We start from the raw sequence: 288,358 nt of genomic DNA, 5'->3' as shown, positions 1-288,358 counted from the left end.
AATAAATAATATCCACACATTACAGTCAAAACTATTAAGCATAATTGTGAAACATGAATCACTTGTGGGTCCTGACCAGCACGGACAGGGATTTGTTTCTGAGAATTCTGCCAGCCAACTCATTATATATTCTACCCCACTGATCCTCAAACATTTTTGGTTTGCAACCTTCAAAATGGCCCCAAATCCTAAAATGATCTTTTTTTCCACCATGCTGGGACAGAGGGGTGAGCTGGTTGGCTAAGTGAGGGAGCTTGTGGACCGGAGATGCTTCTTCATCCCCTTTGCTTCAAAAGGTTGTGAATTCAGCTCCACAGCTCTTTGAAACACCCCTTCTCCTGCCAGGAAGATGAGTACTGTTTGGGGAGAGAGTCTGAGGAAATGTTCTGAGTTTGTGTGGTGGACAGGAGTCCTTAAGGACCTAATTTATGCTTTGTTTCCCACGGTCCCTGGGAAGCAAGAATAGTCATAGTAAGGTGTATTTCAGTCAGACACTCTGCCCCCTGCACTGGGGAGGGGAGGCTAAGAGTAGGCACATGGAAAGTGTCAGTGCACTTGCACAGGGCCCCCAACCACCGGGGAGGGTGGGGGAACACAAGGCCCCCCACAAAAAAAACCAATCCAGGGCCAGGAAAGGTACATCACAGGGGGAGGGCCCCATCTGCATGCTGTGGCAAGAGCCAAGGGGCTGGAGCGGGGCCAACATCATGCTACAGGAGCCACAGCAGGGTGAGTGTAGGGCGGGCTCACAGTCCAATCCCTCCCTGGGCCTCCTATCCCTGGGGTCCAGGACCTAACCTCCCCTAATGACAGCTTTATGCTAGTCAAGAAGGCCCACTGTGCAGGAGGTATTCTCAGGCATAGATGATGGAACTAGGGGTGCTGGCTTGAAGTGGTTTCCATTTTATAGAGGGTTTACAGTTTGGTTCAATGGCTCTCAGCACCTCCCCTATACAAATTGTTCCAGCACCCTTGTTCTCAGGGAGCTGTTTCTGCCATCTTTAAGGGCCTTTTACAGCCCAACTGAAGATGTGTCTTCGCTAGTGAAAGGGTCATATCTTCATTGCAAAAAAGATAAATAGGTGAGCTCAGCTATAGGTTGGGGTATAGTATTAGGGTGACCAGATGTCCCGATTTTATAGGGACAGCCCTGATTTTTGGGTCTTTTTCTTATATAGGCTCCTATTACCCCCTACCCTCTGTCCTGATTTTTCACATTTGCTGTCTGGTCACCCTATATAGTATTGACCTTGTCTAGCTACTTCAGGGTAAAAACTACAGTACCTTGTCTCCACTAGGATTTTACAGCAGGATAGCTAATGTGTGCTAGTTATCCTGCAGTAAAAACACACCTTTAACGGAAGTGAAGACAATGCCAAGGTGTTTTTAATCTGTGTTAACTAACCCATGTTACAGTCCTAGTGAAGACAATGTAGTTGTAGTTTTAACCTCTGTTAATCATTTGAGGTAAACCCTAGATTGTTCTGTTGGGTTTATCTTGACCAGCTAATATGGGTTAAAAGTATAACTGCCTTGTCTTTACAAGATTTGCAACATGGATTAGTTTATCAGGGATTAAAAATATACCCTTTTTCCTAGGCCTGCGAATTGGGCCCATTGTGTTTGGGGAGTCTAACAAATTAAATTGGGATCTCCTACTGGCTTCTCTGGAATTAACTATTCTTTTTTCCTTTCTTCTCCCCCTTTCTTATTTCTCGTTACTTTTTATCAGTGGTTTATTGGGAAGGGGTTGGGGGGGATCCCAAACATTGACTCCAAACATTCCAGCCAGGGAACATTTTCCTTTTTTCTCCTCCCCCTATTTTTCAGTAGTTTCTATTATCAGTTGGTAGATGGATTAAGACACTGGGCTGTTTACTGAAGCCAGTAAACCCTTTGTGTGGCTCCCCCTGAATATCACAAATAAATCATTGCTCTCCTGCTTCATGCTTTTAATCAGCTTCCCCCAAGTGAAGGGGAAGGAAAAGGTTAAAACACAAATCCGAAGTGCTGGCTCGGAGTGGCTGGGAGGGGAATGAGGAGACAACCCCTCCTTCTAGGAAGAAGGGACAGAAGTCGGACGATAGGCTTGGATGGGTCCTGCTTATAGGGGGTCATGATGGGGCTGAGCGGGCTCCGCCAGGCGCACATACGGAAGCTAAGCTGGTATGCCGGGTGTCGAGGGCTCAGCTCATAAGGGGGAAGCCAGGGCCTATGCTGAGGCTCGTCTCCTTGTGCCGGATGGGGGGCAGGGACCTAGAGCGGGGCTCAGCTTGCGGGGGCTGGGTGCTTCGGGCAGACCTGGGGCGGCTCCAGATGAAACAGCGGCTGGGCCATGTGATCCTGCCCGCCCCCTCTCCAGGAAGCGCCGCGGAGAAGAGGAAGCTGGAGCCGCCGCGTTGGAGGGAGGGAGCGCGGGTGGTGTTTGTCCCGTACCCCTCAGTCCGGAGTCTGGGCGCTGCAGCTCGAACGGAGCAGGTAGGTGGGTGCCTGCCTTCGGGCTGCGGAGGAGGGAGAGAGACGGGGGAGCGGCCCGGGCGAGGGACTCCCCCCAGCTACATTTTCCCCTGCTGGGAGGGTCACGGCTTGTTATTTAAACCTTCCCCTGACCTGTCGGGCCCTTCAGGACGAGACACAAAAAACAATCATTCCCGAAATCAAACCAAGGGCCACCCCGGATCCCACCCATCCTGGGCCAACCCTCGGGTCCCAAAGCTGCTGGGATAAAGTGACTGTTCCTATTTGCAGATAACCCCGACTCCCCGTGACTGTGGTGAGTAGAATCCGATGACACCGTGCTGAACGCCTTTTCTCGGCTAGGTTATGGTCAAGAATGTGTTAACTAATTTCACACTCATAGTTAGTCATGTTCTAACACAATAAAAAATGAATGAATGACGACAAGGCCTGGCGGGGAAGGGAGCTTCAGGCAAGATCTCTGCACCAGAGCCTGATTCAGAGGCAATCACAGATGGAGAAGAAAGAGGAAGCTCAAGTATCCGGGGGGTAGCTGTGTTAGTCTGAATCCATAAAAAGAACAAGGAGTCCAGTGGCACTTTAAAGACTAACAGATTTATTTGGGCATAAGCTTTCATGGGTAAAAAACCCACTTCTTCAGATGCTTGTTTCGAAGGGACAAATGGTTGTTGCTCAAATTCTGCAGACCTACCTTATGTAGGACTTTGCCTGCTCTCAACAAACTAGAATGGGATTAGGCAATGGAGAAGGCAACTGGCTCCCTATTCGTGCCTTAAAAAAGGAAACAATGCTTTCCAGCAGGCTCCACTGGAAGGAAAATTATTTTTTAATTAATTTTGATTATTAGATATCTTAAAGTCATCCTGACATCTTGGACTGTCATGTAATTAGAAAAGTGTTTTGTAGGTGCATCTTGAAAGGGTTTAAACAGAGAATCAAAACTGTTTTATATGCTAGAATCACTTACCCTATCCTACTGAAGTTACAATTTATTACAAACTCTGCCGTAAACTGTCAAGTAGCTTGCTGTGTTCTGCTAAATAGCTGCTGCCCTAGTGGTGGCTGTACTTCAGCAGTGGACAAAGTGATTCTTTTATCTATAGTTCAATACAATCAGTCACACTTGCACTTTAGTTTGTTTGGCTTCATGCTCATCATTATTAAAATCTTCCAAGTGTGATTGCCACAATCACAAAATATGTAGTATCAACCTTTAGTAAGGGCTTAAAGTACTTCTATCAGCTAATGGAGTTACTTCTCTAGCTCAAGTGGTAGAATACTGGGCTTTGTTAATTCAAATGGTGATGACTACCAATATGGAGGACATTATGCAATTGTTATTAAATATATGTGGGACCGGTTTGGGTAGGTTTACTGCCTATAGGGAAAAAACAATCCAAGTTGCTTGTGGGGACTTGTGTCTGACAACTGCATACAGAGGATTCATTTAAGATACACAAATAACATCTGGGAGTTTTTAACTAATACTTTATTTTGACAGATACTAGACTATGTCTGTGGTTTTGGTACTGCTGTGTCAGCTGCCAATAATGTTTGCATTTCCTCATTGCACAAGAAGATTAAAGGATTCAAAGCATACAGGGAAAGAAGGTAACATTCTTCTAAAATGAAGCTATACTTTCTGGAGTGAAACTGCATCTTACGGTGTTCTATTGTGGAAACAATCTTTTGTTTAAAAACTAAAATTGTGTAACACAGTTGTGTGATCGTTAACTTACATTAGAAGCAACAGGATTTAGATTGGTTTAAAAATCATATTCCTGCTTCTCCCACAATTTTAGAATACATCTCTACCCCGATATAACGCGACCCGATATAACATGAATTCGGATATAACACGGTAAAGCAGTGCTCCGGAGGGGGAGGGGCGGGGCTGCACACTCCGGTGGATCAAAGCAAGTTCGATATAACGCAGCTTCACCTATAACGCGGTAAGATTTTTTGGCTCCCGAGGACAGTGTTCTATCGAGGTAGAGGTGTAGTTTGATGTTTTTGCTAAAATGATCATCAGTCAAACAGATTGTCAGCGGGGTTTCAGAAAAAACACGAGTGAGATAAACAGGACAATACAGGCTCCTCTTAGGCCTCTGGACGCCTGTCAGTGACAGTTACCGTTGTTGTCAGATTACCGTTGTCTCTATTAAGACTGTACTGCATTGGTTCATATTTGGAAGGGTTTTTTTTTTTTCCCCATTCTTGGCATTCAGAAAAGATCAAAGTTTTCATTTCAAAAAATAGTTGATCGGAAACTGTTTGAATCACCATATTGTCTTCTGACATAACAGAAAGTTTGTTTGATTAAGGGAAACACTTTTCCACTCACTGTGTAATTAGACTGTGGAACTCATTGCCACAGGATGACATTGAAACCAAGAATTTAGCCAGACTCAGAGGGGTTGGACATTTTTATAGGGACAGCAAGGAAGATCTAGAGTTGTTATAGTTGATACTAGCACATTTTGGGAGGGATCTAAACCCCATGCTTCAAGGATTAAGATAATCTCTAACTCTAAAGAGTTGGATGAGACCTTCATGGGAACTGATTATCCCACATCTGCCTAGTGAGAGGATGCAAGACAGTGATGGATCAGTGGTCTGTCCAGTTTGGCAATTATGTTCCTAGCAGCCAGTATTGAATACAACACATGGAAGTACTAAACTGCTCTCTCATTTGGTTCATTTCTTCAAAGTATTTGCGTATAGTCCATTATGATATGAAGAATCCAGTATTTACAAATAACAAGAGTGCATGTGGGTGTACAGACTAAGGTCTGTCCCAGCACTCCTGATCAGTGCACCCTATCCTGCCAGGCAGGACTATATTTAAAGGCATGTCATGGTAGGGATCTACTACAGACCACCTAACCAGGAAGAAGAGGTGGATGAGGCTTTTTTTAAACAGCAAACAAAGTCATCCAAAGCACAGGACTTGGTGGTGATGGGGGACTTCAACTACCCAGTCATCTGTTGGGAAAATAACACAGCAGGGCACCGATTATCCAATAAGTTCTTGGAATGTATTGGAGACAATTTTTTATTTCAGAAGGTGGAGAAAGCTACTGAGGAGAGGCTGTTCTAGATTTGATTTTGACAAATAGGGAGGAACTGGCTGAGAATTTGAAAGTGGAAGGCAGCTTGGGTGAAAGTGATCATGAAATGATAGAATTCATGATTCTAAGGAACGGTAGGAGGGAGAACAGCACAGTTCTGGGTCCGGTTCTATACTATATCTTCATCAATGGCATACAGAATACATTTATAAAGTTTGAGGACGATACCAAGCTGGAAGGGTTTGCAAATGCTTTGGAGGATAGGATTATAATTCAAAATGATCTGGAGAAATGGTCTGAAGTAAATAGGATGAAATTCAATAAGGACAAATGCAAAGTACTCCATTTAGGAAGGAACAATCAGTTGCACACATACAAAATGGGAAATGACTGCCTAGGAAGGAGAAAGGGATCTGGGAGTCATAGTGGACCACAAGCTAAATATGAGTCAACAGTGTAACGCTGTTGCAAAAAAAGCATACATCATTCTGGAATGCATTAGCAGGAGGGTTGTAAGCAAGACACAAGAAGTAATTCTTCCTCTATACTCTACTCTGATTAGGCCTTGACTGGAGTATTGTGTCCAGTTCTGGGCACCACATTTCAGGAAGGATGTGAACAAATTGGAGAGCGTCCAGAGAAGAGTAACAAAAATGAGTAAAGGTCTAGAAAATATGACCTATGAGGGAAGATTGAAAAAATGGGACATAACAGTTTTCAAGTACATAAAAGGAGGAGGGAGAGTAATTCTTTTTAATCTCTGAGGATAGGACAAGAAGCATTGATTTTAAATTGCAGCATAGAAGGTTTAGGTTGGACCTTAAGAAAAACTTCCTGTCAGGATGGTTAAGCACTGGAATAAATTGCCTAGGGAGGTTGTGGAATCTCCATCATTGGAGATTTTTAAGAGCAGGTTAGACTTGTCCTGCCACGAGTACAGGGGACTGGACTAGATGACCTCTCGAGGGCCCTTCCAGTTCTATGATTCTATGTAGATTCTGATTCTGCAAGTCCTCTGCATGCATAACTGCCACAATTTTAAATTAAAATTACAAGTTGTTAATTTAATGTTCTGTTTCAGATGTGAGACACAGAAAAGTCAGGAAATTCCCACAAAACAACCATAACTTTGTTCATTACACATATGTTTAAGGCATTTAAGTTAATGCAAATATGTGCAAGTTTCTTAGGTTGCTAACTAGTGTTAACAAGATGGAACCTGATTTGACACTATTTTCCCCATTCTCCTGGATTTGCATGTAGCCATCAAGTTGTTGAAAAATCTACAAGTTGAAGGATCAGGTTTTGATTTCAGTTAAAACACTTCTATTCTGAGACACAATTTCTTTTTCAGTTATATCTGATAAGTGAATGAAACACTGCTGAACAAAATAGGCAAAGCTTTTCTTTTCAGTTTGATTAGTATTAATCAGTTTCAGAGTACTTATATTGATACAGGTTGCACAAAGGTGAACTCCTAGGGAAAACTCTATTTCAGCACTGCCCAAATGTACTTTGGGGATCTCCCTCCCCCCCTTGCCCCCCATATTCTTCTTAAGGCTAGTCCCTTTCTCCATGCTGTAAAAATGTGATAATCTTAAATGCTGTAACTCCTTCTAACTTGATAAAATAATGACAAGAAAATTCATTTTAAGATAAGTGATTCCCCAAATTGTTCAGGCATAGCATAAAGGCAGCAGCAATTAATATGAATGATACTGTAAGTCTTTTGGAATTGTTACTGAGCAAAATACTTTGAGATACCATTACAATGCCCAACAGTAACGATTAAGGGAAAAATTCCTGAGTGATGGGATAATCTATACCAGTGGTGGGCAACCTGCAGCCTGTCAGAGTAATCTGCTGGTGGGCTGCCAGACAATTTGTTTACATTTGCACGGCCACCCGCAGCTCCCAGTGGCCGCGGTTCGCCGTTCCCGGCCAATGGGAGCTGTGGGAAGTGGTGGCCGGCATGCCCCTGTGGCCCGCACAACTTCCCACAGCTCCCATTGGCCGGGAACGGCGAACCGCGACCTCTGGGAGCTGCGGGCGGCCGTGCAAATGAAAACAAACTGACAATCCTGCCAGCGGATTACCCTAATGGACCGCGTGTGGCCCGTGGGCCACAGGTTGCCCACCACTGATCTATGCAAATGAATTGTCTAACAAGTACGTATCTACTTTGTGACTGAATAACTTTATCCTGAATCTTGTCTCTCTCTCTTTGTGAGCAAGTGGACTTAGTTTGTAAGAATGCTCTTCCTGCTTTCATTAACACCCTTGCACACTGGAGAGTTCTTTTTAATTAACCCTCTAGTCATTTCACTTAGCAAAACCGTCTACTTACTTATACTAGAAGTTAATTTAAAATATTTCAGTTGCACAGAAAAGCAGGCCAGAAGATTTCTGTTGTTCAAAGATGAGTTCTCTATTACAAGTTATAGCAAAGACAGGCTAAAACTTGAGCCCAGAAGAAACCTGATGAGAAAATGCATTCCAGTATCTTTAAGTCTGCTATAACTTCACTAACTCTTCTGGAATTAGAACTAGGGGAGTGAGTTTATTTTCTGAGGCTCCTAACCAGCTTCTAAAAATGGCAAAAATAAAGAAAAGATGAGTTGTTAAAAACTCTGCTGACATCATCTTTGATTAGGCAAGAACCCCATCATGAACCTAATGACCATAGAGCAGCATTTATTTAAAAGGTATAAAAATAATGTATTGCCCTTTTTGTTTAAAACTTCAATCTACCCTTAAATGCCGTTCCTAAATAGTGTGATATTAAGAAGAAATTAATGGAATTTGTCCACTGTGCTGATGGAAACTCAATTTCTAAAACAAAGATTAGAATTCAGATACCAGAATGTGTGAAAAGGAATGTATGCCTAGGATTCTTACTGGAACATATCAAAGGAGGTAACCCTTAGGCTTTTTCAAGATGTGCATACTGGATCTTGCTCAGTCTGGGTCTGCTTAGAAGTCCATCTTAAAGTAATTGAATATTACAAGGAACCTTAGGATTCCCAGGCACTCCCACACTCCAGAAGGGTCAATACCACAGCTGTGGTCACTTGCATTTCAGACAGCTGGCATGAGGACCAAATTCTAAAAAGTTGCTATGAGAAAATCTGAAACTATTTACAAGGGACAGAAAATATTTAAATTTGAATGTGGAACAGGCAGAAAGAGAACTGTTGTGTTGGCAGCAAAGAAAAGGCCTTGAAATCTCCTTTTATATCCGGTAAAACGGGAAAGAAACAGAGATGTTTTTCTTTGGGGATTTTAAAGAGCTCCAGAGTTTTTTGTAAGAATACCAGAACTATCACCCTAATTTAACTGTTTTAAAATAATTTATTTTTTGTTAGTGTTTACATCGGAAAAAGAAGCCAATTTGTTCATTGGACGACATCTTCTGTATAACAGATTTGATTTTGAAGTATTTACCCCTGGTAATCTAGAAAGAGAATGCTATGAGGAGCAGTGCAATTATGAAGAGGCAAGAGAAATTTTTGAAGACCCTGATAAAACGGTAATGGCTTTAATTTAGTTTAAAATACTGGGTGGCCATCAGTAGATGGTTATTATAAACTACTGTTGCCCTTCAGAAGAGATCATTTAAAATAGGAGTTCTGCCATTATTATTTATATTACAGTAGAACCAGAAGCCCCAATCAGATGGGGCCCATTGTGTTAGGAATGCAGTGAACACACACGAATTCACGGTACGTGCCCCAAAAAGCTTGCAGGCAAAGGCTATGATTCTGCGAATACTTACAAACATAAGTGGGACTTCAGTAGGACTACACACAAAAGTAAAGCTAGGCACATACATGAGTGTCTTCAGAACTGGGAACTTTTTTGGGGGAAAAAGTGACCTGGGAAGGGGATAAAATCACACAAATAATTTTGTGTATTTTATACTTTTAAAAAATGTATATATAAAGTGCCAACTATTTCTGTCTCCCCTCACTCATTAATTGGCTGGTTTTATATACAAGTTACAGCAAAGGGGAATCTTGAGAAGAGGGCAGTGGTGACCTTGTGGATCAGTTAAGTGTGAGTGTTCCATGGATAAGGAGCAACTTTGAAGATGCTACTGTATAGTGAAAAAAAACTTTGGCAGGAGCAGGAAAAGGGGTGCAAGCCTTTCACCCCTTCCCCCCCCCTCCCCCACTCCACAGGAAGGAGCAAGACGCAGATGAGAGCAGTACTTGCAATCCTCCAAACAACTAGTGCTGCCTGTAGTGCAAATCTCTCCAGGGCCCCTGCCATCCTCTGCACTCAGTTGCAGACGGAGCAAGCAGTGCACCCTCTCCCAGGAGGATGGAGCTGCCACTGGAGTTTGCATTCCCTAGGAGTCTCCCAGGAGGAATTTTACATGACTACATCATATTTTCCCTGGAGGCTTCTGCTGCACAGTGGCTTCTTCCTCCTGCCCTGCCCCCAACCCCACACCTTTTCCAATGTGGGTTGTGGCTTAGTTTCAGTCTTAACTATAGGATTAAATTTTATACAGTGCATTACTGTCTTTAGTCATAAAATATTCTCTTATATGCATCGTATTATTAACCTATGGAACTCACTGTTCAAGGATATTATTGAGGCAAGTAACTTTGTAAGATCAGACACTTGCATTAGTAGCATTGGAATTTACACTAACTAGGATAAATTATAAGCACCACCAATCTCCATTGTCAGTCTAAGCTAATTACTAAGTGGTATCAAGAAGAAATTTCTCTACATGATACAGTATTGCAATTTAGAGGTGTTCTTGGTTTGTCTCTTTCCTTTTCTTTTAAACAGCTGGCATTTCTTTCTATTGGTTTAAGTGGACCATTGGTTTGTTCTAGTATGGCAGTTTTTTAGGATGTTATACCTGAATATACAAGTGGAATTTCAGCCCTGGGGTAAGCAGGTGCAACATTTGACTTCAGTGGAGTTGTGCCCATTTATGCCATGTCTGAATTCTGTCCACAATCTCTTATTTAAGTTATACATCACATATAGGCTTGAACTATTTAAAAAAACATTTTTATTTTCATAGATGACTTTTTGGAAAGAGTATTCCATTAAGGGACCCAGCACAAAATTCGGTAAGTCAAGATCAGAGCTTATCTCATTTCTCTCCATTACATTGCAAATATTGCTCCCCTCACACACACTCTAGAACCCCCCTCCCCAATATGTTGCAATTTATGTTGTCATCTGGTCATAACTAAGTATTCAGCTGGCACAGTTATAACCCTTGATTACTGTCTTTTTATATTTTTGTACATTTTCTTTTTATATACTGAAATGTATATTAGATATTATATAATATATTTATGAAGTTCGGGGAGTTGGAAGACTTTGGCCCTTTACTATTGCATATTGAAATATGCATTCTGCTATCCATTTCCTTGTATGTATTAGACAATATAGAAACTTTGCAACTATAATTCTGCTGCTTCCTACTTCTGTTTTTATTTTGTACTGCAATAGTTTATAGAGGCCCCAGTTAGGATCAGGACCTCACTGTGGTAGGTGCTATACAGATAGAGTGAAAGTCAGGATCTGCTCTGAAGGACTTAATCTGATGAAAGATGCAGTAAGTGTGTGAAATAACAATTGGTGGGGATGGATTGGTGGAGAATCTCAAAAACATGCATATATAAATGATCTAGGAGAGGAATATTTGTTAACTTTTGCTTTTGGTTGGGGTGGGCATTAATGTCTTGGGGTGGGCATTAAAGTGCTGGATTGATGTGACGGCTTGTCATGTGAGAAGACTAATAGAAAGGAACTACTACTGTTAATCTTACTATAACATCTCTCTCAAATCTTCAAAAAGAGAGAAGGCCACCACTGACGAAGCATTGTTAATAATGCTATAGTGTTAGTCAACTGGAAATAATTACTGATTTCTGTTCAGGTGGTGAAGCTACACAAAAAATTGATGTTACAGGACTTCTGACTGGCCTAGTTGCTACTGGAGTTCTGTTGGTTTTAACTGGATTACTTATTTATTATTTCTGGAAAAACAGATGCAAAGCAAGACAACCACCCGGGTAAGGAATTGAGAATAATATTTCACTTTACTTTCATAGGAAAAACTTTAGTAATATAGGTGGAATTTTCAAAATCATTCTGCTCTCAGTGAAGTGAATGGAAATTTTACTATTGACTTCAGTGGAGACCGAGTTAGGTCACTACTAAATGCTGTTGAAAATATCATTCTTAGAGTTAAGGTTCTACAAGATTGTAACTATAAATCACAAGAAAATATATAAAACAAATGACTTTTGTATGGGTCACAGATCCTGTTAAACAATACTTTGCTGGGCCCCAAAATCTTTACCAAGAAAAATGGTTTCAGCATGAGGGAGCCCTGAGCCAGATCTGGTTTTTGAAACCTGCAATGGAGGAGTGTGAACTGGTTTTAAGAATAGTTTTAGATATTAGAATTTGTAACTGCTGGAGAAATTGAATTGTGCTAGAGGAAGTATGAGTGGACTTGACTTTTTCCAAAGAATTAGCTTGCTGAGGATCTATAGATTCCTCAAGACAGCCTTTCTGTGAGCTTCACAATGGAAACTACTATTGTAATACAGTGGAATCTCCTTAATTGGCACAGTTAGTAACTAGTATGTTTATCTGAGATTCATGAGAATATTTTGTGCTGTGATAAATATAATATGCTGTAAAGCAGGAGATACATAGCAATAAATATATGCTTGCAAGCATAACTTCACACCAGTAAACAATGTGAAAGGCTTACAGATGGCACTAAGTATGCCATTTGTCCATCACTGAATTGAAATACTTGTGTTAGGCAACTGTATTAAAAAAGTTAAGTGGACTCTGTGAATAGCTAAAGGAGGGGAAAAAGGTAAATCAGATTTTAGTTTACACAATCTCATTGTGGACTAAATGATATGTAATAGAGCTTTCAGACTTCAAAAACTTGTTTGGCCAGCTTGTTAGTATAAATCTCCTCTCCAATTTTCTTTCTGTTTTTAAAATCTATGGCAGTTTTGGTTACTTTCCTTTCAACTGCATCATTTTTTTTAAAATACACACAATTATTTACAAAGAAGTAAACTAAATGCATTTTTAATTGAAAATACACCTTTAAACCTAAAATTATCAAGTATAGTGCTATTGGATATCTGCTCCTCCAGGCTTGTTGTAGGTACAAGACTTCACCATGAACTAAATGCGTATCCATTTGCAGTATAAGCATGTGTTCTTGATTCTATACAGGATGAAGAAAGGATGAAACCATAAAGTCTGATTTTTTTCCCCAGGGTTATGTACACCATCAAAGTATAATCTGTGATACTACCCACACTAAGACTCCCCTTATGACTAAAAGCTTTACCACTATCATTTGAAGCACCCATAAACTCCACAGAACATTGAGTATTTAAGAAACAAATATGCTATTTTATTAATATTCTATTATTACTTACGATATTTATTTTACATATGATTATGGAATATGATTTAAAAACTAGACTGTGTACTAGTACTTGAAACACTAAAGTTGAGATCAACTATATAAGTAATCAGCACTTAATGATCTTAAGGAAGAGCACTTGTCAGTTCGTGTAAACAGCACTTTTTTTTTTTTTTTTTACATGCACACTGTGGCATACACGGAAATATCCCAGTGATCTTCAGTGCAGAAAACTGCACTGAATTTTGATTATATATTAAATAAAAGGAAGAGTGTACATAAAAATAACAGTAAATTGAGTTACACTATTTACAACAGTAAATATCATTGCAACTTAAATATCTATTGAGATAGGAAAAAGCTGATTTGTAACTACTTGTGTTGGAATCCTTTAAGGGCCTCTTCTCTACCTGTTAAAAGCAAATCCTGTCTGACTTCCATAAGCATAGAAGCCCCTCTTCTAGTGAAGGAGGCACAATTCTGCAACTCAAAGGAGGGGTGGACCTTTGCATAGTTCTGCTGGGATAGGGAGCTGAAATAATCTGGAGGATCCACTGCTACATGGATTCTCTAGCCCTCCTCCTCTCTCTACTCCTCTCAACCTCACAAGTATGAATGGGCAACAGAGTTACAGAAGCTACTCCAGCCATTGCCGTGAAGTAACTGTCATAGTCGGTCCTAGAGGAGGATTCTGCCCCATCCTTGTCTCTGTGAATTTATGCAGCACTTAACTGTGTTCCTCAGCCTAGGTTCTGGGAATACCCATTTGGCCCATGCTGTTTAAGATTATTAAAAATGTACTTGCTTTGGCAAAAGGCTATGTAATCCTCTCCTTCATATATAAAAATGAAAATGTCATTCATAATACTTTTAACTCTGTTTAGGTACTCAGACAGTGTAAGAAGTAGAAGACATTCATCTGTCATCTTCAGAAGACATGAAGAGGTTTCTTTAAATCCACTCCCTCTAAGAACAGATGATGAGTCAGGACTGCCAACTTATGAAGAAGCTGTGACATTAGGTGGAAAATACGACGTACCACCACCACCATATCCAGGGCCTGCAAAAGGGTTTAAGATGTTTAAAAAGTCTATGTCACTTCCTGCCCCACAATCCCAAACTTGACTCTGGAGGAGTGAGGAATTAATCTTCATTGGAAGATGTACATTTGAAAAGGGACAGTACCTTGCAAGACATTTTTCACAAATGTGAAAGACTTACAGCTCTTCTGCACAGCTAGGAGCAAGTGAATTATTTCATAATGGAAATGAAGTTATTGTTTTGAAAAAGTTTGATGTATTTTTCCAGCATGAAACTTGTTTATACAAGTTTTTGGTGCTAGAACTGAACCGTGCATAAAGGTACTAATCTTTGAGTTCCCATGCATTTTGAGCCACGTATCAAACTACTGATATTCCCTTACTAGTTTTATTTACTGTTTATTCAGAAGGAAAAAGATTTTTAATATTAAAATTGGACTTAACACTAACCATTTTTTAAATTAAAACTTTAAACCACTGTGAATACATTAAGCATTGAATAACTAACAAAATAGATACCTCATTTGGATGATAGGTGGGTTTTCTACTGGTTCTAGAAGTAGTAATGGGCTGTATTGATGAAAGCTAGTTAATCTGTCAAGCTTGTATAGCGTTATGGTTTCTGAATTAATTTGTCTAATTTTAAACATTAACTGGACAGTATGAGACAATAATGGCAGAAAGCCATGCTTAGGAGGACAGAGGATATTCTCTATGAAAATCATGGTTGGGGGTTATCTAAAATAATGACTACATGTATTCTCCTCAACTTCATCACCTATTTACTGCTCTCTGTTGCAGAACAGTAGTTATTGCTGGGCAAGTCAGATAGGTGTCTTTCCCTAGATCCCATTAACAAGCGACCCATAGCAATGGCTAGTTGGTAACTAGTAGGATTATTTCTCTCCGTCCACATCCCCACCTTAATATACACCGTGTAAATTTTCAAAGCATTGTCTTGCAACTTCTCCTTGAACACAATTTATATTGATTATCTTAGTCTTGGAGGCTTAAAGTCAAGACTTCTGGCTGATAAAATATGAGTCCAAAAGTTGATCCTCTGCATGCTTATGCAGGTCACTTACATTGCCCTGCTGGAATGTCTGAGATTTTAGAAATCTCTCATCTGTAGAATGTCTAGTAATCAGAAGACAATGGATAAGATTTTCAAAAGGGACTAATGACTTGGTTACCTTCATTTCTGGAGCTCCAATGGGAGACACCTTTAAAATTGGAACCCTTTAAGGTATCACCAGTTGGACATTCAGAAGCTGAGTCACTTTTGAAAATCTTGGCCAATGGTTCAATAGCAGCAAATTAAATGTAAACTTGTATTTAAAATGGTTCATTCAGTCACTGTTTACATTTAAAGTTGAATGTTTACTTGTAACGATTTTTTTGACAGAGAAGTTCAGTGAGAAACTATGTAATGACTCCATATCACTGTCTTAAATCTAAAAATCTCTCATCTAAAGAGAAATTGCTGGAATACTTGGAAGATATAGGGTGCACTGAGAATACTACATAAGGCCAATCTTGCCTATAAGTAACTCAGATTGACTTAAGTGCATGGATAATTATTTTCTTGTTACTGACTGACAGGATTGAGAGTCAAATTAGTTTCTCTTCTGTCTCTGTCAGACTTGCTTATAGCCGATGGCAAGTCACTTAACCCCTGTGCCTTACCCATTTTACAGATTGAAAAGTATACCTACCTACCTCAGGGTACTGAGATGTTTAATTAATTGCCATTCATACTTTGAGTGCTCTGAGATTCTTGGTTGAAGAGTGCCATTTTTAACTGCTGAAGCCTTAAAGATTGTGTCCAATCTACTTCAAAGACTGCATCTCAACTGATCAGCTGATATATGAAGTGCTGAGCCAACAGTCTCATGGCTTAATCACAAGGAGAGTAGAAACCAATCATTAGTGAGAGGTGCTTGACCATTGCATTATCTTGTCATCTGTATACCCCAGATCCCAAATTCTACTCCTTCATAATTGGATGGGAGAGATTTGAAGGGGAAAGGTCTAGAGAGGTTTGGGGGTTTTGGACATTGATCTGAATGGTTGTATCTTGTACATGTGCCAAAACATTGCATCATATTTTTTAAAAATATAAATAAAACACTATATGAAATAAGACCAGAATATTCACTTGAATGTAGAATCTGACTCTTAATTCATAAAAGGAGGAAGTAATTACCAGTGGGTGATTGCTGACAACGAAGAAAAATAGTTGACATAAGCAAATTACAATTTTGAAATATTGTGGGTATTGGTCTACCTACTTTCGTCAACTAATGGATGTCCATCAGTTTCTGCCAGAGTCAGTACACCTGGCTTCAGTATAGGTGCCTTCTGTAAATCCATGCTTTTTCAATTATTATACTAAAACTGGATGGAGCATAAACTCGGATTTGGAAAAGAAAAGTTAATACAAGGAAGATGACTCTTGGTATGATAAATTCATCCTGAATTCGCAGAGCACGAATTGGTGCAACAGAGATTATAGTTTTGTAAAGTACCACCCTACAGTCTAAAAGGTGAACCACTCTTTTGTCAAACTTCATATGATGGGATTATTAATGAAGTCACTTCAACAATGGGAAGTGATGAGAAGATGTAATTGCTTCTCTAAATCACCTGTTCAACTATTACTGTAAAACAGGCTTAACCCCCCCCCAACAATCTAGTTAAAAGCAGGGCTGTCAAGCGATTAAAAAAAATTAATCGCAATTAATCATGCAATTAAATAATTGCGATTATTTGCACAATTAATCGCACCATTAAACAATAATGGAATACCATTTATTTAAATATTTTTGGATGTTTACTACATTTTCAAATACTGATTTAAACTACAACACAATACAAAGCGTACAGTCTTCACTTTATATTTATTTTTGATTAAATATTTGCACTGTAAAAAAATAGTATTTTTCAGGTCATCTAATACAAGTACTGTAGTGAAATCTCTATCATGAACTTACAAATGTAGAATTATGTCCAAAAAAACCTGCGTTCAAAAATAAAACAATGTAAAACTTTAGTGCCTACAAGTCCCCTGAGTCCTACTTCAGCCAATCGCTCAGACAAACAAGTTTGGTTACAATTTGCAGGAGATAATGCTGCCCGCTTCTTGTTTACAATGTCACCTGAAAGTGAGAACAGGCATTCACATGGCACTGTTGTAGCCAACATTGCAAGATATTTACATGCCAGATGCCCTAAAGATTCATATGACCCTTCATGCTTCAACCACCATTACAGAGGACATGCGTCCATGCTGATCACAGATTCTGTTCGATAACCATCCAAAGCAGAGCAGACCGACGCATGTTCATTTTCATCATCTGAGTCAGATGCCACCAGCAGAAGTTTGATATTCTTTTTCTGGTGGTTTGGGTTCTATAGTTTCCGCATCTGAGTTTTGCTTTAAGACTTTTGAAAGCAAGCTCCACACCTCGTCCCTCTCAGATTTTGGATGGCACCTTAGATTCTTAAACCTTGGGTTGAGTGCTGTAGCTATTTTTACAAATCTCACATGGTACCTTCTTTGCATTTTGTCAAATCTGCTGTGAAAGTGTTCTTAAAATGAACATGTGCTGGGTCATCATCCGAGACCGCTATAACATCAAATATGTCAGAATGTGGGTAAACAGAACAGGAGACTTACAATTCTCCCCCAAGGAGTTCAGTCACAAATTTAATTATTGGATTATTTTTTTTAAACGAGCATGAAGGGGCATACGAATATTTAGCATAGCTGGCATGTAAATACTTTGCAACGCCAGCTACAAAAGTGCCATGCGAATGCCTGTTCTCACTTTCAGGTGACATTGTAATTAAGAAGTGGGCATTATCTCCCGTAAATGTAAGCAAACTTGTTTCTCTTAGCAATTGGCTGAACAAGTAGGACTGAGTGGACTTGTAGGCTCTAAAGTTTTACATTGTTTTGTTTTTGAGTACAGTTATGTAACAAAAAAATCTACATTTGTAAATTACACTTTCACAATAAAGAGATTGCACTACAGTACTTGTATGAGGTGAATTGAAAATTATTTTTTTGTTTGTCATTTTTACAGTGCAAATATTTGTAATAAAAAGTGAGCACTGTGCACTTTGTATTCTGTGTTGTAATAGAAATCAATATATTTGAAAATGTAGAAAAACATCCAAAAATGTTTAATAATTTTCAATTGGTATTCTATTGTTTAACAGTGAGATTAATCGTGATTAATTTGAGTTAATCACGTGAGTTAACTGCAATTAATCGACAACCCTAGTTAAAAGTTTAAGATGTGCACTGCCTGGTTAAACACAATTTGTCTAAACTTTGTAAAGCCAAACTATTTTTTAAAATTGATTAAAAATTTTTACAGATTACTTCTTTAAAATAAAATACTTAGGGTAATATAACCTTGTTTAAAATACTTTACAGGTTATTTTGGACTAAGTAGCAACTCGTGTAATTTTACAGTTTGTTTAAAGGATCAACCCTTATTTGGACTACGAAATATGAAGACACTAGTTACTAATGCTAATTTTTGAATTAGTCACTAGATATTTCAATTGATAGCTGTTGATCTTTCATTTATAATTAGTCAGTTTACAAAACACTCAACTATTCTCATTCTTTAAATGTTTGCATAGTTGTAGACAAATAATCAAACTATTGCAAAATTAAACTTTTTAAAGTAAGAAGTGGGTGGGAAAAATTCCTCTAAAAAGGAAGAATTTTTCAAAGTTGATTCTCTCATGCCCCAAGCTTTCCTTACCTTCAGTCCTCTCCCCCTCTGATCTTCTGTTTAGGGATATTCATTTAAACATAGATACTGTGGGAAACATTTTTAAATATAACTGATACACTAAGGGGGTGGGGGAAAGGGCTCATGTATTCAGAACTATCATCACATTTGTAATTTTACCTGCTCTGCTCTTTAGAAGTATAATAATTATTATTAGAGTGTGAGAGACTAAATTTTTATTGGAGAGCATTTTTGAAATGGGGTTTGGAGGACTGGGGAAATAAAATGCATTGTTGATATTCAATATTATAAGTGCATCTGATTTTTGTCTTTTGGAACAGGCATGTGTGGGGTGGAGGGGGTGATATTTTAAAAGTGAACAGAGTGAGGGTTTGTTAAGAGCTATAAACTCAAGTCCTCATTTCTTACATTAAATTGTATTTGTTGATACTGTGCTTTTACTTCTGTTTTCACAGAATAGATCTAAGATGACAATGATACATCACTTCTGTACCCATTGCCTTTAATTTCTCTTTAATGTTTCCTTTCAATTGTAAGGCTTTAAACCAACCTAACTTCAAAATCCTTCACCGATCCCTGGAGAGTGATTTATAAAATTGTATTGCTACGCTGTATGAAATATTGGTTGGAGCAAGTTCTCTCAGTTCAGGGCAAGTACACCTGTATTCCCTTTCTGTGGTCCCTCAAGGGCACCTGCTCTAGGCTCCTCAGCCATCACTTCTCTTGTGAGAGAGACATGTCTTTACCCTTCTCACTGGTGTTTTCCCAAGCTGCATAGTTCCCTGCTTACACTCTAATATTCGCAGCAAACCAGACTGCCTAAACAGGCCACCGTCTGAGTGTTGCTTTCTCTTTGAAAGCTAGGAACAGCTGTAATTGACAGCAGTCACAAGTTACCACACAGCTCTTGAGATAAGCACGCACACTTAAGGTGAAATTACAGAGAAAACATATTAAGAATAAAAACCTACACATATGCAAATAAGCTTATCAGAGGTCACCCATTAATCATATGGGTGCCTTAGTAGGTCAAGTTCTTCCAACCCTTCTCTAAGGATTGAGGTCCCCTCCCTTGGATAGAAAGGTTATGTATGTTTGCTGGATCAGAAAGAAAGCCTTAAATCAGTTTAATCTCAGACTCAGGGCGGGCTCCAGCATTTCTGCCGCCCCAAGCAAAAAAAAAAAAAAAAGCTGCGATTGGCGGCGGCAGTTCAGGGGCAGGTCCTTCGCTCCTAGAGGGAGTGAGAGCCCTCCCACAATCATACATAAACCATTCATTTTAAACAATGGATCCCAAAGATACTGCATGATGTTACAATCTCTGTCACACTTCCCCCATAAAGAAATTACATACAATCCCGGTACACAATAATACATAAACTTAATACTACAACGTATTTTAAGGACATTGCAGGATATTGCCATATCTGTCACACAAATGGCTGGATATCAGCATTTCTAGGTTCTTTTTCCAATTCTGCCAACTGAATATGTTGGACAAATCCCTTGACTGCTCTTTAGTTGGATAAAGTGAGGATATCTACCTTTTCATAATGCATTTTGAGATCTAATGAAAGATACTATAAATGTTAAATTATTCACTTTTTTATGGGCATAATGAAGGAGCAAAACCTTAAGAACAGTGTGAAAAGTGAGTCAGAGAAATACCCCCTGACTCATGAGGGGCTTGAGGGGTTAGATCCTGCTCCCATTTAAGTCAATGGCAAATTTCTCATTGACTTCAAGGAGAGTAGTATTGAATGCAAAATGAAATGACTTATCAAAATTTACTGGATACTTTAAATATGCCTACAACCATGCTGCTGTCAAAATTGCTTAGGGAAGATTGCATGTTTTAATAACTAACTATGCATGTAAAGTTAATGAGAGTTTATTTTAATGGGATAGCTCTTTCCTGAAACAAAAAGCCCAGCCCTAGCTAGTGCAGCATAGAAGAATTTTACCTTTGATTAGATTAGTACCACCAGTCTTGGTGGGAAAAGAGGGAACACTTGTAAGCAAGTAATGAAACCACTATATTATTGTGATCAGTAGTTCTTTCAAAACCATGATTATCAACGTTTTTCATATTGTGACCCCATATTACAACAGAAAAGTTTTGGGGCCCCTCCATCTAGCCATAAAAAAGGGATGGGTGAGTTGTGAACCTGATGTTGAGAACCTATGCTTTAAAACATTCTGCCTCATTTGAAGTTATTTCTGTATTCATGTCTGTAACAGATTTATCAGCTATAAAATTTTCATAACAAGAAAATCCATTTATTAACCTTTCTTCAGAACCTGCAACATTCCCCAAATGTACTGGCTGTTCTATCTGTAATTTTAACTGTAACTCCTGACTGCTTTGTAATATGTATAATAAATCTGTTTCCAAAACAGTGTTACTCTAGTATGTTTTTATTGCCTAATCTTACTAGAGCATTTCACTCTGCCCTCAAACCCTCTGCCATAATAGGAAACTGTACAGCATATTTGACACTGAGTGCTTGCTTTTTTCCCCCCTCATGTAATGCTGAAGATGTGCCAGTCTCCATATTAACATGAAAAGTAATCTCTCAAAGTAAATGCTTCCAAACCCAACCACAACAGAAAGGAGAAATACTTATTCACCCTGCAACAGAAACTTTAAGCACAACTGAAAATAAATACACATAAAAGTTTTAAGGGCCAAAAATTGCTGTTAATTATAAAGAGTGTTCTGGTGTGTTAACTACCTAATCTCTTCATTCAAGGGATTATTCTGTGACTGCCTAACACAACAGCTCTCGCTTGGGGCTGAAAAATCTGCAGAAAGGTAGGTCACAGGTCGCAAGTTCCATTTCCTTAGTCAAGAAGTTTATATAGCCCTGGTCTACACTGGCGGGGATGATCAATCTAAGTTACGCAACTTCACCTACTTGAATAACGTAGCTGAAGTCGACGTACTTAGATCAACTTACCGTATTGTCTTCACCGCTGTGAGTCGACTGCTGCCGCTCCCGTCGACTCTGCCTGCGCTTCTCGCAGCGCTGGAGGACAGGAGTCGATGGGAGAGCACTTGGGGGTCGATTTATTGCGTCTAGACTAGTCAATCCTTGCTGCCTCCAGTAGGGGTCAGTTATTGCACCAACGAAGGGAACACAGGGAACAGCAAGACAGAGACTGCTAGCCAACACCAAGAGCTATCAGAGATGGGAGCCAGAAGCAGCAGAGAAAAATCTACAGATGAGAACTAGGTAGCCCATTTGAGAAAAATGAACAAAGCAGTTGAGGTAACATGTAGAGGAAAAAGAAAAGGATGTCCAGGAGCAAAAGGGAGTAGAAGCTAAGACAGGACACTGCTATCATTTGGGAAGTAGGGGGTATAGCCAGGCTGAGAAACAGAGCAGACCAGGAGGAAATTTAACAAAGATGACGAGAAAAATGTTTTTCCTTCCTGACACAAGCATACCATGAGAAAAGTTTCAATACATGAAAATATATTTTCTTTATATTAATTTCTATGTAGGTATTTGCTGTATTTGTGACTTCCCTGATATAGTTATAAATGGGATGGAAAAGTGGGAGGGAACAAGGTCCATGCTATGAAAAGCTCAGCACCACTGTCACTCAGTCCTCCTCTTAGCAATGTATTTTTCACCACTCTAAGGGGGACTAAATTAAAAAAATATATACTATTTTCTATGCCTATTCCAGGTAACGTGTTTAATTCAGCTTTGCTTCAGCTATTCATAGCCCTGCTTTCTAACCTGAGGGTTATCATTCAAACCATGCAAAATCCACTTTGCATGTAATTTGTCAATTCTTTGCATTTTGGTCCCCATGCAACCTTTAATATTCAGTGTTTCAAGTTCAAACAAATCAGAAAACTCAAAGTGAAACCCTGCAGAATCTGACATATTTTGCTTGGTTTTGGGTTACAACTATAAGAAACCTTAGTGTTCTGCATGGTTTTGAACAAAACCATAAATTCCTTCCTAGAATAAACCCACTCCCTGCTCGTCTTCTGAAGGACTGTGAACATGTGGGCATCAATTTGGCTTTATAACTAGAAAAGTTTAATCTGCTTTATCCCAAAGGTTTTGCCCAGCTGTTGTTTTTAAAGTCCTAGATCTGTTGGAGACATTACACAGTAATATACTGACCTGTCCTCTGCACATGATGATGAACAAAGGAATTAAAACAATAATATAATCTGTTTATGATACTCAAATTTGCTACTGGCATAAACAGGTTCAAATTAATTTCAAATAAATGAAGATATCAATATATGATAAAGATTCTACAAACAAATTCTGACCTCAGAGCTATAAAACCAAGTGCAGAATTTGTGGAAAATGAGATACCATTAATGTAACTAATAGCAAAATTCGGCTTGCAGAAAGAACCCAGTTTAATTTTGAAATCTCAGGCATTGTGTTCAGGGCCAGTGTGGAAAAAAATATTAATAGTAAAGGGAGTGGATATGATTTCGAATCGCGGAGACATTAAACATGGAACCCTACAGCCCTATTTGCAGTCTATTTGACACAGAAAGTAACATAAGTAACAAAGCCTTCACTATTGTCTACGTTTAACAACAAAATCCTATCCTAGCTTGGACACAATTTAGAACATCCATCGGCATGGAGTAAAAGCCTAAAAGGAAAAGTTAGCCAGAACTCAAATTAACGTCTTCCATGCAATTCATAACTTTTGTGCTAGTTCATTACAAATCCAATTTATTTTAGTTCAAACTGTAAATACAGTTTTATAGCCTTCACTATCTTCAATAGAATTGGCCTGAACAATTTGACAAAAACTGAAAAGTCAACATGAAACTAACTTCCATCCTGGGAATGGCAGTTCTTATAATGTACATTATAATCAACAGTGGACCCAATCCTGTTCCCATTGAAGTGAGCTGGAGTTTGACTATTAATCTCAGATAAAGTAGGCCCAAGAAATTTAGATCAAAACATAGCATAGGCATTCTGAAACATTTTTAGTGTGTGGACACTTTTATAGAGAGGATGTCTTTATGTACCACCTACCCACTCCCTCTTTTCCCTACAGTTCTGCACATGCTCTCTGTTACTTTGCTCCCTTTTCTTCCTCTCTCCTTCCTTGCTGCTTGGTCAGAATCACCTATTACACATGCTTCCCTCTTGCTAAATTTCATTATTTCCTAAACATGCAGCCCAGCCACCGGGTCTCCTCCCACTGCACCATTGGACGCATCTTTTCCGATAGTGGACCCAGTGCTACTGATGACTTTGGTCCCTGAAAGCAGCTTGACCTAGAAAAGGCAGCTAAAGTAGCTCTTTTTCCCTTATTTTTAGCTACTTTTATAGGCTTCCAGGCTCTTCTTTATGGGGCACCTTGATTACTGTAGAAGCAGCTGAAATAAGGAGGAGGAGCCAGCACCATGTGACCAGCCAGCTGTTTGCAGTCCACAACTTGGAAATCTCTAGAAAACAAATCCTAATTTTAGAGATGAGATAAAGGCTTGGTCTACACTAGTCGGTTATTTTGGAATTAGCCGACTTAATTCAAAAAAAAAAAGATTCCGTCCACACGACCAAACCGTTTTTTTCAATTTAAAGGGCTCTTTAATCCGATTTCTGTACTCTACCTCGGCAAGTGGAGTAGCGCTTAAATCGAGATTGCAATCCTGGGTTAAAGGTATTGTGGACACAATTCAACGTTATTGGCCTCCAGGAGCTATCCCAGAATGCTCCCTTGTGACCGCTCTGCACAACACTCTCAAGTCCGATGCACTAGCCAGGTGGGCAGGAAAAGCCCCAGGAACTTTTAAATTTCATTTCCTGTTTGGTTACCATCAGCACAGTCCGCCATCACAGGCAACCATGCAGAGTCCACCATCACAAGAGATCACGCAGTCCCGGATTTGCAGACGAGCTCCAGCATGGTCTGAATGGGAGGTACTGGATCTCATCGCATGTTGGGGAGACGAATCTGTTATGGCAGAACTACGTTCCAAAAAAAGGAATGCAAATACGTACGCTAAAGTCTCCAGGGACACAGAGCAGTGTCGTACAAAAATCAAGGAGCTCAGGCAAGTGTACCAAAAAACCAGGGAGGCGAACGGGCGCTCTGGGTCACAGCCCCATACATTCCGCTTCTACCGTGAGCTGCATGCAATTATGGGATGTGACACCACCACTACCCCACCACTGTCCGTGGACACCTGCAAGGGGGGAGTTGCATGGAGCGAGAAGGATGAATTATTGGAGGACAAAGAGGAGCAGGAGGTCAGTGTACAGGCAGCAAGTGGGGAATCCGTTTTCCCCCCTAGCCAGGAACTATTCTTAATGCTGGAGCCAATAGCCTCCTCCCACTCCCAAGGCGGGCTCCTGGACCATGATCCTGGAGAAGGTACTTCTGGTCGTGAGAGCCTGATTGGAGCCACGTGGTGGAGGGTGGGGAGGAAACCCAGCCGCACTGTGCTGTTCGCGTTTAGTTTAAAGGGCTCATTCCTGCTCAGAGCCTCATCGGAGCCACGCTGTGGGTGCGGGGTATGTGTGTTGTGTGAAGCGATCATCGCAGAGAGCCCGCAGGCCCTCCTTTTATATGGCAAACCCACCAGGCATTGCTTGCTATGGGAAAGGGGGCCCAGCAGTTTCAAAGCATTGAAATTAATGTGGAAGAAGCAGAAACCCGCATGCCCCTAAGCTGCCTGCAAGCTGAATTCTGTTGCCCGTATGTGATGGCTTACTCACACCAAAGTGGCAGGCACTTCAGTATAAAAGGGAAAATTCTAACTTGTACAGAAAGAACATGTGCTGTGTACTATGAATTGCCTGTTTCACTGAGAAAGAGTGTTCCCTTTGTTCTCTGAAATGTATCTTTTAAAATACTACCCTCCCTTTTTCTCCTCCCGCAGGTGCAAATGTTTCAATGTGGTCCTTATCTACTCCGTCCCAGAGGCTAGTCCAGATTAGAAGGCAGAAAAAACAAACTCGGGACGACATGTTCGCCGAGCTCATACAGTCCTCCCACATTGATAGGGCCCAGCTGAATGCGTGGAGGCAAACAATTGCGGAGTCCCGTAAAGCATTACAGGAACACGAAGAGAGGAGGGACATGTGCAATGAGAACAGGCAGGATGCTATGGTCAAGCTCAGGGGTCTCAAGCACACGGTCCGCGGGGCTCTTGTGTGTGGCCCGCCAAGCTCCTCGTGCCCCCCCCCCCGCCTACCTGAGGGATTGCCCCCTGTGGCGTTGCGAGCCCCGCGCTGCTTTCTGAAGCAGCTGGCAGCACGCCCCTTTGGGCCGGGGGGAGGGGGAACGAGGCAGAGGGCTCTTGCATTGCCTCCTTTCAGGCACTGCCCCCCGCAGCTCCCATTGGCCGGAAACAGGGAACCGCGGCCAATGGGAGCTTCGTGGGAGGTACCTAGAGGAGCGGCAAGAGCAGCACACGCATGGCACCCTGAGCCCCTCCCCCAGGGGCTGCAGGGACACGGTTCCATCTGCTTCCTGGAGCAGAGCGGCGTGAGGCCGGGGGCCAGGGAGCCTGCCCTGACCCCCGGTGTGCGCCGCTGCCACCCCAGAACCACTCTAGGTAAGCAGCGCCGGGCTGGAGCTTGCACCCTGAACCCCTCCTGCACCCCAAATCCCTGCCCTGAGCCCCCTGCCACATCCCACACCCCTCCTGCACCCCAACCCCTTGCCCTGAGCCCCCTGCCACATCCCACACCCCAACTCCCTGCACTGAGCCCCTGCCGCATCCCGTACCCCTCCTGCACTCCCTGCCCTGAGGCACCTGCTGCACCCTGCCCCCCTGCCACACCCCTCAGCCTCTTGTACCCCACACACCAACTCCCTGCCTTGAGCCCCCTGCTGCACCCTGCACACCTCCTGCACCTCAACTCCCTGCCCTGAGCCCCTGCTGCACCCTGCACCCTTTCTGCACCCCCTGGGGGCAGCGTTAGGGTGGGGACTTCGGGGAAGGGGTTGGAATGGGGGAGGGAAGGGAGGGAAGAGGTGGGGCAGGGGTGGGGCCTAATGGAAGGGGTGGAGTGGGGGCGGGGCCAGAGGCAGCGAGTGGGGGGTGTCAGTGATGTCGCCCTCGGGTCAATGCACTAGTCCTCATGTGGCCCTCGTGGTCATTTGAGTTTGAGAGCCCTGGTCAAGCTCATGGGGGAGCAAACTGACATGCTCCGCTGTATGGTGGATCTAATGCGGGAAAGGCAGCAAGACCACAGACTGCCGCTGCAGCCCCTGTATAACCGCCCTCCCTCCTCCCCAAGTTTCATAGCCTCCTCACCCAGACGCCCAAGAATATGAGGGGGGAGGCTACGGGGATCCACACACTCAACCCCAGAGGATCGCCCAAGCAGCAGAAAGTTGGCATATGCCAACTTTTGATTTGGTTTCTGGACTTGTCCTTCCCCCCTCCTCCCCCCCCAACCCAATACCCCTCCTCCCCCGGTCTACCTTCTGATTTCTCTCAATGTGTTGTGCAACAAATAATAAAGAACGATTTTTAAACAATTGTGACTTTATTTCCTCTCATATATATATATATAGGGTGGGTAGCTTCAAGAGAAACAAACAAACTGTCACACCGTACCCTGGCCAGTCATGAAACTGGCTTTCAAAGTTTCTCCGGTGCGCAGCACGCCCTGCTGCGCTCTTTTAATCGTCTGTTGTCTGGTTGTGTGAAATTGGCTGCCAGGCGAGTTGCCTCAACCTCCCACCCCACCATAAACATCTCCCTCTTACTCTCACAGATATTGTGGCGCACACAACAAGCTGCAATTACAATTGGAATACTGACAGGTTTCAGAGTAGCAGCCGTGTTAGTCTGTATCCGCAAAAAGAACAGGAGTACTTGTGGCACCTTAGAGACTAACAAATTTATTAGAGCATAAGCTTTCGTGGACTACAGCCCACTTCTTCGGATGCATATAGAGTGGAATAAATATTGAGGAGATATATATACACACATACAGAGAGCATGAACAGGTGCGAGTTGTCTTACCAACTCTGAGAGGCCAATTAAGTAAGAGAAAAAAACTTTTGAAGTGATAATCAAGATAGCCCAGTACAGACAGTTTGATAAGAAGTGTGAGAATACTTACAAGGGGAGATAGATTCAATGTTTGTAATGGCTCAGCCATTCCCAGTCCTTATTCAATCCCAAGTTGATTGTGTCTAGTTTGCATATCAATTCCAGCTGAGCAGTCTCTCGTTGGAGTCTGTTTTTGAAGTTTTTCTGTTGTAAGATAGCCACCCGCAGGTCTGTCATTGAATGACCAGACAGGTTAAAGTGTTCTCCCACTGGTTTTTGAGTATTATGATTCCTGATGTCAGATTTGTGTCCATTAATTCTTTTGCGGAGAGACTGTCCAGTTTGGCCAATGTACATGGCAGAGGGGCATTGCTGGCACATGATGGCATATATCACATTGGTAGATGTGCAGGTGAACGAGCACCTGATGGTATGGCTGATGTGATTAGGTCCTATGATGATGTCACTTGAATAGATATGTGGACAGAGTTGGCATCGGGCTTTGTTACAAGGATAGGTTCCTGGGTCAGTGGTTTTGTCCAGCAACCACACATCATTGAACAAAACTTTTAAATGGAAATTTATTATTACGTATCTAGTATTTGGATATTATACAAAGTATAACAGCCGATCAGTTTAAAAAAAAGATTTTCCTTGTTAAACAATGAGCTAACTGCTTTTGGAGAAATTACATATTTCAGCAACTGTGCATAATCTTTTGCTGTGAGGGCTACCATTGCTAAACTGGGAGGATTCACAAGGATCTACCTAATTTGTTTAATCAGTTAAATGTGTGTAAGTGCACATTTTACAAAATACACAGAAAGACAAAATCTGCTCCTTGGAAGAAAGACTCCAGATGTCAGGTTCTTATTAATGGATTGCTAAGCAAAGGTAGACGCCTCTGTGCAGTCCAGATAAGGCGCTTAAATCCAAGAGGAGCAGGGTTTAGCTCATACCCCTCTCATCCACATTTCCCATTGGCTATTTTAGGAGGCACCACACCTAGAGAGCAGGCTTTTGAGGATCACATTCTTAGGCACCCCTCTCTCCCTATTCATTGTCCCAGGAGCTGAGACTTTTTGGATTGCAGTTTTGTTCCTGTGATTTTTCTAGGCACCCAAAAATTAGGTGCTGTGATGCTCAGCATTACAATACCTAAGTGTCACATTGTTGACTTGAACTGGGACCATTGGATCATTGTTGCAGCCAGGGTCCTGTGGTGGCACTGAGTCTTGTATAGAGGGGGTCAAATGAGGTGTCTAAGACAAGGTTATGGTTTGCTGGTTATGATTATGCTGTCTGTATGTGTGTGTCAGTTTTGTGGTTGAGGTTATGAACGTTGGCTCAGTACTGTTTGTATTTCAAACTTGTGCTGTGCTTCTGGGAGACATCCCAGACGGGTTGGTGTTAGTGCTGCCTGGCCTGCTTGATGGCCCATTGGGGACCATCAGCTATGCAATTGACCCATTTGGAGAGGGCAGGTGCACCTTGTAGCTCAGCAGGGTGTGCGGGAACTTGCCCATGTGACTCCAGACTCCGTTTTTCTGTGGTTTTTCACAGTGAGAGCAGGGAGGTGTTCTTGCACCTGGAGGGGATGATGAGGGGCTGATGCCTCATCTCCATCTGGTCTTCAATCCTGCTTCTTACCTCTGGAGGGACTTTGCTACAAATGGAAGCTCTACACAAAGGACTGAATGACCCATCCCAGCTCGGGAGATACTCCAGAGACTTAATTTGAACCTGCAGTTTATTCTATCACTGCTACAAGCCTGAACCAAGAACTTTGCCATTACTGTATGTAATTGATTCTATTTAACCAATTCTAGCTCTCATCTCTATCTTTTTCCTTGTATGAATAAACCTTTAGATTTTAGATTCTAAAGGATTGGCAACAGCATGATTTGTGGGTAAGATCTGATTTGTATATTGACCTGGGTCTGGGGCTTGGTCCTTTGGGATCAAGAGAACCTTTTTTCTTTTACTGGGGTATTGGTTTTCATAACCATTTGTCCCCATAACAAGTGACACTGGTGATGATATTGGGAAACTGGAGTGTCTAAGGGAATTGCTTATGTGACTTGTGGTTAGCCAGTGGGGTGAGACCAAAGTCCTCTTTGTCTGGCTGGTTTGGTTTGCCTTAGAGGTGGGAAAACCCCAGTCTTGGGCTGTAACTGCCCTGTTTTAAGCAATTTGTCCTGAATTGGCACTCTCAGTTGGGTCCCGCCAGAACCAGCATTGTTACACTAAGTCCCTTCATTAATCTCACTCTAAGCCTCTACTCTGAGAGGAACTCTGAGAGGATATCATACTCTGGCATTTATACACTTAAAGGAAGCCTGCACAAATAGCAGTCCTCAGATAAGTGGATATCTGCCAATCACTGGGCATTAGTAAAGCTGAAATAAGTTTCTTTCACTAAACTTGGATCAGAACATTATAAGACAATCAGTCCTAGCTCAGCTTTGACCTCAGTTTTTTGGAGGTTCAACTGAACATAGGTCTGTAAATAATTTGAATATTTTTATCATCTTGAAAGTCTCTGAATTATTCCAAGGGGAGCACAAAACCTAACTGACTTCAAGACTGAGTTTGATAAGTTTATGGAGGGGATGGTATGATGAGACTGCCTATAATGGCGTGTAGCCAATCTGCAACTGTCAGCAGCAAATATCTCCAATGGCTGAAGATGGGACACTAGATGCGGGAGGGCTCTAAGTTACTACAGAATATTCTTTCCCAGGTGTCTGGCGGGTCTTGCCCACATCCTCAGGGTCTAACTGATCACCATATTTAGGGTTGGGAAGGAATTTCCCCTGGCTCAGATTGGCAGAAACTCTGGGGGGTTTTCACCTTCCTCTGAAGCATAGGTCACTTGGAAATTAAACTAGAGTAAATAGTGGATTTTCTGTAACTTGAAGTCATGTTTTGAGGACATCAGTGACTCAGCCAGAGGTTAGGAATCTATTACAGGAGTGGGTGGGTAAGGTTCTGTGGCCTGCAATGTGTAGTGGGTCAGACTAGATAATTATGATGGTCCCTTCTGACCTTAAAGTCTATGAGTCTTGAAACTTCTTGATCCATTCAGCATAAGGCCAAGAGTCTACAGTTCTGGAGTTTTTGTTCACAAGTGGAAAAGGTTATTCCAGTGGAGCTAACCATTAAAATTCTTGCATTTGTTAGTAAAGCTCTTCTGATCCCCTAGCAGCTAAAAAGTTATGTATTACTAATACCAGAATATAATATTTTCCTCAGTTGTTGAAAGTCAAGCTGAGGTTTCATGCTTGGATATAGTGATAAATATTGCAGTTAGCCACACGTGCTGCGGGAAGGATAGCTCAGTGGTTTGAGCACTGGCCTGCTAAACCCAGGGTTGTGAGTTCAATCCTTGAGGGGGGCATTTAGGGAATGGGGTAAAAATCTGTCTAGGGATTGGTCCTGCTTTGAGCAAGGGGGTTGGATTAGATGACCTCCTGAGGTCCCTTCCAACCCTGATATTCTATGATTCCACCAACTGCAGCTGAAGACTCTGGATCAGTTTGCCCTATCCAGCACATGCATCTATCTCTTCTCTCCTAATCCCACAATCCACTCTTGTCAATACTCACGTAATAAATTTACTGAAGAGGGAGGACCATGGATTGTGCTCCACAGACCCACTATGTTGTTTCCATATGTAACTTCTATGATTTTCAACCCTATTGAATAAATACAATATCTGGATAATTTTGTGAAAATGGTAAGTAATGATACAGTTCAGCAATAAAAGGGTTAATAATTGGTGTTCTTATCTGGAAAAGAATTCTGGACATTCACTGTATTCAAGGTATGAAGTATAGTTCTATAAGAATCAGAATATTGTTTTCAGTATATCCCCAACATTTTTCCAAGTGTTTGGTTTTGTTTCTCTACCATTATTCAGAGCTACAGTTTCAAGCTCCCTCTCTGTAGGCTCAGAAAGACAGCATTGCAGAGTTTCATATTTGCAAGGGCTAGAAACTTTGGGCTGGATAGTCACCTCCACTTTCAAAAGCAGAGGGGACCCATTTCCAGGGTATCTTCCTTATGGGGCCATGGAAGGGAAGGGAGCTTTCTTGCATGTGTGGAATGGATGAAGCATCTGTGGCACAATCTCCTCAAACCTGATGGGGCATTACTGAGAAAGACAATGTTGAGCCAATAATACAACCTCAGGTAGCGTGGACCCTAGACAGTGACCCACTGTCATCAGTGTCTAGGGGCAGCATTCCTGGGCAGCCCCAGTAGAGTGCAGAAGGACAAAAGGCCTCCATATTGATGTAGTTGCCTCCAATAGTGCTCTCACGATCTGCAGGTTTAGAGAACTGAACCCAACTAATTCCAGGGGAAAGTAAATTCTGTCTTCCCCTGCCCAATAGGACAATTCTTAGGAAAATCAGAGTCAGAACTCCATTTCCTCTCCCCACACAGGGTTTTTCCCCTGGAAAAGACATTCTGAACAGTATTTTTTTTTTAAATAAGAAATTAAATTCTATAGAAACTAAATAGCAACCAATGAGCTACAAAAAAGATCTCAGCAGGCCAAGCTATGGGTTAAGCCTGCTAAACCACAAGTACTATATTACAGTATTTAAATTTCAGCTGTTAAATCTCTTAACTCCATCTAGTTTTCTAATGTATAAAAGAAAGATTTTGTAACTTATCTCCATAGATTCAAAAATTGCTTTGGCACATATCTCAGAAAAGTATCTTTTGTAACATTAAATACTTGGAGTTGCTTTCAGAGACAATAGCACCTGCAGCTCCTACTGTCTTCAGTTTGGGTTGCAAGTGCTCAACAGCTCTGAAAATCAGGTCCCTGTTATATAAAGCCAACTAAAGCTCAGCTCATGTAAGGAAGATAATTGCTGTATTTGAAACTTGAAAGTTTTACTTGTTAACACAACAAGAAGCAAAATAATCTAAATACTTTACACTAGTGTTTAGGGTTTTAACTTTATATACACTAGCTTAAATCCCAACACATACTCCTTGTCTTTATATGTACATTTCACTATATACATTTAAATAAACTTAAGTACTGAACATAAAAGAGAGATTAGGACAATCAAAGAATCATTAGAGAGATCACTAAAAGGCCTTTCAGTGAAACCCTGAGAGATAAAAATATCAAGATCAGGCACTATAAAGAGCTGATTCTTTTTAAGTGGGATCCTTTCTGAGCCCATTTGTGTTCAAAGACTGAAAAAATGATATCCTTCAAATTAAACAATAATCAAGCACAAAAATGTAAAACACTAAGACAAACACACTTCAATATGGATTTCCCAGATATAGAACAGCAGCAAGCAACCCAAGTCAGTGTGCTAAAAAGCTGCAAAGGTCTCAGGGTTTGTCATTAGAGCAAGTGGATTTATACTGTGTGCATAAACTGCAAACCATTAGATAAATTGACTTTATTCTGCACTTGTGGACTTCAGCGATGCAAATTACATCCTGTTCATTCATCAATCTCAGCTGCAATTACTTCAAAGAAATGAAACAAATCAGCAGATGTCACTCAGCTTCCCTTATAAATGATATCTGACCTATCTCAGCAATATTTTGGGAAATATTGTGTTTGTAGCAACCTGATATTTAATTAATGTGGTACACTAGTATGTGTGGTGGACTGTTTTTCTTAACTGTAAAGTCATGTGGTCTTATTTACCATGACTTTACATGGAGAGTCACATGCCATAATATTAATATGTACATTTTCTCTTTAATACCTGTTTCTAATCAATATAGTATAAACAAAATATACAGTGGGATAGGATACTATAGTTTCTATTGTTCATTTATTTGCGATGACCTCCATAATTCACTGGTAGCTGTCATTTATTAGTATGTTGCTGATCTATACTTATGGCAATAAAATTTGTATGGGAGTCCTGCATTAGCATAGTTTCTTGACAGCAAACACTGAAGGTTGGCAAGGCATTGTGTGTGGTATGGGTGTCTGCAATTCCTTCACCTCGCCCCCCCCCCCCACTCCCACTTTTGAAGGAAACAATGTATTGTAATTGTAATATTGTAATGGAGATTACTTGAGATCCTGCAGGGAAATCAAGACAATATGTAAATCCTTTCCTGCTGGAAATGCTGCTTTCAATAGCCTCTACTGTATATTTACTTGGGCATTAGCATAAAACTGACAGTTAGTTTTTGTCATCACATTTAATTCATATGTAAATAGCAACCTATATCTTCTCCAGTGGGTGACCCATCTCACCCACCCTCTTCCGGGTGGCTCCAGCAGTACAGGTGCTGTCATATGGAAGGACAAGGAAAACTCACTGTCTTTGGTCCCCTCTCTTTTCCTCTCTACCCTTGCCCCTGTGTGACTTTATGAACTCTCATGGTTTCTTACGACCTCTGTACTGATCACTCTCACATCTACCTCTCCCATTACGTCCAGGACCTCATTTCTTCCTGTCTCCTCATGGGTGACTCGCTGCTTCCTTAAACTAAACATGGCAAAAACTGAACCCCTAGCCTATGATCCTAACTCTCTAGCCTTCTCCCTTTCTTCATTAATACTGACCACTCTACTGTTTTTGTTTTGTTTTGGAATTGGTCCTTCACAGACTTGGTTAATCTTTCACTCCTCCCTTCCTTTATCTGCTCATATACAGACTCTTGCCCAATCTTGTTGCTTCTGCCTTTAAAACATTTATAAAATCTGCACCTTTATGTTTTCTCTCCACTATCAAAACTGGTTCAAGCCATAGTTCTATCCTGCCTGGACTATTATAAGCAAATTCTTGACTCTCCCTTAACCTCTGCCCAATAATAAGATTATTTAATCTATTTCTGCTGTTTTGACTATTCATCTCCCTCAAATTCATTTCCTCTAAAGTTTAAATCCTTATCTTCATTTTTAAGTCTCTACTCCTCATTTCATGGCCTGCACTCTTCTCACCTTGTTTTTCATACTCTCCTCCTTCTCTTGCCTTTTACATGCTATTCCCTACATGTGAAACACCACTCTTATCAGTTCACCGTCTATCCTCAAACTGCACCCACCATCAAATCTCTCCTGAGAACCCCTCTTCTTTTGCCTTACTATACACGGTTGAATCCCGCATCTCTTCTTTCACTAACACCTTTCTCTGTCTATATTCCTGTTCTAGGTTTGTAGGCCCCAATCGTGCAATGACATCCATGGGTGGATCTCTGCGTCTGAATGGACCTCCCAGTGAGGCTCTCCACTAGCTCAGATATCCTAGATTTTACAATCTTTGTAGCAGGAACCTTGTTTTTATTTAATCTCCATAAAACTCCATGCAAAGTAATGGCATTTTATGTTTATTAAGAGATAACAACATGATGTGGTGACAAAAAATACTTGTGGGTGAGGGAACAGGATAGGGGGAAAAATATATTAATTTTATCTTGAGAGGAAAGGGATCAGATATTTTAATAGAATAAATATTATGATAAAAGAACAGAGGAGAAAAATGTGAGAATCAAGAATAACTTATCTAATTGTACTTAAGTTAAATGTATTTTGATTATTATTGTAATAGGTTTAGAAGTTGTCAACACCTTTAAAGCCAATGTAGTACAAAATATGTCAAGGTGTTTGATTTTGTTTCAATGGCTCCTCTCCTTCTCTGAATATTTTATATCTATGCTGTCTACTGGTATGTGAGGAACTGGTGCTTTTTATTATTCCTGCTGTTGAAGGAACAATACAAACAACTTCCAGGAAACAGAACTGTCTGCAACAGAGCTGTTCTCAAACTGGGATAGCAGGGACTGAGGGAAATTTTACAAAGCCTGAGTGAGATTGTAAATTATCAGCAGCAATACACTCACAACAAAGCCTTTCCTCAACAATGGGAGAAAACTGTGTATAACTGCTTTTAAATTAATTCCCAAAAGATAATCTCCCTACCGAGGGATGAGAATTAGGAAAAGTCTGTGGTGGTGGTAATAGCTGTGTGGGGGAAAAGGAAGTTCAGAGTCCTATCATTGCAACAAATCTTTGCTGCTTGGCACCTGCTTTTGAATGTAAACTTCTTCACCTGGTTTGAAGAATATAAGGTACAAATCACCACATTCCCCCGGAGGGAAAATTTGTCAAGGTGTGTGGGGGGGAAGCATCACGTATGGAGCTGTAGGCTTCACGGGGACATGCAAGTAGGGAGTTGGGGGAATCATCCCTCCTTCTCCAGGACAGCGATCACTACCCGCATATGGGGGAGAATAACAACTACCTCACCCGCGAATTTGACAAGCTGTAGGCAAACGATCCGCTGGAACTGGAGAAGGCGCCTCTCTCCCCGCCGCTGCCGCCGCCCCCCAGTGCGAACGGCAAAGGAGAACATTCCTCCTCCTATATAACATGAGTGGCCACAGCAAGCTGGCTGGAGGGCACGGGGTGGGCGTGGCAAAGCGCGGGCACTTTACCTGCCACAGCTCCGGACCGAGAAGGAAAATTATGTTTCAGCCCTTAATGAAGCTCAATCTTCCCCCAACTGGGCCCCGCCATCGAGGGACACTCACCTCCGCACACTATTCTGCCTGAGACTCGGGAATCCCCGGGATTAAGCACTCCTCTCCCTCTCCCACACAAAGGGACTTCGGATTATAGCTCCCCAAACACCCGATTAAATACCTCCCTCGCATTCATAGTCTGGATTAAAGCCCCTCTCTGGGGCTGGTTACCACCCCCCCAATCCGGATTACATCTCACCATATTTTCGACTCACCCCTATAGGTAGGCTACGGCCCCCTTTCAACCGGGATTAAAGCCACCCCGTTTCTCCGAGGCTAGATTACAGACACGCCCTGCCCCGACCCATCCTGCGCTGTCTGCCCCGCCAGGCAATCCCCACCCCCCGGCCTCCCTTGCCCCCTGGCCGCGGGAGCCGAAGCCCATCAGTCCCAGTGAGCTGTGGAGGGGGAGGTGCATCCTGGGAAGGAGCAGCCCGACATGGGTCTCCGCCTGGGCGACTCGCAGCCCCTGCCACCGCCTCCTCCGTGCGCTGCTCCCCTGAGCCGCCCGCCGGCCGCCGCCCGGAGCTGAGCCGGGTGGGGGGGAGGAGGCACTCGGCGGCCTGGCCCGGAGCGGCGGGGGGACGCGGCGCTGCCCGCCCCGCATGAGGGAAGGGGGGGCCGTTCCCACCCGCTCTGCTCGGTGCCCGTTGCCGCCGCCCCGCACACAGCGCCCGAGCGCAGCCCCCGCGCCCCGCTCGCTGCCCCGATGATGGACAGGAACTACCCGCCGACTCCCAGCTTCGCCGACCCGCTGGCTCCAGCCGCCGCCGCGCAGCCAGCCGCCACCGCCGCCTGGGCCTACGAGCGAGGCGCGGGCAGCCTCAAGCCCAGGTAAGGAGGGTCCGCCGGGGGGCTGCGCCAGGAAAGGCCGGGGACTGAGACGGGGCCTTCCCCGCATGGGGGCGTGGGGGTCACCGGCGCCCTCTCTGGGGGGCTCCTCCGCGCGGTGCGAGCCAAGCGGGGCGGAGAAGAACTTCTCGCGGGTGGGGAGGGCCTGAGGGGCGTCCCCCGGGGCTGGGCCCTCCAGGGAGCCGGGGCTGCAGGAGGGAGCCGCGGGGCACGGAGCCGGGCTCTGGGGCGCAGCTGGGGCCCGGCGGTAAGGAGCAAGGCCGCGGGGCAGTAACTGGGCCACGGCGCGCTGCTGGCGGGGGCGAGCTGGCGAGAGCTGGAATCCGGGCTGGCGTCCCAGCGGCCCGGCACACGCACGTTCGCAATGGCCAGGGCAGCTTTTCTTTCTCTCCCCCAGCAGCAGTGGGCCCCCGGGGGTGGATGCAGGCTGGCAGGAGGCGCCTTTCCTCTAATCTGCGGTCCCAGGGCTGGAGTTTGTACCAGGTTCTGAACAGTCAATGAGGGAGGCTAATCTGAGCAGGGAAAGTTGCTGGTTTCCCCCTTCTCCAAAGGGTTCAAGAGTTCATGTTTTCCTCCAGCGATTCCTAGGGAAGCCCAATATAGCGAACGTGTATCTCGATCTGTACAAAAGAGTAACATTCTCCCAGTGCATTAAACTGCGAAACGGCAACATTAAAAGCGGCCCAGTGAAAGGCGTGGTCCAATTTGTTAACGGCATGGACTACTAATAAGAGATGCGGTGTCAAGAACAATACTGTGTCTTGTAGGTGCAGCCCCTGAATTGCGAGGCTACAAATGCTGGGACATTGAGAGCTTCTAGTGACCTCATCCTAAACCACCATGGGGAAGCTCCCGTGTTTATGATTTCACCCCAAACCTCTTCGCTATACTCGCAGCTTTGTTTCACCCTTTATTTTGGATTATAGCATCTTATTATTACTCTCCTGTTGTTCAGGGTTGCCTTTTCCTTATAAATCTCTATTTTCAGAAGTGCAGTGCTCCCTCTGTGCAGAAACTTGTCCAAGTGGATTCAGCCCCTTTTTAAAAAAGCTGGGAGAAAAAAATTAAAAGTAAAAATATTATTTACAAAAGATTTTATTGGGTCAGGTTTGCTTATATATTGTATAACTCAGGTTAATTTTGTTAACTTAAAAAAATACAAATCCTAAAATTTTCCAAGTGATCAGTCTCTGTTTTGGCTTCTTTTTATTATTATTTAATAATTATATTATCTGTCTATCTTAGGTATATGTGCAGCTCCAAATTACTGTAGTATATAAGGCAAAATACAGTGTTAGTGTAAGCATAACATGAAAATGGAATCTCTTGTTGCTATGCTAATATTTGGTCACTTAAACTTGAAATCTCCTTTTTCCTCTCCTCTTCCCCCTGCTGTAATGGGATGGGTTTTCCTGTATTGAGGAGTTTAGGGTTCCCCTCACCTTTGTTAAGTGGTTTAAAATATAGCTTGCTCTGTCTACATCCCTTCTCCCTGCAAGAGTCTCATATTTAATGCATTCCATGTTTATATTAGCAACTGTTCAATTATTCAGATTACATACAGTGACAATGAATATTGGAACCCACCAAAATGGAGGTTTAGCACTTTGCTGTTGGCATATGCAGTAGGTTTGAAAACAACAAATAATCTATAAGGATTTTTAATCTACACATTTTTTCTCATATAAAGACTGACACCATATTGTAACAACTCAGCGTAGCTGTAGGTCACAGTCTAGACTCATTGGTTTGCAAATACAATTTTGTATTATAGATTATACAAACTCTAGATAAATAATACATATGTTAAATTAAGCATAAATATAAAAATATATATTTAACCAAGTTAAATTATTGTGAAAGGTATAAACAAATGAGGTATTTGTCAGTTGTTAATTATTATTTTTGTTTTAAGTGTTGTCCATCGTGTAATGATATTTTAGAGGCCTGAAACTAAAGCCTTTTTCTTTACTGAATATTTTAAACACTTACCGTTAAGAGAAAAACACAAACAAATGATTAAATAAACTTTGTAAGCACATTACAAATAGGTCATATTGGCCAAACTTATTTACAGCACTTAAAACTAAAGTCTAACACTTATTCATGTTGCAAGTTCAACATAGGTAGAGACAGTGTAAGAATCCCCACAGTGCCTTGCTGGTGTGTGTCCACCATTTTTGAAGGCCTGCTTCTAGGGGTGAGCAAGAAGGTCAAAGATTGAAGTAGCAAGGAGACTGAACTGCTCTCTCACCCCATAGCCCTCAATTATCCACAGATCCCGATGTGTGATGGGCTTGCTAGAAATTCAAAATGAACTAAAAAGGAATCTTGATATTACATTGGATTTATCTAGCCAAAGCTTTCAATACCAATTCTCTTATGAATCAACATTTAATGTCAATTTTCAGTGGCAAACACTGAAATAAAGCTATTTAAAGGACAGGTTTAAAGTAAGCCTAAGGCTACGTCTACATTGCACACCGCTTTTGGCAGCGTGTATGGTATGTGTAGTGAAAAGCACTGGCAGTGGGAGGCAGCAGTGAAAGGTTTCAGCAACTCACTGCTGCCAGAGACTTTCATTGCCATGAGGAAAGGCTCTGGTGGAAGAAGGTAGAGGGGAAAGGCTGATCCCCACTGCTGGAGCCTTTCCCTGCAACAGAGTGGCCAGAACCTCCCCCGCTGCCAGTCTTTACCTGCAGCGGGGAAGGGATCCAGCAGCCGGGAGCCTTTGCTCACTGCTGAAGTCTTTTTCTGTGAAGTGGAAAAACTCCAGCAGCTGGGAAGTAGTGGGATACTACACAGTTAAAAACAGCAGTGTAGACAGGAAGGCATGGCTTGGGCAAGCAAAGAGCTGTGTAGGATATGTATTCGGGTACATACCCACAGCCTTCAGGAGTGTTTGTACTCCACTTACTAAGCTGTTCTACACTGCTACTTAAACCCATGCGAGGGCGGCTAACAAATACCTACTCTACACGCTACTGAAAGAAAAATGCAGTGTAGATGTAAAAGGGGAGTCATATACCTCGTTGTGCCCCACCAAGTCCTGAATTGCAGGGAGAACTTCTAAATGTGAGACGGTAATTCAGGTTATGTCTATATCAGGGGTAGACAACCTATGGCACATATGCCAAAGGTGGCATGTGAGCTGATTTTCAGTGGCACTCACATTGCCCAAGTCCTGGCCACCGTTCCAGGGGCTCTGCATTTTAATTTAATTTTAAATGAAGCTTCTTAAACATTTTTAAAACCTTATTTACTTTACATACAACAATAGTTTAGTTATATATTATAGACTTATAGAAAGAGACCTTCTAAAAACATTAAAATGTATTACTGGCATGCAGAACCTTAAATTAGAGTGAATAAATGAAGGTTCGGTACACCATTTCTGAAAGGTTGCCAACCCCTGGTCTATACTGTGCACATTCCGGCCACACAGCTGTGCTGCTATAGCAGTGCTGTTGTAAGGTATGCAGTGTAGCTGCTCTTTCTGAGCTCTCTCCTGCCGACAAAATAAAACCACCCCCAACGAGAGCATCTCCCACTGACAAAGCGCTGTCTACACCGGTGCTTTTTGTGGGTAAAACTTTTGTTGGTCAGGGGGATGTTTTTTTTCACAGCCGTGACCGACAAAAATTTTACTGTCAAAAGTGCAATGTAGACATAGCCTCAGTCTCCATGCTAGTTCAGTCCTTGACCTCTCTTTAGAGTACCTACAAAGATGCCAGTTTTAATAGTTTTTATTTCTGGTGTGGGCCTTTGTCCATAAGAATATGAACACTTCACATAGGCCACTGAACAGGTTCCTGAAACAAATGCTTCTAGAGGAGACAGGCTACATATCCTTTTACCAGTGCAAAAAGACATTCAATTTCTAAATGTTTTTGAGTCTTTTTTTCTTCTTCCTTCCTGCTTCTTTGAAAAATTAATCCCTTTCTGTATTACAGGCCAGAGCAGCAGCCCTTTCGTTTTCTATGTTTGTTTTTTCTGCCTTTTTTGCCTATCCCTTGTTTGTATTGGAGCATTCTGGTGAAACTGGCAGGATGGGCTATTAGGAAGGAGGGTGGATTTAGAAAGATCACTGCTCTCATTAGGTAAAGACACCTACAACTATTGAATTTTAAATGATGTCAAAGTTTGTACAAAGAATGTACAATTTCTCATCTACGTTCCTTACTTTAGACTCTTCTCCTCTTCACATCTCCACATCTTCCATGGAATCTTCTGACTCCAGGTTTATTTGCTGTTTCAGTAGTCAGTGAGTGGAAAAGAATATCATTTCTTGTGTAACTTGTTACAGATACAATGCTGAGAAATTCAAAATAGCTGTGGGGTTTCTTTAGCTATCCAGAAAGGTTTCAAAGATATGGGACAGGCCATGAAAATCAGGTGTGTCCTCTGAACTTCAGGATCATGTGGCACCCTTGGCCCCTTCTCAGGCATTTGAGATTGTGTTGCCTAAAGTTTAATACTAGTTGTGGTTGAGAGTGTTCTTCCATTATAAACCATGTCCAGGTCTTCATGAACTTTCTAGTGGGGGGGGGGGGGGGGGGCGGGGAGAGATTAACTTTTATGGCTGAATTTATGTTTGCGTGTGTGAATGTAGTGTTGACTTGACAATTCTGGAGATTGAGGGCTTCTGTTTATCTAGAGAACAGATACAGCATAGCTCACAGCAATGCAAGCTTCTCTATGCAGATTCACTAGTGTGGCTCATTCCTGATCTGAAAAGACCACTGCTAGGAATTGGAAGATAATTTGTTTTCTATATCCATCCAGTTATTGGACTCTCTGTAGAGACTGCCATGGGTACCATTTAGAAGTGGGGCTCTTTAGGTTTGTGATCACTTGTCTACTGGCAACAGGAATAAAGACACTACCAAATTGACTTCTCATCAGGAGCAGTAGAACCATGAGGTTTTGGGGGGCAAGCACCCCTGTAAAGGAAATATTGTGGAGGCTGATCTATATTTCTGCTTCTGTGCTTGTTGTTCATTGTAAGCTGTGCGCAAGGGGCAGGGGTAGTGAGAGCAGGACTCAGAAGTGCTGGAATGGCCACCTCAGTGCTTTAGATTGGTCTGAGGAGCAGGTAGGAACCACTCCCCATCCTATCCCTGACGTCTTGACATTGCCCCACTGCCCCTGACTCTCCCTGCTCAATGCACCCCTCTTCCTCCCAGTCAAAATGAGCTTCTGAGGCTTCCTGCTTCTCATAGGCTTTCAGATGGCCATTATTTGTCAACCACTTTTAGTCCTTACTGAAACTAGTAACCTGGAAGTTACCAATCATCTGAGCCAGCCAGTGCCCCCCAGAATGCTAGGGTTTTCCTCTGATCTTTTTTTCATAAAACTCCCACTGTGATTTTTTTTAAGAGATTCAAAATTTTATACAAGTTAAGGCAATTTTTTAAATTTTATTTTTGTACTCTTACAATGTTAATTGTTTTTGTTTTAGACATCAGGTTTAAGACCTATTAAATCCTAAATGAAGACTAGTGCTTCTGGCATATTTAAGGAATTTGTTTTAAATAGTAAAGTTATTTCTTTCTTAAAATGGGGTGCCATCATTTTTCTGTAGCTTTTGAGCAGTGCACAGCTTCCTGATAGAGCTATAGTGAAACAAACACAACTGATTTTATTTAAATGATTATATACCCAACTAAATGCTACATAGTCTTATATGAATGCCCTGGGATGTTTTTTCTTTTAAGGACCAGGAATTGCAAAAATCAAATGAACTCATCCTGTTAATGCCACATTAAGTTTTAGGTCTAAGGAAAATTAAAAAAAAAAAAAAAAATTGAGGGCGAGATCCTTCAACTGGATATGTGGGAGCAGACCCTTAAGAACATAACATAAGAACGGCCGTACCGGGTCAGACTAAAGGTCCATCTAGCCCAGTATCCTGTCTACTGACGGTGGCCAATGCCAGGTGCCCCAAAGGGAGTGGACCTAACAGGTAATGATCAAGTGATCTCTCTCCTGCCATCCATCTCCACCCTCTGACAAACAGAGGCTAGGGACACCATTCCTTACCCACCCAGGCTAATAGCCATTAATGGACTTAATCTCCATGAATTTATCCAGTTCTCTTTTAAACGCTGTTATAGTCCTAGCCTTCGCAATCTCCTCGTAAGGAGTTCCACAAGTTGACTGTGCGCTGCGTGAAGAAGAACTTCCTTGTATTTGTTTTAAACCTGCTGCCTATTAATTTCATTTGGTGACCCCTAGTTCTTGTGCCATCCTGGGGCTTCCCATTGACTTCCACACCAGTCATTACTCAGCCCTGTTGCATGTACATATGTAGGCAATACATTTACTATAGGGAACAAGAATTGCCTTGTGGTCAGAAGTGAGGAATTTAAGTACTGGTTCTGCTTCTGGCTTTGCTCCTGATGTGTAGTAGGGTGTTGGCTGTCACTAAGGGCCAGGTTTTCAAAAAAGCTCAGCATGTTACGTTCTGAGCTCTTTTGAAAATGTAGCCACGAGTATCACAATGGAAGCTGCTGCATTAAATGTGACCCTTATTTAGGTGCCTATATAGGATCCAAGCCCTTGAAAATCTGATCCCGATTGTGGGTGCTGACCTCTTCTGAAAATCTAGCTTTTTGTGACTGTCTTGGTTTCCCCATGTAATGCTTCACAGGGTATTATGAGGGTTAAGTAACTGTTTGTAAAATGCTTTGAGATTCTGCTTTATGATTAAAGGAATTATTAAATGCAAAGTGTTGTTTATGCTCAAAGTGACTTAGTTACAGTTGATCCAGGAAACATAAATGTGAACATCCCGACTCTTCTGTGGTTAACATCTCTACTTCCAAGTTGCATTAACACAGTATTTCCATATAATTCGAATATAAAGTGTACATTAAGGAATAAAATGCAAAACTTTCCTATGGATTGGTATTTTGACATTAGTGTTCAGTTGCATCTGCTCAAGACAAGTTATGGCACCATGATACTATTTTTTTTTTTTTTTTTTTGGAAGTATCTCATGCTGTCATGCTCTCTGGAGTGGCTCATGACTGAGTGCCTACCTCGGGGCAGACTGTCAGAAAACAAGGGCAGATATCCCACACTGGTAGTATGTTCTATAATTAGATTTCATCAAGCCAGTGACAAATGTGAACTTCTGAATCACTATACCAGTCTTGTCATGGAGTCACAGACAGTCGTCCCCTTAGACTCTCCAGTCTATCTTGCCACCCAGGCAAACTGAACTTTGTGATAAAAAGGTCACTTAAAAATCACACTACATCAGGTTTCACTGAGTCCCAAGAGACTAATCATTTACCAGATCAATTAGTACTTCAGATCTTTCACCAAAGACAACACTAACAGCCAGTTGTATAGTAAACTAACTATAGGTTTATTAGCTAAGGGAAAAAAATGAGTGTTATTAAAAGGCTATGACAGGTAAAATACATGTACAAGTGAATCACAGTTTGTAACGCCAAATGGTGGCAGATATGTAATAAACTGCCTGTTTCTCAAAAGTCTTTTCATGGTACCCAGATGGTCTCTGTGAAATCTCGACTTTGCATCTGGCACATGTCTCTGTAAGAGTCCAGATGCATCAGATAGAGAGAATCTTTTCTTGAATCCATATTTATAGTATTTCACTCAGTAAGCAAGCTTACAGTGTCTCTACCCACCTGGGCTTGTCCTTTGATGATGGTGTGTGAGGAATGTATTTTGACCTCCGACCATTATACATAATGGCCATTTGCTTTGAAATTAGCATTTTCTGTTAAAAGTCTTTAGATCCTTCATAAGCATTTCACAAGATTTCTTTGATGGGTTATTTAGTTACAGGGTAATGCTTGCTGTTACATTATGACAGGAACAGATAAGTGAAAACAATACAAGTATCATTCCACTAGTTTTCATGAAGTTTAAACATCTGAACGCACTTTGATCTATACTAACACACAAGCGAATTGGCCTGGGGTTGTGACCTGAGCTGGCACCTGGTTTGCCAGCATCACAATCTCAATTGCTGAAATTCATTTTATTTTTAATAAAATGCTAATGGGATTAATCCAATTCATGAGCTAATGGTATGCTTTTAAAATATAATTTTAAATAAAATTTTACTGATATATTTCACTAATATAATTTTATGCAAGCATATGCACGCCAGCCATAGTAAAATAGGTCTCAACCATTATGCTATATTTCATAGAGCACAATTCCAAATATTGCAAAGTATACTTTTAACAATGAACATATTAGTAATAAATTTGGGGAAACTGGTCTTTTTACCCTCCCTTGTGCAGCACTTGGAGATATATGAGTAAAAAGTTCTGTATAAGGGCTAAGTATTTATTAATGACATCATAGTTGTTATCCTTGGGGGGGGGGGGGAAGAAGAGCTAATTGATGGAGAAAGGGCAGAAGATAATAAAATGACATGGTAATAAAATAGGGCTGTCAATTAATCGCAGGTAACTCATGCACTTAACTACAAACAATTAATCACAATTAAAAAAATTAATTGCGATTAATTGCACTTATAAAAATAGAATACCAACTGAAATTTATTAAATATTTTTGGATGTTTTTCTACATTTTCAATATTGATTTCAGTTACAACACAATACAAAGTGCACAGTGCTCACTTTATATTATTTTTGATTACAGATATATACACTGTAAAAATGATAAAAGAAATAGTATTTTTCAATTCACCTCATACAAGTACTGAAGTACAATCTCTTTATCATGAAAGTGTAACTTACAAATGCAGATTTTTTTTTCTTTTGGTTACATAACTGCACTGAAAACCAAAACAGTGTAAAACTTTAGAGCCTACGAGTCCACTCAGTCCAACGTCTTATTCTGCCAATTGCTAAGACAGACAGGTTTGCTTACATTGACGGGAGATACTGTTGCCTGCTTCTTATTTACAATGTCACCTAAAAGTGAGAACAGGTGTTCGCATGGCACTTTTGTAACCAGTGTTCAAGGTATTTACGTGCCAGATATGTAAACATTTGTATGCCCCTTACATGCTTCGGCCACCATTCCAGAGGACATGCTTCAATGCTGATGATGCTCGTTAAAAAAGTTTGTCAATTAAATTTGTGACTGTACTTCTTGAGGGGAGAATTGTATGTTTCCTGCTCTGTTTTACCCACATTCTGCATATATTTCATGTTATAGCAGTCTCAGATGATGACCCAGCACTTGTTTGTTTTAAGAACACGTTAGCAGATTTGACAAAACGCAAAGAAAGTGCTGATGTGAGATTTCTAAAGATAGCTACAGCACTCGACCCAAGGTTTAAGAATCTGAAGTACCGTCAAAAATCTGAGAGGGCTGAGGTGTGGCGCAAGCTTTCAGAAGTCTTAAAAGAGCAACACTCCTATGTGGAAACTGCAGAACCCAAACCACCAAAAAAGAAACTGAACCTTCTGCTGGTGGCATTTGACTCAGATGATGAAAATAAACATGCATCGGTCCTCGCTGATTTGGATAGTTGTCAAGCAGAACTCCTCATCAGCATGGAAGCATGAAGGGACATATGAATCTTTAGTGCATCTGGCATGTAAATATCTTGCAACGCCAGATACAACAGTGCCATCTGGATGCCTGTTCTCACTTTGCAGGAGATAATGCTGCCTGCTTCTTGTTTACAATGTCACCTGAAATTGTAACCAACCTTGTTTGTTTGAGTGATTGGCTCACCAAGAAGTAGGACTGAGCGGACTTGTAGGGTCTAAAATTTTACATTGTTTTATTTTTGAATGCAGTTTTTTTTTAACATAATTCTACATTTATAAGTTCAACTTTCTTGACAAAGAGATTGTATTACGGTACTTGTATGAGGTGAATTGAAAAATACAAATTTTTTGTTTTTTACAGTGCAAATATTTGTAATAAAAAATAAATATAAAGTGATCACTGTACACTTTGTATTCTGTGTTGTAACTGAAATTAATATTTAAAAAAATATAGTAAATATCCAAATATATTTTAAAATAAATGGTATTGTTGTTTAACAGCGCGATTAATCGAGATTATTTTTTTTAAACTCTTGACAGCCCTATAATAAAATAAAAAAGTTGACCCCTCATGAGGAAAGAGCCCCAGAAAATCAAAACAATACAAGAAAGTGGGAATTCTTTATGTGGAGTAAACCACACTAATATAATTTATCCATGGTTTTCCCCAAGATTTTAGGGAAGGGCAGCAGGCCAGTCATCAAGAGAACTGTGTGAGCCCCAAACATGAAATTTGAAAATGAAATTGCTTAAATTGTTCTTTTGTGTTATTTTAATCTAAATTGAAGTTTATAAGAGCATGTATTTGGAGGAGGGATGTGTGATTTTATTACAACACATCTATATCAGAATCCAGACCCTCGTGTTAGGTGCTGCACAAACCTAGAAATGGTCCCTGCCACAAGAAACATACACTCTAATAAAATAGTAAACTATGTACTTATTAACCATCTTCCTCTGGTGGTGTACCTAATACCAATGACAATCAACTGATTTGTTTTTTCCTATATTACGAACAGTACAAATAGTGACATCTGTGCCACTGCAGAATCGAGTGCTAGTGTTCTTGATGGTTATTAATTGTTTAGAAGTATTGCTAAATACCCTTACTTTAAGAATAATTTGGGGGAAACAGGTCAGAGCCGGTCTTTTTCCTTCTGAGAGAGTGTGTTGTCCTTGTGAATGCAGACAGTTCAGTCTGGATCTGCCTGATTTTATTTGGAAAGTAATACAGAATTTCCTTACAATTGAAGACACTTGAATCAGCCACTGAGTAAATGCAATGTAGATGAACCAAACTATTTTCCACTCAAAACAGATCCACTGATTGAAACTTTGCAGATATTATCATGGAGGCAAAACCCCTCTATTTTGACTTCTGTACAGCCACACCATTGGACTTAAAAAATCTTTGCAGTTGGTCAGTCAGATTCAAATTGCAGCTTCTGCTACTGGTGCTCAAGCTTTCTTTCCTCCTGCCTGAGTTTGCATAGTTCATTCATAAACCAGAGTGATTTGGAAAGACAGACTTTGGGAGGAAGGTGCCTTGGGGATATTCTATGGATATTTGAGGCCAAAAAATCATCATAAACTCTTACCAAACAATGGAATGTTCTGTCACAAGGACAATATTCTTCCTCAAACTTCCCTAGAAATGCTCTGGTACCATCAACCTTAGAGGGCCTGGTCAGATGGGGGAAACTTCCAAATATTAAACCTCCAATCCTATCCCAAACATAAGATCCCGAGCATGGCCAGCTGTATGACCTGAACCAACATATTGGGCTCTGGTTTCATAAATTTTCTTGGGAGATTTCTCAAGCTTAAGTGCTTCAGGAAGTGATGTCTGTGATTCATTATATGACATTTTTCTCCTTTGAGAACTAATGCCCCAATGTGGATCAGATTGAATATGCAACTTTCTAAACTAAATTAGCAGTAAACAGGAATTGCCATGATCTCATCAATTTCACAGCCACCCAATGGGGTTTTGAACAGCAGCAATTAACTGGCTGGAGTCTTATTTCACTGTGTGGCAATACTAGAATACTAGTTTTTGGGGGAGGGGGAAGGAAGAGAGCAGTCATTCTCCCCCAACAGTAATTGTCAATGGGGCTCTCAAGGTTCCAGATGGCCGCAGAGTAAGATATGTGATACTCTGGTCAGTGTCACAACTAATATTCAGAATGGCTATTGGTAGCTGTGAAACTAGTCAGATCTTGCCATCACCTGCCACCTAGGAAAGCTGTGAATGGCAGCAGAGGTACCAATATGATCTGAGGGGGAAGTTGCAAAAATGGGAAGAGGTGAAAGGAAGTTACTTTGAAGCTTTCTGTTCTTTTTCAGCAGCGAGGATGGGAAGGGAAAGAGACTGGAAGTTCTCCCTTTGCAGTGGTTGGTGATGGTGTGGAAGAGGGAGATACACTGTAACTTAACTATTTTTTAAATAAACTGTGACCTTTAAAGGAGAACTACAAAATAAAAGCAAACTAGATTTGTGCCCTTGTTTGTTCATTAATGATGTATAAAAAGAGCCTGACAACCACCACCTTCCCAACATCCCAGCCAAATAAAATAATGCTTATTTGTTAACTTGAAAATATCAGGAGTGTAAAGTCTTCTTTTGCCTGTTTTTGTTTGTTTACCTTGAAGATTGTAACTTTGGGAGATTTTTCAGCCCTAAGTGAAGGGGACTGGGTGTTTGTTAAATAGGATTTAATGAAATCAGAATTTTAATTTTGGATAAAAATGACTACTTCTCTTTCAATTAATATATTTTCAGTGTTTCTCTGATGTTATAATCCCACCACTTTTCCAGTTGCTTCCTGGGTAGATAGTCCTGAATTATAGAGCTGATTGAAAAACAGCTACAAAAATTGTGGAAAATGTGTCCCATTTTTTCTATTGAAATTTGGAAAATTTTGACCGTCTTTACTGAATTTTGAATGTGTGTGTTTAACAACAACAAAAAATAATTCAGACTGTTTTTATACACCAAAAAGAAGCCAATAAGGTCAAAAGTTCAAACTCACCTTTCGCAGTCACTAATATTGAAGTTTAAAATTAGTCATATAGATCTAAATTATTTTTAAATATATAGTTTAAAATGTATTTGAACTAATTTCACAAAAATGGCATTGTAATTGTCTTTGCTATTAAGAACTCTGTAGGTGGTTTTTTATCTTAAGCAGACAAGCCAGCACTTGCATTCAAGTATTAAAATACTTAGTAGCTGTAAGAATACCTTGGCCTTCAGTTACCATGCACTTTTTTTTTAAAGTCAAAGAATTCAGCCATAAGAAAAATAAAATAAAAGGAAGACTGTTTCCTTTTAGCTTTGAAAGTGTTGTTTTGCTTTTTAAAATACAAAATATTTTCACTATAAAACAAAACAAACCCACACAAATTATAGAATTTGGCTCTGTATTCAGCCAATCCATGCATACATAGATAAGCTCTAGCACTAAACCTCTTTTTATTGGAGGTTCACATCTGAGTGATTGAGAGCTAGGAAATGGTGAAGATTTCACAAAAATGTCTTAAGTAGTGTTCCATTCAACTCACAGGCATCTCAAACATACTCTCCATAGTCGTGCAGGATAATTGAAAGTGGGGACTATTGGAGGTTATAACATTGCCTGGGCTAATAAATTCTAAAGTTGAAAGCAGAGGTGTATGAGCCTAGGAGACAATGATTATAAGTTATGCTTTAATAGATCATTGAATGCATATCTAGCCAAATATTTTAATTAATTATAACAGCAAGAAGACCAAAAAATGCCAACATGGTTCAAATAGTAAAGGAGATGGTGAGATACACAAAGACATCCTTTAAAAATCAGAAGTCAGATCCTACTGAGGAAAATAGAAAGGATCATAAACTCTGGCAAGTCAAGTGCAAATGTATAATTAGGCCTAAAAAGGCTATAAAGATCAACTAGTAAGAGTCACAAAAACCAATAACAATTAAAAAAAATAAAATAAAATTTAGAAGCAGAAAGCCTGCCAAACAATCAGTGGGGACACTAAACAATCAAACTGCTAAAGGAGCATTCAGACAAGGCCACTGTGGAGAAGCTAAATTAGTGATACTCAGAACTCAGTGGCTCAGGAGCCAAATTAGCAGTCAAGGTTACCCAAAAGAACCACAGTAGTGTGAATTCATTATTTAATTTACTGTATCTATCTATCTCTATATAGAAATATATATATAAATTTTGCAGTCATTTTACTGTGAGAATAATATATATAATTCTCACAACAAAATGACTGCAAAATTTTATCTATATTTCTATATAGAGATAGATATAGTAAATTAAATAATTAATTCACACTACTGTGGTCATTTTGCTCACATCAGAATGACGCCCCAAGTATTCTACATTTGGTTAATAAGATAGCCAAAGCATCCTGATGGGTTAATAATTAAATCACACAGTGTTTTAATATCATGTGCTGCAAAGAGCCACAGGAGACACATTAAACAGCAACTTATGGCTCCCAAGCCTCAATCTGAGTATCACTGAGCTAAATGAATTCTTTGCAATGGTTGTCACTGCAGAGAATATGGAGGAGATCCCTACACTCAAATCATTCTTTTTAGGTGACAAATCGAAACAACTGTTCTGGATTGCAGAATCAATAGAGGAGGTTTTGGCACATTGATAAATTAAACAGTAATAAGTCATCAGGACCAGATGGTGTTCACCCAAGTTTTCTGAAGGAACTCAAATATGAAATTGCGGAACTACCATTGGTGGTATGTAATCCATTGCTTAAATCAGCCTCTATACCAGTTAGCTGGAGGGTAGCAAATGTAATGCCGATTTTTAAAAAAGGTTCTAGAGGCAATCCTGGCAATTACAAGCTGGTAAGCCTAACTTCAATACCAGGCAAATTGGTTGAAACTATAGTAAAGAACAAAATTATGGGACACATTGATGGACATGATATGTTGGGGAAGAGTCAACATGACTTTTGTAAAGGGAAATCATGCCTCATCAATCTATTAGAATTATTTGAGGGTGTCAGCAATCACACAGATAAGAGTGATCCAGTGGATATAATGTACTTGGACTTTTGACAGGGTCCCTCATCAAAGGCTCTTAAGCAAAGTAAGCAGCCATGGGATCAGAGGGAAAGTCCTCTCATTGATCAGTAACTGGCTAAAAGATAGGAAACAAAGGCTAGGACTAAATGGTCAGTTTTCACAGTGGAGAGAGGTAAATAGTGGGACCGCCAAGGATCTGTACTGGGACCAGTGCTGTTCAAAATATTCATAAATGCTCTGGAAAAAGTTTGTAGAAGACACAAAATTACACAAGATAGTTGAAGTCCAAAACTGACTGTAAAGAGTTACAAAGGGAACTCAATAAAGGCAGTGACTGGCAACAAAATGGCAGATGAAATTCAGGGTTGAAAAGTGCAAAGAAATACACCTTGGAAAACATCCCAACTATACATACAAAATGATGGGGTTTAAATTAGCTGTTACCATTCAAGAAAAAGATCTTGGAATCTTTGTGAATAGTTCTCCGAAAACATCTGCTCAATGTGCAGTAGCAGTCAAAAAAACAAAACAAAACCCCAAACCCAACAGAATGTTAGGGACCATTAGCAAAGGGCTAGATAAAACAGAAAATATCATAATGCCACTATATAAATCCATGGTAAACCCACACTTGAATACTGTGTGCAGTTGTGGTCACTCCATCTTAAGGAAAAGGGGCAGAGAAGGGCAACAGAAATGATTAGGGTTATGGAACAGCTTCCATATGAGGAGAGATTAAGACGACTGGGACTGTTCAATTCAGAAGAGAGACAACTAAGTGAGGGATTTGATACAGGTCTATAGAATCTTGAATGGAGTGGAGAAAGTGAATAAGGAAGTGTTATTTATAGTTCACATAATACAAGAACCAGGAGTCACCCAATTAAATTAATAGGCAATATATTTAAAACAAGCAATAGGAAGTAAGTCTTCAGTCAACACATAGTCAACCTGTGGAACTTCTTGTCGGGGGATGATGTAAAGGCCAAAAATATAACTGGGTTTAAAAAAAGAATTGGGTTCACAGAGGATGGGTCCATTGATGCCTAGTAGCCAAGATGTTCAGGGATGCAACCCCATGCTCTGAGGGTCCCTAAACCGGTGACTGCCTGAATCTGGGACTGGACTGCAGAGGATGAATCACTCGCTAATTGCCATGTTTTGTTCATTCCCTCTGGAGCATCTGGCACTGGCCACTGTTAGCAGGCAGGATTCTGAGCTAGATGGACCATTGCCTTGACCCAGATAAATTAAAATTCAGTAACACTAAAATCCGTACCCAGAGTACAGCAAATGATGCTGAATTGCGTTATTGTTACAGTAAGCAGTTCAAGTTCATACTGGTTAAATAGTCATATGATCTTCCTTCTGTCCTAAGCGTCATCTATATTATGTTTGAGTAATGTCCTCAAGTAATATTCTCAGGGACACTGAATAAACACAGGTTATAGATAAGGACAGATATCATTATTAACATATTTTTCATTCTGGGCATTAAATATGAATAGTTAATACAAACAAGCTGAATTTATGTGCATAGAGATTAATATAAAGGCAGCTATATTGGCTAAAGAAAAATGAGTTGTATACCTCAATTTACAAATAACTTACTTACTTATCTGCTATAATTTAGAGAGAACAGTATTTCTAATTAGATTAGTCAGAATCAAGTTTCTCAATATTTTTCCTAGAGATTGAGAGTCTTTAGTAAATTTTGTTAGCGGTCTCGCATCTAATTGTTGCCCAGAAGAGATTCTATTCTAGAATGCCTTCATTTTTCAGGGAAGAGGATAGAGGCTTCTAGAATACAGGGACCCCCTGGTGCCAACTGGCAAAGGGCCCAACGGTACATAAAGTTTTATAGGGATCCCCAGGTCAGGTATATGCATAATATGTCACTGAAGGGTGACGTGAGATCTCAACGGAGAGCCAGTAGCCCACTAGTCGTCATAATCTTGTAAAATGTAGCTATTCTAAAAATTATGTTCTTAAGGTTTTGAAGTTTAGGCAGGTTACCAGGCGGTGATACACCTCAAAAACAGGAGGTAACAAGCACCTATCTCCCTGTCTGGATATTTGTGTATTGTTTATTGTATGCCTAGCTGCATACTGAGCCAGGTGCAAACTAAGAAATTTTGAAATTTACAAGAAAGGAAATCTGCAGAATGAAATAAACAACACGGTGGTGTCCTGTTTATGAATAAAAACTAAGGATTGTCATGATATATCTTGGCATGCAAAGGAACACACTGAGTCCTTCACCTTGGAGGCAAGCTGACAGTGTGCTTGTGTCAGTGGTTTTCAAACTGCATGTCCAGCCAAGGGGAGCTGGGGGGTGGGGGGGAGGGAGTGTCTGTGCTTGCCGGAATCAGCCAAGGGGAGCTGGGGGGAAGGGGGGGAGGGGAAGTGTCTGTGCCTGCCGGCGAGAGCCACACCGAGCTGCTTGCACACCTCTGCCTAGGAGCTGGACCTGCTGCTGGCCACTTCTGGGGTGCAGCGCAGTCCGCAGTGCCGGGACAGGCAGGAAGCCTGCCTTAGCACCTGTGCTGCGCTGCTGACCGGGAGCTGCCTGAGGTAAGCCTGTGCCCCAAGCCTGCACCTCAATCCCCTGCCCCAGCCCCCCCAAACCCAGAGCCCCTTCCTGCACCCCAAACCCAGAGCCCCTGGCCCCAGCCCAGAGCCCTGCCCCCTCGTACTCCAACCCCCTGCCCCAGCCCAGACCCCCCTCCCACACCCCAACCACTCATTCCCAGCCCCACCCCACAGCTCTCACCCCCGCACCCCAACCCTTTGCCCCATCCCTGAGCCCCTCTCACACCCCAAACCCTTCATCCCCAGCTCTGTTGGGTCATGGGCATTAACAATTTTCTTCACCTGGGTCGCCAGAAAAAAAGTTTGAAAACCACTGCTCTAAAACACATGAGTATCTTATTAATTAGGTCTCAGCTCTAGAATGCCTGCTTTGATTTTATGTTATATGTATCCATTTGTCCCCAATACTTCTGTTTGCTACTACTTGAATCTCTGTGCTTTGTTAAATAAACTTATATTTGATTTCACAATAAACATATCTGCGTTCTGTGTTACCTGGAGCAGTGATCTGAGGTGGAACTGGTAAGCTGGGTGTACTGTTTCATTGGAAGCAGTGAATCTATGAATACTGCGAGCATCGAGTGGACCAGGGGCTGGACACTCCAGAGGAAGGCTTAGAGGACTTGGAGGTTGGAGTGTGCCAATCATTATACTGTAGAGTCACTGCGGGGTCTGGGAGGCCCAAAGGAGAGTACTTGTTTTGCCTGGGGTGGATGCAGTTGGGGAGCTGACCCCTGGAGGCCCAGACAAAGCTTCCTCATGCTAAGGGCAAGTGGTAGCGAGGTGCCTCATAGCCTGGGGAAGAATCACAGCATCAGTGTCCCCCTTCTATCCCCCCATTGAAATCCTTTTTTGAGAGTAATAATGATAATTTTTGCTTTCCTGCCCTCCGTGTACCACCAGTCTGGTAAAGAACAAAATACCAAGTGACTTTTTTAAGAGCACTTCCTCTGCCTGTCTCGCTGCTGATATGATTGTTTATCTCTGTTTCAGTGACTTAAAATTAATGGCTTTTGTGTGCATTTATTCATGGTACTTGAATAGTACGATCTTCTTGCAATGCATCAGGCCTGTTCAATGAACTGTTCCTGCTTTCAGTAAGTCAGGAATCAGCTGCTCAAGAAATGAGGTCAAATCACCTCCTTCATCTCCCCCTGGGAGTCAAACCATTTCTTTTCTCTTTGATTTGGAGTTTGATTCTGGAGTTCAAGCTTATTAGTCAGAGAGCTTTGTTACCTTTTGTAGACATGCATGGAGCCTGAGAAAAAAATAAAATCAATTTTCTGCTTGTGTGTCTGAGTAGAGGCATCAGCATTAGAAGTTTTAGTTTTAGTGGAGTCCACAAGAGTTTCCAGTGTTGTTACCTAGGCTGATAGTATACAATTTCCCATCTCCAGCAGCTTGTGCAATATTAGGACTTAGAAAATGTCCATTGATTTTAAAATATCTAATTTTTCCATCAACAGAAGCAAGAACTGTTGCTGCTTCAGAGCAAGGTGGCAGGTTCATTTGACCCACAAAAGACTCTTTTGCTTTCTAAAAGTTCTGAAAGCTTCTTTTTTAATCTTAGCTTGCCTAAAGTTTGATCTGTAGTTCAATCACTTAACTTTTTGATGAGGTTTGCTGAAGAACTGCTAAATTCCCTGGATGTTGAAAGAACAATAGGTAGCTAATCAAAACTGTCCTCTTTCCATATGCTAGCTCTCTCTTTAACACCCTTTAAAAGTAATCTCTAAAAACTTGTCGAAAATAAAATATTAAAATATTTTTGCTTGTGAATTCTTTGCTGTATGAATTGTAAGAAAGTAGCATTTATTGGGAGAAAATGCTATAGTCTGAAAAGCAGTACTGAAAAAAGCTCCATGTCTAGACAGTGTTTATTGCAACAAAATCTTGTTGTTTTGTAAGTATAAAGTCCCCTGTACTTGCTCCTGAAATTAGGAGACCTACAAAATCTGCCACAAAGAGACTGCAGGGAAACTCTGGAGTGCGGCTAATGTGATTCAATTTGCTAGCTTTTACCTCTGGAGACTAACTTCATTCAAGACATAGAGATAATAGATTGATGAGTGCTAGGAGTACTTGATGAGTACTATAGAATTGCCTTTAAATAAATCAAAAACACTAGTCTTTAAAAAATTTTCTTGTAAATTAGGCTAATCCTTTCAATTTGGGATAGTTAGCATTCTTGATGCAAAAGAGGCTCAGTACCACAACAGCATGATGGGTTGTACATCAGGATTGAGGTATTTTAATAGAGGTAAAAGTAAATACATGAATTTCACTTTCATTAGTGCTGAAGAATTTTTGTTGTTAGCATTGTTATGGCAATAAAAAGTTAATAATAGTACTTGATATGAAGTCTCTGGAAAGGGACTAATTTAAAATAGTTTCTCTTTTCTTTTTTCTTTTCTTTTGATTCTGTATAGATTTTTAAAAAAAAAATCTATCAGAATTGTTACCCTACCATTCATTGTCTAGAGATGTTGCTATCCACTTTAAAAACAAACAAACAAACAAACAAAAAACCAAAACCCTCCAGCAGCCCCTTCTAACATGGTAACCACTTCTCTGTGTGGTATTAAATTCCTTATAATAGAAATGAGAAAGTCAGCATGGCTTACTTAAGCTGAGTGTATTTTTGGAACATTAAATAGCAATTGAGGCTAAGAAATACAAATCATGAGATATTATTAGAGGTGTTTATAACCACTAATATCTAGTAAAATTAGCTAATATAGAAGCTGGCATATGAAGGATTATTCAACAAAAGTGAGAACTTTCATGAAATTGTTTAAAATAAGCGATCAAACTGAGTATACAATGGACTAGATGTCCATGGTATTATCATTCAAACTTGATGTTTATAATTTTGCTTTGTACATTAAATATATTATGCATTCATGTGCTTAAAAACCATATTTCATAAAGATACCCAAGACCATAATCTTATTTCAGATTGTTGGTGCTTGTGTTCAGGCACAGTACATGCGTTACATGATCTGCAGGGATATGTGTGGTTTTCTGAGATAAGAATCTACACTGTTAACAATTTATTGCACAATAATTGCTAGCTAATTGTTTTTATTAAATACGATATTTGTGTTGAAAGACAAATTCATTTTTGAGATTGAGGCTGCATTAACTACTGACATGGGTGGTTGAGAAAGCATAACAGAAATGTTGGGTTCTTCAAATATCTTCCATGACATACATAAATATGAAACTTTTATTATTCATTATTGTTGGAATATAGTTGACATTCCGATAATAAAGCATTTTAGATAGTGGATATACTTGAGATAATGATATAATTTCTGTTGTGCTCTTTGTTATGAAGTGTGCCATTTTGGGATAGCTTGTCATTATACCTCCTGTTCAAGTAGTTTTTGTCATTCAGAGACTTCCACCTCACCAAACTAACATAAGAGGTTGTCTTGCTGTAACATTTGGATGTAATGTTACATTTCCATTACAAAAAAGGAAGGGTGGATAAGAGAAGCAATTACTTCTTCTAAAAACAGTCTGCACCCAGGACCAGAATAACCAAATATTGTTTAACACTTCAAAATATTCCAACAGACCGCTTTGAACAGAAAGTCACCCATTATGCCAGTGTGGCTTTTTCACAGTATGGAAGGAATTGTCTGTTGTGTAGGGAAAATATTTGAGGCAGTATGCCCCACAACTTTTCCAGGTCTTGCAATGCTTCTAATGCGCCGGGTCAAAACACATTGTGGACGCAGGACATAAAATTTGAGGTTTTTTACCCACGAAAGCTTATGCCCAAATAAATCTGTTAGTTCTTCTTCGAGTGCTTGCTCATATCCATTCCATTAGGTGTGTGCGCGCCGCGTGCACGATCGTCGGAAGATTTTTACCCTAGCAACACCGGCGGGTCGGCTGTGGAGCCCCCTAGAGTGGCGCCTTCATGGCGCTGAATATATACCCCAGCCGACCCGGCGCCCCCTCAGTTCCTTCTTACCGCCCCTGACGGTCGTTGGAACTGTGGAGCGCTGCTTAGCTGTTCTCCACTCTCCCTAGCTTAGTTCGTTATTCGCAGTTATAGTTATAGTTATAGTCCTAGTGTTTATAGTTAAATAGTTCAATAGTTTTAAGAGTTGTCTAGTTGTTATAATAGTTCAGGGGATTAAGGGGGTCGTCTCCCCCTTTCTCCCCCGGCCGCGGGGCCGGGCTCATGCCCAACGCTCCCGGCTTCAAGCTGTGCGCCTCCTGCGCTAAGCCTATGCCCACGAGCGACCCGCACGATTCCTGTCTGAAGTGCCTGGGAGAGTCCCATCAAACAGATAAGTGCAAGATCTGTAAGGCCTTCAGACCAAGGACCAAGAAGGAGCGGGACTTTCGGCTCCGGCAACTCCTGATGGAGGCGGCACTTAGTCCGGACGCTCCATCTACAAGTCAGGCCCCGGCACCTAGCGCCTCGGTGCGCAGTGCCCCGGCGGCACCGGCCATGACGACCACGCGAGTGGCGTCAGATGAGCCTTCCCGGCACCGGACCTCGTCGGCACCGCAAGCACAGCAAGTGCCTCGGCGCCGGTCATTATCCCCAGGGCATAAGAAAGCCCATAAGACGGGGACCTCCGTGCCGAAGACGCTGGCTCCCCCAGTGCCGGGGGTAGAGCCGCGTACGCCGGTGGAGCACCGGAAACAGGTGCCTCCAGCACCGTCGACTCCGGCGCCGAGGCCGTTGAGACGGCGTCTCCACCGAGGCCGGCGGTGATACAGTGCCTCCCGTCGACGCCAGAGACCTTCGCGGCGGCGAGAGACTTAATAGCTCTCACGGAGCCGGCACCGCCTCAACCACCGGCACCGACGGCACCGTTGCCTCGCCCGGTCCAGTCGAGGGGGAAACCTGCCTTGATGCGCCCTCCATCACAAGGGCTGGAACCTCGGCACCGATCCAGGTCCCGAAGCAGGTCCCCACGCCGCTCGCAGTCCCGGCACCGAATATCACCTCGGCACCGGTCGTACTCGCGGCCAAGATCTTCTTCGCGGCACCGCTCTACGTCTCGGCACCGCTATGATCGTCGGCACCGATCAACGTCGAGACGTAGTTCTCGGCACCGCTACGGTCGCCGCTCGACGTCGAGAGGCCGCTCCCGGTACCGGGCATACTCCAGGTCCTCGTCGAGGTCCAGATCCGACTCCCGGCACCGACGAGGTCATCGGCACCGGTCGCGGTCCCGGCACCGATCGCCGGCACCGCGTGGAGATAGATCATCTCCAGACCGGCACCGTGCGGCACCGCAGCCCACGGGAATCGTCTCGACGCTCTCGGCACCGCCATGGCCATCGAGATCGGGGTCTCGCTCCTCGGAGGACCTCTCGAGATCGGCATACCCCCCTCAGGGGCAAGCCGAGGAACAGGACTTGGGCCATTGGCAGAACATAACAGAGGACCATTCTCATGGCCCATCTCACTGGTCGTTTTGGACCCCGTGGGCGTACCATCGGGCGCAAGGGGCTCCAGTTGCTTCGACCTCTCGCTCCGGTCACTCTGTTAGAAGGGCCCCGGAGTCCACCATCTCTCGGCCTCCGCCAGGGGGCATGGAGGCTTCCGTGTCCGCACCACCTGACGCCCTGGACTCAAGCGCAGGTGATGCTCCGGCCCAGGAGCAGGGAGACCAGGACCCTCCCTTGGATCCTGTTCCACCGGAGGCATCTTCCTCTTCCTCTCCGGATGAGGCAGTGGCGGGCACATCGTGCACAGGTCCACCTCCAATAGATCTTCGGGCTCACCAAGATCTTCTGCGTCGGATGGCCCGTAATATGGACCTGCAGGCGGAGGAGATAGTGGAGGTGCACGACCCCATCGTGAATATCCTCGGAGCGGATGCCCCATCGAGGGTGGCGTTACCCCTGATCCGCACGATACAAGCCAATGTATCTACGATATGGCAGACTCCTGCCTCTATCCCACCCACAGCGAGAGGGGTGGAAAGGAAATACTTTGTCCCGTCTAAAGACTACGGGTACTTGTATACCCACCCCCAGCCGTGTTCACTGGTGGTGGCATCAGTGAACGCAAGGGAGCGCCACGGTCAGCAGGCCGCAGCGCCCAAATCGAAGGAGGCTAAGCGCCTCGATTTATTCGGCCGTAAAGTTTACTCAGCCGGAGGGCTGCAACTTAGAGCGGCTAATCAACAGGCGCTCTTGAGCCGCTATAGCTTTAACTCCTGGAACTCTATGGGGAAGTTCAAGGAGTTGGTTCCCCAAGAGTCCAGGGAGGAGTTTGGAGCCCTGGTGGAGGAGGGTAAGAAGGTGGCTCGGACCTCCTTACAGGCCTCCTTAGACATAGCGGACTCTGCTGCGAGAACCCTGGCCTCAGGTATCGCTATGCGGAGGATCTCCTGGCTCCAGGTTTCGGGTCTGCCTCAGGAACTGCAGCAAACCCTGCAGGATCTGCCCTTTGAAGGACAAGGGCTGTTTTCAGAAAAGACGGACTCTCGCCTGCAGAGCCTCAAGGACTCCAGGACGATCATGCGTTCCTTGGGGATGCATGTTGTGGGCCCTCAGCGCAGGCCATTTAGACCGCAGCCTCAGCGCTTCTACCCCCCCCCCCCGCCTCGTCAGAGACAGGACTCGACCCGGAGGCGAGGGCGAGGTGGTAGAAGAAGGTGGACCGGCCCCCAACCTGGTCAGAACCAGGGGCCACCTAGACCACCTTCAGGCCCCAGGCAGAACTTTTGAAGGTGCGGTCGAGGACGGCGCCCCAGTCATCCCACAGGATCCAGCCCCATCCTTTCGGGATCGCCTTTCCCCTTTCCACCGTGCCTGGTCCCTTATAACTTCGGACCGTTGGGTCCTTCGCATGGTGGACAGGGGATATGCTATCCAGTTTTCTTCAATCCCCCCCTCCTCCCCCCCTTCCCCGTCCCTCTTCAGGGACCCTTCTCACGAACAACTTCTTATACAGGAAGTTTCCACGCTCCTTGCTATGGGGGCCATAGAGGAGGTTCCAGTGGAGTTAAGGGGCAGGGGATTCTATTCCCGTTACTTCCTCATTCCCAAGTCCAAAGGAGGTCTGCGACCCATCTTGGACTTGCGCGGACTCAACAAATTCGTAGTAAAGTTGAAGTTCCGCATGGTCTCTTTGGGGACCATTATCCCTTCCCTCGATCCTGGAGACTGGTTCGCCGCCCTCGACATGAAAGATGCATACTTTCACATCGCAATTTACCCGCCTCACAGACGCTTCCTGCGGTTCGTGGTAAGCAAGGTGCACTACCAATTTGCAGTCCTTCCCTTCGGCCTATCCTCGGCCCCAAGGGTATTCACGAAATGTATGGCTGTCGTGGCAGCGTACCTTCGTCGGCAAGGGATACAGGTGTTCCCGTACCTAGACGACTGGCTGGTACGCGGTCGCACCAAAGAGCAAGTTCGAGCTCACGTCCACATAATAGTGCACACATTCAACAAGTTGGGCATCCTACTCAACAAGGACAAATCCACTCTAGAACCTACCCAGAGAATAGAATTCATCGGCGCAGTTCTAGACTCCAGGCGTGCACAAGCCATCCTGCCAGACAACCGCTTTTGCACCATCACGAGCCTCATTCAAGGGCTCAAGGCCTTCCCAACTACCACGGTGAGGTCGTGCCTTACCCTGCTGGGTCACATGGCTTCTTGCACGTATGTAACCAGGCATGCCAGACTTCGGCTTCGCCCACTCCAGACCTGGGTGTCATCGATATACCGCCCACATCGGGACAGCCTGAACATGGTGGTCACGGTCCCGATCTCGGTCCTGACCTCCCTCACCTGGTGGCTAGATCGAAATGTGGTTTGCGAGGGGATACCATTTCACGCCCCACAACCCTCTCTGCACCTGGTCACAGACGCTTCATCTCTGGGTTGGGGCGCCCATCTCAACGAACACCATACCCAGGGCCTGTGGACTGCACCTCAGCTAGCCCTGCACATCAATGTTCGGGAACTGATGGCGGTGCGCCTGGCGTGCCAGGCATTTCTCAACCTCCTACGTGGCCGCTGTGTGCTAGTTCTCATCGACAACACCACGGCCATGTTTTACATCAACAAGCAAGGAGGAGCACGTTCGTCAATTCTATGCCAAGAGGCCATGCGCCTGTGGGACTTCTGCATCGCCCACTCAATCCATCTCATGGCATCGTTCCTCCCTGGAGTCCAGAACACTCTGGCGGACCGACTCAGCAGGTCCTTTCAAACACACGAGTGGTCTATCCGTCCGGACATCATACATTCCGTTTTCCAGAAGTGGGGGTTTCCCCAGATAGACCTGTTTGCATCTCGAGACAACAGGAAGTGCCACGTGTTCTGCTCCCTGCAAGGTCGAGCTCCGGGCTCCCTCTCGGATGCGTTTCTCCTTCCCTGGAAAGACCACCTGTTTTATGCCTTCCCTCCGTTTCCTCTGGTTCACAAGGTACTGCTCAAATTGCGCAGAGACCAGGCACAGGTGATTCTGATCGCCCCAGCGTGGCCGAGACAACATTGGTACACCACGCTGTTGGAGCTCTCGGTTCGGACACCGATCCCGCTTCCATTATGCCCGGATCTCATCTCTCAGGACCACGGCCGCCTGCGTCACCCCGACCTGCAATCACTCCACCTCACGGCGTGGCTGCTCCATGGTTCACCCAGGCAGAGCAGCAGTGCTCGCACTCTGTCCAACAGATTCTGCTGAGCAGTAGGAAGCCCTCAACACGGACCACATACTTGGCCAAGTGGAAGCGGTTCTCCTGTTGGTGCGAACAACGAGCCACGTCCCCGTTACAGGCACCTATCCCTCTCATTTTGGAATATCTCCTCTCCCTAAAACAGCAAGGGTTGGCGATATCTTCAATTAGAGTTCACCTGGCCGCTATATCGGCCTTTCACCCAGGGGAACTCGCGTCCTCGGTATTCTCTAACCCGATGGTCGTTAGATTCCTCAAGGGCTTAGACCGGATGTACCCACAACAACGTCAGCCCGTTCCGACGTGGGACCTCAACCTGGTTCTCTCCAAGCTCACAGGTCCTCCATTCGAGCCACTGGCCACCTGTTCACTTTTGTACCTATCCTGGAAGACAGCCTTCCTCGTAGCCATCACCTCAGCAAGGCGCGTTTCTGAACTCAGGGCGCTTACATCCGAGCCCCCTTACACAGTTTTCCATAAGGATAAAGTGCAGCTCCGCCCACATCCTGCCTTTCTCCCTAAGGTGGTTTCTCCATTTCATATCAACCAGGATATATTTCTCCCGGTCTTTCATCCTAAACCACATGCTACTCGCCAGGATCAACGCTTGCATTCTCTGGACGTACGCAGGGCCCTGGCCTTCTATATTGACCGCACAAGGCACTTTAGAAAGACGACGCAACTCTTCGTTGCAGTGGCCGACCGAATGAAAGGCTCACCGGTCTCATCACAACGCCTATCCTCCTGGATTACGTCTTGCATCCGGACTTGCTACGACCTGGCAGGTGTCTCAGTACCACACCTCACCGCTCACTCCACGAGGGCCCAAGCTTCCTCGACGGCTTTCCTGGCGCAAGTTCCTATCCAGGACATTTGTAGGGCTGCGGTTTGGTCGTCAGTCCACACGTTTACAGAACACTATGCACTAGTGCAGCAGTCCAGGGACGATGCTGCCTTCGGATCAGCAGTTTTGCACACAGCAATGTCTCACTCCGACCCCACCACCTAAGTTGGGCTTGGGAGTCACCTAATGGAATGGATATGAGCAAGCACTCGAAGAAGAAAAGACGGTTACTCACCGTTGTAACTGTTGTTCTTCGAGATGTGTTGCTCATATCCATTCCAAACCCGCCCCCCTTCCCCACTGTCGGAGTAGCCGGCAAGAAGGAACTGAGGGGGCGCCGGGTCGGCTGGGGTATATATTCAGCGCCATGAAGGCGCCACTCTAGGGGGCTCCACAGCCGACCCGCCGGTGTTGCTAGGGTAAAAATCTTCCGACGATCGTGCACGCGGCGCGCACACACCTAATGGAATGGATATGAGTAACACATCTCGAAGAACAACAGTTACAACGGTGAGTAACCGTCTTTTTTTAAGGTGCCACCGGACTCCTTGTTGTTTTTATAAAATTTCTAAAAAGCAAACCTTATGGGAAACCGCCTTTGATTGGCTGTCTCTTTCCTCATTTACCCGCATTTTGGGGAAAAGCAGCTAATAATGGATTCAGCAAGAACGAGGCAGAGCTCTCCTCCCTCTCCACTCCGCAATGTGACATTATTCTCCCAAGAGGCAAGGGGGAAAAAAAGGAGCAGAAAGAGCACAGCAGTTCCAGGAGGCTCCTCTACCTCCTTCCCTTTCTCTTCTGTGAGCAACAGGTCAGTCTGCTTTCTGCTCCTCCTCCTTCCCTTCTCCCTGGCCTGAGACGAGGGCAGAGGTGAAGTTGGGGGCTGGCAGAATTGATGGGGGTTAGGTGGGGTGGAACAGTGGTTGGGACAGAATTCATGGAGGGCTGGAGGGAGCAGGATTGATTTGGGGATGGAATTAATTGCTGGCAGGGAGATGGGCAAATGTGGGGGTCGATCTTAGAAACTCCCACTTTTTTCAGACCACATTAAACATTGTGCCTGAGGCTTCTCTTAGACGGTTGGCTGCCATGCAGTGAGGGTCCTTTTGCCCCAGAGAATTTCTGCAAAATCAAGCATACTCCTGCTTCTTGTAAATGCTTATAGAAGGAAAAACAAGATATTCTGCCTTAGAAGTAATTTAGTGAGAATTTCTAGCTCGGCTTTCAAAAACAGGAAAAGAATCAATTATGTGTGTTTATGGATGTTACTGAAAATTGTACTTATTGTAACCAAAGTTGAAAATTCCTTCTTTTAGATCAGAAGATCTCACAAGGTTAGAATTTGTATCACTGAATATAATTCTTGCTAACAATACTTGTATAATTTGAATTGATGATCAGTTTAGAATTGTACTTTTCATTACAATCCAGTCTTGATATATAAATTTAAAAGTTAAACATATGTTTACACTGACTGTGTGTGTATTATAAAATTATCTATTGGGCTGGAAATATAACAGTTTTTAGAATGAGAGAACAGAAAATAACTTCACCCATAATGAAATAGTTATATCTGCCAACTATTCTTAACAAGGATACAAATCAATAAACATTTCTTCAAGTATCAGGGGGTAGCCGTGTTAGTCTGTATCTACAAAAACAACAAAGAGTCTGGTGGCACCTTAAAGACTAACAGATTTATTTGGGCATAAGCTTTCGTGAGTAAAAACCTCACTTCTTCAGATGCATAGAGTTTTCATAGAGTTTCCGAAGAAGTGAGGTTTTTACTCACGAAAGCTTATGCCCAAATAAATCTGTTAGTCTTTAAGGTGCCACCAGACTCTTTGTTGTTTTTAAACATTTCTTGTGTCACTGCTCAAGAGCCAAACTCAAGTGATTTGTTAGTATTGTCACAACTAAAGGTGGAGCTATAAAAAAAGTAGTCTCAAATATTTTTTTCAACTTTAATACTTTTTCCTTCATAATTTATAATAAGGTGCCAGTGTGGAATCCTATATATCTCCGAAAGAAATATTGCCAAAGTGGTAGGGTAGAGCACTTAATGTATGCTTCCCACTGAGCAATATGAAGAAATTTGCACAGTGCTCAGCAGTGTGAAGAACTCTCTAGACTGGTGCCAAATTGAGCATTGATGATTAGGGGAAAATAATTATCACCTGCACATAGGTGATGATGTGCTATGTAGTGAGACCAAATGATGTGCACAGTAGCCAGTTTTAGGATTTTAATTTAATCTTTTGTATGCAGTGTTGTTGTAGCTGTGTTGGTCCCAGGATATTACTGAAACAGTTTGGGCGAGGTAAAATCTGTTATTGGACCAGCTTCTGTTGGTGAGAGAGACAAACTTTTGAGCTTACACAACACAGAGCTCTTCTTCACGTCTGGGAAATGTATTTAGAGTGTCACAGCTAAATACAAGGTGAAACAGATTGTTTAGTATAAGTAATTAACACACATTTCACCTTGAATAGTTCCTTGAAATATGTGTTAACTATTTATGCTAAACAATCTGTTACACCTTGTATTTAATGGTGACCCTCTGAATACATTTCCCAGACATGAAGAAGAGCTCTGTGTTGTGTAAGCTCAAAAGTTTCTCTCTCTCATCAACAGAAGCTGGTCCAATAAAAGATATTACCTCACACACCGTGACTCCCTAGTTACTCTTTTTGGCAGCCTGGACTAGTGGCTACAGGAGAGTGCTTAAGCACTGCATTTGGAAGAAAAACTGAGGACTGACACCATCACAAGGGCCAGCTATGACAGAAATGTGCCTGGAAATTCTAATAAAGCAATATCCCTCACAGGAAGGTGCTCAGTGCCTCATGTTGTATAGTGGGCATAGTGTTCTTGCTGGCCTACCAAATCTATACACTCTTTGCTCTTGTCATCTTTAGTGAAAACAAAGGAACAAAGCTCACAGAGTTGCCAATTCTTGCAATATTTGGTGACTTTTTGAAAGTTTCCCATGATATCATGATTGCTGGCATCAAACACTCAGTTTTTCCCTTATACAAACAGGGCCGGCTCTAGCTTTTTTGCTGCCCCAAGCCAAAAAATTTTTGTTATTTCCCCCTCCCGCCCCCGCACTTTTTTTTGGCTTTTACATGTTTGCACTTTGCAGTTTTGTTTTGACTGTTTAAAATTTAAGAAAATGAAAACAGAATTTGTAGTTAGTGAAATAAAACAATTTCCTACTAGTGTAATTTTAACATTTAATTTTAACAAAAACACAATAACAAACTATTTGAGTTCAACTATAAACTGTAATGAAAAACGTTAGTGTCTTCCAGTTTCTCATAAATTAAAAGAATTTATATGAACTGAATTTTTCTGGTTTTTATACTTGCGTAGTCTTTTAATAAGTCAGTGAAATCTAAATTTTTTGCAATAGTACTTTCAATTGAAATTAATGCCAGTCCTGACATACGATTTTGAGACATGGTGGACCTCAAATAATTTTTTAGTAATTTCAGTTTTGAGAAACTGCGCTCACCAGAAGCCACTGATACTGGTAATGTTAAAAGAATGCGTAATGCTATAGCAGTGTTTGGAGTGAAAAAATCATTTCTTGCTATAAATTCTAATACTTTTAGAGGAGAAGTTTTAGGACTTATTAGCTCAGATAAAGCTATTAATTCATCATACAGTTCTACTGCATTAATGTCAGCAGTGTTATCAGTACTGAGCGCTAAATGTAGGTCTTGGCACTGCTTCATGAGGTGGTCTTTGGAAAACTGATTTTTAATATTTCCAATATTGTATAAAAATTCGAAAGTTTCACAATGACCATGCAACTGACAAAATCTTTCTTCAATGGAAGTTATAGCTATATCCAAAATACAATAGAAACATTCAACTTTAAACCTTTCGTTTGGATCGAGAATAGGATCATCATGAGCCTCATAACAAAACTGTCTTGTTTTTTTCCGAGGACGAATGAATTTTTGAGGTGCAAACGTTGGTTCAAAATCAAGATCCTCTGCTGTTGTTGTTGCTTCTTTGACAGTTTCTTCAAATCCTTCATCTGAACGGTATTTTTTTAAATATTCCAGTGTTTTATTCAAAATCATCTTTGCCTCGGATATGTCTATGGTTATGTTCTGCATAACTTTGCTGGTCAAATTAATTTGATTTAGAATATTGTGCCAAATAACCGTGCAACATGAAAATTGAAACTGCATCATTTTCTGAGCCAATGTTTCAGCTTCATGTTGAAATGAAGGATCATACGACAAGTCCTGGCTTATTTCGAATAGTGCATCGTAAATCTCGCCTGATGAATATCGGAATGCTCTAATAGCTTCTATCCTGCTTTCCCATCTAGTTTGACTCAGAGGTTTAAGTGTGAGTTTTTGTTCAAGATGCTTCTTCAAGACTGCCCAACGGTGTGTGGAAGCACTAAAAAAGTTGTGAATTGCTTGCACTGTGGTAAAATATGAAACGGCATCTTTAGATGATTTGGCGGCATCACTGACAACCAGATTGAGCGAATGCGCATGGCAAGGAATGAAAAAAGCTCGATTGTTTAAATTCAATATTCTTTGCTGTACACTTGCATGTCGTCCTCGCATGTTTGAGCCGTTATCGTACCCTTGGCCGCGCATATTTTCTAAAGGTATTCCACAGTGTTCCAATCTCTGTAGAATTACATCTGTGAGGGCTTTCCCAGTAGTTTCATTCACTGGTATAAATTCTAGAAAGTGTTCACAAATTTTCACTTCTGCATTTTCATCAATTTTCAGAAATCGTAAAACTATTGACATTTGCTCGGTTTTGCTCAGATCTTGAGTACAATCAACTATAAGTGAGTAATATTTGGCATGTTTCAAATTGGATAAAATTTCATTACGCACTCCATTAGAAATTAATTCTATTATCTCATTTTGTGTATTTTTACCCAAATAATGGGTGTGAATCTCTCCATCTTTCACTCTTCGTACATGCTCAGCCATAATATTATCAAATTTTGCCAATAACTCAACCAATTTTAAGAAATTTCCATTGTTATTCTCATATAAAATATCCAAGGCTCCACGGAATGCGAGGCTAGGAAATTAATGATTGGCAGTAAACGTTCCAACACTGCTTGCCAACGTAGAATTTCTGAATTTAGTTGACGTTGCTGTACTGCATCGATTGTTGTACCGGTACATAATCTGTTTGACAGCTCAATCCAATTTGTCAATGAGCGTAAATGATTTTTTGATGTTTCATGTTCTTTCAAATGCTGATGCAAATTTCGCCAGTCATTAAAACCTGCAGTGGCCATAAAAATGTCCGAGTTACAGAACAGTTTGCAGCAAAAACAAAAAGCTACATCTTTGTTCTGTGAATACACTAACCACGATCTATTAATTTGTTCTCCATTTTTCATTTTTTTCTTCATACTGGATGGCATAAATCGACGATTTGACTCATTAAATGGATATTCAAATGTAGGATCTAGTTTTGAAGGACCTTTTTCACAATAATAATTCGCATTGTATCAGTAAATATTGTTGGCCATGTACTTGGATCTGATCCTATGTCAGTCTCTCCACCGTCCAATAATTGTTCTTCAGTTTTAGATTTGGATAACAGTTCTTCATTTCTGGACTCTTCAGCTGAAGTAGTAAATCTTTGGATGGATTGTGATTGTTCATCTTTATCAGTTAGTGAAGATAATCTTTGGTCAGATTCTTGTTCATCTTTATCAGTTGATAAAGGTAATCTTTGGTTGGATCGGTCTTCATCAGTTGATGAATAATCACCTTCAGTGCATTGCTTAGAGCTTTCTCCTTGATTGTCGACTTTTTTAAAATACCTTTTTGAAGTACGAGATAGTTTTTCTATTTCTTTTTGCCGTTTCTCTCTTTGTTGCCGGTAAGCAGCACCAGAAAGTCGTTTTCGTTTTTGTCCCGGCATTTTAGCCCTATAACCACTGGCACCGACGCGAAATGGAAATTAGTGCAAATGGCGCCGATAGGGCAGCACAGTACACACACGTAATCGTGATTTGAGTGACCGTGTCACATGACATGATATTTTTCACGTCACACTCCTATTGCACTACTGTACTTGCCGTAGATAAGGCGCTAGTCATTGGGGCGAGAGAGCTCCCCACGAGCTCGGATACACACTGGACCCAGCCCTGCTGGCATTTTCCCAGCGCTGAGGCCGCCCAGCTGGGAGTCCGAGGGGCATGCAGTGGAGAGAGCTCTGTGGCTGGAGGAGCCAAGGAAGAGGTGCTGGGCTTGCTGGACAGATGCTGCCCCTCTCTGCCAGGTTGCTTGCCCCCTGCGGGGGGGAGGCAGAAGGAGACTCCAGGCACTGGCACCCTGAGGCCACCCTGCTGGGAGCCCGAGGAGCATGCAATGGAGAGAGCTCTGGTGCTGGAGGAACCAAGGAAGAGGTGCTGGGCTTGCTGGGCAGATGCTGCTCCTCTCTGCCAGGTCGCTCGCCCCCTGCAGGAGGGGAGGCAGAAGGAGACTCCAGGCACTGGAGTGCTGTGAGGGGCTGGGGAGGGAGGCAGCAGCCTCTGGGGCTCCAGCAGGCAGAAGCTCCCCAGGGGTCCTGGGGACCCTTCCACCTGGCCCGACTCTTACCTTGCTGCAGATCTGGCCTGAGGTGGAGTCATCTCTGGTCACCGCCGCTCCCAGGGCAAGGGGTTGGGGCTGCTGCTGGATCCCAGCCCTGTTCATCCTTGGGCTTCGCCTTGGCTCTGGCACGAGCTGGGCTCAGCCCGGGCTGCCGCTCCGCTCCCCTCTCCCCTCCCCTGGCAGGAGGTGGCGCAGGGAGGAGGAGGCAGAGGCGGGGACAAGCCGAGGAGGAGCGGACCGCCCGGGCGCCATGTTCCCCCATCCTCTGCAGCTGGAGCAGGGCTGCGCTACCGGTTCCCGCCTGGGTGTGGGGGGTGGCTGCTGCCCGCGGGAGAGCGGCGTGAACAAGCAGAGGAGCGGTCCGTCCTCTGAAGCCGGGGCAGGTCCGCGCTACCGGCTCCCGACGCTTTCCCGCTGCCAGCGCCCACCCCCCAGGCAGAGCTGGTAGCGCGGCCCTGCCCCGGCTGCGGAGGACGGGCCGCTCCTCAGCTTGTTCACGCCGCTCTCCTGCGGGCAGCGGCCACTTACCCCACAGGCGGGAGCCGGTAACTCAGCATTTTGCCGCCCCATACATTTTGCCGCCCTAGGCACCAGCTTGTTTAGCTGGTGCTTAGAGCCGCCCCTGTATACAAACTGACTGCCTTCACGTTGCAGGGGATAGCAGAGGGTTAGTGGAGTCCCTTTCTCAGCAGCCTCCATGGAGGCCTGCCTTTATTTTTTTTTAATTTTTTTTATTTTTTATGGGGATGGAGGGCATGAGTTTAAGATTGAATTTTATGCTTGAAATAATCAGACACACACAGGTTCAGGCAGTTGTCCCCTAAAAGCTCAAAATCTAGAAGGCAAATGAAAAAGCTATAATTTATTGGCTTAAAAATCATGATATATTTTAAAATAATCTCATGGGTTTTTTGGTTTTGACTCATGACTTTTAAATGCTTGGACCTGGTCATATTGCATCATGGTCAGAAGTCCATTGATGACTCAGTGTTCCTGTTGCTCCTGCAGAACTGAGCCTCTAGAAGATTGAAAGTAATTTCCACCCTCCACCAATTATCTGCTTTTCTAATTGGGAAACTTTAGTGTTTCTAATGGAGCTTGATATTGACGTTGCTTTTCTTAGTTTACTTTATGCATTGGCATTATTGATATTGGCAAAGATCTAGACATAGTGTATTTTAACTGTTTGTATCACTTACGCACTTTTGCTAGCAGTAAAAATAATAAAACTGCTTGATAATTCAAATGACTACTTATAAAAGTTAAACATGATCTACAGTTTTTATTTAATTATTTACTAGTGGAGGTCCAAAAGGATGGGGTTTTTTTGGGCCATATTGCCACTTGCTATTGCTATCAGTTTTTTGTCTTTTTCTGTTTTATTCTTGTAATAAACAAAACCTTTTAAATATTCTTTCATTCTTGCTATTGTTCAGCCATTTTAACATATTTATAATCAAAATAATATTCAGCTTGCACAAATGAGTTTAAATTGAGCAAGAAATTGACGTATTATTAGGGTGTAATGACTCACATATAGGTAGTGGCCCACTAATGCAGATAGTGAAGCAGTAAATTTCAAAAAGTGTATACTCGCTCCTTGCCATCGCAAAACTAAGCAAATAGCACTTTTTTCTTAAGTTAATGCAATATAGAATTTTTGTTATTGTGAATCCAAGCTTTCATCTGGCCAGCTGGTTCATGTAGTACCAATCTTTTAATTACCCTACTCTTTTTGTCAAGTCCTTGCTCAACCAAGCTTTGGTGTTTTTCCTTTATACAACTTTTTGGCTTCTTGTCAGAGTTTCATCTACTTGTTTCTTTGGTTGTGTGTGTTGTTTCCCACATTTAATTTCTTCCTTTAGCTTAAGCTATGGAGGAGGACATCCATCACACTCGGAAACGGATCTTCTTCACAGACAGACATATGCAGCTTCTCATCAGCTTCCAGGATATGCTACCACCCACCATCCTACTGGTAAATGTCTATTGTATGAAAATCAATTTAAATAACTGCTCGGTTAAATACTACATCTTTAAACTGATTAATTATATGGTCCTAAGGAGCCTGTAATGCGAGGTGTGGCAAAGGCTATTTCAAGAGTGAATTTACTATTTCAGCAATTTACTGAGCCTTTAACCATGAGTTTGTCATGAGTGCACAATGGGGAAGGTAACTAGAAAGTTCAGTGCTTCATAATCTGGTTTACTAGTTCTATGAGCTTTAAATTAAAAACAAAAAAGTCCTGATAAGTCCAAAAAAGTTTTTCTTTCAGATATTGAGCATCAAATTTTCAATGACTGTAAGTCCAATAAGTATCTAACTGTTAACCTATTCTACACGTAAGAGTCAAATATTCAGTTGGTCTCCAAAGCCAGCTGCTGAAATTGTGCCAACAATTTTTGTGCTAATCAGATACTTAGAAGCCTAATTCATGCAAGTTTGGACACACAATTGTTCTTACTAATTTGTGGAACCTTATGGTGTAATTTTAAAGGCTAGCTAAAAATGTAGCTTTAAAATGTGGTAATAGTGAATGACTTAAGTTAATGATGAAACCTAATTAGTCATCACTTCATAAAAATGTGAGCCTATCTTCTACAATCTAGATATCAACTTGTGTTGCATATGAAAGAAGAAAACTTCACAAAAAGAACAGTGGAACAAACCTGGAGGAGAGGGAAATGCATATCAAACTTAAAACTGATTAACTTTGCTTCCTATTAACATAGATTGAGTTATAGTATAGGGTTTTAATATATGCCTAACCACTAGTAAATTAAAATTTTGAACAAATTTATTGTAGTTTTTTAACAGCAAGTGTTAACATTTCATACCTTTTTAAGCAAGGTGAAAGGCTTTGTAGTCTTTGGGTAGCAGTGTTATCTCTGACTTTGGATTGCTCTTAAATTTGTAATAGGAATTCATTGTGATTTGTATATTTGTTTTTTTTTCCAAGGTCTTTCTGGAATATTTGATACCAGTATGCACAGTGCTGGAAGTAACACTAAAGAAACTTCAGTTATGAACTTTCTCTCTGCAATTGAATCTCGCACTGCTCAGGCTGCTTCTTCAGGAGCTACCCTTTTACCACAATTCAGGGCTCCGTCATGGCAGACAGGTGATATTTTCTTAATTTTCAGCACACTTGTAAATTATTATATATGTGTTTATGTATTTAAAAGAGAGTTGTGGTGATGTAATAAATAAGACTGAGATGAGAATTCTTTCTTAAACTCCTCTCTTCATTATTCTTAACTTTGTGAAAAAATTTCCTCTTGAAACAATTTTTTTCATATTGGTGTTAGCCCAGTAGTGAATATTTCTTGAGTTAAAAAAAAAAAAAAAAAAAAAAAAGCTTTTCAGCCACTTTTGAATTTTGCAGTTATGAAAAAATGCACGTCTTCCACATCCATTTTATTTTGCAGTATTATAACCCAACCCAAGCTTTTCATTCAAATTTTCAAAATTGGCAAAACAAATATGGTCAGACCAATGGTCCACCTAATCCAGTATCCTGTCTTCTGATCGTGGCCAACCCCAGATGCTTCAGAAGGAATGAACAGAACAGGGCAGATTTGAGTGATGTTGTCTATTTCCAGATTCTAGCAGTTGGAGATTGAGGGATACCCGAAGCATGGGATTGCATCTGTGACCATCTTGGCTAATAGCCATCGATGGCCCTATTCTCCTTGAATTTATCTAATTCTTTTTTAAACCCAGTTTATACTATTGGCCTTCACAACATCCCCTGGCAACAAGTTCCACAGGTTGACTGTGCGTTGTGTGAAGCAGTTGTTCTTTTTGTTTGTTTGATACCTGCTGCCTATTAATTTCAGTGGGTGACCCACTAGTTCTTGTGCTGTTATGTGAAGGGGCAAATAACAGTTCCCAGTTCCTTATTTACTTTCTCCATACCACTCATATCCCCCTTTAGTCATCTCTTTTCTAAACTGAACTGTCCCAGCCTTTTTAATTTTTTCTCATATGGAACAGCTTCTAGACCCCTAATAATTTTTGTTGCTTTTCTCTGTACCTTTTCCAATTCTAATATATCTCTTTTCAGGTGGGGTGCCCCAGAATTTCATGCAGTATTAGACATTGGGATACCCTTCCTAATGGTTGCTAACATTTTGTTAGCTCATTTGACTGCCGCTGCACGCTGAGTGGATGTTTTCAGAGAACTCTCCGTGATGACCCCCAGGTCTCTTTCTTGAGTGGTAACAACTAATTTAGACCCCATCATTAGACATATTTGGGATTATGTTTTCCAAGGTGCATTATTTTGCACTTTTCAACCCTGAATTTCATCTGCCATTTTGTTGCCAGTTACTGCCTTTAGTGAGTTCCCTTTGTAACTCTTTGCAGTCAGCTTTGGACTATCTTGTGTAATTTTGTATCCTCTGCAAACTTTGCCTCCTCACCATTTACCCCTTTTTCCAGATTGTTGATGAATATGTTGAACAGCAGTGATTTAGTACAGATCCTTGGGGGACCCATTATTTACCTCTCTCCACTGTGAAAACTGACCATTTATTCCTAGCCCTTGTTTCCTATATTTTAACCAGCTACTGATCCATGAGAGGATCTTCCCTCTTATCTCATGACTGCTTATTTTGCCAAAGAGTCTTTGGTAAGGGACCTTGTTCAACTGTATTCACTGAATCACCCTTGTCCACGTGCTTGTTGACCCCCTCAAACAATTCTAATAGGTTGCTGAGGCATAATTTCCCTTTACAAAAGCCACATAGATGCTTCCCCACCATATTGTGTCCACCTGTGTGTCTGATAATTCTGTTCTCTACTATAATTTCAACCAGCTTTCCTGGTACTGAAGTTAGGCTCACCGGCTTATAATTCCTAGGATCGCCTCTGGAACCTTTTTTAAAAATTGGCATTACATTAGCTATTCTCCAGTCATCTGATAAAGAGGCTGATTTAAGCAATAGGTTACATACCACAGTTAGTAGTTCTGCAATTTCATATTTGAGTTCCTTCAGAAATCTTGGTGAATACCATCTGGTCCTGGTGACTTACTATTGTTTAATTTATCAATTTGTGCCAAAAGCTCCTCTACTGACACCTCAATCTGGGACAGTTCCTCAGATTTATCACCTAAAAAGTATGGTTTGACTGTTCCTCACTAGCTCCTTCTTGTACTTAACCAACTTCTTTCCTATCCTCTTGACTACAGTATAGAGTTCCCCCTTTAATAGTTTCATCCCTTAGGGATGTCTCTGCCTGTGTGCTCCTCCGCAGCTTTTGGCTTTGCCCCAGCCCTTAGTTTAAAAAAATCCTCTCCAACCTTTTTAGTTGTACATGGTAATCCTCATTAGGGATTATGAGCAGAATAAATGTGAAAGTACTTGGCTTTGCAAAAATTTATGAACATTTGAAAATGGTTTAGTGGGAATGCTAGGATGTCCTTTTCTCTAGTGAATTAAATATACACTTCCAGTATCTATTTGGACCTACTCAAATTAACAAAAAATATAAATCAATTAGGATTAATCATACTTCCTCAACTAGACCATCCATACACCCTGGCAAGTCATATATTCTCAACCTTCTCTCCCCATACCAATTATTTTCCATAATGTTTCTCCTTAACATTCATTGATAACCATGACTGCTTCTTCAAGTGATGGTCCCTATGTGTATTCCACATATATGTACGCGTGCACGCCATGCGCCTGAGTCAGGAAATTCTTCAGAGCAGTGTCTGTTGGCCTGCCCATGCTCAGTAGCTCTCCTTGTGCTCCTGACTGAGGGTATAAGAGGCAGTCTGGGTCAATGCCTTGCTAGTTACTTGTTACCATTCCATGGTCACTCCTTCCCACCCAGAACTCAAGAAGCCGGGAGCTTTGCTTACTGAATCATCTGATGGAGAAGGCTATGAGGATCCTTTCCAATCTGGGACAGGGAGACTGCCCTGTACACGAGCCTTAACTTCCTGGCAGTGCCCCTGCAAGCATGTGCCTTTGAGCTGAGCCATCAATATCTAAGCCCAAGGACTCTTCTTCCAGGTCTCCACATGAGCGTTGAGGGCATTCTCATGGGTGCAAGAACAGATCCCTGTTGAGGACTGTCCATAAGAAACACACTTCCTCCCTGAGCTGGTGTATTGTGATTGGAACCTAAGGAACCAGTTCCGATGGAAAACCCCCCAAGGTGCATAAAAAGAAAGATCCGCCAGTTTTGTCCATCACCTCGGTGCCAAAACATAAGGATAGACTCTCGCTGGTTCTGTCTACAAGTACAGGTCCAGACTCATTGTCGGTATTGCCTCATTCACCTCGTCCGGTCACTGTAGATTCACCAGATCCATCAGACTTAACTGCGGGAACCTCTTGGATATTAGAACGTATCGAGATTTATGTAACACCAGAGATTATATTACTCCCTTATCCAGTCTCGACTTCTTTCCAGCCTGGCCCTCTGGAGGAGGAGCCTGCATTACTGTCTCAGGATCCATCTCACCTCCAACCATACGGCAGGAGTGCCCTGGTACCAAGAGCGCCTCTGCTACTGGTGGAGCAGTTCTTGGACTTGGATGAATCTGAGGATATGGCCGCACTGGTATCTCCGAAGAGGCAGTTGAATCCTGATAGACAGTCGAGTGGTTACGCTCACCATTCCCTGGTTATGACCCCACCTCCTTTCAGGGACCGCCGGTACCAATTTCTTTGGGGTTCCCCCGCAATCCATTGATCCCTTTTTCTGGCCATATTGGGGTCCGTAGGATCCTTGTGACAAGCATCCAGGCCCCTCTCAAGAATTGTGCTGTTCCTTTCCCTCTCAACAGCCGGTTCCGTCGGTGTAAAAGCAGGAAGAGGTGTAACCAGATACACAGGTACCAACGGGTCTGACGAGTGTCTCTTCATCATCCCCAGACAAAGTGATCACTCCTTCACCTTCTCTGTTGGATGATCATTGCCAGGACCACTCTTATGGACCAGGATGTAGTCAATCTGGCCTAGTCGTCAGCACAGGAGTCAGCTCTAGAGGACAGAGCAGGCATCCAGGTTGGGGAATGAAGCCCAGGGTCAGCACTACCAGAGCCAGGGGTCAAGCCAGAGTCAGAACCAAGAATTGAAATTGAGGGTCAGAGCCAAGGTCTGATACAAAATGCGAGAGCCAACGATCAAGCCAGAATCAGGGTCATAAGACTGAGGCTGGGGTTGGAGCCAGGACTGGTAACTTATGATTGGAGGTGAGGTGAAAGAGCAGGAACTGGAGGAAAGGCAAGGATCAAGCACGAAGCAGCAGCATGGTGGGAACAGGGGCGAAGGCAGGGGTGAGGCAGGAGCAGAGCAGGAATCGGGAACAGGTTTGGGTGCAGTCCTGGCTCCAACCTGGGCTCAGACTTCTGACCCTGATTCTGGCTTGATCCTTGGCTCTGGCATTTTGTATCAGACCTTGGCTCTGACCCTCAGTTTCAATTCCTGGTTCTGGCTTAAATAGTGTGGTTGGACCGATCAGTGGAACCAGATGAATCTCCAATCAGTGCTCCCATGAGTGATGCCTTGGCTGAGGCTATAGTCCTACTAGCTTTTTAGCCTACTAGGTTTCAGCAGACACCAGATGGAGGCCAGGATGCAGCAGCAGTCTGGGGACACCCAGGTCTGGGTTCAAGACCTGGGACATCACATCCAGGAGCTATTACAAAGAGTGACCAGTGATCTACAAATCCCGTTAGAGGAGATCCAGGACCCTCAACACCAATTCCTGGACATCTTGCAGCCTCAGGGACCGAGTTGGCTCTATCCATCAGTGAGGCCATACTAAAACTGGCTAGAGGAGTATGGCACACTCTAGCATCCTGTGTCCCTACGTCAGAAAGGGTTAAGAGGCGGGTTTTTGTTTCTGCTAAATCCTTATTCTCCCATCCTGCCCCCAACTTGCTGGTAGTACAGGCAACTGCTGAAAGGGCTAGGTCACGCTATCAAAGGGCCATCCCGGCAGATAAAGTGTGTAAGAGACTGGACCTCCTGGGGAGGAAGGTCTTCTCCTCTGCAAGCCTGCAATTTCATGTCACTAACTACCAAGCATTGTTTGTGAAATAAGATTTTAATTTCTGTTCCAGGCTTGTGGACTTCACAGACAGGCTTTCCACAGAAGACAGGGCCCAATTTCAGTCTACTTTAGATAACGGGAAGTTAGTGGCAAAGACAGACCTCCAGCTGCAGTGGATACGGTGGACATGGCTTCCAGAAATTTGGCCACTGGTCTAGTCATAAGGGGGGGATTCCTGGCTGCAATTGTCAGGGTTTCCTAGGGAGGCCCAAAACACCATCCAGGACCTTTGCATCCCAAACAACAGAAAGCTACCCTTATATTGCTCCAGACGAGACATGGGTTGTGTCTTCCAACGTGATGCTCTGCTTATGTCTTGGACAAATGGCCTCAGAAACTCCTTTCCTCCCATTCTCCTGCTTCCACAGGTCATAGGGAAGATACATCATAACAGAGCCACCATTATTCTCTTAGCACCCCACTGGAACAGACATTTCTGGTTCATGGAACTTTTAAGAGTGTCTTCTCATCAACTGATCAGGATTCGCCCTTTAGACCCATAGACTTTAAGGCCAGAAGGGACCATCATGATCATCTAGTCTGACCTCCTGCACATTGCAGGCCACAAAACCTCACCCACCCACTCCTGTAATAGACCCATAACCACTGGCCAAGTTACTGAAGTCCTCAAACGCATGATTTAAAGACTTTAAGTTACAGAGAATCCACCATTTACACTAGTTTAAAGCTGCAAGTGACCCATGAGCTCCTAACCCTAGATTGGGGAAAGAGCAAATATCCCAATCCAGGCTCATTCCTCCACAGCCTGGTTTTTGGATGGGGTTGGAAATAGAACACTCATGTACAGCCCCTGTTCAGGTGATCCTTAACCAGAATAGAAAAGAGTCTACTTAAATCTGTTATTGGGCCAAATTGAGATGCTTTTCATCCTGGGCACAGCTGTGCCAACATTACCCAGAAACTGTAAGTATTTCAGTTGTTCTTAGACTATCTCCTATTCTTGAAGACTATTAGTTCACTACGAGTACACCTTGCAGCAATTAGTACCTTACTCCTCTGGTGGGAGGATCCTCAGTCTTTACTCACCCAGCTGCGGTATGATTCATGAAAGGCCTGATCAGGACCTTCCCACCAGTGCTTAAACCTCCCCCTCAATAGGACCTTAACTTTGTCCTGTCCAAGTTCATTAGTTCACCTTTTGAACCTATGGTAACTTGTACCATGGCCCACTTGTCCATGAAAGGTTTCAGAGTAGCAGCCGTGTTAGTCTGTATCCGCAAAAAGAAGAACAGGAGTACTTGTGGCACCTTAGAGACTAACAAATTTATTAGAGCATAAGCTTCCGAAGAAGTGGGCTGTAGTCCACGAAAGCTTATGCTCTAATAAATTTGTTAGTCTCTAAGGTGCCACAAGAACTCCTGTTCTTCTTTTTGTCCATGAAAGTGGCATTCTTAGTAGCTATCACCTCAGCTAGGAGGGTCAGTGAGTTTGGAGCCATCATGGCAGACCCTCCTTATACAGTGCTTCTCAAAGAAAAGGTTTCTCTTCGACTACACCCCAAGTTTCTACCCAAGATTGTTTGAGTTCCATATCAATCAAATGATACTTACCTGTATTCTTCCTAAAACGCCATGCTTCCCTTGAAGACAAGAGACTTCGCTCCCTTGATGTCTGACATGCCTGAGTGTTCTACCTGCAAAGAACCAAACCCATTAGGAAATCTCAGAGAATCTTTATTGCCATAGCAGAGAGGTCGCATGGGCAAGTCATATCCTCCCAGAGGATTTCTAAGTGGGTCTCTGGATGCATCTTAAAGTGCTACAAGTTAGCAAACATTCCTCCCACTGAGGGTATCACAGCTCACTCCACATAAGGCCAGGCTTCTTCCACCACGTCTATCAGATGTTCTGCTGCAGCACATTTGTGTAGTGGCCACCTGGAGATCAGTTCACATGTTAGCGACGAACTGTGCTCTAGTTTATGCCTTGGCTGTGGATGCAGCGCTGGTATTGGCAGTATTGTAAGCATCTTTGCTACCAGCTTCCTCACAGCCGCCTCCAGTCTGAATACTGCTTGCCAATCATCCACACATGGAATTCACATAGGGATCATCACGCAAAGAGGAAGCGGAGATCACTTACTGTAACTGGAGGTTCTTTAAGATATATGAACCCTATATGCATTCCCCTACTCGCCCTCCATCTTCTCTGCTTCGGATCCTGTTGAATTTGTGGTAAGAAGAGGAACTGGAGAAGGATTGACCCAAACTGCATCTTATACCCTTGGTTGGGAGTGTGAGGAAAGCTATTGAGCATGTGCGGGTGAACAGACGCTGCTTTGAAGAATTTCCAGACTCTGGTGCATGGCATGTATGCATATCCAAGTATGGAATATGGATAAGGGCCACCTATCTCGAAGAACCTCCAGTTACAGTAAGTAGCCTCCACTTCCACAACAACAAAATTGTGGGTTTGTTTGTTTTTTTAAGTGTCTCCCCTAAATTTGAGTCCTAAGTCCATGTTTCGGCAACTAAGTGGTTTGATTTTCTAAAGTGCTGAGCATGTGACAGCTGTGTCTGAAGGCAGTCTGACCTTTTTCTTGCTTTCAGAGGTCAAAACTGCATAGCTATTCAGGCGAGTTCACATATCATGAGTAGGGTATAGAGCCAGCCACATCAACAAAGGCAACCTGAAAAAATAAAGTTGCTGCTCCTGCCTCCTGCTTTTAAGAAACAGCAGCTATGCTGAGATGGTGCTGGTGTGGCATGTCTCCAGTGATGTAGGAAAGGCTTGAATCTATCAAAAGTAAGGAGTAAAAACAGATCCATTAGGGACCTTTATACATCTACAATTAAAACAGAAATAAATGAGTTCCTTTCTTAAATTCTTGTTATTGGCCATTTTTGTGCCCTTATCCTCATTTTATAGAAGGTGAGGACCAGTTTAAAAAGAAAAAAAAAAAAAAAGGCCAGCTGCAGTTAATGTTGTTTTAAATGCTAGTGTTTATGCATTAAAATCCTATTTATTTATACTACTTTGGACAGGAAGAACTCATAGTTACCGCCCTGTCTTACATGTGAAAAAATCTTGGCATATTCAAGTAATTTAGCTTCTTGAGGGCTTGCTCATGTCGATTCCAAGTTGGTGTGTGCGGTGTCCAAGTAGGTGTCGATTCCAAGTAGGTGTCATCAGAAGGCTTTTCCCCAGCAGTACCCGTCAGGTCGGCTGTGGAGCCCCCTGGAGTCGCACCTTTATGGCAGTGTATATAGGTCCCTACCGACCCACCACTTCCTCAGTTCCTTCTTACTGCCAGTGACGGTCGTTGGAGCTGTGTGTCTCTCTTGCTTTGGCAAGCGTTTCCCCTAGTGATCAGACTTTTGATTATCCTGTAAATAGTTTATTAGTTATTGTTAGTCTTTAATAGTTAATTAGTTAGATGGAAGCTGGGGGTTCCCCCATCCTCCCCCTAACCAAATTCCCTCACCTCTTGGGGTTTGGGGCCTGCCTCGATCCCAAGGGTTTAAGCCATGCTGGACTTGCCACAAGCCCATGCCAATGGGTGACCCCCACGATTCCTGCCTAAAGTGTCTGGGGGAGGCACATCAAACAGATCACTGCAAGATCTGCAAAGGGTTCCACCCGAGAACAAAGAAAGAAAGGGACTTCAGGCTCAAACAACTCCTTATGGAGGCAGCCTTCCATCCCCAGCCAGCTCCGGGCCAGCCAAACCTAGCACCGAGCTTCTCCGTGCAGAGTGCTCCAGGCTCCGTTAGAGAAACGACAAAGGAAGGACTCTAAGCATAGAGATCCTCGACACAGTCACTCCCCAGAGCCGAAGCCCACGATGGCAATGCAGCACCGCTAACACTCACCAGTGCTGCATAAATGGCACAAGAAGACAGATAGAGAGCACTCGCCCACAGTGAGAGCAGCCAGGTCTGCCAGCGGTGTGCGTCCCGCGCAGGGGCACCCGGCGCTGGTCTTGGAGGAACTCAAGGCGCTGCACTGTCTAGTGGCAAGCCTACAATGATGAGGCACCGCTCACCTTCCCGTGGCACTGTTCTCTGGCACCATCCCGCTCGGCACTGCTGTGGTGTCCTCGCTTGGGGGTCCCTGGCACAGACCTCTTTACAGGCCTCACTTGACGCAGCAGCCTCTGCCACACGAACCATGTCCTCTGCCATAGCCATGAGGAAGAGCTTATGGCTCCAGGTGTCGGGCCTTCCCCCAGAGATCCAACAAACAATTCAAGAGTTGCCCTTCGATGGCATGAGGCTGTTTTCTGAGCAGACAGATTCCAAGCTCCATAGCCAGAGCCGGCTCTGGGTTTTTTGCCGCCCCAGGCAAAAACGCCTCCCGCCGGCTCCCCCCGCCCCCTGGTTCCCACTCTTCCCGGCCGGCTGGAGCGCCAGGAGGAGGGCGGAGAACCCGGCCGCGGCCCCGCTCTCCCCAGCTGGCCGGAGCGCCGGGAGGAGGGCCGCCCCCCTCCAGGTGCCGCCCCAAGCACATGCTTGGGGGGCTGGTGCTTGGAGCCGGCCCTCTCCATAGCCTAAAGGATTCATGGGAAACATTGAAATTGCTGGGTCTGCATACCCCCGCCACCCAGCAGAAACACTTTAAGCCCCAACCCCCTCCGCACTTCTACCTACCCCAGCCTAGGCAGGACTTTTCCAGGAAGTGGGGCAGGCATGGTAGGCATAAGCCTCATCACCATCCACTGCCCAGTCAAGGCCAGGGCTCAGCGAGGCAGTCATAAGGCTCTAAGCAAGCCTTGTGATGGCACGCTCGGGGGCAACGCACCAGTCCACTCACTGGACCCTTCACTCTGTTTTGTGAATTGTTTGTCCCACTTCTGTCGTGCTTGGACCCAGATAACCTCAAATTGCTGGGTCCTTCGCACCACAGAAGTAGGATATTCTCTTCAATTCTGCTCCTCCCATACCCCTTCCCCGTCCCTCTTCAAGGACTCTTCTCACGAGCAGCTCCTCATGCAGGAGGTTCAAATGTTCCTCGCCGCGGGAGCAGTGGAGGAAGTTCCACAGGAACTAAGGAGCAACGGATTCTACTCCTGATATTTCCTAATCCCCAAAGCCAAAGGGGGTCTCAGACCTGTCGCTGACCTGCAACGCCTCAACAGGTTCATGAATAAGTTGAGGTGCCGCATGGTCTCTTTGACTGCCATCATCCTGTCCCTGGATCCCGGATACTGGTGTGCTGTCCTCAACCTAAAGGACTCGTACTTCCACATATCAATAGTTCCAGCCCACAAATGCTTTCTCAGGTTCGTAGTGCACCATAACCATTACCAGTTTACAGTCCTCCCCTTTGTCCTGTCAGCAGCCCCTCGAGTTTTTATCAAGTGCGTGGCAGTCATAGCTGCCTTCCTGAGAAGAAGGCAGGTGCAGGTCTTCCCATACCTCGACGACTGGCTGGTCAACTTGATGAGATCCACCTTCAACAAGCTGGGTCTCCTCTTGAACGTACACAAATCAACTCTATCCCCTACTCAGAGAATAGACTTCATTGGGGGCAGTGTTGGACTTGGGTCAGGCCAGAGCCTTCCTGACAGAGACTCGTTTTCGGACAATGCAAGACATCATAGAAGGCTTCAAGCAGTACCCCACCACCACACCAAGGAATTGCTTGAAGCTCCTCGGACATATGGCAGCTTGTACGTACATGGCACAATAAGCAAGGCTGAGGCTCAGACCTCTCCAGGCCTTGCTGGCGTCAACTTATCAGCCAGGGTCCAACAGCCTGACAAGGTGGTCACACTCCCACTGCCAGTTCTCGGGTCTCTCCAGTGGTGGCTCAACCCACATGCGGTATGCACAGGGATCCTCTTTACCAAACCGCAGCCCTTTCTGTCCCTGGTCACAGACACATCAGCATTGGGGTGGGGAGCTCATCTGGAAGAACTCAGGATCCAGGGACTTTGGTCACAAGTCGAGCTCTTGCTTCTCATCAACATCAGGGAGCTGAGAGTGGTCCGCCTGGCATGCCAGACCTTCCATGTCCACTTGCGAAGGCATAGTGTGGCGTTGATGATGGACAACACAACCACAATGTTTTATATAAACAAGCATGGTGGAACTCGCTCCTTTCCCCTATATTAGGAAGCTCTCACACTGTGGGACTTCTGCATAGCCCACTCAATTCACCTGGAAACATCCTACGTCCTGGTTCTCCTAACAAGCTGGCAGACTATCTCAGCAGATCATTCCACAACCACAAGTGGTCCATTCGCCCAGACATGGTGACTAGCATTTTCCAAAGGTGGGGAGTTCCCCAGATAGACCTGTTCACTACAAAAAGCAACAGGCAGTGTCTACAGTTCTGTTCCTTCCAGAATCACAACCTGGGCTCCCTCGTGGACGCGTTCCTCCTTCCTTGGACGGACCACCTGCGGTATGTGTTCCTGCCTTTCCCGCTCATCCACAAGATTCTGCTCAAGATCCGCAGGGAGAGGGCCACAGTCATACTGATAGCACCAGCTGGGCCTTGCCAGGACTGGTATACCACGCTCCTGGAGCTGTCGGTGGATACCCCAATCTCATTGCCCTTGCTTCCGGACCTGATCCCTCAAGATCATGACCATCTCCAGTGTTCCAGCCTCGAGTCTGTCCATGTTACAGCTTGGAAGCTTCCTGGTTAAACCAAGTAGAACTAATGTGCTCCAATCCCATTAGGGAGCTTCTCCTTGGCAGTAGGAAACCCTGTACCTGGGCCACCTACTTGGCCAAGTGGAAGAGATTCTCAATCTGGTGTTTGCAGGCCTGTACCCTTCCACTGATACCTCTCACTTTGGATTATCTGCTGTATTTAAAGAAGCAGGGCCTGTCAGTCTCATCAGTAAGGGTTGACCTAGCCGCCATTTCGGCATTCTACCCATGAGTGTCTGGCCAATCAGTCTTCTCCAACCTGATGGTCGGTCGGTTTTTTAAAGGTCTTGACAGATTATACCCACAAGTTAGGCAGCCGATCCCGGTTTGGGACTTCAATCTGGTTCTTTCAAGACTAATAGGGCCCCCCTTCAAGCCCCTAGTGACTTGCTCATTATTCTTTCTGTCATGGAAAGTGGCATTTCTGGTCGCAATAACATTAACTAGGAGAGTGTCCGAGCTTAAGGCCTTAACTTCTGACTCTCCTTGCACCATTTTTTATAAGGACAAGGTCAGCTTAGTCCTCACCCAGCTTTTCTCCCAAAGGTCGTCTCTGTTTCATGCCAATCAGGACATTTTTCTCCCAGTCTTTTACCCTAAGTCACACGCTGCTAACAGTTGGGAGCAAAGACTCCACTCCTTGGACATACAGCGAGCATTGGCCTTTTATATCGAGCGCCCAAAGCCGTTTCACAAGTCGATTCAGTTGTTTGTGGCAGTAGTTGATAGGATTAAGAGCCTCATGGTGTCTTCTCAAAGAATTTCGTCATGGATCTTGTCCTGTATCCGGGCATGTTATGATTTGGCAAAGATACCTGCCCCAGCACTAATGGCACATTCTACAAGGGCGCAGGTGTCTTCAGTGGCATTCCTGGCCCAGGAGATCTGCAGGGCAGTGACATGGTAATCGATCCACATTTTTACCTCTCATTACCCAGCATGCCAGGGACGATGCAGCATTCGGCAGAGTGGTGCTTCAGTCAGCAATTCCATGAACTCGGACCCCTCCTAGGAAATGCTTGGGAGTCACCTACTTGGAATCGACATGAGCAAGCACTTGAAGAAGAAAAAACAGTTACTTACCTTCTTGTAACTATTGTTTTTCGAGATGTGCTGTTCATGTCCATTCCAAGACCCACCCGCCTCCCCTCTGTCAGAGTATCCGGCAAGAAGGAACTGAAGAGGTAGCGGGTCGGCAGGGACCTATATACACCGCCGTGAAGGCACCACTCCAGGGGGGCTCCACAGCTGACCCGACGGGTACCACTAGGGGAAAAACCTTCTGACAACTGTGCACGCGGAACGTGCACACCTACTTGGAATGGATGTGAGCAACACAACCCGAAGAACAACTGTTACAAGAAGGTAGGTAACCGTGTATTTTTTTTTTTTTTTTTTTGTATACAATAGTCCTTCTGGCTCTATGGCAATAAGTATTTTTATGCTTGGGAGAATCTGATTGGTGTTTGAATGCTACTTAAAATTTCTGTTTACTGCATCCATATAGATATTTTTACAAATAGTATATAGCATATTTATTTGTACAGCTTGCAAATTTTAAACTGGTGCTAAAATGCTTCTCTCTTTATTATAAGGGTTTAATTTCTGTTGAACTGAAAGGCCATCCAAATGCCCTCCTGAGCTGCCTCAGCTGATGCTGTCTAAGCAATTTTGAGATTAAGCTGTAATGGTGCCCTGCTGCAACTATAAAACTTGAAACAAATGAAATATTTTAAATTATTTTAAATGGAATTTATTTGCTGAGGTAATTATTGTGTCAAAACTGAAATCCTTCTTAGTGAGGATTTTACTTATTCTCAAATAGTAGTTCAAAGCTAAAAAGCTGTCTTTTTCCCTTAGCCACTGAAATGAAAGTTGAACTATATGAATCACTGCCCTATGCCCAGTCTGGTTCCCATGAAAGTCAGTAAGAGCACTGCATTTAACTTTCAATAGCAGCAGGGTAGGGCTCCAGGGATTAATTGACTAATTGCCTGTATTTTTAAATGTAAGATTATATAAATCTATTTGAGGGCTTTCATTATTTGTTAATGGAAGGATAGTTATGTGGATATGGACTGGAAGTGAGGAATAGAACCAAGGTTCTCTAGCTTTTCCATAGATTCCTGTAAGACTTCGGGCAAATCACTTAACTATTCAATGCTTCTGTTCACCATCTCTGAATAAGAAACTATTATGATCCCTATTTTAGTGACGTTGTGAATCTTAATATCCACTGTTGGTAAAGCTCTTTGAACTCCTGAGATGGGAAGTGCTATAGAAGAGCAAGAAGTCATTAAATAATATGATTTAGGCTTAAATTTAATTATATAATTCTTGTATTATAATTCAAGTAATACAGAATTTATATTCCATTGATCAATATTTTCTTTATTGGCTAAGGATGGTGCAGCAAAGCAAGGCTGCAAGTAGTGAATGTCAGACCTTTTGATCGGATACTCATATTGTGGATGTCATGGATGCTTTTATTCCATTTTATACATACAAATGTAATATAAATTCATTTCTTTTCCACCTCTCAGATCTAAGCCTCCTTTTATAAGTATACATGCAGCAAAATAAATGCAGTTTCTCAGAAAATAAGTTGTAAAAACTATTGACAAAACTCCCATTCAATGAATGTTTTGATATAGATTTATAAAATTGCATCTTTTAGGAGTGCAATGTAAATTTTATTCACAGTAACAGGCATTTTGTTCCTTTTAGCCCAGGCATTCCTGAATGACCATCACTTAATGAGAGCTGTACATTACTGAAAGAAGTTTTTCTATAGCTTTCTTAAGCAGTGGTGTTCTGTTGTCTGATGATTATATGAGGTATGTTAGGGTGGAGAGTAAAGGAGTAAGAAAAGTGCTACTGCTTTGATTTATGTTTTTTAACTCCTATGGTGTATTTAAACGTATATTAAGAGTTGTGTAGTTTCATATAGATTAAAATCAAAACAACTAAATAGATAAAAATAAATATAAAGGTGCCTGAGATTTCAAACAGGGCTCTCTCTTTTTTTTTTGGCACATTTTGCACCAACAATACATAATTTCAGTTTGTGCTTATTTTTGGCAATTAACTGTAGTGTGGAGTTCATTATACCTACAAAAATGGAGGCCCAGTTTGAAAAATAGACCCAGAAAATGTGTCCTTGTATATTCATAGGTGTGGAAGTAAACATTTTGTGATTTATTTTTGCTTAAATCTAAGAATAACACTACTTCGTTCCCTCACAGCGAAAGGGTGTTGAGTCTGAAGTTACACTTGTAAAGGGCTTTGAGATTGTACAATAAAATGAGCTATGGAAGTACAAAATATTATTACTTATAAAGTTTCTTTACACTTTTTTTTTTTCCACCCCCCCAGGTATGCATTCCTCAGCAGCAACAGAACTGTTTGTTACTGGAGCATTGCCAACCTCTGGAACATTTCCACCAACATCTGCTTTATCAGCTTATCAGCATCCTAACTCTTTCAGCAGTAGAAACTTTGCTACTACTCCATCTCTCACACTTCAAGATACAACATTCAGTGCTACATCAAATGGTCTTTTAACTGCTCATGACCCTTTATTGCAAATCAAGACATCACAAGGCACAGTTCCAACTGCTCTGACATTTGAGCGCTTAGGCAGCTCTGTTTTAAGTACCAGCATACCACCTCAGTCATCAACGTACCGTTCTGCTCAAGAGTCCGCACCCCATCTCTTGCAACCTCAATTTAGTTTGTTGCCTTCAACACTTGGAGGAGCTCAGCAGGCTTCTCAGGCATATAGCACATCTGTCTTTTCTGGTTCCACTGCCTCCATTGATAGAGCACTTCAGCGAGAATGTAGTGTTATTAAACACCATCAGCGGCCTTCAAGTACACAGTCTGTTCAGGCACAACTGACTGGTTCACAGCATTCCTTACACAGTTATTTATCAAGTACAAGTGGAGTTAATTTTCAGGATACATCCAGGCAGTCAGCACTGTCCTGCAGTCCAGTTGGAGATGCTACTCAGGTGAGCAATGGAGGATCACAACAGAAGACCTCTCAAGTCTCAGTGGAACTTGCTCAGTCTTATACATCTGCAATTCCATCACCTGGTTTCCCATCTACTTCTACAGCAAAAGCAAAAAACTGTTCTACAAAGCAGCTATCAAGGTCAACAAAGACCCCCAAACCTCAAAATGTAGCCTCTCCTGTGCAGACACAAAGCTATTCCAAAACTGCACAAAACCAGAGTTCTGTAATAGCAGGCCAAGCACAAATCTATTCTACAGCACAGCTACCAAGTCTGTTATCAGTCAGCCAATCCCAAAACTATGTTTCCACACAGTCACAGAATATGCCATCAGTCAGTCATTCACAAGTTTTCTCATCTAGCAAGGTTGAGAAGCTGCCCTCATTATATAAAACACTGACTTTTTCTGGGCAATCGCAAACTATAACTTCTGATAGTCAGACAACACTAAGTTACTCTGCAGATCAACAGGTATTAACTTCAGTTCCAAATGAGAACTACTCTGGTCAAACAAGGGATCTTTCTTCAGTTAGCCAATCTCAGAGTTATTCTTCTAATCACTCTCAGGGTTTATCTCCCGTTAACCAATCACAGGTTAGTTATTCATCTCAATCACAGGTTTTGTCAGCTGTTAGTCCTTCAGAAAGTTATACTTCAGGGCAATCTTTAACATTAACTTCACCTTCTCTTCCATTTTCTTCCTCCCCTCGTGTTCAAAATTTGTCAGCCTCAAGCCCAAACCAGAACTATATTTCTTTACATTCTTCTCAGAATTCTCAGACACAAGAATCATCTTCTCCACAGTCTCAAAAGTTTTTGACAACTGTTCAGTCTCCTACTTTTGCATCCCCAGCTCATTCACAGACACTGCAGAACAATAGATCTTCCTCAGATACAAAAACATATGTTAAAAGGAAATCTGACTCTAACTTGTATGCTTCATCAAAACAGGAAGATGAATTGTCAATGCAAGATTTACAGGCATTGCAACAGCAAGCTTCTCTTGAATCCTCTACCCAAAGGCTAACTGATAGTGAAATTAATGCTCAGGACACTGCCTATAGGGTCTCAAAGGCAGATGACAGATATTCTCAAAGTGTAATCAGAAGTAATTCTCGTCTTGAAGACCAAGTTGTTGGGCTTACTCTTCAAGGGTCAAAAAAAGATGAGAGGATGGTTGGTTCTGTGGCACAGCTTACTCAACAGATCGGCCATATCACTAATGTAATAAGCCATGATATTAAAAAGGCAGCTAATTTAATGCAGACAACACAAGTAAGTTTAAATGCGAAAGAACTAAACCAGCAGCATTCTCTTATGCATAAAGTACATGAAACTAAGGCCCAAGAACAGCAGGGCCAAGTCATTAGCACATCATCACAGATTCAAGCTCATGCCTTGAGGCATGGCAATCAGCTATGTTTGCCTAATGCACAGGTACTTCTGGAATCTGCCTGTGACTTACAAATTCTTCAGCAGTCAATACTGCAGTCAGGCTTAGGACAAGCAAAGTCATCTCCACATTTGCGACGAATACAGAGTCCTCAGCAGGTAGCACATCAGTTCCTTCAAATGGATAGTCACATTATTCAAAGTAATGGGGGTCATTCTCAGCAACAGCTTCATCCTCAAAATGCAGAAGTTATTAAAATGGACATTTCTGAGTCCTCAAAACCACTACAGCAACATATGACATCAAAAGACCATTTTACTCAACCAAATCAACATGAATCAAAGAATCAGTTTGTTTCTCTTGGTTCGATATGTTTTCCAGAGTCTATGCTTCTCAGTGATGAGAGGAATATATTGTCTAATGTGGATGACATCTTAGCAGCAACAGCAGCAGCGTGTGGGGTCACACCATCAGAATTTGCCAAATCCACATCTAATGAAGAAGAAATCCAATCTGTTGAAAATGGTGATGATTCCAAATCCCAGTTCCAGTCAATAGATGTACGTCACATATCTCCTAGTTTCAGCTCCTCACCCACTCTAGTTGGAAAACCACATAGCATAAATAATATTTCTCTAAATGGAAGCCAAGTTACTATAAACCTTACAACAGTATCTACAATACAATCAAAACATGTGATCCTTGATCAACATATGGAGACTTCTGATCAAAACGTATCAGCTAGAATGACTTCTCCAGCCCTTGGACCTAGTCAAGAGGAGCAAGAACAAGGTTCTGGCAAAGTTAAGAAACACTCTAGCATTAGTCATGAATCTGAAGAAGACAATGATGTTCCCATTGATGGTACACTGAATGCTAGAGACTCCGAATTTGTTTCAAGTGGTCGGAGTCTAAGTGAAGAGAGCGTTACATCAGATAATGATTTTAATATGGGTTGTGATGATGGCATTGTAGTAGGTAACAAGATTAAAGGTCCATTGCAACCAATATCTGTGCTACAACCAGGAGATGGAAGTGGTAGCAAAACTGAAGAAGAGAACCAAGATTTAAGTCAAGGGAACTTTCAAAAGAAAAAAAGTAAAGGAAAAAGCCAAATAAAAAATTCTACAGAAGATGACAGTGCAAGCCAGAAACAACTGAAACGAAGTGGACAGTGCAAACGTCAGACTGTAAGAGGAACTGACATATGTTTACCATATTCTTCTCCTGTTTCTGAAAGTTGTTATGATATTTATCAACACCAAGAAAGAATGAGGCAAAAAATTAAAGAAGTGGAAGAAAAGCAACCAGAAGTCAAAACAGGATTCCTTGCATCTTTTTTAGACTTTCTAAAATCTGGGCCCAGGCAACAGTTTTCAGCACCTGCTGTACGAATGCCTAACAGGACTAGGCGGCCAGTTACCCAGATAGTCCGTGCCCCGGGTCCCCAGCCACCTTCAAAGCCGCAGCCAGCACCAGCTCCTTTGTCTGTTGAGGGTGGCTGTGAAAGTCCAACCAAAAAAGTTGATGATGAACTTAAGAAAAATTTGGAAACATTGCCTTCATTTTCTTCTGATGAAGATGATTCTGTAGGGGGTAACCACGATCTTCAGAAGAGCATTTCTACAGCATTATCAGCTTTGGATGATACTGCTGACAAAAAAAACAAATCAGGTAAAATAGTTTACATTCAAAGACATAATTCTGTTGTTTTTGCATATACTTTACTTTTTAGCTTTAGATATCTTTAGTTTTAGATAAACATATCTTTCAAAAGACCTTTGTTAGGTCACACTAAAATTTAGGAGTAATATTCAAATTATTGAACTGAGATTTAACTGAATTAGTGTTTTCCACAATAGTGGAAGTTATGTGGCTAAATCCTTGTACGTTGTTTTGAAAATATATCCTTAAATATTTCTTTTTCAGTATGAAAGATGATTTTGGCACAGAATGGGGAAACTTGTATTTTAGTAAACTGATATCAACTCTATTATTTTCTAACTCAAAATGGTAGATAAGGTTTTGCCTGTAAAACTCAACAGTCTAGTACCAAATGTTCCATCATATGGACAGTAAAGATTGTAAAAATGCAACAGTGTCTTTAAAGAAATTTCATCATCACGACATAATTGAGTTACTTCCAGAAAAGATTGTTTTTACCTTGGTGGAATTGAGTGTGTTCTTTCAGTGATTATTGAGTTACATAAAGCAGAGTTATTCATAAAAACATTTGTTTTTACACTGGCAAGCTAAGAATGTGTTTTATTGGTACTTTCTAAATAGGAGGAGTTCAGACTTTGTACCATTAAGCACAAAGTAGATGACTTTAGAGAAATGGAATTTTTGAAAGGTAAATGTCCTACCTAGTGCAACATTGGTGGTAGTGATGGCACTATTTATATTTTATATATAGTTCCTCTGCTAAATATTAATGTGTCTATTTTATACATTGTAGAATACTTGTCAAAAATCATACATTTTAATTACTGGTGCTTCCTCTGGAAGTATTTTCAGCAAACTGTTTTCTTTTCTTATCTACATTTTAAAATATTTTGATGTTTTCGTGGTAACTGGGATTTGACAAGTGCTGGACCTGCCCTGCAGACTGTTATGCTGCTAATGTTTTGGCAAAGACAGTGACTACAGTCACTATATGCCGGTCCTTGTGACTAAATTTCTCTGACTTTCCAAGAGAAATCTAGATCTGCCCTTTTGAGGGGCCTAATTTGTTCAATGACAAGACAATGCACATCTTAGACTTTATGAGCACTTTCAGATCTCAGGGTCTCTATGCAGCATCTGGAGAGAAACACACTTTCACCTTCAAATGCCAGTCACAGGGTTTCCAGGCAACATTTAGCCAGAAGTTCACAATGAAGAACTCATCAGACTCCAAGAAGCAAAAAGGGCAGATTCTACTAACAGGGTCTGCCTCAGCAGGAATGGCTTCATCAGCATTTGCCCAAATGCTTTAAAGGTTAACAACATAAAGAGTACCCAGTTACTTTAGTGGTTCTATCTCCTTTTGATTTCCTGTAAGCAATCTTTTTTGAATGCTTGTCCAGTTTGTGTTACTTCTGCCCTTTAATATTACATGCATATTAAATGAGATTTAATGCTGCCACACACTTTACATTCAGCTACAATTGTGGCTCTCCAGAGTCAAATTTGTAGAACTTTCAGACCCATCCATTAGTTTTGTGGCAACTCTCTATAGCTGGCTCACAGATCCTTGGGAAAAGGAATGCCTCAAGTAATCTTACAGCAGTATCTCTAGCCAAGTCAAGAGTAGAGGCATTTATTATTCACAGAGGAACCTTATCCAGACCTCCTTTCCCAAAAGAATGTCCAGGCCATGAATCTTTGGGGATTAGGGGAAATGGTGGCTCCATTAAGTTTGTAAATTACTGGATACTGCTTAAGAGACCTAGTTATCACTAAAATTGTATGCATCTCAGGAACAATTTTGACACCTAGAGTTCAGTGCCACTTTGTCTCTTATAACAACTTTTTATACATAGAACATGCTTAGGGCATGTTGATCATTGCTTTGTATAGGAAGGTATTGATACTTTAAGTTCACAGAATTAGAATAAGTGTTGTCCTTGAGCTCCATGCTAAACATATATCCGTAAAGATCCCTGTGTTAACAGGGATGCTTCCTAGAAGAATATGGACCAGGGTTTCCATATATATGTTAAGTTCAGTAAATTCTTTGTTGCTGTTCACATAAGCTACCTTCATATCCCAAATACACTGTATTTGGAATGTACCTCTGCCCGCATGTGGCATCTCTGAGGAATCTCTTATAGCTAGTCTTGGGAGTCATAGAATCATAGGTTAGAAGGGGCCGCAAGGGCCATGTGATCTAACCCCCTACCAACATGCAGGATTTGTTGGGCCTAGACCATCCAAGACAGATGACTAGCCAGCCTCCTTTTGAAAATCTCCAGTGAAGGAGCTTCCACAACCTCCCTAGGCAGTCTGTTCCTACTCTTCTTATAGTTAGGAAGTTTTTCCTGAGATTTAATCTAAATCTGCTATGCTGTAGTTTGAACCCATTGCCTCCTTTCCTGCCCTCTGAAGCAAGAGAGAACAACTTTTCTCCATCTTTTTTATGGCAGCCTTTCAAGTATTTGAAGACCACTATCCTGTCTCCCCCCGCTTAATCTTCTCTTTTCCAAACTAAACATACCCAGTTCCTTCAGCCTTTGCTTATATGGCTTGCATTCCATCCTTTTGATCATTGTTGCTTGCCTCTGGATCCTTTTCAGTTTCTCTACATCCTTCCTATACATTGATTACCAAAATTGGACACAGTATTCCAGGTGAGGCCTAATCAGCACCAGGTAGAGTGATACTTTCGCCTCCCTGGACTTATAGGCTATACCTCTGTTAATGCAACCTAAAATTGCATTTTTTTATTTTTTTTTGCAACAGCATTGCATTGCTGAGGCATGTTGAGGTTGTCAGCCACCACAACTCCCAGATCCTTTTCAGGAGTGCTGCTACCAAGCCAGTTATCCCCCATTCTGTATTTGTGCATTTGTTTTTTTCCCTAAGTGTAACCTTACATTTGTCTTTGTTAAATTTCATTTTGTTGTCTATAGCCCAGGTCTCCAGTAAGATCCCTCTGAATTTCAGCTCTGTCCTCCAAAGTGCCAAAGAAACTTTGAGCGGTACTTCTTTCCTTCTCCCTAGTTGTGAAATATTTGTCTCTTTTGCTCTTTAATACTATGATAGGGTGTATAAATCCTGCACTGACAGCAAAGGGACTAGGGAGGCAGTGTGTGCAAAGGGAGCCTCAGCCCTGCCAATCATGGGAGGAGGGCTTTAAAAGGAGGAAACTGCAGTCTGCCAGGGGAAAGCCCTGAGAAGGTAACATCTGGAGTGGTCCTGAAGCAGCAGGAGGAACCCCCCATGCGAGAGACCCTGCCAGTTCTGCGAGGAGTCCAGCAAACTCCAGGGGCAAGCCTGCTACGGAGAGACTGACTCAGCTATCTGGCCGTAAGAACTCCAGTAAAGCTGCTACCTAGCCACTCCTGAAGTAAGGTGGTGCTGCTGAACTTTTCACTTTCTGTTGACCCCAGGAGGGGCTTGTTCTTTCCTGAGTTTCTTTAGAGAAATGGAATTTTTGAAAGGTAAATGTCCTACCTAGTGCAACTTTTGCTTTTCCCCACCCATCACAAAGTAAGCAGGACTACAAGGGTGTGGCCCACTGCAAGGACTAAGGGTATGTCTACATAGCAAAGAAAAACCTGCGACTGGCCTGTGCCAACCTACTCAGTCTTGCAGGGCTCAGGCTGCGGGGCTGTTTCATTGCTGGGTAGGCTTCTGGGCTCAGGAGTTCTGGGACCTTAGTACCCTGCAGGGTCCTAGCCCGGAAGTCTACACAGCGGTGAAACAGCCCTCTAGCCCAAGCCTCTTGAGCCCAAGTCAGCTGGCATGGGCCAGCCACAGATTTTTCTTCGCTGTATAGACATACCCTAAGGGGCTAGAGCCTGGATTGGCCTGACCTTGTGGTGGTAACTCTGTGTGGCAAGCGGCCCCCACCTAGCAAAGTTGGCACTCCAGAGAGACTCTGTTATAAATATCATCCATCTTCCTCTTCCAGCCACTGGAAAAATTATTTAACGATTTTAAAGCAGTCTGCTCCACAGTTCGTATTTATCAAAAGTAATCTTGTTGAAGATGAATATATGTACTTAGTAAAAGCATTTCTATGTGAAAATTTACATGTGCATGAATTAACTCTGACCAGGGCTAATATAAATAAGATTTGATTTTAATTCTTTCACTATGAATAATTCCTGGATGTTTTTACTGAAATGAAATAAGTGTAAAATGATTTGGTGTAGCTAATGTGGCCCAAAAGTATATTTTTAATTTAAAAAATAATAATTTGGCATAATAAGCTAATACAAAAGGATTTATTGTACTGTGTATTTAGTACAAAGGAAACAATTTTGATTGAATAACTGTCATATTTGCTTTTGTGGGTACATTTAATTAAACTGATTAGTTTTTAACTTCTATTTTTGAGCAGAGAAAGGAAACGTCTTAAAATAAAGCTTCGTTCATTTCGCTCAGTGCAAAATTCTGAATTTTTAAAACGTTTAAATAGACTGTATTTTTTCTGAATGTTAAAGCAGTGTGGACAGCCTCCTAGTTAGTACTTCTAGCCAAAGGTAATGTGTACATCTTTTTAAATCAAATAATTACATTTAAGAACTTTTTACAGAGCATATGTACAAAAGGAGTTTCCCTTTTGTTGAACATTCAGAACATTGTTCTGAGAAAAGTAAGTGGAGCTTTATTTTAACCTTTTTTTTTCTTCAGACTTTGTTTAAAAAATATGGTTTTACTATCTTTTCACTATTTTGTATAAAATTATAATACATATGTATACCACCGAATTCCTCTTCTGTTGTAAGGAGAACTATTTGTACCTTATCCAAAATAACAATAATTGACATTCTGCAACATGCTGGTCATGCAGAGTCAGTACCGATTCCCTTATACATGTGCAATTGTACATCTGTTTATTTTTAGACTCAACAATATAAAAATGTAACAATATTCACAATTAATATGCAACAGAGGGGCCTGTGGCACCTTTAAGTCTTGTTAGTCTTAAAGGTGCTACAGGACCCTCTGTTGCTTTTTACAGATTCAGACTAACACGGCTACCCCTCTGATACTTGACACAATTAATATGTAGACCTTTCTACCATGGTAACACTAGTGTACCTCATACATACTTTACTGCTCTTGGGGAAACTTCTAGATGTACTTGGAAAACAATTGTATACCAACTTTTATTAAATAAGTGTACTTGCAGTCATGTGACATGAAATATTTTATTCTGCATGCCCTGTAACTTCTTTTCAAATACATTATTCAAAATTTGGCAATAGTGATTTTTTTAATGACTCCTCCTATTTCCAGATATGCATGTTTGTAATATAGATGCAATAATTTAAATATCCAGTTAACTTGTTTTTGAATTATTTTATAATGATGATTTATATAGAATATTTTTTCCTGTATCTCATTGTTTGAAATTTATCATGTGAAATGATACATTTATTTTTTGTGTTTTTAAAGGATACGTCCCAACCTTTGCTGCTAATTCACTAAGTGTGATATTAGCAATACATTTGTGGCTTGCATTGTTCAGTTAGATTAGCAAGACAGAGTTAAAGCAAGTATGTCTTGAGGGCAGATGGTAATACAACATCTAAAAGAAGTCTTCTTTCTTGAGGGGGAAAGGGAATAATAATCATTTGGGGAATTGGGAATTTCCACTTACTAAGTGTGGCATACAGAAGTGGAGTGCTTTTCATTCCTTCACTTTGTACCATTAATTCTCATTGCAAAGCACTACTTTGTGTTAAATTGTATTATAGGATTGTTAAGAGTGTTAAATCTAATCTGAAACCACCAGTTCATTTATTAGAAGTTGCAAAATGAGAGTGCCCCAGAAGTGCCACTAAGACAATACTTTTTCATATTTGGTTTAGGTTTTGTGTTATACATGGCAGCCACTTTCCTTTTTATTTATTTGATGAAAATGATGAAGATGTAGTTGCATATCCGCAAAGGGGAGGCCAACAAAATCCAAAATAGTAATCTGTTAGAGTCTGCCATTTGCTTTGTTCCACAGAGCAAAACAGTGTTTTCCTGTTGGTCCACTGTGTAAAAACAATGTGTTCTAAGGCACGTATCACCATAGTGTTTGTGTGCTACAGCTATAACAAAATCAGTTTCCTGCAAACCTACAGACTTAATACTAATTATTTTAATTTTTTAGATATAGGTTTAATTTAGGGTTAGTTAACTTTACTATTCTAACTTATAGAATGGGTGCTTTTTGTATGTATTGTTTGGGAAAGTAAATAAAATAAACATCATTTCCTTCTTATGTTGCTGATCCTTGATAATTTATATAACCGATGCTTGCTTGTTTTTTGCTTCAGAAACTGAAAAAATGGCAGTTGCTACTACTGCCAACACCACTGCTCTTGTAAAACAGGAATCTCCAAACACTACTGCTCCTGTGGTAAATGTTCAGGAGAAAACAAGTTCAGCAGAACTCCTAAAGATAGCTGACCAGGATGGTGTGACTTCAGACCAGTTAGCAAAAATACAGGCAGCTGTTGCAATAGAAGGATGTACTGATGAGGAGAATACGGACAGTGGAGGAGAGGGCATGTACAGAGAACGTGATGAATTTGTAGTGAAGATTGAAGATATAGATATGCTAAAGGTAATCCAAATGTTTGTTCTGAGTAATTACCAACACACACCCTGAAGCAGACATCAACAATCAAACTACCAAAGGGCAGAGGCATAATAGTCTACTGCATAGCTCAACATATTTGTGATGCTGCCAAGATGGCATACAGGTGTGGTTCTAGTTTTGGGTAGCATCACTTTAATTATGTGTCAAGCATTCATACTAGTTAAATGATAAAGGTAAATAACTGTAGCAGATAACCTCAATTAGATCTCAAAATTGTCTATAGACATACATACATTAGTTGACAGGAATCTTCCAGATTTGATGCATGTCTTTTAACCTTTTCCAAAAGAGCTAAAGTTTTCAAGGATTCTTGACCTCACCAGAATACATCCTTATTGAAGACTTTGATAAGCTTTCCGGCATATGGTGTTGAAGAAGTATGTGTCTTAGGCCATGTCTACACTACAGCGTATGTCAGCATAATTTATGTCGCTCAGGAGTGTGAATAAACCACCCTCCCCCCCCCCTCTTCCCCCCCCCGAGCGACATAAGTTACAATGACATTAAGCGCTCGTGTGCACAATGTTATGTTAGAATCATAGAATCATAGAATATCAGAGTTGGAAGGGACCTCAAGAGGTCATCTAGTCCAACCCCCTGCTCATGTTGGTGGGAGAGCTTCTCCCACTGACATAGCTTCTGCCGCTCACAGAGGTGGTTTTATTGTGCCAACAGGAGAGCTCTCTTCCGTCAGCATAGAGTGTCTTCACCAGACGTGCTGCAGCAGCGTAGCTGCATCGGTACAGCTGCAGCACTGTTCGTGTAGATGTGCCCTTAGCTTTTTGTTTCAGGATTTTCTTTTTTTTATTTTTGTGGAGGCTTTGTTTGCTACTCTAACAAGGAGTGGCTTCCATGTGGATCCACTACAACCCTTCATAAGATCTGCAGCGTTTAAGGAAACCTTATTTGTTTTCTCCATTTCTAATTCTTCTTCTGTTTTGTCTTCTTCTGTTTTGTCTTCCTCATGTCCACTCCTCTGCTACTGTTCTAGCTCACAGATTTGATTATTACTTTTGCATGTCACTTTAAAAATCATTCCTAAATATCTTTATTCTTTGCCTTCCTATGGACCCTTTTGAATTTAAATTTTAAAATAAAAGTTCTGTTAATAATTTGCTAGGTTTGTCAGGTAAGTTAAGGAATAACTAGTTTTAAAATATTCTCACTTTGCAATGTTGGATCCTAATCTTGTAGGGTTTTTCTCATTTTATAACCATTTGAAAATACACTTTTAAAAGTTTTTTCTATACTTAAAATATTCCCTTAAAATATGAGAATCTTTATAGATTAATATTTAAATGATGGATTTCTAGTGGCTGGGCAATGATAATTATTACAGGTATGTTTAAAATATTTTAGACACAAATGTTTTAAGAGGATCTATTTGAGCTAATTGTTGTTGAACTAAAAGTTGAACTGCAAATGTAATCTTTGTCCAGTTCACTAGTTATTATTGAATTTTTTGTTTTCACGTAACTGCAAGTATCATGCTGTAATGTCAGGTACTCTGGGAACTCTACAGTCACAGAGAGCTAGCACTAGGGAACATGGGAAGTCATGTTTCTGGTATTTGGTGGTTTTGTTTTTAAAAATTATTTTCATACTAACAAAGGCATGATGATAAAAAACTTTGAAAAAAGTGACAAATTGCTGAAATGAAATTTGTCAGGTTTTTATGGTTTGATTGCATGGTACAGTAGCTGTGGCATCACGGCATAGATGGAGCTGGCTAGGTCAGCTTCAAAGATCTTGAAGAAATAAATTTTGAGGTTTGGTCTATAGATCTGTGCTGAATATACCTCGTAGTTAATATCCTGGTACCATCAGCACATAATAGTGGTGTAGTTGGAATCTGGAGAATTTATATCCAGTTTATCGCTAAAGAAAAATATTAATACATTTTGGAAGGAAAATAAGCACAATTTTTAGCTAATAATTTTTTGGTTCTTTATAGATGGCTTTACAAACAGGAAAAGAGCCTCCAGCAATCTGGAAAGTACAAAAGGCTTTGTTACAAAAGTTTGTTCCTGAAGTTCGAGATGGACAGAGAGAGTTTGCTGCTACTAATAGTGTAAGTATGAAGATTCCTTGTAAAACCGCAGTGACTTCTGGTTGGGCCCCTACTCGCCCAAAAGAAAATATCTGACCCTGGAGCATTAAAGGAACATGACATTTCTGTTTACTTTCTGCAAAGATCTCCCTAACTCTAGGGCTAGAAATGAATGATTAGTGGGTCCCTCTGATACTTTCAGCAGAACGACAATAAGAATTGCTGTCGTATATTCAGGGCCAGTTCTCATTTTCATTCTTGTTTCTTTGTGCCATGCAGGTCATGCAAAGGAACCAGATTCTGGTCTCAACTGCCCAGTTTAGCATTCCCCCAGCGAGGAGGAGTTCTCAGCTGGGATAAAGCTGGTGGAGCTGGGTCCTGTGCTCTTTCCCCATACTTGCATCCTGGCAGTGTTTATGGGACAAAGGGGTGGAGTGGAGCTCAGGTGGAGTGGAGCTCCACTCTGAAGATCAGCTAGTGTAGAACCCCTTATGGACCATACATTGACAGTATAAAGTAGGATATCCCCCCAGTTGCTCTTCCATGCAAGTGTAAGTGCAGACCAGCCAAATAACCGCTCCCTGGTGGTGCCCCGCACCCTGTGCCTAGCATAGCTCAGATGCAGGAGAAAACCAAGCCCAGTGTCTATATTGTCTTATTTTCTCATTTATATTTTAAGGATATTTAAAATCCAGAGGCAATTCCCTCCCAAATTCCAAGAGTTGTAGAGTAGATCGCTTTTGTACCCAAATAGATGGTCTTAGTATTTGCATGTGTAAATGATAAATTGAATAATTTCGCTTAGCAAAATAACTTTAATTGGAAAATCTGTGTATTTATATGTTTTTGTTTTGCTTTTCACAGTATCTTGGGTATTTTGGGGATGCAAAAATGAAATACAAACGGGTGTATGTGAAGTTCATTGAAAATGCAAACAAAAAGGAGTATGTCAGAGTCTGTTCAAAAAAACCACGAAGTAAACCTGTACAATCTGCAAGGTATTTATTTTCAGATCACTTTTTATTTTATTGCATTGGTTTGGCATGAGCCACACACGTGCGCTAATATTTCAGAATATCTTATTCAAAAATGACACTAATGCAGCATTAAGTGGAAACTTTGAATTACTTGCTTTGAGCAATTATTTAAAGTTTCTACAGCAGCTAGTAACTCTTCCCCTTTGCTTCTATGGATTACAATAGTTTTCCATTACAGCTATGAAGGATTTGGAATGCCACATGACTCAAATGTCTATCTTGCCTTACTTCTTACTCAACATAAATGGAGGCCCCCAGGTGAGATAATTTCTCAACACTTAGTAATATATACATGCTGTTGGTACACAATTACATATCTATTCCCTTGTGGAGTTTGCAAGTTAAGTCTGTGTTTCCAGATAGCTTGGATGACAATGCTGTCTGGATGCCTCAGAAGTAGCATACTTTATTCTCAACTCTCGGAAAACAAAAGTTTGGCTCTTGGGTAGTAGAGATGGTTGTCAGAAAGATGCTCTTCCTTCTATTATATCACTGCTCATAGAGGGGGCTTGTTTGGCAGTAAAAAGCAAACTAAAGAATTTTGTCAACACTTTAAATCATGTTCTTACCAAGGAAAGCCATGTATCAGACTTAGTCTGAAAGTATTTCATTTGTACATTTTCACAGATTGCTCCCGTATATATCACATGCCAACCTTGCAACAGCAATACATCTCCTAATGCCCAGAAGTTCAATTATTGTATTTCTCTCTTAGTAGAGCTACACAGTGTTGCTCATTGGCTCATAACTTGTTATGAATATGACCGTATGTTTACTTACTGATTTGAGTAATCATGGTCACATTATGCCTCCTCTTTACATTATTCTTTACAATGGCTGTCTATAAAGTGACCACCCTATTGTGGGTAAAGCCTTTTATCATGTAGGCCCTGGCTATGTTTTAAGGCACAACCAGGGCCGGCTCTAGGCACCAGCATTCCAAGCATGTGCTTGCGGCGGCACTTCTCAAGGGGCGGCACTCCGTTGTTTTTTGTGGTTTTTTGCTTCGGCGGTGACACTCCAGTTTTTTTTTTTTTGCTTGGGGCGGCAAAAAACCTGGAGCCGGCCCTGGGCACAACAGCAATCCTGATAAAATAGTAAGAGGCCGTTATGGCTCCCATCATGAATACAAAAGAATAGCACAAATATGTAGGGACAAAATCAGAAAGGCTGCAGGACAAAGTGAGTTACACATAGCAAGCGACATAAAAGGAAAGAAGAGGTTCCATAAATACATTAGGAGCAAGAGAAAGATGAAGGAAGGTATAAGTCCACTCCTTAGCAGGGAAGGAGATGATAATGGATGACAACAAGAATGCTGAGTTACTTAATGCCTGTTTTGTTTCAGTATTCTCTAAAAAGTATAATTGTTGCTAGATACTTAACACACTTCGTATTAACAAAGGGGAAGGAACACAAGCCAAAATAAGGAAAGAACAGGTTAAAGAATATTTAGATAAGTTAGTTGTACTCAAGTTGGCAGGGCCTGACAAAATTCCCCTTAGGGTACCTAAGGAAACAGCAGAGGTAATCCCAGAATCATTAGTGATTATCTTCAAGATCTCAGAGAGGACGGCTGAGGTCGCAGAGGACTGGAAAAAGGCAAATGTAGTACTTTTTAAAAAAGAGGAAAAAAGAAGACCTGGGGAAGTGTAGACCAGTCAGCCTAACTTTGATACCTAGAAAGATATTGGAACAAATTATGAATCAGTTTGTGAGCACCTAGGGGATAATAGGATTATAAGTAATAGCCAACATGGATTTGCCAAGAACAAATCATGCCAAACCAATCTAAGTTCCTTCTTTGATAGGGTTACTAGCCTACTGGATAGGGAGGAAGTGGTGGACATGGCATATCTTGATTTTAGTAAGGCTTTTGACATGAGTCCCACATGACATTCTGATAAAAAAAAACGAGAGAAATGTGATCTAGATGAAATTACTATAAGGTGGGTGCAAAACTGGTTAAAAGGCTGTACTCGGAGAGTTATCGAAGGTTTGCTGTTTATCTAGTGGAGTCCTACAGGAGTCTGTCCTGTATCTAACACTATTCAATATTTTCATTAATGACTTAGATAATGAAGTAGAGAGTATGCTTATGCAATTTGTGGATGATACCAATCTTAGAGGGATTACAAGTGCTTTGGAAGACAGAATTTGATTTCAAAGAGGCCTTGACAAATTGGAGAATTAATCTGAAATCAACAAGATGAAATTCAATAAAGACAAGTGCAAAGTACTACACTTAGGAAGGAAAAATCAAATGCACAACTATATAATGGGTAATAACTGACTCGGCTGTAGGGTGACCAGATGCCCCGATTTTATAGGGACAGTCCTGATATTCAGGGCTTTGTCTTATATAGGCTCCTATTACCCCCCAACCCCTGTCATGATTTTTCATACTTGCTATCTGGTCACCCTACTTGGCGGTAGTACCGCTGAAAAAGATCTGGGGGTTATTGAATAGGAGTCAACAATGCAATGCAGTTGTGAAAAAGGCGAATATCATTCTGGAATATATTAACAGGAGTGTCATATGTTAGACACAGGAGGTAATTGTGCCTCTCTACGCTGCACTGGTGAGGCCTCAGCTGGAATACTGTGTCCAAGTCTGCGCACCACACTTTAAGATGTGGACAAATTGGAGAGAGTCCAGAGGACAGCAACAAAAATTATAAAAGGTTTAGAAAACCAGACCAATGAGGAAAAAATTAAACTGGGCTTGTTTAGTCTTGAGAAAAGAAGACTGAGGAGGGACCCGATAGCTGTCTTCAAATATGTTAAGGGCTGGTACAAAGAGGACGGTGATCAATTGTCCACGTGTACTGAAGGTAGGTAGGAAAAGAAGTAATGGGCTTTATCTGCAGCAAAAGAAATTTAGGTTAGATATTAGGAAAAACTTTCTAACTGTAAGGTTAGTTAAGCTCTGGAACAGACTTCCAAGGGAGGTTGTGGAATAATCATCACTATAGGTTTTTAAGTACAGGTTGGACAGACATCTGTCGGGGATGGTCTAGCTATACTTGGTCCTGCTTCACCACAGAAGGCTGGATTAGATGACCTCCTGAGTTCCTTTTCATCCCTACATTTCTGTGATTCTATATCTGAGATCTCCTTCTTGAACTTCCTTCTGATGGAGTTTTTAACTGTGATTCATCTGCCCCTGAGGGATTACACCATTGCATTTTAGGTCATCGGATGACTGTGCCTTTGTGGAGGGTTCTAGGTCTAAAACTTTCCCTCTCCAATGTTGGAGTGTGATGACTATATTTAAATATTTTCTTCTTTGTATTCAGTTTAATTCCTCTTATTTTTGTTTTATTGTGTAGAAATGTGTTTTTTTTTTTTTTATATTTAAATAATTTTAAATATTGCAGTGTATTGTTCTACAGAGCCACTGGATAGTGATGAGAGGATAAATAAAATTCTCATTCATTACATTAAACCTCACCCAGTATTTATGCAGGAATATAAAATGTCACACATTCATATGTGGTTGTGAAAATTAAAGTACAGGAGAGTCTATTGATAGAGATTCTCTAGGTTTTAGTCCGGAGGAGAGGATGGAAGAGGATAAAGTAGGGGCCAGATCAGACAAGAAACATTCACATAAAAAAGAATCTGACACATCAGAAAAGGGAAGACAAATAAACAGTGACGAGTTTTTAAAGTGCTTGTACACAAATGCTAGAAGTCTAAATAATAAGATGGGTGAACTAGAGTGTCTCGTGTTAAAGGAGGATATTGATATAATAGGCATCACAGAAACCTGGTGGAGTGAGGACAATCAATGGGACACAATCATTCGGGGGTACAAAATATATCGGAAGGACAGAACAGGTCGTAGGGGGGGGGGAGGGAGAGGAGTGGCACTATATGTGAAACAAAATGTAGAATCAAATGAAGTAAAAATCTTAAGTGAATCCACATGTTCCATAGAATCTCCATGGATAGTAATTCCATGCTCTAATAAGAATATAACATTAGGGATCTATTATCGACCACCTGACCAGGACAGTGATAGTAACGATGAAATGCTAAGGAAGATTAGAGAGGCTGTCAAAATAAAGAACTCAATAATAGTGGGGGATTTCAATTATCCCCATATTGACTGGGAACATGTCACCTCAGGATGAAACGCAGAGACAAAATTTCTCAATATTTTAAATGACTGCTTCTTGGAGCAGCTGGTACAGGAAGTCACAAAGGAAGAGGCAATTCTGGATTTCGTCCGGAGCGCAGGATTTGGTCCAAGAGGTAACTATAACAGGACCGCTTGGAAATAGTGACCATAATATAATAACTTTTAACATTCCTGTGGTGGGAAGAACACCTCAACAGCCCAACACTGTGGCATTTAACTTCAGAAAGAAGAACTATGCAAAAATGAGGGGGTTAGTTAAAAAGAAATTAAAAGGTACAGTGACTAGAGTGAAATCCCTGCAAGCTGCATGGAAGCTTTTCAAAGACACCATAATAGAGGCCCAATTTAAATGTATACCCCAAATTAAAAAACACAATAAAAGAACTAAAAAAAGAGCCACCAGGGCTTAACAACCACATAAAGGAAGCAGTAGGAGATAAAAAGGCATCTTTTAAAAAGTGGAAGTCAAATCCTAGTGAGGTAAATAGAAAGGAGCATAAACACTGCCAAATTAAGTGTAAAAATGTAATAAGAAAAGCCAAAAAGGAGTTTGAAGAACAGCTAGCCAAAAACTCAAAAGGTAATAACAAAATGTTTTTTAAATACCTCAGAAGCAGGAAGCCTGCTAAACAACCAGTGGGGCCCCTGGACGATCGAGATACAAAAGGAGCACTTAAAGACGATAAAGTCATTGCGGAGAAACTAAATGAATTCTTTGCTTCAGTCTTCACAGCTGAGGAAGTTGGGGAGATTCCCAACCTGAGCCGGCTTTTATAGGTGACAAATCTGAGGAATTGTCACAGATGGATGTGTCACTAGATAAGGTTTTGGAATTGATAAACTTAACAGTAACAAGTCACTGGGACCAGATGGCATTCACCCAAGAGTTCTGAAAGAACTCAAATGTGAAATTACGGAACTACTAACTATGGTTTGTAACCTGTCCTTTAAATCGGCTTTTGTACCCAATGACTGGAAGATAGGTAATGTAACGCCAATATTTAAAAAAGGCTCTAGAGGTGATCCTAGCAGTTACAGACTGGGAAGTCTAACGTCAGTACCGGGCAAATTAGTTGAAACAATCTAAATTGTGAGACACATAGAAGAACATAAATTGTTGGGCAAAAGTCAACATGGTTTCTGTAAAGGGAAATGATGTCTTACTAATCTATTACAGTTCTTTGGAGGGGTCAACAAACGTGGACAACTGGGATCCAGTGGACATAGTGTACTTAGATTTCCAGAAAGCCTTTGACAAGGTCCCTCACCAAAGGGTCTTACATAAATTAAGTTGTCATGGGATGAGAGGGAATATCCTTTCATGGATTGAGAACTGGTTAAAAGACAGGGAACGAAGGGTAGGAATAAATGGTAAATTTTCAGAATGTAGAAGGGTAACTAGTGGTGTTAGTCCTAGGACCAATCCTATTCAACTTATTCATAAATTATCTGGAGAAAGGGGTAAACAGTGAGGTGGCAAAGTTTGCAGATGATACTAAACTACTCAAGATAGTTAAGACCAAAGCAGACTGTGAAGAACTTCAAAAAGATCTCACAAAACTAAGTGATTGGGCAACAAAATGGCAAATGAAATTTAATGTGGATAAATGTAAAGTAATGCACATTTGGAAAAATAACCCCAACTATACATACAATATGAAGGGGCTAATTTAGCTACAACTAATCAGGAAAGAGATCTTGGCGTCATCCTGGATAGTTCTCTGAAGATGTCCACGCAGTGTGCAGCGGCAGTCAAAAAAGCAAACAGGATGTTAGAAATCATTAAAAAGGGGATAGAGAATAAGACGGAGAATATCTTTTTGCCCTTATATAAATCCATGGTACACCCACATCTTGAATACTGCGTACAGATGTGGTCTCCTAATCTCAAAAATTTGCATTTGAAAAGGTTCAGAGACGGGCAACTAAAATGATTAGGGGTTTGGAACAGGTCCCATCTGAGGAGAAATTAAAGAGGCTAGGACTATTCAGGGGGGATATGAGGCTAGGAGACTAAGGGGGGATATGATAGAGGTATATAAAATCATAAGTGTTGTGGAGAAAGTGAATAAGGAAAAGTTATTTACTTGTTCCCATAATATAAGAACTAGGGGCCACCAAATGAAATTAATGGGCAGCAGGTTTAAAACAAATAAAAGGAAGTTCTTCTTCACACAACGCACAGGCAACCTGTGGAACTCCTTGCCTGACGAGGTTGTGAAGGCTAGGACTATAACAGGGTTTAAAAGAGAACTGGATAAATTCATGGAGGTTAAGTCCATTAATGGCTACTAGCCAGGATGGGTAAGGAATGGTGTCCCTAGCCTTTGTTTGTCAGAGCGTGGTGATGGATGGCAGGAGAGAGATCGTTTGATCATTACCTGTTAGGTTCACTCCCTCTGGGGCACCTGGCATTGACCACTGTAGGTAGACAGACAGAATATGGGCTGGATGGACCTTTGGTCTGACCCAGTACGGCCATTCTTATGTTCTTATATTCATCTGTATTATATTTCAACCACAAACTCTTGATTCATAGTCTGCCAAAAGGGTTATAGAATTTCCATCAGATATTCAAGGTTAGTAAGACCACCAATATCTTAGTAAAATAGAGATTGGAATACACCTGTAGCTCCCAAATACTTCCATGACTCGCCGTAACCTTGGACAAGAGAGTTTACCATGTGCAAATTGGGAATACTGCTACTTAATCGCCGGCTGTTGCGGATTAATTAATGTGTAACAGCACTTCAAAGATGTAAAACTAAGTGCTAAGTATTAATGAAAATGATCATACTACAGTGCAATGGAATAAACTTACATGACTCACAAAAAGTACCATGATTCTTTTTATTAAAATTAGATCTTGTATGAATTTATTTAGATATAAAACTGTTCATTATGATATCGCAGGCCCACTCATTACAAACCAAGTAACAGCACCAGCAAAACTCCTGATCCTCCAGCACCAAAAACTACAACAACAAAAGTCTCTTCTGTGAAACCCAAAGCTAAACAGCCAAAGATAAAGGCTGAACCACCACCAAAGAAACGGAAAAAATGGAAAGAAGAGTTTTCATCTTCCCAGTCTGATTCTTCTCCTGAAGCCCAGAGTGATGAGGATGGTGAGTGGTGCTCTGTTGTCAGGCTTTTATATTTGTTTTTAACTGAATTTAAACTGAAATCATAAGTACATTATAACATATAGTCTATAAATGTTGTGTGATCTGCAAAATTCCCTTAGAAGGCAGGGAATTTGTCATGAAAATTTAACACCCGCCACATAAAGTTTATTCTTCTAGCCCTTTACCATGATGATTAACATTATTAAAAATCTAATATTTTACTCTCCCTTTGGGAGTGGGCAGATTTTGCAAGGTTGCTTCAGAATGCAGTTCTGCTTTAAAGAGCAATAATGTAAGAATGACGCATCTTAATCTTACCAGATCTGTTCTTTGTGTGTATTCAGAGTCATATTTGCTTAGTTGAGTGAGAGGAATACATTTTTAATACTTAGCTCCTTTTAGTCCCACAGAGCCAGGACATCTATTGTGGAAGAAGTTGATTCTATTCTGGATCATGTCTCCTTAAGAGAATTGCTTACCAATTTCCTATTGTGTCCTCAACCACATCTGTGACACCCACTGTCTGCACTGATGTTGCATGGATGTAAAAGTGTGCAGAATTTGGATGCACAGAATCTTTTATTACTGGTGGCGATGCATAAACCAGAACAAAAAGGAGCTTGATTTTCAGGTGCATGTTAAGTTTGAACAACTGGCAGTTAGGAAAAAAAAAATCTTTTGATAGAAAAATCAACCAGATTTGATCTGGAGTCATTCACACAAAAATCATAGAACCTTGAGATGCTATTTTTGCAGTAATTTTCTTGGTAGACCAACTCTTTCAAAGGTTGTTTTTGCCATATTTAGATTACTTTGAGAGAGTTTCCATAGCTTTGTTCTTCTCCGTTTGTTGTTTAAACTTCACATGCATATGAAGATAAACTTGGCAGCACCCTGACCCTGTACTATTGGATTTCCAAGGCACATTGGCCACTGGAATTTAGACTACTGTACCTCTTTCAGCAGTCTGATTTGTCTTGCATACCCCCAAGTTACATCTCATTTAAACACTACTTGCTTACAAAATCAGACGTAAAAATACAAAAGTGTCACAGCACACTATTGCTGAAAAATTGCTTATGTTCTCATTTTTACCATATAGTTATAAAATAAATCAACTGGAATATAAATATTGTACTTACGTTTCAGTGTATAGTATATAGAGCAGTATAAACAACTCGTATGAAATTTTAGTTTGTACTGACTTCGCTAGTGCTTTTTATGTAGCCTGTTGTAAAAGTAGGCAAATATCTAGATGAGTTGATGTACCCCCTGGAAGACTTCTGCATACACCCAGGGGTATACGTACCCCTGCTTGAGAACCACTGACTTAGACTGAACATGAGTTACTGCAGATAGTCTAGAGCCCCTCTGCTGAAGGTCACAACTAAAAATAATTTTAATTTTTGATCTAACTTATCATGATACCAATCTCTCTAACACATACAGCTGTGAGTTTATTAGATTAAGGACTACTCTGGTGGTGACAGTCACCCATGGCAACTTGGAAACCTGACAGAATGGAGCAATCTCACTACCTAGTTTGTTGCAAATTCTAACATTGCATGCTGGAATCAGTAAAGTGCCTCAAGAAGCTGAGCAAACACTAAGTTTAGAAGTGTTAATGACTTCTGTATAACACATGCGTGATTGAAATGACTGACTACAAAACTTCTGAAACATCTTGGAAAGTGACAGTAGCTATACAAATATCTGTTTGCTAATGTAATTGGTTATATGTATTTTCATGAGCTCATGAAAACATGACATTGACTTTCAGTGGTACTTATGATGATAGTGGCTTTGGTGTTTTTGAACGTTTTACCCCTTGACTCAGCTGAATCAGTTGGTTTCAGAGAATGTCTAAGTTACCACTGGAAATTGGTGTTTAGTCTAGTTTGCTTGATGGGAATATTTCATCCTCCCTTTTCTCCAGCTATTTGTCTGCCTCAGAGTTTTAGAAGGCTCCTATAACCTATAACTATCTAAATGCTGATAATGCAGATAATTCTGCATCTTTCTGAGAAATATTGCCCTGCTTCTCTGATACACTATAAACCTCCCTTGTTTTGATAAATGCAAAGTTTGACATTATTTCTGTTGAGAAATAACATGTGTTGTAGTCTCTTGGGATACCACTAGGGGTTGCTTGTGTTTAACAATGAAAGCCTTTTATTTCAAAATAGGAACATATGCTAATATACAAATATTTTCAGAATATCAGAAGAAGAAAACATTAATTGTATTCCAATTACTTTTCAGAACTTGTCCCTCCATCTCCTTTTTTCACCCGCTTTTTGAACACAAGAGCTATGAAGGAGACCTTTAAGAGTTATATGGAGCTGCTTGTTAGCATTGCCTTAGATCCAGATACAATGCAAGCCTTGGAAAAGAGCAATGGTACAGTGTGTTTTACATTAATTTCTTTGTGCTCTGCTTTGTTTTGTCCCATGATGATTTTTTATTTTAAGATGCACTATGTACATTTTTTTATGAATAAAGCAAATGTGAAAACTTTTCTTATTTAACAGCTGTACCTTAACCTACATTTTTTGATGCAAGTAATGTACTAGGTGTAATTTGTATTGGTTTCAGGTTGCCGCAAATTCCTGTTTTTCCAGATTCAGCATACTTTGGTACCACATCAGGCAGTGTTTTGAGTTTGTACTTGCTCTGTATCTAAAAGTTCTAAACAGGGAGATGTTCAGAGCAAATAGTATTTTTGCCACAGTAGAGCAGCCAGAGTAGTAGTATTGCCACGATAGCGTCTTTGACCACTTGGCTCCAAATTCCAGTTTCATCACATCATGACTTTAATGAGAAGTGGACACCAATATAAATGAGTGGGTGAAATATTAATGTATCTGAATGAGTTTACCATACTGCCCTAATATTACTGTATTGTTAAAATCCAGATCAGGATTTAGTGGAAGAATTTTTTAACTTTACATTTTGTTTAAAATATTACTGTATTATTCTGATTGCTTTAAACTACTCCAGAGGGATTTGTCATCTGGTTATATTGGACCCCCTCCTGTTAGCAAAAAGAACAGGAGTACTTGTGGCACCTTAGAGACTAACAAATTTATTTGAGCATAAGCTTTCGTGGGCTACAGCCCACCATCACTAATGAACCTCACTTTTTTTTAATCAAGATCACCATTACCAATAATAAACCTACAAATGCTAATTTTATTTAAAAACCATTTCAAATGTGTGCCTATTTTTAATGCAGAGACATACTCATTACTTTATGAAGTTCTGATTTCTGAGCTGTTTGGGTTTAAGATTAGTGTTTGAACACACATGTCCAGATTGTCTTCAAGAGAACTGCTGTTTGATGGGCGTGTCATTTGAATTTCAACTTGTTAGAACTATGCACTATAGTGGACTGTAGCATACAAATGTCAGTTCTGTGTCTTGGAAATTTAACACAGAAAGCATTAGACTTGAGACACTGATAGAAAGCATGGGTTTCACATAGTATACAGCTGCTACGACATGGGGCTCTGTGCTGCTAATTTCAGTTTATCCATATTTCAAAAGCTATTTCCTGTTTGAGACTCTACCCTCTCTCTCTGTACACAAAGGGTGCAGTCCTGCAGCTGTTATGTCAGCAGTACCAATGAAGGCAATACACTGCTGATGTGAGTAAAAACTGCAGGATTGAGCTGCAAATTAAAAGCTAATGAACAATCTTCTCAAGCACCAGTGGCCACCTACCTTGCTACCTAGGTTCTAACATCTCTTATGCAATTGTATAACTATATATAATGGTAAGTGTCGGGAAACCTTACTAATAGGCAGTGCTACTACCCCTACCTATAATAAATCCAAGCTAAGAGGGGATAATTTGTAATATATGACAGCCAGTTTGAAACACACACACATACACACACTCTTCAGCTGAGAAGAACCTGTCTCTGAACTGAAAATTGTCTTGCATAACAGGGAGAGATTTAGAGAACAATTTAAAGTTGTCTGTAAGCTTCATTCTCTGCACTGCCCTGTCCATCTCCTTTCTGAACTTTTCATCACAAATCAAAGAACACAATAATAATTAGATTTACATTTAGCTGTTGGCCTGGATATTATAATGTATGTGGCCTTTGCATATTTGCCAAGTTTTCGAGTCAAGTACTGAGTTCTGTATCTTAACATGTAGATCTTAATAAGTAATTTCCCTTTCCTATTTAAAGCTAGGGTATATGAGCAAAATGTATTATTTTGGACTTTGATTATTTTATGCTAATAAATAGGGTAAAGTGGCCCATCTGGCATAAGGGTTTTATGTCAATAATTGCCTTACATCTGTACTTAACTATTATGTTTTTTTTCATGTCTTTCAGATGAGCTTCTTTTGCCTCATATGAGAAAAATTGATGGCATGTTGAATGACAACAGGAAAAGACTGCTTTCCAAATTACGTTTGGAGCATACGTTCAAGGTATTTCCTTTTAAAATGTCAGATTATTTAAAACAAAGTCCTAAACAAGTCACTAATTATATACAAATGTACAGTGAGATGACAAAATTTGTACCTGGAATGGAATATGAGATTTGAAAGATACTTTGAATTAAATGTTAGTATATTCCACTTAGCAAACATTTTATGGTAGAGATGTTTCTACTGTAGAGCTTAAAGTTCAGTTTTACTTCCTAAGCTTTAATGTTCATTTTAAAGCATTTTCTCTTCTAAGCTTCTCAAGTTTCTCATCAGAAAATCAAACTACTGTCCCTTTGGAGCTTTTTTTTTTTTTAAGGATGCCTCTATCTCTGCCCCATGATGCTGCCCCATGGTACATCCCAGCTCTTCAGCTGTGGTGAGGTGCAGAGAGCAGCACCAGGGCTCCCTAGAGCCAGAGGTGAGGGAATCAAGGAAGATGAAACAGTCAAGCACCCTTTCATACCCACAGTCCCGAGTTAAGGGCTGGGAGCAGCATAGGTCAGACAACCACAGTGTGTCTCACCCTTTGAAACAGTGGACAATAAATTGTTGTGGGCTGGTCAGGGTCAAGAAACACCAGCACTAACACCCCACTGGCTATAGTGCCACCTACTCTGCTCCCTGTCCCAAACAGCTATGCATAACCCATCCAAAATAGACAGGAGGGATTTTAAAGGAGGGGCAAAGAGAAAAGAGGCTAATTTTACTGCTTCTGGAAACTGGCTACCCAGGCTCTGACCTCCTGGTTATTTATAAGCAGGACTGTCCCAATGCTGCTTCACTTTTCTGCCAAAACAGCTCCTTGAAACACTGTGGGTAAAGCATAGGAAGTAGGTTTGTCTCTGGACCCCCTCTCTCTCCCTTCCCAGCTCAATCACAACAGGGGTTTAAAATGGAGCTGGTAAGACACAGTCCCACTTCCTGTCTTACACTTGGTGCTTCAGCAGAACAGAGCATCACTGAGTGAAATCTGGTGACCTGCATTATGGATTGGCTAAGACTAGATGATCATAATGATCTCTTTTGGCCTCAAAATCTATGAAGAAAGAAGCACTGTAGCAGCCATCTCTGTAGACAGCAGAGAAAGTCAGGGAGATAAAATCCTGAGCAGGCAGTTTCCAGCATCAGTGAAACTGGCTGCAGCTGTCCTGCCCTACCTTCTTGAATCTGCTCCTGCCCACAGGACTGGGGAGCTTTTTTGGAGAGTTTGTTTGTTCCATCCCTACCACCTGCCTATCTCTGGGGGTGAGTGCATACGTGTCTGTATGAGGAAGAGAGCAAGGGTAAACATCAGTGTTATTTCTGCCCCCTTATGCTAAAAATAATAAGGGGTAGGGCTGTTGATTAATCTCCATTTTAATCTCACTGTTAAACAATAGAATACCAATTGAAATTTAATAAATGTTTTTGGATATTTTTCTACATTTTCAAATATATTTGATTTCAGTTACAACACAGAATACAAAGTGTACAGTGCTCACTGTATATTATTTTTATTACAAATATTTGCACTGTAAAAATGATAAAAGAAATAATATTTTTCAATTCACCTCATACAAGTACTGTAGTGCAATCTCTTTATTGTGAGAAGGCAACTTACAAATATAGATTTTTGTTGTTGTTACATAACTGCACTCAAAAACAAAACCATGTAGAACTTTAGAGCCTATAAGTCCACTCAGTCCTACTTCTTGTTCAGCCAATTGCTAAGACAAACAAATATGTTTACATTTACAGGAGATAATGCTGCCGCTTTTTATTTACGTCACCTGAAAGTGAGAACAGACATTCGCATGGCACTTTTGTAGCCAGTATTGCAAGATATTTACGTGCCAGATATGCTAAACATTTGTATGTCCCATCATGCTTTGGCCACCATTCTAGAGGACATGCTTCCATGCTGATGACGCTCGTTAAAAAAATAATGCATTAATTAAACTTGTGACTGAACTCCTTGGGGGAGAATTGTATGTCTCCTGCTCTGTGTTTTACCCACATTCTGCCATATAATTCATGTTATAGCAGTCTCAGATGATCACCCCACCATGTTGTTCGTTTTAAGAACACTTTCACTGCAGATTTGACAAAACGCAAAGAAGGTACCAATGTGAGATTTCTAAAGTTAGCTACAGCACTCAACCCAGGATTTTAAGACTCTGAAGTGCCTTCCAAAATCTGAGAGAGATGAGGTGTGGAGTATGCTTTCAGAAGTCTTCAAAGAGCAACACTCCCATGCGGAAACTACAGAACCCGAACCACCAAAAAAGAAAATCCACTTTCTGCTCGCGGCATCTGACTCAGATGATGAAAATGAACATGAGTTGGTCTGCACTGTTTTGGATCGTTATCTAGCAGAACTCATCATCAGCATGGAAGCACGTTCTCTGGAATGGTGGTTGAAGCATGAAGGGACATATGAATCTTTAGCACATCTGGCACGTAAATATCTTGCAATGCTAGCTACAACAGTGCCATGTGAATGCTTGTTCTCATTTTCAGGTGATGTTGTAAACAAGAAGCGGGCAGTGTTATCTCCTGCAAATGTAAACAAACTTGTTTGTCTGAGTGATTGGCTGAACAAGAAGTAGGACTGAGTGGACTTGTAGGTTCTAAGATTTTACATTGTTTTATTTTTGAATGCAGTTTTTTTGTACATAATTTTACATTTGTAAGTTCAACTTTCATGATAAAGAGATTGCACTACAGTACTTGTATTAAGTGAATTGAAAAATACTATTCATTTTATTTTTACAGTGCAGATATTTGTAATCAAAGATAAATATAAAGTGAGCGGTGTACACTTTGTGTTCTGTCTTGTAATTGAAATCAATATATTTGAAAATGTGGAAAACATCCAAAAATATTTATATAAATAAAATTCTATTATTAACAGCACAATTAATCGCGATTACTTTTTGATCGCTTGACAGCGCTAATAAGGATGTTTATTTCCTAACTGATTCCCCTGCCTATTTTGTGGGTGTCGTCATGGCTTTCTGTTCCAGGGATGAAGGCATTGTTGACTAGGGTGGATTGATTTAAATCATCACTTTTAATCTTGTTTTGTATTTGCACTTTCCAGTCAGTTTCCTAAAGAGAGGTTTATTTGCATTGGTAGGTAGCCATTAAAACATGTTGATTTACATCTGTGTATATCTTTTTTGCTAACCAAGAGGATATCTATACACCTTTATTTAAGCTGTTATATAGCTTACCATACATTTATTTAGATTCTTAGTTTTCATTTTTTTATTACGTTAGAATGGCGCATTTCTTATTTACTAGATGATGGGGTGTTTGGGGGTTTTTTTTACTCTTGGTTTTTGTCTAGTTTTATTTGGAGAAATTGGAATTTTTACAAATGTACAAACACAACATTTAAAATTGTTTTTTATTAGTTAAATAAAATACTTTAATTAACGTAAATGTGCTGGCTGCATAAGAAAAAAGGTTTTGTCAAACTATCCCTATAACATGTAGAAAATTAAAATGGATTCATCAAAAATACTATTATCTGTAATTAGTGAATTGAACTATTTGTTTCTGGTCACATGTCCATCAAGACGTTAGAACTAAGAGATCTCATCCTCTCTCACCCAGTTTTATTCATCAATTGGAAGAGGAAAACAAGCTTTTCAGCCTTTTCATCTCCCAATCTGTTTCTTAAGTTTGAAAGAACAGTCATTAAACTGAACTAGTTAAATAAACTGAAAATAAGTAAATATACACTCTGCATGTGCAGAAGAGGCTACTGCTGACAAACACTGATTTAGCAGCATGTCATCAAACTCTGGTTCCAGGTGTTTAGCCAGTGACTTCCACCTGTTCAGTGGTTTGACTTTCTTTAAAACTTTCGCAGCAAACATCTGCTGCTTAGTATAGTTTTTTAGTTTAATTTAGATTATTTTAATAGATTCTATTAAATTTAAACCTTAACATGGGCTGTCATAATTTTCAGATTTAATTTAAATAGGTTTATATTTAAAAATATGAATTTATTTAATTTAAAGTTTAAAAAAAAAGATATTTTTAATTGATTTTTATCCACCCTGTTGTAGGCACCAGTCCTGTTTTCCTCTCTTCGTTAATCTAGGACTTTGGGGCAAGAGGGTTAATTACCTCCCCATCTCATCACTGCTGAAAAGCTGTTCCCTGCGGAAGCGGTAGTTCCTGCTCCTATCTTCCCAGTAGCCCTCTGTGGCTCCCTCATGGCAACAGCAAAGCTCCTGGAGGGTGTCTAAATCTCTCTGATACTTTTCATAATAAATACAAACGGTCTGTTTAACTGACCCTGAGCCTCCATTTTTATTGTTGTTGTTTTTACAGTGAGAATTAGGGACATAATGACAATTTGATTCCCACTGTGCTAATACTTCTGTAGCTGATCATTACACCTAATGAGAAGAAAAGCATCGTTAGCATGCACAAGATTGTCACAGTTATATAAAATTATATCCACTTACTCACTATATCATGTTACAAATTCCAGCTGTATAAAGAAGCTTTTGCTTTCTGTTCACCCAATAAAAGAAAATAAATTATGTCTCTCAAATCAGATAACGTAGGCCCCATCCTACAGCCTGATCTGTATGGAAGTATATAGCGCTCCAGGCAAGCCCAGGGATCTGCCCATATGGATCAGATTGCAGGATCAGGGCATATGTTTGTAAAATGGCTCATTATGTTAGTATGTCTATATTTCTAGTACAGAAGCACAAACCCATATCATGTTTGTGTTAGCAATTTTGTAGTAATGAAAGGCTAATTTCCTACCATGAACATCTCTATTGGTTTGATACCAAATAGGTTACATGCTTTTAAAATCCAGTTTAATCCATTCTTTAGAATAAGAGAGCCTGTTTCTATAATAATGTTGATAAAAATGAGTAGTTCAGGGGTTAGAGATTCAGACTAGGCAACCAACAAGTAAAAGATGGAAATATGTTGGTTACTAATGAGCACCATTCATTTCAGTATTTTTTTAAATTTTTAATTAATGGAGATATACCTACCTCCTATAACTGGAAGGGACCTTGAAAGGTCATCGAGTCCAGCCCCCTGCCTTCACTAGCAGGACCAAGTACTGATTTTGCCCCAGATCCCTAAGTGGCCCCCTCAAGGATTGAACTCACAATCCATTCATTTAGCAGGCCAATGCTCAAACCACTGAGCTATCCCTCCCCCCATGGTTATTCTGTACTGATAACCATGTATAGTAATTACATATTAATTAAAACTGAAATGGACAATATGGGATATTTCAGTGTAGAATTGCAAACCAAACCATACAGTAAAATCACCAATCAATAATCAAATCAGCAGCTTTCTCTATACACTTTTCTGCATAGTTCTAACAGCTATAACATCCCACTCTGTCCACTTATAATCTTATTTCAGTGAACAAAATTAAACTAGTCTTTCTATGTTAGTTTCATCTCTGTAAATTAACTCAGTCTTTTAGATGCAACTCACCTATGTACATATTTGGTAATATATTAGACTTATTACAAATGTTGTTCAGAATAGCATTGTTAGTTAAAATCAATTGTGTTTCATTTCTTGGAAGTTTCATTTTCTTTAAAGTACTCACCATTCAAAGTCGTCTGGCTCTTTCCACTGAGCAAGTCTGATTTATAGCTTGTCCTCTTGACCCTCCAGAACATGGAAATGACTAGTATTTTCCTCCTCCTCCTTCCAATTCAAAACTAGTCCTGTTTTGGGTCAGTGCTCCTGTTTGAAGTCTCTTCTACTCCATAGGAATAGACAATAGCATTGAGCCAGTGACAGATGAGGCAGGACTTCCTGGCATAAGACAGAAATTCAGAGAATGCAGTGAAACTCTACAGAGAATGCTAAAACAGGTAGAAAATTAAACTCACGGAGGAAAAATAATCTGCTGGAGTCATTTTTCTTAACTGGAAGGCTGCTGCTATGACTAGTCTACATTTTGGTCCCTTGAGGTGATTACTACCAAAATGCATCTGTCTCTTTTGCACATGGATTTTTAGTTTCCTCCTGAGACTGTTACTAAGGCAAAAGTAACTGATCTGTTAAAACACTAATTAAGCACATTTTGTTTTCAGGGACACAGTACCAGGTGCCTGGTAGGAGTCTGGATAGGAGAGTCCTTGAATTCAGTAACTGTTCATTAAAAAGTTCATCTTATCATCTGTAGACTATATAAGGCACCATTAGTTTTAATTTGAACATTTTAACCCCTTAATTTCTTGCAGCAGTAAATCCAACTGTATGCTGAATTCTTTCCTGTAATTTGTTATAGTCACATTTCCCTGAACAATGTAGTAATTTATGCAAGTAAAGAAATATAATCAGTTAAATGAATATATTCTCTCTGGATGAAAGTAAGATATTACATAATACAATGGAACTTTTAAAAATTATTTGTTAAAATAATTCTACATTTTTTCAACAAGGTGTTATTCATTTAACACATCATGAAAAACTGAAGTTAGTAAAAATAAAATACAGCACCATTTAGTTAGTGTGTATCTCGGAAATGATCTCATGGTTTGCTGGAGATCTATAGATGTATCTATTGCAGAATGATGACATCTAGTGCCATTTGTTGCAAATGTAGTGACAACACATCTTTTATGTGAAATTCTGTACATCCAAACACTTCTCTGAAGATGAACTGTAAGTACTCTTTCCCCATGAAATTAACTAAGGCTTAGCTATGCTGACAAAGCTTTGTAGAGTAGGCTATGTCAGCTAGGGGTATGAAAAAATTACATACCCTTGCTGACATAGGTATGCTGACAAAACTCCCGGTGTAGATGCAACTGTGCCAGCGGAAAAGTGCTTCTTTTGGCATAGCTAATGTCATTCAGGGAGGTAATGTAGCTATATTCCAGCTGAACTCCTTTTGTTGGTTTGTGCTGTGTCTCCACTGAGGGGTTCTGCCAGGGTATAGCTATACCAGCAAGTGATATAGAGGAACGAGTACTGGGTTGGGAGCTGGGACCTCTAAATTCTAATCCTGGCTCTTCACTTACTGCATGTCCTCGGCCAAGTTACTTAACCTGTCTTAACTTAGTTTCTCTATCTGTAAAATGAGACTATTAATACCTCTCCTTACTGACCTGAAGGCGCTCTTAAACCAAATAAGAATATAGTAGGGGGTGCACCAATTTAATTATAAACCAGTTTACTATGAAAATCAGTATAATTTTCTGGTATAGATAAGGCTTAAATGTTAATTTAACATTGCAGTGATTCCATCTTCTAGATGAAGATTCCGTGTTGGGGTAGTTGTTTCAGGAATCCAAAGCATGCCGTACTCATTCCTGTCACATGCTCCAACTAAAGCAGCAGCAACATTTCGGGGAGGGAGTTTGCATTTTTGGAGCCAGCTGCAGTGTTGCCAGCAGTCATGATTTCATCACAAGTCTTGCAACATTTGATGCTTTTCTTAAAGCTCTAGCTCCTGAATTGATGTGATTACATGAGAATCTCAGCTTTCACTTTAAAAAAAATGTTTCTAACCCTTGTGTTTGCAGAGAAAAGTTTGAAAACATGAATCCTAAAATACATCAGAAGGCAACTAAGAATAAATTAAAACGATATTATTTTTTTTTAAATTGTGTGGAATTTAATGCCAATTGCATATATTTTGTTGGGCCTCACTCATGGTTTTTGAACATGTGGTATTGGCAGTACTACAAAAACAGGGACCTGAAGGATACTTTCAAAAGCTTTCTTAATTAACGAGAACACATGCAGTTAAGGAGAGTTACTATGCTTCACTTTAGGTTTTGTTCTAGAGCCACTACTATCTGATCTTAAAGGACAGTTGAGTGTCTCTACTCATACAACCCTTTGCATTCGGCTATCAAGGGAATTAATTAATTGTAGGAATTTTGTTTGTTTTAGGAATTGGATGACAGAAACCTTCTAAAGCATGTTACAAAAAGGGGAACTGAAAGGCCGATGAGAAAACTGCTACATATAATTGCCATTCACCTCCAAGTCAGTAGTTTGACTAACTCAGATCAAGAGTGCCCAAAAGTCACTACTGTTTTACAGCTTTTTGGTGACCCTGTATAAAATGGGATGGACATATCCTCATTTTAAAAAGGGAATCAAAATAAAACAGCATGCCACAGCAATACATTATTTCTATACCCTGTAGAGAGTTCAGGTTTTTTTTTATGGTGGATGTAGCTCACTACTTCACCTGGAAATCAAATTTTATGATTAATAAAATCTGTCTGAAGAAAATATGGGAACATATGGAATTAGTTGGGTGTCAGCAATTAGGGCTGCTTCAGATACTGCTAATAGACTTGGGAAGGAGGGGAAAGACGAAGGCACCTCTAAATCTTAATTAGGATTTTCAGGGATTTTTTGTTTTCATTTAAAGAAGTTTAGGTCAAGGAAGGGATGGGAGAGGGGGGGCCTGACACTTTAGAGGAAATCTCAGACCCCTTTGGCTATCTAGCTACTATCATTTCCTTCTTTAATCTTAAAAATTTTTAAGGCTTGCTCTTTACTGACCTCCCCCTCCCCCCATTCCAATTTTCTAGTAACAGATAGTGCTTTGTGTTTGTCTCTCTCTGTGACTTATTTTTCATTCATGTGCACCCTCTGACTAACCAATGTATTCATTTAAAACTTTCTTAATTGTAAGTTCTCAAAATTGTATTAAATTTTTGAACTGATGTCAAAGTTCAGATTTCTGTGTGCAGATTTGGAGGGGAGTTAAACAAAGACAGCCCTTGATGAGGTTTTCAATTTAAAATAAATAGGGTTCCCACATCTTAAAACATTTGCAGTATTCAAACTGTTCTTTCAGTGAGATTAAGTCCTATCAAAAGACTACCTCGAAATGGAGAATTTAACTCTGTTAATTCAAAGTACCTATATTACAAAGCAGTAACTTTAATTACAATGCAAATTTATCCTCCTCTAATGGTGTACGCTGTTGTCTAAAACGGAAAAGTTTATTTTTGAAATATTCCTGACTATTGTTGGATAACAAATTTGTTAATGAGATTGGGTGTGTTTTCCTTTCTGAGCAGTGTAGAGAAAATAGTGAGTAGTCTGATAGCTAAAGTACAGGACTAACAATCCGAAGTCTGGGTTTTATTCTGGGCTCTTATAGACTGGCTGTGTGACACCGAGGTGCGTTGCTGTAAAACTTCTCTGTGACTCAATTTCCTCTTCTGTAAAATTAACATGATAATGCTTCCTTACTTCATAGGTGTATTGAGGCCTAATTATTGATATTTTTAAAGTGTTTACAGATTCTTGGATGGATGGAGCGATAGAATGCAAAGTAAAATATAGAATTGTAAGCAATCAAAATTGCCTGCTGGATTCCTTGCTAGTTTGTTTTTTTCATGAAGGAACACAAAGATGACAGCTGTGATATGTGAAAGGGCCTGATTCCCTTGAGACATTACTTTTAAAGCCAGTCAAAAAAAGTCTGTATGTGTTTTTATATTGCTATCTTATAGCTGATTCACTAAGTGAGGCTTTTAGACTTGTATGTAAAATATTTTATGATTGGTTGCTTTCAATATTTTAACTTCTCTGAAAATAATGGTCAGTTTTCCAGTGGTCTGATTGATTGAGAAGTTCTCTTTTGGTGGAATTTTTGCATAATTCAAAATCCTTTTTGCTTTTATGCTCTGTTTAAGAGTGCTTTGGAAAACTTTCCTGAACTGACAGTAATCACTCGCGATTCTAAAACAAAAAGTGGAGGAGCTGCTCTTTCTAAAATCAGAATGAATGGTAAAGCTTACAACAAGAAAACACTGAGGACTTCTAAATCAACCACTAAGTTAGCACACGTAAGTGTTTAGAAGATTCATCACTGCTGCCATCTTATTTCTAACATGATAGATGAAAAAAAAAATACCTTAAAGGATTGCATTTTGTTGGTAATTAGGTTTTTTGCAAATATATAAAAAAGATAAAATTGTAAACCTATTTAATAATTAAGTAATTTTGAAAATAATGATTTGTTTGAAATCTACAGCATATTAAATCACTTGTCTTGGTGGCCTGTTTCCTTTTATTATTAAACCATTATAGATACAGGGTTGCCGGGTGTCCAGTTTTCAACCAGAACAGCTGGTCAAAAAGGGACCCTGGCGGCTCCGGTCAGCACTGCTGATAGGGCCATTAAAGGTCCAGTTGGCATGGGGCTGACAAGCTCCCTACCCGGGTGCGGGTGGCTCCCAGCAAGCGGACAGCATGTCCCTCCAGCTCCTAGGCGTAGGGGCGTCCACAGGGGTTCCGCACACTGCCCCCGCCCCAAGCAATGGCTCCACAGCTTCCATTGGCTGCGGTTCCTAGCCAGTGGTGCCTGCGGGTGGGAGTAGTGTGGAGCCCCCAGGCCGCACCTCCACCTAGGAGTCGGAAGGACGTCACCGCTTCCCGGTAGTCGCCTGAGGTAAGCACCACCCGGAGCCTGCACCCCAACCCCTCTCCCACAGCCCTGCCCCAGCCCTGAGCCCACTCCTGCACTCTGAATCCCTCAGACCCAGCCTGGGCCCCCCTCCTGCACCCCAAATGCCTCACCCCAGAGCCACATCCCCAGCCGGAGCCCTCACACACCCTGAATCCCTTATTTCTGGTTCCACCCTGGAGCCCACAACCTCAGCCCAGAGCCTGTACTCCCTCCCACAGCCCAACCCCCTGCCTCAGCCTAAAGCCCAAACCACTCATCCCCAGCCTCACCCCAGAGCCAGCACCCCCAGCAGAACCATCACCTCCTCCTGCTCCCCAACCCTCTGCTCCAGCTCAGTGAAAATGAGCGAGTGAGTGAGGGTGGGGGAGAGCGAGTGACTCAGGGAGGGGGGATGAAGGGAGTGGGGGCGGGACCTAGGAGAAGGGGTGGGGCCTCAAAGCAGGGGGCAGGGCAAGGGTGTTCAGTTTTCTGCAATTAGAAACTTGGCAACTCTATATAGTTTATTCCAAATAGGTAAGCAAAATGCATGTATTAAAATAATAATCCACACAATAATTAAAATAATAAATTAATGGAGATATCCTATCTCCTAGAACTGGAAGGGACCTTGAAAGGTCATTGAGTCCAGCCCCCTGCCTTCACTAGCAGGACTAAGTACTGATTTTGCCCTAGATCCCTAAGTGGCCGCCTCACAACACTGGGTTTAGCAGGCCAATGCTCAAACCACTGAGCTATTCCTTCCCCCCCCCCCCCCCCTTGAATGGAATCATGTGTATATGTAAATAATGTATTTAGGGCCACATTGGGTACATCTACACAGGGATAAAAAACCCACAGTTGGCCCAGGTCAGCTGAAACAGGGCTCGGCTTTGGGCCTCAAAAGTTGGCTATGTAGATGTTCCGTGCTTGGGCTGGAGCCCAAGCTCTGGGAGCTTGCAATTTTTAGCCCCACAGCTTGAATCCCGCAAGCCCGAGTCAGCTGACCTGGGCCAGCTACAGCTGTGTCACTGATCTTTTATTCCTGTGTAGACATACCCATCATGGCCTGTCCTGTATGCCAAAGCAAGGAATCAAGGAGGTATAAGGCAATCTCTTACTCCCCTGTGCAATCTGCTCACATCCCAGGTAGGAGGAGGAAACAGTCTCCCTGGAGCTGCTGCTGCTGCTCCCCCTCTTGCACAGGCAGGAGGAGGGAATGGACTCAGCCTTAGGTGGTGGCCCTTCCATCTCTATAGTGTAACAGGCAGCACAGCTGTGCTAGCCGGCAAATGTTAGACCAGGTCTAGGTCTGGTTCAGGGTACATTGCCCCCTTTCCCCCACATCCCTCTCCCACCAGAGCCAGGGGGGAATATGGGGCAGCTTCTGGCAGAGCACAACAACATGTTGCCCTTACATGCGGCTTGTGGCAGTTTAGCCTTTAATATTAACGTTTAATTACATTTTCTACTGTAAACTGTACAACAGCTGCTAGACAGTACATGGAAAAATTAATGTTTCCATTGGAGAAACTTTAATTTGATCATAAGGCACATCATAGGCCAGGCATATAAATAAATTAATTCTTTGTTGTAGCTTCTCATTTATCTCTAGTGACAGAAGTTGTTTCATATCTTATTGTTAAAAAAAAATATTGAAAAGAAATAGAGAAATACATATAACTCCTATTTGTGGCTTTTTCAGGACAATCTTAACTAGATTTTACAGGATACTGGAAGACATACCTAAAGCAAGTTTAGCTAACATCAGTAGATGCAGGAGATGCCACCAACCAGTGAATATATTCCACATATTTTTGAAATTTTTGGAAAGAAAAAACTATCGCAGCAATATATGCAAGCTCTTTCCACAGTTCCTAAGACAAAGATTTGCTCTTCTCCAAAAATCTATACAGAATTTGATAGATTAAGTGAACGCCAAGAAATAGCTACATCTTTTGCTATTTTTAGAGATGTCAGTAATACTTGAAAAATGGCAAGCTAACACACCTTCCATATGTTCAGAGTGGTTGAAAGAACTATTAAACCCAGCTTTAAAGAAGACATTAAATTTACATGAGAAACAAAGTGGGTAAAGGTATACTGATTTTGATGTCACATATCTCTTGATGCAGTTTCAGACATGATGATAGTCACCTTTTATTTCTGAATTGCTAAAATGGACATGATCCATTTGGTAATAAGAAGCCTATCTTGGAACAAATATCATTAATTTGCCTAAAAATAACTCTTTTCTCTGCAGGAGTTTACTGTAGATCCAGAAAAAATACAGTTGTACACTTTGTATCACTCACTCCATCATTACAAATACCACATATATCTGACATGTAAAGAGGAGGTGAGTATTTGTTCTGCTTCTTATATGTGGCATTATTTTTAGATTAATTAAGAAGTAGTGCAGAAAGTTAAATTATCTGTATATAACAGCATTATCAAAACATCAGTATGAGGCAGCTAAATGTGTTTCTGATTTTTAACCCAACCAAAGTAATGATTCTATTGGAACTGTTAGAAACTTTTTCCAGCCAATACAAGGTAATCAACAGCTGACATTTGAGCCTGTGTTGTCATTAGCATATAACTTGATTAAAATGTTCTCTTTTGTATTTTAGTAATTGAAATTAAACTGTACATTTGGGACAGTAACTCTTCCTAGGACAACTGGATTTTCTATATAACTTTTTTAGTAGACTATTAACTTTAATAGAAGAAACATTTAAAAACACCAATTTTTAAAAAATATTCTGTTCTTCTCCCAGTTCTTCAGTCCTTCTGACTAAACAGTCACAGTCCCAACAGACTCCAAATTTCTCTCTCTCTGTCTTGCCAACATACACACTTTGCATCCTCATATACACACATTCTGATAACATTTTGGACGTAAGGCTTTTTTTTTTTAATTAAACACATATGCTTATTAACTTAATTGAGTTTCATCAAGATTAACTGACAAAACTGCTCAGACCAGCAGCTGTTTCTGTTTTATGACATGTCTCACCACCTGTGCTTTGCACAAATCCTTGGTGAGGCATGCTAGGTAGCCAGAGGCATGAGGATTGTGCTCTGTGGATGAGAGGCACCTTCAGAGACCCATGAGGTTTGAGTAGGGATGCTGGAGGATAGACTGAATGGGACTTTGGGAGACACAGGGTGTTTTAGCAGACGTGGGGGATCTGGAGGGAAGAGACTTTGAGGCGGGGGAAGGAGAGCCTGAGATTGGGGTGTTTGTGGCTGTGCAGAGAGTCAGGGATAAGAGGTAGCCCATTGCCTCTGCATAAGGCATTGGCATATCAAGGTTTCCCTATGATATTTCTTCCTCGGTGAACAGAGGCCACAACTACCAATAGAGCCCTTTGGTGCCAGTGCCTGGATGCAAATGCACTAAGTTGCTTACACACATGCATACACTCTCTCACACACTCAGGCCATGTACAACCTTGGTTCCACCTCCAAACACACTAATAAATCACCACTCAGTTCTGCAAGCCCACTATTCACAGCACAGTGGGGACCTCTGAGAGTAGCAGAAATACGATGAGAGTTAGGCTATCTTGTAACAAGGTAAAAGGGAGAGAGGGAGGGAAAAAGCATAGTGTGAAGGGAGCATGGAAGGAAGTCGGGTTTGCCCTAGATTGGGTCTGCAGCAAGAGAAGTGGAGTTCAATTCTGATGGTTCATGAAACCCTGGACAATAAGGTTGCAAGAGTTGGTGAGGACTTAACTATTGATATCCTGCCTCTTTTATAGATGTGTTGTTAATATGTACACTAGAGCATTTTTAACTGTTTTTTAACAAAAAAATTTGGGGGGAATATGTAATAGTTTAAACTTAATATAAAAAAATCGTATTTGTGTATTCATAATAATTCATTTGCTTTTAAGTTCATTCTTCCTAATTTTGCTAAAGAAGGCACAACTGTTTTTTATTTTTATATTTCCTCATGATGTGTTTATGGTTTTTGAATAATATACTTTATTGCTTGAACTTTCTTTCAGACTAAGATCTTTAATTATTTGTATACTTCCTCTTTAAGTATCCTAAAGCCAATTTTGAAAATCAGTTGACAAGTTCTGTCTTTATCCCTGCTGGCATTGCATTGTTACAGTTCTATTGTAAACTATAGACCAGTTATCAAACTCTAGCAAATAAGACAGTATTGCCTTTTAATTGTGCATGGTTTTTAAATATATTTTTAAAATATCTTAGCATTTATTTATATTATTGGATCTTATATTTTAAGAGTGTTAAGTCGACATGGCATTGTTCACATGTATGGCATTTCTTATGACCATTCCTACACATTTCTTAAGATACCAGGAGTTGAAGGTGTTTAGCACATTGGAAAATCAGACCCTAGATTGGTATTTTTTTAACTATATCACTTCAGTAATGAATAATAGACCTGGACTTTAGCTAGCCGTGTCTGCAGAAAAGATGGCTCTGGACAAATAAAGCTTGGCTACAAATTTCTACCACTTTGCAGACATTAGCATATGGATCAAGGAAGTTTTTAAGAGCTGCATGCTACATTTTAAATGAGTAACAGAGGCAGGCTAATATGTTTTTTTTCTCTCTTTCTCTCTTTTAAATAGATTTCTTCTGTTCAGAAAAAGAGTGCAGATCTAGGACAGGAGGAGATTGTTCAGCTGTGCATGAAAAATATAAAATGGGTGGAGGATCTTTTTGAAAAGTTTGGTGAACTTTTGAATCATGTACAGCAGAAGTGTTCATAACAAACTTTCTTCAGAATCTCACATTTTTCTACAGCACTAACCTGATGGAAAAGAAAGCTCAGAGAACGGCTCTGATTCTCTTACAATACCAGACTACGTTCTTATTCATAGGCATTTTATTTCTCTTATGGAACTTTGTACTTTGGCTCCTGCTAAGGAAAAGTGATGCTGCCAAGGAAATGAGTCTTCTAGAGATGGAAGTAAACATAAACATCACCACATTTTAACCTGAATAATGATTTTTCTATTTTGTAAACTATTGGGTAACTTAGTTTTATTTTCAGAAATGTTTTTGACAAATGATAAAGCATGCACTAAGTATAATTTTTTCTTTATTGCTACAGAAATAACACTTAAAATACTATGGCTTTCTCTGACTCTGGTGAACACCAAAAAGAGTCAGGGCTGGGATAAACTAATATTTGCATTTCTGTCTGGCCATGAAATTTAGAGTATTATGCATTTTGTAAACAGAGCTGGTGTGACATCAAATTCTGTATACAAATATTGCCATCATAAAATCCAGAAATGTAATTATGCTTTATGAACTCCTTTTACTATTATCATGTTCAGGAGACTGAACATGGAGTTGGTGCAATCCGATGACTGCTTTTTGTGTCAAATTATATTGTAATGAAAGACAATGACCTTAACTATTTTCCCTGTTTTGAAGAAAAATATTTTCCTTTATACTGTGTTTTTTGTTTTTTTCTTTTGGAAAAAAAATTCAATTGTACATTTTATCTCACTAATAGTTGTATTTTTCACAGAGAAAATATTGTGGTTAAAGTTGTTTCATGTATCTTTGTAATACACTTTACATTGTTTTCAGTAAATCTTATTCATTTATATGTTGATTTCATATTGTAAACTATATATCTTGAGGTAGCCCTTTTTGTTTATACAGGTTTTCTTCAGTGTTAACCAGAATAATGCATAATAGACTAGTTTTGCTTTAAGTGTAGTTGTGTTAGACACTGCAGTTATTTTCTCATACGTGAAAATAAATTTCTTACTAAACTGGCCCCTGATTAACTGAGAGTTTAAATGAAAAGCTACTATACTTTATCTTCTGGTCAACAAAGATTTATGATTGTGAATAGACTATATGCAGTGTTAAACACAGCTTACATAGTTGTTTTTAGAACTGGCAGTGGCAGAGCTATTCTCTTTTTGGTGCCTTTTAGATCTTCAGACATACTTTTGTAGCATCCCTCTCATCCAGTTTCTTAACAGTTAATAGTGCCACTAGTCCCACTCAGACAACGAATGTAATAGGCTCAAAACAGTAGAACATTGTCTTTAAGTTTGCCAACAGAATGCCTTACTTTCAGTCATTCAAACTGTATACATGCTGGGGCCCAAAAGAAAGAGACGTCATTCTTTCATCAGATAACAGTTTTTGGGTTTTGTTTTGTTTTTTTAATTCTTTTATCCTTTAACTGCCACTTAGTGCCTTAATTTCAACCAGGAAAGCAGGGTGCACCATTGATTGGCCAAATAGGACATGCTTGTATACAATGTGGTTTGTTTTCTGTTTTGATCCTATTTAGCTGCTAATATATTCATTAGACCTTAGAATTGTAAAGAATATAATGAAGAGATGTGAAAATGAAATGATACCATCTTGAGTAATCACATTTTGATTTTCGAAACCCTAATTTATGTCATTTTAACTGATAGAGTTAGATCCTTGTTAAGTTGGATGTTTGCCATGTTTCCAAGGGTTTTCACCTTGTTAAAAGCAATAATTCTCCTTTAAAGTTTGTACGCACATTACTATGAACAGACTGACTGAACAATGGAAGTTAGTAAATGTCCCTTGTTTACTTTAAAGCTTCTTCATACTGTACCTGCTTTAAAAAGGCAGTTTATTACCATGATAGGAGGTGCGTTGTGTTACTGCTATGCGTACCATAATCAAGGGGAGCAGTATGGATTTTGACTTAGGAAGTGTAGAATGTTAAGAAGCATCATGCAGGTAATTTGCTCTTTCAGTGAAAAGGAGGGAGTTGAGGTGTGACGGGGTAGGAGATCTGCTATATTTCTCTCATGCAGTACTGAATCTGGAATGAACTGCTTCAACAACCCCCACCCCCCGGTTTTGTAATTAAACTAATGAGGTGGTACCAATTAGCAATGTTACAAACATTAATAGTATTCATTTAAAATCTGTTAATTTAAATATGAACACTAAAGTATATAGACATTTATCTAGAGTATACATTAATCTATCATTTAAAAATAAAAGCATGATGACATAGATTGAGCGAACAATATGGTTGGCTCTTTGGTTATACAGCAAAGTACTAGTCAGAACTTGTTAGCCACAGGTGCCTTCCTAATACACCCATGAAAAAAACAAATGGAAGAAGTTTTTACATTTTTAATTTTATATGTTTCTACTTTATGCTTCCAGTAGGAGCCTGAATGGAAGTTTTAAGAAACCAGTCATTTCGCCCCAAGCCCCAGACTAAGCCTTCAGACTATTGGAAACTAAGCAGTGGCTTATGGAGAAGCTGGTCTTTTCATAAAAGCAGGTACATTGAAAAGAAAAAGGGATGGCCAGTCATTCGCAGTGCTCTGCACTGCCATGGAGGGAGACCTGGCTTCAATTCCAGCTCTGTTTCATTCCCAAGGCCAGTAGACAGAGCACTCTGCCTATAGAAGATAGGAAGCACCCTGCATTGCTCAAAAGTGACCACTCCAGACTATTAAAGAGCAATATAAAGGAACTCCATGTCATCCTGCCCTTGGCTAGAAAGATGGTGGTTGGGTTACTTAGGACATCAAACTAGGATGACTTAAAAATATGGGAATCTTAGGAAAGTGAAGGACCATTCAGGCAGAATAAAACTTAGTCAATGGAAAGTTAGAAGTAAGGTCAATGTACAAATTACTTTTTTTGCACAAATATTTTGGTTTGTTTTGTTGTGTTGCAGTTTCAGATATCTGGTGGGTAAGAGTGAATTCTGTACCCACACCCCAATGTCCTTTCCTCCTTGATCCTGCAGTAGGGTCCAAGTCCTTTAACCTTTGTTGCCAATGAAAATTCAAGCATTTACTTGACTGCAGGAACAAATTGGAAGAGAAGATGCACTAGGAAAGAACAAACCCCAGTATAGACATTTCATTAGCAAGTAGAGAAACAAATTAAATCAAATCCATGGTAAATTATTCAGGTTTTAATTGTTCCCATTCCACCCCCAACCAGTATGGCATCCCCTTCTCTCTTGTTTTTGTTTTAATTAAAGCATAGTATTTCAGTAAAGGCAGGGTGCTCTCCAAGCTGCTAATTCCAAAGTTTTGCTAGTAAAAATCAGTGAAACCACTGGGTTGAAAAATTGTCTCTGAAAACCTCTAATGGCTTTAGGGCCTCTAGAGTCTTATCACCTGTGTCATATTTAATATATTGTTTAAATGATATACTTTTAGAAAAGGAAAATCTTCCAGTCTGTCTTCCAGTAAATGCTTTCTGTAGGGAAAATATATTTTAAATATTAAATATTTAAAGCAAATTTAAAACAAAAATATCTAAAAATATCATCCCAAGATGTCAGTGTGCAATCACTTCTGATTTTTGTTGGTAGCACTTGACACTTGGTTTCACACAGTATCACACACCTGTGCATTATTATACAATGCACACCTTAACATATGTTATTGTTTAAGTTAATGTTAACATATCATTGTTAACAAATGCATGTTTCTATATATCTCCTCTACATATAGCAAAAATTAGGTTAGGACTAAAACACCTTATGCATTTTTAGTCCAGATTTTTCAGGTGGTCCATAATACAATGTATGGAAATGTGAATAAGGACACAATTTTGTACCATTCATTTGATGTTATTAACTAAATCCATTAAAATGAAAACACTTTTTAAACAAAAAGTCATAATGTTCAGTGATTTATTATTAAAACATAAACACTTGAAAAGCTAGACTGCCAAGAAAATTGGCATGTTTGAGGCATAATGCTTTCTGATCTCTCACTTAATATGAAGAAGTCTCTATAACTGATCTAGGATGTTTCATCGTACTCTTTTAGTTCAGACACATGCTATCATGTTTAATTCTGTAATTTTGTTTAACTTGTGTCTGGTTTCCAAATGTTTTAAATCTACTTCCACTGTAGAACTACCAGCAAGGCAGTCCCAGAACAGATGTAAAATAAGGAGATAAAAGATTTTGGACATTGGTAAAATGGGGAGAATATATCCTCTTTGTACAGAGTGGATAACTGTATAAAGTTTTACAATACGTCATGCCTACAGAAAGATATTGCTAGGGATGTGCTTGTCTAGTTATGGTAAAACATCATGTTTTAAACCCAAATCATCTCCCATGCATATTATTTCCATACAGGGGACTGGAAGGCCCACAAGTTTTGAGTCTTTGGTCAGGAACATGGTCTGCCCTTCTCCCAACTCCCTGTGAGCAGAAATGGGTGGCTCTTGAGAGATCTACTGGAGGCCTGGGACATCTTTGTGAAGGCCATATGCATCTGCACTGCTTCCCAACCCCTCTGCAGCACAAGTACTGCAAGACCCACGCTTCCATGGAGGCCTCAACAGCTGTTGTCCTCCAAACCCCCTTGGGGAGCCAGTGGGTGAGGAGGGCTTCATGTTGCAAAGGAGGGATGCAAATATTTTAATTCTGCATTCAAATATAATGAAGCTATATTTTACAAAGGAACGTTTAAGAAAGAAGGTGTACCGAGCCAAATGTGTACAACCCTCTTAAGGGAAAAGAACAACAGGGTTGCAGCTCTCACTATCAATAGTTGTGAAGAATAGGTGAATAATTCAAGCTTTCAAATAACTTATTTTCCACTGGGAATTCCCCCTCACTTGGGTATCATAGCAGATCTTTTATTCCTTTCCGGAGAACAAAAGAGCAGAACAAAATTTCTTAAGGCTTCCTATATAGTTTGATTTCTTGGAACAGCAAAATGGTGAATACAGAGAGCAAGCAACTAAGGCCTGGTCTACACTTGGGGGCGGGCGGGGGGGATCGATCTAAGATATGCAACTTCAGCTACGAGAATAGCGTAGCTGAAGTTGACGTATTTTAGATAGACTTAGAATCACTTACTTCGCATCCTCACGGCGCAGAATCTACGGCCGCCGCTCCTCCGTCGACTCCGCTTCCGCCTCTCGCCGTGGTGGAGTTCCGGAGTCGATGGCAGAACGATCAGGGATCAATTTATTGCGTCTACACTAGACGCAATAAATAGATCCCCGATAGATCGATCACTACCCACCAATCCGGCGGGTAGTGTAGACGTACCCTAAGAGAGAAGAAAAATAAAAGGTGAGTCAGGAAGAACAACAAACACAGACTTCTCATAGCCAGCAAAAATCTTAAGGAAAAATCTAAACCATAAAACTTTTTAAAAAACAACAAATGATGAGAAGCAGGATTTTTTTATTTTATTTTTTAATATGGATGTTAGGATGTATTGGATCATTACTTTGAATGATGAGGGTGCTTTTCATACTTGTCAACTGAAGATTTATTGGTTTTGAAGTGTGAGTTGCAAAAATTACAGGAGAATGCAATGTAAATGGATCAGTCTAAGAAAATACAGAATTTAAAAAACAAATTTGTAATAAATTTCAATACATTTGAAAAATACAAAAATTAACTCTTGCATATCAGTCTCATTTTAGAGATTAGTGTGAAATGGAGATTGTATCAATATTCCCCGATCTTCTCCTAGGGTAAGTGTTTGTACTAATTTAATTAGGTATATCAGCAATTTATGATCATAAGGTAGCGTTGACTTACCTGCATGATCTGGTAGTTAATGGACATTCACAATTAAGGACCTTCTCCTCTTTCCCTCCACCCCCCGATTTTATTCCCTCAGTGTTCCGCGAGAGTGCAATGAGCTTCAGGATAACATGGAAGAATATTTATTAGATTTACCTTTGTTTGATGTGTTTTGATTTTTTGGATTTCTCTTTTCAATCCTGAAAATAACTTGGTTGCCAACATTTCTTCAGAGAGAAGCAAAGGTTTTTCAGTGCTACCCATTGTAGGTAGTTTAAATATGTATATATCATGTTATGTGCTAGAGATTCTGGTCCCTGCTCTGGCTGCCTTGTGGTGTTCCAGGGAGTGCAAAGCCATCAGAAAGCCTGCTTGTCTATTTACCTGGGAATTCCCCTTGCATAAATTGAATCCCTGTCTGTGCATTTTCTACATGGGCGGTGCGCTCTGGCTTACATCTATACTACTGCAAGCACTAGAGTAAGATCATTAAAGGCCTTCTGGCTAAGTCTAAAGGCCTGCTTTCCAATCTTTTCCTCAGCCTTTCTCTCACTTGCAATATACTTGATCACATACTGAATGGTCTCTCCTCCTTTTGACTTCCAGGTATCCATATTCTCCTGGTTTTGCTCTTCACTGATCACTTCTTTACTATCTATCTCTCATCCTTAAAGTCCAACCGCATGCCCAAGCTCAGCTTGCCAAAAACAGGATTTCTCCTTTTCCCACTAAACTCTTCCCTGTTCCTGTCCTTTCCAGGCCTTCAGCTCACGATGACTGTGTCAATCAACTGCTCTACTCTTAATCTCTTACATCTAGGTTTCACTAAATCCCGTCAGTTCTTCTTATTATATATCTCCAAAATCTATCCCTTTCTGTTTCGCCACCTCTTCCCATTCCTTTGTCCATGCCTTCTTCATCTGTTGCCTTATGATTGATAGGAGTAAATATTTGGGGTCGTCCCATATTGCTGGGCTTTGTACAGTCATAGATAAGAGGGAATTCCTGTTCCAGAGGCTTATAGTCTAAAAATCTTGATTCCAGCCTCCCTATCTTTCACCTCACTTCCCCCTCCCCAAGTCTAGTTACTGCGTTACTGTGAATTCCTCTTCCTCTCCTGCTTATATAACCATATCATTACTTTCTAGAGTCTCTCCCCTTTCCTTCTTCCCATCTTCTTGTGCATCCAAGACAAACTTGACCTCACCTTTTCCAGGAAGTTTCTGTAAAACAAGCTCACCTTTTGCACATTTAGACTTTGACCAGCCCAGAAATCAGTGGGGCTCAACATGGATGTCTTAAAATTTCTCAGACTGGTATCTCCTTAGTTAATTAAAAAAAAAAAATCTGTCCTTTCTAATAATTTCTGTGGACATTTAGATTTTTATCAGTTCAGCATTTACATTTCACCCCAGATTTCTACTTAAAGGGACAGTAAAAACTCACTACATCAGGGGAATGTGTTATAACATAATTTGATTTTTATCTGTGTAGCAAGGACTAAATAGTGTTGTTGTTATCCCATGTTACAGAACCATTCTACTGCCCTGTGAAAACTAGGACTATGATACAATTAAGGCAATTTAATTCACAGATGCCCAAGTCATTTTATAAATAATGTTTTAACAATGTACCCAAGTCCATTATGGATGTGAGTATATCTGGCAAACCATGCATTGAAATTGCTATTTTAAAAATTACATTCAGTTAAATGCACATTTCTTAGAATTAGCAGTCCTATAGGAATGTGTGAATACTGCTGGTAATGTTAGATTTCAAATCCATAGATTTGGCAAATTTCCAGCTATTCATGCAATTAAAATCTCCACCATAACATAGTGAAATTAACTGCAAAAAATAAAAACTGGTTTTGTTTTTTAAATAAAAATTCTTGGGGCAGATTCTCTGCTGCTGTTAATTGTCATAGCTCCACTGAGGTGTCAACAGAATAAATTGTATTTTCCAAAGCAAAGTGCTTGTTGGGGTTGCATGAGTATAAACGAGGGCAGAATTTGGCCATTTCTCTTTCTTTAGTGCTATCAAAGTACAAGTATTATGTTTATTAATATTATCTGCCTTTACTCTCATCCAGGCAACAATGAACCCCTTTAATATTAAATTTAATGCCTTACTAGAAAAGAGCTCTTTGTTTTTTGCACCACAAGTTGCCATTGTTCTATACAAAGCATTCCCACTGAAGTCAATGAGAGTTCCGCATGTGTAACGTTGGCAGGCTAAATGAAGAGTCTGGTTTGTTAGTTCATAGCTTAATGGTCTAAGCACCGGGTTTGAAATATCCAGACTCCCTGAAACCATGTGATCATATCCAAGCAGACTAGACTCAGCTCTTCAGCTTTGGAAGCTGAATATGTGTACTAGACCCAGTCCAGTGCCCATTGTAGTCAGTGGGGATCTTTCAATTGTTTTCAGTGGGTGCAAGGTTAGCCTCATTGTATGCAGGTTTTTGGGTGAGACTTTACAAATGGAGACCCAGATTGCTCTGCATGAACATTAAAGATCCCATGGCACTTTTTCATGAGACAAAATATGCCTGTTTGTGCTCGACCAACATTTCTCCTCCTTTGCGTTCTCTATACCACTTGGTTGCAACCCTCCACCCCGGGAATGGCTGCACTTCAGAGATGCTGCAGTTATTTAGGCCCCAATCCTGCAAACTGATCTGCCCATTTAAACCTTAACACTCAGTTCAAAAGTCAGTGGGGCTCTGCAGGGATGCAAAGGTCTGTCTGTATGGATCCAATTGCAGGATTGGGACCATGCTTTGTAAAGTATGTTGAGAGCTTCCATGATGAAAGGTGGTGTATAAATGTAAATTTAGTTTTCATTAAGTTTTATTTTGACTTATAATTTGAGTGGCTCTCTGCAGCTCTAGGCACCTTCAGAAATTGCAGAGTACACCAAATTCTGGGGCAGGATTTCCCCTTCCAGTGGTGGCTGCCTACCATTATAAGGTAACAAACATGTTCATGTGGTAGAAATAAAAAATACTGACCCTATCCTCCATGTAATATATTATTATAGAATGAGAATTTGCCTGGTGTGTTTTATGTATTTAATCAATTTTTCTTGTTTTCTGAACCTGGTAACTGATCAGTGCTTTAATTTTTTTGTGTTCTATTTGTTGATTTAATGACACTTTTGCCCAAGCTGGGCAAAGCTTGTGGAGAGAATACAAAGACTGCTTTCAGAGAACAGTGTACCATATGGATAGTTCTAGAAGGCTTTTCCTGTGTAATCAGTGAAGGGATGGGGACGTTTCATGTGGTGACAATGCAGTGCCCACCAAGGGCTTTACAGTTGTCATTATCCTGCTCATAGGACACTTGAAATTTCACTGTAACAGCAGGCATAAACCCCAGTCCTTTTGCTCCAAAAACATAGGTTCCTGTCAGCAGTATAGCGCCTGTGAGACACAGGTCTGATTCTACCCAGTACAGAGCAGTAGTCCACATACATACTCCATAGTTCTCTGCAATACCATGTAGAGAGGGCTGGTTCTGAGCTGGGAGACTTGCAAAATCCCTGCAGGATATACAGTAATTGAGAACATGCTTTTAGACAACTCACATGTCACTATTTCACATTCTACCTGACACGATAGGTGAGTCTTCACAAAACAGTTAGCTTGAGTTATAACTCAGGTGTTACCCCCTAACTTGACTCCAGTCCACACACAAAAATCTCTAGATTGAGTTAAGTGGTGCTTTAAACTCAAGATATCTGGCCCATAGTTGCAGGGGGAGAAGAGCAGGGACTGAGGCTGTTGATGCTCAAGCTAGCAATTTAGTGGAGATACAGCAACTCTTTGTTGCTGATAAATTTTTGTAACTATCCAGTCACTCTTTTACTGCCATGTTGTTTTGAAGTGTGGTTGCGCTCTCTCAAGCTAGAGTGCAGTATGAGGAAGTTATCTACCTTATAGTAACTAGAGGTTCTCAGAGATGTGTGGTTCCTATCTGTATTCCACTGTAGCTGTGCACACGCACTCCTATGTGCCCAGAGTCGGAGAATTCTTGCAATTCTGTTAGTCCACACGTGAGGCTTGCCTTCCTTGTGCTGTCAAATGACGGCATAAAGGGCGGAGGGGACCAATCGCCTCTTCAGTTTCTTCTCTACTCTGGATCCAGTAGTGGAATGCAGATTGGGACCACACATCTCAAAGAACCTCCAGTTACTCTAAGCTAAGTAACTATCTCTTTCTTCTTTGAGTGCTGATCCTAATAAGAATTCCATTGTGGGTGTTTGGCAAGCAGTACGCAAGTAGGAGGAGGATTCAAGGATGCAGATTGTGCCCTGTAAATAAACCAAGGGGATAAATACTAGGGAGGGAGAGGAATTATTTAAGTTAAGCACCAGTGTTGGTACAAGAACAAATGGATATAAACTGGTCATTAGCAGGTTTAGGCGTGAAATTAGATGAAGGTTTCTAACCATCAGAGGAATGATTTTCTGGAACCGCCTTCAAGGGAAGCAGTGGGGGCAAAAAACCTAACTGGTTTTGTGACGGAGCAGGGAGCAGGGCAGATTTGACCTGGGAATGTTGCAGGGGGGTTGCAGTGGGGATGTGGGACTTCCCTTGAAGGAAGCTACCTGAGCTGCAACCTGAGCCAGGAACGGGGGTGGGGAGAATTAACACCTTCTGCCCGGGAGACTGAACAAAGGAGAGGAGCAGCGGGAGGGGCTTGGAGTTTTAGTTTCGGTTGGGGCTGGGTGGTGCAACGCAGGGAACCCCAAGCTGGGGTCTAAGCTCCCTGAACCTCCCAGAGGGACCTAATTGAGGGGGTCTGGTCGTACCTACACGCTCTGCTTGAGACTGTGTTCCTGTCCTTAAATAAACCTTCTGCTTTACTGGCTGGTTGAGAGTCGCAGTGAATCTCGGGAAGAGGGGTGCAGGGCCCTAACTCCCCCACAATCCGCAACAGGTTTCAAGACTGAGCTTGAGGGGTTTATGGAGGGTATGGTATGATGAGATCGCCTACAATGGCATGTGGTCCATCTGTGACTGCTAGTAGCAAATATTCCCCAAAACAGATGAGACACTAGATGGGGAGGGCTCTAAGGGTACGTCTACACTGGCAGAGTTACAGCGCCGGCAATTACAGCGCTGCTCAGAGAGCGCTGAAAGGAAACCGCTGTTGTGTGTTCACACTGTCAGCTGCCTGCGCAATAGCATGTTCACACCTGTGGCACTTGCAGGAGTATTCAGAGCAGTACGCTCTGGGCAGCTATCCCACAGAGCATCTCTTCCTCTTCTGCTGCTAAGAGTTGTGGGCAGGCAGAGGGGGTCGCGGGGCATCCTGGGGGTCCCAATGCCCCATGATGCATTGCTTCGCATCCCAGAAATCCCTGTGCTTCTGTCCGCTTTTGGCGCCATCTTTCAATGGTTTATATACTGCACGCTCTGCCTCTTCGGTCTGCAGGAATGGATCCTGAACTGTTGACCAGTATGCTGCTCACTCTGACTAACACGTCATGAGTTGCAATGGAGTTATTCCTTAAACTACAAAGGCAAGAGGAGTGCAACATTGATCTCGCCATGCATACTAGCTATGACACGAGATTGCTTGTGGCATTCGTGGAGGTCCTGATCACAGCGGAATGCCGCTTTTGGGCACGGGAAACAAGCACTGAGTGGTGGGATCAAATTGTCATGCACGTCTGGGATGACAAGCAGTGGCTGCAGAACTTTCACATGAGGAAAGCCACATTCATGGGACTGTGTGATGAACTCACCCCAGCCTGCGGTGCAAGGACATGTGACAATATAGTTTGAGGGGGATGAGGAAAGGGAAGGTCCCAGGAGGAGGTGGGGTCCCGAGACAGTTAAAGATTTGTGTATGTTCAGGGATCATATCCAGCCTTCTCCTCTGGAGTACAGTGCAGCGGGTACTGTACTTCAGCAGGGCTAAACTGCAGAGGGATGAGTGCTGAGTGCAGTGAGTACTGGGAGTCTGTAGTGCTGGACTGTGATGGGGGAGGAGCGGAATGCCATAGGTACAGACTGGAGCCAGGAGGTTGATAAGAGTGTGTTGATGGTGTGTGTGGGGCGCATGGGAAAGAGTTTTGTGACAGAGGCTGCAGGGGAGGGCGGGCTGCTTAGTTTGCAGTGCTAGTATCGCCTGGAGCATGTCCACTTGGCATTCCGTAACGTTTAAGAGCAACTCTGTGGCTTCATTCTGGTATAATATATGGAGATATACCTATCTCATAGAACTGGAAGGGACCTCGAGTCCAGCCCCCTGCCTTCACTAGCAGGACCAAGTACTGATTTTTGCCCCAGATCCCTAAGTGGCCCCCTCAAAGATTGAACTCACAACCCTGGGTTTAGCAGGCCAATGCTCAAACCACTGAGCTATCCCTCCCCCCAATGTGTTCTCTTTTCGGTCCCTCTTCTCATTGTCCCGCCACTCCTTTGTTTCATGTTTTTTGGCCGCAGAGTGCATCATAACATCACGCAGAAAGTCCTCCTTAGTTCTTCGTGGCTGCTTTCTAATTCTGCGCAGCCGTTCAGCCGGCGATAACGAAGAGGGAGGCTGGGCTCCCAAGGTCATCTCTGTGAAACCAAAACACAACATTTTTCAGAAGCAGTATTGTTTGCAACACACAGAACACTGATTCAGTGATTTAAAACACAACCACTATTCACATACCTGTCGCTAACTGGCGGACCCCAGGCAAACACACATGAGCCACAAGACCCCCAAAATGGTGAATAGCCGCAGGGCAGGGTAAATCAAGTGTTCCCACTTGTGCTCTGGGCACATGGCTCTTAGGTTGAGTCAGCACTGTGGGGGGGAGGGTGGATTGCCTCTGGGTTCCCCTCCACATCCTCATCCAGGATTCCCTCCTTCTGGCTTGGTCCACTCTCGTCTGGCACGTGAGCCACCGAAGTATCCACAGTGGCCTTCATAGTGGAGGTGGGGTTGCCACCGAGTATCACGTCTAGCTCTTCATAGAACCAGCAGCACTGGAGTGGTGGTTTGCCTCCCGCGCCTTGTGGCTGGCGTTCCGCAGCTCCTTCACTTTGACCCTGTACTGTAGTGTGTGCCAGTCATGGCCTCTTCTGTCATGCATCGTGAAATCTGTCCGTAGCTATCATATTTCCTACGGCTGGAGCGCAGCTGGGACTCTCCCCAAATGCAGATGAGGTCCAGCATTGCTCCAAGGGAGGATTGCTGATGCGTGGAGCAGGCATAGCCAACAGAAAGATGCGCTGATACCACTGCACACGTCACTGAGCAAATAGAAAGGGGACTTTCAAAATTCCAAAGGAATTTATAGGGTACGGATGACGGTCACCGGAGGGCAGGGCAGTAGAGTTCAAACTGATGACCAGAGAGGCAAGAACAGGCATTGTGGGACACTTCCTGAAGGCCAACCAGAGAGGTGTAATCAACCAGGGTGTCTACACTGGCATCGCGGCGCTGTAGCCCCGGCGCAGAAAGCTGTACGCCTCTTGTTGGGCGGGTTTTTTTACAGTGCTGCAACTGCGCAGTTTCTGCGCAGTAAGTGGCTTGGAAATATGTACATCTCAGGAGTTACAACGCAGAAAGCTGCTTTACTGCACAGAAACTTGCCAGTGTAGACAAAGCCTGAGTTACTACAGTGTGTTCTTTCTCACATGTCTGGCTGGTGGCTCTTGCTGACATGCTCAGGGTCCAACTGACTGCCATATTTGAGATCGGGAAGGAATTTTCCTCCAGGTCAGATTGGCAGAGCCCCTAGGATTTTTTTCACCTTCCTCTGCACCCTGGGGCATGGATCACTTGCTGGTTTAAATCAGAGTAAATGGTGGATTCTCTGAAACTTGAAGTCTTTTTAAATCATGATTTGAGGACTTTAGTAACTCAGCCAGAGGTTATGGGCCTACTACAGGAAAGGGTGGGTGAGGTTCTGTGGCCTGCAATGTGCAGGAAGTCAGAATAGATGATCACAATGGTCCCTTCTAGTCTTAGTCTATGAGTCAGTGAGATGGCAGAGTCTTTTTGAGAATCGCTGTCCGAAAAGATGTATCGGCAAGGGAGTTCTGCACTAGAGCATAATGTCTAGAGAATGTGTGGATGGAATTCCACATAGCTACTCTGTAAATGTCAAGTAAGGATATTTCTTGAAGCGATGCCACTGAAGTTGCTTGTGCTCTTGGAAAATGAGTTCTCACCCTATAAGGGAGAGAAAGATGCAGTCATTGGTGACAGAGTAGGATACAACTCAAAATCCAGTTAGAAATCCTCTGGGACGATATAGTTTGACCTTGGGCTCATTCTACTATAGAAAGAAACAGTCTAGGTGATTTTCTGATTAGGGTGACCAGATAGCAAGGATGAAAAATCGGGACGGGGTGGGGGGAATAGACATCTATATAAGAAAAAGCCCCAAATATCGTGACTGTCCCTATAAAATCAGGACATCTGGTCACCCTATTTCTGATTGGGTTTGTCCTTTGCAGAGCACATCATACATCAAGGGAGTGACGTCTCCTCTCTTCTTCATATGCATGGGGTTTCAGGAAAAACACAGGTAAGTGAATTGACTGATTTCTGTGAAACTCCAAAACTACTTTGGGCGTGAATTTCAGAGATAGTCGTAAGGAGACTTTGTCCTTACACAATATAGGGTATGGAGAATCTGCCATCAGGGCTCCCAGATCACCCACCCTTCTGGCTGAGGTGATGGCCACAAGGAATGCAACTTTCGTTGATCAGTGAGGCATGTAACATGTAGCTAATGGTTCAGAGGGAGGCTTAGTGACAAAAGTACAAGGTTTAAATCCCAGTGAACATAAGAATGGCCATACCAGGTCAGACCAATGGTCCATCTAGCCCAGTAAACTGTCTTCCGACAGTGGCCAATGCCAGGTGTTTCAGAGTGAATGAACAGAACAAGTTATCAAGTGATCCATCCCCTGTTGCCCATTCCCAGGCTCTGACAAACAGAGGCTAGGGACACCATCCCTGCCCATCCTGGCTAATAGCCTATCCTCCATGAACTTATCTAGTTCTTTTTTTAACCCTGTTATAGTCTTGGCCTTCACAACATCTTCTGGCAAAGAGTTCCACAGGTTTGCTGTGCTTTGTGTGAAGAAATATTTCCTTTTGTTGTTTTAAACCTGCTGCATATTAATTTCATTTGGTTTTTGTATTATGAGGAGTAAATAACACTCCCTTATTTACTTTCTCCACACTAGTAGTGATGTTATAGACCTCTATCATATCCCCCTTAGTCATCTCTTTTCCAAGCTGAAAAGTCCCAGTTTTATTAATCTCCTCATACGGAAGCTGTTCCATACTCCTAATCATTTTCATTGTCTTCTCTGTGCCTTTTCCAATTCCAATATATCTTTTTTGAGATGGGGTAATTAGATCTGCACACCATATGCAAGATGTGGGCGTACTATGGATTTATATAGAGGCAATATGATATTTTCTGTAATATTATCTATCTTTTTCCTAATGATCCCAACATTGTTAGCTTTTTGGACTGCTGTTGCACATTGAGCAGATGTTTTCATAGAACTATCTACAATGACTCCAAGATCTCTCCTTGAGTGGTAACAGCTAATTTAGACCCCATCATTTTGTATGTATAGTATGTATGAGGAATAACCAATGGTCTTGAGGTAAATGTTGAGGTGGAGATTGGTATCGGAAGGCTCTGGATCGCCAGTCTGGACTAATATTTTTTGGAGGAGGAAGTGATGGCTCCTCTGGATGTTCAGATTCTCCTGAGGAAGAGAAGTAAGGGTCCAGATCCAACAGCGGTACTCACGGCTCTAACGGAGGAAAGGCATAGATGAAATAGGGGACAGGTTTCTGTCAACACCATTCCCGATGGAGTCACAATCTCCCTAGTGAGAGAAGGTCCCAATGAGAGGGTAAACTGAGGCTCAGGAAGAGCAAAGATGTTCTTCGGTGTAGTATAAGTCTCACCTTCCTGGAATGTAAGGGGTCCAATTTATTTGTGCTGATGGAATTGGAGGAAGGAGGCTTCATGTGGCTAGAGTGTGGGACAGTGATGGTACCATCAGTTGTAGAAGCTCTGATCATGCCAGAACTGATGGATCCTGACTTTGTGACTTGGATGGTACCAGTGAAGTGGGTGTCACTGATACAGGGTCCGGTACAGGCAGAGCCCTGGGTTTATGGGCTTTATCATCATGGCCCTGGGACTTAAGACTTACTAAGGGTATGTCTATACTACCCACCAGATCAGCAGGCAGTGATCGATCCTGCGGGGGTCGATTTATCGCATCTAGTCTAGACGCAATAAATCGCCCCCTGAACACACTCCTGTCGACTCCTGTACTTCGCCGCCATGAGAGGCGCAGGCAGAGTCGACAGGGGAGCAGCAGCAGTTGACTCACTGCAGTGAAGACACCACGGTGAGTAGATCTAAGTACGTCGACTTCAGCTATTTACGTAGCTGAAGTTGCATAACTTAGATCGATCCCCGCAGTGTAGACCAGGCCTAAGTCTTCAGGGGTTGAACGTACAGATTTGCTCAATTTATGCAGAGTTGTGTTGAACATCTTCAAAGCAGCCTTAGAGAAAGACCTGCACATGCTTGTGTGTGCATTCTCTGCCTTCCTGACAAGACACTGATGGGGGGGGTCTATAGTTATGGATTTCCCTGAAACAGAGTTGGACTTTGTGTCAATTCAGGCCGATGCATGGGGAAGTCCATCGGCTGGATCCAGCTACAGTCTCATGTCTGCTCCATGAGATGTTTTCTAAACTGGAGTTCCCTTGCCTCATGGCAACAGCTAGGGAAAGAACAGCAGATATTACACCTAGCTGCAGTATGTGTCTCTCTGAGACAGTACAAACAGTGCTGGAGGTTGTCACTGACCAAGTGGGAATGGAGGCAGGATGCACAGTTTTTGAAGTCCAGAGTTCTGGGCATAGTCCAATACCCATAATGGAGTACGGGGACCAGGGAGTCTCTGAGGTGGGGAATCTATCGAACTAGAAAATTCTGCTAAAAGCTATACAACTACTAAAAACTTAGGGTACATCTACACTACAGGGGGGAGTCGATTTAAGATACGCAAATTCAGCTACGTGAATAGCGTAGCTGAATTCGACGTATCGCAGCCGACTTACCCCGTTGTGAGGACGGCGGCAAAATCGACTTCTGCGGCTTTTTGTCGGCAGCGCTTACTACCACCTCCGCTGGTGGAGTTAGAGCGCCGATTCGGGGATCGATTGTCGCGTCCCAACGGGACGCGATAAATCGATCCCTGAGAGGTCGATTTCTACCCGCCGATTCAGGCGGGTAGTATAGACCTAGCCTTAGTAACTACAAAGAACTGTATACAAAGGACACTGAGCAAAGTTGTAAATATTTACAGATTGAAGAAATGTAAGGAAAGCTCCAGACACTGGTGGTTCCAACCCAGACCATGCGGTGATAAGAAGGAACTGGAGAGGCAGTCGGTCTGCTCTGCCCTTTATGCCTTTGGTTGAAAGTATGATGAAAGCAATCGCACATGTGCAGATCAACAGACACTGCTTGCAAGAATTCTCCAACTCTGGGCACATGGAATACTTGCACATACCCACAGTGGAATACGCCTAGGGACCAGCACTTGAGGAAGAACTTGTTTTGTACTAACTTGAGCTAGTTGTTGCTGTAGAGAAAAGCCCAGAGAATTTGCAATTGTGTTTGAGCCAGAATGTGAATCATATATGAATCTGATTTTTCTCTAGCACTCTTATTATGTGTACATATTTGATGTTCCTGTATTCAATCCTTATCCTTCCTGCTTATGAGCTCAATTCTGAAGTTTCAGACCGGAAAACTATTAGGTTAATGGATTTTGCCAAGTGAAAGGTAAATCCTTCTATAGTGTAGAATTAGAAGGCATTAATTGCCATTTTCAACACTAGTCTCTTAATGTGTTTAAAATACAGTTGAGACTCATGTATGCTGCAAGACTCAAGTATGTTTTAGTTGGGTCAGGGGACTTGCGTATTGTCTGACATATTACATATTGTCATTGATACAGTATTATGTACAGTGTAGATGAGCTCTTAACACTTTCCTACAGTATGCTGTACTTTTGTGACTGCTATGCAGATATTTTGCTAGTGTAGAGCTGTGAACCTGCATGAGAGTTTTGGGCAAATTGGCAGCTAGACGGGAACAAATCCCTATTCAGCTGCGCCAAAATTTGCTGTTTTGGGGTATATCTACGCTGCAATAAAAGACCCATGGCGCTGAGTCTCAGAGCCCAAGTTCCAGCCTAGGGTGACTATATTTTACTCATGTTATCTAAATCTCAGAATGTAAGTAAGTGTGTCACTATCTGACTCTATATGATTTGAATTATTTATAAAAGAGTCTAGGTAGTTGAGGTAATATCTTTGAGGACAAGGACTCAGGTCAAGTACAGATTGACTGTTTTGTGAAAAGTGTTAATTCGAGAGTGTAGTGATTGTCTGGTTTCTCCCACGTAGTTGTTGTTGGGGCATTTTTTGGGCTACGTCATCCAGTGCATCAAATGCCCCAACAACAACTACGTGGGAGAAACCAGACAATCACTATGCTCTCGAAACCTGCATAACAGCTTCCAAAGACAAGCCTGGGAGCTTAAATTCATAACTTTCCTAGATGCTAAAAATCATGGTCTTAATAAAGATGTTGGATTTATGATTTATTACAACAATCTGTAACTCACTAATCCCCACCCCTGTTTGTCCTATGATTTCAGAGGTATTAACAGACCACTTCACCTTGAATAGTCTGTTACAATATGTGTTAACTACTTAAGCTAAACAATCTGTTCCCCCTAGTATTTAGCTGGAACACTGAGTACTTCTCCCAGACCTGAAGAAGAGCTCTGTTCAGCTTGAAATCTTCTCTCTTCCATCAACAGAAATTGGTTCAATAAAAGATATTACCTTACCCACCTTCCCTTTCTCTACAGTTAATTTTAAACAGGTTTTTAAAGACACGCTCTATCTATGCTAATATCTTACAACATAAGGAAATAGTAATTAGTATTAATGTTTAGCATTTGCATGAGCTTTGTCTCTGCCTCCAAAGTGGCATTCAGATGTTAATTAACTAATTTCTTTATGGTTTTAAGACAAAAATTATTGCTTTCCTGTAATCTCTTGTGTGTACATGCACCCGCGTAAGAATGTTAGTTGTGTGTCTCTCCGTCATCCTATGTGATATCCTGAAGATTGAAACTACCCTTGGCACATCTGCCTCAGACTAATCCTCTTCACTTGAAAAATATAAATAAAAGTTCTAAAGCCATTACTTTTTCACAGTGTTTCCTGTTCAAATCATTTTCTGCCCTTGATAGGAACCCCCTTTCTAGTGATGCTTTTAATATTCCATTTAATTTGTTTGCCTTGATGATATTTTAAACACTGTTGAATGAGGTATGCATGCAGTACTCTAAACACCTCAGAAGGTTGTGAGGGGAGGTTTTATAAATAATTTTATTTTATTTTTTATGCTTGGCATCATCCTTTCTTTTCTAAGGTTGGTGTAATTCTGGCATGACTTACCCCTGCACTATTGCTATAGTATGTCTTTACAATGGCAACAAAAAGTAAATGGTATAATGAATGAAATCATTTTTTAATGGCCGTGTCTGTATTGTAGACAAGGCTAGAAAGGCCAAGTGACTTGCCCAAAGCTGTTTGTTGGCAGAGTCAGGATAAGGAATTATGTATTGCCGGTTCCTTTTCACATGATTTTTCATGCTATCCACTTTCCACTGGTCGCTAGCAATTGCATTTGAATCTACTGTTAACGATGAATAAACCCCCTGTGAGTCTAACTTAAGCAAGGAATCTCAAGTATTGCAGTTCTGTAGTTTGACTGACTTTAAACGCACATTCTCCAGTGCACATGCTCACTGAAGGTTGCCACCTGCCACCCATCCTCAACTCTGCAGCATCTCAGCAGTTTTACTGAGGTGATCCCACTTTCTATAAGCAGTGCTTCTAAGATCATTTTACCATTCTGAAATATTAGTCAGACCAAACATCATGTGATTATTTGTTTTAATGACATCATCTCATTGCATTGCACAGTGATGTACAAAGGGATAACCCTCATACACATTTAGCAAACAAGACTCTATATACAGCAGGACCGATTCTCTGCCCTGTAACAGTAGCTTTACACCAATGTAACTGATGGAATAACAAATTACACTGGTGTATAGCTGGTGTGTCAAAGAGAAGAATCTGGCCAAGTGGGTCAGTTACACCAGGATAATACAGGCATATTTTGTGAGCTTTTTACGCTTTTATCAGCAATAAATGTTAAAGTTTTAATCTGAAGAACTGTTTTGGACCTTTTAAATAAGCCTCCATAGAAATGTAAATGCTGTGGATTTTATTCTCTTCTAGCTCCCCTGAGCCGCTCTCATTTTCTGTTTTTTGAGTATGTTTTTGTAACAATCACTAGCATTAAAGTTGCCTGTGTCTCTGTATGTGAATGCCACTTGCATCCACTAGGTGGCAGGGGCACTACAACCCTTCCATCCTATAACAGCATTGTTTGTTGCTGTGTTTCTAAAACTTGTGGCTATGAGAAAAAAATCACATGTAAAATGGGTCTTAATGGAAGTTACTTGCATCAAGTAAAGTTTAGGATGGAATAGTTAATAAGGAATAATAGAGAGCTTGCAGTTTGGAGCAGGAAGGTCTTATTCAACCAATGTGGGCAGTAATTGCTCTGAATGTTTGTCAAGCACTTTGTAATGTATCTTGTGGTAAGAAAGATAATAAGGTTTAATATCCAATTGACCCAGAGATGATTGTGTCCTGATTTGGTGTGGAATTCTTGCCTACTTGGCAGCCAGGGTGAAATTGCTAAAGCTCTTGCTTATATTGTGGCAAGTTTGAGCTGGAGTTCTCACTAGGGGCATGCTGAAAGTAAGTATAGCCTCAATGAGTAATATGCCTTTTTAGAAATGTGATGTGACCATACTGAGCACCTGCATAGAGTTAGGGATTAGGAGTCTGCAGGGATTAGATATTAAAGGAGAAACTCATCTAAATAATCTTGAGCTACTCTCAAAAGAGTTTGTATATTATATAGTAATCCTCCCTCTACTCATTGACCAGCATCTGCCTTTGGAATAACACAGCCCGTCTTCTCAAACAGGGCCGTAATTCTGAAACCAAAAACATGAGCAAGAAATTGAGTACCTATATGATGAAAACAGTGACCTTTCTCAAATTAAAATGTCTCTAAGACGACGTACCCCAAAAAAGAGAACTAGGTAAAATGAGAATCACATTGCATGTTCCACCTTATGAAACATATTAACCAGCATTGACTATTAAAAACAGTCAGCAGAGAAGTAACCTTTAACCACATAGACTGGCAAATAACATAGTTTGCAAAACTCAATATATTCAACAATATACAAAAAATATGCTTAAAGAACATAAATGCGTGGGCTTCACCCAAGCTTAGGAGAAATATCAGGTCTTAGATTTACATCTCCCTTTTCACCAAATATTACAACTATTTATAGAAGGTATCTTCAATCAAAACACAGAAATCAGCTTCTCTTTGAAGATACAATGGTTAATTTATGGGCCAAACCTCATTTTGAGGCAACTGCTTTAGTTGCTGCTAAGGTTCTTCTACACTAATTTCCTTACAAACAAATGATGATGAACTTAATCTTACCATGTTGGGTGAAAATTAGGCTAAGATCCAAGATATGAAAGGTGCATCTTCATCATCTACTTTCTGCTTATTTCTAAAACGATATCTCAAATTCTGTTGAACTCCAGCAAGAATCTGCAAATGCTGAAGAGATCAACACTCCAATGTCTCTAGTCTATTGCACAGACTATGGTATTGTGGCAAAATTACTCCCCTGCCACTAAGTTTGCAAGCTTGCTTCTACATTCTATCCTCCCTCTTCACATCATTAGGCTGGTTCAGTGTGACCTTTTATCTGTCTGGCTTGTATAGTGCCAGACACCATATAATATCTACGGGTGTGATCCACAGGGGGACTGAGGTGCCTAAACTCCAGACTTAGGCGCCTAAGTCCCAGTTTTGGCTCTACTGTGCCTAAACTTACTCAGCACCTAAGTTTTTCAGAGTAAAAGTTCCTTAGGGCCTATGTTTCTGCCTTTGGGGCATGCACACTGCTGCCTTCTAGGTGTCCACACTCCTATATCCTGTTTAGCTTTGCTCAATCCCAAGACTTTCAATGGAAAAACCTCCAGAGACAACTGCAAACAATCAAATCCTCTTGAAGGTAAAAAAGGAACATTACAACTAAACAGGGGTTTGCCCATTTATGAATAGAAATAAAAGTGTTTGTGTGTGACACAGAGGAGGAAGAGGACCTCTGAATCCTTTCTCTGAAGAGACGAGGAGTGAGGTGTTGTCATGAACAATTGCATCCTGGTTCCCGTGAAGCCAAAACAGACTGAACATTGTATGTGTGGTGGGGAGGGAGGAGGGCACCTACTTTATTAGATAGGAAAGGTAACTATTAATAAATGTAGACCCAGCTTCATATGGGGGGGAGGGATAGTTCAGTGGTTTGAGCATTGGCCTACTAAACCTAGGGTTGTGAGTTCAATCCTTGAGGGGGCCACTTAGGGATCTGGGGCAAAATCAGTACTTGGTCCTGCTAGTGAAGGTAGGGGGCTGGACTCAAAGACCTTTAAAGGTCCTTTCCAGTTCTAGGAGATAGGATATCTCTATTTATTTATTTATTGATTGTAACCATTTGCTTTCATCACTTTCTCTTGTGTCTAGTTAAATCTTTATTGTTTCTTAAATGAATCAACTTTTGTTTGACTATAAGTGCTCACAAGCATTGTGTGGTTTACAGAAGTGGTGGTTTAAGGTAAAACTAGTAAACTGGGGCATGCTGCTGCTTTTGGGGCAGAGGATCTGGGATGTGGGAGTAGCCAGTGTCAGGCTGGATATCATAGGGGAATAATTCAAAGGGGACTGGGGTGCACCTATTGTTAACCTGCAAGGCAAAGAGACTGCTGGCATTGCCCAGAGGAGAGTGCTTGAGTGGCTGGTGGTGGCAGGGAACTGATTCCCAGCCAGGAACAAGCAAGACCCTTCACTCTGGAGACAGGGGGTAACAAGGTGACTCTCAGCCCTGGGTACCCTGAGAAGCATCACACCCACCACAAATAACTAGAGAGTCAAGAGTGTGGTTTGCATTATCATGTCTGCTGAGATAATATCAGTGCCTTTGGCTTGGTGCATCACATTCTTTTCCTTCCAGCATGTTAAGTGAGATTTTGCACCTGTAGTCAATTTCTTAAAGTGAAGGGGTTGGGGGGAAGTGAGAGACATGAAGATGAGGAGAGAAGAGGTTTTTCTTCAAGTGGTTGCTCATGTCATTCCACAGTAAGTGTGCGTGCTCGCCATGTGCACCGGTGCTGGAAGTTTTTCTCCTAGCAGTACCCGTAGGGGAGCGCCCTAGCGACCCCTGGAGTGGCGCCTCCATGGCACGGTATAAGGGGCACTGCACGCTTCCCCCCTCCCCCCCAGTTCCTTCTTGCCGCCAATGAAGGTGCTTCGGAACTGCTCTGCTCCAGCTTTGTTTTAGCTCGTCCCCAAAACTGCTTGTTCGTTCAGTGTATGGTACCTGTAGTTAGTTGTTTGTTTAGTTTAGTTTAGTTTAGCTAGAGCGCCCGGGCCGGGGCATGCCCCTTGCCCTGGGTTTTAAGTCATGCGACACTTGTAGGCGATCGATGCCACTGAGTTATCTGCACACGGACTGTCTGCGCTGTTTGGGGGAAACCCATCTCAGCGATCACTGCAAGATTTGCAAGTCGTTTAAGCCTCGGACGAAGAGAGAAAGGGACATTAGGCTCCGGGCTATTCCGATGGAGTCGGCGCTGACCCCGGCTCCAGCGCCCCACACCAAGTCGGCACTGGGCACCGCGGTGTCAGTGCGCGGCGACCCTTCCACGCCATTGACTAGTCGGCACCGCTCCCTGTCCACGGGGCACGCCAAGAAGGCTAAAAAGAGGCCTTTTTCACTGCGGCACCGGAGTAAACCCGGGACAGAGGCTAGACCCATGTCAGGCAGTCCTCGATCCCCACCGGCCTCTAGGCCTCTGACTCAAGTCGAGCAGAGTAGTCCGGCCCATTCGGAGCAGGCCTCCCCAGATGTCCGGATGCCCTCCACACTGGAGGCCCTGCAGGCGGCCTGGGATGTTATGTCCCTGCTGGTACCAGAAGCACCACCGATGTCAGCCCCGTGCTCCAGAGGCAAGCCGACACTGGGATCTCTGCAGTCACCTGCAGCTCGGTACTGGTCTTGGTCGAGGGAACGTTCCCGACGCTGTTCGCCACCCAGCGACCGTTCAGGGCAAAGTCCACGTGGATTGCCCTCGACGCCCACCAGACTGTCTGGTTGGGTTCTGTCTGACCAAGACTCTCGGCACCGCTCCACCTTGAGGCGCAAACACTGACAGGACCCAGGCAGATGATGCCAAAGGTCCTCATCTCGGAGGGGCTATCGCAGCCGGTCATGGCATGAATGTCAATGTCGTTCCTGTTTGGCGTCCTGCTCCAGGACCACGCCACAGCACCGCCTCCACAGCCCTGAGCATCAATTGCCAGCATCTCGCCATCGCGGGTCCGCCTGCCGGAGCTGATCTTAGAGCAGCTGTTACCGACGGTACCAGTCCTCCACGTCGGGATCACAGTCCCGTGGTCAGCATTGCTCCCAGCACTGCTGCTCCTCCCGGTCCAGGGACAGTGGCAGGTTATATGTCAGCCCGGCCTCCCTTCATAGTCGTCCATCGATGGGCCAGGCCAAACAGCCAGCTCCGCTGGTGCCACAGCAGGTGCAGTGGCACCGGGCCCCCAACACAGCCCCCAGTGGGGGCTCACTTGGTGTCTGGCGCCTCAGAAGGACCATCGGCCTCCCTCTCCAGACCTCCAAGGAAGGAGTCGGTGGGACATACATCCTCGGTACCGTGCCTGGAGATTGACCAGGTGGTGGACCGTCCGATGCTGGTGGACACACAAAGTACCGCGCTGGCCTCCTCACCCTCCCCGGATGAGGCGATTATGTGCCGGCGGATCGCTTGAGCAGGGACTTCTCCTCTCAGCACGAGTGGTCTCTCCATCCAGAGGTGGTGCACAGACTTTTCCAAGCGTGGGGAACGCCCCAGGTGGACCTGTTCACGACTCGGCAGAACCGTCGCTGTCCCCGGTTCTACTCCGGGAGGGGGGGGAGACTGGGACAGGGCGCTATCTCTGATGCCTTCCTCTTGTCCTGGTCAAGCCAATTTCTCTGTGCCTTTCCCCTGTTCCCACTGATTGGCAAGGTCCTGGAAAAGATAGTTGGCCAAGGCCCGGGTCCTTCTGATTGCCCCGGTATGGCCCAGACAGCATTGGTGGCTCTCCACGCGCTCAACCTACTTGACAAAGTGGTCTCGGTTCTCCAATGGGCAGATGAGTGGGGCGTTTCCCCAGTGGCCACCCCGATCCAGCTTATTCTGGACTACCTCCTTCAACTTAGAGCTCAGGGCCTGGCGCCCTCGTCAGTCAAGCTGCACCTGGCGGCCATATCAGCCTTCCATCCGCCGGTGCAGGGCCACATGGTATTCTCCCATGCTATGACTGGCTGATTCCTTAAGAGGTTGGATTGTCTCTTCCCATATGTTAGGCTCCCTGTCCTGCAGTGGGACCTAAACCTGGTGTTGGCCCGTCTCATGGGGCCACTATTTGAGCCGCTAGCCACGTGCTCCTGGTCACACTTCTCGTGGAAGGTGGTCTTCCTGGTTGCGATCGCGTTGGCTAGGTGGGTCTCGGAACTTAGGGCCTTGACCTCCGAGCCCCCTGGATAAGGTCCAGCTCCACCCACACCCTTCGTTCCTCCCAGAGGTGGTCTCTGCCTATCACATGGGTCAGGACATTTTTCTGCTGGTCCTCTGCCCCAAGCCCCATGTGTCCAGTGTGGAGCGCCATCTCCATATGCTGGATGTGAGGCAGGCTCTGGCTTTCTACCTGAAGCGGACTAAACCATTCAGAAAGTCCTTGCAACTGTTCATTGTCTCAGCCAAGCGCATGAAAGGTCGGCCGATCTCCATTTTGCGGCTCTCCAACTGGATCACCTCGTGCATCTGTACCTGTTATGGCCTCCCTCTGCCATATGCTATCCCTCCGCCACCAATTGTGAAGGCACACTCGAGTCAGGCACAGGCCTTGTTGGCTGTCTTTTTGGCCCACGTCCCCATCCAGGACATTTGTAGGGCTGCTACGTGGTCTTCAGTTCACACTTTCACCTCACATTATGCGATCGTCTCCCAAACCAGGGAGGATGCCGGGTTTGGCAGGACTGTGCTCCATCCCAAGAATTTGTGATCTCCTACCCACCTCCAACAGATATAGCTTGGAATCACCTATTGTGGCAATCACTCGAAGAAGAAAAGACAGTTACCTTTTCCGTAACTGGTGTTCTTCGAGATGTGTTGCTCATGTCTATTCCATATCCCGCCCTGCTTTCCCTCTGTCGGAGTTGTGTGGCAAGAAGAAACTAAGGGTGAGGGGAGCGCACAGCACCCCTTATACCACGCCATGGAGGCACCACTCCAGGGGTTGCTGGGGTGCTCCCCTACAGGTACTGCTAGGGGAAAAATTTACGGCACTGGTGCACATGGTGAGCACGCACACCTACTGTGAAATAGACATGAGCAACACATCTCGAAGAACACCAGTTACGGAAAAGGTAACACTCTTTTTTTCACGATGTGATGGGGCATTTTCAGTATACTGGGAGACCATATGGATTGGATTTCATAATGCCATGCAATGAAATAGTGGGGATTTGATAGTTTTATTATCTTTGAAGTTTAAGGGGAATATAATAGTAAATTCCTCCAGCTCAAGTTGCTATTTTCCACATATCTTTATGTGAACATATGAACTATATGTTGAAATGTCATTTGTCTCATGTCTGAATATAAATGGTATAAAATCATACAAGAAACTGTTTAAAATGTATTCCTTTCATCTGCTTCAGTACTGCAATGAATGGACACATTGTTGATATTGTTAATTAGGTTAAAGAGAAAAGAATGGCTGTTCTAAATAACTGGAATATTTGTGCATTTTTATGGTAAATATGATTTTCTGTAGTTCTTCAACAGCAACAGAGCCATGGATTTGGGCCCAATAGGTCCTTCTGATCATATCAGTGAAACTTACACCAGTATTCAGTGAAATTAAAGCTTTATTTGTGGGCATACACTTTATTTTTAAATAGATTTCCTGTGCTTTAGCAATGTCTAAGCACTGAAGTTAACCCATCAGTGAGGTGAAGTCATGGGTACAGTTGGTGAATTTTTTGTTTTAAGTGTGTGTGTGTGTGTGTGTGTGTGTGGTTTTTTTGTTTGTTTTGTTTTTATAAAAATAGCTTTTGTGTCAAAATGGAAATCTCTGTTGGAAATGTCTGTTTCTGACTGTTTTTCAGGTTTTCAGGCAAAACCATAGCCCAATTTTTTTTCACTCTTTGGTAATCAAAGCCTGAAAATATTGTGGATTTTGGCCAAAATTTTCTGATTTTAGGCCAAGAAATTTTCAGTTTCTGAATGTTCCATTTTCTAAGAATATCCCAAAAACTGTGAAGGAAAACTTAAAAACATATTTAATTTTGCGGGAACAAAAAACATTTCCTTGCAATTTCATTACAGTAACTCCTCACTTCAAGTCATCCCGGTTAACATTGTTTCGTTGTTACATTGCTGATCAATTAGGGACGATGCTCATTTAAAGTTGTGCAATGCTCCCTTCTAAAGTTATTTGGCAGCCGCCTGCTTTGTCCACTGCTTGCAGGAAGAGCAGCCGGTTGCAGCTAGCTGGTGGGGGCTTGTAACCAGGATGGACTGGCAGTCCCCCTATCAGCGCCCCGCTCCCTTAAGTTCCCTGTGCTGCAGCTACCCAGCAGGCTATCAATCAGCAGTTCAGCTGGTCTCCCCCCACTGCTATGTACTGCTCCTGCCCTCTGCCTTGGAGCTGCTCCCAGAGACTCCTGCTTGCTGTGCAGGTGGGGGGGGGCTAATGTCAAGGTGTCCCCCTCTCCACTGCTCCTGCACCCCGCTTACCCCTTCTCCATATAGAGCAGGGAAGGGACATGGACGGAGAGAGACAGAGAAAGCTTGGGGCAGCAGCTGCTGTCTCAACTTCCTGATCCACTAAAAAGACAATGCACTTAAGAGTGGGTCAGCTTACTTAAAGGGGCAGTGTGCATCTGTCTCGCCCACACACAAGGTGTGTGTCTGTCTCTGTCTGCTATGCTGTCTCCCCTCCCTCCTGTTCGTGCTGCCTTGATGAGAGGCTACATTAACAACAATGTGTTAACCCTTGAGAGCTCAGCCAAGTGCTAGTTCATCATTTAGCAGCAAGGCATTCCCTGGGAAATATCCCTCCCTCTTCCACCCTCTAACTTTACCACCTCAACCAAGCTTCACAATCATCATAGCTGTGAACAGTATTAAATTGTTTGTTTAAAACATATACTGTGTGTATATCTATATAATATATAGTTTTTTGTCTGGTGAAAAAAAATTCCCTGGAACCTAACTCCCCCTATTTACATTAATTCTTATGGGGAAATTGGATTCGCTTAACATCATTTCACTTAAAGTCGCATTTTTCAGGAACATAACTACAATGTTAAGTGAGAAGTTACTGTACCTGTTTTGGGTAAGGACAGGCATCTTCACTGTTTCCAATAATACACTTTCATCTGGTTAGGCAGCACTTACGGGAACAAAGTCCTTGGCTACTCTAAAGCTTATCAACTCCTGTATCCACAGGCCTTTCAACATTGCCATCTGTCTGCCAACATGGTATTGAAATATGGTGTCAATCCACATTAACCTGTACCATATAGCTCCATCTCCTCCAGTCAATGGCTTTCTTCCCTGGCAGTTAATTTCCACGTCAGGCAACAGAAACATGTCTGTAATTCTAAAAGAATTAAATAGTCTGCTCTTTCTACTCAAACTAAAATTGTACTCTTGTGACTGAGTCGTCCTGAGGTCCTTATTCAGTCTTCACTCAATCCAAATTCTCAGGAACTTCAATGGGAGTTTGAATGAATAAGGTCCTCAGAATTTAGGGTCTGCTGTTGGTCCCATTGAAGGCAATGGCAGTGGCAGTCACTGATTTCAATGGGAGCAGGATCTTGGTCCTTAAACCCTTGGTTTGATTTATTTTTAGGTTTTCTTCACAGAACTTACTTCAGAGTCACATATGGAATTTATCAATCCAAAGATGAGCTATATACAAAACCTTTAACAGTTTAAAAAAAAAAATCAGCTGTAACAACATTCATACAAATTAGGTTTCACTTACATAACTTGTTAAAACTATATTTTACTCATGGTATCTATATCCCAAAATGTAAGTAAGTGTGTTGCTATCTGACCCTATATGATTTGGATGAGTGATTCCAATTATCTATAAAAGAGACTAGGTAGTTGAGATATCTTTTATTGGACCAACTTCTGCTGGTGGAAGAGAAAAGCTTTCAAGTTTCACAGAGCTCTTCCAATGGTCTGAAGAAAGTAAGCAAAGTGTCCAAGCTAAATACAAAGTGGGACAGATTGTTAAGCGTAAGGGATCACACATGCTGTAGATCACTTAATTTTAAGTGAACAATTAAGGGTTAGAAGGCAGTAGGATGTGTTACAAATTGTTATAATGAGCCATAAAACCAGTGTCTCTTTTAAGTCCAGGGTTTTTAGTGTCCAGTAGACTTATGAATTTAAATTTCCCAGTTCATCTTTTGAAGGTGTTGTGCAGGTTTCCTTTGAAGAGAAGGACTGAGAGGTGTCGATTATGGAGTGATCACTTTGTGAAAAGTGTTCGCTGAGGGGTGGTAGGTTTTTGTCCTTTATCACTTTTCTGCGTGAGTTCTTCTGACAGCAGAGTAGTTGTTTGCTTTCACCCACAAAGTTATTGGGGCATTTGATGCACTGGCTGACGTACCCCACATGTTGCTATAGACATCCTCTGTAGGACCCATGGATCTTGAAAGGTGTGTTGTGGGGAGTATTAATCATCCCTATCAGTGGAGCTATGTCTGCAGGTTTTGCATCTGTTGTTCTGGAAGGGTTTGGTACCTCTCTGAGTTGTTGTGTCTTGGTCTGTCGGGAGCTTTCTTATGATGTTGGGGTTTGAAGGTCAGAAGAGGGGCCTTTTTAACTGGCATTTTCTTATGAGTCTAGATAGGAAGTAATAATAGAGCCTCCAAACTTATATTGACAGGTTCACATTTATGAAGGTTCAGTTGAAAAAAAAACCTGGAACATTAAAGAAATTATGATTTCCACATTCATCTTGGTATAATTCTACTGGGGTCAATGGAGTTACACAAGCAATTAAATCCCAGAGTAATATCAATGGATACTACTATCCTTTAAATTAGGTCTATTAAAATATTCAGTGTAATTTTGGCTCCTCTCCCACATACATACACAACTTTTTAATCTGCATTTTTAATTACATAGTCATTTCTACACTGAAAACAATCTGCCTCATAGCCTTTTCTCAGAGGCAGATTAAGATTTATTGAGACCCTGGGAACAAAGAACATTTTCCCCCGCCACCTCCCCTTCCTCACAAGGCCCTGGCCAGGCCAGAAGCTGGAGCCAGGCTGCTGTGGGGAGACCTGGACCCTCCACCTGCCCTGGGCAGGGGGGGCAGGGATGCAGGCCAGGGGCTGCTCTCGGTCACTCTGGCCCCCTGCTCAAGGCAGGTGGAGGATCCGGGGCTCCCCCCACTCAGCCCAAGCTCCCTGGGCAGCTCTTAGCGCAGCCTAGGGTGCCCATATGTCCCATTTTGGCCGAGACAGGCCCCTTTTTAAGCTCTGCTCTGGATGTTCCAACTATTTTGGCAAAACTGGGCATTTGTCCTGTTTGTTCTTGCCAACTGCTTGGTTGACAAGAGCAAATGAGACACATGCCCAGTTTTGCCAAAAAGGGGGTGGGCATGGTGAGTGGCTTGGGCCAGCTCCACACTGGGAAGAGGGAGGGGAATATGGTCACCCTATCACAGCCCGGCTCCAGCTTCCAGCCTGGCCAGGGGATGGGGCTTCTGGGGGAATATGAGGAGCAGGGGGCGGGACCCTGTGAGGGAGAGGAAGAGCAAGGGGTGGGGCCACAGTTCCAGTGGGGACCCCCCACTTCTATATGGATTCTGGCGCTCCTGCAGGGGCCCCCAAATTGGCCACGGCCCTTGGGCCCATGTGTTAATCTGCCACTGTTTTTTGATGTCCTTTGGCCAGTGGAAAAGGAAGGAAAATGTCCCTCTTTTCTGTTACCGTTGCTATAGTGAGTATAGAGATACAGTATCTATAGTGAGATAAGAGGTGGCTTATCTATAAATTTTGATGACTTTTTGTCAGACGGTCTTCTGGTGAACAGGAAATGTAATGCATTCATAGAAAGCAAAGCAAAATAAATTACTTAAAGCAATCTGAGTGAAATACTACCTTGAAATGAACTTAGCCTCTTCTGCTTTCTTCTTTTACTTGGCAAAATAATAATAATAAAAAAAAAGCTCACAATCTTCTCAGAGAGACAGTTCACTGTGTGCTAGCACTAGTTCATTATCTTCTGACACAGAGTTTTTACAACTTGTTCTCTGATAAAAGTTGTACTGTACTTTTACTAGGGTGCTATATCTAGTTCCTGAAAATATTTTTGTAGGTCTTAACTCTCTCAAGCTTAAAACTGAGGGTCCTGAAGATACCGGGCCATTGCAGTATCACCTTATTTCAGCAATGTACTGAAAATAAAGTTACAAAAAGTTCAGTAGGAATTTGGACTATGGCTGCTTTGCAATTAATTTTGGGACTAAACTTCTTGATGATCTTTAGGTCCGATTCCAGATCTTTAAGGGATAGCAGTAGCCAAATCTGCTATTATGTTAGTCATAACGCACACTCATTTAAAGTGAGGCTCTTGATCCAAACCATTCATTGCTATGTTATTGTAACCTTAACTGCTGATGACGCCGTCAACTCTGATGCAGAACTATTTTTAGTCTAGAGTAGGGGTGGCCAACCTGAGGCCTGGTCTACACTAGTGGGGGGGATTGATCTAAGATAAGCAACTTCAGCTATGAGAATAGCGTAGCTGAAGTCAACGTATCTTAGATCGACTTAGAATCACTTACTTTGCGTCCTCGCGGTGCGGGATCGATGGCCGCCGCTCCCCCATCTACTTTGCTTCCGCCTCTCGCCGAGCTGGAGTTCAGCAGTCAACGGGAGAGTCAACCCGCTGATCCAGTGGGTAGTGTAGATGTACCCTGAGCCTGAGAAGGAGCCAGAATTTACCAATGTACATTGCCAAAGAGCCATAGTAATACGTCAACAGCTCCCCCACCCCTGCAATCAGCTCCCCGGCTCCCAGTGCCTCCTGCCCACTGGCAACTTCGCCGATCAGTGCCTTCCCCTCCCTCTCCGCACCTCCTGATCAGCTGTTTCGTGGCATGCAGGAGGCTCTTGGGGGGTGGGGGGGGGGGGGAAGTGAGGGCATAGCAGGCTCAGGGGAGGGAGTGAAAGGGGGTGGAGTTGGGGGCAGGGCCTGTGGCAGAGCCAGGGGTTGAGCAATGAGCATCCCCCAGCACATTGGAAAGTTGGTGCCTGTAGCTCCAGCCCTGGAGTCTGTGCTTATACAAGGAGCCGCATATTAACTTCTGAAGAGCCACCTGTGGCTCTGGAGCCACAGGTTGGCCACCCCTGGTCTAGCTACCAAGCTCCTCATATAGGCCTGTCAAGAGTGAGAGGCCTAACCTTTTATCTAATTTAAAAAAAAAATTAATATACTTATTTTTCCCCTTCAAAATTAGAACTGTCACAAAGGAGAATAATTAACAAATTTCCACCTACATTTTATTTTGAAGATAAATGTGGGCTTTGGTTTGGGTGAGCCCTTCTGTTTTTTATATATGTATTTGAAAGGACATTATCAAGTAATTTAGGCCTCAAAAGTAACTTACATTGTTAAATAGCATCATAAAGATCTTCAAAATGGAATGTGGTTTTTTTTAAATCTATGCACTGTCAATGAGAAATTAATACATAGGTTGCGGTTTTCAAAAAAGCCTAAGGCACCCAACTGCAATTGAAATTTAAAGGGAGTTGGATGTCTAATTTCCTTAGGCCCCTTTGAAATTCCCAGCTTTAAACTATAGCCATTGTTTATACAGGACCTAAACAAATCCATTCTGCTGGCTGTACATCTGCCCTTCACTGACACCCGCGTGTAAATTAAAGGTAGCTGGAGCCTGTATGTGCTAACATCTTGAGGTTTGCCCAAAATCTTCAATGCTCTACAGGGCAGATGAAAATCTCCACTCAAGTGCTGCCAGTCTTGAGCAAATTCCAGGATCCAGGTTAAGTAAAGTTTTGCACATGTGTAAACTTATGCAGGATTGGGCCCAATATTTTTAATAATCTAGAATCTGAAGTTTAATAGCTTTGTTTTTCACTTTTAATATCTATATAATTTAGTTTCTTTATTTCTAAAATAAACTGATAGATGTAATTAAAAATGCAACTTAAGGCTCTGCAGCTGCTTCTACTTCAAGGGCAGAAGTTCTGTTGAATGCCATACTGACAAAAGATTCAACAACCTCGCTAGCCCTACCGTAAGCAAAGCTCAACTCTTCCCACCCCCACCCAGGCAAAAGCCTGTGAAAGTAGGCAGCCCTTTCCTTGCAGCCCTGAAGGTCAATAAACTATGCTTCTTTCACACCAAACAAAAAGACTTTGTAAGATACACTGAAAATATCAGTGAAATGTGATTGACATACAGTTTTGGATGGATTGGTAAATACCTGGTGTCCCTTAAACAAAAGAAATGTTCATCTGAAATCACTTGCAAGATTTACTATCAGTTTGCTTTCCTGTTGTGGTTGACCAGTTTGGAATTATGTGAGACCTTGGATCTTTGTTTGTTGAGTCTGTGTCCTTTTATTATTTTGTTAATCTAAAACATTCTTACACGGTAAATAGAACAACCTGATTATGCTTGTGTTTTGACAGGGTTATATATTCTCCTGTTAGGCGTATAAGGTGAAGATTTTATTGCTGTTGAGATATTATTGCGTTTGAAATATTACAGCTCTCTACTGGTGTTTTATAACGGGTTGTAATTTTTTCCAGCTAAAAATATAATTAAGTAAACAGCATTTTGTTAAAATAATGAAAACATATAAATAAAGAGCATTTTTTAAATCACAAAAAATAGTTAAGAAGCAGAAATGCTATCCTTTTCATGGACAAAAATAGTCAGTATTTCCCTTTCTTGCTGATGATCCCAGTGCTACTTACAAAAACTGAAACACATACAAGAGCCAATAGTTAAGCATTATATATATTTAAAATACTGACAGAGGCGGGCCCATTGACTTTGGATTTATGCGAACTGCCTTGCCATGCAGTATCATGTCCGCACTTTCCCCCCCAAATCCACCATTCCAACCTGAAGAAAAGTCTGTCTCCGGCTTAGGTGCTAAAAGTCCTTACATAGGCAGGGAACCGTTTCCCTGGGTGCCTGGTTTTGATTTTATTATAACTGGCTGTCCCGTTTTAAATTATGTTTCCCCTTATCCTTTTGCTGGGCCCATGGGAACAAGGGAGACTGTAAGTCTGGCATTGGGGACAGAGCAGGGGGACCGGAGAGGCGGGGGTTCACTCCCCCAGGTACTGGGGTGCAGACAAGGTCCCTGCCCCGCCCCCGCTGCCTGTACCCCGCGTGCGAGCCGGGTCTGGAATGCGGGGCGGACACATTGAGGACGGAGCTAGGCCTAGATGAGCCAATAGGGTGGGCGCTGCTCAGGAAGGCTCCGCCCACTTCCTCGGCTAGATCCCAGCCGGGCCCGGGGTGGCGGGCGCACTCCGCTTGCGGCGCTCGGAGCAGCCAGCCATGGCCGGCGTGCGGGAGAAGGCGGCAGCTTTGAATCTCTGCGCTGTGTACAGCCCGGCTAACAAGCCCCCGGGTACGGGGATGGGCGGGAGGGAGGAAGCGGGAAACACCGCGGAGGGAGCAGGGGAGTGCGGGCTGCCTACCTGCCTGGCCGGGACTGTCCCGGACGCTGCCCTCGCTCAGTCCTGCCGGTCCCTTCTCCGCACGCACCCGCGTGAAAAGCCGCTCAGAGCGGGGCTGTGTCTGCGCAGAGGGAGCAGGAGAGCAGCGGGGGTGGGGGGACGTGTCCTTGAACCCTTGCAGTTAGGTCTGAGGGCGCTTTCCTTGAGGGGCCCTGCAAGGGTGGGGCTCACGCAGGTGTGTGTCTTTAGTGCCCCAAACCCATTCCTTATGGTGGTGTCTCTGCCCTTTGGGGGGGCAAATCTCCCAGTCAGCTCCATTCTGGGGGCAGCAACGGTGTTGTGTACTCGGACCCTGGCACAGCATACTGTGGTGTCACTGTTTTTTATCCTGGTATCTGAGATGTTCCTGACCCTAGCAGCATTGCTCCTTAGCCGGGTGGGATATGCACCTGGCTGATTATTTGTCCTATCGACACTATTTCAGAGCTTGCCTGGAGTTTCCTGAGTCCCAAACTCATGGAGAAAAGTGTTTCGGCATAGGAGGCTAAGCATCTCTGGGTTATATGCCAACCTTCCAAAGCTGCATATTGAGACTCTCTAGTTTTGTCTCTATTAACTGGTATAGATTCAGAGGTACTTACAGACTGTAATCAAGTCATCCCTTAACCTGCTCTTTGTTAAGCTAAATTGGTTCAGCTGCTCACTGTAAGACAGGTTTGCTAATCCTTTAATTGTTCGCGGCTCTTCTCTGAACCCTTTCCAATTTATCAACACCCTTCTTGAATTGTGGGCACCAGAATTGGACACTGTATTCTAGCAGCAGTGCCAAATACTCTCTCCTCCTATTCTAGATACCCCGGTTTACATGTCTAAGAATTGCATTAGCTCTTTTTGGCCATAGCATCACCTTGAGAGTTCCTGTTCAGCTGATTATCTACCACAGCCCCTAAATCTTTATCAGTCACTGCTTCTTAGGATAGAATCCTCCATCCCCTGTACAGGTGGCCTACGTTCTTTGGTCCTAGATGGTTGTTTTCATTTAGCCATATTAAAACACACACTGTTTGCTTGTGCCAGTTTACCAAACAATTCATATCCATCCATGTCAGTGACCTGTCTTTATTATTTACTACTCCCCCAATTTTTGTGTCATCTGCAAACATTATCAGTGCTGATTTGTGTTTTCTTGCAGATCATTGATTAAAAATGTTAAATAGCGTAGGGCCAAGAACCAGTCTCTGCAGCACCCTATTAGAAACACATCCACTCAGTGATTCCCTGCTCACAATTATGTTTTGAGTCAGCCAGCTTTTAGTCTGTTTAATGTGTGCCATGTTAATTTTATATCGCTCTACTTTTTTTAATTAAAATGTTGTGTGGTACCAAGTCAAACACCTTTACAGAAGTCTAAGTATATTACATCAACACTATTATCTTTATCAACCAAACTTGTAATCTCATTTAAAAAAATCAAGTTAGTTTGATGGGCTCTATTTTCCATAAGCCCATGTTATTGGTATTAATTATAATACTCTTTTAATTATTTATTAACTGAGTCCTGTATCAGCTGTTCTGTTATCTTGCCCAGGATCAATGTCAGCCTGACAGGCCTATGATCACCAAGATCATCCTGTTTATCCTTTTTTAAATGTTGGCACAGCATTAGAATCCCCTCCCACCCCGGTCTTCTGGAACTTCCCCAGTGTTCCAAGACTTCTTGAAATCCACATTAACATTAACCTAATTTGGTTACAAGGATTATGAATGTGATGCCTCTCTCTGCCCCTATCTCCATGGTATCGGAGTGCCCCAGAACACAAACTGACACCAGCAGGTTTCTACTGAGCAGAGTTATTTTTTTCTAATGTCAGCTTTATTAGTATTAAACTCAACTTTGAGCTGAACGTGATCAGTCAATGAATATTGCTGCTACAAGGGTATGTGCTGCTGGATAGCCGTGACTGACCCAGTGGACGTTGACAATACTTTCTTAACTCCTGAATTTTGCTTCCATAAGTGAAACAGGGCCATGTATTTAATAAAAGGGGAGATGTTGTAACTCTGCTATATGATCCGTTTGGCTGCTTGTGGAAGTTAGTATGTGTAAATGCTACAGAGGTTTGGGGGGCATGTGTATACTAGAGAGGATGTGCTTCTTACCTGTATTGGTGGGATTTCTATCAGAAATGTGTATGAAAATTGACAAGGCGCACGTATCTTCTCCTCCTCCCGCCACACTCACTGGGTAGTGTGTAGTAATAGGGAGTTAGCTAATGGTAGCACAACTCCTTTCTAAAAAACAGACTAAAGAAATTGTCCTAGCATTGTTTCACAGCGGGATAATTCTGTGCCATCCCCCTCCCGAGATGAAAACCTGTAAACCGTTTCACTTGATAGGCCTTTTGTGCAAAATGTTATAGCATCTAGATTCAACGAAGTTTACAGCTCAGGTAACTTCGTTTTAAAGAAAAAGAAAGGGAAGGGGGAGCGCACACATGCTATTTCACTCCTCTTCCCACCAAAATTGGGAGTCAGAGAATTAGTTGAAAATAACTTCTCCACTGTAGTCTCTTCTTTAAAAAAGTTTTTTGCACCCAAAAAAAACCCAAAAACCCAACCATGACTAATACAATGAGAAAAGAGTAAGTGAATAGAAACATCTGAAAACAATTATTTGTCATAAGTAGGCCTGTCAGTTACTAGTGTGTAACTTGCAGCAACTTCAAAAGTGGCAAGCTAGTAATATTCTGCAGCTTTTCTTGGGGACTGACTGGCTAAGTCAATTAGTAATAGGAATATGAAGCTTTTGCTTCTAGATTATTGGTCTGAATCCAAGCCAGAGTTGTAATGACTGAAATCTGTTCCAGCTGATAAGTGTTCAGTAGCATTTATGAGATAAATTGATGATCTTGGACCAGTGCTTAGTGGACAAGTGTCCAGAAAACACCTATCCCCCTTTATTTAAAAAAAAAAAAAAAAAAAAAAAAAGGCAGGGGGAGGGAGTGGGGGTTTGGCATCCTGTTGGCAGCCGTAGCAGAGAAGCCAGGGAGTTCCAAACATGCAACTGCTGGGATTATAGGGTCCATAGTTTTTAACTTGCTGGTGGTTTTAAATTCTGGAGAAGGTAAATGTCAGTGTAAGTGGTCCCCTATATATAACCCATGTTGGTTGTCAGTGGTGTCTTGAACAATGTACTTTGAGTGGAAAATCACAGGACGCTTCCAGTTAAGTGGCAGGAAAACTTTAGCTGTGAATAAGTAACCAGCTGAGGTGCTGGGGGATAGGGCATGCAAATATACACTGGTTTCATGCATAGACTTTTTTTTTTTTCTTGGCTGAGTGATAGTCTACCCTGAAGAGAGTATATAATTCTGAAAAACTGCACAGCAAGCTATCAGCTTGTCAAAGTAAATGCCATTACTAATGCTTTCCCTGTCCTTCCGCCATTAGGTTTCAGCTTAGCACAAAAGCCATTTGGAGCAACATATGTATGGAGCAGCATCATCAATGCACTTCAGACTCAAGTGGAAGTGAAAAAGCGGCGACAGAACCTGAAATGCTATAATAACTGTTTTATTGGCTCTGATGCAGTGGATGTCATCTTTGCTCACCTCCTCCAGAACAGATATTTTGGGGATGTAGATATTTCCCGTGCTAAAGTAGTGCGAGTGTGTCAAGCACTGATGGATTACAAAGTGTTTGAGGCAGTTTCAACTAAAGTCTTTGGAAAAGACAAACGGTCTGTGTTTGAAGATAGTAGCTGCAGCTTCTATAGATTGACAAATGTACCTAGCCCAGAAGACAGTCCATTTGAAAAAGAATACGGGCATTGTACCCATCAAAGGTTAGTACTCAATGGTATGAGAAGATAAGATGCTTTGCAGTGGGGAAATAATGCTATTTTTTGTGGGTTGTGTATTTAGGTTTTCTTGAAAGGCATCCAGCTGATTCCTTCCATCCACAAAATCAGTAGCGCATGGGTGGCTGTTACCTGTCGGAACCACATCTTCAAATGGGAAAGTTCAGTCTCCATGTCAGTTCAGTCCTTGCCTTCTCTGTCCAAGCAGTCACAAGGACTGAAATCAAGGAGCTAGTTGTGGGGAGGAGGAGATGGGATGCTTATCCACTAAGAAGTGGATTGAGACCATCAGTCTCATCTAATGGAGGTATCTGATCACTAATCACATGGAATAACATTCAGTCACTGCAATTCTGGTATGGATTTAGGTTAGTAATCCAGAGGTTATCTCGTTACCAATTGACTGAGCCATGCAGTCCCCAAGAAAAACTGCAAAATTATTATTGTCTTGCCACTTTTGGAAGTCCCTAGCTGTTAAAAGGACTTGTGTAAAATTAGGCCCTAATTTACACATTTTTTCAAACCCTTAAAACAACTACTTTACGTATATAGAGGTCTGTCTTCTGAGTAGCTGCAGTTGTAGCCCACACTTCTGAAAAGTTTGCACATACAACCAGAAAGCGAGACAAATACGGGTAGTCTTGCTGTCCCTAGTTAGATAAATGCAAAAAAAAATTTACCATCTTAAAACATTATACATATTCCTATGTTGATGAATATTTGAAAAAAATTGATATATAAATGTTACTGGGTCAAATTCGTCCCTGGCATATTGCACTGACTTTATTTTTGGGATGAATTTGGCCCATTACCTTTATGCTTCTATCAAGCAGTCCTTTTACTTCCTATTCCTAACTGCTTAAAGTAGAAATGATTGGCCAGTGGGAGTTGCTATGGTATTTCTCCCAGCATATGGCGGATAGCTGAAAAGAAGGAAAGACATTCAGATCCAGGAGGCTATGACTGGAATCAAGTAAAATATGGAAGTGGGTGGAGAGGGAGCAGGGACAGAAGGGCTAACAGCCTACAAGCATTTGTGTTCATGTTAAGTTTGTCTCACAGGCTGTCTCTGTACGGCCTTAACAATGATGTGTTGCCAGTGAGTGGCTACCACCTCTTATTGCTTCACAAACTATATCCTAATCCCAACAAATCCTTCACTGGGGGTGTGTGCTATGTCTGGAACATCCCATTCTCCTGTCTTTCTCCCATTTTTCAGAGGTCTTTTTGGAAGAGAACTCCCTGCTGCTTCAGGGGGACCTGCCAATTCCAGGCCTGAACCAGGGGGCAGGGGGGAACCAGTACACGCACTCATGGCTCTTAGCTGGGTCCTGATAAGTGGCTGCGTGTATGTGTTGCCTGTGGCTACAGGGAAGGCAGAGAAGCTTTCCAAGCAGTGCACTGCTTTCATGCTCCCTGATATCTGTGTAGCGTAGGATGGAGAGTAGTAGCAGTGAGCTAGGGATATTGGTGACTTGCTTTCTTCCCTCCTCTCTAGCACTCTGTGCAGCTTTGTCACTTGGTGCTGTTCTGTTTTGACTCCATGAACAAGTAGTAAGGAAGTGAAATGAATCTGTTTCCCTTGTATTGTTCAAACTGGAGCAGAGCAATGAGAGCAAAGGGAATTTTAACAAGAAGCTCACCGAGGCATTTTTACTCTACTTTCGTCAGTCTTTAGGAGTTTTGTGCGCTCTCTCTCTCTCCCTGCCCTCCTCTCCCCCTCCCCCACTCCTGTTGTTCTGCAGTGGCATTCATAAGATTTTTAAAAATAAAGCTCTTTATTAATTGGCACCAAGGATAGTCACTGTTTCATGTGTATAGATTTGATTTTTAGTAAGTAAATGGTCCCTTATTTCTGAAGTCCTTATGTTGGATCACCCTTTCTCTTTGTCTCAGACTTGAGAAAATGGCATTTAATCCTCCTCCAGTCAAATCAGAAAGCTTAGAAGATCTCTGGGAAAACTTGAGTCTAAAACCTGCTAACGCTCCCGAAGTAAACCTCTCTGCAAGTTTGTCTCGTCAAGGTAAGCCAAATAAGATGTCACAACTACTTGTGGGGCGAGGAGGAAGGTAATAATACTGGTACTGCAGGCATACACCTTTCCAGTCTTAAACTGGAGGATAGATGTTAAACTAGACTCTCTTCAGTGTGTTTATGAAACTCAAAGTTCAAAACACAAGGAGAACATTGTGCAGTGAAGTTTTGTTTTAACTTAGATTCTAACAGAGATCCGTTATCTCCAGTTTAAACAATACATCAGTGTAGAAACTTCTGAGGGAGAACACGCCACTGTCATGGGCTGGTATAGATTCAAACTGGAGTCAGAAATCCTCCCTGTTTGTCATTTAACATCTTAAGCTACAGTCACACCTGACAAGTTTCAGAGTAACAGCCGTGTTAGTCTGTATCCGCAAAAAGAAGAACAGGAGTACTTGTGGCACCTTAGAGACTAAAAAATTTATTAGAGCATAAGCTTTCGTGGACTACAGCCCACGAAAAGCTAGAATTGAATTCACACCTGACCTCAACATGGACATAACTCATTGTTGGCTCAAACCCTCTTCCTAGCCCCCAAAATGTGCATATGCTCTACCCAGTCTCCAACCTTTCCCCTTACTTGCTTTAAATGAGAGGGCTTAAAATGGTGGCTGACAGTTCATGTTTTCTCACTCAATTTAAACTGCTTGTAAAATTTAGATTATTGCTAGATATTTCCTTCTTTGGCTTGATTAAAATATACTTCCTGGAAACTACAGTAGACTGGTCTTTTTAGTTTTCAGTTATGGAAGCCTAAAATGTGGTAGGGATTTACAGCTAGGAGTTATTGTTTGAGCTTCAGAATCGTCAACAAACCTTTCTTTCTTCAGAAGCCCCTATGAGTATGAATTACCTGACTTGATTCCTTATCTATGACAAAGATTGCTTGCATGTTAGAGTACAAAGAATGTAAAGCATTTCAGACTTATCCAAAGGTAATTCTCCTACTCTAACAGCTAACAAAACAAATTCTTTTATCTTGCTGTGATATAGTGCACTTAAAGTTGATAAGGAATCCACTCCTTGTTACTGGAACCCCCTGCTAAGAGAACACTGAAATCTCTTAGAGGAAAGAAAAATATTGTAACTTGTATAATCTTTCTTGACTCCTCACTTCACTAGCAGGATCTCACTGCATGTCTTTATACACTCCAGTTATTAATGAAGTATGGCAAGAACAAACAATTGCTCGTCTGCTGCAGCTTGTGGACCTTCCACTTCTTGACTCTTTACTTGAACATCAAGGGGTTAGGTCCAAGCTTCCCCAACCCAAGAAGGAGGCGGGATACATCATCACAAGCAACTACATAGACAGAGAAATTCTCAAGGCTTTCAGTGACTCTCAGTAAGTAGAAACTTATTTAACTATGAGGGCAGGAAGCATTTTTGGATCATTCTCTTCTTAAGTCACACAGAAGTCTAGCACAATGGGCCTGTTTTTGATTCATCCATAGGCACGACAGTAAAAAACGTAATAAAATCAGCCTCTCTTATTGCATGAAAGACAACAGGCATGGTATCTATCTATCAGAATTGACTGGGTTGAATAGTGATATAGTTTGCTAAGCTAACATCAGATTCAACAGAGACCATTACTGCTGAACCCTGGAAGGCCTGTGAAAGCACTGATAGTTAAGTAAGGAACAGAAGTGCCCAAATGTCTTAAAATGAACTTTTTAAAATGGCAGCAAAATACTACTGGTTTTTCATTTGACTTAGCAAAGTGGTGAATTCTCCAGTAAGCGCCATCTTATTACATGGAGATGCCAACACTCAAAATAGGGTTTAACTTTCCAACACTTGTGTTGCGTGTTGTTCACAATCTACAAGTCAAGAAGCTATTGGACAGAACTTCAGACCAGACCTGGGACTGTGTTTAATGATTTCTCCAGCACAGAGATAAGCTTGTCCATCAGCCACCTTCAATTATGGTCTTTTTATTCTAAGTAAAGGGGTTTCTACACATGGTGAATTGACTTTCTTTTAGCCAATCATCCTTTTAGTGCGAGGTGGTAGGAACTCTGGTTTGATAGGAAACTTTTGAGTTGAGTCTATAGCAGAGGTCCCCAAACTGTGGGGTGTGCCCCACAAGGAGGGCATGGAGGAATGTTCAGGGAGTGCCTGGCGGGTCCTGGGCCAGCCCCCCAAGGAAGCCCAAGATCCCCTGCTGAACCAACTGTGCAGTAATGGAGGGGAATGTGTGTGTGTGGACAGATTCCATTACTGGTAAAGGGGGATGCAACAGGAAAAGATTGGGCACCATTGATCTATGGGAAATTACAATTCTAACTCATCCTCTTCTGCTGGAAGAAGTATTCCAGATATGTCATTGGAATTACAGCATATAATGGAAAATCATCTGGAAAAGAATTAAGCGCACTCTCCCTTTTAATTTTAAAGTATTAACAGTGTAATCTTGTAATGTAGTTTATTTTTAACTAAGGGCTTGGTCATAATTGTATTACTGCTGTGTCAACTCCCTGAGGTTCTAAGAGGTTAGCATTGTTCAGCATGGAATTAAACTAGTCTTACAACTGAAGTATGCAAATACAAAAAGCATGCTGAGGTATGCAGTAAGCCAACATCTTCTGCCTTAAAATTATTAAATGTAGTTTTTAAGGGTTAGCACTTCTGATCCGAATAGGTGCTGGTAAGGTCTTTCAGAGTGGGGAGAAATTCATTAGACAAAGAAAAGCTCCAGATTAGAGGAGGTGACAGTAGACAGTGAGGATAGGTAACAACAAAACATTTTACTTAACCATACTGCACAACAACAAGAAAACCCCTAAAACTAAGTATGGCTGTATAATTCCTTTTTTTGGATTCTGGAAACTCTTAATCAACCATGAGTGAACAGACTAAAAATCTCTTCAGTATACTTAAGATATTTCAAATACTTAATCATTAGTTTAAAAAAAGCTTAGCCTGAAATTGCATAGTCTGCTATTAAAAATACAGATTGAAACCCTGTCCTTATCTGTTAAGGTCAGATCAAAGTTCAGGAATCTCTGATTGGGTATGGTAATTACACCACATACACCTAATACATAGAATGCCACTTTGACTTGGCTTGAAATACTTATAATCTCATTTAGCTGGACAAACAGAATCCTAAACTCCAGTTTTGAAAAGCAAATAATGGAGGAACAGACTTTTAAACCCTTAACTTGATCCTAAACTCTCAGTCTAGGTTCTTAGGCTTTGCCCATTACTATGATATCTGAGCACTGAACATATTTTCATTTACTGGTTTGAACATTTACATGGATGTATTTGCAGAGTCTTTTGCCCTCTGGAGACAAAATTCAGCTGGCTGACTGTTTCATGTCTGTATCTTCATAGAATTATTTCTTGGTCTTTGGATAATGGTCTTTCTTTCTAGGACTGATGAATGGCTCTCTGCAGCAATCGATTGCTTGGAATATCTTCCAGATCAAATGGTAGTGGATATAAGCAGAAATTTGCCTAGTCAACCTGATAAAGCAGACACATGGAAACTACTGCTGTTTGATACCATTGGTAGATACTACAGCCAAAAGAAGGAGCCACTGTTAAGCCATGCGACTGACATCCACGCAGGAATTGCAGAGCTGTTGGGTAAGTGAAAAGAAATGAAGCTGAGATCCCAGGTTCGTCTGGTGAGTGACAGCAGGACTGGGTACTTAACTGTCAGGCTTCAGGTTTGACTGCCGTGCTACACAGGTATAAACTTTAGTCCTAAAAACTAAGGCTGTGTCTATACTACAGCCAATCTTGGCAAAACTTAGTCGCTCAGGGGTGTGAATATTCCACTTCCCCCCCCCCCCCTCCCCCGGGCGACATAAGTTACACACTGACATAAGCGTCCATGTGCACAGTGCTGTGTCAGCGGGAGAGCTTCTCCTGCTGTCATAGCTTATGCTGCTTGCGGGGGTGGATATATATATATATATATTTTTTTATGCCAATGGGAGAGCATCGAGCATTTTCTCCACATGCACTGCAGTGGCGCAGCTGTACTTAAATAGCGGTGCAGCTGTGGCCTAAATTTTGAGTAAGAGAACTCTAATTTAGGAGCCTCAGGGCCAGATTGTCTACAGCTTTACACCTGTGCAAAGTGAGTGTGTAACTCTAACATTCGGATGTGACTGTATTTTATACCTACTTTACACTTTATGCAAGATGTAAAGCAGTAGAGAATCGGGCCTAACGTTACCATATCTACTTCCATACAACTTCATTTTGGCATATCTGTATTGGTCTGTTAGAATTTACTGGGTGTTCTTTTAAGCCTAGTTTGGTTTTCTTTAGGTAGATATGTGTATAGCTCGCTAGTGGCTCCTCCCACACTGTGGATAATATCTTTCATTTAAAAATACTTCAGAGGTGAATAGCCTAATATGATTCACTTTAAATATGGCTATTTGCCAGGATGGGCAGGGATGGTGTCCCTAGCCTCTGTTTGCCAGAAACTGGGAATAAGCGACAGGGATTGGGTCACTTGATTACCTGTTCTGTTCATTCCCTCTGGGGCACCTGGCGTTGGCAGACAGGATACTGGGCTAGATGGACCTTTGGTCTAACCCAGTATGGCCATTCTTATGATTATCTCTGCCATCTCCTCCTCCAGCTGCTTCCACCATCACTGCCTCAGTCTCTTCTAGGTTTAGCTTTAGCCAGCTCACTCTCATCCATGCCCCAAACTTGCCTAGACTTTACCTGAAGTGCATCATCTGAATCAGACAAGATAGAGGCATACAACAGGGAGTCATCAGCATACTGAAAACACAGAGCCCCATCTCTCCTTACTAATCCTCTTCTGAAGTGTGCTCGCTATTCAGAGAGTTACTGGAGGAGATTACCTTTAGTCCTGTGTAAATTAACTTTTAAATATTAAGTTCAATTGGTGCCAGTCAGAACTTTAGAAGTAATTCCCTTTGAAGACTCTACAAACTGCATTACATTGTGTATGTCTGGCACAACTGGAGGTCACGCCGATATCTTAGCTATTTTTGTAAAGTTGCCAAAGTTGGTTGAGTTGTAAAGTCAACCTTACAATCTTATTTTGTGGAATGTAAATTGCTAATTGAAGTTGACAAAGTGAGAGCTCTTAAATATGAGCGTAAAGAGTCTGCATGTAGAGTGTTTTAAAATGGCAAGCCAAATAGTCCCGTCACCAGACTTGTCAAAACTGATGATCATGGTACAGGTGGAAAACACCTGGAATCTGAGTATCCAGGTGAGGAAGAAGGCGGGTGGAGGGGGGAGAAATTGCTAAAGGTTGTTTGAGCATAAATGGAGCCTGATAGTGGCAATGATCATGTGTCATTTAAGAATACTGAAGAACTTAAAGCAAACTGGCCTCTGAAATCATTCAGTGCATAGAATTCTATAGAAACTGCCTGAAGTAATACAAACGCAAAAATGAAATTATTTCAGTTAGGTGGTATGTTTAGTTTTGTGTTTATCTCTGTTAGTATGCGTCCCGTTGCCTTACAGGTTCAAAGCTGGTATATAATTTAAATATTTTTAAATCAACTGATAAATATTTTCCATTATAAACCTCAAATCTGTATAAATCTATGTACGACTGCATAATCTAATGGGGAAAAAATAGTTTGCTTGCATAGAGACAAATTACTCCTAAATTTTAATACAAGCATCAATTACCTTTCTAAAACAGCAGCAGAGTGAAAGAGAAACTTGCTGTTTGCCCTGTGGATATGCTTAGGCCTGGTCTATGCTACAGAGTAAGGTCGACGTATGGCAGCTTACATAGATGTAACTCTAAGTGTCTACACTGAACTGTAGCTCCTGCTGGTGTAACTCATCCACTATGCTGACTTAACTCCACCTCTGTGAGAGGCGTAGCGCTATGGTCAATGTAGTTAAGTCAATGTAGTGTCCGTGTAGACGGTGTGTTGCTTACATCAACTGTTGTTGCTTTTCAGAAGCCATCGCACAATGCTCCACGCTGACAGTTAAATCGGTGCAAGCGCTCCTGGCGGGTACGCACACTGCTGACGCAAGGAGTGTAGTGTGGACATACAAAAGTGATTTAATTACTGCAGTGGCTGTGTCAGTGTAACTTTAGTCAACTTAATTTGGTAGTGTAGTCTCGGCTTAGATATGTCTAGCTTAATGGATAACTTTATCTTTTTTTTGTTTGTTTGTGGGGTTTTTTTTTGGTTGATTTACTAAAAATTAATGTTTCTGGACTTTGATCTTTCAAAAAAGAAATATAATAGGAGCATGAACCTATTCAACTTTGTATTTTGTCCCAGTGAATGGAAAGACAGAACAGGCTTTAGAAGCAATTCAGCTCTACTTGAAGCTTTTGGATAGTCAAACTAGAGAGGAGTTTAGGAGGCTGTTGTACTTCATGGCTATTGCAGCACATCATTCTGAGTTCAAGTTGCAGAAAGAGGTAAATTTAACATCCAAGATTTCTAGCACTCTTATAACTTCCAGCAGATTTGTAATATCTGGGGGGATTTACCTGTGTCGTCTTATAATTCAATGTTGAAAGACTGTATACTAAAAAAGTATGCTAAAATGAACAAGGTGATGTTTTTTTGTTAACCATATTTAGTAAATAAGAAAACTATAGCGCTACCCTCTGACTATTCTGTCACTATTTTGTAGAGTGACAACAGGATGGTTGTAAAAAGAACATTCTCTAAAGCTATTGTCAACAATAAAACTTTATCCAAAGGAAAAACTGACCTCCTAATTTTGTTCTTGGTGGACCAGCAAAAAGACGTTTTAAAGGTAAGACTGAGAAAGCAGCCACCTTAGACATTTGAACTAAACTACATCTCAGATCTACCTAAAACATTAACCATAGAAAATATTTGTATTTTCTACTCTCTTGTTCAAGATCCCAGCAACATTACATAAAATGGTTAGTGATAAGCTGATGGCTGTACAACAAGGACAAGATCCTAGTAAGGATACAGGTAAGTGTTTTAAAATTGCCTTTTAGACTATAGATAATGTTTTAAGTCATTCTCTTTGTAATCTGGATAAATATGTAATTTCACTAAAAATGGAGTCTGAGACTGCATCAAAGGATCCTTTTTAAAACTGGGTGTGTCATGAAAGGTACAGAACCATCTTAAAGGCAAACATACCTGTAAAATCTACAGCAGGGGTGGGCAACCTTTCAGAAGTGGTGTGCCGAGTGTTCATTTATTCACTCTAATTTAAGGTTTTGCGTGTCAATAATACATTTTAACGTTTTTAGAAGGTCTCTGTCTATAAGTCTATAATATATAACTAAACTATTGTATGTAAAGTAAATAAGGTTTTAAAAATGTTTAAGATGCTTCATTTAAAATTAAATTTAAAATGCAGAGCCCCCCAACTGGTGGCCAGGACCTAGGCAGTGTGAGTGCCACTGAAAATCAGCTTGCCATAGGTTGCCAACCCCTGGTCTACAGGGTGGCTAACTCTGTCCTATTGCTTGTAAATTATCTGACTGTCTTTCACATGTCTTTAGGCTACACCTTCTGCCAGAAACTTGATCAAAGTGAATATCACTACAGTGTACAGAAGACCACAAAAGCTGAGCTGTTATCTTTGCTAAAAACTATTGATGAAGATACAAAAATCTCTGCCAAGGAGAGAAAGAAACTGCTAGGTCAATTTCATAGTAGCAATCCAACTATTTTCATGCAATATTTTGGTGATAGAGTTACTAATATGTGTGTGTAATTTAAAATTAAAGAAATGTAATCTGTACAATAGTTTATATTAATATGTCTTTTTAAAAGATTTTGTATTCATCCACATAATAAAATTATTTTGAAGATTAATGGAATTTACAAGTAATTAATCAAACTAAAAAGTATAATCTTGGGTTTCAGTTGCTTTTATAAAGCAACATGTATTTATGGAACAGTTTGAGTGCTCATTTTAAAATTGTTGCCTGTCTGATGGCAGAGAAATCTGAAACCAAGAATCCCAACTTCTGTATTATTTTTAATATTACTTTCTTCAAACATGGAAGTACAGTCCTGTGACAATGGAAAGCGAGTCACTTAGCAAAAGTATTTGCTTCAGGCTGTCTGGGACTGGTTTTGGGGGTTTTTTGTTTTATTTCTCCTTCTCCAGCAATTTTGAGAATCTTGAATCTTAGTCTAATCTAACTGCCCTTGTAAGACATAGTTCAAGGTAACATATCTTTTTTTCCTTTTTTTAATCAATGCAGTACCACAGTAGTCTAGAAAACTATGTAAATGCTCGTTCCACAACCTGTATCAAACTGCTAATTGAACTGTTGTCATGTTAAGATGACTCATTGTGCCAATTTAAGTTTAATGGGGGAAATGACTTTATCATTAAGGGCCTGATCCTGCTGTGTACCCTCAACTCCCACTGACTTTAATGGCTTTAGAGTTGCTGTAGAAAAGATTATATTTAGTTGTGCCTGGATATCAATTGGCTTAACAGAAAAGCAAGCCTATGAGTGTTTTAATGAATCTTGATTACTGCAAAATAATGGTCAGTGGTGGGGTGCTCTTAGTATGAACAGTCTAGCTACAGTTAGTGATTTGGAACAAACACAAGGATTTTGAGTTCTACAATGTGGGCATGTGACTTGTCCATATAAATCCACAGTGAAACCCTGGAGGCTGCTATGTATCTTCCTATTGTGCTCTTAAAGATTAGAGAGGGAGCGTAGTCATCAGTCTCCTCAATTATTTGGAGCCAATTTTTGCCTTTAGTTGGCGTTGAGAGGGTTTCACCAAGCTATTGGGGCTTGCCAGTAAAAACCACTTCCCTTCATTATGTATGTCCCTTGCTGTACAGTAACTCTAAATTGCTGTCCGCCTTCATTGGTGTGGAACAATGTAACTGAGAAACCATCTACTATTTAATTTGGCAGAGTAAGGATGGTTAATTAGTGTGCCATAATGCAAATAGCCATTGGTTGCTGAACTACAGAGGCAAAAAAGCTAGATGGCTGCTCCTGCAGCTTCCAATAACTCTCTACTCCTTGGCTCCTAAACATGAATTGTCCTGAAGAAAGATCAATAATAGTTGATGCTACTTAATGGGTCTGAAGTCGGTTAACTTTCGGACACAGTGTTGATTCAGTGTAGCTAAAGCACGATAGGCTATTGCTATATTTTTCTTATTAGGTTACTTTCAACTACATTAGAGACTGAACTGTGCCTAACCGCTGTAAATCTGAGAATTCATGACATGCCATGTTTAAAATATGGCAGATCATTGAAATGGTCTTTGTACTGACTCAAGATCAGAGTGAGTATTGTGAAATGGATCATTCAGCTGCCTACATCCAAGCCTGTTTCTGAAGATGTCCATAAAGTGCCTCATCTTGAAGAGAGGAGTATATATACACTTATTACAAAATGCACATTGGTGTTCTTACTGGTGTACTAGGTAATGATCACATACAACACCTCTATGCAAATATTACATAATTTTTCAATAATATGACCGCTCCTCTCCCTTCCATGAAGCCATAGAATTTCATATACCACGGAAGTCAAGATAAGTATTGTGCATAGGCAGTGATCCCCATTAATTCAATATATAATTTTCTGTGCAAGAAATGGCTGTTCAGGCTATGCTTATCTGTATTTTTTCTTAAGTGAATTGATTGAGTACTGAAACCACCTTATTGCATGCTGGGAAAAACAAACTAGATGTAAGGTAGTAGGATCCAAGACTCCATCCTTCCCTTCCTAGTCCCTCTTCCTCACACTTATTTGAGGCAAAGAATAATTGTTTCCTCTCCTTTCTAGAAGGGTGACCTAAAAAGCAAGAGTTAGCGGTAGTTATCCATTTTGAAAAAGCTTTGGTAGCAAGTGACAAGGCTTATTTTTGTCAAGCAATATTAATATTGCTACATTTTTAATTTGCCAGTTTTAACCTGCTATGACTACCCTAGCTCTGTGGGAACTGTCTGTGCCCATTTGTACCAAATTTGTTCTAAGAGCTTCCTCTCTTCAAACTGCCTTAATAGTTGATGTAATGGGGCAAGAAATACCATGTGTGGTGGCTCTTATGGTGTAGACAACTGTCAATCTGAGTGTCTCAACTAATTTTACAGTTGCCAGCATGCACTTAGAGTATTTTCACATAAGGAACAGCTGATATTGAGTAATCTGGGGTTGAGTGCAAGGAAAAACCCAATAATACTTTGGTTCTTGAGAGGGAAGATATTGTCTAGAATATAAGGACCTTCAAAGACTATCCAGGCTTGACTAAGTACATTCCTTTTCTTTATTTGGCTATAGATTTATGGAGAATATGTAATTATATACTGCACTGATACCTTTTTTTTTTTTAATTCAGGAACTTAATCTAGAGCAGTGCTCCCCAAACTTTTTACATCACACCCTCCCTTACCCCTGTCCACCGCCCCTTCCAGAGTCTGGAGTGGGGCTGCAGCTCTGGGAGCAAGAGATACGGACAGGGGTTGGAGGCTGGCAGCTGGGGGCAGGGCTGGCAGCCAGGGTCATAGCTGGGGGTGGAAGTGGGTGGTGCTCCCTCCCTGCCCCCTATGGGGGCTGGCCTAGGCTCCCCTGTCCCGAACACTCCTGTACGCCCCACCCCACAGTTTGGGGATCTCTGATTTAGAGCCATTATTCAAATATCTGATTATTGGAAAAGGCAGAAATAGTAGTAAATGAAGTGGGGAAATCCATAACAATGGTCCAGAATTCCTTTAGAAAAAAATAATTATTTACCTTTCTCTTTCCAAAAAACTGCATTGTGATGGAGTGTAAACCCCCCTACTGGCACTGAAACAGTTAAAGGGAGCTGGAGGGAGCTCAATTAGTGCATTGGCTGCAAGTGTAGGCTGGGCCAGGACAAATGAAACCCAGCTGGAGCTGGCTGGCTACTATGATGGGGCTACAGGACAAAAGGAGACGGTTTCTAGGGGCAGAAGAGGCCTTGTTCCTCTCCTGTAGTGTCACTCTGGTGAAGCCAAGAGAGACATGGAGCAAGCTCTGGTGATGAGCCCTGATTTCGGACCTAGACTTCTGGGAAGCATTCTCATTGGAATAGGAGAAAACTTAAGAGGGATGAAAAGTCAAGCCCTAGGAGGACAGAAGTTAGTGTCAGTTTATATTTTTCAGTTGGGAGTTGTTGGAGGATGCTAGGGAGGAGCCTGGCTAGGCCCTGCCAGGAAAGAAGGGTGAGTGTTGAGAGGCTGTGGCACCTCAGAAGAATACAGGTACACAGTGGGCCTAGGAAGGGACTGTAGGAACCCTGCTACCAGCCTGACATAGCAAAAAGTCCAGGGAGGTAGCTGGGGGTAGGTCTGAATTGACAGCCCTTGCCTGCTCACTACAGGGTCCCTGGGCTAGAACCCAGAGGAGGAGGGCTTCTCTGGGTTCCCGTAACAGCCATAAGGGAATGTGGTTTGAAGCCCCTGATATAAGGGGATAGGGACTCTTGAAAGCTGTAAGAGGGGGCTATAAGGACCACAGAGCCCAGAGTCAGGGGATGAAGACCCAATTTAAAGATGTCTGATTCTTGTTTGGACTCTGTTACCCCAGATTGGGGGGGAGGAGGACATATGATGAACTGACTGCAGGGCCTTTTCAGGAGACAAGGCAGACCACCTCAGGGCCAGAGCTGGTGGTAGTGCTAGATGAGGAGAGCCTGCTATGCCACACAGCCACAAGGAGATAGTAATAGTTACTCTGCATTCACCCTCCAACAGCTTTATAACTTGAATGCTGTAATAAGTCTAACTTTGTCACTGTTAAAATTCTTTTCTATCCTGATCCTATGGTTGGGGTCAAGTATCAGGGGGTAGCCCTGTTAGTTTGTATCCACAAAAACAAGTCCGGTGGCACCTTAAAGACTAACAGATTTATTTGGGCATAAGCTTTCGTGGGTAAAAAACCTCACTGGGTTTTTTATCCATGAAAGCTTATGCCCAAATAAATGTTAGTCTTTAAGGTGTCACCTGACACTTTGTGTAAGTAAAAAAAGATTGTTATATGGTAGGTTATCTACCCTAAGGGCTTTTAGTCTTCCATTATAAGACCTTTACTGAATCAAATAACTGTAGCTTAGTTGGAAGGAAAATTATGCACTTTAAAGAATTAAGGGATCAATTTTTTTTAACAGAGGAAATACATTTCCTTTTCTATATAAAGTCTTTATTCATAGCATGTTGGACGTGTGGGGTTTTCTTTCTTTTGTAAAGAAAACTCCCCCTAACCTTCCTCTTCTGTGCCTCTGGTTAGAAATGTGGAGGAGAAGAGGGTGTCTTGGAAAGGGTTCATGCCAATTTGATGCTGTGAAGGGGTTTCACCCTTTTAAAATGAGAGAGGTGTTTTTTACGCTTACAGAAGACACAAGCGTACGAGGAGTACTAGAGCCGCCCTAGTGTGTGTCCCAGCGCCACACACTGTGCGGTAAAGCTGGCTAGGCCCGGCTACTTCGGAGGGGAAATATAGGGAAGTTTTCCCTACTTCTGACCAGTTTTCAGAGTAGCAGCCGTGTTAGTCTGTATCCGCAAAAAGAAGAACAGGAGTACTTGTGGCACCTTAGAGACTAACAAATTTATTAGAGCATAAGCTTTTGTGGACTACTAATAAATTTGTTAGTCTCTAAGGTGCCACAAGTACTCCTGTTCTTCTTTTTACTTCTGACCAGAAAGTCAGCACGCGATGTAGCAGCTGAAGACGCTGGGTGGAGCGATCCCCTACTACACTCTGACTGTTTAAGCCAAGCAGCATCTTCTCCCTGGTAGCAGAGACTAAAGGCTGACGGCGAAGCACGGGGCGCAGGGGCCTGTCCGTGGCACAGCGGCTCCCTCTCACCCCAGCAGATTGGCTGAAGCTGTGTGGTACAGGAGCGGGGCCGCCCCCCGCACGCCAGCAGGTGGGGCTACGGGCCGGGCTAGCCACGGACCTGCGCTCCCCTCCTTAGCTAGCTCGCTCCTGCCCGCAGCCCCCTCCAGCGGCTGCTGCAGCCAGCGCCGCCCCCGGGCCCTGGCTGGCTGCAGCTCCGCAGCATCCTCCGGCTGTTCCCCGAGAGACTCCGCGCTGCGGATGCTGCGGATGTGCCTCCGGTTTCCCGGCTCAGAGCCATGACGCCGCCCTGCGCGGGGCTGGCCGCTCCCGGCCTTTTGCAAAGCCCCCGCGCACCGTAGCCCGGGCCCGGCTTGCGGGGGGAGAGCCGCGGGCGCTCGCCCACTCCCTCGGCCTCGCTGCCGGTGCCTGGAGTCACTGGGGCTGCTGGCGGGAGGGGTTCCCCAGCCCGCCGCCCAGGTAAGCGAGGGGCGCGGAGCCTGGCCGATGGGCTGGTAGCTGCGCCAGCACCCGCGTCCCTGTGTCCGCCCCGAGCCGCTCCCTGTCCCCCGCCCCATGGGGGCTGGAGAGACACCCGCCCTCCCCAGCCCTCCCCTCCCGGTTAGGGGCTGGGGCCGCCCGCTTGCTGCCGGGGGGAACAGGAGGCCGGCTCCGTCCCGCATCCCTGCTGGGGGAGCAGCCCGTGCGTTGGCGTGTGGCTGGCAGGCTCGGCTCCCTGTCTGCGGAAAGGCCCCCGTGTCCCTGCTGCAGTGCTGAGTCAGGCCCCGCTTTCTGTCTGGTCCCTGTTGTTTTGCTTTGGGTTGAAGTTCTGGCTCTACATGTGGGGTGGGCAGCATGGTGTGTGGGGGTTGATAACTGAGGTACGCAGCAGGCTTGTGGGTATAGCCTGTTATTCCTGCCATCCTACTGTGCGTGTTTGGCTTGACTCCGTCATGCTTTATATTCTGCACCCCAAAAGGGGTGATAAGGAACCATTAGCAAAATCATGCAGTACTGTAGACAAAACAAATAACTCCAGTACTTGCCTTAATTCAGTAGGTCAGCTCCAGCAGAATAGCATCCCAGGGCATCATTTGTGGGACTGGGTGGAAGGATTAATAAAACAAGATAAATGTTATCTATTTCTGCATGCGTATTTTGCCTTGGCAGTCTAGAGCCCATGATTCCCTGGCTTGTTTACTAAGGAGGACAGCAATAGTGCTCACTACTACTATTATGTTGTGAAGTTGTAAATGGGGTTCTCACTAGGTGGATAGGGCCTGATGTAAAGGCCATGGAAATCAATAGACTCCCATTGAAATCAGTGGGTTTTGGACGAGAGACTTATTAAAGGGTGAGGAGTGTCTGTCGAGATGCTCAGCGAGGGCGGTGACTTGATTTGTGATTTTGATACTGATGTCGCAATGAGCTACGCATGAACAAATCCCAGAGCTCATTCCAACATTGGGACCTAAACATCTCTGCGGTTGAGTATCCCCACCTGTAAAGCTGGGAATAATATCTCACAGGGGCCTTGCGACATTTATTTAACATTAATATTTGCAGGACAGTTTGAGATCCTTGGATGAAATGAGCCATGTCCATGAAAATTATTATTTTTAAGTTTAAAAAAAATATTTTAAATTAAAAGTCCAATGAAACAGACTCTTTTCATGAATGGACGCCAAACTCTTTACAAAAGATGCAGCTAGCTGATTCAGAAGAGGCATTGTTAAGCTTATTTGACCAGTGCAAACGGGAGTTGTTCTAGATACATTCTAATAGACAATAGTAACAATCTAGTGAAAATAGACCATTGCAAATTAGACACTAACCTAACAAGTACTGCCTCAAATGCAAAAAAGGTTTTTGATCAGGTGGCATCTGATTTCAAAGCGACACTGCACAGATGAAATGTGGAGAATAATTTTTATTTTATATGTGAAATTGTGTAGCCTGGAGAGTATAGCTGTTAGTCTTTTTTATTTTGTGGAGACCGCCTAATTAGAGTGCAGCCTGTAGCATAAGAAGGATGTTCTAGTAGGTTGGGAGATAGCCCATGTCTGCCAAATTCTAGTCTGTGTTCCTGGCTCTGCCAGTGATCTGCTGTATAAACTTGAGTAAACCACTTAACCCACTCCACACCTCAATTTCTCCATCTGTAACATAAGGATAATACTTCCCTACTTCTCAGGGTTGTTGTGAGGTTTAAATCCATTAATGATTGTGACACACTCAGATGTGGTGGTGGTGTATAAGGAGAGAGAGAGAGATTTTAATACAGCCATGCTTGCACTTCAGATTCAGAATTTCTGGAACCCATTTTTCAAAGGAAGCAGCAGTTTAGGACTGTAGTGGAAACCACATTATGTGGATGTATAGATAGTAACAATCCAATCTGTTTTATATATTTGGGGAAATTTTGTGTTGGCACTATTTTCCAAGAAAAAGTGAATAGAAATTGTTTTCAATTTTTTCCCTTCCATTTGTTTAACAAGACCTACCTTATACATCTTAGGTTTTTCTACAGCATCCAGCACTGTACTCATCTTCTAGATGCTTTTTTGTCATCAGACCTCTTAATTGCTGCATTGTTCACTGTAGCTGTGACCCTTCATTCTCCAGGCCTGAGATCCTTTGCTCTACCCTTTCTGCTCATTGAACATCCTGGTGTCTCCATCCTTACCTTTCTCATGTGCTGGGGATGGGGTGGCTCTGGAACTTGGTTGGGGCTGCTGCTGTACTATCGGAAAAAAGCTCAGGTTATCCCTTGCATGCCATGGGGCAAGGAGGTTGGCTGGCTGATCCATGTGGGCTACAGAACCATGTTCCATGGATGGAGCCTATTTCTTGTCTCAGTTGAGTATTAGATTGACTCCAGGACATCAGGATTGGCTCATTGGTGCGTTTGCACTAGATGGAGTCCTGTACGTGGAGGTTGGATGGCTCAAGTGATTAGAAATGTGACATAGAGATGGTCAGTGATTCTGGTGCTGGTTCAGAGATGTAGAGAGAAATGAGTGGCATAGCTTTTCCTCTCTAGGGTGCAATTTACAGATTGAGGCATGGCTGGTCTTGTGGCTAAAACGCTGGACTGGAACACAAGTGATCTGGGTTCAGTTACTGGTTTTGCCATAGGTTTCCTGTGTGACCTTACACAAGTTAACCTCTCTGTGTCTCACTTTCCCATTTGTAAAATGGGAAAAATACTTCCTGCCTCGTACCCTTTATCTGTCTTGGCAATTTAGATTGTAAGTTCTTTCGGGCAGAGTACTGTCTCTTCCTGCATGAATGTGTATAGCACCTCCCACAATCAGGCCCTTTAGGCACTACTGTAATACAAAATAATTCATGATGAGTTTTCCTGTTATCTCCTCTAAGATGAGGGAGGTAGGATGCACCAGGTTTAGTCTTTTAATTATTGTATTAAAAACTCAGAGCAGCTTCTTGTATTTCCTCTGTATTACTTACTGCTACATTATCATCCGTATAGGCCTGTGCTCCAGTTTACCTTTAATAGCCTTGATGTGCTCCTGGGACGGTTTCTCTTGCTTACTGCCTGATTTTCTCATCTTTTGCAGCCTGTGGTCCACGGATATTATTAAGTGAAAAAGTAAGTTTTTGTTTGTTTTTTGTTTTTTTCTTTATTTTCATGCAGAGGATATTCTATGAAATGGGAGGTTGGGGAGATGCTGGATATTTGATTTCAGAGCAATGATATATTTTTTAATGTTTTTAGCTTTCCATTTAAGAGCTAGGTATTATTATTATTTATTACTTGAAGTCACAACCAGTGAACGGTTACTTAATGTATAGTAGATAGTCTTTGCAAATTACTTCAAGTATTTCACATTCACTTTTTTCTCTGAAGGATGTAAAGTTATTGAATTGAGCAAAATATTTTACAAATGCCACTTTTGCAGTGTACCAAGGGATTATTCTAAAGTGCATGTGATGTGATATTATGCTATAAAATCCAACATTGTAATCTCCACAACTACTGGTTGTTTATTAAATCAGTGTTTTTTAATAAATCATCCTAACTTCCCTGTGTGGATAAATCATGCTTCTTGTATGGAATTAAAATTTAGGAGCCAGATTCTGCATTGATTTACCTCACTATCTTCAGATGGATCCCATTGTTTTCAGGTGGATTACACTGAGTTCTGATAATAAGTCAGTGCCGAATTTGGCTACAGTTCTGGAACATATGAGCAAAACACTTTATTACACTCCTTAGTAGGTATAATGTCTAAAATGGTAGGTTAAAAATATAATCTACTTTTCTTCTTCTATCTGATTTCAAAATCCAAGTAATGTATGTGCATAAAATTGCTTCAAGGGTCTCTCTTCTTTTAATATATATTTAAAAAGTCAAGCACTTGTTAGCAATCCTAAAAAAAACAAACGAGACAAAATATCTGTATCTTGTACATTATGGGAAGGAAACAGTTTCAGATTTTTGAGGGCTTGTGAACAAAAATATTGAGTAAATGATAACTGCATTGAAAGGATCTCCTTATTTTGAACCTTTAAAAAAATCAAGAAGGAGGATCTCTGATTTATCTAAAACTATACAGAGAATTTTGCTGGCTTTTGTTTGTTTGGTTTTTTTTGCAAGGGCAGGAAGAGTGTATATCAATTCAGTTCCATTCTGTTTTTTTCACCTCTTCCCTAAAAAAAAGAAACATTGAAAATGTCTCAGGATCCTGATATTCCACATACAAGTGAAGAAAAATCAAGTGATTCAGAGGATATCCAAGAGGACAGCTTGAACAACCCAGATCAATCTATGAGAGAGAGGATACGACAAAGTACCTCAAGTCCACACAGATGCAACAGAGCTCAATGTAAGCAAATCTGTTAAAATAAAGTACAAAAACGTATTTTTCTTGTTGTGAAGATAAATATTTAGATTCTTTTAAAAGGCTCACTGGGTGCTGTGCAATTAACTATTGTGTAATTAATTAAATATTGTATCGATCATTAATAATTAAAAAGGAGAAGGAAACATTTTTTTCCTTTAATGTCATTGGCTTTTCTGTCCTGTGAAGCAACCCATAGGGAGGCTGGGTAAGACTGCCATAAGTTAATGCACCCCTCAAGCACTCCTGATCAGGCCACAGTACCAGAATAAAAACCAACAAATGTGTTTCTTCTTCCAAAGTAAGCTTGAAATTCATTCCAGTTAGTTATAGGAAGGAAGTGAAAGCTGTCACTAGAAGTAGTCCTGGAATTCCGTTGTCATCAACTCATAATTTTACTCTCCTTGGTTATTTAGGGTCTGATCCTAAAAGGTGCACAATGCCTTCTATCCTTATTAAAGTTCATGTGGGTGGAAGGTGCTCAGCAACATTGTGGGCTTGCCACCCCATCTGGCTATCCTTCCATCGTAAAATCACCACCCACATCCTTCTAGAGAAGAGTTGTTCCTTCAGTTCACTTTTTGCAATTACTGGGCCAAATCCTTATGTTATCAAAACTCTTATTTAAATAAATGGAAAATTTTCCATGAATAAGGGCTTCAGAATTTGGCCATTTGTCATTTTCGAAATAATTGTTTTCTGTGCTTTTTGTATCTGATTGATTTTGAAAAGTACAGGGAGCCAAATTTAGGTCCCAAACGAGCAGGGTCTCAGAGGCACACTATATATAGCCAGCCTCTGTGTGGTGGGGGAAAGAGCTCTGCGTGTCCTCCTCTAGCAGTTCCCATTGCCCACAAGGAGCAGCATTCAGGTTTCTTGCAATCATTCTCCGGGTGCTGTGTTTTGTTGGGGGAGAATACGAGTGCTATTGTAGAACAACCTGTGGTCATATGGAGGCTCCCATGAACATTTGAAATAGTGTCTTTTACACCCTCCACTACTATGTGAAATCTACATCTACTTTAAACCCTACTGTTGCTGAAAGCCCACAGGCAAATAATAGAGGTCCTATGGTCACAAGGTCCTCTTATGCCTAGAGATACCCATAAGGGAGGAGGAAAGGAAAGCACAGGATCAGGGCTGGCTTCAGGCACCAGCCCAGCAAGCAGGTGCTTGGGGCGGCCAAGGGGAAGGGGCGGCATGTCAGGCTCTTCGGCTGCAATTGGGCGGCAGGTCCCTCTTGGAGGGAAGCACCTGCCGCCGAACTCCCGCTGAAGAAGAAAGCAGTGCAGTGGAGCTGCCGCCGGAGTGCCACCGATTGCAATTGCGATCGCGGCTCTTTTTTTTTTTTTTTTTCCTGCTGCTTGGGGCGGCAAAAACCCTGGAGCCGGTCCTGCACAGGATATTAATAAACTTCAGCCCTTTGCACCTAACATTACTGTGAACCAGAATCAGTAGAGTGGTGTATTCTACACATGTATCATGTGCATGCCTGTGTCTGTGATCCTAACCAAGGGCCTGCACCTGCAAATACTTATGCATCTGAGTAACTCAGTGCTTCTCAAACTTTTGTATTGGTGACCCCTTTCACATCGCAAGCCTCTGAGTGTGACCCCTTTATGAATTAAAACCACATTTAAAAAAATATTTAACACTATTATAAAAGCTGGAGGCAAAGCGGGGCTTGAGGGTGGTGGCTGACAGCTTCTGACCCCATGTAATAAGAGATCACGACCCTCAATTTGAGAACCCCTGTGAGTCATCTGACTTCAGTGGGAATATTTGAGTGTCTAAGTATTTACAGGATCTGGCCCAATATAGTATGCTCATTTTCTTGTTACATCATCCAATCCATCCGCTTAGCTTTCTGGAGGGTTGTATCCTTTGGTTTATAGTTTAATAGTGTTCTTAACCTTCAAAGGGACCTTACCCTTCGATTTGACCTCTTTTGGGGGGTATGTCAGCTTTTGGTTCTGTCAGTCAGTGTAGTATACCTTAAGTCTGAAAATTAATGAGCTTTAATGGGGCTGGAAACATTTTCAGTCCTAATGCTACAAGGCAGTGACAAACATTCTTGCCAGATCATCACGTTGTGTTAAGGTTTATTGCTAGAGTATGGTCTTTCTTGTTTGGTGTATTTGTGTTTAATGTAGGAGCTGGTTATGATATTACTATTGACTCTGAAAAGTCTGATATGACTAGCAAGTCCCTATAGGTAAAACAAATGAAAAAGCAAATGGGAATTCCCCTGGGTATGATTTCTGCTTATGGCTAAAGAAACAGAATTACCCCAGATATTATTTGCAAAAGCCTGGCAACAGTTATGTCTTGAGCCATTGAATACAATGCATTTTATTATTTGTGTTTTTGTTTTTAAAAACAGTGCTAATTATTTGTTGAGCATGATGGTGTTTGGAGCTGTATCAAACACAAGAGACATTCCCTTTGGGATTTATGCTCTAAACTCTGATATTGCAAGATGCCCTTCAGAGAGTCCAGTGTGCTGCCATACATGTGTGAGCAAAAGCAAAAGTCAAGTGGTAGGCATAGTCCTCTGCACTGAGAGGTAGCTAGTCATGAGTGCTGGGTAAAGAAGGGGCTATGGTCAAGAGATGTGTGTGTCTGAAGAGATGTGCTTAAGTGCATTTTTCAGCATACAAATTAGGTGCTTAGCTATAGTTTCCCTTCTTAGTCTTTACTTCTGCTGTTAGGCAGGAATAATTTAGCAATCAGGCAAGAGCACTTTGATTTAAATGCAGGCTGAGTGCACTGCCTGTCTGCTCATCTCTTCAGACTTCGCAATACTCCCCACAGGCATTGTGCAGGATCAAACCCTAGGCAGTAATATGCAAGCGTATAAAGTGCTGGGTGAACTGAAGAGCTGTTTATGACAAAGTGGCACAAGTAATTCTTAAATAAATGACACTTTGTATAGCAGACAATTGGGGAAAGGCTTCTCAATGAAGGGCCTGTTTCATGTAGAAGGTTGCTACCTGCATAATCCCAATTATATAAACCTGTTAATCGATCTAAAAAAATGTATTCCAAATTAACCTAATGTGTGATTAGTATGGATCAAAGGGTTTTATTTCAGTATGGGGGGTGGGGTGTCTGTAATTATATGTAATGTTTTTGCCAAGATTGGAATTGAAGTGACAGAATTATCACAATCACAGGGTGACAGAGCAGCCAATCCTTGCTTTCTGTTCTTTATATTCCTCTTTCTCACTTTTCCTTCTGTGCAGCTGGGGAGAAGTCTGGCCAGCCCTCTATTCATCTGATGGCACTAATGATATGGTCTCTTCTCACAGATGATTGGACCAGAGAAGAGCTCTCTTCCCTTTTCTTCTCAGTTTTTGGAAGGCACATGCTTTATTACTCAGAATAGCTTGTTGCAGGCCTGGTCTGTCTCTGTGCTTAGCACTGAGGTCAGCACTGCTACAAGCACAACTTGGGGGGAGACCTTCTCCTAAGAAGGTCAACGGCAAAGCTCCAGTTGATTTCAGTGGGTGCAGCATTACTCCCTTAATCAGCATCTATTATATCATCACCACCTTTACCACATTTATTTCTACATGCTGCTAATGCATTCTGTATCACAGTAACATCAGCCCTGGGATGTTATATAACCTAAGTCAGGAGAAATTGGAGCACTAGTTCCCACTATGTTCAGACAGCTGGTACCGTTTTCAAGGCTTGGTTTTACCACCCAGTGACCTTCCACCTCCCATTTTTCTATAGCTAGTTACTCCTTCCTTTACTACCTAATGAACGCTGGACCTGGTGTGTGTGGTGTCCTGCCGCCCTGCTGCCTCCCATTCCTGTGTGCAATTTCTAATTCTCATGCCACTCCAAACCCCAGTCTCAGGCTTCTTGCCGTGCTCTAGGATATGGAGCAACCCGTGTCCCATTGAGCATACAGAGATGAATGGAAGGAGAAGAGCTGTTGCATCAGAGCACAGGTTAGGCCTTGAAATCATTAGCAAGTTAAGAATGGCAAGACCCTGGTTTCAGGAAACAGGGGGCAAGTAGGTTGCTGGTTCCACCGGAAGTAGAGAAGGGAAAACTAGCTGTTTTCTTGCATAGTGCTGGTGGTGGTGGTGTAAGTGCTTTACAGATACTTTGGAAGACGAGATCCCTCCCTGCCTTGAAAAATGTACAATGGCAATGTGCACATAATAAATGCAGCAGAAATCTCCAGGACTGAATGGTGAAGTTGCATATGAAGCTTTTTGGCCCCACAATATTGTCTGCATATTTTGTAGAAATGGTTTGCCCCCTTCACCTGGGAAGGACTTGATTCTATAGCCCTAAAAGAAGATGTGTGTTTTATGGAGGGACTTGATGCAGCAGAGGTTGCAGGCATTTTGGGGCCTAGTTAATGGCTGATTGGAGCACAACAGTGCTGTAGAGGAAGCAGCCTCATCAGATCTATGACATCGAGGGAATCCTCAGCTGGGCTTGTCTACTGGCTCTACATCCCCTTTGTACTGGCCGACTGGTGGAAAGAGGCCCAGAAAGGTTGAGGAGGATCTTACCTCCAGCTTCTGAATGAATAATTAAATGTCATATATTTGTTAATGTTACAGCTAGTCCCCCTCGGCTTGTGTCGATGAAAGAGCTGATGGAAACAGCAAAAGGAGTTTCCAATATGGCGTTAGCACATGAAATTGTAGTCAATGGAGGCTTCCAGATTAAACCAGCTGAATTACCAGAAGGCAGGTAAGATGGTTACTGATAGAAAGAAAGAAATAGCAGTTTATATCACTCCTTTGGATGTAAAGAGTGGAATATGCAGATACTTTGGGGGAAAAATTCCATGAAAAGAATTGTAATGTGTTTTTTAGCTTTTCACCACTTTTTCATTCTAGCACCACTATTTTACTCTTCTATATTCTTTAACATCCTCTTCCTTTGTAGTAACTATCTAAAGTTGACTCTTGGGCCTGGTCTACACTAGAAAATTTGGTCGGATTAACTATGTCGGTTGGGTGTGTGAAATATCCTCCTCCCTGAGCCAACGTAAGTCCCCATTTAGATAGCGGTAGGTTGACGGAAGAATTCCTACCGACTCTCGGGGAGGCGAATTGCCGTTACGCCAATGGGAGAACCCCTCCTGTCGGCATAGGTAATGTCTGGACTGAAGCGCTGCAGCTGTAGCGTTAGACATACCCTTAAGTTGCTCTTGGAACTGTGAGGAAAATTTAGCAGGGTACACTTTAGTCAAGGCCCTGAGTTTGGTCAAGCTTACTTGCAGGCCTTACACGAAGATCCTGCTTGTTTCTGTGTGTCAAGAGGTAGGAGGAGTCACGGTGGAAAAGTCCCCAAGCAATACAATTTGTAATTTTCCAGGCTTATGAAATATATAACTGCAACAGTTGTGTTAGAAAGGTCGCTGACCGCAAAAGAACAGACAGTGAGTAACAGGAGGGGCCTAGAGGGGGAGATGATTGTTTTTGCTTTTGGCCTGTATTGATTTTGCAATGTATTCCAAATAAGGTAATTAAAACGGAAGTATGTGTAATTTGTCTGTGGTTTTAACCTTTAAAAGCTGGTTAAGGTTTAAGGAGGGCAGAGCAGCTTGCCACTTTGCATGGGGCTATGCTGACTCTCCTTGCATATACGCTCGCATAAAATTAAAGGAGCCTCAGGCATTTTCTGATTCAAACACAACGAGTGGTTAATTTTCCACAACAGAACAAATGGTTACTGCTTTCAGGATTTGCCTGAACTTCCGTGGTTAATGGAGTAAGAATTCCAAGGTAGCTCCAGGCATCTTCAGAAAAGGATCAAGGCCGCATTCAGATCTGGTGTGAACATTTGCAGCTTCAGTAGAGTTGCACAATTAAATCAAAACATTGAAACTTGTAACTTGTTGTTGAAGTAATGGGATTATTTACACTAACTCTGAATTTGATCATCCAATTTAGTAAAAATATCTTAATGCCCATGTATTTTGACAAGCGGTGAGTTGTGCTCAGTCATGAAGGAAATACCTCACTGCTATTACATTCTGGTTTCACTTTTCAAATTTTACCCAAAGGACTTGCACCGCTTCTAGGAAATTAATTGGGTTATGTATTGCTAAGAAGCACTGATGTTGTTCATGTGAAGATGAAATAAATTGATTTTGTGATTTGTCTTCTCTTTATAGATTACTTTTAGAAGTAGCGTTTTCTGGATGCTTTTAAGGGTCTTTTTTTTGTTTTGTTTTTCACCTGCTCTGTATCTTTTTAGCTGTGATGTCAGCCATTCCAAATCATTCCAGTTTTTATACTCTTGTGCCTGATTAAAATGGCAGTTTTCTCCTCTAAACCTCTCTAATTCATTACATGTAAGATACTAACTTTGATATTGTTGTGTTTACTAACAGCCTGGAGAAAACTGTAAAGGAGATTGTACATAAAGCTTTCTGGGACTGTCTGGAAGCCCAGTTAAGCGAAGATCCACCAACATATGATCAGTCAATTAAACTTGTGGGGGAGATTAAAGAGGTAAGAAGGTGTGACATCAGAAGTAATTTACAGAGATTACATGGCACAGATACGCAAACTGTATACACACAGTTGTTATACAGCGATGGCAAAATGCTCTGTAGAAGTCTAGACGATAGCTTTATCTATAGGCTGTATGGACACATGGGGGAAAAATAATCAAATGCGAAAGCAAGAAATGCCGAGTCATGTTAGATGAAGGGAAGGTTGCGGGTAATGTTACTTTAATAATTCTGAGGTTGCAGTAGCAAAATGTGACATTAATTATTTTTGCTACAATAGCACTTAGAGGCACCAATCTAGATTTAGCAAAAAAACCCACCATCGAAAAAACCCTCCCTGTCCCAAAGAGCTTACAATCTGAATAACACCAATGCAGTATAGAATGCAGAAAAACTATGATTAAAAAATATACTGTGTAATTTTTGTGGCCCTATGTTTTGAAAAACTATTAAGACGGCATCTGCCATAGAAATCCAGCATGAAGTTGGTTGTTAATTCAGACCATTATTCAGTTCCTTTGTAAGATGGTGAAACAATAATGTTGTTTGTTGTGAAAAACTAACAAAATGAAAATTTGTTTTCTTTCAGACTCTTCTATCTTTCTTATTGCCTGGTCATACTAGATTAAGAAATCAGATTACTGAAGTTCTGGATCTGGAGTTGATAAAGCAGGAGGCAGTGAACGGGGCCCTGGATATTTCTAAGCTGGCAGAATTCATCATCGGAATGATGGGGACCCTTTGTGCTCCAGTTAGAGATGAGGAAATTAAGAAATTGAAAGACATTCATGAAATAGTCCCACTATTCAGGTACTGGAATGACGATAAGGAATTGCAAGGAATCAGACTGTGGGTCACTTAATTAATTTCAGATTTGCCTGTAGATCCTTGTTAAAGATCCAAATTTTACTTGTGCATGCTGGTGACATAAACAGTCCGCTAGCAAAAAATTCTTTCTAGAAAAATATAAAGCAAGCAGAGGGGGAAAACTATAAAGAAGAAAATTCCAGCAGCTATTAGCAAGGACCCTTTTGGTTCTGGTGGACTGAAGGTATTTCTATGTAGCTTTGTGTAATTGGAAACAATCATTTTCTGAAATGGCATATTTAGGTAAGAGAATCTTTCCCTGGATATTGGGAGACCGTCTTAAGAAAAAGCATGAATTCCTTGTTCACTTTTCCTTTCTGCTGATATACATTAAATAATTTAGAAAATAATAAAGTTCACTCAGCTTTAGGGTGGTCTTCTACCAATTCTTCCTTCATTTCTCCCCCTCCACCTCCTTTCTCATACGTAATAAAAGAATATATTACAGGTGTTTAAAAGTGGAAAGCATATAGGGCCTGGATATGTCTGATGCTATTTTCCGTTTTGTTACTATCTCATTTAAATAAATTGTGCAAGTTCTCAACAGTTATAGGGAATTTTGTTAACTGTCATCAGTTGTTTATTGAGCCATTTTGTTGACACAGGTCAGAGTATACACATGTATAGTGATAAGCCTCATGTTAGACTTTCCTAAATTCAGCATGTGATGACGTGTCCCAAGAGAACTGATCTGTGAAAAGGACTCTAGTACATTCTCAGAAGTTTCTTTACAGGGGAACAAGCCTCATTACCCTGGCGCTCTTTCCCAAGACTTCAAGCTCCATATAAATACTTACCATGCTTTTTTAATGTTCTTAATAGCTCATTTCCTTGGACAGTCTATGCTAAGTAAGTCTTGCAAACTACATTTTAAACATGTGCAGCCCTGCTTGAAAAAATAACATCTTTTTTTCTTTTCTTTCTTTCTCCAGAGCAATTTTCTATGTATTAGACTTAATGAAAATGGACATGGCTAACTTTGCTGTCAGTAGCATTAGGCCGCATTTAATGCAACAATCTGTTGAATACGAAAGAGAGAAGTTTCAGAAGATTTTTGAGAAACAGCCAAGTATGACTTTTTTTTCCTCTTCTAAATTATGTGCCTTTGCATGTTGGCGTCACAAACACAAAACAACCCACCAAATTCAGTATTTTGTTACATTGGTCCATAATTCAAATAGAGATACCTCTGGTCCCTAAGCTTCAATTCAAGAAATTTACCGGTACAACAATTCTGCATTTCAAAAGAAAAAACAAACCCAGACCCAGGATATCAGTATAATATATGACACTATAAATCAGCATCAACATGCTTGTCTGTAGTACTGCCAGATTAATTTGTGGTTTCCATCCAAGAGGTTCTCTGTGTTCAATCTGTTTTGGTATCTTGCAGAAGTTCTGAATCATAAAGTAAATAAAATGCATCTCAGTAACTAGCACCATGGGTAGTAGGAAAGACTAGTAGTGGTATTATTTGAAAACTATTCATGGGGGTGAAAAAGATAACTCCTGAAAATAAGATTTTTACCAAAATGCTTTCTTTCAGATTCTCTAGACTTTGTCACCGACTGGCTGCAAGAAGCATCAGATGATCTTGCCAATTTGAAGTGTAAAAATCCACCTTCCCCTGGTGTTGGTGCTGCTGCTAGTGGAGTTCCTGTATTGTGTCCTGCTGCTGTGCAGAATTGGGCATATCTAAAGCTGCTTAAGTGGGATCATGTGCACAGGCCTTTCCCAGAAGTAGGTATTTAAGAGAAGACGTAGCTTCTTCTATTTAATTTTCTACACTGTTTTTGGTGATATAGCAGAAATCATTTGGATCCATAACCTTGTTCTTGACATAAAATACTAAAAGATTTAGGATTTAACTGGAGCTCTTGCAGTTCTTTTAATAGGATAACTCCATTCTGAAATCTTTCTTTTTTTTTTTCTTTTTCAAAACTGAAGTTTAACTGAAGGTGAGGTAGCGTTATCTACTGTATAGATCACTGGACTTGGAATCAGGAGATTTGGGTTCTGTTCCTGGCTCTGTGTCACTGCACAAGTCATTTCCTTTTCTGTGCCTCTGTCTTCCCTCCCACCATTTTTCTGTCTTGTCTATTTAGATTGTAAGCTCTTCAGGACCGGGATAGTCTAATACTTTGCACAGTGCCCCGCACAGGAGTGTTCCAATCTCAGTGAGACCCCTGGATGCTACTGTAATACAAATCATAATGTATTCTTTTTATCAGGTTACTTCTTTAACAGGTGTTCCTTTAGGGAGTTCCACTATGAACTTTCTGTATATGATTTTTGTAATTTTCTGTGGGTTATATATGTATATATGTCTCAAACACTGTCACATGGGCTCTCACTACAGCGGTTCATAAACTGCATTATGTTATGTGAGTTGCAGCTATTGTAAAGAAAAAAGATGCTTCAGAGTTCTTTCTGCATGGCTGAGCAGATGTTTTGATTACTAATGTCTGGTTTTATGCATGCAAAATGTCTGTTTAATAGCTGTTTGTGTATGAGGCTCACAGCATAAATCTCGGGGTTTAGGATTTTGCAGGAGAAGAATTGTCTGTCTTTCTGTCTTGAATCAACTGTCTCTTACCTTCTTATCTTTAAGAGCTGGACGGCTAGTTCATTGCTGGGAAGATTCTGAACCCAAACCTCTGAATTTAAACTAGATTTACAACCTTCAGCTTATTGCAGAAGCAGTGCAGTTAGATTCTGTTGTACCACTATAAACCTAGAGTTATTCCATTGACTTTGACTATTGTATTCAGTTTGATGGAGGAGAATCATAAGGGATATGATATGTCCAGAACTGACATTGAGTTAAGTAATCAAACAGCTGTTTGCCCACCCAGTCTGAACACTCTACAAAATCTTTCCCCTTTATGGTAGTTGTAACTTGTATCTTATGAACCATCTAATGTATTTCCCTGTAACTCTGTTTTGAGAGGAAGGCACATGTGAGAGAGTTCAGAAAACTAACATTCACAACTGAGCTACAAAAGTTTACATTGTTCACTATAAATTATGATTGGTGTAATGTGATCCATTAATTGATAACTCTCCTGCTTTATTTTGAATGTAGTAACCCAATACGTTTTAACTTTTTATCTCAAAAGGAGAATATTTTTATTCGTTTGTCTTGAAACAAATCCATCTGTAATAGAAGCTGAGTAATTCAAAGATGAAACATAAGCATTTTTTTTAAAACATTCTTTTGTGAATTGAATTAATGCTCATTAAAGCGAGGGACTGAAAACATTAGATAAAGCCAGGCATTGTGCAAGTTTACCAACATAGCTCTGTTAAATCACCTTGGTTCTCACCTGCTAATCCCTGATACTCCACTCCTGGATCTTTCTGGAGCTCAAACTGCCTATCATGCTGAGTTTTAATAAATGTAAATAGTGGTATTTGGGATGGAAACAAAGGTCCTCTAAGCACTAAGATGAAACGTTTAGTGACACTTAACCTTGGGTCTACCTTAGGATAAAAAATGTATAATGGATACAAACATCTTCAGGGCATAAACCAGCCACTAACTAACCTGTGTAGAAAGATTTCTCCCATAGGAAGGTTATTCTATAATTGTTCATTGTGGATTTCTTGCACTGTCCACTGTTATAGGGAAAACATCAGATTAGATGGACCATATTTGACTAGACTGATTGTGTAATTAGGTGTTGGAAATAAAAGACTGGTGCACTATCCCACTGCAACACCAATCCCTTGAAGGGTCCTAGAGAGAGAGGAATCTCTAGTAATTATCTAACTTTAACCATAGTAAAAGCTTTTAATTGGAAGAGGAGTGTTTTCTGAGTATTGCATCTTTTTTTATATACTAACAGTGACATTGAATTCTACTGCTATCTGGGAAATCAGGTTTTACGAGTGAATTTGGAAATCTTGTAGGAGGAGCAAATGGAGATAAAAAGCCCTCTCTGGGCTTCCAAACATGCTGCTTACAGAGCACCCCTTATTGGATTTTACTCAGAGTGGCATTGGTATCACTGGCCCATCCTTCAAATGAATGGAATACTGATACAATTTTGAAGTCTGTGTACTAAAGGAATTCAGTTTTCAGAATAATCTTCATTATGTTACATGGCCTCACAATTTCATTTTCACTATACTTTGTTAGCCCAGCATTTTGATTTTACTCTGTCTTTGCAGACATTGTTAATGGACCACACCCGCTTTCAGGAAATGCAGCTGGAGCTGGAACAGCTCACCTTGACTGGTGCTATCCTCCTGGTCATGTTCAATGTAGTAGGTGCAGCGCTTTCCAATCTGCCAGGGTTTGCTGACAAAATCAAAACCATTATAAAGGTGTTGTTGACAGGAATGCACCTTCCGTGAGTATCTGAATGACTCCTACAGAGCATTTCTCAACTATGTTATGTTCAATTGTGGAAGTGGTGTTCAGTGGCTTAATTTTGTTGTGATCCTAGTGAGTATTGATTGCATGGGCTTCTCTTACTCTCTTGACTTCAAGAAACTTAGGGAAGGATAGAAGGGACGAGTGATTAGAATGGAGGGCTTTCACTCACGCAAGCATACAAGGCCAGCAGTTTTTTCTAAGGAAATTAACCACCTTATTCCTTTCCTCATCATCCGACATGCCTGTGCCAAACAATTCATTTGCTGTCATTACTTATTTCATGTGAAGTCTTCTACCAAGTCCACAGCCTTTTGTTGGCAGTTAACCATGCTTCATAGCTTGGACCAGTCTCCCTCCATCCTTCACAAAATCGTTTGTTCTATACATGTGTGCAGACACCTGTTGGTTTAGGATGACTGCCATAGACAGTGGTGGTGAGAGGAACCAGTGTTTTGTTAATATATAGGCTGCTCAAATCAATATAATTGGACTGATTGTAAAGAGTCAAAATAAATGACTAAGCAACAGTCCTTAAGGAATGGTTTACTCCTTCATGTTCTCTCTAGATCCTTTAACCTGAGTGAATCTTTGGCTACTGTTGGTGAGAAGGTCTGTGCTGAAGTTAATAGCTGTCTTTCCCAACATGGATTCACGCCATTCACAATTGAGAAAGAGATTGCGCTTAAAGGACAGATCCAGACATTGGGAAACTCTGACAACACCATATGCAAGTTGATAGGTAATCTTGGAGTGTATATGCAGTGTTCTCAAACATGCTTTTTTCTTTTGCTACTAGTAAACTCATTGAATAACCTGTTTCGTATGATTTAATATTGATTATTTAATAACACTTGGTTCTGATGTATGGTGAGCCATTAGACAAAGTTGAGTGCCTTACCTTGACCTCTTGAGCAGCTCAGCAACTCTGAAAATCAGGTCAGAATTTAAGTGTAGTTGCCCAAGTTTCAACTGTAGAAGTGATCTTTGAATTCCTAAACTTGGATCTTCACTGAACTGTCCAGCCACCTGCATCACCTGAAGTTGTAATTATTTAAAGTGATGATCTTTTCAGACAGTAGAACATAATGTTGGGATCTGTGCTCGGAGGAGTCTCTGGACTGAAGTACCTAACACAGGGTGTGCTCACCTTTTTTTTTTTTTTTTTTTGGTAATGCACCATGGAGGAAGATCACATGCATTGTTCTTGTTTTGTATTTAAAAACACCTTGGTCCTTTTCCCCCCCTAGATTCTCGAATCCAGACATTTTTGGAGAGCTATCTGACTTCTGGTCATCAGAAATCGTTTCCTGCTATTCCTGGGGGATTAGGCCCTATTCAAAGAGAGATGGAAGAAATTGCTGTCAAGTATGTTCGCCTTGTCAACTATAACAAGATGGTGTTCAGCCCGTACTATGATGTGATCCTCAGCAAACTACTGAATAAGGAAGAATCCCAATTGTTAGGGTAGTCAGAAGAATCATCATACCAGTTTGTATGCTATCTAAATAGTGTTAATTTTGTCTGCTAAAAAAAATTGCAATTAACTTGGCTTTGGAAAATGGCATTCCATTAAAACATAGTTTTATTACTGTAACTCAATAGCACTGATTCTGAAGGGGAAAATTATGTACAAGTTGGGATAGGCGCTTTGAATTAAATGGTAAATAGATGCAATTTTAGCATAACAAATTATGTTTGTTAATTTTATGGCTGTAGTTTTTGCTACTGAGCAGATGTTAGATAAGACTAAACAATTGTACAACCAGACTGCATTTTTAAATTGCGGATTTTGTGGGAGGCTTTTTGTAGCATTCTAACTCTCCAATTTACCATGAAGTTAGTGTATGCGTTCATCTAGCGAAGATTAGCAAAGGTCTCTTCCATACTGAGTGATTTGGCCTTCTGAAATCCTATTTTAACAACTGAAGAAATAATTTTAAATTTGAGATGTAAGAAACTTGAATAATGGTGGTTAAGAGCAGGCCCAAACATAGCACTTTATTGTAATAGTATAAGGCTCCTAGTCTTTCTGCTAATCACATTTTTCTATAGCAATTTTTGCTCTCTATCTGCAAATAAGTTACCAAAAACATGATATAATTATATTTTGTAGTGAACTTTCTGGTTATCAAATAACTGTCTTCTACTATGTACAGTGTTACAAGGGTGACCGTCTATAAGATTGCAGCTGTATTTATCTCTTTGTAAAACTTTCAGGTGGGCCAAGAGAAAAATGTTTTGATAAGAGTGGTATTTCTTGCCTTTCTTTTGCTGGTAGTTGACTCCTTTTTATGTGAAATACCAATTTAAAAAAGTAAACATTTTAACATTTTCAGAAGATGGATAAAGACTTATGCATTGAATTTCAGGCTTGAGGAAATTTCCTTTTTTTTTTTTTTTTCTAAAACTGTGTGACTTATCAGACAATTGTATATGCTCATAGTTTCAGAAATATCACTGAAATTGAAACATACCAATAATTTCTTAAATATTTTAAACAGTGACTTTAAAAGGTATAGTAGGAAATGAACTATTTAAAGTTCATTTGAAGTCATGGGAAAATATTATTTAGTGTTTTAGATGCTTTTTCACTTTTTACAGATGTTCTTGAACTCAAAGTATTTTAGATTCTTGAGAAGATAACTAGCAAGATGTTCTCTAAATGCACTCGGAAGGATTTCTGATCTTAATAATTCATAAAATATGGAAATTTAAACTTTTCTTGGAAGTAAATATAAGGTTTAGGACAGTTAAAAGCAAAATTGAAACTTTCTTCAGCTGATAGAGCCTATCAGGTTTTGAGTAAGAAATGGTTGCCAAAGTTCTTAACATAAGCTCACTTCACCTTATATTACCTGAGATGCTAATAAATGATAGGCTGGTACCTTGTCCTAAGAGTTCTGGGGCGGGGGGATGCTATGACAAAAATAGAATATTTATTGTATTCTAAAATGAAGAATTTAAAAGAGGGCCTCTTTTTTGACACTATTGATTAATAAAATAATAGACTAGTTGACTTGTCAGTCACATTCAACAGAACAGGGGTAAGAAGGGAGGTACCCTGGAGTACTTATTCTAATACTTACACTTCCCTTTGCATTTTGAAATTTCATTAGTTCCTAGGGCTAGAACTGAGATCGGATGTACAGCTCTAACAGTTTTCTGCTCTATGGGGAAGATGGAATAAAATAACAATAGCTTTACTTGCTTGATGTATCACCACATTAGCGAATTAAATTAATCTCAAACTTTGGTTGCACAATGTGAAACAAAGCTTACCTCATTTTTATGATTACAAAACTAACGACAATATTAGGAAACCATTTTCTTTGTTGGATGGTTCTTTTGGCTGAACTGCTGAAAATATATATTTGAACATTCTTTAGTAAATTGAAAATAAGTAGCTTAAGCTCAAAAGTTTATCTAGCACTATTTTTTTTGTACTGTCCATGTTCTATTCTACTCTTGGTCTCACTAGTGCACCTCAATCCCTTTGTTCTCTGCCTGTGGCATATAATAGTCTAGTCTTCTATGGGTTGTAATACTTTGGCCTAATTTCAGTTGTTGGGTTTAGTGTGCAGGTGCTGGGTGGTACTGGTGGCCTGTGATACACAAGAGTTCAGACTAGATGACTCTGACCTTTAAACGCTATACTTTTCATAGATAGAAGTTACTGAGGGCTATTAGAGAGATACATTTCTTGCTCTTGTCCTCAAGCATTGGTGGTACATTTCTCCATACCTTTGTGTAGCGTCAGTGTGATCTTAACTCTCTTGTGTATTCACAGTGGATGCTTCAAACCTATTACAACAGATGGTGCTCTTGAATTGCAATGGCCCAAATGCTGCTGCAGCTCCAAAGCTATGTTTTGGTTTTCACCTCAACAATTCCTGAGAGAGATGAAGGTTAGAAAACAGAAAACAAACTACTCTGCTTGTGATAGTCTTGTTTATGAGATCTAAGTGTACCGGTTCTAAATTGCTGGGGAAAAGGACATAATGCGCAAAGTGATCAGTACATCTTTCTAGTACCACTACATCCATTTTTGTTATGATGCGAGGGCAGTGGTATGGGATAGGGAGGAGGGACATAGAGACATAGCTGAACTGTTTTTTGTTTTGTTTTGTTTTTTTAATGGAATTTATCATTTTCACACTCCTCTGTACATTCTGGTTCTTAGGCCATTGGCACAGTTCCTAGTGTAATTTCTAGCCCAGTTTTGTAGATTCAAGTTGTTAAGTGAAAGCTCCCAAACTTCTGACTACTGTACCCTGAAACCTTTTGAGTGATTATTTCAAGGTAGAAACAAGACCAAGACTGATGCCAAAATGAGAAGTAGGAGTCATGAGCTGATAGCCTTAATCCTCAATTTCACATCCTAACATTTTCAAACCTGGGTCGTGTGCTCAGCCCTCCTGAAAATAAAACTACTTAAATCAGATGTTTAAATATGGAGTTAACCACCCAGGTCTGAAAATCTTTGGAGTAGGTGTCTAAGTGAGGAATAAGCACACCAGTAGCAGATGAGTGGTGACTGACACGACTTGCTCTCAGCCCGATATGGCTTTTGTGGGTGAACTTTCTTATTTATGTTGTGCTATAGAAGTGTTTGGGAAATCCTGCACAGAGTTCCAGGCTTAGACTTTAGTAACTCCAGTGGTTCCCCTACCAGCTTTGTTTAAAAATACACTGAATCTGTTTTGGTTTTCTTACTACATTTATCACTGATCGCTTACAAACCAACCTACAAGCTTAATGCTAAACTGAGCATACTGAAACAGCAGAGACTGCATATGCTTAGCATTCATTGAGTAAATGCTGTGATAAGTACAGTGTCAGGATGGGTGATTCACTGTATGGATAAGCAATGGTCAAATACTGAATTGTCAGATAAATGTATACTTGCTTAATGTAGGAGATCATTAGACAAAGCTGCAAAGTCCAGATGTCCATGAGTGCCAGCTCCTGCTTACTGTTCTCAACACACACCTGTGCATGTTGCTCATGTGGTCAGTATAGCAAGTCCCGTCTTTCTTAATATTGTGTTTTGTTCCTAAAGCTTTATTAACTTTACATTTAAAAAAAAATCTGGGTAGCAGGCACATTGGTCGAGTGTGGGGTGCTGTACTAACTGAGAACCAACGACTCCATGTTTGGACTTTGTCAGTCTTGCAGATAGTGTAAGTTGCTGCTGTGTTGTAATGTTTATTTTGGGCATTTGTTACCTATTACTAAATTTTAAGTGTGGCTTTTTTAAGTTACTATATGTCACATTTCAGTTACTTTCCCCAGATGTTCTAATTGTTGAGTGACAAGCAAAACTGATAAATATTCTTCTCATAAAGTCCCTTTAAAAAATAAATTCAGATAAGTATGGCAACGTAAGCTCTCAGGCCAGCAACTGGAACCTGATTCAACTTCTGTGTGTTGCTTCACGCAGCCACATTTGCTCCTTAGTCTAGAGTTCTGTGCCAAACAGATGAGGGCCTACCTCTGTAAATATCCCCCTCTACCTTGTTTCCCATCAAATGAAAGTATGGTCCTGCAGGTTACTAAGCAATTCCTATTGCAAATCCAATTTACACAATGTGAAGAATATACTTTACTGGCTGAATATGTCCACCTCTTCAAATCTCACTAGCCACCACTAAACTACAGCTCTCCACATGAGTGGTTGGAATTTGTTTGTCTTATGTAGTAAGAGCCTGTATAATCTGGAGAAAAAATAATGCTCTAATTATTAAAGTGCAATGTTGAATATTAAGGTGCAAGTTTAAATGCAATCTAAGAGATGTACCATTAACTTATTTGAAAATGACTGCAGTGGTTTAAAAAAAAATCTTAATATATTTAATAGCTTGTTTTTGCCTGTAAACTAAAGACAGTAATGATGGATAAAATTAATGCAGGACTAACAGTACTTCTGGAAATTTCAATATACAAAGTGTGCATCTGATAACTTATCTTTCTGTGTTGTCAGTTCTTTTAATTTTAAATTGCTTTGGAATGAGGAAATGCATTATCTTCCAATATTTTGGGGAAGGGGCAGGGGTAGAACTCTGAAACCATCATGAGGAATTACCTCCCAACAAATTTATCTCTTTTGAGGCTGCTTTGTTTGGTTGATGTAAGAGTGTATACATAAAATCTGAATGAGACATGAAGTTTTTGATATCTTTTTATTTTAATGGAATGTTTTTTCCATTTTAAAACTACAAAACAGATTCCATACATTCTGCCATAAATAAAAACAAACAATAAGGCAGGACACTACATGAGCAAACTGAGAACAACTGTTTTCCAGGAACTGTGAATTAAAAATGCTTCACAATTATAAGCCATCCAGTTTTTAAAATAAAACTGTTGAAAGCCCCACAAGACTTCAAGTGGTAGATGTAAACACACTTGAAGAGGAACAAAATGCAATTCAGACATTTTGTGCTATTGTTTTTGAAAAAACCTAATTTTGTTTAGAGCACTTTCTAAGACTCTGCTGATCAAGAACCATACAGTATAAAGAGGCACCACAGTAACAAAACCTCATTGCTGAGATGTTTGTTAAAAACGGTTGTCCCTTTTTAAACATTTGACATAAGAGGCAAAAAAATCTCTTAATACAAGTCTTTCACAGTCTGATTTGGAACTTGTTTCATCGGATTCTCTTTTGCTGTCGTGCTCTGTAGATGTCATGTACAGGAGGAACCACGGATCCCTTCTCCTCTTCATCATCAGAATCTTCATTTGGTCTCTTGACAGCTTTATTGAACATGGTATTATTTTCCACAGGTCCATTGCCTTCCACAGTTAATTCAGGCAGGCCTCCGGTAATTATTCTTACAGCTTCATCAACAGCTTTGGAACAAGAAAGATAAATTGGCTTCAGAAACAAACTGGTTTTTCCTTGATGAGGAAAACAAGTCAGCAAATTATTAAACTGCTCTGGACACTCTGCAGGTGTACTGAGACACACTGCTGAAAACAGAAGAGAAATGAGTTGCCCTTTGACACCAGGTGAGAGTCAGGATTTCCTACTACTGCTTTTGACAAAGGCTATGCTGCTATAGAAGAGTTAAATCAAAGTGTGCTGCCAAGGGGGGGAGTAGACCTCACATTGAGGACTGTAGCTTAGTTGCTAAAGCAGGATGTTTTGGCTGTGAAATGTTACATTTCAGAAACTTTCTAACAAGTCATTCCTGCCACGTTTCACTTAACTTTATTCTTAACAGTTCTGTAATACAATGCTTGATTAGAATTTAACAAGGACATGAAAAAAGATGGTTCATTTAAGCTACTGATTAGATCCACTGCATTTTGGACAATGAAGAATTTTGCCATTTTACTCCTTACAAATGTTTGAGAGAGTGTTTTCAGGATACTATAACTTAAAAAATTAAGGCACCTTCTCCATTTAGGGAATTCTCAAAATCTAAGTCATCTCACTAGATGTCAATTTTGCAAGAAAAATGAGTGGGCTGAAAACTATACTCTACTGCATGGGAAAACATCTTCAGGAAAAAGTCAAGTGAAATTTACTGCTCTGACTTTTGAGTCAGGTCAGCTGCATTCAACTTTCAGAAAGAACTGATGTCTAAAGTACTCTACTCCATAAAAGGAAAATGCTATCTTTAATGTCCCTGCCTATGGTGACTTTCTCCTTTAACAAGAGAGACTTAAGTTTCAGGTCTGGTCACTTTCTCAGCATCTCCACCCTATATGGGATCTCTCTGCAGCCCTAATGTGTCATGTTCTACTCTGAGCTAGGAGTTTTATAGGGGACCAGACTCATAAGGTAAAGAAAGACACTTGATCAGTTTCGATCACTTTTTGAGTATACAGCCCCATTCTGAACTGTTACTGCATACTCTAAAATGGCCAATGCTTTTTAAGTTTGTGAAATGTGTATGCCCAGGTCCAGCCCTGGGGTTTTTATTAGCTGAGTTATGAACCATTCACCAAAGGAAATTAGTGCACTAACAGAAACAATAATGAATCAGAGAATTACAGAAATATACTGACCCAATAATTCTCATTTCTTTATTATAGGGAAATCTCAGATAATCAAATGACAGCAAGCAACAGCCTAATCTCAGTACAGACTTCCTCTGTAAGAGGCTATATAGCTATCCCCATACTCACCTTGCACTGCCATGTTGCTACTTCAATGATAGGGGAAAAAAAAAAAAAAAACCACCACCACCACTTACTTTCTGGCATTTTGCATCTTCGAAAAATCTCCATGAGTTCATCCACTTGCACAAAAGGCCCCTGTTATTGGAGAAGAATTTAGATGACTGACTAGGAAATATCTACACATTACTGGAAGCATTAAGTAGCACAGTATATATAATTCATTCAGTAAAGCACGCTACTGAAGTGTCTGTACCAGTTGTGAAGCCTGTGGAATATATTAAATTATTGAAACAAACCTGAAAACACACAGGAGGTGGGAGGAGCTTCATTAAAACTACAGCAGCTGGTGGGACTGGAAATACACCGCCTGGCACAGGATGCAAACCTGGAGCTATTGAGAAAAAGAACAGTATAAATCAAATGTGAATGGCAAAGTAACTTAAGCTTTCGAGCTCTTGTATATGACAGAAATAATCTAAAAGTACATTTTGTCATCATCTTCAGCTATCTGAATCCTAAAGTATAAAACAGTAGTTCTCAAACTTTTGTACTGGTGACCCCTTTCACATAGAAAGCCTCTGAGTGCGACCCCCCCCTTTTAAATTAAAAACACTTTTTATATATTTAACATTATTAAAAATGCTGGCGGGACTTAGGGTGGAGACTGACAGCTCATGACACACGCCCCCCGTGTAATACCCTCACGACCCCGAGAGGTCCCGACCCCCAGTCTGAGAACCCCTGGAATAAAACAACCTACATCGTCTTATTACAGCTAGCAGAAGCCTCGGGGCCAGATTCTGCAACCCTTTATCATGCTTACCTTAGTCTGGCCTCTGTTCAGCAAAGACTTAAGTCTATCCCAATCCAGCAAAGCACCTAAGAACCAACTTAACTTTAGATGTGCATAAATTCTTTTGAAGTCCCAGTGGGATTTAAGCAGATGCCTAAAGTTGATGTTTTTCAGAACAGGGGCCTTCATGAGTAGCTCAATTAAATTCAATGGGATGGCTTAATCTGAGTTAGGGGGTGGTAACAGGCCCCTGAACGAAATCTTTTTAACCTGAACATGACTAAACTCTTGACTTACGTGCTAAATGTCTTGGCTGAAATGGAATCATCTGCTGTGTGTCTGGTTTTGGGTATTCAGGTTTTCTGTCCACTTCATCTTTTAGAACAGGCACTATAGAAGGAGCCACCACGGGGTCTGGAATTATGGCTGCTAACTTGGCACGTGAGACATCCTGAAAACACAAATTAGAGAGCACCGAACCAGGGAATTTAGTAATTTCATGTTTTAAATTACACAAAGCAATATCATAGTAGGAATTAAAGATAGATTGACAATCTCAACTACGTTTTTTCTAATGTTTTCTGAAGACATTTAGTTCAATCTATTCAAATGACAGTTCTGCTTTGAGGCCCCAGCTGAGATCAGACTCCATTGTTCTAGGCACAGAACAATGATTTAGGGCTTGTCTAAATACAAGGTGTACCAGCTTAACTTAAATGGGTTTAAAAACAGTTAAACTGATGCAAATCACGGTGTGGACACACTTTTTTGTGTGTGTTTAAACCTGACTTATAATGGTTCATCTTGCATCTGCAAAACATTTTCTCTCATCTCATTTGTGGAAACAGCTGAACCATTTTAACTGAAATGTCACCAAAAAAAGAAAAAACAATGTCAGTATGAGGCCTGCACCCAGCATTGGAAATTTTAGCTCAGCAGAAATTTAGCAAAATAATAAGATACTGTTTTCAGTATCTTAAAATGGAAAATTTTAGGCAACCTTAATTAAAGGCATTGCTACTTGCACCATCTGAAACACTTGGTTGTGTCTGTATATTGTGTGTATTTATAAACATTTTATGTTAAAAAAAAAAAAACCTACACCACACACACACATATTGTTAAGTATGAGTCCACGAACAAAAAGCCTGAACACCAGCTCTGCTTCCAACAAGGATTGTTTGTAAACAATGTTTAGGCCCAGTCCTCCATACATGAGCAGTTCAATTGAAGCCAATAAGCCAGTTCTCATAAGGAGTACTCACATGAAGCAGGCTCGCGTGATCAGGTTCTTTATGAACAATTTTGGAACACAACAAGTGACTCTGAAGCACCCTTTCTGAGAGATGTGATTCCAGTGTCCTTCCTCTTAGCAGAAGTGGGAAACAAAACAATCCTTCCAGCAAACAAGCTCTTATTGCTCTCTCACTTGTTTACCTATTTCACATTGCACACAAAAACCATCTAGTCTTATCCCTCAATTACTATTTCCCCAAAACTTTACATATCGCAAAAAATTAAAACATCAGAAAAAAATACACTCAGGAAAAACTAAACTGTGGTCAAAACATTCTTGGAGCTTAACAGACTTAGAACTGCCGGTACCACAGATCAGATACAAGCACTTGGCACATTCTATTAAATAGTGACTGACATGCCTGAGGCTCTCAGCACTAACAGAAGTATGGTGGTTATTAAAGGCAGTGTCAAATCCACCTAGGACAGGACAGGCAGATTTTCTCAGTCCTCCTGCTTAATATCATGTTCAATCTCGGTCCAATCCTGCCATCAAAGTCAATGGGAGTTCTGCTATTGACTGAACAGCAATTGGGCTCATTGCTCTAATATTTGTCTTTTTGATGTTTGTTTTAGCAGAGGAATGTCTGATCTTAAATGCCCATTGACTTCAGCAGGAATTTTGCTTGAGTAAGGATCTCAGAATTAAGCCTGCACTGAGGATTTGGGGACTGCAGGGCAAAGGCATTACTGCACCAATCTTTTGTTGATGGAGACAAAAACTGAAATATTAATTTAGGCAAAGTAGTGTGTGTTAGTCATGTTCTCTGCCCCCCAATAGTTAATGCCTGGCACTCAAAGAACCAGCAGCCTAGGACTGCCTGAAGTTTTCATTTTACTGCCCAATACCATTCCAAGTGAAGGACTGAACAGAAAGGCTGTGAGAACTACATTAATTCCTGGTTTAACTTGGAGTTAAATCAGGGATGAATTAGACCGATGCTTTTAACTCCATTCTAGATCAGATCTGGGTCCAGCTAAAACAACTAAAAATTAAAAGGAGCCTATGTTAATAACAGCCCAATCTTGCTTTATTTGAAACTCAGTGGCAAAAATCAATGGCAAAACTTCCACGGGAGCAGGATCAGGCTCAAAAAATGAAAGAATAAACCCTAATAAAAAAATGCACCCCATTTTTATTTTTTCTTGTCTGTCAAGGAAAACTTTAAGGCAAGTGCAAGACGAGGTGAGACAGTGTTACAGGATTGCACCAGATCTCAAAAGAACTATCACAAAATTAAATTTTCTCAGCTACCTACCTTGTAACCAAGAGCTTTAAGTTCACTTGCAGAACAAGGGTACAAATCCATGAACTTGTACCTATCTACCAGCAGAGCTGTCTCTTTACCCTCGTATTCTTCTTTGAAGGCTGTAAACCTCCGTTTTTCCACTTTAAGTATACTAGCTAGATCACCAATGTTACTTTCAAAAGCTAAAAACCGGGCCCAGATTTCTCTGCGAAAGAAAACAGGTAAAGGGAATGAATGATTGTTTGGGGGAAAGCTATGCTGAATCCCTCCTACTTGTAAAGATACACAAGATGACAAACTCCAATAAAAGGGATTAGGAAGTATGGACATTACCATTTAATAAATAACTTCAAGTATCTATTTTATGTGCATGCATAATAGGTAACACTAATACTATGCTCCTAATAATCTCTCTCATTTTTATAACACCTTTCCTTCCAATAGACCTTATAGCATTTTACAAACTATATACAACAAGCACCACTGCAGTGGTGTGGAGGGCAGCAAGAGAGAGAGACCAACCAATGCACCGTGTTCTGCACAATGGTAAATCCCAACTTCTTTGCAGAAAATCCCACACAGCTTGGTAAGAAGGGATCTGAGCACATATACCTGGGCTTAATTCAACTTTCATTTTAGCTTTCCCGCCCACCTTTGAGGAGAATTTGGCTTCTCAACTCTATACCTCAGTTCCCCTTTCTTTGAAATGTGGATAAAAATTCTTCTTTCTCAGAGGATCAGAAGCAACAAACGGGTGCATGAATGAGCAGAGCAGTGGAACATTTGACTATGATGCATAGGTCTTGTAACGTAAGGCTTGTGGATGTTTCCCTGGGGGGAGCACCTGGGTTTGTAGTCTTGTTGGAAGAACTGCCTTTAATAGAGGAGAGGGTGGAAGCATGGCTGACAGGGTTAAGGACCAGATAGGAAAGGGCTGCAAACTCATCTATGATCCTTTTGGATTGTGGTTATTGCTCTGTTTTTTGTAAAGTCCCTCTCCCATCAGTTCCCATCTCACCTTCTCTCAGGTGCCTGCATTATTCCCCACAATCTTTCCCTTCCTTTCCCAAAATGGCAGGGAACAATATTGTGATCATCAGTACCACTGGCTAAAAAAAGTGGTGTATATTCACAATGCAGGAGGTTTTTGTGCTACGTTGTCACCAATGCGGTGCTGAGCAGCTTCTGGAGTCCAAAGGGTGAATTCTGTGCCCTTTCCTTTAGGTGGGATTACGAGGGAGAGTACACCTGAAGCAATTCTTCTAGTTAATTTGTGATGTTTAAGCTTTAAAGGAGGGTTTTCAAGGATAGAAAAACAAAATAATTTGACAAACTTACCCAGATTTCTCAGGTGGGAGGCTTCCTGAGGTTAAAACACGTTCAAACAAAACTCTTGTATTATTGTCCTCTAAAAAAATAAAAATATATAACAATTAAAAAGTATAAACATTAAATCCAGTTCCAAATCTGTTTCTATTAAGAGAAATTTATCATTCAAGTGAAAAATAAGATTGTTCCAACGATACGATGCTCTGACTTTATTTTATTTTCAATAAATAGGATTCAATAAACCTTAATACGCAGCTACAGCTGTATCAATATGCAAGTCAATCCTACTGTGGTGGTATCAGGAAATGCAAAAGCCTCCTGCATGGACCTCTCAGTTTTATAGATACTCACTGTGGTGGAAATGGAGTTGTTGTGTAACATATGAATACTGTATTGTGACCTGGTTATTGGGTTTTTCAGGGTATGAGTATGTTGGTTTAGTTTAACACCAGGCTATTGGAAAAACAAGCAGGAAACAGGGACAATAACTTGAGATAACCATCCATCTGCCAGCAAGGTACAATGCAGGAGCCCTTTGCTTTGATGGTCTCTCTCTGACTGACTGCAGAGTTCCCCAAACTGGTTGTGGGCAGCAGGGTCCAAGTCTGAACTCAGCAGAACAAAAACCTAAACTAGTTTTAAAACAACGCCCCATCAAACGGGGAAAACACAGTTAAGGGGAAACAGACTGACACCCAGACCAAGAGGTTCAGGCCTAGCTAGAGTCTCTATAGAGATGGTACTCCTCTAGATAAGAAAGAGATGCATATAGACCTACTGTTTTAAAATCCTTTTTCTCTTATGCTATGCTTTATTTCTGCTGTTAAAATCAAACAATACTTTGTTTTGAAAAAGGCTGTCTGATCATTGTTTGCACCACTGGCCACAAACTCCTGAAGGGAAGAAACTGCAGATACTAAACCCACTTGGTCTTGCTGGATAAGCACGACTCATTCCAGGGGACAGTAGTCCAGTCCCTGGTCCAAGAGAGTGGGATTCCACCCCAAAAGCGGTAAAGACTCAAGGCCTGACAGTTGAAGGGGTGCACTTAGAGACCAGTGAGGGATCAGGGGTGCAGATAGCCCAGTAACTGTGAGACCCACCACCACTATTGCTGTGATGCTATCCTGTCCTGCTGGTGAAGTTCCAGCTGACACTGCGTGTAATGGTACATAGTAAATTCTTATCTATTCATCTGATTTCCCAAAAATCCCCCTATGCCTGCCAGATAGTTACAACAACAAGGGGGCGCTATTTTCAAAAATATTTAGTGTGAAGCTCTTTACCTTTGTTCAGAAAAATCTCTAAAGTGAGCAGGTGGACAGTTCACTGGTATGTGATGTCACAAAGTCTTTGTTTTTTTCCCATGTCTACATCTGCTCTTATGAGAATTTACACAAATATCCATTTTCTCAGAGGGATGTTAGGAGGAACTGGATTTTTGTACAAACATCCCCTTGATTCAAGTCTGCCCCCTCTTCAAAATCTCTCTTAAACAGAGAAAATAAATGAAGCGTGCCAATTGATCTATTAGATAATAACTAAGGGTTACACTGTTATCATTTAAATGCCAGTGTAGAGAAAGGAAAGTGGTGCAAGGATAGGCCCAAATGGGCCAGTATGCGTGGATGGATAAGCAACATCACTCACAGCTGTGGAAGACCCTCCATGTGAGCTCAGCAGTTTGGGGATCTGATGAATCTTTAGAAAGCATGGTTGGGCAGGGAAGGAGACTAGAAAGTTAGGACAAGCCACTCTACCGACTCTTCTCTGAATCTGTGAAACACCACAGCAGCTACACACACAGCCTCCACTGCAACCCCATACCTTTGCTTCAGACAGCTCCAGTTTCTTCTCTGTTCCATTAACACCCACACTAACGAGTCCTGCAGTGGCAGAGTGTGACGAAGTGGGACTGTTCTTAATGTTTCCTCTGAATACTGTGTGGGTGCCTCAGTTTCCCCTATGCATTTCTTAAGTCTCTAGGTGGTGGGATAAAGGCCAGTGTGCATAAATCACTGACACTCTGTCTCCCTGGCAACAACTGGCCAGGGCCCTTCCCCCTTGCAAGGAAATAGCTAAAAAGATCAGGTAACCTCCTGGCCCGGGAAAGAGACAAAGCCCAAAAAAGGAGGGGTTGGGGGGGGGGGGGGGGGGGAGGGTCAGTTTTGGAGCTGGCTGGGGACTAGAAGTAAGGGCAAACGGGGGTGTCTGGCTTGCTTGGCCCCAAAATGGACCCAGTGGAGGGGTCCCGTTCGCTAAACCAACAAGCTCTGTTTTAAACCGTGTTCCTGTCATCTAATAAACCTCTGTTTTACTGGCTGGCTTAAAGCCACATCTAACTGCAAAGTGTGGGTGCGTGCAAAACCTCTGGCTTCCCCAGGACCCCGCCTGGGCGGACTCGCTGTAAAAAGCGCACGAAGGGGCATATGCGAAATGCTCCCAAAAAAAACCCCAAAAGGTAAAGCCGTGTAAGCTTCTTGCCCTAAAAACAGTCTGCTCCGTGGAAGAAAAGGCTCCCCAAAGTCCTGACTGGCTTTGTGGGGAGCAGTTCCAAAGCATCGCCCGGGGACTCCGTGACACACAGCCCTGCTGCTAGCCGCACAACCGGTACACTGACACTGCATACCTCCCTCTCCCCTTGCACATGGATGGCTTTGTATCCTTGGAGCACTGTATGCCCCTCTTATCAATGGCCTTTGCCCAGGACACGCCAACACTAAGTTGTCAGTTAATTCACAATACTACTTTGAATTTTGCTTTTCCCATCCCCTGTTGGAGAATGAGTTTTATTTGTACTTGTGAAGGTCAGAAAACTGGACCCAGAATTCTGCAGTCACTACAGGAAAGGATCAATCCATCACTGCTGTTGAGTACTTCTGCAGACAGACTTTTTAAGCCCCTATGAATCTTTGTGCCCAAGGAGTTAGATTTTCCTAACATGTTTTCCCACTGTCAGCTACAGATGGAGTGAAACTGCCATAGTGGAAAGTACTTAATGACTTGGAAAGACCACTCTGTATAGTGATGAGACAATATGGGATCTCAATGTCAATTCACTTCTGGATCGTCACTGTGCAGAAAATGGCACTTTTTTCAAATCAATCACACAGGTTTTGTGAAGAAGATTATTGCCCTGTAGGAAGGAATTCAAACTTGGACTGAAGCCAAACTCTCAGAGAGTGAAGGTTAATGTTTCATTAGTAGCCCTCCTAATGTAGTTCCCAAAGCTTACCATTAAGGTGAGACAGATAGTCAATGTATGCCAGTACATATTCTGGAATGTCTCCATATTTCTTCAGCCCCAACTCAAAAATCTTGAAGGCCACTGACTTGTCCTGCAAATGTTAAAATAGCATTATTAGCTTCAAAAAGCAGCACAACTATTAACACTTCATTAATCCCAAAGAATATGTCTGAGTTTACCTTACTACAGTAATACTCCATCAAAGCTGCCGTAACATAGACATGATGACGGGTCCGGGCATCCTCTCTTGCTTTCTTAAATATCATTCTTCCAGATTTGATGCCTTCTGCCCGCCTTGCAAATTTCATATACTGTATATATACCTAAAATATACATGATGATTTGTTCAGCACACAAGATGATATCCAAAATATAAAAGTATTAAGATATGAAAGAGATCCTTTGGGCATACCTAGAATCCACTCCAGCCACAAAATATAATAATTCATAATATAAACAACACATTCAGATAAGGTAGCAACTATGAGGCAGCATCATGGAATATAGACTGCGCCACAGCTTTAACCTACCTATTTATTTTTGGCACGAGGCTTGTATAAAATTATAACGATAATCAATATTAAAATTCTTGAGGCAGAAGAGGTGGTTAGGTGGGTATTGAATTTACATAGGCTATTGCCTTCAGAGAATTACAATTATACATAAGTCATTTGCGGTTTCTAAAAATGGCAAGTATCTTATAGGGATAACAGAGCACATACAGGAGGCCATAAGACCCATAACGAACATGTATGCTAGAAGTCTGTTCCAATGTTTACTAGTAGGTAATGGGATCTGAAATACCACTCATTCTGTCATACTGGACTGATATTTTTGATGTATGGTCATGCAAATAGCAAACATACGGTAATTAATTCATCCAGTGGCTGATCTGTGGTGTGTATTCTCTATGGATTTGAGTATCCTTTCACTTATTCTGGATTAAATTAGGAGTAACAACATTGATTCAACTGTAAAACTGGTGAGAGAGAGAATCAGGCTCTGGGAGTTTCCCAGAGATGCACTTGAACTTGAAGCTGCATTGTGATCTAGTAAACAGAGACCTGGACTGGAGTTAGGAGACCAGATTTCTGGCTCTGCCACTGCCCTGCTGTATGACCTTGGACTTGTCATTTTACCTCTCCGCACCTCTGTTCCCTTCCCACTCTGTCTTGTCTATTCATAATGTAAGCTCTTCAGGACAGGAACTCTCTCTCACTAGGTGTTTGTACAGTGCTAGTACAATGGGCACTATTGTAATACAAATAGTAATAATACAATTTTCTTTTTTTTCCTCCTTAAAGTAGAGGTGTAGTACTAATCTTTGGTATTTATGCAGTGTACTTCATCCCAAAGTGCTTCATAAACTTTAAACATAAAGCACCACTGCATTGCATCATCCACTGGGGCAGAGAGTGGCAATCGATGGGTGCAAAGCACACAGTTTAGGGAAGAGGAAGTGAAATTTTGGTCAACAAAGCAAATGCCTACTCTTATGAAGCATGTCATGGGATCTTCAACGTCCATTCGAATGGATATGGCTTGCTGTAGGTTTTTAAGGACACAGAAATTAAAGTGCATGGTACCTAATTTATCTACCTTGGAAGACTAAAGGGCAGAGTCACTGACCCTGCTGGAATTTGATACTGTGGTTTCCAAGAGTCTACATATTCTCAACCTAATCTTAGTCCACTAGTCATCCACTCAAGCTATTAGCTGATGAGAACGCTACCCATTCTTTGGGTGTACTGAGATCAATATTACTGGAAATGTGGAAAAACTGAATAGTATAGAATCATCTTACCAATGTGGGATCAATATCTTCAATAGCCAAGAGGCGGTTATATATGCTGTGCACCTTCTCATACTTCATTCGACTCTGAGGAAATAAAATATATTAAAAAAAAAAATCACTAACATGCTTCGTAATACTAGACACACTGAAGTTCCTGGAAGTCTCTCTCTGCCACTTTCTGCCTCTACCTACTTGTTTGGAAGAAGAAAAAAAAGATTAAAGAATGAAGTAAAAAGCTGAATATTTCTAACATATTTTTGAAATTAATAATGTAGAAATATTTTTCCATTATATTACTTTAGCCTAGAAAGTGTCAATGTAGGCGGAGAAGTTTGGCAGAATTAATATTCTGTTTATATAGTACTTTTCAAGCAGATGAGATTTTGGAGAAAAGACATCTTGTCCCACTGGAGTTTGAGTCAGTACTGAAATCTTTATGCTCACCTCTTCATAGTCTGCATATGCAAAGTACAGAAGCATGTTCTTCTTTAGTAAAGTGCTGATCGCCCTTTCATAAATATTAGCAGCCTCATCACTGAACAGTTTAGCATTGTTCATGTCCTATGATAAACAAATATTGTAACAAAATTATTTAATACTCATGACACTGAAGACAAAATTAAGATCTGATCCGGCTGGCACTTTGTGCATGATTTTATTTATGCGAGTAGTCTCACTGAATTCAAATGTAGTATTCACATGCTCATGTACATAAGTATTTGAACGGTCAGTATTTACAATGCTACTATATGTATCAACCATAAAAGTCTAAGATTTAAACTACTTAAAATATTTAAATGCCAACATTATAATTGCATTTCGTAACTCAAAAATCTCTTAAGTGCAATTAATTTTAATATTATGGAATACTGTTCAGAATTCTAAAATCTACACACAGTTCAAAATGCTAAAAATGTGTTTTCCCTTTTGGCCATATCCATTCCCTTACCCCTTTCTCAGCTAGCAGCTTACTGGATTGCTCAAGATACTGTGCAGCCTCGTACCAGATATCTGGATGATGTCCGAGGACCAACAAGCACTGCTCATAAGCAAACATAACTAGGGAAAAAAAGTCAAAGTGATAAATATTCCAAGCAAAAGCATTTGTATGACTGTATATTAATAACTTACATTTGTAACTTAATTAACCGGTGTATCAAACACAGAAGTATCAGATAATACAGTAGATCCTACTAATACCCAACGTGGCTTGAGGCCAGCCTGCCTCTCTTCAGGTCACTACCCCAGTTGTAGTCAGTGGAGATACCGATGCAAGATCCCCTCAGTATAACAGAGAGGTGGTGATTGGAAAAGTCTTCTGCATATGGGCCTGACACCTCCCAACATGGTCTGAAATAGCCTATATTTGCAGATTTTCCAAGCCTGTGGTAGGTCATTTGCAGCCTGGCCTCTGAAGAGAATTAAGTCAGGCTGAAGTACTGGCATAAGTGTTGCAGTGTTACTTGTATGTAGAGCCGGAATGGGGATTAATGAAGAAAAAACACGATTTGACCAACTTTGGGCATAGCACAATCATTGTCAATGTTAAGAACACTTCATTTCTTCAGCTGAAGGTCACTCATGATTCTCAGCAATAATTCAAAACATGCTGCAGAGTATCTATGACTGATTCTGATATCTAATCATGTTACCTCTTTTTGTTATGAGAGTTTGGTCTTCTGTGCGCAGTGGATTACTCTTTTCCCACTGGATATATTTCTTCCACATGTCGACCTGCTGAGCCTCTTGGGGAGTATTCTGTGGGGGGACGGAGGGAGCATTGCGATCCAGACCTTTCATAACAGTCTCATATTCCTGAAAAAGAGGTAAATAATATTTTAAGTTGTAGAGAGAAATAGGCATAATGAAAGTGACTGCTTACAGGTATGCTTAGCATTTTTGTCCTATAAACATATCAATTCTATCAGCCTACCAAACAAGTAGCTGTACTTGAAAATCTTAACTAGGCTTAATGCTTTCTGGCTTTTATGGAATTAAACATTGTAAAAATGAAGTGAACAGGAGTCTGTACCTTGGCCACCCGTCTAGCATTCATATAATCTCTACTCCGATCTTCAATCATTTTTTTAGCTAAGTGAATATTGATTCCCTGCGGAAAAAAATAAACAGCAATTGAAAATACACTATTTTACAAAAAAATACAAACTACTGAATTTTATTTCAGAGAGAGGAAGGGCCCTGAAAGGGGATGTAAAACTATTTAAGAACGTTCAACAGAAGTCTTTTAAAAGGTATGGACATCAGAAAACAACAAATATCTTCAAATAAACGTATGGTAAATGGCCAAGTTAGGGAACAAATACAATGATGTAAATAATCTGTGTTTGGCAATTCAGTTGTGGGAGCAAAAAGTTTTAGTCATTTATATCACAGAATATTTTTGATTTTTTACTTCTAACACACAGATGCCCTAAGCGATGTTTGCCTGTGCATGAAGGATTCAGATTTAAACTTCTAAAACATAAGAATAAACTTTATATACACATTATGGGACATGAGACTGAAATTTTGTCTTGTCCTAAATAATGATCAGTCCACAGTCAGTCACAATTCCTTCCCTCATTGCCCCTTGTCCTTTATCAAGTGAAGCTCAGCTCTGTTGGCCAGCACATCCCAGAGGTCAGAGCCAAGGCCCTGGCTACTCCCATCCCCTCTCTGCTCACCTATAAGGGGTTAAGAGTAACAGCTCCACATATCTGCTCTGTCCCATTAATTCAGATTGGCAATCTGGGTACTCAAGTAGGTGAGTAGGCTTTGTACACACTTATTCCCCTAGGTGGGCACATAGGACAAGTTATAATCTTGCCCCTTAAATAGATATATTAATTTTAAATTTCTGAGAAAGAATCATATTCTTTAAACTCATCATGCTGTTCATTTAAATGGAATGAAACTCCCTCTGTATTTGCTACTTAAAATGCCTTACACACCTGATTATTAATTAAGGACATAAACTGGACTAGATCCCGCAAATTTTACTGTCTCCTTCAATTTGTTGAACACCATAAACTCCTACTGAATTCAGGCCATAAGGGAACTCTGTGGGGATATGGCACCTACAGAGTACAGATCAAATAAGCCCCTAAACATCAGCACACTTAGATGTTCAAAAGGCTCACGTTTTTCTTGACCCTTCACAATGGATATCAATATTAACAAAAAAAAAGTGACAAACTCTCCAATACAGCAGACAGGAAACACATGACACTATGTAACTTAAAACATCACAACAAACTATATGAAAAGGGAAAAATTCTCTAAGTTTATCCAGAACAAACAGTCTGTAAGTGAAGAAATACAAAAAAACAAATTATCACACATAGGTACCTACTTTGTGCCTGTAAAATTCTTGCATGGATGCACAAAGAGCTCACCATTGTACATGCAAAACACGCATTGCACTACCTTTTATCTATTTGCACCCAAGTATTGGGTGGACACAATTCTGGGTCTAACTTTTAGTAATTTTTAAGACAGGATTTTCTAAACAAACCTGAAATCACAAACAATTTTATTTTCTCAGTTACCTCTTCATATTTGTTATAATCTCTCCAGAGTTGTTCAATGTTGATCATTGGGTTCACGCAACCTCGCTGGTAAACCCTACGAACAGCTGTTATCCTCTGGTTTTCTGCATAAGATCCAACTGCCTCTCTAAATAGTGAAGTGAGACACTAACATGTCAGTAATTAAAACACTGTAATTTATATAAACATTAAAATTACATGAATTAACTTTTAAAAAAATACTTAAAAGTACTTACACGCCTTTCAAAAAATTGATGTAATCTACCCAGATCTACGTAAAAAAAAAAAAAAAAAAAAAAAAAAACAGAAAAAAAATCACATCAACAAGCACTTAGTACAGTAATCAGAAATAGTTAGTTAGATAACAAAACATACCTGGTATGACATGATTTCCATGCCGATTTTATCCAGAGCAAAGTCATATGCCTGAGCCATTTTTTCTCTGAAAAAATGCCACAAATATTGAAAACATTCAGAGCTGGGACTAGGTTTTATCAATTTTAATAAATAGTATTCATTTAAAAAAATCTTTTAGCAACAAATTCTAAATATATATTTAAGTAAAAAAAGCCTAGTGCCATAAAACAGGTGTTTGGTTTCCTTAAATTCCTGGCATTCTGTATTCAGACAATTACCACAAGCAAGGAAGTTAAAAGGAAAACTAGCTGGCTTAGTGCACTGTTGGCAGTACATAATGCTCTCGGGTGCCTGGGCCTCTCTTCTTAGATGACTGGAGCTCACATATGCCATGTGCACCAGGAAGAGAAAAGATATGGCCAGTTGCTCTATAAATCTTCCTTGCTAACTGATTTACTTACTGGCAATACCTGAAAGAGATTAGGAATCCCCGAGAAAAGCAAGAAAAAGCAGTTAAGGGCTAAAAGGAGTGGTTTGCAACCTGGTTTTACTTTGAAACGCCTTTCTTCCCATCCCTCCATAAAAATGGCTTCTTTTTAATAATCAAAAGATTCCATGGGAAATTTTTTTTAAATCTTTCAGCCATCAACCCCTTGTCTTCCCCTTCCCTCCCGGCCAAAAATTGTAATTTTGTTTTCACTCTCCCTTTTTCCATCTTCTCACCTCCCCTTTCACCCCCTTCCCCACAATTTTGCCACTGAAAAAAGGGTTTGGGAATTATAAGACAAAGGAAGGGTATGAACAAATACCAAAACAAAAAAAGGGATTTCTCTTTTTTAATTGATATTTTTAAATTAAAAATTATGATTTTTTTCATGAAATTTATTTACCATTTTTAACAGCACTAGTAATGAGTATGTATAGCTAGGTTAAGTGATGACTATGTGGAGAGAACATGACAACAACCAACAGCTACTTAAAGTGTAAACATTAAGGCCATGTCTACACTACAAGCGCTACAGCAGCACAGCTATGGCACTGCAGCTATGCTGCTTTAGTGCCATGGGGTAGACGCTTCCTGCGGCAACAGAAGGAGTTTTTCCATTGGTATCACTAATCCACCTCTCCAAGCAGCAGTAGCTGGGTCAACGGAAGTATTCTGCAGTAACCTAGCCACATCTACATCAGGGATTAAGTCAGCTTAATTTTGATGCTTGGGGGTGTGAATTTTTCACACCTCCAAGTGCTACAGCTATGTCAACCTAACTTGTAAATTTAAGCCAGGCTTTAGGATGGAGAGGAATTATTTAGTGCAGTACACAGGAGTATTAGGAGAAATGGGATGAAATTAAGGAAAGAAAAGTTTAAGATGAATATCCAAAAATTCTTCCTGACACGAAGATGTATTAAGTTCCAGGCCATGTCAAAACTAGAGTTCTTCAATTGTTCCCACCTTAAATATTGTATCTTGATTAAAGCTAACACTTGAGCTGTATTACTTGACCATCAATCCTGGTCTACAGAAGGCTTTTATTATTTGCCCCCATTGACCAGGAAGTTTAAAATTAGATTAGACCAGGCAAAAGATAATGTATGATAGGGAACAATCCCTCATTAGCAGGCAAATGGACTGGACAATTTACTTCTCTAACTTCTCTGGTTGTCTCAAGTAAGCAACTTTATCTGCTATTTTATATGGAGCATGAGCAAGGCAACTGCCTATCAGAAAGAATCAAGGGATGTATTAGAGAAAATGTTTTTGGAACAGAGACCAGGTGATATCTTATAGACCAGGGGTCGGTAACCTTTCAGAAGTGGTGTGCCGAGTCTTCATTTATTCACTTTGATTTAAGGTTTCACGTGCCAGTCATACATTTAACGTTTTTAGAAGTCTATAATATATAACTAAACTATCGTTGTATGTAAAGTAAATAAGGTTTTTAAAATGTTTAAGAAGCTTCATTTAAAATTAAATTAAAATGCAGAGCCCCCCGGACCGGTGGCCAGGACCTGGGCAGTGTGAGTGCCACTGAAAAATCAGCTCACATGCTGAAGGCAGCATGCGTGCCATAGGTTGCCTACCCCTGTTATAGACCCATTATGATCAGCTCTCCAGGCTCAGAGCCAGGTTTGTCAAGACAAAACCCCTGTTCAATGCCTTGTAAAGGAAAAGAGAATCACCATCAAAACTAAAGAATTTGGAAAAAAACATTTTTACTTACTTGTAACTGGGTAGCTTTCCCTTGGTTTCACGTACATACGAAAGGTAACACTTCCATAAATCAATGTGTAACACTTTCATGAGGCATCTCTGAAACAACTGTTAATATGTGGAGAAAATGTGATCAGGAATCCAAGAACAGAAATTAGGTTTTTATATTATTTCTTAGAGCACCTCAATTAAAACCTTCTCTGTTATTCTGAACTGAAATTTATTGGAAAGAATAACCTAAATTACCAACTGATTTGGTAAGGTTATCTTCATGTTAGGTAGTCAGAACTGGAGAGGTATAAAATGCAGGACAATTGTTCTGGTGACCCCACTATTTACAGTGTGTTGACAGCAATAAAACCCACTTTCGTGATCACACTTCTAAGGTATCCTTGGATAAACTGGATAAAAAAAGAATGACGCAGATAAAATATTCAATGCAAGCTGCAGTTCTTTCCAATCTGCTACCCCAGCCTAATGAGACGATACCTGGTCTCCTTATAAATATATATTTCATATGTAAGGTCCTTAGAATTTTTTGTTTAAAAAACAAAATCTTAAAAATTACATAAAGTATAGAATTTATTATTGGACTCACCTTTTCTACTTTGTCGTAATTTTTTGCTTTAATCTGTATGGAAGCAGAAAAGAATAAATAAGTTGGAAAAATCCTATTTTTAAAGGTAAAAGTAAATTTTATATTTGCGGTGGTGAAATGGTTTAATTTGTCTTTGTTTAGAGTAATAATGAGTCCTACTCCACTGCTCTAGCCACTAGGCCACATTGCCTCCCAATATTTCAACACAACGTAACTGCATAATTATTATTCATTGTACAAGAAGCCTCTATTTTTTTTTGGCTATTTCTGTTTTTAGGGCCAAGTCCTAGTTCTATTGCAGTCAAATAAGGTTTACTTCATTGACTTCCAAGAGGACCAGAATTTTGGCCTTAATGAGCATCCTTACTTATATTCAGTATTGGAAGTCAAATTTTCTAAATTGGACACTTACTTTAAGGTGCTAAATTGTGGACTTAAGTGCACAAAACAGATACTAGTTACCTCTGTGCCCATCTAATCATCCAGATCAGGTTCTGGGTACTCCACCTTAACCACTCTAGTTTGAATATTGAGCTAAATGGGTCATTTCATTTATCAATCCACTATAACATTTGAATGATGTTCTGTAACATATTGCTGGCAAACATTAATACATTATGCTGAAAAGTGTATGTGTTAAAATAAACCTCTTGAAATGTTCAGACAAGAGTTGGCTGAATAACAAGTATTCTTGAGTAAACCCAGTAAATTCAGCTCTCTCTCATTTGTGGAGTCATATTATTTATCATTTGCAAGTATGTTCGCAAATTCTACAAATTTCAGCAAGAGCAATTATTCATTCCAACTCCATACCAGAAGAGTGTTATTTTCTTCTTAAAAGTTTCAGTCATGAAATTAGAAAGCAGAAATATCCAGGGATTTATGTGACCAATCATTCACTAACTGAACCTGATTTCTGAGTAGTCCTAGCTAAGGATACTTTTTAGTCATGGGTATTTTTAGTAAAAATCATGGACAGGTCACGGGCAGTAAACAAAAATTCACAGTCTGTGACCCGTCCACGAATTTTACTATATACCCCTAACTAAAACCTGGGCCAGCGTTTCTCTGTGGGGGTGATCTAGGGGCGCCACGGGTGCTGGAGAAGATGGCCCAGGTCCCCCACTGGTGCTGGGGTGGAGAGGCAGGTGGCGGTGCATGGCCTGGGACCCCCGCTGGTGCTAGTGAGGGAAGGTTGATGGCAGCGTGCGGCCCAGGACCCCCGCTGGGGCTCGGGGCGGTTGGGGGGGAGCTCAGCACGGTTCCCCACCCAGCTCCAATCAGCATGTCCCTACAGCTCCTAGGGGGCTCTGCGTGCTGCTCCCACCACAAGTGTCGGCTCTGCAGCTCCCATTGGCTGGCAACTGTAGTCAATGGGAGCTGGGGGGTAGGGCCGGCGCCTGTGGGCGTGGACAGCGCGCAGAACCCCCTGGCTGGTCTGCCTAGGAACTGCAGGGACATGCAGGTGGGAACCGGGAACCACCCCCCCAAAATGTAAGTGCTGCCCCGCACCCCAACCCCCTGCCCTGAGCCCCCTCCCACACACCCAAACTCCTGCAGGCAGCCCCTGAGCCAGCTGCACCGTCTGCTGCAGATGTCTTGGAGGTCACAGAAAGTCATGGAAGCTTAGTCATAGTAAATAGTTTCCAAACAACCAAAAGGCTCAAACTTGTTTGGTTGGTTACATTATTCAGCAAATATTTACAAATAATAAATATATTAGAAAAATTAAGGATCAGTTTGTAAATGTTCAGAAACAGGAAAACGGCAAAATTTGCCAACTAGTTTTATGTGAAATAAGGAATTTACGTTTAGAACAAAATCCTGCTTTCCTATCAGTTACGGAACCAGTCTTACACTACGAGGAAATGACTGTAAACTGCCAAAACTGTAAGCCCAAACCAGTAGAGTTCCACTTTCAACCCATAAATATTTATATTTTCACAGAGCACAGCAATAATAGTGATCTCTATGTGAGGCTGCCAATGACCAGCTGGGTTAACAGCCTTTGGTGTCACCTTGGACCATCTATTCCACCGGCCAGGAAACAAACGTTCCAGGTCAATATTTACGAAGTAAACCACAACAGAGTAAACTGCAATTCCCAAAGGCCCCAATCAGGATCAGGGCCCTATTGTCCTAACATATAAATACCATGTTCCCTGACCCAAAAAAAAGAGAGAGAGAAAAATAATTCTACCAAGAAGTCAGAGAAACACCAGTTGCTTTTCACTAGTAACATGGAGACCATCTGTAACCTCTAGTGGGATTTTAAAAAGTTGATGTATGTATTATAAATAACTGACAGCCCTGGAATAAATACATAGTTGAAGTCTCATAGACCTGCTTAGAGCTTCACTGAACTGCAGCATTACAGTCTGTGACAAACAGATCCTCTCAAGTTTATTAAAGCCCTATATTTATGCTGTACACAATTAGTCCATAATTACTACAAATATAAAATCAAAAGACAAAGGTCTCATCTAATTTTTAGCCCATTCGTTCCCATATAGTTCTGTGGTTGGAAGTTCATAAGGCTAATGAACAAACTAAGTTATGCTTATAAGTCATCCCAATATCATCATATATAAAAGTTCAGCTTGATGCTAAGATTCCTTCCTATTACAGAAGCCATCCCAAGAACTGCAGCCTCTGGTTAGCTTTAGAGTCTTATCAAACTAACTGGGATAATGTATGAATCTGTGATTTAGGTTTCTTTTAAATGGTTAAATATCTAGTTGTCATTTCTGCCTTCCAGCTTTACTTGCAGAAACACACTGAATGCATTTCTGAATGTTCAGTTTATGTCCTTAAATATCTAGCTGGAATGGATACTTTGTCTTCTCAGGAGGCTGAGGGCCTCTAGTCCATATTTTTACCACTTCCAGAACTGATTATTATACTACCCTTCCCCCTGGCTTACCAGAAAATTTATACAAAAGGCAGCTGCTAGCTTTTTTCTGAATCATGGATGGTTTTCCAAGCCAATCAGCCAAGTTTGTGCCATTTCTCTGACATTCAAAGACAAAGCTTACAAATACCAGGAGGAACACAGAACTAGGAGAGGGATGAGAGAGCCCTTTCCCTTTAATTTATACAAACATCCCCACACACAGAATGGAGCACGAAATACATTAACAAGCATCTTTGACTTATTTATGAATCTGGTAAAAAAGGGCAGCTGTACCATAAAATCCAAGGGACAGAATCACAATTCCACAAAGCTGACTGCTAATTAACAGTAACTGACAAATAGTATTATAATATCTTATGTAAGGAAATGGAAGCCTGCCCTTAGCCGTGGACCTAAGTCTGATTAGATATGCAGATAAACTCTGTAATTAAACTGAGGGGAACACATACAGTAAATAATAAGTAATAGCATCATCTTTCTAGGGTTAAAGCTATGAAGGAACCTTCCCCATAAAAGAAAGGAGAAGGGACATTAGCCACTTCCAGAATTCATCCTGTGGGGCCCAATATATTTCCATGCATATTTAAACATTTACTAGAAACACATGGGACTGATCTATTGACAGCCAAGTAAACATTTTACTAAAGCCACCTCCAAAAGCTTGCCCATACCCCATGAACAAAACAAACTATTTTAACTGAGCGTTACCAACTCCAGCAAACTTCCTGTGAATCATGCGCACCTTGTCAAAGACACAAAAAAACAATCAGTTGCTTCAATATTAACAAACACATTGCAACAGTAATATTTCTTCACCAATTTTACCTTAAAGTGTGAACTGCTTTCTTAACTTTTAAAGGCTATAAACAAACATGAGATATTAAGGAGATCAATAAATCCTATATCTTACTCCTGATTTTGACACAGGTCAATGACATCACATCACCTTTGCAGTCTCAATATGGCACCTGCTCCCTGCTTAATACTGGATCCAACTTAAGGTCTTGATTTTTCAGGATTTCAGTGTGCAGAAACCCATCTATCGTAGGACTGCCTCTCTTTCCTTGACCTGATCCTACTAGCAGCAGGGATGCTGGAACTGACTCTACTGAAACTGCGATTTGCAAGCGCAGGAGACCTGCCTTCCTCAGTATCTGCCCCACAGCTCTGGATTGTCATTTCTACAAGATACCCGTTGATCATGGATCTCATGACCTTACATTTCACTCTTAATACTGCTCTCATAACACTTTATTTCATCCAGTAACCGCCTGACAGTGAAACACACACCCAAGTAGAAGGCTCTCAGTGTTACACAAATAAAGGATAGCAAATATAGTTTAACTGACAGCTTTAAGTAAATTTGTTGCCTCTCATGACACCAATGAGCACGTGGTAGATAAAACAATGAGGAGTCCTCATGGCACCTTAGAGACTAAGGAATATATTTGGGCATTGACTTTATTAGTCTCTAATGCCACAAGGACTCCTCGTGGTTTTTGCTGATACAGACTGACATGGCTACCACTCTGAAACCTGCCACTATGTAGTAGATAGTTAAAATTGATTTTAAGGCTGCATTTTACAAGGCAGGTTGAGCTATGTTCAGGTCCACAGATTAGAAGACCTAACCACCAGGTAAATATGGGCTAAATTTGCATAAATATGCTAAGCTATTAGCAGTCACTCCTTAAAGTAGAAGGGAGAAAGACTGCAAATGTAAGTTCCATCTGTGCTAGAAAAAATATGCTTGCAGTAAAAAAAAAAGATCCTTAAACCAAAAGGAATGGAAATTATTTAGCTTGAACAGCTATAAGAGTAAAGTACTCTGCTCCTGAATTTCAGGGTTAGTCAGAGCCAGCATCTTGATTCTCTTTGACGTTTTAAGGCCACTGCCTATCTAAGTTTATGAAATGTATATATCATTATATCCTCATTTAATTAACGCTGTCATGTAGCAGTGCATATTTTAGACCTTTTTCTCTCATTTGATTTGTAATATATTCTTCATGGCTCTTGTTTAGTTATAGCCATTAAACATTATGGAAGGAGTTCATACTTTAATGGAAAATTTGCAAAGATGCTATTTGAATTCTTTTATTTTGTAACTGGAGAGAAAAGTGCTGGAATATTTAAAAACAAACAAAAAAAGAAAGTTTGCACTGTAAATCCTATTGCTCTTGTTTTTTCAGTGCTTTCAAAATTTTTATCATTTAGCTATAGAGCCACAGGATAAAAGCTCCTGGCCTTTTCTCATTCTCCATGAGGAGGTAGAAATCCATTAGGACACAGTGAGCAAGGTCTGTTTTAATATAGATGTACTTTCCTTATTATTTTAAAACACTAGGAAGATAGGTTTTAAAAGAGCTTGCAGAAGGCCTCAAATAAACATTCCTATTTATACACTCTGCTAGCTATCATTCATTTAGCTTCCACAGGCAGGGAAACGGGGATTTTGGATCAAGCATTGAAGGAAATATTATTTTGGGTTCTAAACTTTTAACAGCTGCATCAGCAGTTCCATTTACCCTTGCAGCCTCTTGCAATTCATCTGAATCACTCCCTCCTGCTGAATTTTCCTCTGAGGAGAACCCTAGCTTCCATTTATTCTCCCTAGACTTGGAAAAGTTCTGTTCATATTTTTATTCGTATTTAGTGGCCAGTAGCACTTCAGGGACAGCCTTTACCCAGAAGGTAACTTTTCCTTTGTTTTCTCACTCATTTGCAGGGAATAATTTCTTTTACAAGTGGGACAAGGGGCGGAAGTTGGACTAAAATACTTCCTACTCCATGTTGGTATAGGGACCCTAACACAGATACTGTTTCGCAACATTCCTGTTCCTTTGATGGCTTCCCACATTCCCAAGCAACCTGATTCCCAGCCCCTTTATTCCTGAATATTTGGAAATAAATTCAGGAACAAAGAGACTAATTTAAACTCTGAGAATTCAAAACATGAAAAATATTACAGAGGAAATCTAAAAAATTAAAGACTGTGGACCTGATTCTGCACTGCCTTGAACCCTATAGAGTCATTTATACCTGTGCAGTGAGTGTAAACATTAGAACAGGAGTATTTAGAATCACTTTGCACAGGCATAAATGACTCCACAAAGTCCCCTACCATTCCACAAGAGTATGTTTTTACACACAGAATGCACAACATATACAGTACATCTCCCTTTCTATACCTCTATAGAGGATTGTGCATTATGATGCATCCAATAACTATGTAATAAAAAAGCAGCTGGCCTCAGAAGAAGGCATTCCCTGCTATAACAGGCAAATTAATATTTAACAAAAGAAAATTTAAAAGTAGAGTGACCCTGCTGCCACGGGACACCTATAACCTCTGTGATAAGAGGCATCAGCTTTGCATATTTCCACGTATGGAGTAACTATTACTTCCACTTCTCACTGCTTCTTAATATAATTGAACATTCTGATGTTTGCATAACTTCTCTTAAAAATGCTTATCATGACACCTTACAATTATTTTAACAAAAGTCTCTCATGGGATGCAAACTTTCATGAAGGGTTTGATTCCACCCTATTTTTTTAATTGCAGATGAATGGGCATAACTGTCAATAGCTTTAAAATTCTCAATTGTTCGTAAGGTCTTGGAAGCCTGAAAAGGACATCTTTATGATTTGGGTCTAATCTTACAAAGTGTTGCGCATCTCTAGAAAGTGAAGAGTGCCCTCAACTCCCATTAAAGACAATTGGAGGCGAGAGCTCTCAGCATCTCCAAGGAGGTCTTACAGGCTCATGTCCCTTGTCCTCTTCCACTGGGCTAATAGCGATTTTTGACTCTTGTTTCTAATGCAGGAGAAGCTCATGGGCCTTGGTTCTATTTACTTCTACTTATTATTGTAGAATCTTCATTAAGATCAGCAGAAATAAGACACCATTCTTAGAGCTGAGCATACGAATTAACTTTTGCCCCTGTTCCCCACACAACAGGGGGCACAAAGCGTTTTTTTTCTAAATCCCACAAGGGATCTAAAAATTGAAATGTATATTAAAAAAATAAATAACTCCTAACGTAGTCCACCCTTTGGTCACTGACTAATCAGAAATAAACACTAGTGCAGGACTAGCCCAATTTTCTGTATGCCCAAAACAATATAGGGAGCAAGGGGAGTTCAAGAAAGATGCTGGTCAGCTGGATTCTGCCACCTGTGGAGAGCTAGGGAAACACTGTTTTGCAGGTCATCTGTGACTTATATCGTCAACCAGAATAACCAGGCATAGTTGAAGGAACGATGGGGGCAGTCTGCATATGTACCTGCCATGATCAAGGCAAGAGCCCCAACCTGCAGCTCCCTGGACACGTACATTCAGTGTTGAGGGGACGGGGGGGGGGGGGGGGGGGGGGCTAGGGCCAATCTCAGCAACTCTGCTTTGCTAGCTTATTAATGCTACAGCAACAGGTTATGGGGCATTACGCCTGTTGCTTGGTAACAGCCAAAAGCTGACCAATAAAACCCCAAGGCACAGTATTAGCCATCACATTATAAGCACTTTTAGTACCCAAAATACTTGAACACCCCTTAAGAATATTTTTGAAAAGATAAAAGCAATACAAAGTTAGATTGTGCAAATGTATTCTGTTATGCATGTGTTACTGCTGTATGAAGGACCAAGGGAGCTCTCCACTACATGAGTTACAGCTGGTCACAGGAAGGCTGCCCCTATGATTAACATTCAGTGAGCAAGGTCAGAGCAGAGTCCAGTGCAATGTGAATACATTAGCAGAGCTGACAATTTTAGAAGAAAGCTACTCCTGTGTATTTCAGACATATGCTGATTATATAGAAAAGTTACTAGGTATTGTATCTGTCAAAAAAACCTTTACTCTGTTTTTAATAAGTATTTGAGATGCTGCAACTGAATTCTTTCCTTAGCAAAAAATACCTGCCCCCATTACACTGGTCATCAGTTTATTAACCATTAATAGTAGATTGCTGTAACTGATTATAAAAAGCATAACAGGCACCAGATACTGCCCCCTTCTGCCTCAATCAGCTTGCTTTGTGCCACTGGAAAGGTGGAGAGGGGGAATGGCCCCTCTCATCATCTGTGCTGGAGCTCCCCTAATGTAGTGCAGTCACCACAGGTACTAGAGATGGCATAGCCTGTTCCACACCCACATCCCACTTACAGTTCTTGGCTTCAGGGCCATGTAAAGATTGGGGGACAGAACATAGCCAGAGCTCACCTCACTCTGGCTATGCCAAGCAGGCAGAGTTTCGAGCAGGACCTAGGCTGCTCTAATAGTTGTCAGGTTAGGGACGGCATAAAACTGGGGTGACCAGAGAGCAAGTGTGAAAAATCGGGATGGGGTGGGGGGTTATAGGAGCCTACATAAGAAAAAGACCCCCAAATCAGGACTGTCCCTATAAAATAGGAACATCTGGTCACCCTACATAAAACCAACCTCAAGATCAGGGAGTCAAAACCAACTCTCTGATCGCTTCCCACAGGCTGTACTTAGAGGAGACTGGGTGCAGGAGAGAATCCAGGTCTAATTTACTGTGTGAAAAAATTAACATGTTCATGAAGTCTAAAAACATACAACAAAGGTAAGAGAAGTGTGTCACATTTCGGACCAGACAATACAAATCTCAAACCATTTCTTTCAAATGCTTTCTACTTCTATAAATATTTTTAAGATAGAGGTAGCCCATTTTGCTTCAAGCAGCAATGGTTTACAAGTTTACATCATGAAAATACAACTGCTCCAATATTTATTTGTATTGCAAGATTTATTTATTTTTAAATCTGGGTGCTACTGAGAATGACAAACATGAGTAAAAGTGTGATAAAATCCATTCAGAAGAAAAAGTATTTTCAGAGTATACAAAAAAATTATGATTTGTCCTCAGTAGGAATATTAAATAAAAAAAATTAAATTAACTAGACTTTTAGTACCTGATTCTCACCTCCTATCTACCTTACACCAGTGTAACTACACTGAATTTCATCAGAGTTACTTCTGATTTACAAAGCTGAGAGCTCAAAAGCAGGCCCTTTGGATGTATTAACTATTAGTGGGTTCTGGGTCTAGTTTTCGCTCCAGGCTAACATATGAAATCTTTTAAAAATAAAAAAATTAAGCTACTGACAACTATTTCTGAGACAGTTGCATCTAGCCACCATCTTGCTGAACAAGGATCAATGTGCAAGGACACCTAATATTTATTTTTAATTCTCAGAGATAGATTTAGGAGGTGATGTGTAGGCAAACTCTCTGAGATCCACTTACACCCACAGCTACCATATAAAGGACTCTGAGTTGGTGTGTAATTTATATGCTGAAGAGCCTAAAGAATTAAAGTAAGGAGAATGGTCTTTCATTTCCACCTTCTTACATCCTGTTTCATGCTTTTCTTAATACCCATTCTGCTTTCTTACTCCTCAGGACAAGTCAGATTATTTTGAATTCTCAGATTCTTCAGTGGACCAAAATACAAAGTGATGGGTAAGAAGGGGTCTGATTCTAATAGGAGACTAATCCCGGCTATGTTATCATGCGTGTGCATAATTTTTATCCTTGTCCTCCCTACCTCTGTTACCTTCAATTTTTGTGCCTTGTCTTAGTCCAAATCATAAGATCTTCAGGACAGGGAATGTCACTTTGTATTTCAACAGTTCTCAGAACTACAGAACCCCAGTCTGACTGGTGCACCTGAGTCCCTCTGTAATAATAAATAATAGAAAGAGGAGTTTCTGGCTCTTAGTTCTGTGATCAGACCATCCATTATAATAGAAGATTCATTTCAGCTCTGTATTTCATACATCCAATCATAAGTAATTCTTATTGTCCAGTTCAATTGTTACAAAATAAACGTATTATACTACAAGAACAAGAAGCTCATACTCATCATTTTACAACAGGGACAAATTTTGCCCTAAGGTGTGTTTGCACAACTCCTACTACAAAATCAATGGCAAAATTTAGCCCATCTATTATGATGCTGTAGTGCACGGATTTTAATTGGCTTGTAAAGGGGTTCTTTTTAGTATGCACAGGATAAGTTCTTACACTATGTTACCTATAGAATTAAATCTCAAGAATTATCAACAGTCAACAATTCTGAACAGAAGCATGAAGGATTTTGGTTGTTTTTAAGACAGGTTTTCAGCGTTCCATCTTCACACAATAGGACAGTAAGGCTTGTCTACACTGGAAACTGAACGACAAAACTTTTGTCGTTCAGGGAGTGTGAAAAAAAACACACACCCCCAAATGACAAGAGATTTGCCAACAAAAAGCGCTGGTGTGAACGGCGCTTTGTTGGCAGGGGTGCTCTCCTGCCGACAAAGCTACCGCTGCTTGTTGGAGATGTAAGTTTTCTCTCGGTGGAAGAGCTCTCTCCTGTAGACAAACATTGGCTACACTGCGCGCCTTTTAGCTGCATGGCTGTAGCAGCACAGCTGTGGGGCTAAAAGGTGCATTATGTACACAAAGCCTAAGAGTACAGTATCTGACCCCTAAGGAAAAAACTTCAACCCCTTCACCTCTTCCCTACTCATGACTCCGCCTCCTTACTGCCTCTCCAATAGGAGACCTCTCCTATTTCTCTAGCCCCCTGTTCCTTCCATGATTGCTGTATAAGTTAGACTTTCTGCTTGGGAAATTTGGGGCTAATTCTCTCAACTCCACTTTCTCTAGCTCATCTCCCTGCATGTGGTTGTTCTGACATCCATGCCAAAAAAATTTGCCCCCTTTTCCCCCCACCTCAGCCTTTGCCGCTGTTGGGTGTATCCTGCTCCATGAGGATTTATGGGATGAAATGGCAGAGTGGATATGGAAAAGGAGGGATGGCAGTAGTCCCAAACAGACCTTGTCTTCCAGTGGCCACAAACCATCCCATCACTCCAAAAGAGTAACCGCAACTAACATAGGGGTGAGGGGAGAATCTTGGAAGATATAGGGACTAGCTGGTTTCCTAATGGCTAATTTAAATATACCTCTACCCCGATATAACGCTGTCCTCGGGAGCCAAAAAATCTTACTGCGTTACAGGTGAAACCGCGTTATATCGAACTTGCTTTGATCTGCCAGAGTGTGCAACCCTCCACCCCCTGGAGCACTGCTTTACCGCATTATAGCCGAATTTGTGTTATATCGGGTCGCGCTATATCAGGGTAGAGGTGTATTGTATAGTGCCACAGAAGCAATACTATCTTGAAGTCAAATTTGCTATCGACTAAGTTCACAGTGACAAATGTCTAACATGTCTGAAGAAATGTTGTTCCTGCACAGTGAAGTTACTGCAAAACATACTGCATGTAAAATACCTTCCACTTTTTTTTTTTTTTAAATATACCACATACCAACACATTTCAGTATGTGATTTTATGTGGTACACACAAGAATATTTAAACTATGTATTTATTTGAATGAGCAGTAATTGCAGGTCTCACTTTTTCTTTATTCAAAAACAATTAGAGTTCCATGTTAAAACTCAACCTTCATGCAATTTATAGGTGAGAATTTAAATACACAAAAATCAGGTTTTAGCCCATGAAAGCTTATCCCAAATAAATTTGTTAGTCTCTAAGGTGCCACAAGTACTCCTGTTCTTTTTGCTGATACAGACTAACACGGCTACCACTCAAAAGATTTAAAGTTACCATTCCAAAAAGAAAATAACCTGGCTACACTGAACTCATCCACACATTCAACACATTTTTCTGTCTCATCTACTTGTGCATTTTTCACTGAGAAAAACTAAGCTCTTTGGGGCAGGCATTGTCTTTTTACTGCCTAACTGTATATTGCCTAGCACAGGGGTAGGCAACCTAAGGCACGTGTGCCGAAAGCGGCACGCGAGCTGATTTTCAGTGGCACTCACACTGCCCGGGTCCTGCCCACGGGTTTGGGGGGCTCTGCATTTTAATTTAATTTTAAATTAAGCTTCTTAAACATTTTTAAAACCTTATTCAATTTACATACAATAGTTTAGTTATATATTATAGACTTATAGAAGAGACCTTCTAAAAATGTTAAAATGTATTACTGGCACACGAAACCTTAAATTAAAGTGAGTAAATGAAGACTCGACACACCACTTCTGAAAGGTTGCCGACCCCTGTGCTAGCACAAAAGTTTCTCAAACTGGGGTCCGTGGACCCCTGGAGATCTGCGAAGGTACTCCAGGGTGTCTGCCAGTCCCACTGATCAACTCCTCCCCCTCCCATCCAGTGCTTCCTGAAGGCTGGGGAACAGCTGTGGGGATGGTGCATGCTCAGGGGAGGAAAGAAGAGGGGCAGGGTTGGAGCAAGGGCGGGAAGAAGTGAGGCGGTGTGGGGCTTTGGGGGAAGGGGTGGAGTGGGGGCAGGGCCTGAGCAGGGGATTGGGGGTTCATGAAAAACTTGAAATCAAAATGGGGGTTGTTGGGTTCCTAACGTTTGAGAACCACTGACCTAACACAATGGGGTCCCATTTCCTAACTGGGACGTCTAAGTCCTATTACAGTACAAATAATAATAGTAGTAATAGCATATGTACTAATATTTGGCTTTGTTGAATGTTATGTTTGTAAAAATGCTGGATTTGCTCTAGAGAATTGATGTTCTCATTTTACCCACAAACAGGTACAGCCATTTCCTATGCTGTACCTGTCTTGTGGGTAAAATGAGATCATCAGTTCTCTAGAGCCAATCCAGCATTTCTGAATTGCCAAGCTTCCCTACACTGACCAACAGTAAGCTTCATCCTTGACCTGGGGGACTATTTGTAAAGTAACAGGTTAGTTTGTTCTTTACGCACATTCAGTCTTTTTCCTGTCTGCTCAGACTGCCAACATGCCACTTAGTACTAATTCTGGTATCTCATTGGGTAAGCACCTGAGATGACCAAACTCATTTCACATGGGCCAGACAGCCACCAGCCACTAACAACTTTGTTGTTACCAACAGAACATAAATGTCTCACACAGTATCAAAAATATCTATATACAAGAGGGCTGATTTGATGGCTCTAATAACTATTTCTTGATTTTTGAATGCTTACCATCTCAACCAATTTGTTGCATTAACAAGGAGTTTTATAGATTCCAAATGTGTCAGATTTTTCAGGGACTAAATGATTTAAATGCAGGTTCCTTAATTTCTATGTAGTACCAGGACAAAAACTACAGCCTTAGAAGCCAAAGGCATGCAGTGCTCCTTTACTAGGACTTGTGTAATATACTCATGGAAGACTGAAATGACAGATTCAAATTCTGCAGCAGTTCTACATGCAAATCAAACCCTAAATCACTGCAAAATATTAGCTGTAGTTTTATCCCCCCGTTACCTAAATTTCACAATAAGACATACTGAAGGATAATTAAGAGCTAAAACTTAAGAAATGAGAAGTGGAAAAAAAAAAAACAGATAAAGAAAAGAGTAAAGATAGACAGGAAGAAAAACCCCTTTTACATGGACCAAAGAAATACATTTTCCTTAAAATTACAATAAAAATTTTCTTTACAAGTCTCATCATGTTAGTGTACATTTTCCCTTCTTTATTTCCATTGTTTTGTTTTGAAGTGAAGTCTTGCTCAGAAAGTGACTCTAAAATGGCTTTGTTGGGTTTTAAAGTTCTTGTCCCTTTCTGATTCCAGATCAAATTAGTTCATCTTACATGTAAAAAGGAGTTTCTTCTGTTAGTGCTGGAAGTTCAATTTAGGATTATTTCTACTATTACATGTACTTAGTTCTAAAGCATCAATCACTGTAGTATCACATCAGCACCTGAAAGCCAAGCAGTGTTCTTTTTGCCTGTTACCAGAACAGCACACAATCAGTCCCCTTGCTCAGTAGCTGTATTGGCTCTGCAGTGGTAAGAGAACAATTTGGTTTTTTGTCATGCAAGACAGCAGCAGCTGGGACTCTGCATCTACATATAAAGCTGAACTGTTGAGAGTAAGAAACTGCCATGATATAGTCACTCTTCTCATAATTATCCTTTACATTTTATAGTTTATTTTCCTGAAGGAAGTGTACGATGGAGGTGTTTGAAATGAATGGAAGACCTTGCTTTGCCACATTTAGAAGATTTTTCTCAATCTAATGTGAATAGTCACTTTGTACATGTTCACAGTAAAGACTATTTATAAGAGAAATTAAATATGAACACATTTTCTTTGAACATTCTCCAAAGAACTGAGAATGTCGTTTCAAATGAACTATAAAAGGATTATATTTCTGTATCGTCAATTTACCCAGTTACTATTTACATAAATATAGCAATAAAGAATTTGAAGAGTATTTAGCAAAATTAGGAACTTTTTACTTCCAAACTATGCACCTTGTGTTATCTTCTGTTTTGTGTTATGAAAAGGAGAAAATGGCACTTAGTACCCCCACCCGAGCCTGCCTGGTGACAAAGGGAAATCTATTTGTCTTCAGAGACCACAAAGAACTCAGTGGAAATTCGCTCATTAGTTACTGCTTCTTGGAATAGCAGAAAGCACCACTCCATGAGGAATGAGAGTGACATGAATGGCAGCATTTCTCTTTAGGGAGCCAACCTGCCAAGGGAAGGTGGGAAAATAATAAGCGTATAGAGGGGCAAGGCCTTTCCAGGAATGGCCTGGTATATACAAGGATGTCTTCTGCTTTTCTCATGGATTCTTGGAAACCTGCAGCCCTCTACAGCCTCAGCACTCCCCACCCCCTAAGGGGACAATCAAACCAGACGGCAGCATGTAGTAGCCCTTTCTGTCAGAAATCTTTGTTTCCACAATCCAGATTAATGAACTTCATACATCTTTTTTCCTTAAAGCCAAAACAGCAGACTAAAGAAAGAAAGGCTTTCATATTGGTGTTTCCACCATCCAACACTAATCATCAGAACCCTTAGTTGGAAACTCTGAAGAAAATATATTATGCTTCACTGGAAGGTAGGTTAAATCCTTCTAAGAAAGGCCTATGTAAGATTTGAATAAATGAAAACCAATTTGCAGATGACAAGTTTCTCTTTCTGCTCACAGAATCTACTGATTTGATCCAATATGCTACTTTAACTAAATCTCCAGTGTAAGATGGGAAGAATGAATTCAAGGTCACATTAAAATGCAAATTCCCGAAGTATATAAATGAAGGCTGCATTCAAATATGACAGAGAAACACCAACACTCAGAATCTGGGTATATCCTAATCATCAAGCTTTAGGTGAAACATGGGCTGCTAACCTTCCTAATTACATCCCCTAAAGGAGAAAAAAATAAAAGGGCATAACAACCTTCACTGAAACAGAAATTTCCCTTCTCTAGCAGCTAAGAATATGCTTTTGAATACTAAGGGCTTTTCTGCACATTGGGTTATTCCCAAATAGCTCTTCAGGAGCAAAAGTGCATTGTTCCCATTTAGCTTAATCCACTTTGAATGTGGATTATTTAAACAGAAATAAACATTCCAAAATAAGAATGTTCATAACTGCTATTCAGGAATATTATTCGGGAGTTATTCAGGAACAGTTACTGCTCTTTAAATTCACAGCCTACCTTAATCCAAATTAATTTTAAAGTCCAGGAAAGCCTTAAGGACCGATTCATTTTTGAGCTTTCTTGGAAGAATTTAACAACCCACACTATGGTGTAATCTTGGTCACCACCTTAGCATTCCACATTCTACTACAGACAACACATTTGTAGTTTGGTGCTTAAAACTGCAAGCTGCTGAATGCCTTCAATTTCTATGGAAGTTGAACGAAAATTAAGGGTGCTCAGCACTTTACAGAAAGAGGCCGACTCTTTATAGTGATAGTCTTAGAAGCTATCATTCATTTCAATAACCTCAGTCTACAAGAGACAAGCTAAGTCTTTAATTTTTTCTCCATAAACAAACAAAACAACAAAAACAAAGTGATTTTCTATTCTGGACTTCAGAAAACAAAATAACCAACAGGAAATGGCACTGGGTTGCTATTACTAATTAACTCACCCTTAAAAAGTTATTTCTCTTTGAAAACTCTCCCCTCCTACCCACTATTTATGTTGGCTTTATTTATTTATTTATTTATTTCAACTTGAATAATGAAAATAGACAAGTCAGTTTCTTAGATTCATTCTTCTCCCTTTCTAGTCTATACTGGATTCCCCATTCACTCCTTTTTTGAAGAATCCTGTATATCTACTTCCCCCTCCAATTATCAACATGAGTTGTTGCTTGTTCTTTTTATTTCACCAGCATGGCCAGTTTCTTTTTTCCTCCTCCCACCTCTGAGTACATATTTTGAAGAGAAATGTATTTCTGATCTCAGGTAAGTACACATACCAAGTTAAAGGCAGCCCACACTTGTAGGCCAGTGCACATCTCTACTTCTCTCAGTACCCAAAAACAAAATATTCCCTGTATATTTCTTGTGGCATTAAATTCTGCTTGACATGAGTAAGAATGGCAGATGCAGGCTCACATACAAGAGTTTATTAGAAAAATGACAAACACCTTTCTGTTTTCTCACCCTTTTAAATTTACTCTTTTTCAAACAGAACACTAGTTGTCCTCTTACCCCAAAATAAAATAGTCAAATATAAAATGGAGATGGAGTCTCTGTCCTCCTCTTTCACTTCTCTTAATAATGCCTCATAGTTTATTGCAATTAAGTTTGTTTCTTTTACTACATGGGTAAAACTGGTATCTAGAAATCCAGAAGTTGTTAGCCCTCTCTCAAAAAACCCAAACCCATTAGTTCAGTCTTAAGTTCTAGTAGCCCTAATATAATTCAGTCACGTCCTCCTTTGCATTCACCATGCTTAGAGGCAACAGGTCCCATCAGAATTCTTTTCTTATCAACTTTTGTTGCATCTACTCTACATTTTTCTTTATTTTCAGCCATCTTTGTCAGCAGAACCAAATCTTTTTTTTTTATAACTAATATTTGTAGGTGATTATCTGTCCACCATGCTTCTTGCATTAGTCCAGTTACTTTTCTTTCCTTTGAAGATTATCTTCTCTGTTATCTTTTGTCCATTTCTTTACATTTAGTCTGTTCATATAGTCTTTTTAGGAAAATGTGTCTTCTCCACTTTTTTGCTACATTCTTCATGATGTGAGCTGTACCTACTACTTCACTTTCCACATTTTAAAAGAAGTCTTGAGTCTAAGAGGCTGATTCCCCATGCACACAGTGAAACTTCTATTTGTAACAGCTCCTTCTCTCAATACAAGGAATTTCTATTTCATTAAACCAAACTTCCTTCCAAGCAACAACCTTTAATCCAACATCTGTCTGTCTCTAGTTCTCTAGGCCTTGCCACTCTTCAGTGTGGTTGACCTAATCATCTCTGTTTCGCTCCCCAAGTCATTCAACTTTTGTATGACATTTCTGCCCTGCTTACTGCTTGTGTCAATATTAATGTGGGCGACACTCTGCAACCATTCTTCCAAACTCTTGAAGCAATATACTGCTCCGTTCTCCTTATCCCTATTTTATGTTATCCAATCCCTCTTTTTTCCATACAAATACCCTGATCATGGTGATCTTCCACTCATTGATCCACAACTTTCTTCAAGACTTTCTCAAATCAGTGCAGTTACCAGACATTTCAATTTGGACCACTGGTTTGCTCTATTTGTCCATTGTCAAATATAATGCAAGATAATACACTCTCTCTGGATGTATTCAGTTGGAACAATCCATTTTATGAACACAATCTTTTCTTCTACCTTCCACTTCTCTCTACTCAGATTCAGTCCTCTCGTGTTTGAAATCTTCCTTAATTTCAGCTGTAAGCATCTCTTGCATAAAATGGTAGAAAAGTCTTCAACATCCCAGATGATCATGTTACACATCCAGCCTCAACTTCTATTTCACCTTTCTGAACAGCTTATATTGCTTACCCATGTGCCACCTCCTCCAGGTCAACAGCAAAAAATATAAACATTACACAACTCCCTGTAGCAAACTGCCTTGCTCCCCTTTGCAAGAGTTATTTTATTTTTTTTCTCCATTTCTCTGCTCACTTTTCTTAGTTCTATTCACTGTAGTTCCCATTTCACTCCCTATTTCTCAGGCTTTGTAATCTATTACAATGACAGTGAAAAAGTATTGAACACACATGGGAGTTGTTACAAGTTATGAAAGTATTCATAGATATTAAGCATAATTCAATTAACAAACCGACCTACTGGTATTCTTTGCCGCTGTTAGTAGGCATATCATCTCTCTCACACATTCACAATGCCTTTACAACCAGAACTAACACTGTAGTGCAGGGGTCGGCAACCTTTCAGAAGCGGTGTGCCAAGTCTTCATTTATTCACTCTAATTTAAGTTTTCGCATGCCAGTAATTCATTTCAACGTTTTTAGAAGGTCTCTTTCTATAAGTCTATAATATATAACTAAACTGTTGTTGTATGTAAAGTAAATAAGGTTTTTAAAATGTGTAAGAAGTTTAATTTAAAATTAAATTAAAATGCAGAGCCCCCGAGACTGGTGGCCAGGACCCGGGCAGTGTGAGTGCCACAGAAAATCAGCTCGCGCGCCGCCTTTGGCGCATGTTGCCTACCCCTGCTGTAGTGGCTCACTTATCAATAGAAGGATGTGATTGAAGTTACACTACCATTGAAATAAAAAAAAAAAATCAATATAGCACATATGGAATGCAAAATAATTCCCACAGCATTCCAAGGTGCAATGGGATGAATTGAAGATTGAAGATCTTTTACCACTAAATGTTATTTCAAGTTAATTTTAAGGTTGTGACACAAAAGCAAAGAAATTAAAAAATAAGATGGATACAGCTGTAGTGATTTCATTGGGCCTAAGTAATGCAGGGGCCAGATTAGTGCAACAGGTAAAGTACTATAAAGTGTAGACACCTTATGCAGCAATATCTGGAAGAAAGGTGAAGTGCCAATTACTCTAATTCAAGGTCATTATATAGATTTGTTTTCCATCATGGTATTTTAAGTTGGTTTTGCATATATATTCCTTAATTTGACTGAACACTGAAAAATCCTCTAGTTTGCTTTTGAATTAAAAAATGCAAAGGGGAATAATTGTTTGTTTATAATACCAATTCTTCGCAGATCTAGTTAAGATTAAGCTGATCACTTTGTTTTGTAATTAATAATGTTACTGGAGTGCCTCTTTTCAGATCCAATTACTTGTACCCATACAGTATATCAAGAACACAAAATAGAGAAGTATAGCCTATACAAACCTACTACAAGGTGGATGTACAACTGGTTGAAATAGCATACTTAGGCTACGCCCTCACTATGAGGGGGGGGAGGGTCGATTTAAGATACGCAAATTCAGCTACGCGAATAGCGTAGCTGAATTCGACGCATCGGAGCCGACTTACCCCGCTGTGAGGACGGTGGCAAATCGACCTCCGCGGCTCTCCCGTCGATGGCGCTTACTCCTACCTCCGCTGGTGGAGTACAAGCGTCAATTCGGGGATCGAATGTCGCATCCTGACGTGACGCGATAATTCGATCCCCGAAAGATCGATTTCTACCTGCCGATTCAGGCGGGTAGTGTAGACATAGCCACAGAGTAGTTATCAATGTTTTACAATCAAGCTGGAAAGGCATATGGAGTGGGGTCCCACAGGAATCTGTCCTTGGTCTGGTTCTAGTCAGTATCTTCTTAAGTTATTTGGATGATAGAGTACACTTACAAAGTTTGTGAATGATATCAGGCTGTGAAGGACTGCAAGTGCTTTGGAGGACAGAATTAGTATTTATATGTTCTTGACAAATTGGAGAAATAGTCAGAAATAAGCAGGATAAAATTGAATGAAGAGAAATGCAAAGTATTACACCTACGAAGGAATCATCAATTGCAAAGATACAATATGGGAAATGCCTGCCTAGGAAGGAGTATTGCAGAAAAGGATTTGGGAGTTAAACAGGATCAAAAAATGAGTAAGAGTCAATGTAATACTGTAGCAAAAAGAACCTCATTCTGGGCTGTATTAAGCTGGAATGTTGTAAGGAAGACACAAAGTAATTCTTCCACTCTACTCAGCACTGATAAGGCCTCAACTGGAGTACTGTATCCAGTTCTGGACATCATACTTCGGGAAAGATGTGGGCAAACTGGAGAAAGTGAAGAAATTGATTAAAGGTCTAGGAAATATTACCTAGGAGGAAAATTTGAAAAAAAAAAATTGTGTTTAGTCTGGAGAAGAGAAGACAAATGATAACAGTTGTCATGCATGTAAACAGTTGTTAAAGAGGAGGGTGGCAGGACAAGTAGTAATGGTCTTAGACTGCAGTAAGGGAGATTTATGTTAGACATTAGGAAAAACTTCCTGATAGGGTAGTTAAGCTCTGGAACAAAGTTACGTAGGGACATGTAGAATTACTGGAGGTTTTTAAGAATAGGTAACGCAACCACCTGTCAGGGATGGTCTAGACGGTACTCAGTCTTGCCTCAGAGCAGGGGACAGGACAAGATGACCTACCGAAGTCCTTTCCAGTAAATTTCCATTATATTACATGCAAGTAAATCATACTCATATTTAGTTTTCTTAAGTCTTAAGATTTTTCCATTCTAATTTCCTTCTGACTACATATAGTCCCATATAGTATCCCTTTCAAATGATAGTATCAATAGAAAAGCCCAAATAAGCAGACTATGTGCCTTGAGAAATATGGATTGCATGGTATTTTACAAATCTAATCAAGTACTAGACAAATATTTGTTGAATAAGGTTACCAAATGTTGCAAAAGTTTGAAGATACAGTTGAATGATTGTTCTGTGTTTATTTAAAGAATCACCAAGAAGATTATATGAAAAGGCAAGATTAGAGACCAGCTGGCATCTGACCAAATTAAGATTTTACTTCTTTTAAAGTGACATTTGACTCTAAACACATTTAAGAGCAGGAAACAACCTAGAAAAGCACTAATTACTTCCATCAACAATGAGCTTAACATCTCCTGGCTGACCTTAGCTAATCAGGAAGGAGAATGGTTCATACACATGAATGGTAGGACGGAACTATTAAGTACTCTCGTATCTCAAAGAGACAGTGTGTCAATTTTATCCAAAGATTTTGCATTCATCCCCTCATATGCTGACATACTGCAACAGGGCTCTCTTCTCACTACAAAAAGAAAAGCCACCACAGCGAGCAATGGCTTAACCGGTGAAGGGCCACAAGCAGATCAGACTGAGGAAACCACCATAACCCAAGATGTAGTTCTGCCAGATAATTCTTCACCCTCGCTATAGAGGAAACAAAGAAGCCTCCTTGGCTTCACACAGTATGCAAGTGCTTGACTGGACTCAGACTGTTGTCTTTTGCTAATATACCAGGGTTCGTTCCTTAAAGATTAAATTTACTGCATATAAAACCAATGTGAAACAAGAAATGGTGCAAAAAGAAAGGAAGGCTTAGGAGACATTTGGAGGATGGGATTGTACAGCAAATAACTCTACCACCTCACTAATTTATTGCAGGAATAGTCCAAAGACAAGACAAATAACAGCTCCTAACACTGTGATGGAACTCAACTAAAAAGATCAGTCTCCTAAAATTGACCATCAAAATTGGTCAACTACACTAATACTTGAAGCAACAAGCTAGACATCAGATCAAAGGAAAAGAGGAATCAATCTGGAATTCCAAGACCAATTCAAAGAGCTCTCTACTTATCATTTTATCTTATTAGAGAATGGGGCTTACATACAGATGGTGCCTTAACTCATTACACACAATATAATGTTGCACTCATAAGTTCATGTATGACAAAAGAAGTACTGCACTCCATGGAAAGTACAGTGACTAAAGCAGAACTCAAGAATACTGAGCTGTATTATAGGAAGGATGGCCTTGTGGTTAAAGTACTGGAATGCAGATCTGGCTTCGGTTCCCAGCTCAGCCATGGGCTTCCTGTGGAACTCCGAGCAATCACTTAATCACTTAATCTCTTTGTCTCAGTTGGCCATTTATGAACTAGGGGCAGTAATCCACCTCACACAGTGCTGTGACAACAAGTTGATGATTGTGACATGTTCAGATACTACAGTGATGGGGCAGTGTAAATACGGAAAGCCTCAGCTGATATGAAGTGATTTTTTTTTTCTGCACATATATCCTCTGGAGTCCTAAAGCCAACTCCATCAAGGGCCAATCAGAAAACCAGGAACTTCTCCAGTGATTTCCACCACACTAACCAGAAAGCTTCCCCAATATTAGTGATTGGAAGGTCATGTTTAATCTCAAGAATTTGAAAATTACACAAGAAAACCTAATTTCTACACTTGAAGTTTTCAGAAACATAGCAAAACAGTTAATTATGGAATACAAAACTAGCATCCAATGGAGAGAATTAATGGTTTCAGATGAATTTTCACCATTTCTGAATTTTGCTGCTGAGTGTCTTCTCAATAATCAGTCGCCTCACGTACTGCAGGTTGGATACTCAGGGCCTGATCCAAAGCCATGAAAGACAACAGAGGTCTTTCCATTGACTTCATTGGACTTTGGATTAAGCTCCTCATAAGGCTGAATTCATGACTTTCTGAAGTTCTGTCCTGGAATTTACTGGAATAGTATTTACTCTGCAATTGTAAATAGTGCAGCTACTCAGGGTGGATTTAAAATATGAAAAAACCTTCACAATTCAATTACAGGATATTCAAGTCCTGAACTCCAGGACTGCTTCCCTCCACTGAAAGCAGGAAGAAAAAAAAAAGGAAGACAAGATGTTTACAACCGTTTATTTTCTACCTCCACCTGATGAGTAGGGAGGTTAAACTGAACCTTAAAAGGCAGCCCATGTTGGGAATTAGAACCAGTCATATTAGTATCAATTAAGCAGAAGAAAACGTAGAAAGACATGGTCAGAAGCAATAAGGCTATTATGGTAAATGTAATCTAATTATTTTTAATTAAAGGTTGTTCTCTTCTTTTCAAGTTAGAAAACGTGTTTGCATGGTTTGACAACATAGCAGCACTGTGTCAAACCACTAATTGTTATTTTATGTCATAATGTATAGCTGGAGAATAGAACCCATAAGTTACTTTCAAACTAATAACTTGAGCACAACAATACTTAACACCATTAGGAAGAGGGAGTAACAGTTTATTAGGCTCAATTTGACAAAGACATGAAAAAGGAAAATGAAGGGGCACTGTAAAAATAGTTTAGTCCAAAATTTAGGTTGAGGGATTATTTTTATTTTTGTAAACACAAAACCTAAAAAAACAGATGTTTCATAAAATTAAAAATTATTCAATCACTGATGCATGTACTTATTTGTATAAGTATCAGAAAATTAAAATATTAAAGTAAGGAAATGCAGCTTTTATCTTTACAAACATCCACAAACACAGTCCATTTAATATATGGAAAAATTACATAATCAGTATTTTAAAAAGTTGTCATCACTTATGTTTTGACAAAGCTTACTGTACTTTTTAAAAAGGGCATATAAATATTTTTCTGGAAGGTTCCAATCCTGGAAACATGTAAAAGTTTACTCAGGTAAAGAGTCCCATTGGCTTTAATAAGGCTACTTATGTCAGTAAAATAACTTTCATGCATAAAAGGTTGGAGAACCAGATCACAAGACAGTTGTTTCCTATTTCCCAAGATTTTATTCCCATTAGATTAATTTTTAAAACAAATTATCCCAAAGAGCTACTGTAAAAAAGGTTTTTTAAATAAAAAATATAAATACATAATTTTAATAGACAGTTTTTGCAGAACTATCCATTCTCAGTGCCCAAGAGCCTAAATTTTGGGCCTAAACTAGCTAAACTACTTAAAGATTCAATTAATGATGACATCTTGATCCCAAAGTATCTACAATAAGAATATTTACAATAAAAAGTCTTCAAAATCATCAATTCAATTACAATTGTATTAAAACTAGTATTTAAGCAGACTTTAATGTGTGGGAATACATAATATTAGGATTAATGCAATTAATGTGAATACATGCTGGTAGCACAACAAAACCTGATCTGGATCCAAGAAGCAGTATCCTCCTTTTGTTTTTTAATGAAACATCAGTCCCCTAGTAGGACTTTCAGCTCTCAAGCAGGTTACTTGTCCCAGGACACAGGCCAAAGGCACCATTCTCATTCTATGTTATATATAAATGAGAAAGGGTGGATAGAAGTTACAGGAGAAATTGGCATCCCACAATAATAGTTTACCAACCTTGCTGGGTTATACACCTTTGTTTCAGAACCAACATTAACCTAATGTTTTAATGGAGAAACACCTGGGAAACTATAAGCTTACTGGCATAAAGTCTGTATTCAGTGGATTACTTGTCTATGATGTGTTCCAGTTATCTAATATATATTGAAACTGATCAGTTTAAGAGGAGGAAGGAGAGAGAAAATTCCTAAGTTTTCAACAAGTTTGGGTTAGAATGGTTTTCCAAGATGCATGACAACCAGGTTTATTTAGCATTTACATTTTGGTCTATTCATTGAAAGTGGTGGGATAAGTTAAGTGCAACCAGTTTTCTATCCACTGTTTTTACTATACACCATAACTGTAATTAGCCATCCCTACATGACAAGAAGTCACTTCTCAAAATAGGACTGCACATATTGGAAGCATTCTTCATGGAAGTTATGATCTTTTACAATTTTTTGTAGAGAAAACATAGTAAAGAGAACATTTTCCCTAAAATTACTTCTTAAGTTTTTTTCTCCCATCAAAAGTGTATTTTATAAAGAGGCAAGGAAAACAAGAATGCAAAGAATAAGCTGAAGTACTTGGGTTAATTACCTTTTGTACTATATATTTTATTGCTGTTTCTGGACTATAAAACTATTAAACTAAAAAGAACCCAAGCTTCATGATCATGTACCTTATTTTATGAAGTTTTTGAAGTTGTTTTCACATTCAAATCTATTTTCTCAGTTGCTGATTTATGTCGGTATTTGTTTAGGTATTATGTGTAACAAACGAGAAATAATTTTATTTATTTATAATTATATATCCGCTGTTCTGTTATAAATCATGCCTTAGAGCTTTATTAAGAAAGCTACTTGAATAACATTTCCACGGAGGCGCTTTTCTAACTTGACAATGAAATCTTTTAAGGGATAGTAGACTGTAAAGTTACTCTCTATTCTAAACAAACTACAGAATACAGAACTGAAGACTAAAAACACAGCATGTCTACACTCAATCAAGGTGGCAAAAGTTTTATTATAGTAACAATGAAGGAAACCCGTATTTTTTACGATATTTGAAAAAAATCAAGACAACTGAACAGTAATAAGTTTAAACAGTGATGAGAAAGCACAGACGCCAAATAAATTCTACTGAACCAGTGTCAACAGAAACGACAGACATGCCTACACAGCTCCACAGTTCAGACTACGGGGGTATAAACAGCAGAGTTAATGCAAACTAGATACATTTTAGTACACACTCGCAGGCTCCACATAGGGCAGTTACAGCGCAGCCTGCTTATGTGCACTGCAATTCACATTACGGTCGTGAATTGCGGGGCCACGTACATAATACTAAAGAATTAGACCCTGAGTTTTAGTCTTCTCAAGGTAAGACCCAAAACACACTCTAAAGTCATATCCACGTGAGAAAGTTGTACCTGTTAAAGTTACGGTGTGAATTTAAACCAATTTAAACTGGCAAAAATGCCTGAGTGGACACTTAAGCTAAACCGATATACGACATTTAAACTGAAGTCTAAAATAGTATTTCAGTTTAACTGACAAGTGTCCTCTCAGGGGTTTGTACCAGTTTAAATTGGTTTTAATTCACACTTTAAACAGGTACAACCTTCTCACATAGACAAGCCCTAACACTGAGCCATTAAAAAAAAATATTCCTGGAATGGGCATAGGCTGTGGGAAACATTTTGGCAGGATGTTTGACTGTGTAGGTATAATTCTGTCACCTTTGGTAGGAGCGTGTATCGTTTATTTAGTACTTTTGTGCTTGACGTATACTTTTATCCTTACACAATGATAAAGGAACATATGCTCATTGACAAGGGGACTACCTAAAATACTCAGCAAATTGGGGAACCCAGAAATGGAGACAACAGATAAAAAGCCCAATTAAATACTCACTTCTTGTAGGCCCTGAGTTGCCCCATCATATTCTTTCTGAAAGAGCCTAAGGGTACGTCTTCACTACCTGCCGAATCGGCGGGTAGCAATCGATTTATCCGGGATCGACATATCGCGTCTCATTAAGACATGATATATCGATCCCCGAACGCGCTCACTGTCGACTCCAGAACTCCACTAGAGCGAGCGGCGGTAGCGCAGTCAATGGGGGAGCCGCGGCCATCGATCCCTCGCCGTCTGGACCCCAGGTAATTCGATCCAAGATATTTCGACTTCAGCTACGCGAAGTTGCATATCTTGGATCGATCCCCCCCGAAGTGTAGACCAGCATTAAGTATGTAACAAACTTGGACATCTTTCCCTCTCTGAGCTGAAGCCATGGGAATAAAATCTTCCATGTATAGAAACTTCAGCTCACAATTATCAAGTGTCTCAAAAGAAGAGCTTAATAAAAGACACTGCTAATCTTGTGTAACAGTGGGAACTTTTTAAGCATCTGAGGTGTTTCTAGAAAATATCTGTCACTATACCTAACAATGCATTTCAAATGCAACAAAAACCTCATGAACTTAATTTTTACCTTCAGCAGCTCATGAGAAACAAAGTTTAGTCACAATAGCTCTATGGACCAAGTGAAGTATGTAATTAAACAGCTTATTCAGAACAAGTAATGAGATTCACACTGGCCCTCTTCTCACTGGACAAGGTCTTTCCCAGCAACAAGAACACAGAAACCTGTTTAGACACACCAAGACCCTGTCAAGAGCCCTCTTTTCAGAAAAAAAACTGACAGGGGAGAGATTCCAGGTTGAGCTGTAGACAGGTGTCCTGTATATGAGCAATCACGTGTGACAAGATCCTTTGATGGGAATGGTTATGTGCAATAGCAGTGAAATCAGATCTGCCTTGGCTACTAAGGCGGCAATCAGGATCACAAAACCATTGTTTTTCAGAGGTTAGTGAGGATGTTTACTGTGAGAACAGTGGAGGAATAGACATCCATGAAGTTTCTATCACAGGAAAGAAAAGATTACTGCTCCTACCACATAGGACAGTGAACATTGTGTACACACAAAACCGGTAGTTGTTCAGAAAAGATGCAAAAAGCAGAGTTTAGTCTTGGGAATTCTGCCCCAGCAAAGATATGCATCCGCTACTGTCTGATATATGGTCTCCGTGCGAAGGCCTAATTACACACAAGTTCAGCCAGTTGGTTAATGTGTTTCCTTTCCATGCTAGTTAAATGGACTCTAGGAGTTATATGGATAAAGCCCAGTTCCATATCTACAACAGCTTCCCAACACAGGGGACATGTTGTCTCTTCCTGATGATTAACCTGGAACATGGTGGTATGATTTTTTTTTTTAAACCAGAACCATCTTTTATTAAGTTGCAATACCACAGCACCTAAATAATCTAGGTCTCTGAAAGTTTGAAGAGTACACAGGACCATCTTTATTTCCAGTAACTTGGTGGAGATATGGGGGTCTGCAGAAACTAAGTTCCTTGAGTGTGAAACATCCCTCCTTTTCCATATCTAACAGTGGATCAATCCATGGTTACAAGAATTTAAATGGCATAAATTTGGAAGTATTCTCCATACTACAAGTTGCTTCTAGAGGTCTACCAAATGTTTCACGAAGAGGGCACTGAATACATGCGTGGCCTGTGACCCACATAAACCTCGGTCTACTGAGATTGCCTCATGAAGATGAGCTATGGGTACAATGACTAGCTGTGGCTATTAGTCCCAATATCTATAGCTTGTTTTTTGAAACTTGTTTAATTTGGCAAATTCTTCTTACAAGGTTTACAATTTCTTTGACTTGTGAGGAATGGAGAGAAGGCACTGAGATAAGACATGTTCATATGGTCTCTCATATTCCAATAGTCTCAGTGGGAGAGAAACTGAGTCAGTTAATTATATTAAAGAGCTCCAGTGATTCCAGCACCCATTGGTGACATGGGTAAATCCTCAGATTCCTTCAAGAAATGCTATTCTTAACCTATTATCTTGAAAATGGAAAACAAATTCCCATTTTCAGTCAGTATACTGCTCTAACTGCTAATCACACCACCAGTCCAAAAGGCAAAACTGAATTGGCAATACTGTTCAGTTATCAGAGACATATGGTAATAGGAGTTTGATGTAGGGTTTTATTTTAAAATTATATTTATTAGAATGCCTCTTTGCTGCATTCCTGCAGGAGTGAAGCTGTGGACTTAATTTGTTGGGATTTGTTTTTCCAAAAATGAGTATTGTGACTTTGCTTGACAATCCTGAGGACCCATGTATATGCAATTATGAGTCAGAAGGAAGAAAGCCCATATCTTCCTCTGACAGGGAGATCATACAGGGCAGGCAGAAGCAGGTTAATTTGATCCAGAAATTTAAGAGAAAAAAAAACACGTTTTGCTGCTTTGAAGTTAAAGGCATATTGCTGAGATCACGTAGCACCCGAAGGGTGGTAGATGTTTTCCAAATACAAAGACTCAGTCCCCGCCAAAATCAGTACGTTGTTTGGGAATACTTCTTGCATTGGTTATAGCCTAAAGCCTCTCGCTGTCCGCTGTCTTTTTTCTCAGAAGAGGAAAATAAGATTATTGACTGAAGGAAACAAATTGTACCATGACTTCTCCATGTTCTTGAGACTGGCCTCCACATTATCTCCAAAGGAAATAATGGTGTCACAGAAGGTCCTCCAGCAGCTACTATTGCTGTACCTCTTGGTTGAAAAGACCAATTTAATGCCATGTGTGTCATATCATATAATACCAATACCTTCTGGACATTTCTAAAACTAAATCTATGAATGTTTTGGAAGTCCACATATTTATTCTTTGAGGCACAAATGGGTGAACCACCTTCTGAAGCTTAAACTATTTGCCCATGTGGGATTTGTAGCACTCCTGAGCACCTAGATTCAAAGACACAGATATCTTCCCAATGCAATTACTGCAGTGCTTGTAATTGTGCTCTAGGACCCCTAAACTGTGCAAACTGTTACAAAAGCCATAGGCAAACTGTGAGTAGGATGGAAGAAGCCATAAGCATCTCTTGATGTGCAAAGCACTTTACACGACCCATTTTGGAGACTGCAATTGTATTATACAGATTTTTAGAAGGCAGTTGAAGACTAGGTGGAGTGACAGTACTATCCACATAAAGGAACATCACAAGGTTCTAAATAATCTCAATACTGAAATTCTGCTGGCATCTAATGCACAGGATCTAAAAAGAACATTTAAGCTCCTCAATCTGAGGGGTCAAGGGTGCCATTTGCCTACAGATGTAGGGTGTGTCAGAGGCTCAGGCTCCTCTAGGTAACACTGGTGTAGTCATCCCTACTATCCCATTTAGTAGGTTCCGGTTCCTAAGGTAAGACAGATGGTAGGTTTATCACAGCAGGTGTTATATCAATGCACTGATCACAGGATATCCAAGCCCTTTAATCTCCAAAGAAGTTCTTACATTAGCTCAATAGCTCACTTTGCCAGAAGATGTGGTACATCTATCAGGGCACGACTGAAACATTTTGATGAAACAAAAAACAAAACAAAAACAAAACAACAAAAACAAAGGACTGCAGCTAGAACATGAGTCTGGTCTATCAGTGCCCAAAGTATTCAAACTCAAAATCCAAGTCAACAGCAAGGCCGGAGTAGCTGAAAGGATAGAGCAAATTAATCTCCCCTCTCTTAGAACTTAGCCTGTCCTTTGAGAGAAATGGTGCCTCCAAGCTTTAAGCAGCATTAAGCACCATTGCAGGCATTCACAAATGTTCTCAATACGACTTTGATAGGACCTGCACTGAAGTGGATAGCACGGACGCAGAGGCTTAACCACCACAGAAAATTGTGTCTTGACAAGCTTTTATTTCTAGCATCTCCAACCATCTGGGAGAAGATGGAAGTATAGATGACATAATTATGAAAAAAAAAAATTTTTATGGCTCAAATAAGATTCTTACCCAGTGAATCAATACAAACAGGCTTTTCCAAGAGCAATGAGAAAGTGCTACAGTAAAGCGCTACAGCAGTCAGAGACCTAACAGTGAACACCAGCAGGTAGATTGACCTTCTACTCAACCATTAACTGTATAAGAGAACAGCAATTGGTAGATTCATGACCACTGTTTAATTGATCAGAGCAATACCCATCAACAGAAAGAGATGACTCAACTCATCTACATAAGAGCAAATGAAGACAAATTCTAAGTGGGAAATGTAGGAAAGTCTAAAATTTTTCCAAACATACATGAAACACTATCGTTTTCAAGTGTAGAAGTCAAAGAACATCAGTAAAAAACCCTGAATTAGTATGTAGTACATGACCAGATGTTATTAATCAAAAAGCTATTTTCAAACAAACAATGAGATCTCTCTTACATGCACTGTAATCTTCTGTGCTTTCCTCAGCACAGGAAAGAAAGAGCAGAGGGATTGGGTTGTTATGGAAGATTCACTTACCTGGATTTACCAATACTACAGCAAAAATATTTGTGCAGAATAAAAATTTTATGCACTTCATTTAGAATTGTAAAGACTTTCATCTTTAAGCAGCAAGTGAGCTATATCAGACTTGAAAAAAAAGTGGCATATTGCCATAACATATTAATTCTAATTTATGTCCTTCTACAGTAAAATTCTGTGTTCAGATTCAAAGACATTTTATGGAAGAAAACATTAATGAAGTTTTACATTCTATTGCAAGTAGCACATTCTATTTAGTTGTATCCCTATATTAACTTAATGATTGTTTTCCATTGATAACTGCTCTTCTTGCAGACATTCAGGAATATTTTCAGTTCTTTTCAGTCTACCCACTCCATCAATCCACTTATATACTCCAGATTTAATATTATCAGGCTGAATTCTGAAGCTGACTCAGAAATATGATATTGCCCCTTTCAGCATATTAGTTTTTTTCCTTCTTAAAATAGTTTTCTGACATTGTCCAATGTTCAGCAAGACTAAGGATTAATTTTCAAAGGTATTAGGCATTTAAAGATCCAGGTAGGTACTCAGTGAGGTTTTTCAAAAGCCCCTAACCTGCTTAGGTGCCTAACATGGGAGTTGAGCATCTAACCTGCTTAGGCACTTTTCTAAATCCCACTAGGCACTTTTTGTACCTATAGATGCCTAAATAACTGAACACCTGACTCTAGATTCCCATCAGTTAAAGGCCAGCTCACATGACCTTTTCTGTTTTTGACTAGCATATTAATTTATGTTCTTTAAAGCAGTCTCCCAATAATGGTCATAATACCCCGATAAATATTTTTAGCCCTATTTTACAACTGGGAAGATAGAGGTTAAGTGATGTTAGAACTCTGGAATTCCCGCTCCTGGCCTAAGACCATGTCTCAATCTAAAATCTGTCAGTCTGTTATGGACTCGTTTTCCTTTTTGAATATGTAACACTTTCAATATTCTCAAAGTATACAGACTTGTGAAAGTATTTTGCCCATTTTCAAACAATGATGTTACCGAATCGCCTATGAAAAATTCAAGAAAAGCAAACACCATACATCCAGGAGCAGGAAAGTTGTATGCAGAACTCCCACTTATACAATGCATCAATACAGTAATTGTCTCTCTATATATTCATTCATGGTAGCGCTCAGTTTTAACGCACATTAATAAGCTATTAGGAGTGCACAGCACTTTCAATTGGATAGAAATCCATTTATTTTAATTACCCTAGCACCTAGGAGCTCTAGTCATGGACCAGAACCCCATTGTGCTAGTCACTGTACAAACAGAACAAAAAGACATTAGTTACCTGGTTTCTTCAGAAGAGTCAATGAAACCATTGGACTTCTTATATCCCAAGATTCCCATGCCATAGTAAAGAGAACTGCCAATTTATCATTTCAGAATTACAGATGCTTCTTTCAGACAGTATGAAAGGTAACTGGTGACTGTACAGTAGAACTAACTTCAGATTGTAAAGGCAAATTTAATTCCAAAACTCTAAAATTTCAAAATGTGCTATGGAGTAGTTAATGGGCCAAATTGCACATTATTAGACTGCTGTTTATGCATCTTCCTATATATGTAGTAGGCCTACTTCTGCCCTCATTAATACCACTACAATCTCACCAGCATCTATGAAGTTGCATCGATATAAATGAGCAGTATGTTAAATAGAACTGTGTTAACACTGGTGTAAGAACTTCAACATTTGAATCTTGGGGTTGGGGCAGAGAGTTATTGCATTTCAATTCAAGCCTCGGCACTGCATTATTAACTAAAAAACAAACAGGGAAATTCAGAGAAAAAAAATGAAGTTAAGAAATGCAGCCTCTACTGCTAGATGCCTTTTTCGTTGGTGCTCAGAGAACACAGGGTTACAGACATAAGAAATATCAAGGATACTCTGCCCAAAAGCAGAACTGGTAAGAGATGCTGCCTTCCAACACCATTTAACTGCAAAATCTCCACTTATCAAATCAATCTGGGAGAAACATGAACTCCAGAGTTAGATCAGTTGAATTCATGCTTATTGAAGACACTTATTACAAATTTCTCCAATTCTGCTTTTTCCACAAAATATCATCTGCCAACAGCCAGTGATCCTGTAATAGGTGTTTGCACAAGATTTAAAACCTGCAGGCATCACCTTTTTACAAATGCACAGTTACAGAAATGGGAAAAGATTTTCCTTATCTACTCAATTCCAAGCAGCACATTTATGCTGTTATGTGACTAGAACACATGGAAAGTTGTATACTATACCCATACAAAAATGCAATTTTAAACCTCTAATTTTAAAATTACTAACATCTTCCTTCTACCATCTGGCTAGTTTCTATGCTATTTTAGTGAAAAAATTAGTAGGAACAAGTTTTTGTATGTTTGCCTAAATCAAACAGCCATCTGTATTTTGGTGTGGGCCACTTAAATAATCTTCTCTGTAGAAGTGGATCCCAGGTGCCTATGCTGGTGACTATGCATAGCTGCAAATGTTTACAAGGACTTTTACAAGGAACTGGACAAGTCACCCCCTCACTAAACGTTGTGTATCCATTCCAGTTAATTTTAGTATTTTATACTAATTTACTAGCATTAACTATTCTGTCATATCTCTATAACGTAGCCCCATTTTACAGACAGAAGTTAAGATGGTAAGGTTAAGTAACTTGATTGAGGCCACAGAGGAATCTAAACTCAGAACCAGGATCACAACACAGGAGTTCTGTGGTCTTAGTCCCATATTTGGTCTTCTATACCAGGTTGCTTTATGCTATTTACTTACACCTTCTTGTGGCCAAAGATCACATTGATCAGCAGAGGACGCAGATCCAAAAGGCACCCAGCAAGGAGGTAACTTGCAATAATTGTAGTAACAGTGGCAGCCACTAGACAGTATCCCTTCTACTCCCTACAAAAACCTTGAATTGACCTGTGGGTCTGACAAACCCATAAGTGAAGGCCACGCTAGAGCAACTGTAAGATGGTGAAAGGGAAACACTGAATAACCCATGATCTTTACAGGGGTGGAAAACAGAAAAAAAAAAAAATCAGCAGATAAACTTTCAGTGCTGGCTACACGTCAGATTTGAAGATCTCTTCCTAAAGGAAAGGGCAAGGAACTATTTTTTAAATGAAAATGAAATTAGTCCTGATATTTCTAAGCCCCCCAAAATCCTAATATATGGCATGCATCTCAGGTGTCAACACTGGCTCTTAACTCACAATCCTGTGGTACAGTCCAGGGACCATACCTTGGCTAGGAATCCTGGCACCTTCCCCTTTCTCAGCAGCTTATGGTAGGGGCTAGGCAACGGGAGGGTGTTGCTCTTCAGGTACACTACGGTCTGTCCCTCCAAACCAACAAAAGTTGTTCACAGGTTGCTTGTAACGTTTTTCAAACTGCCCGTGATCATGTAAAATATGAAAATTCACATTTTACAAGAATGCAGTCAAGACGGGATGACAAAGGAGGACAATCTAGTTCAGTCATTCCTTGCTTTGTATTCAGCAGTTTCCCTACATGCGCTTGAGTTGTATATAATGTTAATAGATTATTAATTTTAACCACTGGGGTGTATAAAAGAAAATGGAATGTAAAATGTGTCAACTTTTTTTACAAGCTTATTGCTTGTAAAACCACCTAGACGGCATAGTGCATATACAAGCTTTACCCCAGAGAGAGAGACCATAATTAGATGCATTTGTTCTAGCCACTACTCCAAAAACCATACACAATTGGAACTAATCTGTTGAACTATTTAAGGTTACAGGTTTGGTTGAAAGTTCTCATAAAAACCTATACAAAAGGTTGAGACTAAGAAACCGATCATGGTATGTTTTCACACTTTTGTTTCAAATCATTTATAAGATTCAACTAAGGGTAACAAAAAAAAAATCTAGATGAGTTATCAGAATAATCAGGATTAAACTTTTATTTTGTCCATTTAAATCCATATATGAACCACACTATGTCTCCATATCCAGTAAATAGATTTACCTACACAGAAATCCAAAAAGATTCCTTAAGACTCCACAGCGGTAGCTCTTCTTTTTGCGGGATAGGGGCCAATGGAAGGTTTTGTTTTTTTGTTGTTGTTTTTTTAAACATACATATCCGCAGCAAATGCACACAAGCACACAAAACTTAATAATCAGAAATTGAACTAAATTTTGGGTAAGTACAAAATGTGGAAAAAAATAGTTCAACTCCTCTTGGCTTCTTTATGTATAAAAACAACCTTAATCCCCATCCCCACCCCCACTCAGGAAATACAGGGACTGTGTTTACCTTAGAAGTACACCTCTACCCCGATACGCTGTCCTCAGGAGCCAAAAAATCTTACTGCGTTACAAGTGAAACCACGTTATATCGAACTTGCTTTGATCCACTGTAGTGAGCAGCCACCCCCCCGTCCCCCCCCCGAGCACTGCTTTACCGCGTTATATCCGAATTCGTTATATTGGGTTGCGTTATATTGGGGTAGAGGTGTATTAGAAATGTCAATTCTTCACTGTGTTTCTGCTCAACTATGTCTTAAATAGCTATCTCAGCCCTTAATTGAAAGGATAGGGATGCTGAAGCTTTAACAGCAAAGAACTATTCTAAAAGCAGTTTGAGTTAAATAGATGTTTACAAAATAAAAGTTTAGATGCCTGAATAAAAGCCGCTTCCTCTTGCAGATTTTACTTGCACAATTTCTCTGACAAACATATGCTCTCTGGGCACCCATTGTGCGTTCCAAAATGAACAGTGTAGGTAAGATCTAATTTTTCTATTCAAAAATTAAGCAAAATTGTTTTTGAAAAATAAAATCAAAGGCATAACCCTACTTTTTCCAAATCATCTTCAAATTTAGTTCTCTCAAAAATTCCATGACAATGTTCCTAGTGTAGAAGAAAGTAAATCACATGTTTTTCACTGCTCCTCTAGAGTCAGTCAACTGTATAGGAGAAGCCTAACTCTCACAACTGAGGATAATTCATTCCCTGCACCCCACTGACTGTGGCAGATTACTAATGCTTATACAAAACAAGTCTGTTGGTTTGGGAGGAAGGTAAGGGGAAGATGTGCAAGGAGATGGGAGAAACAGAAAGGAAGCTGTGTTTGTGCCTTGCCTTTGGTAAAACAGGGAAAAGTTAGTTTCCTCCAAACCAAAGAGTATTAAAGAAAAATCTAAGTTTTATTTTGAGAGTCACTAAAAGCGTCCCTTTCAAGCAAGTAAGGGCCCAATTTGTAGGATATCACAGTATCCTACAAATACTTAAGCACATGCTTAACTTTATGCATATAAGTAGTCCTATTGAGTCCTATTGCTCAATGAGATTACTCATCTGCATAAAGGTAAGCACACATTTATGTACTGGCAGGATTACATCCTCCAACAATTTTTAGGAACGATTAATGACCCAGTCTCATTTTACATAACTGTTGATTTTCTACAGTAATAAGAGAAGAATGTGACAGAACTTTGAGTTTGAAATCCTGTACTTCTAGAAGAGAGATCTGAGTAAGTTGTCCAAAACATAAATGTGATTAACCAAGCAACAGAGGAACTACAAAACCAGTTAGCAACATGAAGCCTCTCACTTAAACCTAACAAATTAACCCTTCACACTAAAGTCGTGTATCTTAAATTTCTCTCTCTCTCTATATATATATATATATTACAACAGATAAACTGGTGCCAAAGTCTCAGACGGTCTTTTACTATGAATTTTGTACAAGGGTTTAAGTGAGAGCCTTATTTAACAGCATTTTGTAACTGAAGTTACTCCCCACCCCAATGAATGGAATTTTCTTTAAGTGAAGCAAAATGTGTTCCTGTAATAAACTAGATTTCCACATTAAAATTTTCCTGTTTTTCATCTCATGAACTAATAGGAGATATGAGGGAACTGATGAGAGACTGAATTGCACCGAATTAGGAAGTTCATTGTGTGAACAGTTATTGCTTATTTAAGCTACTTGGAATCTATGTCAAATGGGAAGCAAAAAAAATGCAGCTCTTCAACAAGTCACGACACTGAACACTTAAGATGTGTAATTTATTCAGAGGATCAGTTTTGGATTATTCACAATAAAACTGTCAGCCTAATGCAGATGGCTTGCACATACTCCAGTATAAGTTTGTTGACAATACACTTGACCAAACAAATTTCTGATGGCACAAGCAGCCGTACTGCACTCAAAGTGTGTCCATACTTACAAAAGTTAGCCAATTTGATCAGAGACAAACAAAAGCACTATAAGGCCCCAATCCAATTACCATAATGTAAATATTTACGAATAGATTGAGATCATTATATTTTATAAATTTCTTGCAAAATACAATCAGCTCTTACATAAACACAAACTATGTTGATACATATAAAGATGTTTGCTTGCTTTTTGTATATAAACATGTACACATGTTCACTGCACACATACATTGCTGTTTCTTCCTATGTAGGAGTTGCCTATATACACACACACATCTACCCCGATATAACGCTGTCCTCGGGAGCCAAAAAAAATCTTACTGTGTTATAGGTGAAACCGCTTATATCGAACTTGCCTTGATCCGCCCGAGCGCGCAGGCCCGCCCCCGGAGCACTGCTTTACCACGTTATATCCGAATTCGTGTTATATCAGGGTAGAGGGGGTGTGTGTGCGTGTGTGTATTTATTTTAGAAGTCTGTCAATTACATTTTTATCTCATAATAGTATAACGAAATGATTTTTATCAACTACCTGATACTTCACTCAAATTTTTTACAAGCTGGCTGTCACTGGACATGGGACATCATGTGGCACAAAGATTGGCAAAGCCTACTGTAGCTAGGGAAAAGATTCTGATGTCCAATTTTAAACAAACACGTATTCATATCCTACAATGAATGCCATAACTGAATACAGTATATCACATGACTGGTCATAAGTTATTGGCAGAGAGGCCACTGTGTTCCCTTCAACAGGTTATTCACAGTCTGCAAAAGGATTTGAGATATAAGAAAACATGCACTATTCTAGTGTGCAATGGGGCTATTACCTACATATTTTAGCATGACAGGTGTGCAAAGAAATAGTAATGATATACAGTAAGTTTTTGAAGGAGTCCAATGAGTATGAATAGGTATTTGACCATCTGATAACTGGAGCGAGGTACAAAAATGAGGGCGAAGACAAGGTAAGAAGAAAAATGGCTATATTGGGCCCCTTTGGTCCATGTTCAAGTGACCCACCCATAAACACTGCAGGGCAGAGAAAGCTCTATACTATATTGAAAGCCTGTTGCCAATGGGAGCAGAAAGAGGCTTAACTTATGCCTAACTATAGGAAAGAAAAGTCAGAAGTAGTATTAGCACATTGATGTATCAAAAAAAAATTAGTATAATGGCTTAAGTTTTCACTGTCTACATAAATTCTGTAAGTGGATCTTAGAAGCTTTTGAAAATTGTACCCAGTGAGGGAAGCTAAATGCGTGTGTTTTTCCTATTAAAATCAGAATAAAAAGATGAAGCTAATGGAGGCCTAAGGTTTCTACTGTAGTATGTTTGGTGCTCTCTAATTGATCTAGAACGTAGATATCTTTAGGAACAATGTTTAGCTAGCCAACCCTTATGAAGTGAATGTTTCCATTGCCACACCAAGTGGAAAGAATACTGTTAAGGCAGAATAGAAAACAACCCATTTCTTCATGCGAAAATGACTACATACTACAAAAGAAAGCCACAGTGATATTCTTTGATCATATCTTGTCCTTTCACAACTAATATTAGAAATATTGTCTATCCCCTTTTTCAGGTTTAAAATTAGCTTAATGAACAGTTATGTATTAATTGATATATACGGAAGGCAGATAAATATACAGTCTTCCACTTCAATATTGTATATCTATTTTAAGTCAAACATTTTATCAGTTGTGGTTGTGTGGAAAAGTATTTCTGATACTACACAACTAAAAACATGTTCTGTTCACTTTGTAAATTGCACACCCTTATATTTACATAATGGGCAGAAGGGACAGGAGACGGACAAATTGCATTTGATTTCTAGTACAAGTCTACAATAATCACACAGACATAGAACATTTATTAACAAGAAAGGAACAAGTCCGTAAGAATAAGAAAAGATCATAAGTAGTACAGTTGTAAAGATTAAAAGCTTAGGACAGAAGTTTCCAATGTTTAGGATGTGCAGAAACTCTGTACAACATACTCTCTCAGCAACGAAAGTTGACCAAGAAAAATGCTCATGTAACTGGAGCAGCAAGTTTTATACGGGTATATTTTTCAATTACTATAAGAGTGTTTACATAAATTTAGCAAACAGTTATTTCTAATTCAGTTAAGGTGTTGCCAACAAAGGAATATCAGCAGTGGAGAAGTCTATTTTGACTTTAGGTCCCATCAGCTTCATCCTGACAGAAATGAGTTCAATTTTCCAAACAGAACACTAATTTTGAAAGTATGTATTCACAATTTCCCTCTCCAGCCCCAAATCAAAGTATTAGGAGTAAGAAAATACTGTCAAGCAGAAAAAACATTTTAAACAAAACCAATCATTTTTCTAAATGATTTTATTAAAGTTACATTTTTTAATGTACAAATATATTGAAATGATACATTCTGGCTAGTGTTCACACCAATTTGAATTACACGAGTTAAAGATACTCATGTATATGTTTATGTTGAAATGCAAAAGCCATCAATCCTAGCCTTTGGTTATATAGTTCAAGCCCTCTTCCTTCTCCCATTGTCCCATAAAAAATTCTTGTACCACATCTCTTGCTCTTAAACTACATTTAAAATAAACTATGTTCATATTAAAATTACAAATATTTCTATTCTATTTATAAAAAGCTTTTTTCTTTAGTGCAAGCAATTACACACAATTCAAACTTGAGAAATGTATAACAGTGAAAATACATATGAACAGCTCAAATACTTTACAAGCACATGGACTAGCTTTGCATTTATTAATTGGGGTTTTTTACGTGTTTGTCAGAACTGTATTGTGGTTGTGATTTTTAAATATTTTGTTATAGCAAACTTTTTGAACTTTCCCAACAGCAGAAAGAATGAACAAGGAGATACTGAAATAAGCCCATGAAAGAATGAAGTTAGCATGGTGTAAGCTTGCCCAGAGCATCCAAGGACTATAGCATGGGATCCTAAAAGTTTTCAAAGATACCATTTCAAATGTCAAGATTGGAATGAGAGTAATACTACTGCTCAAGAATATTGTAAGTATAGATTATTTTTAACAAATTGATTAAAAGGATTTTCTGCAGATCCATTTTTCCACGGGAAACTAGAAAGCAGGGAAATTCCTGAAAATTAAAAAGTTAACTACAAGTTTCATACAAGTGTTCACTGCAGTACTGTTCAAACATTTATGATATTGCCAACCATGTAAATTCTTCAAGTGCATCAAAAAGATAATTAAACTTAATTCTAAAAATAAATATCTAAAAATAAGTGGGTTATCTAGCAGTCTCGATCAAAATCAGATCATGGATATATATTATGCATCTGGTTTCACAGGCTCACATGGTGTACTTCATCAGAATATACATATTTTGTACTTCTATAGCGTCTCGTTCTATAAACAAGCCTCACAACAACCCTGTGAGGTAGGTAAGTACTATCCCCATTTTACTGGCAGGAAAGTTTAAATAACTTATCCAAGATGACACACCAAGTCAGCTGGGCAGAAATAGAATCCAGATCACTGAACTATTAATTTAGCATGTATAGCATATGTGGATGTTTGAGACTTGTAACATGCTCCGTTAAAACTGTAAACAGAAGCATTTTTGTGGATTTATGCAAGCAGGTTGGTGGGAGTGGCCTTTTTGTTGAAAAAAGGCATCAAGGGAATAGCCAACTATTTTAATGTTAAGCAACTGGAAAAAGCTACAGTGACTATTATATAGTAATAGTATAAATAATTTTCATAAAAGATGGAGTATATATTAGCAAGTGACTTGTTTCTCAACTTGCTACAAAACAGGTTGTAGAGGATAGCCTACATAAAACCCCTAAAGAAAACCATATGCTCACAGATTGCAAATGGTTCAACACCGCAGCATGATAAAGTGTTTTTGCAGATGGAGTTATTTCTTCTATTGCTAATAACTGTCCCTCCCTTTAGTCCCTCCCGCAACTGTTTCTTGAAGTCACTGTAGAAATAGGAACCAAGGTGAAAAGCAGGCTGTTTTCACTGCTACAGGTTTATATTTTTGTGTAGTAGTAGTTTTGTCTCCCATCGGTGAAGGGAGTCAGAGAGGAAGTGTACTCAACTCAGATTAAGTCCAAATCTATGTTCAGATTCATTCACACACTACAAAGTCAGTAGTTTTCATAAAAAACCTTGAGTACCCACAGCATCATTCAACATACCAAAAAATGGTATTGTAAAGTATCCAATTTACGGTATACTTATTTTCAAATTTGATGACAATAAATGTTATCATAGGTAAGTGATGAAAACTGCTTTATATAATATGCTACTATAGTCCACCAGGGAACACACTCGAACAGCAAAAAGACAAGAGAGCGCCGCAAAAATATGTAATTCTGAAGTTAATAAAGGTAAATATTTTAGTAGGGTTTATAGCTCTCTCCAAAAATTATAACAGAGAAAAATGAAGTAGGGGAGAAAAGGATTTGTCTATATCACAGGCTAAAATATCAATGCTGAAGACTAATTTGAATTGCTTTCTACTCAAAGGTATAAAGTGTGACTCAAAAAAAGGCCAATTCCTGAAATCAGCTAAAGGGAGATTTAAAAATGCTTAATATTTAAAACACTTGAATTTTCATAAAGAAAATAGCTGAATACAGCTATTCCACATTAACGCTAACAGATCCCAAAGGGTATAATCTTCAACCTAACTTATTTCCCTATGCAATACACAACACTTAAATATTTTGTTCCTAAGTTTCTTCCTATGTCATTCTGTCAAACTCTTAAGAGAAAGACTTTCACTACCACTAAAGGTGAGAAAGCAAGAGAAACAATGATTTGTTACCCTCTTTGCTTCTCTGTGATGTATAAAAGTAACTATGAAAACTGTGTTTTTCTTTGAGAGGAAAAAATCTGTTTGTTGTCACATTAGAAATTCAGGTCTGGTCTTCCAGAAAAAGTGTAGACTATGGATGACTGAACAACTAGTAGGTTTAGGATTTAAAATACATGGGAATGAAGCTCATTAAGAACTCCTCTTGATGAAGTTTCAACACGCCCACCCACTTCTGTTCAGGGCTGTGAAATTCCCTATTCACATTTCTGGATCATCCAAGAAAAGCCTCGACCAAGGTAAGAAGACTAAATTTGATATTTCTGATATGTCTAAAGTAATAAACAAGCAGAAAGGGTTTTCTTTGTATAATATAAAGCAACAATAAAAGAATCCACAAACCAATTCATCTAGCCCCTATCTCAGGTCACCTTTAAAATTTGTATCAGTATTAATTTAGGTTCAACTACATTGTTAGAAACATGTATAATCCTGGAGTTACTTTGAAGCGGTCTGTTCAAAGCATACATGAGGCATTTTAAAGCAACATCTAGGCAGTATTGCCAAGTAATCCAATTTGTGTGTTCATTCTTGTCAATGAAGTCAGAAGGGAAAAAAAGAAGCAGCAAATTAACTTCTTACACTGAAGTCTACACGTTACCAGATAGAATTGTTAAGGTAGAAATGAACAATGCAGGTTTTCCATTTATACCATTAACTGTATAGGTTACTGCAGGGAAAGTTACTAGAAGGAAATAGGTTCAAATTTAAAATCAAAATTTTGGTTTAAAAAAATTGAGAGATTTGATTTAAGAGAAATGAAGCTTAAAATGTAACATGCTCAAGACACCTCTGTCAAAATACTAAACCACAATTGTTTTTCCTTCATCTTTTTGAAAGATTTAATTCTATCCTCCATTTATCCTACAGGTCAAGAGTAATTAAACCCACTATATTCATGCCTATAGTTAACTCAATGCACTCATTCTCTCCCAAGTTATTATGTAGTATGTTACTGAAATATCACCTAAGGGGTAGCTGTATCCTAAACTGTTTATGCTTCAATAGTATTTGTGCTTATATATACACTACTAACTTGTTCATTAGTTAAAAGGTATGGCATTAAATAAATGACAAAGAAGAGTACTTCTGTCAGGCCTTCTTCAAAAGATCCAATATAGAAGTGGCTTGAGACTTCTTGCTTTAATACAAGAATAGCTCCTGGTGACCCCAAAAAGCAGCATAGGTCAGCTCTCATTCACCTCTTAAGTTAGGGGCATCTCCAGTGAATGATAACAGTTCTAAATAAGCATTAATGATCCCAGAGCGAGTTTTGATGATGAAGTCCTGAGGCTAGGGTCTTGATCCTGCAACTTAGATCTGCATGGTTGCAGGAGGCAGAGGATCGACTTAGTTGCAAGATCTAACGTTAAGATTGGATAGGAGATACCCACACATGAATGTATTAAGAGTACACACACCCACACATGTCCTGTCAGCTGATACCTCACTAACTTCTACATATGATGGGAAACGAAACAGTGCCAATTATAGGATATGTAAGCAGAGTGAATATTTGAATTTATATTGCATATTTTACACCTAAGTATAAACAGTAATTCAAGTAGAGTATGCAAGATTTTCAGTTACAACGGACTCCCTAGTTCTTTGCATTACCTTTAAAACTTTTATTTAGAGTCAGAACTAATTTGGACACAACTTATATGATATAGTAAGGATTAAGCAATGTGGTTTGCCACTCAGATTCCTACTCACCAATCTGCAGACATTTATTTATTCTGAGATTAAACTAGGTCATTTATCATCTAAGGAACGGAAATCCCCTGCATTTGAGGAGTTTAACTAATAAAAGACTTGTCTATATTTATCAAAATTTATAGCTTAAGAATGCCAGTGAAAAGCATGTGTACCAGGACAAACTATCAATTACCTACAGAAAGTTAAAAAAATATAATCAAAATACCCATACAAATAATTTCATGGCCTGGCATGAAATAAAGACTGTTTGGATTCGTCTTTGGGCATAGCCAACTGGAACAAAATACAGCTACTATTTATATATATAAAAATAGTTCTGTAAGTTAGTTGGACTTTTGATGGTTTAGTCAATATTTATGCGTAAACTATGCATTTTCAAGACACTTCACATCAGAAATAATCTTCCTTCCCACACCCTCCCTGGAAAAGACTATTTCAGAGACACTCAAAATATCCTAGGAAGCAAAAATATTAACGATTCAAACATTCATAGAAAGTAATTCAAATTAGTTTGTACATATGAGCAAAAAATGAGCTCTAAATAAATGACACAGGAGGCAATAAATTGACACGACAAGTAAATAAAAGGCTAAAGCACTCCAATACCATTGAAACGGTTTTAATGTTGTTGCAATTCCATAATGCAACAATCATCAGCTCATAAAAAGACCCAAATACTTGAGAATTCATTTTAATTACTCTTTTGCACCTATTTTACAAAATAAAGGCAAGATATGTTTAAAATCCTCCTTTACCTGGATTTGTTTATGTGCCTAACTTCAGTTATGTTTATCATAGAATGTAAATGTAAATTCCTATTAAGTGTTATATAAGAAAGAATGTTAAAATATTAACCTCTGCTTCAATGTACAGTTTCCAGAATCTGCCAGAACTGGGGAACTGGGCAACAAGGCGTTCATAGGTCTTCCGTGCTTTGTCTATAGGTTGATTCTAAAAAATTGAAAACCAACAAACAGCATTTACAATATTATGATTTATGTAAATGTTTATATTGACTTCCAGAACCAAATAGTGTGAGTGGACCCATAGATAAGGAAATGTAATCCTATGTCACTAAACCTGTGCCTCTCGAATGAGAATGCTCCAAGCGTCAAGGTCATATGGATTCTCTTCTAATTTCTTTTCAGCCTTCTTCACTTTTTCTGGAACATATTCAGCAGCCTAGAAAAAACAAAGTAGAAGCATAAGTGCCTATAAGCAGAGTCTGAGTCATCCAATACTACTTCCCGGCTCTTTGAGCTCTGGTCAAGTGAAAAATTCTCTAAGTTTAATGTCTTTTGAAAATATAGCATTTCACATCTAAAGTAAAATGATTATTTTAATGTAAAGCAAGTTTTCCTTTAGAAACATTAAAATGTATTTCCCAACAGAAAACATTAAAAATTTGGTGGCTTATTGCCCAAACTAGAAGAAATAAGTTAAATAAATAATATGATAGTGTAAGGCTATGTCTACAACTGCACAGCTGTGCTGCTGCAGCCGTACCATTCTAAGGTGTGCTGTGTAGCCACTCTATCACTGAGAGGTACCACCTCCAACGAGGGGCGGTAGCTTCACCGCTGGGAGCACAGCTCTGCTTTTCGTTGTTAAAACTTTTGTCATTCAGAGGGGTGTTTTTTCACACTCCTGAGTGACAAAAGTGGCAACGAAGACACAGCTTAAGTCCGTAAGAAACATCTTGGCATGTAAGCTTGCTAACAAGTGTTCTGTATTTGTAATTCTATTTAACTGATTTATTATGGTTCTTAAAATGCACAAGAACATGAATTTGAAGTTAAGTTGTATTGTAAAAATAATTAAAGTACCAAAAAATACAATTAAGTTAACACTTGCAAAAATTACATGGCCATACTGCACATACTGCAATTTTCCCTCTTAGCAAGTTCAATAACAAACTTTCAAATTGTCATACCTATTTTAAGTCAAAACCATTAAACAAACCAACTTCTGTGAGGACCACTGTTATGTTAAACTACAAATTCAGCTGATTTTGAGGCTGCTTTGTTCAAACAAGTGTATTTAGAAGTTATTTCTTTTAACAGTAGGTAAGGTTCTCACCAGCACCACTCTTCAGTAACTCAAAATAGATGAAGTGGTTTGCTCACATTTTCCAAAAACAGTTCAATTTCAGTCAGAAACAAAATATGGAAACTTTCAGACTAAGCACTGGATGTTTCAGTAAGCTATGTCTGTGAAAAAAAGGGGTTATGATCAACTGTTTTTCAATCATAACTATTACTAAAAACTTGGTATTCTGTTATGTTATTTCTTTTTGAAATTTAAGTCTAACTACATATTTTACAGCCTCAAGTACACGATACTAGTATATTTAAGTACTTGACAACAGTTAGCATGCTTAGAGTTGTAGCACTAGACAATAGCGCTAGAAAAACTTTAAAGAACAAATGGGGATTTCCATTCTGAAGTTTACTTCGCACTAGATGGTTTAAAAAAAAAAAATACAGACCTGCACAACCTAGGATTACAATGAAAGGAAGACAGGCAGCAGACAAAACACTTGGTTATGGAAGAACAGCAGCAATCAGCACTTCATACCATCATTCACACTTACTAAAGCAGGAGATGACAGAGCAGCTAAGAAGCACAACAAATACTGACAATACATTGAACACTAAACGTTGTTTTAGTGTAAGTCAGCCAATATCCATCCTCGTCACAGAGCTTGTCTACATCATGGGAAATGTTTTCTATGGGAGTGTGATTTCTAAAGCACACTACACTCTACCACACTGATTGGTCTCTGTAGACCCTGCTGGTGTGCACCAAAGGTTTATTAGTGCATTTTAATGTTAGAATTGTTTCAAACAGCACTATCATAAAGCACACCAGCAGGGTCTGCATGAACTAATTAATGCACAACATGTTAGCGTGCTTTAGAAATCACACCCCCTTAAGAGTGCATTACCCCACCAAAGTCTCATTATTCCAAGAATATAAATCCAGTGAAATAATGGACCCCCTTGGAAGACCATATTCTCAGGCCTGGAACGGAAGAAGAACTACTGTTAGGATAATTTGCATGAGATTTTAAAAGCCTCAATGAAATACAAAATGCACAAAAAAATTGTTTTAATTAAAAATCCAAACCCAAAACATACTTTATATATGCCACAAGGCTGAGTTAATGCCAGTGCAGGAACCTTAGCTTTTTCATTTTCATTATTTTTTTTTTTTACTGTGCATTTCATACATATACTAAGGTTCCCAAGACCACCTGATAGCTTCAAAAAGATCTATTTTAAAAAGTTTCTATTCATTCAGTGCTACCAAGATTCAAAATGCCACTTATATACTAACAATATATAATGTCTGAAATTCTTTAACTATATGAGCAAAATTTGATTTTCATTAACCTTTATGACATACTTATGGAGTACCAAAAATAAACAAACAAAATGTCAGGGAAGACATACTGACACCAGGAAAGGGGGGGCGGGGAGAGAAAGAAAGCAAGGGGGAGAAGAAGGGACAGTAGAGAAGAGAGAAGTCCGTGGTAGGTAGTGCTGCCAGCTCTACATACATATCTTTAATGTGAGTCTTCCCCAACATTAACTCCCACTACTACCCCCCAATTCACAGCAATTCATTCTGGGACACAAACACCATGAGAGCCCAAAACAGAATCAAAACATACCTAAAACCGTTAGTGTCATGAAGCTATACCCATTTTAGTAGATAGTTTTTAAAAATTATTTGACTACATGTGATGGAAAACAGCAGGTGTTTATAAATCTAATTTGTCACATCCCTACTCTTTCAAAGTTCTGACTTACAGTGCTGCGTATTTACTGGGAATCGCAAAGTTTCTATGAAGTCACCACTTAATTAGCTTGCTTTTTGCTTTAAATTTAAAAGTTCAGTTTTACAGCACTTCCAAATGGACTCCTTTTGGGAAAATATATAAAAAGTTTGTTTCTTGTATTTGGAATTTACAATGAAGTCACAAACTTCACCAAAGTTTAGTTCACAGACACCCGTTTTTGCCTTAATGAAGTTATGAAACAACATGATGGGAATACATTTTTGCTCCTGGCAAGTACTGTTTGCTTAGATGACACTATTGTTAACTTAAAACAAGTAAAACTTGTAAGTCTGACTATGCTATACAAGCTCAAAAACAACGTGCTACTTTATGAGGATTTAGTCTCTATAAACCTGTCTGTAGAGAAACAGGGTCCTTTTTAGGTTGGAGGATGGGCTGTATCACAGTAATACATCCTAACAATGACCCAGTAGACTTATGTAACTCAAACAGCATGGTGCAGGATCACTGTGCAATTTGGGTGTAAGAAGAAAAATGACAAGCTTCATTGTTCTCCTGATGTTTTAACCCTTTAAAAAAAAATTAAGTCAATTTGACCTCTCAAAATGGCAAACATTCACTCAGAGGAGTAGCTGCTACACTGTAGTTCCCTAGTTAGCTACAGAAGGCAACAAAGGAGGCAAATTGGTAATTGGCCTCTACTAACTGCAAATATGTAAGACCCTGCCCATTTTACAATTTTTAAATTAAGTTACATTTTAAAGGTAAAAATTCTTCTATTTCCTATTCAGAACTGAAACTAATTCTCAACGTTGTCAGTAACATTTCTAAATATATTTTGACTGAAGGAGCGCTTTTAAATTGAAATCTATTTCCTATTTAATACTGTGGCAAAGTGGAAAGTGGAAGCACTAGTGGTACAAAAAAAAAATCCTTCCCTCAAGCAGAGAAGCTTTCCCCATTATCAGTGCATGGATTCTGCCAGAGCTCAGTTTGATGCTGTTTGATCTAAAAGTTGGAAGTAAGACATCACCACCTACCCTGAGAGGCAAGCTGAGTAAGCAGTTCGCGGGAAAGGCATTCTTGGGTAAGAGCAGCCCACTTCAGTGAGTAAGGTTAGAGACAAATTAAAGCCCATACACTAATCCTGCTAAACTGAAGTCCATGAATTGATTTGTTCCTCTTTATTATACCAGCTCCAATGCAAGTAAAGAGGTCCAAATGGTCACAGATCTATTGTATATTTATATCATTAAAGGTGATTAAAGAAACTTCAATTTAAAGATCACTAGATGCCTGAAAAATATTTTTAGTTTAACTTCATGTGTTTGGCAGCACTTGTGTAGTGTCATTTTCTCCTGTATAGCCAATGAAGCCCCTACATCACAAACAGTTACACATGTTTAACTTTACACACAAGTAATTCCACTTAAACAATGGAATTACCGAAGTGTGAAAAGTTAACCATAAACATAACTGCTTGCAATAAGAACTTAAATTAATCAGTTTCTCCTTTTGTGTGAAGGTGATTTTTTTTTTTTAAATAGGAAAATCCTGCAAAGCCAAACACACTGATAGAAACAGTTGTACCTAAAACTAATTTTAGTTTTCAGATGACTCAATTTGAAGTTCACGAGGACCCTTTCAAAAGATGATCTAACATGTTAATTCAATGAGTTCACCCCAAACCAGGGGTCAAATGCTCCACTGAGTCTTGTTTTGCCCCACATAAACCAGACATATTTCAGGACTAAACTTTACTTTGAATTTTCCTTGGCAAGTCATTTCAAGGAAAAATTTGTTCACATCCATTTCTACATTGCCATCAAGAGCACACTCAATGGTTTGACTCTCAATTCCCTGATCCCACGGCATAGCAGACTCCAAAGTGCGTAACAATATCAAAACTCAAACAACTCATTCATATTTGAGCTCAATTTGCATTTACTGAAAGGTGTTTGGCAGGCAGTTTAAAACCTCCTCCTGTTCATGTGGTTTAAATATGGTTAAACTGGTTCACACGGACAGGACATCAGTTTAAACAGTCATTCACAACAGCTGATTTGAGCTTTTTTGAAAACCACTTAAGTAACTACTGTGAATAAGGCTAGGTCTACATTCAAAAGTTGTCAGCTCAGCTATGTCGCGCAGAGATGTGAAAAATCCACACATATAAGCAATGCAGTTAAGCTGACCATCTACTCCAACCTTTAACTGTACAAGTATGTTTGGACTCTACTTTATTGAAAGCTTGAAGAAACTTAATTGTAAAGAAGCAAATGAGGCTTATACCTCATTCCCCCCTCCCCGTTTTGAGGCTATTCCACAGATCATTTTTTCTCCTTAATTTCTTCCCAGTACACGTAGGGCTTATTGATAAATGTAACCAAACCAGGGAATTGATTACAAACAGTTACATAGGGACTGGAAATAACCGTCTTCATAACCAGACCAAAAACTTCAATAATCCATGGTTTTAGCCATACTGTAACCAAGACACCCACTTATAAAGTGTTAACAAGCCCTTTGTGCCATCCTAAATATTTTCCCCTTTGGTGTTTACCTTCCAAATACCTCTACACTTCTACCTGCTCTGCCTTCTGATCACTCTTAACACTGCAGAGTTAAATTTCACTTTCCATGCTACATCACTCAAGACTAGACAGCTTTCGGTAATTTAACTGCTACCACACCTACACCTCTACCTCGATATAACGCTGTCCTCGGGAGCCAAAAAATCTTACTCCATTATAGGTGAAACCGCGTTATATTGAACTTGCTTCAATCCACCGGAGTGCGCAGCCCCACCCCACCCCACCCCAGAGCACTGCTTCACCGCATTATATCGGGTCGCGTTATATCAGGGTAGAGGTGTGTTTTTAAAGTTGCACTTAAGCGAAATAAGATTTTATTTAACACTGCATATAGAATCTGGAAATGGAAGAGACGATATAAAGAAGTAGATTAACCCCTGCTGTAGTACATTTACTAGGGCTCTGTTCACTGACTTTTGTATCCAAAATAGATCAGCTAAAGTATAACCCTGACTGTATATTTGAAAGGGATCTAATTCTTTAACAAAAAATGGCAGAAAAATCTCTCTGCATTTCAGTGGAGCTGAAAGGTCACAATCATGATTTCTTAATAAGCTTTTCTATGGTTCTAAATGCCATTGCATCTGAGCATCTCACATTCATTCTCAAAATGGGGAAGTAACCATGAAGCAAACAAATTACTTGCCCAGGCTCACACAGTTTGTGGCTGAGCTGGGAACAGAACCCAGATCCTCAAGTCAATCAGTGTCTTAACCCTAAGGCCATTCTTCCTCTTTGGGCTCCAATGGGCTAGGGTGTACAAATACACAGGGAGAAAGTCCCTCCCCAAAGAGTTCACAAAAGCAATAAAAGTGTGAAACAAAAGGATGAAGGGGGTAGCAGTAGGAGTGTAACAGTAGTAAGAATCACACAACAGGAATCAGTTATGTAGGCTAACTACTGTACAACTTGGTAATGTTTAAATTTAAAAAAATTCTATAATATCAGATATGCCCAACTGCCCATGAATTTAGCCATCATTAGTAAGCCAATTACTCATAGGTGTCACAGCAGAAGAGGGTCTCAAGGAGGCAAATGAATGAAGTGAAGGCAGAACAGGGTGGATAAAAATCATTTTTTATTTAAGTTAAATAGGTTTATTTTTAAAAAAGAAATGTATTTGAAATTATGACAACAAAAATGAGGAAGTTAGTTAACAGAAATTAAAAAGGTACAGTGCCAAAAGTGAAAATCCCTGCAAGATGCATGGAAACTTTTTAAAGAAACCATAATAGTGGCTCAACTTAAATGTATACCCCAAATTAAAAAACATAGTAAGAGAACAAAAAAAGTGCCCCTGTGGCTAAACAAAGTAAAAGAAGAAGTGACACACAAAAAGGCATCCTTTAAAAAGTGGAAGTTAAATCCTAATGAGGAAAACAGAAAGAAGCATAAACTCTGTCAAGTGAAAAATATAATTAGGAAGGCCAAAAAAGAATTTGAAGAACAAACTAGCCAAAGACTCAAAAAGTAATAGCAAAATTTTTTTTTAAGTACATCAGAAGCAGGAAGCCTGCTAAACAACTAGTGGGGCCACTAGACAATCTAGATGCTAAAGGAGCACTCAAGGACGATAAGAAACAAAATTAATTCTTTGCATCGGTCTTCACGGCTGAGGATCTGAGTGAGATTCCCAAACCTGAGTCATTCTTTTTAGGTGACAAATCTGAGGAACTGTCCCAGACTGAGGTGTTGTTAGAAGAGATTTTGGAACACACTGAAACTAAACAGTAATAAGTCACCAGGACCAGATGGTATTCACACAAGAGTTCCGAAGGAACTCAAATGTAAAACTGGAGAACTACTAACTGTAGTTTGTAGCCTATCATTTAAATCAGCTTCTGTACCAAATGACTGGAGAATAGCTAATGTGATGCCAATTTTAAAAAGGGGCTCTAGAAGTGATCCCGACAATTACAGGCCGGTAAGCCTGACTTCAGTACAGTACAGACCCGTTTACGCGTAGAAGTCGGGAGTCAAGCCGTCACGACCGCGGGTTAACGGACCGCAGGTTAAGAGGGCCATGCTGAAAAAAGTGCCAATGATTCACTTAGAAAAAATGCTGTTATTTTCTGCTCTTTCATACTTGCATTTTTTTTCTCTTATGAAGGCTGTCATTCGCCGCAGATGAATTATTTCGATATTTTCCGCATTTTGCTCCTCCGTAAATCTTACAACAGTTTCTACAGCACTAAGGGCTTCCGTGGGCGAAATTTTGACCTTTTCAACGACATCCTCGTCATTGTAATTTAGGCCTGTGTTATCAGAATTCTCGCCATCACTTTCACGGTCCGACGTAGCCTCGCAGCCCGTTAATATTTCTTCCTCAGACTGAAATTCTGAGGTCGGGCAGTCTTCCATCTCCAGCCACTCGGTAATGATTTCTGGCGACGTATCCAAACTAAAATCTTTTCTCATTTGAAAGAGAAGTTTACCTTTATCCTCTTATCTGCATGCGTTTGTAGGACATCTTTCTCTGAAAATCCTTCAAAGTCTGGCTCTGAATCAGTGCCACTGTTGAGTTTTCCCGAGTATGAGCCGTCTTTGACAGAAAAGGCATCACCGAGAGCCTTCATCCAGCAGTTTTCAACGGACTTTTGGTTTACTCTGTCCCAAGCTTTTTTTAACTAAATAAATAATTTCCTTCATGTTCAACTGTTTCAGGAATTCGGAAATGCCTGAAGACTTGCATGACACGATCACAGAAATCAGCTCCCGTCAATAACGGTTTTTATAATTCTGAATAATGCACTGGTTTAAAGGTTGAATTTTTGATGTTGTGTTGAATGGTAGGTACAGCACTCAAATTTTTACATCGTTAGATACCAGTGATTCGGCTGGAGGATGGGCTGGACAATAGTCAAGTAGCAAAAGTGCTTTGGCTTCGAGTTTCTTTTATTGCAGATGCTTACGAACAGCTGGAACAAAGCTGTTGTGGAACCAGTCGTCGAAAATGTGTCTTGTCATCCAAGCATTTTTGCTGTTAGCATATATTACTGGCAGTTTGGCTCTATTGATGTGATTAAAGCAGTGAGGGTTATGAAAGCAGCCAATGAGAAGAGGGGTAAGCTTATGGCTGCCCGTCTTATTACTACAAAAAAAAAAGTCACAATCTTTTCTCTTTTTAAATCCAGCTGTTTTCTCTGTCTCGTAATTAAAGGCTAAAGTCTTATCAGGTAGCAGTTTTGCAAATAAAACTGTTTCATCACAATTATAAAGTTGTTCTTCGTGGAAGTCTTCATTTTGTAAAATAGATTTTAACTCTGCGGGAAACGCATTCGCGGCCGATTCATCGATCGGCTTTCTCCAGATATAGATACCTGCGCTATGCCATGACGCTTTTTTAAACAACTTATAAACCCCTTGCTGGCTTGGAATGATTCATCCTCCATTAAATTTCCAAATTTTGTCGCTTGGGCTTGAAGAATTGGCCCACTTAGAAGCATTCCTTTCAGCCTTTCCCGAGCAAACCATGTGCACATGGATTTGTCTATTGTGGGTTTTGCTGAATAGCGCACACGTTTTCACTTAAGCCCCGTGGTAGAATTGATATTTTGTACAAAGCCATTCAGTTTAGATTCGTTTTTTAGCCATCCTCAGTGAGTAGATTCGGCAATCCCAATATCTTTTAATTTTCTCATGTAGTATATATATTACTATATAACTACAGTACTACTGTATATATTATATATCTCTCTAGCATGACAATGACTAAATGTGCGTGATACGTCTATCAATATCGGTAAAGACGTACAACACGTTTCTGCTCTGCACTTCCTGTCAATTTCGGTCAGTGAGTTAGTGAGCAAATCTGTAGCACTACATAGCAAGTTCCTGTACCGCATGTTAACGAGTCTCGCATGTTAAATAGGTAGCACTGGGAGGCATGGCGTTACCGCATGTTAGGCGGATTCACATGTAAACAGGTCGCACATAAAAGGATCTGTACTGTACCAGGCAAACTGGTTGAAACTATAATAAAGAACAAAATTGTCAGACACACAGAAGAACATAATTTGTTGGGGGAAAAGTCAACATGGTTATTGTAAAGGGAAATCATGCCTCACCAATCTACTAGGATTCTTGGGGGGGGGGGGGAAGGACAGCAAACATGTGGACAAGGGGGATGCAGTGGATATAGTGTATTTAGATTTTCAGAAAGCCTTTGACAAGGTCCCTCACCAAAGGTTCTTAAGCAAAGTAAGCTGTCATGGGATAAGAGGGAAAGTCCTCTCATGGATTGATAACTGGCTAAAAGATAGGAAACAATAGGTAGGAATAAATGGTCAGTTTTCAGAATGGAGAGAGGTAAATTGTGGTATCCCCCAGGAGTCTGTAACGGGACCAGTCCTATTCAACATATTCATAACTGGAAAAAGGGGTAAAACAGTGAGGTGGCAAAATTTGCAGATGATACAAAACTTCTCAAGATAGTTAAGTCCCAAGCAGATTGCGAAGAACTATAAAAGGATCTCACAAAACTGGATGACTGGGCAACAAGATGGCAGATGAAATTCAATATTGATAAATGCAAAGTAATACACATTGAAAACCATAATCTCAACTATACATATAAAATGATGGGATCTAAATTATCTATTACCACTCAAGAGATTTTGGAGTCATTGTGAATAGTTTTCTGAAAACATCTACTCAATGTGCAGCAGTCAAAAAAGCGAACAGAACGTTGTGAATCATTGAGAAAGGGATAGATAAGATGACAGAAAATATATTGTCTCTATATAAATCCATTGTATGCCCATACCTTGAATACTGCATGCAGATGTGGTCACCACATCTCAAAAAAGATATATTGGAATTGGAAAATGATTGGAAAAATCTCCATATGAGGAGAGATTAATAAGATTGGGACTTTTCATCTTGGGAAAGAGATGACAAAGGGGGGGATCTGATAGAGGTCTATAAAATCATGACTGGTGTGGAGAAAGTAAATAAGGAAGTATTTACTCCTTTTCATAACACACAAACTAGGAGTCACCAAATGAAATAGGCAGCACATTTAAAACAAACAAAAGGAAGTATTTTTTCACACAACACAGAGTCAACCTGTGGAACTCCTTGCTAGAGGATGTTGTGAAGGCGAACACTATAACAGCATTAAAAACAAAGAAGAACTATATAAGTTTATGGAGGCTCGGTCCATCAATGGCTACTAGCCGGGATGGGCAGGGCTAATGTCCCTAGCCTCTGTTTGCCAGAAGCTGGGAATGGGCAATGGGATGGATCACTTGCTGATTACCTGTTCTGTTCATTCCCTCTGGGGCACCTGGCATTGGCCACTGTCAGAAGACAGGATACTGGGTTAGAAGGACCTTTGGTCTGACACGGTATGGCTGTTCTTATGTTCTAACCTAAGGCCTAAACTTACAATAATCTACTAAAATCATTTAAATTCAATAAATATTCAAGCCATACATATTTGCTGCCAAAGTTTTAAGTAAAGTCAAACCACTGAACCAGAGGAAGTGAGTGGCTAAGCACCTGGAACCAGAGTTTGTTGAAGTGCTAAATCAGTTTTTGACAGCAGTTGCCTCTTATGCTGATGAAGAGGGCATATTTTCTTCATTTCAGTTTATTCATCTAGTTCAGTTAAAAATAAAGAAACAGATTGGGAGTTAAAAACAGAAATACTTGTTTTCCTCTTCATACCTATGACTAAAGAGGATGCAATCTACTACTTCTAAAATCTTGGTAACCAGAAACACTCAATTCATTTCACTAACTACTAATGATACTTCCTGTTTAAGTAATCAGTTAGTTTTAAATGCAACACATTTTGATACACTTTCTTCTTACGCATCTCTAGCACTTTAAGGACAAGTTAACTAAAAAAAATTTAAAATGCTTTTTTTTGTGCATTTTTAAATTGAATTCCAATTTCCATCCAAATACAGTTTGACACATCACAGGCAAAATAAAATAAAAATCAATGTGTTAGTCACCATTTTCTAAAAACAAAAAAGAGGAAACAAATTAAGCATCAGAATAAATATATTTATGCTACATAACTGCTTACATGTGTACAGACACAGTATATGCTAACCCAGGGGATAAAGCACCAAGTATATGTAAAGGCCATAGTTTGTCGCAAAACATGTTTTGATGGTTACCAACCAATGAGAATCAACACCTCTCTTTAGGAAAAGAACTAAAAAGTACAAATACAGAACACAACTAAAATCAAATACACCTCTACCTCGATGTAACGCTGTCCTTGGGAGCCAAAAAAATCTTACCACTTTATAGGTGAAACCGCGTTATATCGAACTTGCTTTGATCCATCGGAGTGCGCAGCCCCCCCCGGAGCACTGCTTTACCACGTTATATCTGAATTAGTGTTATATCGGGTCTCGTTATATCGGGGTAGAGGTGTATTTAAATCAATGTTTCCAGCTTGGTGATTTAAATCATTATCAAAATAATCAACCCTTGGGTAGTGGCTTTACAGATTAGATTAGCAATTAGATTAGCGTTGTTTATGTAAAGGCAGTGTGGAAGGAAGAGATATTTGTGGGAAAGGTGAATAAATGGATGTTCCGAGGCTAGCACTATTAGAAGCAAAAGATGACAAGCACAGAAAGGCAGATATGCTGTGGTTTGACGGTCACAAAAAGTGAGGGGGAAATGGGGAGTTAATGCAAAGATCAAGGAGAGAATAATACAGATAAATGATCAGGTTTTCAGGCAAATATGACCTTGGATACAATGTATTTCGAATGAAATTGAGACAATAATATGTCAGGCAGATTAGAGTTGCAGTAATCAAAACAGGAGACATTGAGTACCTGGATGAGAGTTTCTGATGTCTGGATAAAGAGGAAGGGTCAGATCTGAGAGATGTGGAGAAAAAAGCAACAGGATTTAGACAGAGGCTGGATGTGTGGGGCAAGGTGTAGGAAGAATTTAGAGATGACCTCAAACTGAGTAGCCTGAGTGATACAGAGGTTGACAGAAGAATGGACAGATTAGGGTGAGCTTTGTGGGGTAAAAATAAGGAGCTCCCTGGTAGACAATGCTGTATTCAGTCCTTGAACCCATTACAGACCCTCCCAGCTATATAGGGACTTGGATGGATAGATGGGGATTCCAGTGGTATAGCCAGCTGTACCATCTCCTGCGCAGCCATCTGTATAGGGCAACAAGTAGAGGCAGACCTGCATGCACTCCAGAAATCCCTAGCTGGTAGTTGGCCTTCAGAGGCATCTAAAGCTAGGGCATAGCTTAAAGCAGTACTTAAACTGCTCTACACTATCTTGAAGTGGCAACCTGGAGGGAGGCAACCTGGCACCTAGATATCCCCCTAACCAGAGAGGGTTGTCACACCTCCTTTGTTGTGCTCAGTGGAGACTGGGTGCAGCAGAGGATATTGAGTCCACTAAGTTTAAGTTGGCAGTGAGACATCCAGGACCGAGAAAGGAGGGATCATCCTGACAACAGTCACTGTAGAAATAAAAGACGTGGAAAAACAAGGCAAGCACAGTATCGCTGAAGCCAAGGGAGTTCAAAAAGGATGTGTAACTGTATCAGCAGAACCAAAGAGGTCAAGGAGAATGAGAATGAAATAAAAAGGCCTTGAGATTTGGCCAGAAAGAGGTTGTGAAATACCTTGGTAAAAGTACTTTTAGTGTAGTGGAGAAGGGGAGTGAGTTGGAGGATTTATTTAATCATGTTATTCTCTGTGGTTTCATTTTTACCTTGAAAACCTTTTAATATTAAAGTGTATTCTGTTATCATTGAAATGGGAATCTCAGACATTTTACATTGATCAAGGGAACAAACCTGAATCCAATTACACTTGCATCCTGGTAAAATTCTTTACCAACTGCTCAGTCCCATATTTTTAGAAACTGAAAATACTAGTACACAGATAGTGTACTATCCTTAACAGGCATTTCTAAATTTCATTCTGTTACAGATACTTTAGTTGTGGTTAAAATGTTCAAAAGCACTAAAGAGATCTGGACGTCTAAGTCACTTAGATTACTGGAAACTTTACCCAGTACGTTGAAGAAGCTGTGTCCTGATCCTCGGATTAGACCCACACGGTCAAAACCCTGTGTCTGCACAGAGCTCCATTGAAGTAAACTGGGTGGGAGATTCACCAGCATGGATACAGTTAAAGGATCATGGGATTAGTAAGAAATTGAGTTAGGGCAGGGAGGAAAATATTAGCAACCTTTAATATAAACCATACAAACTTCAAAACCTTATGTGAAATTACATGCTTTAGACAGGCTATAAAGAAATCTCAAACTGCATATGCTTAAGGGCCTGATCTCTGAAGTGCTCAACACCCTCAACTATCATTGGAAAACAGCATAGCCTTGCCTACACTAGGTAATTAAAAAAGTAATTAAATGGTAATACCAGTGATAGAACTAGTGGGAGATCTAATGCTGACAACAGTCCAGTGGGATCTAGCATTTTTACCATCACACAAATTAATCTTACTAACAGCAACTGTACCAATGGACGGTAGCTCATGGACATTTTTCCCTACATTTCCGTACTGCAGACAGTATTGGAGTTGATGATGCCCTTCAGGACTTGGCCCTCAGATGCTAAACTTAAGTATTTTTCCCTTTATACAAAATTTACTCACATGTCAACATTACTAAAATTGATAATCTCACCACCACCTTCCATTCTCATGCTGCACATCCATGAACAAGGAGTCCTGAAAGTCCTTTGACTATGGAAATCCTCAAATGCATGGCTACACAAGAATAATTATACCAGGAAGCTTACTTTTAGAATGGTTTTACGCTTACTGTGGATGGAAACATTTATTTTTCATTTTTCATAAATAACTTTCTAATAGTCTTTGCAGTGATGAAAAAGGTATACAATTAAGTCACTGCCCAGTAATTTTGTCTTGTTGAAATTTCCATGAAACTATACTAAAAGTTATTTCCAAGAGGTAACTCTTCATTAAACAACTTCAAATTGGCCAAAGGATTATCGGTACAATTTCATTCAATTTTTAAAGAGAAACACTAAGATTTTCCTATGTAATGTTGCATATTATAAAATATTTAGAACATAAGAACGGTCAGACCAAAGATTCATCTAGCTCAGTATCCTGTCTTCTTACAGTGGCCAATGCCAGGTGCCCCAGAGGGAATGAACAGAACAGGTAATCAGCAAGTGATCCATCCCGTTGCCCATTCCCAGCTTCTGGCAAACAGCGGCTAGGGACACCATCCTTGCCCATCCTGGCTAATAGCCATTGATGGACCTATCCTCCATAAACTTATCTAGTTCCTTTATTTAAAAACAAAAACACGCTGTTATAGTCTTGGCCTTCACAACATCCTCTGGCAAAAAGTTCCACAGGTTGGCTATGTGTTGTGTGAAGAAATACTTCCTTTTATTTGCTTTAAACCTGTTGCCTATTACTTTCATTTGGTGACCCCTAGTTATTGTGTTATGAGGAGTAAATAATGTGTCCTTATTTACCTTCTCCACACCAGTCATGATTTTATAGACCTCTATTATATCCCCCCTTAGTTGTCTCTTTTGCAAGCTGAAAAGTTCCAATCTTCTTAATCTTGCCTCAAACTGTTTCATACCTCAAACCATTTTTTTTTTGGTCCTTTTCTGAACCTTTTCCAATTCCAATATATCTTTTTTGAGATGGGGTGATCACATCTTCACACAGTATTCAAGATGTGAGCTACCATAGATTTAGATAGAGGCAATATGATATTTTCTGTCTTAGTATCTACTCCTTTCTTAATGATTCCCAACATTGTTAGCTTTTTTGATTGCCACAATTTTACATCAAAATTAGATAAGTATGGGAGCATCATAATTCCAGTTGCAGTGAACTTTACGAGGAAGATGGTTGCCAAGAAGTAAACAGAGTAACTGTGATTAAGAAACTTTCCATATTGGTTTCAATGGGAAAAGCATTGAATTTTGAATATTTATTATCTCAATTTTGCTATATACTTTTGTGAAGTCTATTTTCATTTAGCTTGTTTTAATTTCTTTTACTTTACAGGCAGACAAGATTTGAGAGCTTTATGTTAAAATAGATAATGAGGTCCCCATTTCCCCCCCAAGAACCGGTGTTCCTTTGAAGTGTCTCCCCATAACCCAGACAGTCACTTCCCCCACTACTAAAGCCTGGAGCGAGAAGTGTGGGTGATAGTGCTGACTTACAGGGAAACTTCTCTTAACTCACACCTCCATTAAAAAAATAAGTTCACTAAGAAGGGAAGAGCAGAACCATCAACTTGTATAAGTACTGTATATATGTGGTCTCCGTCTCCTCTGAGCTTGTTTCCATCACTCCTCCCTGCTTCAGAAACTTTGGGTTTTCCCCGCAAAGTGAGTATGGACTTAAAATATAGCTCTGACTGGCAGAGCAGGCTCTTCAATACCCAAAAGTAGAAAGAAAGAAAGAAAGAAAGAAAGAAAGAAAGAAAGAAAGAAAGAAAGAAAGAAAGAAGGTAAGCGAAGAAAGCATTTCATAGTAACACCAGTTCTAAGGGGGATGATGTACAACACCAGATTGTATCTGCCTATAAAATAAACAAAAATAAGTTAATGAAAAGTTATTTACCCATTAACAGCATAATTAAACACACAATGAAGTTGATGTAAAAGTAATTACAATGAGGTATTTGCCCGCACAAAAAGTAACCGGGAAGAGATTCCCTCCATTACAAATCTGTTCAGGGGAAAAACCACCACATCTGTTGAACAAGTACGTTTTAATATTTTCATTGTTAAATGTGTTGATTAAAAACATTTCTGAAATTTAGAAAAGTCACTAGAGTTTTGTTTAAAGGGTCACAATCTCTTAGTACAAGCCCAAAGCTTAAATTTATTTTACAAAGGCAAATAAAATATTTGTATATAAACAGCTTAATTGGGTTTCAACTATCTTCTGAAGTCTGAAACCGAGATATTACTAGTATGCATGGCATCCAGAAACTGAAACCGATTACACTTTCTATTGTCCAAGTTGACTCGAAAGAAAACGTGCTTGCCAAAACGGATAGGGAAAGCGAATTTTTAAAAATTTCTTCGGTTTAACTAGTCTAACAGGCCAGCACCCACCGTGAACGCATACAAGGCGTTTCCCAACTGTAGTTGGTTAAATATGGAAGTCGGAGGTTTCGTACAATGTGCGTTGGGGGAAGGCGAGAACGGGCCCATTCTTTGATTGTGCCACCACGCTACAGAAAGGCCCTGCAGTTGGTCGCGGGAGCCTTAAGTCTAAAGGGCAAAAAAAAAAAAAAAACCACCCTGTGTTCCTCGCCTGTGCTCCGCGCCTCCCAACCACCTCCCCGCTGCTCCCGTGTACGCACCCAACGGAGCCCTGCGGCTCGACCGCCCCCTCCCCCAGCCACAGAGGAGGCTCGGCCAAGCCGCTCACCAAGGCCTACGCGGGCGCGGGTACCCCCGTCGCCACTGCCGCGCTGCCCCTCCCCCGCAGGCCGCTGCCCCTAGGGGACCGGCCTCGTAGTTCCCGCTCACCTGGTCGCCAGCGGCTCCCTCTCCGGACATGGCGGGTTAAAACACGGCCGAGCAGCGGCCCCTTGAGACAGATTAAAACCCTTTAAAAAGCGGCCCGCGCTGCGGCGGCTCCCCGGGTCCCGCCAGCCACACGGCCGCCGCCGCCGCCGATTCCAGCAACCCAGGGTCTAGAGAACAAAATGGCCGCCCCTCCGCCCCCGATCGGCTTTCACAGGGGGTGGGGGGGAGGAGCGGCACCGCGCGGGGGCTGCTGGGTGGCCGAGGGAGCAGAGCGTACGCGCGAGGACTACAGAGAGCGACGAAACTGTAGGGGCGCCGCGCTGCGCTGAGACTAGCGGAAAAGGAGGAGACGGAGAGAACAGTGTGTCACGCGCACCCTCTGACCTCAGCACGCCACAGCGAGGCGGAAGTGATTGATGTGTGTACTATAGGTGGGATTGGTCTATGGAACAGAGCAAAAGGAGGCTCCCTTGGACGGACCGAAGGGAGCCCCTCGCACTTTCCCGACCTAGCTAGTAGTGGTGCCCCGGTGCATTGTGATGTCAGCCTCAGCTTCCCCGCGCTAATTGTTGGTGAAGAGCAGCCCCTTCGGAGCGCATTGTGCCAAACTAATGGCATGACTGTGGTGCGGGTCAGAGGAACCAGGACCACATCTAGAAGAAGTGGCTCCAGCCCCTTAGCCAGAGGGAGATGGGAAAAAGCCTCCTTGGGGCCCCGCTGCCCTCTGATTGTTTCATACTAACTGGAGAGCCAACAGCACTCCTGGCTGAAGTGAGGACCCCTGACAAGTGGTAGAAACATCATCAGTCATCTTCCACCTCTCCCATCCTCGACTGGTTGAGTTCCCCAATTCACCAACATCACCTACATTTTATATAGAGTGAGCTTCAGCCACTTGCATCTCATCCAGGCCCCAATCACTGTTCCAGGCATCTAACTGCAGTGGCAGGGGCTGGTGAGATACAAAGCTAGATGTCATCAGCCTATGTCTCCTCTGTAATCCTCTCAACATTCATATTCAGCAAGAGGGAAGACAAGATGGAAGCCTCTGGAGCTCACACATGATAACACTCTTAAGAATGAAAGCAATTGCCCAACATCACTTTCTGTAAATGCTCAGCGAAAAAGGAATGGGGCCACCAATAGGGTTACCATTCGTCCGGATTTACCCGGACATGTCCTCCTTTTGTGTGCTAAAAATAGCGTCCGGGGGGAATTTGTAAAGCACTTACAATGTCCGGGATTTCCCCCTCCCCCGGCAGAGCGAGCGGCTGGGAGGGCTGCAGGAAAGTCCCGGGCTGGACTCCGGAGCAGCTTCCTCCTCCCACCCCCCCCCCTCCCTGCATTCTGAGCCGGCCGGCAGCTCCTCCTCCTGCAGCCCGCTCCGGCAGCCCTGTGCAGGGCCAGGGACCGGGTTTTGTGTTGTGCAGGGGAGCTCAGCCATGTGTCCGGCTGGCACAGAGCCCAACACCCTGTTCTGAGCAGCAGGGTAAGGGGGGGCAGGAGAAGGGACAGGGAGGTTCTGGAGGGGGCAGTCAAGAAACGGGGGGGGGGCTTTTGGAGGGGAGTGGAGAAAGTTTTGGGCAGTCAGGGTACAGGTAGGGGGTAGGGTCCTGGGGGGCAGTTGGGGGGGTCTTAGGAGGGGGCAGTTAGGGGACAAGGAACAGGGAGTCTTAATGGCTCTCCATGCGTCTCTGGACCCTCTCAGCTGTCGGGCTTGGACGGAAACATTGCCTGAGGGTAGTGAGAGAATGGGTTATTGGTGAAGTGGGGGTGGGCGTGAGCCCGGTCAATAGGGGCAACCCCTACCAAGATCTGAGCCTTTTCTCACACGCCCGTTAGAGCTCGACATTATGCTGTTTGGGACCCCTCTTTGAGGAAAGCCTCTGGATTGCAAGTCCAACCGCTACCTCCTCGTGGTGAGAGTCGGTAACTGGCTTGGATAGCCAGGCGGATTGCGGAGGACGAACCCACATCCCACGTTCAGTGGGGTGTGGGACGGGGTTGGGCAGCCCCATATGGTGCCACATGGATGCCCCCCTGGTAAGGGTAGCCTCCCCCAGGTACGGGTTGATTCCCCCTGGTAAGGGTTAGATTCCCCCTGGTAAGGGTAGTCTCCCCCAGGCACGGGTTAGTTTCCCCCTGGAAAGGGTTAGTTTCCCCCTGAGAAGGGTAAATCTTTTAGCTATGGAAAAAAGTAATTTATATTTTTATACCGGATTGGCGCTGGACCGGGTTAATAACGCCCCCGCTGTTGGCTTTGATGCCCCGGCTGACAGTGTTAAATATATTAGGGGTGTGATCAGGGTCGCTGGACCAATGGATAAAATGGTGTCGACTATAATGAAGTCTCATGAGAATGAGAGTGAGAATCAAGTCCTCCCAGTGGAGCATGGAGAGGAGGTAGAGGAGAATGTTTGTGATGATCATGGTGAGGAGATTTTATCTATCTTACCGATGGTTTTTACAAGGGACACTTTTAATGATTTAACTATGGACAGTTTTAATCCAGATTTTAAGTATTTAAGTACATTTGATGATCCATATGTTAGGGAATCAAGTACTGATTTTAATAGGGATCGTAATAAGGATCTTAACAGTATTGGTAGTAATATAAATATATTAGAAAGTAGTTCGTGGAAGGATGGGGTTTTTTATTTAGAGTATCCCGTTGATAGTTTTAATTGTCCAATATGTCCCCAGATATTACCAACATTTGGTAAATGGGCCAAACACATTAATGTGGTTCATAAAAGTAAAGCCATACGAGTTGTATGTAGTAAATGTGGAAAATCTTCTCAATATCATAATATAGCTTGCCACTACCCCAAGTGCATACCCAAGAAGGCGGATACCCCAATGAAGAGCCATATGTGCTCGGTCTGTGGGCTTGGTTTTCATACTAGATCTGGATTGAGCCAACACTGTAGACATAGACACCCTGCTGTGAGGAATGAGCAAAGAAAAGAAGATATGGCTGCTAAAAGTAAGATCAAAGAGGGATCGACTAGATCTCGTATATGGACTAAAGATGAGGTTGCGCAGCTTATACAGTTGGAAAGGAAATATATTGGGAAAAGGAATATAAATAAATGTATTGAGAGCGAGATGAGGACCAAAACGAATAAACAAATATCAGATAAAAGACGAGAATTAGCAAAGAAGAAGTTAGTGGTAACAGGAGATAGGGAGGAAGTGACTGAGGTAGAGGACATTAGAGTAAATATATTAGAAATTCCGCCCCCAAGAGAGAGGATTTTCCCACTAAAAGGACATCCAGAAGTGGATTTAGTGGAGAAAATATGTAAACGGGGAAAACAAAGTAGGGAGGGAAGAGAAATAATAAATAGTTTAGGGGAAATTGAAGGATTATTAAAGGAGGATTTAACAAAAGCTCTCGGATGGGCAATGTTGGAAAAATTATGTTATTCATTAGTAGAGGGACAGGACCCTAGAAATGAAAGTCAAATAGAGTTGAGGAATAAAGGAAAAGGGAAGATTAGAAAGGAGGGGAGAAGGAAGCAATTTAATGCAATTAGGAGATATGCTACAAAGAAAGCTAAGTATAAATTCTATCAACAATTATTTGATAAGGATAGAAGAAGATTGACTCGCATTATAATGGGAGAGCCAGATAAGGCTAAGTGTGCTATCCCTATGAAAGAAATTGAGGAATACTATGTAAATATTTTGGGAACAATTGGACATGGTAATA

The 288,358-nt window shown here is 40.8% G+C and overlaps 6 protein-coding genes across 25 annotated transcripts; 5 read left to right on the top strand and 1 right to left on the bottom strand.

Moving 5' to 3' along the window:
* The first annotated feature begins 2,029 nt into the window (after positions 1–2,029).
* On the top strand, positions 2,030–16,190 carry PRRG4 (proline rich and Gla domain 4). Of its 5 annotated transcripts, XM_005291517.4 has the most exons (7): positions 2,212–2,478; positions 2,749–2,773; positions 3,980–4,089; positions 8,915–9,078; positions 10,594–10,642; positions 11,461–11,596; positions 13,872–16,190. In XM_005291517.4, the coding sequence occupies exons 3-7, from the start codon at positions 3,990–3,992 to the stop codon at positions 14,110–14,112; spliced, it is 690 nt and encodes a 229-aa protein (XP_005291574.2). In that variant the 5' UTR covers positions 2,212–2,478; positions 2,749–2,773; positions 3,980–3,989; the 3' UTR covers positions 14,113–16,190. The 5 variants fall into 5 exon arrangements, with proteins under 5 accessions (XP_042713213.2, XP_065448332.1, XP_005291574.2 ...); XM_042857279.2 differs by lacking the exons at positions 2,212–2,478; positions 2,749–2,773 and adding an exon at positions 2,030–2,166; XM_065592260.1 differs by lacking the exon at positions 3,980–4,089 and having other exon boundaries at positions 2,201–2,478.
* A 20,467-nt stretch (positions 16,191–36,657) lies between these two features.
* Positions 36,658–132,751, top strand: QSER1 (glutamine and serine rich 1). 9 transcript variants are annotated; one of them, XM_005291519.5, is made up of 13 exons: positions 36,658–37,172; positions 72,331–72,443; positions 73,426–73,587; positions 88,540–92,247; positions 98,556–98,845; positions 100,836–100,952; positions 101,796–101,929; positions 109,029–109,240; positions 111,503–111,640; positions 113,590–113,687; positions 123,350–123,502; positions 126,365–126,460; positions 128,715–132,751. In XM_005291519.5, the coding sequence occupies exons 1-13, from the start codon at positions 37,048–37,050 to the stop codon at positions 128,853–128,855; spliced, it is 5,487 nt and encodes a 1,828-aa protein (XP_005291576.2). In that variant the 5' UTR covers positions 36,658–37,047; the 3' UTR covers positions 128,856–132,751. The 9 variants fall into 9 exon arrangements, 8 of the variants coding, with proteins under 8 accessions (XP_005291576.2, XP_042713212.2, XP_065448330.1 ...); XM_065592258.1 differs by lacking the exon at positions 36,658–37,172 and adding an exon at positions 37,257–37,437; XM_042857273.2 differs by lacking the exon at positions 36,658–37,172 and adding an exon at positions 64,476–64,674.
* On the top strand, positions 73,594–87,884 carry LOC135983026 (uncharacterized). The gene is made up of 2 exons (XM_065592259.1): positions 73,594–79,746; positions 79,947–87,884. Exon 2 carries the CDS (start codon positions 83,644–83,646, stop codon positions 84,616–84,618), a length of 975 nt encoding a protein of 324 aa, XP_065448331.1. The 5' UTR covers positions 73,594–79,746; positions 79,947–83,643; the 3' UTR covers positions 84,619–87,884.
* Positions 132,752–163,493: 30,742 nt separating the features above from the next.
* Positions 163,494–177,393, top strand: DEPDC7 (DEP domain containing 7). 2 transcript variants are annotated; one of them, XM_005291524.4, is made up of 9 exons: positions 163,494–163,651; positions 167,151–167,544; positions 169,456–169,583; positions 170,753–170,942; positions 172,980–173,194; positions 175,861–176,003; positions 176,222–176,347; positions 176,457–176,535; positions 177,078–177,393. In XM_005291524.4, the coding sequence occupies exons 1-9, from the start codon at positions 163,579–163,581 to the stop codon at positions 177,290–177,292; spliced, it is 1,563 nt and encodes a 520-aa protein (XP_005291581.2). In that variant the 5' UTR covers positions 163,494–163,578; the 3' UTR covers positions 177,293–177,393. The 2 variants fall into 2 exon arrangements, with proteins under 2 accessions (XP_005291581.2, XP_042713206.2); XM_042857272.2 differs by having other exon boundaries at positions 176,424–176,535.
* Positions 177,394–182,215: 4,822 nt separating this feature from the next.
* Positions 182,216–205,131, top strand: TCP11L1 (t-complex 11 like 1). Of its 7 annotated transcripts, none has more exons than XM_065594963.1 (12): positions 182,342–182,455; positions 185,946–185,977; positions 187,050–187,214; positions 191,819–191,951; positions 193,603–193,723; positions 194,315–194,535; positions 195,525–195,661; positions 196,139–196,332; positions 198,766–198,947; positions 199,540–199,712; positions 200,221–200,338; positions 202,761–205,131. In XM_065594963.1, the coding sequence occupies exons 3-12, from the start codon at positions 187,061–187,063 to the stop codon at positions 202,933–202,935; spliced, it is 1,608 nt and encodes a 535-aa protein (XP_065451035.1). In that variant the 5' UTR covers positions 182,342–182,455; positions 185,946–185,977; positions 187,050–187,060; the 3' UTR covers positions 202,936–205,131. The 7 variants fall into 7 exon arrangements, with proteins under 7 accessions (XP_005291582.1, XP_042713205.1, XP_065451035.1 ...); XM_065594961.1 differs by lacking the exon at positions 182,342–182,455 and adding an exon at positions 182,543–182,844 and having other exon boundaries at positions 185,858–185,977; XM_065594962.1 differs by lacking the exon at positions 182,342–182,455 and adding an exon at positions 182,704–182,844.
* Positions 205,132–205,138: 7 nt separating this feature from the next.
* On the bottom strand, positions 205,139–285,003 carry CSTF3 (cleavage stimulation factor subunit 3). Its single transcript, XM_005291526.5, has 21 exons — positions 284,644–285,003; positions 267,814–267,915; positions 267,589–267,684; positions 223,529–223,561; positions 222,941–223,038; positions 220,737–220,803; positions 220,598–220,632; positions 220,362–220,488; positions 218,846–218,923; positions 218,466–218,628; positions 217,763–217,872; positions 217,258–217,374; positions 216,823–216,897; positions 215,198–215,341; positions 215,007–215,109; positions 211,781–211,850; positions 210,452–210,647; positions 208,194–208,347; positions 207,400–207,494; positions 207,178–207,238; positions 205,139–205,825 (listed from the first exon to the last, which is right to left on the bottom strand). Exons 1-21 carry the CDS (start codon positions 284,671–284,673, stop codon positions 205,623–205,625), a joined length of 2,157 nt encoding a protein of 718 aa, XP_005291583.1. The 5' UTR covers positions 284,674–285,003; the 3' UTR covers positions 205,139–205,622.
* Positions 285,004–288,358: the final 3,355 nt, after the last annotated feature.

The sequence above is a fragment of the Chrysemys picta genome, chromosome 4 (assembly GCF_011386835.1).
Source record: "Chrysemys picta bellii isolate R12L10 chromosome 4, ASM1138683v2, whole genome shotgun sequence".
Classification (NCBI taxonomy): domain Eukaryota; kingdom Metazoa; phylum Chordata; order Testudines; family Emydidae; genus Chrysemys; species Chrysemys picta.
Note: the sequence above shows the minus strand (reverse complement) of the source record. Positions and strands in the feature narration are given on the sequence as shown.

What these genes read in the sequence shown, in the direction of transcription:
- PRRG4 (XM_065592260.1), top strand. Translation starts at nt 2,215, where the DNA reads ATGCTGAGGCTCGTCTCCTTGTGCCGGATGGGGGGCAGGGACCTAGAG. An exon ending in CTGCAGCTCGAACGGAGCAG is followed by an intron (nt 2,479 to 2,748) that starts GTAGGTGGGTGC and finishes TCCTATTTGCAG; the next exon opens with ATAACCCCGACTCCCCGTGA. An exon ending in TTGAAGACCCTGATAAAACG is followed by an intron (nt 9,079 to 10,593) that starts GTAATGGCTTTA and finishes TTATTTTCATAG; the next exon opens with ATGACTTTTTGGAAAGAGTA.
- QSER1 (XM_042857273.2), top strand. Translation starts at nt 64,517, where the DNA reads ATGGATTCAGCAAGAACGAGGCAGAGCTCTCCTCCCTCTCCACTCCGC. An exon ending in TACCACCCACCATCCTACTG is followed by an intron (nt 72,444 to 73,425) that starts GTAAATGTCTAT and finishes TTTTTTTCCAAG; the next exon opens with GTCTTTCTGGAATATTTGAT. An exon ending in AGTTTGCTGCTACTAATAGT is followed by an intron (nt 100,953 to 101,795) that starts GTAAGTATGAAG and finishes TGCTTTTCACAG; the next exon opens with TATCTTGGGTATTTTGGGGA.
- LOC135983026 (XM_065592259.1), top strand. Translation starts at nt 83,644, where the DNA reads ATGAATAAGTTGAGGTGCCGCATGGTCTCTTTGACTGCCATCATCCTG.
- DEPDC7 (XM_042857272.2), top strand. Translation starts at nt 163,579, where the DNA reads ATGGCCGGCGTGCGGGAGAAGGCGGCAGCTTTGAATCTCTGCGCTGTG. An exon ending in AAGGCTTTCAGTGACTCTCA is followed by an intron (nt 170,943 to 172,979) that starts GTAAGTAGAAAC and finishes CTTTCTTTCTAG; the next exon opens with GACTGATGAATGGCTCTCTG. An exon ending in AGTTCAAGTTGCAGAAAGAG is followed by an intron (nt 176,004 to 176,221) that starts GTAAATTTAACA and finishes ACTATTTTGTAG; the next exon opens with AGTGACAACAGGATGGTTGT.
- TCP11L1 (XM_065594963.1), top strand. Translation starts at nt 187,061, where the DNA reads ATGTCTCAGGATCCTGATATTCCACATACAAGTGAAGAAAAATCAAGT. An exon ending in CACCATATGCAAGTTGATAG is followed by an intron (nt 199,713 to 200,220) that starts GTAATCTTGGAG and finishes TTCCCCCCCTAG; the next exon opens with ATTCTCGAATCCAGACATTT. An exon ending in ATGGAAGAAATTGCTGTCAA is followed by an intron (nt 200,339 to 202,760) that starts GTATGTTCGCCT and finishes GTGTATTCACAG; the next exon opens with TGGATGCTTCAAACCTATTA.
- CSTF3 (XM_005291526.5), bottom strand. Translation starts at nt 284,673, where the DNA reads ATGTCCGGAGAGGGAGCCGCTGGCGACCAG. An exon ending in ATTACGACAAAGTAGAAAAG is followed by an intron (nt 223,039 to 223,528) that starts GTGAGTCCAATA and finishes ACATATTAACAG; the next exon opens with TTGTTTCAGAGATGCCTCAT. An exon ending in CACCTCCTGTGTGTTTTCAG is followed by an intron (nt 207,239 to 207,399) that starts GTTTGTTTCAAT and finishes CTCCAATAACAG; the next exon opens with GGGCCTTTTGTGCAAGTGGA.